Below are 288358 nucleotides of genomic sequence, written 5' to 3' on the forward strand. Positions count from 1 at the left end.
GAGGAATGGCTGAGGATCCTGGGATTGTATTCATTGGAGTTTAGAAGATTAAGGGGAGACTTAATAGAGACGTACAAGATAATACATGGCTTGGAAAGGGTGGACGCTAGGAAATTGTTTCCATTAGGCGAGGAGACTAGGACCCGTGGACACAGCCTTAGAATTAGAGGGGATCAATTCAGAACAGAAATGCGGAGACATTTCTTCAGCCAGAGGGTGGTGGGCCTGTGGAATTCATTGCCACGGAGTGCAGTGGAGGCCGGGATGCGAAATGTCTTCAAGGCAGAGATTGATAGATTCTTGTGGTCTCGAGGAATTAAGGGCTACGGGGAGAACGCTGGTAAGTGGAGTTGAAATGCCCATCAGCCGTGATTGAATGGCGGAGTGGACTCAATGGGCCGGATGGCCTTACTTCCACTCCTATGTCTTATGGTCTTATGGTCAACAATATGGCTACAAGATATGGATAGGAAAGGATTAGAAGAATATGGGCCAAGTGCAGGGAAAAGGAGTTAGCGTGGATGGATATTTTGGTCGGCATGGACTGGTTTGGGCCAAAGGGCCTGTCTCCATTCTATAGGACTCTATGACTCTCAGAGCAGAACAGAAAGTTGGGTATTCTGTATTGAGTAACTCACTACCTAATTCCCCAAAGCCTTTCTCTCATCAAAAAGGCACAAAACAAATTGTGATAGAATTCCTCCCACTTTCTTGAACTTGGAAATATACTGTTGTTCCTTCATTATCACTGTGTAAAATGTATTGAACTCCCTACCTAGTAACACTATGGGATAAGTTACGTGACGTGGATTGCAGTAAGTTTGAAAAACAGCTCACCACAACCTTTTCAAGCATAGTTGGAGATGAAGAACAAATACTGGCTTTGACGGTAACACCCATATTCTATGAATCCATTTTTAGAAGCTGCCTTGTTAATTGATAAACCCCTCACTTCCTTTACATTAAGTTCCTGATCCCAGGCACTTGGCAGGAATTTTCTTGCCTAAACTCTCCCTGTCTTGTCATGAACTCTGGAATATAATATTAAGGAATAATATACACACAGACACACAGGATTTTAATGAGAAAGACACTTAGGCTTTAAGCAAACTCAAAATTAGAAAGCAGAATCATAGGCAAATAAGTTACTTAGATCTAGCAACATATCAAACTGGGGAAAATCAGATTTAGTTTTTTGGCAGAATAGTGCAGACATACAGGGCAGTATTTTTCACTGGAATTAAGAAATGAACATCAGGTCTGTTTCCACATCCCAGTCCTATCTCTGGAAGGAGCTGCCAGAGTTCCAGATTTTCTCTCGAGCAGATTGTCAGTTGTTTGGAGGGTGGGCTTTGAAAGCAGGAACAGAAGCAAACAGAAGGAGAGAGACCTGACCTGAACCCACCTCAGCAGTTATTGTGGCTACCACTTCATTAAACTGCAGTACTGTCATAGATGGAGCAGGTGAGGCAGAGCACTGGCTACAAGGACAGAGTGACTCTGTGCTTTTTCGATGATGACGTGAAGGTCAGTCTTGAAGTAGTAAGGGAGAGAAGGACAATATTCTTCGAGTATGGCAACTTCACTGTCTAACTGGCCTTGATTAAGGTTGTAGAAATATTATATTGATGCAATATCGTCTGGGTCCAGTGCCAGAAGAAATTCAAATGACCTTATTCACTTTAATAAAGTGAGTGCAACACCTAAACCCCATTCCTCAAAACAATCTTTGTGTTTTCAACCCCAGCTAAAGAAACCTGAAAGTGCATACTGCTCCTGAACATGGGAACAATGTGCACATAAGGGATCTACTGATACTTTAGCAAGGAATCCTCGCTACGTTGCTGTTGAGGACCTGCCAGCACTGATATGCAAAAGGGTTTCATGTGAAAATGGGGTTGCTGCCATTGGCCACTGAGGCTAGCAGTGTCTTAACTTTTGTCTGCTCAGAAGAAACTGACTCATAATGCATACTAAACCCCTCACTTCCTTTACATTAAGTTCCTGATCCCAGGCACTTGGCAGGAATTTTCTTGCCTAAACTCTCCCTGTCTTGTCATGAACTCTGGAATATAATATTAAGGAATAATATACACACAGACACACAGGATTTTAACTGACTCATAATGCATACTAAAGTATCCAGATAGGAAGGGTGCTTTCTTTCTCACACCCCATCAACAGATTGGAAGAGAAGTCGGGGGTTCAGCAATGTCATTGGACATGAGCAGCTGGGACAGCCAAGATTACCATCACTGTTCAAGTGACAATTTGGAATGTGCAGATTTGGGTGGACGGAAGGTATTTAGAAGGTGTGGGGGGGTTGGGTGTGTGTTTGGGGGTGGGGGGGGCTTGGTATGTGGGGTGTGGGGTGTGGATAGTGAGTGGAATTTGTACATTGCACCACCAGCCCATCCAGCACTATGCCAAACACTGCTGTATTGAGAAGCTTTACAACTGAACAGCACAAATCTGGGTTCAATTCCACCTTTGGGCAACTGTCTGTGTGGGTTTCCTCCAGGTGCTCCGGTTTTCTACCTCAGTGGAAAGATGTGCAGATTAGTTGGATTGGCCTTGCTCGATTATCCAGTGTCCAGGGATATAAGGGCTGGATGAATTAGCCATGGGAAATGCAGGGTTACAGAGATGGGGTGGGCCTGGGTTGGTTGCTCCTTGGACCTGTTTGATGTGTTTCCACACTATAGGGACCTATGACTTAATTCATCTTAGAATGCAACTAACATTGATAAGGCCAAACAATTTTTAATTGCCTTTTGCAAGTTTGGGAAAATGCGTGGTGAAGGAACAGCAATTGTGTCTCAAGTTAGGATGTTGTGTTACTTGGAGAACTTACAGGTGATGGCGTTCTCTTGTCCTTCTGAGTGACAGATGTTGTGATTTTAGAAACTACTTCTGAACAGGCTTCAGCAAACTGCTGCAGTACATCTTGTTGGTTGTACACATTGCTGCAACTGTATGTAGATGATGGAGAAATTTAATGTTTAAGGTTTACATGGGGTATCAATCAAGTACTTTGCTTTCAAGAACAAAAACAGAAATTGCTGGAGAAGTTCAACAGGTCTGGCAGCATCTGTGAAGAGAAATCAAAATTAACATTTCGGGTCCAGTGACTCTTCTTCAGAAATACATTGTTTTGACTTAGATGGTGTTGAGCTGCTTGAATGTTGTAGCTCCTCTCATTCAGGCAAGTATACAGTATGCTATCACACATCTGATTTGTGCCTTATAGATGGTACATATGTTTGATATTTCAACAGAAGGGTTATTCACCACAATTTCAAGTCTCTGATATGCTCTTATAGCAGTAGAATTTATTTGGCTAACTTAGTTTCTGGTCAATAATTACCTTCAGAATGTTGATTGTGTGAGATACAATGATAATGGTATTAATGTCAAGGAAAGTGATCATTGTCTCGAACTTTTATGTGTATGTTACATTCCACTCATCAGCCCAAGCCTGAATGTTGTCCAATCTTATTGCATGTGGACATGGACAACTTCTGTTGTGGTTCTGTTCGCCAAGCTGGGAATTTGTGTTGCAGACGTTTCACCTCAATGCTTGGAAGTCTCCTGCGAAGTGCTTCTGTGATGCTTCCTCTGGCATTTATAGTGGTTTGTCTCTGTCGCTTCCAGTTGTCAGTTCCAGCTGTCCATTGCAGTGGTCGGTATATTGGGTCCAGGTCGATGTGCTTATTGATTGAATCTGTGGATGAGTGCCATGCCTCTAGGAATTCCCTGGCTGTTCTCTGTTTGGCTTGTCCTATAATAGTAGCGTTGACCCAGTCGAACTGCCAAAGGAAACATCACGAAGCGCTTCACAGGAAGCTCCCAAGCACTGAGGATGTCACCTAGACAGGGGACGAAACATCTGCAACACAAATTCCCAGCTCGGCGAACAGAACCACAACAATGAGCACCCGAGCTACAAATCTTCTCCCAAACGATGGACAACTTCAGTACCTGTGGAGTCATGAATGGTGCTGAACATTGTACATCATGAGCAAACATTCCTACTTCTGACCTAATATTGGAGGGAAGGCCTTGACAAAGCAATTGAATATGTTTGTCCTGAGATGCCCCTGACAAATTCCTGAGATTGAGATGGCTGATCTCCATTAAGGACAACCTTTGTGATCAGTATATCACCAATCAGTTGGAATGTTTCCCCTAGATTCCCATTGATTTCAATTTCACTGGAGCTCATTAAAGCTATTTGATGTCAAGAGAAGTCTCTGTTGCCTCACCTCTGCATTTCAGCATGTTCTCTTTGATCGGGCCAAAGCTGTCATAAGATCAGGAACTGAATGCCACTGGTAGAATCCAAACTAAGCATCAGTGAGCAAGTCACGACTGAATAAATGCCACTTGTTTAGGAAAGATTCCATCACCATCTTGATTAAGAGTGGATTCCTGGGACATTATTTAGCCGATTGAATTTCTATTTTCTTTTTGAAAAGGTGATGCTCCTGGGCATGTTTTCCTACATGTTAAAGATCCTTGAGGCGATGCTGCCATGGGTTGAGAATAGAGTCCATTCAACTCTTGGACATTATGATGGCTAAGGGTTTAATTGCATGAACTTCTCCACTGAGAGGACGCCGAGCTGGGCTGGTAAATAGAGTTCAACCTGGAAAAGCGTGAAGTTATTCGCTTTGGAAGGTCGAATTTGAATGCAGAATACAGGTTAAGGGCAGTATTCTTGGCAGTGTGGAGGAACAGAGGGATCTTGGAGTCCATGTACACAGATCCCTCAAAGTTGCTACTCAATTTGAGAGGTTTGTTAAGAAGGCAAATGGTGTGTTGGCTTTCATTAGCAGGGGGATTGAGAGATGTGAGGTTATGCTGCAGCTCTGTAGAGCCTTGATTAGACCACACTTGGAATATTGTGTCCATTTCTGGTCGCCTCATTAAAGGAAGGAGGTGGAAGCTTTATAGAGGGTTCAGAGGAGATGTACCGGCATGCTGCCTGGACTGGAGGGCATGTCTTATGAAGAAAGGTTGAGGGAGCTCGGGCTTTTCTCATTGGAGCATAGATGGATGAGAGGTGACTTGATAGAGGTGTACAAAATGTTGAGAGGCATAGATGAATGGATAGCTAGAGACGTTTTCCCATGAGGGAAATGTCTATCATGGAGAGGGCATAATTTCAAAGTAATTGGAGGAAGGTTAAGGAAGATGTCAGAGGTAGGTTCTTCGCACAGAGAGTGGTGAGTGTGTGGAATTCACTGCCGGCATTGGTAGTAGGGTCATATACATTAGGGACATTTAAGCGACTCTTGCATAGGCACATGAAGATAGTACAATGAGGGGTTTATAGGTTAGTCTGATCTTAGAATAGGATAAAAGGTCAGCATAACATCAGGGTCGAAGGGCCTGTACTGTGGGGTACTGTTCTATGTTCTATGGGAGTTGCCAATCTCATGGAGATTCAAATTTGACAGTACTTGGAGTGCATCCAGAAGTTGGGGGGTAGTAAGGTGGGGGGTGGGGGGGAGTGGAGGGGGGTGTGGTGGTGGAACCCAGGCAGATAGTGAGGAGAGAGATAAAAACAAAAAGTGGGTGGCACAGTGGTTAGCACTGCTGCCTCACAGCGCCAGAGACCCAGGTTCAATTCCCGCCTCAGGCGACTGACTGTGTGGAGCTTGCACATTCTTCCTGTGTCTGCGTGGGTTTCCTCCGGGTGCTCCGGTTTCCTCCCACAGTCCAAAGATGTGCAGGTTAGGTGAATTGGCCATGCTAAATTGCCCGGAGCCTTAGGCAAGGGGCAAATGTAGAAGTATGGGTGGGTTTCGCTTCGGCGAGTCGGTGTGGACTTGTTGGGCCGAAGGACCTGTTTCCACACTGTAAGTAATCTAATCAAGTTGTGCAGTGTGTGCTAAGGGATGTGCATATGTGATTTGTACATTAACTTTTTTTTGGAAGAGTTTTGTTTCACACTAGTGGCAAATATGCATCAGTCTGTTTTATGAAGGAGTTGAATAATTATCAAATCAGTCTTTATGGAGCCATAAATTCATTACAGTACGTGTTAGACAGAAGGTGACTGCAGGGCTAATATTTTGTTTATAACATGAGTGAGAAAACACTCAAACATTAGTTTGCTTTTCGGTTTAGAATAACTCAAGGATAGAGTATAGCTTAGAAAAATCCAGAGAGAGGAAAGCTATTGAGCAATTTGAAGGAGACCTAACTGAAGTCAGATGCAAGTGTAGTTTCTTATAGATAAAAGAGATTATTCAGAGCAATTAAGGAAATAAGTTACTTCAGTGAAAGGGTATAGTACATGAAACCTTCATTCCACCAGTGTAAGGTTAGAAATCTGTATTGGATACTCAAAGCTGAGAAATTCTAAGATTTCAGTTGTGTGAGGATTCAAGAAAAAGGTTCTCAGGTCACAGGCAGGCTTTTATATTTGGTACTTCTTTTAAAAATTCATTCGTGTGATGCCCCTGTTGCAGTTTCGGCCATCCCTAGTTGAACTCAAGAAGGTGTGAATTCTTAAATTGAAGCAGTCTATGTGCTGTAGATAGATTCATTAGGATCTGTCATTAGGGAGGGAATTTCAGGATTTTGACCCAACAACAATGAAGGAATGGGCTGATATATTTCCAAGTCAGGAAGGTTCATGACTCTAAAGTTGTCCATGTCCACATGCAACAAGGCTTGGAGGGGAGCATGAGGGTAGGGGTGTTCCATGTATCTGTTGCCCTTGTCATTCTAGATGGTAGTGGTCATCGGTTTGGAATCTAAAGAGCCTTGATGAACTTCTATGGTGCATCTTGTAGATGGCACACAATGTGGCTACTGAGCATCGAATGTGGAGGGAGTGGATGTTTGTGGATGTAGTGCCAACGAAACGAGCTACTTTCTCCTGGATGGTGTCAAATTTGTTGAGTGTTGTTAGAACTGCACCCATCCAGGCAAATGGGGATTATTCCATCACACTTCTGACTTGTGCCTTGTTGATGGTGGTCAAGCTTTGGGGAATAAGGATATTACTCTCCATCCTTGCTGCAGAATTCCTAGCCTCTTGTCCTGCTCTTGTAGCCACTGTAATTATATGGCTAGACTGATTCAGTTTCTGGTAGACCAAGAGGAATTTCTCTGGTTTTTGACTAAAGGGAAAGTGGCCATTTTCCTGCCAGACCATAGAGCTGCTCTCTTATTAGAGAGAGATATCTGGCGGTACTTTAATCTGAGGATCACCACAAACCAGGTGAGACAGGAGGTTGAGAAGGACAGTCCTTCATGGTAACCTCAGCCAGTGTGGGAATTAAACCTACACTATTGGCATTTCACTGCATCACAAACAAGCCATCCACCCAAATGAACTAATCTTTTAGAACATAGAACAGTACAGCACAGAACAGGCCCTTCGACCCACAATGTTGTACCAAGCATCTATCTTAATCTAAGATCAACCCGACGTACACACTCCTCAATTTACTGCAATCCATGTGCTTGTCCAGCAGTCACTTAAATGTCCCTAATGTCTCTGACTCTACTACCATTGCTGGTAAAGCATTCCACACACCCACCATTCTCTGTGTAAAGAACCTACCTCTGACATCTCCCCGTGCCTTCCTCCAATCACCTTAAAATTATAACCCCTCATGACAGCCATTTCTGCCCTGGGGAAAAGTCTCTGGCTATCTATGCTATGTACACCTCTATCAAGTCACCTCTCATCCTTCTTCTCTCCAGTGTGAAAAGCCTGAGCTCACTCAATCTCTCTTTATATGACAAGCCCTCTAATCCAGGCAACATCCTGGTAAATCTCCTCTGCGCCCTCTCTAAAGCATCTACATCCTTCCTACAATGAGGCGACCAGGGTTTTATAGAGCTGCAGCAAAACCTCGTTGCTCTTAAACTCAATCCCCCGTTAATGAAAGCCAAAATTCCATACACCTTCTAAATAACCCTATAACCTGGGTGACAACTTTGAGGGATCTATGCACTTGGACCCCAAGATCCCACTGTTCCTCCACACTGCCAAGAATCCTATCTTTAACCCTGCATTCAGCCTTCAAATTTGACCTTCTAAAATTAATCACTTTGCATTTATCCAGGTTGAACTTCATCTGCTACTTCTCAGCCCAGCTTTGCATCCTGTCAATTTCTTATTGTAGCCTGCTACAGCCTTTGACACTAGGTACAGCACCACTGACCTTTGTGTCATCAGCAGACTTACTAACCCACTCTTCCACTTCTTCATCCAAGTAATTTATAAAAACTACAAAGAGCAGAGGTCCAAGACCAGATCCCTGCAGGGCACCACTGGTCACCAGCCCCCAGGCGGAATACTTGCCATCCACTATCACTTGCTATCTTCTTTCAGCCAGCCAATTCTGTATCCAGACAGCCAAATCTCCCTGTATCCCATAACTTCTAGCTTTCTGAATGAGCTTACTGTGGGGAACCTTATCAAATGCCTTACTGAAATCCATTAAAACACACCCACTGCATGATCTTCATCAACTTGTCTTGTCACATCCTCAAGAACTCAATAAGGCTTGTGAGGCACTGGAAATGAATCATGATAAGCCTGCTAATTGTCCTTGTGAGCTTAGACTTTGGCAATTCTGTACCTCTATCTTATATTATCATGGAAGTGAATAGCTATTTTGGAAGTTGGAATGAGGAGCTGCACAGTGTGAACTGAATGAGGAGGAAAGTAAGAACACAGATGCATAAGGTTTGTATTCTGGCCACAGTCCAGCTAAACATTGAGAGAATGGAGGATCTTTTTGGAGATGATTCTTCCTGGGTGTGTACTTAGTGCCTTGATGGCTAGATGGGTGCAATCAATGATGCCCAGTGTTTAGGGATATCCAGCAATAGAGGTGATTATGCTACACTTTGTCATTGCGCTGCACTCTATCTGTAAATTTTAAGCATGGCACAGGTCTTGCAACAAGGACATCAGTGATTGGTGGGATGCGATGATATACAGATACCTGTGTGATGCTGGAGCAGTACACTGTTTCTCTTTAAAAAGTAATAGAGATGAAGAAGTTCAAGGCCACAGTAACTTTGATGGCTTCTGGCAAAGGATGGTGAATCGTGGTGTGAGATCTTCCAAGGTGAAGACACAAATCTCTGTGACCATCTGCCTGAAGAGTTGCAGTTTCTCCCAGCATTGGTTGTCTGTCATTAGGTCATATTGGTGATAAATGCAAATTGAAGGTATGGCTTCTGTGGATTTTCTGTCCTTGTACTTTTTTTCTGCCCCATAATACCTGGGCTATTTTCTTTCTGTGAAAGATGTTGCCCCTTATTGTCATTGGATGCAAAGATTGAGAGTTGTTCTCCCACTACAAGTTGCTGCCCCTGTATTCAGATTCGAAGCCTTGACCCCTCCTCTCAGACCTAGCAGTGCCAGCAAAGTGACACTACTTTTGTTACCTGAGAACTTATCGACCATTCTTCCTACGGCATGTGCTTACCTGATGGCAACTGAGCCACTCGCTGAAATATTCTCCTTTTTATACATTCACTAACTTCTGAGGGTTACAAGAGCTGGCTCCCTAGTGTGTATCTGCCTCCATGCACCAGGGTGGCTCCAAACCCGAGTACAACTCTAAAACCACCACAATCTGAACATGGCCCTCAAAGAGTAAATTGACTCCATCTGCTTTGGTGAATCTTGCCATTGCTAGTAACTACAGCTAAAAACTAGCAGGGCAGCCAGCACAGTTTTTGTCATCCACCCACCTCCATTGTGGAGCCTAGAAATCCATCTATTGTGTGAAGTGAATGAAGTATGTTCTTTGCAACTATTTCTCAGACTGCTTGCTTGCTGCAATGAAACCAAACAACTTAACCTCATCACATCCACCTTTAAACTGGCGAGACAGCCTTATGAAAGAATACACACAAAGGACCAGATTTACAGTTCACAATAAATTCTATTAAAACTTTGATTTATGCTATTGTGCAGTTATTTTGGTGTAGCAGAAGCATTATATGAAATATAAACATCCAATCGTTTATTCAAGCTTTGACCCAAACTTGTAATGGCTGGGTTGTGGATCATTTAGAAAGCCTTTTATAATAAACATCAAATTGATGAAGATAAATTTTCCATCATCTTCTCCCATGGTGGGATGTCATTTGCTGTTTTTTTTTATTTGCTCCATGCGTATCTGCAGGAATTGTATGCCTTGCTTTAACACGAAATAAAATAATTCAAATCTAAGTTGGATAACTTAAATTGGTACAATTAATGTTCTCTCATATTTTGAAGTGCCACAATTTATTTATGAAGAACAACATTTTTTAAAAGAAGAAAGACGGTCAGTTCTTACTGTTACCAAAATATGAGTAAACAATCACTAATACCTCTCATGTTGAGCATGTTTTCAGAAAGTGGACTTTGTTCCTTTCAACAGGCAATCCAAATGATATCTTTGCAACCCAGCAGCAGTATAATTATAATAATTATATTACATTAGTGCTATTTCGTAAAACAGTATATTCTATGACACAATGAAGAATTGTCTCTAGGAGAATCATACGTTTAAAACTTTGATATTTGTACTTCAAAATATATAATTTCAGGTTAAGTAACACTCCTCAACCTTACCAGGATTGTGTTTTGCAGGTTGAGCAGGCTGCAACCTAGCCTTTGTTTCATGACATTGTCACATGCAGCAGTAATGCCTTGCTCCAATTTACCTTGAAACAACACCGCTACTTCACTACTAAAATATAAATGCAAACTACGTTGTATTGGGTATCTCAAGCATTTGAGGTGGGAGAGATATTTCCATTATTGTCTACTGTTCAGTAACTCCTATTGGTTGCACAATTGGATAAAACAGAAATTATTTTGTCTCTGATAGCTCACCACCAAATAGCATAGTGATTGTGAAAATTATTAACTGACTGTACTTGATGGCAGTGATACTGGTGCCCAGCTTATTGTTTGAGGAAGGTTTTTTTCATTTCTCAGCATCCTTTTTCAAAACACAAATGTTTAAAATTAACTTTTCTGCTGATTGCTTTTGTTTAAAACATTTGGGGAATATTTTGCCTGAAATGTTATCATATTCAAGAGTATCACTTTATTAGGTAAAGCTGGCTGGCAGTGATAACTGAATCCAACATTGTGATTTAACGGAAGATTTATGTATTAAGATTTTGTGAGCCCAAAAATCTAAAATTAATTTCCACTGCTGTGGAATTTCCCAAGATTGTAAAGTAATGCTCCAGACAACAAATCCATGTGCATTCTGGCTTGTGTTCAACACCTTCTCAGGGCCATGTGTTTGAAATTAACTGAAGAAGGTTTTGTAAATTTTCCATCCCTATGGAAACTGTTATTTGTTTCAACATGATTGTTCATTTAAATGTGAGCTTGATTTTAAAACATTTTTGTATTATGCTGTCCTGCAAAGTTAGCAGTCTCCATTCTGTACTCATGTGAGTCATGTGAGTTGTCATGTGACTAATATTATAAACTAACTTTCTCAGTGTGCTGTCAGACCACACTGCAATCTAAGACATGTTTAGCTTTTATGAGACTTATGAGGGTTAGTGTGATGCCTTTAGAAGTACACCTCCTATGAGCTGATCACAGTAGTTCAGTAATTGCAAATTGCAGAAGAAATCTGTCGACCATAGACTGCTGCCTCCCTGGACCAATACGTAGGTTATGGTGGATGGAGGAGAAATACATGCAGGAGACCCAAAAGTAGAAAAAGCATGATATGATAGCATTAAAAAAAAGTGGTACCCTTTTAGAGGGAGCAAATCCAATGGTATATATGCCCAAATTGGGAATAAACTTAGACCTTGTCTCTATTTTAATAATTTACAGCTTGCTTGGCTATACTGTGTTACCCAGAATTTGATTACCCGAATATTTGATTATCTGAACAAAATACTCCCCGCCTGTGTCAGGCGGATAATCGAGGTTCCTCTGTATTCCATTGTTGAGCCTCTTTTCTCCTCAGCATCCCTCAGATGAATCTTAGGATGCTGGAAGGTGGAAAATAATGGGATGGAGATGGATTGAGGCTGACACTTGCTGTCAGGAGCATTGTGGAGTCAGACTTTGAATATAACATATTGCCGTAGTTGATATTGATGCTAAGGGAAGGCACTGTAGAATTTTCCTAGGCAATAAGAGGCAGGTTTGAATATGATATCAGGAATTATATCCACCAAATGTGATGATTTGTGATTTAACGGATGGGAAGAATCCTGACATCATCCTTCCTGCTCCAAGATTTATTGCTGTCAGATTGAAGGTAGTCCGGGAATGTCAGTGTGGGGCTTACCATTTGAAACTTCTTTGCCAATCACCTATCTTGCCTCCTGAGATCCTAGATTCTCCATCTCTAGCACTGTCTATAGGTTTGCAGATTACATTTCTACTGCTGTTTTATTTGGCCACTTCCATCCACACTTGTTTGGTTGGAGAGGCCTCCCATCCTTGTCTCCCATGATAATACCCATGCGGATGGCCTCAACTGGGACCTGGGGTTCATGTCACACTACAAGTGACCCCACTACACAATACATTCTCTCACATACACACCCTTACATACTCATGCACTCATGCACATTCTCAGACATGCACACATACACCCCCCACACTCACACCCACGTGCACACCCTTATACTCTGTCACACTCACACACATACATGCTCGCACACACTCTCCTTCACCTCACACACTTTCTTTTTCTCTCCCTCACATGCACACACACACACACATATATAAATTTATGGGGTGGATTTGTATTTGCAGAATTGTATTTGCAGATACATTCTATTTTGCTCAAAAAACACACAATCTTCAGGCAGTCACTGCTGGCAGTCCATCTATGTGATATTTTATAAATTCTGACTTTGGAAATAAAACCAGTCTGATTCAAGGTTGGAATACATACAGACTCTAACCTCACACCTTTAATGCATTATCTGAGCTGAGATGTCACTTTTTATTTTTATAAAATCTTGAGTTATCTTGGGAATGTGACTTGAAAGAAGTTCTGCGATTTACACATTAATGAATTGAAACCTGCAACCCATTCTAAAAGATGAAAGACTTAACAGCAATCCAGGTTTGTTCAATATATCGTATCAGTTGCATGACAATATGATCTTGTGCTATAAATTCTGTGTCTTATGATCCTGCCCCACTAGCTACCTGACACCAGAGCAGCGCTCCAAAAGCTAGTATTTCAAATAAACCTGTTGGACTATAACCTGGTAATGTGTGGTTTTTAACTCTGTCTATCCCAGTACAACACGAGTACCTCCTGCAGTCCTCAGATGTCACAGTTGGGTTTTTAACTAGTCTCTACTACATCCTCTGCTTGCTGCAGCCTGAAAAAATCCAAGTGCTGGAGAACCACTGTAACCCTTTTATTTTTAGATTAGATTCCCCACAGTATGGAAACAGGCCCTTTGGCCCAACAAGTCCACACCAACCCTCTAGACAGTAACTCATCCAGACCCATTCCCCTAACCTATATTTACCCCTGACTAACGCACCTAATACTATGAGCAATTTAGCATGGCCAATTCAACTGACCAGCACACATTCTTTGGATTGTGGGAGGAAAGCGGAGCACCCAGAGGAAACCCACACAGACACGGGGAGAATGTGCAAACTCCACAGAGACAGTCGCCCGAGGTGGGAATCGAAATCAGGTCCCTGGTACTGTGAGGCAGCAATGCTAACCACTGAGCCACCGTGCCACCCCAGAGAATATCATATTCAATATTCTCTGACAGTAACATGTGTTTTACAAAATTAACTCAAATTTGGCAGTCATAAAGGGAGGTTGTACATGTTCAGTTAAATTTAGCAGCAGTACAAATAAAGTTAGTTCAGCAAATGCAGTACATGAATGTGATCTGTTGAATTATTTTCTCAATCAAAAAAGTTGTTAATCAGAGCTTGAAAACTCATTTGTGCCTACATTTTAGCATCTCTGCTGGAGATCTCTGTACATCTTTACATTCCTTCTCTTCCATATATTGTTGCTTCTTCTGAAGTTTGGTAAGTTAGGTCCTTTTGAAGCATACAGCATACTGCACAGCAATGTATTTTGGGAACTGCAAGATCTTACGACACCAAGCAACCTAAGCATCAGAAATATTACTTCAAGATCCTAAAAATTCACTTCCTGCTTTTGTCATCATGTATTTGTACAAACTGAGATTGAGAAATGTTAAAGTCACAAAATTCTAAATTTTAACAGATAAACATAATCTATTCAAAACCCACCTTGAAACTTGTCTTCAAGATAGAACGTGCTACAATGTTTTGCCTCAAGAATTAGGTGCAATTAGTTCTATCAGGAAAGGATGTATGAGTGAACAATTTTTGAAATGGTGAAAAGGGGGGCAAAACACATTCTACTGAAAAATGATGTGGGTGCCAGTGTTAGATTGGGGTGGACAAAGTCAGAAGTCACACAACACTAGGTTGTAGTACAACAGGTTTATTTGAAATCACATAAGCTTTCAAAGCACAGCCCCTTCGCCAGGTGTAATCTCCACCAGACAAAGGGGCTGCCCTCCAAAAGCTTGTGTGATTTCAAATAAACCTGTTGGATTATAACATGGTGTCATGTGACTTCTGACTATTGAAATATGACATTGCTAGTGCTTGTGTATGCAATCTATTATGTCTCACACTCTGGCAAAACCACCACAGACACAAAGTTTAGACTGTTTCCTTTGTTACTACTAGCAATCCCTGCTGAGTTGAATAAAGGTGTTGTGCTATTGGAGGAGGGCATCTGTGAACTCTTTAATGCTCTAACTGACGGCATATTCATTCACACCAGTTATATTTCTTGCAGCTGCCTGGAATGAACCAGCAAAGTGAAATTTCAGAAATAAAAATGGAAAATACTAGAAACAGTCAAAAGTTTGGAAGTATTACATAGAACGTAGAACAGCACAGCACAGTACAGGCCCTTTGGCTCACGATGCTGTGCCAATCATTTATCTTAATCTAAGATCAACCTAACCTTCACACCCCTCAATTTACTACTGTCCATATGCTTGTCCTGCAGTCACTTAAATATCCCTAATGCCTCTGACTCTACTACTGCTGGCAGTGCATTCCACGCACCTACCACTCTCTGCGTAAAGAATCAACCTCTGACATCTCCCCTAAACCTTCCTCCAAACACCTTAAAATGATGGCCCCTCATGGCAGCTATTTCTGCCGTGGGGAAATGTCTTTGGCAGAAACAGAGTTAATGTCCTGGGTTGATGATCATTCATCATTTAAATCTGTTTCTTCGCAGATGTAGCCGAACCTGCTGACAATTCTGTTTGGATTTCAGATTTTCAACATTTACATATTTTTTGCTTTATGGCTATATCAAAATTTAGTGTGATTTTCACTTCCATTGCTATAATTAAAGCATCTCTAAGTCTAGTTGAAGAAGGTGGTATACATCAATGATTGGCACCTTTAGGTTGCTTGATTCAGTTGGTAGAATTCTGAGCCAGTGCTATCATTCTCACAACAGGAGTTAAGCACGGAATCTGAGTGGCTACTCCATGTATTGTAGGGGAGTAGATGTTGTCAGGAGTACCTTCCTTCAGATATGATGTTAAACCAATGTCCAATCTGATGCATGTGAATATTGAAGATCATGGAGTACTCTATCACTCTTCTTACCTCTTGAATTTTCTGTTCACCACATGAATTCTTATCATCACAGGAAGTGAGTTTTTAAACTCCTCCAGCAAAATAATCTCTCAGAGCTTCGTAGGTTTTACCTACTTTTAAGGCCTGCACTTATCTATCAAAATTACTATGTTTAATTCTTTCGAATTCAACATAAGTCTGACCTGGTTCCTTCTTTATGTTTCTGAACCACCATCTATATACTTCTGGTACCAATTCATAAGCACTCAAAATAGTCTGTTCGACATCTGCATAATCTCTTGACCTCTCATCTGACAGTGCTGCAAATATCTCATTAGCACTGCCTACCAGTTTAGTCTGAACTAGCATCACTCAAGTTCTCTGACCATTCCTTTTTCAAATGAAATAAAGAAGGTTTTGACATCTTTCTCATCAAACTGTGGCAATATTTTAACATATTTGAATACATCACTACCTTCACTCTTCAGCTCATCCTGTTAACTAGACTTTCCCGACTCTTAACAACTTCTGAAGTTCAAATTCTCTCCCCCTTTCTCCTCTCTCTTTGCTCAACTATGAACCCTCTCTCCCTTTTTCCTCTTTCTTTCTTCTCTCATGGCTCTTGTTTGACTTTCTTTATCTTCTAACTCCATTTGCCTTAATTGTACTTTAAGTTTTTCTAACTCTACTGCACTTGTCTGTTTCTCTGAAACATCTAAGTGCTTGACCAACTCCTTTACAATTTCAGCTTTCCTTTTGTCCCTGGTTAAATCCAATTCAAACCTACTTGCAGATTCTAAAAGTATGCCCTTTCTCAGTCTTTATAAACTTTTTGGCAAATTTGGGAAGCATTTTCAAACTCCAGAACCTTTTTAGCAATATCAAGAGGCAGTTCCCTCACTTTTAATTTAACCAACCACAAGTAACCAAAATTACATAAATTGTCTCACCTACATTTATTTAAAGATCTAGGACACTAATCAGCAAGTTTTAAATCTGCTGGGATCTTTTGTACCCCAAATCTGTCCAAATCTCAGACTGGATCTGTCTAAACCTGTCCAATTTCCAGACAAGCCCCCAAACTGTTAATTGAACCAAATACCCAGATAAGCTCACCTCCCTCATAATCTGTTAAAATGAGTGACAGAGAACTCCTAAATTCCAAATTTCCTCAAATTGAAAGTAACATTAATTTATTTTTTAACTCTAAAAGTGAACATTAAACAACTATTCACAACTCTAAGCTCCCCTTCCTTTTGACTGCTTATTACCTGCCTCCAATTCTATAACAATATAGTGTTCCAATAAGACACTTATTAAAATTATATCAACTTAATTTCAAAACCACACAGAGGCTGTTGTCTCCGGTGTCTGTCTTCTGGCTGAAGATCTCCCTGGTCTTTTTTTTTACTGCAAATATGTTTCATGTGAAAAGATACCTTTGATGGAGCGTTTCCCAATTTTTCCCAATGTCTGCATTTTTATATCCCTAACATTGGATTGTCTCATTGGTTCAATGTTGGCAAACAATAAATTCAAACTCAATTGGGTTTTAGTACTCTGGGGCATAATTTAAATTGAATGGTTAAATTTGAATCGTTGTCAAAACAGCATCCAAACCTCAGGTATCCATTTGTAACATTTGAAATATGTAATATCCAGCAAAATGTTACATATTTCCAATTTTCTAGTACACTCTGAGACTGTCATCCAATCATATCACTGATCCTTGTAAGTTGTCAGTTCCGAACAGCATTCACTGTCTCTTACAGGTACAGTACATGTCTTCAACTTCATAACATGCATAAAGAACAATATTTCTTTTCCTTATGCCCTAACATTTATTCCTCAATCAATACTGCAGATAATTGGTTTTCTCATTAGGGCAGCACGGCGGTTAGCACTGCTGCCTCAAGCGCCAGGGACCTCACGTTTGATCCCTGCCTCAGGTGACTGTCTGTGTGGAGTTTGCACATTCTCCCAGTGTCTGCATGGGTTTGCTTCGGTTTCCTCCCACAATCCAAAGATGTGCAGATCAGGTGAATTGGCCATGCTAAATTGCCCATAGTGATAGGCGCATTAGGTAGGGGAATGAGTCTGGGTGGATTACTCTTCAAAAGGCTAGTCAGGATTTGTTGGGCCGAAGGGCTTGTTTCCATACTGTAGGGAATCTAATCTAATCATTGTTGTAGATAGATTTTACTCTGTGCAAAACAGCTGTAACATTTTCTTTCTTAATAATAATCATTAAGCTAAAAAATGAAGTGCTGGTTATATACATTTTAATGTTTCTGAAAGATGTGCTAAGGCTTTATCTAAATGCCATAAGGCCTAGGAGTAGGAGTAGGCTATTCAGCCCATTGAAAAGCAGAGCAGACTCAATGAGCTATGGCTGATCTAAAAATCCTCAAATTCACTTTCCTGCCTTTTGCCTGTAACCTTTGATTCCCTTATAACCGACTAAAGATCTGTCTATCTCAGCCTTGAATATTCTTAAGGACCCAACCCTGACAGTGTGCAGTAAAGAATTCTAGATTTATGACATTCAGAGGAGAAATTGCTCCACATCTGTCTTAACTGAGCTTATGCTGTCTGGTCCCACAGAGGGAAACAACCTCTCTGCATTGGCCCTTCAAGCTCCTTAATCATCCTATACGTTTCAGAAAGTTTGTTTGTAAATATGTTTCTGCTCATTCTAATAGACTCCAGTTAGTAAAGGTCTAATCTACTCAACTTTTCTTCATAGGAAATCTCTTCATACCTAGAAACAACTCTGAACTTTCTCTGAACTACATCCAATGCCAATATATCTTTGCTTAGATAAGGGGACCAAAATTGTTCACTGTATTATAGGTGTAATCTGACGAGCACCTTATACAGTTTCAGCACAAATTCTCTATTCTTATATTGCATTCCTTTGAAATAAAGGCCAGCAGTCCATTTGCTTTCACTTTACCTTTTGAATTTGGGTGCTAACTTTTCATGATTTATGCATAAGAACTTTCAACTTCCCCATGCTGCTGCTTTTTGCAACATCAATCCATTTAAATAATATTCATCTCTTCTATCTTCTAAAGTACATGGCCTCTTTAAAATCCTAGCATTCAACCCATCAGGTCAAGGGGACTTATCAGCCTTTAGCCACATTTGTTTCCCTAGTACTGTTTCTCCAGTGCTAGATAATGAATTTATTTCCTCACTCACAATCCACTTTTGCCCTTGGATTCCTTGGTATTATTGAAATGCTGTTTGTGCCCTCGACCATGAAAACTGATGCAAAGTATTTACACAATTCTTCTGTCATTTCCTGATTCCTCATTTTTATTGCCCCTGCCTCATTGTCTAAGGGTGTCTCTTTCTGAGCCTCAAGTCATCTTTAATATGCAGCACGGTGACTCAGTGGTTAGCACTGCTGCCTCAGATCGCCAGGGACCCGGGTTCAATTCCCACCTCAGGCAACTGTGTGTGTGTGGAGTTAGGACATTCTCCCCGTGTCTGCGTGGGTTTCCTCCGGGTGCACTGGTTTCCTCCCACAGTCCAAAGACGTGCAGGTTACGTGAATTGGCCATGCTAAATTGCCCATAGTGTTAGGTGGATTAGTCATTGGTAAATGTAGGGGAATAGGTGGGTTGCTCTTCAGAGGGTCGGTGAGGACTTGTTGGGCCGAAGGGCCTGTTTTCACACTGTAGGGAATCTAATCTAATCTAATCATGCTTCCTCATGAAGGCCCGTTTAGGTGTGGTAAGACACAATGTGGAATTGATCATGTACTACTTCTAATGCAGTTCCTTATTCAGAATCCATATTATTTGAGGCTTAGTACACTGCTACTGCGCAGTACACAAGGGCATATTTCTTGCCACACCAGCTTCTTGGTTACAATACAAAATATTACAGTTCAAACAGTTTTTATTTGGCACAAAACAAGAAAATGAGTCACACTAAAAGTTATAGACAGTGAACTTTAATAGACTTTTTAAAGCTACTTTTCTATGGAAATAGCATTTCAACATGGAACATTCATGAAATTATAAACAATAATGCGGAATTTTCAAAGAAGAACTGGCAAGGAGGAATTACAACAAATTTTGTTTATTAATAATTCATTGTTTTACAAAAATATGGTTTCTGTACAAACAAAAGTAATACAAACAAATATATTTAGTTTAAGAAAGTTAGGTATATTAGTGCTCATCATGTTGTTTCAGCTATATCCAAAGTCAAAATATTACTTACTGTACACCAATTGTGAATAGTGGTGGTCAAATGAATGTTTGGGAGTCACATTTCATTAAGTTCCAAACACCGTTCTGTTTCTGGAAGGGAAATGAGGCAAAGTAGAAGTACATATCTCTCCTGGAGAGAGGAAAATGGTAAGAGCTGTACAGTTTCTTGCAACTCCTAGTAACTGACCAAATATGAGCAAGGAGGAGGTGATGGGCCAGTTAGTGTTCTGGGGACCCTGGTTTGAATCCCTCCATAGAAGGTAGGCAAATTTGAATTCAATAAAATCCTGGAATTAAGAGTCCATGAAACCATTGTCAATTGTTGGAAAAACCCATCTGATTCAATTATGTCCTTTAGGGAAGGAAACTTTATTGACAAAGCCATTCTTATTTAATCAGGCCTGCATATGACTCCACACTACAGTCATATGGTTATTTTTTAACTGCCCTCTGAAGTGGCCTAGCCGACCATTAAGTTATAAGAATTGATTTAAAGTTGCTAAAAAGGAAATGAAGCTGAACTTACCATGTGGCATCTACCTAGGCACTAGAAACAACAAACTTGATTAGTCCTGCAAAGTCCTCCTTACTGGGGGCTAGTGCCAAGATTGGAGATGTGTCTCACAGACAAGCAACAGTCTGATACGGTCATATTCATGACATCATACCTTACAGTCAATGCCCATAAATAACGTCCCTAGGTGTGTCCTGTTCCACCAGCATAGCAAGGCTCAGTAAAGGTGGTGGCACAGCAGTGTGCAATGGAAGTTTCCCTGGAGTCCTCAAAATTGACACTGGACAGGATGAAGTCTCTTGGCACCAGGTCCAATGTAGGCAAGGAAAACTCCTGCTGATAGAATGTGTTATCAACAGCATCTGCTCAGCAATAATCAGCTCACTGATGTGGAAAGTTTCTAAAGCAGATTTTATTTCAAATAATGAGACCGAAGGTGCACACATTACTCTGGATGCGGTGTCAGCAACACTCTGCACAGCAGCAGTAAAACATCTATATTTCTCTTATATCTTACCTTAGAGGCTTATTTACACATTAATTAAACCCAATCTCTACACAAATGAGATTGGATGAATGATGGGTAACAAAGAGTAGTGATAAATTGTTGTTTTTCTAAACAGAGGAGTTTTGTTGTCAGAATCCCTAGGGGCTTGTTCAGATCTTTGCTTTTCTTAATACATAATGACTTAAGTGTATAAGGCACAATTTCAAAATTTGCAGGTGGTCCAAAGCTTGGAAGTAGTGAAGAGTATAAAATTCAGAAGGATAAAGACAAGCTTATGGAATGACTGGACAAGTTGCAGATGAAGTTTAACCACGAGACGTGTGAAGTGATTTCTTTTGCTAGAAAGAGGAGGAGAAGCAATATAAATTTGGGCAGCACGGTGACTCAGTGGTTAGCACTGCAGCCTCACAGCACCAGGGACCCAGGTTCGATTCCAGCCTCAGGTGACTGTCTGTGTGGAGTTTGCACATTCTTCCTGTGTCTGCATGGGTTTGCTCCAGTTTCCTCCCACAGTCAAAAGATGTGCAGGTTAGGTGGATTGGCCATGCTAAATTGCCTGTAGCATTAGGCGCATTAGTCAGAAGGAAATGGGTCTGGGGTGTTACTCTTGGGAGGGTTGGTTGGACTTGTTGGGCCAAAGGGCCTGTTTCCACACTGTAGGAAATCTGATCTAAATTAAAATAAAGAAGGCACATAAGCAGAGGAACATGCCAATTATATGAACACAAATCATTGAAAGTGTCAAAGAAAATTGAAAGATTGCTTGATAAATCATACGGGATTTGGAACTTTACAAATAGGACAGAATACAAAACAGGAATTTTACGACAAACCAGAGATCCACCACAGGGACGATGGTCATTCCTATCCTTTTAGAAAGAGACAACTTGAGGGGCACCATTCTGCATCAATGTGGGTCAGGGCAAGGCAGGCCTCAATGAACTAAATACTGGTACATGTACTTCACATGTGCACTGGCACTATTCTGTACCATCCTCTAGTCATCTGACCAAATGAGTTTAATGCCATGCTGTACTATAACTACTAAATATTTTAGGTAATATGTGTACCTTTATCAGCAAGTATTTTGAAGAAACTTACAAAGAAAGAAAACAAAAATTAAATCAGCTGATCTATATCTCTATCTCATTAATTTCACCGGTTATGAGAAAGTTCTTTGTGTGCTGAATGATTAAATTGTGCATACTGATATGGATAAATAACTAGTTAACGATTTACATAGTTCTTTGAAGTTTACCCAGTCAAAATCCTCAATAAGATTGTGATGATTATGATCATTTCTGTAATGCATTCCTTTTAGACTGAAGTAGATTATTAATTATGATATTGTTATAATATTATGAAAACTATAACTAAGCATAGTCTCTGGGAAAATTTATGGTAAACAGAGGAACTGGAAATAGAAACAGATAAATAAAGATATAAAAATGTTCAGTGTGCTGCAGTCCAAATATTTCCATAAATCAACCCCAGAGATTTCCTGTCACCTAAGGCCCCTGTAGAAGCAGAGTAGATTTCAGGCATGATTGAAGGCTGAATTACCCATTATTAACTATACTGAATTAACTTTGTCATTCACCAGTTTCAGCAATAATAAAATTCAATACAGACGTGAAACTCAGCTTAGGAGACAACCAATGTCTCATGCAGTATCTCAACTTTAATTCCATCAGAACTGTTATCAAAATAGTCCAAACACTGAATTGTCTGGCTGTGCAATTATGGTCTACCTGGACAAAGGACCTAGGACAAAATCTATTTTTCCCCCAAATGCATATTTGAAATCACGATAGATTAACAAAATGTGGATGAGTATTGCCCATTTTTTGTGTGCTATGATTGTTCATGATGGCCCAAAATAAAGTCCAGCGTATTCACACAGCTAATTCTGGTGCAACTCATGGTGGATGAAATTTTGGTGAGGATAAGTTAGCATCTTCCAGAAGGATGTGGAGTAGTCAGATCATGAAATCAGCGTTCAAAGCTGATTGAATGCCAGTGCTGTTGTTTCAGAGCAGTATTCCAGTTAGCAGCCTGGCTTAAACGTTTGTTCAGCCTTAGATGATGATTAGCAGAAAAGTCCTTTCCCCAAAACTATTGAAAATGATCAGAACCATTTTCAGGTTTGTTATTGATTGTCACAAGTGCCAGAAGAAATCAATCAAAGAAGTCTTTGATCAAAGAAGGACTTCTTTAATATTTCTAAGGTATGCAATGAGTGATATGGTAAGTGCTAAAGGAGTTCATCCTGATTCAAGACTGTGGTGCCAAATTATGGGTGCATTTGTAAGTATTTCCCTTGCAAAATGGCATGCTTGGAGAATGAGCAGCTGTAATACAAAGCAGAACCAGTTACTACATCAAGAAACAGAGAAGAAAGAGCTTTCAGTTGAAGGACATATCTGTTCAGCATGCTCAGCAAGAAGTCTTATGACCAAAAGCTTAGCAAGGAATCTTGTGCCATACATTTATGCTTCATTGTAATATGTTATTATTATATCTTGCAATATTGTATGTAACTTAAATATGCTTTGTGCATTTTCTTGGTGGCAGTCCTCCATATGCCTTTGGCTGTTCTGATGCTCCAGTTTGGAGCAGTTCTACTCCAAAGGCTGAAGCATGGTTATAGAAGGCAATTGACTTCTAGTGGAGAAAACTACCTATGGCCTTGTAGGATGATATTTAGCAGCTCTGGGAGGAGGTAGTTCAACTTTGCACCATCTCAGCGGACCTCTGGATTGGCTAGCTGATGAATAACAACAAAGGCGCTGCTGAAATGTGAAGGAGGTTGGTGGCAAGGTGCTGTCAACCTGGAAGAGCTCCATAGCCCAATTGCTACTCCCCCAGGGCAGGCCTAACAACCAAAAAATCTGTTGGAGGACAGATTGCTTATTTTGCAAAAGAGGTTGAGACATCAGTTGTCAATAGCTATGTGTTGGGTGGGTCCATAAGTGTGCTAATGGAATTGGTGCGAACTTATATTTTGCAAAGCAGATTCTTCAAGAAAAACCCTATGCCATGTTGGTATGGACTCTGCCAAGCACTTTGATTTTCAAGCAACCTTCTCAATGCATCAATCATTGTCTTTGCCTTCAAACCTTCTTCTCTGAGAACATTGATGGTGTATTCTGAGTCTTCTACAGCAGATGTTGAGTGAGCTAGCATTAGCTAGATTCTTGCTCCATACACTGACTGCCAAAAACTCGTGCTTGCTGTTTCAGCATATGTCGACCCCCACCTCTAATCCTTGAAAATACCTGCATTGTCAGTTCTGAGCTGGTGGTTGAAAGTGTGAAATCAAGTAACAATGTATTCCCATCATCACTCCGTTCATAATGTTACTCTATTGACTGGCCAGATTGGACCTCTTGGGTGTCTGAAAGGAATAAGATACAAGGGTAAGGCTACACTGACAGGAGAGGGGTATTGTAAGAGATATGTGCTTAGACTATCTGCAGAACGTAATGCAGAAATTTTTGTGAGATGAGGAAGCAGGAATGAGAAGGTGGATTAGGTAAACACTGCAGGATACCATTACCTTCAGTGGTTTCGGCCACATTTTCATCAATGGCCAGCACCATCTTCTCCAATGGGGTTAGATCATGTACATCCACCTCTCCTGATCTGATTCATTAAGAACTTTGAGTGTACAACACCTTCTTCTGCAAGAGAGAGAGGCGTGTCAATGAATGTGTAGCACAGTGGCTCAGTGGTTAGCACTGCTGCCTCACGGCACCAGGGATCTGGGTTCAATTTCAGCCATGGGCGACTGTCTGTATGGAGTTTGCGCATTCTCCCTGTGTCTGTGTAGGTTTCCTCCACGTGCTCTGGTTTCCTCCCACAGTCCAAAGATGTGCAGGTTAGGTGAATTGGTCATGCTAAATTGCCATAGTATTCAGGGATGTGTAGGTTTGGTACATTAGTCATGGGAAATGTAAAAGTAATGGGATAGGGGTATGGATCAGGGTGAGATTATCTTCAGAGGGTTGGTGTGGACTTGTTGGGCAAACTGGTCTGTTTCCACACTGTATGGATTTTATGAATCTAATTCTCTGACAACAGCCCTTGTCTGCGTGGGTTTCCTCCGGGTGCTCTGATTTCGTCCTACAATCCAAAGATGTGCAGGTCAGGTGAATTGGCCATGCTAAATTGCCCATAGTGTTAGGTGCATTAGTCAGAGGGGGAATGGGTGTGGGTGGGTTACTCTTTGGAGGGTCGGTGTGGACTTGTTGGGCCGAATGGCCTGTTTATACACTGTAGGGAGGCTTGAAAAAAGATTTGAGAGATAAAATCCTGCCAAGATTGTTCAAGCTGTTCGATGTTGATGCGAGGGTTTCAGCAGGACTAATGTGAGTGTGAGACTAAGCATTATGCTTATTAGGAGTGAGTACTAATTGGTAGGACTGGAGGAAGTTAAAAGATGGAGAATGTGGTGAATTGAGCAGTAGTTAAAGTTAATCATGCAGTTGATGGAATTTGTCATTTAGAGATACATACAGTGTAGGCTTCCGAGAAACTGGAGACGTGCTGTAAAACTAACCATATCTCCACCAAGCTATTCCAGTACAACTACAAACACTGACATTGAGGTTAAATCCAATCTAATCATCACCAAGGCCTCATCAGCCTCCTCTCAATCATCAAGTGATGGAAAGGTGTCATCATCAAGGTTATCAAATAGCATGTACACTGTAATAACTTGCTAAGTTTGAGTTCTACCAGGCTCGCATGGCTCCTGATTTCACAGATCCAAAAATTGATAAAAGAGCTGAACTCAAGAGGGGAGCAGTATTGATAAATTTAGCATCAAGGAGCCCTGGTAAATTTGAGATCAATAGCAACCAAGGGGAAAATTCTCCACTTAAGCACAAAGGAGGATGGTTGACCTTGTTGGCAGACAAACACTTGAGTAGCAAGGCGTTGCAGCATGAGTTCCTCAGAATAATATCCTAGTCCCAATGATCTTCAGCTGTTTCATCAATGGCTTTTCCTCCATCGTATGTCTGGAACTCAAGATGTTTGCTGATTGCACAATGTTTAATACCATTGCAGGAGAAAGTGAGGTCTGCAGATGCTGGAGATCAGAGCTGAAAATGTGCTGCTGGAAAGGCGCTGCAGGTCAGGCAGCATCCAAGGAACAGGAGATTCGACGTTATGCCCGAAACGTCGAATCTCCTGTTCCTTGGATGCTGCCTGACCTGCTGCGCCTTTCCAGCAACACATTTTCAGCTTAATACCATTGCATACAATTTAATGCATCCATATCTATATGCAGCAGGACCAAGGGAATATTAGGGTGGGATGGTAAATGGAAAATAATATTTATGTCACACAAGTATCAGACAATGACTACTTCCAACAAGAAAGAATCTAACCATCTCCCTTTGAAATTAAACTGCAGGACCACCACTGAATCCACCAAGATCAATATCTTGGAGGTTACAATTGACCATTCACAGAAATGCTATGACAGGTGGAAGACTGAGGATTCAGAAACCATATAACCCCTGACTTATCACCTCCTTACTCTACAAAGCCTCTATAAGATACAGGTCAGTAATGCAGTTGAGTACTCTTCACATGCCTGGATGAATGTGCCTCCAATAACACTTAAGCTTGACACCAGTTGATGCCAGTTTGCTTAATCAGTGCCTGATCCACATTCACTCCCTCCATCACTTAACCACAGTGGCATTGGTGTATACTATATACAAGAACTGCTGCAGCAACTCACCAGATTTCTTCGACAGCACTTTCCAGACCAATGACCTCCAGCACCAAAAGCTACATGGGACCAGAGTGGTAATTTCCTCTCCAAGCCACATACCATTCTAACTCAGAATTATATTGTCATTCGCTCACTATCACTGGATCAACATCCTGGAACTCTCTTCCTAACAGCATATTGGGAGCACATTCATTAGATGGACTACAGATGGGTCACCCCCACTTTCTCATGCATACATATGCCAAATCCAGGTTCTCGAGTCATGTGTAGCTACTGAAGGTCATGTGTCCAATGTTGCATAACAAGTGAATGATTAGTAAAGCTGGTTACTATCTGTAGCTGGGCATCCAGCCATTCGTTGGCTTGTGGCAGAGGAAAGGTGACTGGGCTGGTTGGAAGATTCAGCCCTTGCCACCCATGAAGGGTTATGTTAATCTGGCCTTGTGAGGGACTGTGAGCCGAGTGTCCTGACTGAACGGAGATCATATACGTTAAAGATCTTGCTTAAACTGCACTGTTTTCACCACCAATGTGTCACAACCAAATTATTTCTTTTGAAACTTTTTTTAATTCACTCATGGCTGGGACTTTTTCAGAATCGCTGGCTGGGCCAGCATTTATTGCCTATCCCTAGTTGCCCTTGAGAAGATGCATGATGAGCTGCCTTCTTGAACCGCTGCATTCCATGTGCTGTATGTTGACCCACAATACCCTTAGGGAGGGAATGCCAGGATTTTGACCCAGCAACAGTGAAGGAATAGCAATGTATTCCCAAATCAGGATGGTGAGTGGCTTGGAGGGGAACTTGCAGGCAGTGATGGTGTTCCTATGTGTCTGCTGCCCTTGGGAAGGTGCTGTCAAAGGAAATGTGATGAATTGTTATGACTGTGCTGATAATCCAGTTCCACTCCCCCTCTTTATCAATGTTTGATTCAATCAAGTGGCCAACTGGTTCCCTTGGGTGTTGCCATCCAGAAAAAAAAGGCTTTCATCAAGCTTCAAAAGACTCAATCAATCTATTAGTAACACAAATGGTGGTGAGGTCACATTTGGAGTACTGTGCAAAGTTCTGGTCACCCTACTATAGGAAGGATATTACTAAACTGGAGAAGGTGCAGGAAAGATTTACAGTGATGTTACCAGGACTAGAGGATTTGAGCTGTAAGGAGAGGGTGGGACCATTTTCACTGGAGCATAGAAGGTTGAGGGGTGACCTTATAGAGATTTATAAAATCAAGAGAGACATAGATAAGGTGAATAGCAAAGGCCTTTTCCTGAGGGGGGTATTTCAAAACTAGAAGGCATATTTTTAAGGTGAGAGGAGAAAGATTTAAAAGGGACCTGAGCAGTAACTTTTTCATAGACGGTGTTTGTATATGGAACAAACTGCCAGAAGAAGTGGTAGATGCATGTACAGTTACAATATTTAGAAGATATTTGGATAACTATTGAATTATTGAAGCCTCAAAACTAATCCCTATAGCACATCACTAGGTATTCCCAGCTAGACTGAAAAATCCATTTATGCCTATTCTCAGTTCCCTGTTAGCTAAACAATCCTGTATCCATGCTAATACTTATCCCCCTACCCCATGGGCTCTTATTTTGTGTAGTAACCTGTGATGTGACATATTATCAAGGGAAATTAACCCATGCTGGTATTGCCAGTGATGCCAACATCACACAAAAGAAAGATGCAAGATCATTGAATTTGAGGACTTTGTTCGGTTTCTTGGGCTCGACTGCTGCCACAGCTATCTGTCCCCACTGCTTTTTCACTATGTGTCTTGAAGACTTACTGTAGAGTACATCTCTCTTTTTTTACCATCCCCTGTTTAAGACCTCAAGTACAGCATTAGAAAATATGTAACTGTGCTCTCCAATAACATGGTAAATTTTCTGTGCTTTCCACTTCAGAGACCACTCAAACAGGTCTCCCAAAACTTGTTCCAACAACAATACATCTTCCCTAAAAGATATGCAAAATAAGTAATATCAACAAGTATTGATTTTGGTGTCATGCTGATGAATGTAGCCAATAATTAGCAGGTTTATCACGAACCAATGGTATGAAGACGTTTTGTTGCTTGCATTACATCCATACATCATGATTCCTGCATCTGTTTTCAGGGACTTTCTAACTTGTTCCTCCCAAACCCCTGTAATGTTTGGTACTGGCTGTGATTGAAGTACTTTATAAAGTGCATTTTGGAAATTATGATGAAAACATCAATTTCACTATCTTCCTATTTTGGTCATGTTCTTATAGAACTCCATGACACAAACAAGGCAGACTTCATTTTCTGAAGAGATGCTAAATATCTTCAATAAGTATATAATTTATCAAGTTACACATCCTGCATGAAGTTTCCAACACAAAATAAATCACATTCATCCATAGTTTTGAAGGCCTAATCTTTGCTTTCTTAAATAGGGTCAACAAATGACCACTCGCGGGTTACAGAGAACCAAATTAGACCTTATTTAATTACTAAGGACATAAGCAATGGCTCAAACTGGATTCCAGTGACTTGGAGCATTTTGAAGTAAATGACATTATGCCTATTCACTATCAATCTTAATTCATTAATTATAACTAAAATCAATTCTACTACTAAATGGAAGCAACTTTGTTGCACATTTATTAATTAACACTGGGATTGTAGAATTGTCTTCAGAAATTAACACTGAAGAAAAATAACATGCCATGCAACCTTTCCCCTGTTCTTTAGCTCTTTCTATCATGATTACAAAAAGCATTGTCATCATTGATTGCAATTATTTGTTTCCCTTTTGTTTTCTAATGCTATCTCAGGAATTACTGAATTTTAGCCTTGGTTAATATTTTGGCGTCAACTATGGTTCAGAGGTAGCTCTCTTGGATGTAAGTCCGCAGTTCAAACCCCATGTGAGAAACTTGAATATTGAATCCTGGATGATTTGGATGAGAATATAGAGGGCATGTTTAGTACATTTACAGATGACACCAAAATTTGTGGCATAGTAGACAGTGAAGAAGGGTTTCTAAGATTACAAAAGGACCTTGGTTAAATGTGTCATGGGCTGAAAAATGGCAGATGGAATTTAATCCAGATAAATGAAAGGTATTGCATTTTGGTACAACAAGCAAAGATAGGTCCTTAGGTAGTGTTGTAGAACAAAAGGACCAAGGTGTTCAGCTACATAATTCTTTGAAGTTTGCATCACTTATAGACAGGGTGGTTAAAAAGGCATTTAGCACACTTAACTTCATTGCTCAGTCCTTTGAGTATAGGAATTGGGAAGTCATGTTGAGTTTGTATTGGACATTGGTGAGGCCTCTTCTGGAATACTATGTCCAGTTCTAGTCATCAGTTATAGGAGGGATATTATTAAGCTGAAGAGGGTACAGAAGAGATTTACCAGGATGTTGCCAAGTATGGAAGGTTTGAATTATAAAGAAGGCTGGATAACTGTGACTTTTTTCACTGGAGCATGGGAGATTGAGGCACCACCTGATAGAAATTTGTAAAATAATGAGAAGTATATAGAGTTAATGGTAGATGTATTTTCCCTAGGATTGGAATTTCAAGACTAGGAGGCACATTGTTAAGGAGAGAGGAGAAAGATTTAAAAAAGACGTGGGGACAATTTTTTTCACACAAAGAATGGTTTGTGTGTGGATTGAACTTCCTAAGGAAGTGGAGAATGTGGGTACAATTATAATGAGTAAAAGACACTTGGATAAGTACATGAATAGGAATTTGGAGGGATATGGGCCAGGAGCAGGTGGGTGGAACTAATTTAATTTGGGATTATGTTCAGCATGGATTGGTTAGACTGAGAGGTCTGTTTCCTTGCTGCATGACTCATGATTTTGGTGGAAAGTTGCTGTGGTAAACTGCAACACTGACTTACACTTCAGGACTTAATTGGCTGTAAAAGGTTTTGGGACTTCTTGCATTCATAATTTTTTGAAGGTAACAAATCATCCTGAACCCTATTTTTTCTTCAAGTATCTATATCAATAATGATTTAAAATTATTTTTCAACATTAATTTAGTAGCTTTATTTATCGAGTAAAAAGTGAGGTCAGCAGATGCTGGAGATCAGAGCTGAAAATGTGTTGCTGGTTAAAGCACAGCAGGTTAGGCAGCATCCAAGGAACAGGAAATTCAACGTTTCGGGCCAGAGCTCTGGCCCGAAACGTCGAATTTCCTGTTCCTTGGATGCTGCCTAACCTGCTGTGCTTTAACCAGCAACACAATTTTAGCTTTATTTATCTACAAGACCTTACTATTCATTTTAAATGATATTGTATAGGAGACTGCTCAGTTCCATAGATCTTTTTCAAACTTAAAACTGAATTTAATTTTTTTCATCGCATTCAAATCTTAACTATGCAAAGTAACTCAAGGAAGATAATTGGATAAACTGATGTGACGTTATCAACATTGCAACAAAGAAACTAAGTTGTGTAATTGGTTATCAATCTAAGAGACCCAAACCTGCACAAGCCTTAAGTAAATGTACAGAGGGAGTAATACAAATGTTGGTGATGGCAGATCAGAGTTTGAGGGGAGAAAATAGTACAGTCGTCGAAATTTTGTCACAATACTAGTTTACAAGATTTTAAAATAGGCAAGAAAAGAAATATATTATTGTTCTAATTCCAAACAAAAACAGAAATTGCTTGAGAAATTCAGTTGGTCTAGCAACATCTTTGGAGAGAAGCAGAGTTAATGTTTCAAGTCCACTGACCCTTCTTCGGAACTGACATCAGTTTAGAAAAGAATGGAATATATACTGAAGATAGGGGACGGGGAACGGAGTGAGATGACTGGCGCAAATGGAGGCCGGAGAGAGATAATGACTCGCTCTGGGCTCCATCTCTGCGTATCTGTTAACTTCCCCCACCTCCGGCTCCGCCCCATGTTCAGCATACACACCTTTTCCTAACTTCTGTCAATTCCAAGGGTCACTGGAATGGAAACAATTTAGCTTTATTTGCACAGATGCTGATAGACCTGCTGACTTTCTCCAACAATTTCTGTTTTTGTTTCAGATTTTCAGCATCTGCAGTTCTTCATTTTATTGTTATAATCTATACAGTCCCAATGAGAAAAAAAATCACTGAGTAGAACGTAATAACTCAGAGTTTACGCTTGGCAATTAATTAAATCAATAAGAGAAGAAATTAATTAATGCGAAAACTGACTGGTTATCATCCAACTTGGTGATTACTATCAGGGGAAGGTAGCAGAGAGGAAAATCTGTACGCCAATTGACCTGTTCTGCCACAGACATTTAACAAGTTTCTCTGCTGCGACATTAGCACAGATGCAAAAGCAAGCTTCCTGCTAGATATCCCAAAACGAGTAATAACATAAGAGCATGACGAGGAAATGGGAAGCTCAAGAAAAAAAGGAATGAATAAACATAAAAAGTGACGTCTTCACATTTAACACGCAAGCTTGGAGTGAAACACTTGGAGTTGTTAGCTTGCTTCCAGCGCCTGTGCAAAGCGCAGTTTGCTGGGTGAGATCACGTGAGGAGAGCAGCCCTGGAATTCAGTTCAAATGGCAAGGGGCTGAAAGTTTACGATTCGCTGAACGCAGCCAAGAAACGCTGTCAGTGTTAACAAACATACACGTATAAACACTCAGGTGAGTGCAAAGCAACCTTTTGCCAATCTGCAGGCTTCCACTTCGCTGCAAGAAGAATAAATTGGACGAGTCTCGCAGATATCAAGGGGGAAAAAAAAACTTGGGAGCATGTTGTTAGAAAGAAAGGTTGTTGCCAGTGCAGATTTAATCAGAAAGTAGCGGAAGATGGCGACTCGGTCACCTTTTTTTAGTTGCCCTGGACTGAAGCGAATTGTGTGGATGTCCTCTGTTAAGTAGTATGTTTGGAGAAGCGAGCTTTTACCATGCAGCACCCCCGCCCCCCCCCTCTTAATTTGGCGTGAAATGAATGAGAATCTAAAATGGTTGGGGGGGGTGAAGGTGGTTAAACTTCACTGTGAAAATCGCTGCTCAGGGAAAATAAACAAGAGGCAGGTACCACAGCATTTCTATCACACTTACTGTATTTTTTTTCCATGTTTCCTCTCCCTATGTAATAAACAATAATTCTCATGTGGGGAATTGGGTGTACAGTCAGGTTTAATAGAGAGATGGAGAAAATAAGTTTGCATTGAACGTTTATGTACCAAATGACGGCACGGATACGAGGCAGAGTTTCCAGTTCGAGCAAGGAGGCGGGGAGGAAGATTCAGTAAACACTCCATCCAAATGAAGACCTCGTTAACTTTTAGGGTGAAATAAGCTCTCACTCCGCCAACTTTGAGAATGAATTGATGATTGGGGAGGTGGTGGGGATACAGCGGCAAGTAATTTGAGGCGAGGAGTGGAGGGCAATACTTTTCGCTCTGTGGAGAGCCAAATTTTAATCATCTGAGAGACAGCGACGGAGGAAAAACGTTCGGGGGCCGCAGGGCTGAGGTCAGAAACTAGAAGGTGGACCGAATCGCCTCAGAGTCGCTGCTGTAGATTCTGAGCTAAACCCACTTCGATAAAAAAAAACGTACCTGTAGAATGATCGGGTAAACGCGAGGATTTAAAAAAAAACTGCCAGGCAAATATTAAAAACTCCAAACCGCATCGAAACGTCGCTTTTCTTTCCTCCAGCACTTTCTGCCACTCAATACAGCTCGGATTACTTCATCCATTTTCCGCTAACTACCCACCATTAGATGTCCGATAGACATTTACGATGGGGTGTAGCTTTTTTTGGGGTGGAGGGGCGGAATTACCATTTTCTGATTTAAAAAAAACTTTTTTCTCTCTTTCGGCGTAATGCTTGCACCGAAGGAATTTCCTTTGCTACAAGTTTCCCACATTCGGGACTGACCTCCCGACAAAGGGAGGAGTGTGTTGGGACGGTAGGTAACGGTTCCCTAAACCAGTGGCCTCCTCGCGCAGGGAGCGGGAGTTTTATTTCCCTCTCCGTGGTCGCCTCGCGGAAAGGGAGCGGGGCGCCGCTGCCATGGTGACGGGGCCTGGCGCCCTCTCAGGCTTGGCCTCAGCCGCTGACAGCTCAGCTTTTATTACGGAGGCTGTTTCATCGTTGGCAGTGGACATGAGCGAAATGTTAATGGAGCAGACCGTAGAAATGCAACGGCGCCTTAGCAAGCATTGGGCAACCCTATAGTGCGGGAGCAGACTATTCGGCCCATCGAGTCCAGACCGACTCTCTGAAGAGTATTCCACTCAGACCCACGCCATCCCCATAACCTTGCATTTTTCCCTAGCCAATCCATCTAGTGTGTACATCACAATCACCTGATGAAGAAGCAGCACTTCGAAAGTTAGTACCTCCAAATAAACCTTTTAGACTCTAACCTGGTGCTGTGTGATTTTTAACTTCATCTTTGGACTGGTGAAGGAAACCCATGCAGACACAAAGAGAATGTCTGTGTGAAGTTTGCCCACCTCCTGATGCTGCCTAACTTAGTGTTCTTTCAGCCTCCTGCCTGTCTACCCTGGCGTTTTGAGGAAGTAGTGCTAATCACTATGCCATTACCTTCATATAGATATATGACTTCTGCAAAAATGTGTTCAGGGTGGTAGGGTATTGGGCTGGAAGAGTTTTATAATGAAACAGGCCCCTCTAATTTGCTATCTCCGTAGCTGCCTTTGGAAATTCTGATATTTTACGGTTTAAATGTGTTTTTTGTTAGTGAGATGTTGATTGGTTTATCCAAATTAAAGAGAAGGGCGAGAAGCTGAAAATTTGGTAGACATCTTGGGGAGCCTTAACTGGTCTGGAAACATATGAATATACAGAACAATTATACATATCTTTTGATACCTTTGCAAAAAAGTGAAGATTTAGTGTTCAAGGCAAAAATTTGAAATGCTCACCAAAAAGGTGTGAACTTTTCAATATTTGTCAATTAGAAAATAAATTATGGAGCTTGTACATAATTGTTTTTTTTAATCCTGTCTTAACCATATGTTCCCACGTTCATTTAGGTAACTGTCGCGATTACAAGACCATCAAAGTTATGATCAGGTTAAGAATCAGTAACTTTCAAACAAAGTTTTGTACTTAACAGAGCCATAGGATTCTGCCATTTTGAACAAATAGTAAACTTTAAAATAAACCTTTTACAATACAAAGTTAGTAAAATAATATGCTACATATGCGATTTAGACTCAACATTGAGGATTAACTTGAAATAAATATGAATTAACAGGCAAACTGGTCAAGCACCCCACAGAGCATTATCAAATAATAGATACAGTTAAGATACAGCCCACATATTTTACTGTTGCCCACACAGGCATTGCTATGTGGCTCATCAAATCTCATTAAAGCTGCTTCAGAAGGGACTCCTGTTCTTCTGTTTCAAAAAATTCAGCCTTGAAATTTGCTCAAAACTGCACTGTCATGGACTGCCTCAATGAATAAATAACCAGAACTTTGTTCCAAGACCACATTCCTACCAATTCCTGACATTGCTAGAATTTGCCTGTATATGTCAGCATAATTTCAGCTTTTTAACTAGAATGGCTAGTTTCACTGATCTGATACTATGAATTTCCCTGAACTTGCAAACCCTACCTTGTTGATTGTCTTTTTCATTTTATTTGTCCTACTTCTGAGACTATATCACTCAATTTCACATAGCTGTACTCTAGTATCTAATCATTGACAGTTCTAGCTCTCTAATTGCTCTGAATAAAACTTTTGTCCGTTTTGTCCCAACTCCCTGAATCCAACTAACAGAATTATTTTAACAAGATGGAGTTAGCTTCCCTGATTTTTTCCCACTGACTCATGAACCACTGTTTACTGGTTGTGAATTTATTAATAGATAATTCAATACAACAAGCCCAAGTCTTGTTCCTCGGCAGGATTAAGTGTAAACATCAGTGGAACACCCTGTGCCTTGATTGTTATAAATGTTCAGGTTATGCTATATGATTGGATACAAAAAAGGATTTGTTACATAAGGAAATACAGATCTTCAGCCCATTACTACTTTGCCATTTCTGTTGAGAACACTGACTGCAACTAAACATGAGGCAAATATGTTGCCCTCTCAGTGGACATTTCAGAAGCAAAATGTAAAAAGGCTGTCAGTTGAGAAGGCTGTATATTTATGTAATAAATGGAGCACTCTGAATATTAATGCAGGAATGAGTTAATGTTGCATGACACAGGACTGGCATTCAGTAACCATGTTGAGTAAATTAACCGGTATAGGTACATACTAAGAAAAAAAATGGAGTTCTGATTCGTCACAGTATTTCTTCTCTTCATCCTGTTTCTGGCTTAAACAATGACAGGAAAGCCAGGTTTCATTGCTTAGGTAAAGAGATGTGGTTATGAAAGAGAGTGGTAAGTATGTACAGCTTTAGTCTTTTCAGTTCACCAACACAAATGACAAGTATCTGGCAGGATAGCTCTGTTGCTTTTTATCACACATTTCTCTCCTAATTGATAGATAAATAGCAGAATTACAATAGTTTCTTTCTCAGACTTATTCAATGGTACTTCACATTACATGCTTTAAATAAGCACCCAATAGAAATAATATGAATGTCTTCAATCTGTAAAGCATTGAAGATAGCAACAGATGTGGGAGTAGAGTTCTTTTTAAAATAACTCTTTATAATAAAATTTTTGTTCACAGTTTTACATGATTATATCGATAGCAACGATTGCATCTTTCTTGAATATCACCAATGGCATCTCTAAAGCAAAAAAAAAGCTTATTCTGTCCTAAGTTCTAATAATCATGCTTTTATCCAACTTCGATCTTTCAATGCTCTTTATTTTTGAGAGAGAAATTTCGCTTATTCTTGGGTTTCCTGATGAAGGGCTTATGCTCGAAACGTCGAATTCTCTATTCCTGAGATGCTGCCTAACCTGCTGTGCTTTGACCAGCAACACATTTGCAGCTGTGATCTCCAGCATCTGCAGACCTCATTTTTTACTCTCTACATTTCTCCTTTGGCTTCTTTTTCACATTAATGCTTTGGAATCTCAGTCCTGCTTATTTGGACATCTCCACATTAAACATTGGCGTTTCATCCCTGAGAGGTATGGCTATCTCCTAACATCTCCAATCCAGTAGGTCTCTCTTAACTACAGTTAAATAGTTTTGTTGATGAAAGAAACATTGGTGTTCCTGGCAGCATTCTGCAACTATCCCCGAAATAAAGGATGACATAAATAATGACAACTTTGTTTGTGCTATAAGATCACAAGAAATAGGAATAGACCTCGAGCCTGCCACACTATTCAATAGGATCATGGCTGATCTGACATTCCTCATGTCCATTTTCCTGTGTTTTCCCTGATTTTTCTACTGATCAAGAATCTAAACTCGCCACCTCAACCATAAGGAAGGAAGAGGGCAATTGACACATAAGAATCTATCTTAAATGCACACAGGGAGCTGTAAGCACAAATTCCTTGTGGCAAGGTGTTCCAAAGACACTCAACCCTCTGAGAGAAGAAATTCTTCCTCATCGCAGTCTTAAATTGACACCCCTTCATTCTCTGACTGTGTTCTTTGGTCCGAGAATCTCCCAAGAGGGGAAACATCATCTCAGCATTTACCCTGTCAAGCCCCTTAAGAATACTATATGTTTCAATGAGATCTCCTTTCATTCTTTTAACTTCCAATGAGTAACCTCCCAATATATTTAACCTTTGCTCATAAAACAATCCCTCCGGACTGTGGGATCTCCAAATGAGCATTCTCTGAACTGCCTCCAATGAAATAATATCCCCTTAAAATACCGGACCAAAACTGCTCATATTTCTTCCAAATTTGGTCTAATTTGCAACTTGCAGCAAGACTTCCTTACTCTTATGCACTAGTGTCAATGTCCTGATTACCTTTGTACTAGCATTCTCTGTTTTGTGCACAGGTTCCCTCAAGTCCCTTTGTGTTGTAACATTCTGCATATTTTCTCAATTTGGATAATACTCTGTTCTTTTATTCTATCTTGCAAATTAATAACTTCACATTTTTCCACATGATTGAAGATTGTTAAAGTCCTCATGAAATCCTAACATTTAAATTCGATAAACTAGAAAAGCTTTGGGTAAGTAACTGAGCTAGAAACATAAAGAAGGACTGAATGGCCTGATTTTTGTAAATCAAATGTACATTTTTTTAAAAATCCTTAATGTGATTGGGGGGAATTGAGCAATAAGTTGTCTCATCTTTTGGTTGAAGGCAATGAATGTGTATGTGTGATTACTCCATACACAGAAATCAGTGAGTGGGATCCAGACATCCCAAAAGCTTCAATGCAAATATGATGGCACATGTAGAAATAAATCAGAACACTATTTTCTACAATCTGCATCACTGGATTCCTATACCACTCCAGTATATTTAATCAAACCTGCCACACTAAAGGTGAGTGTGGTGACTGATTGACTGACTGGATCCTAGAGTGTGGGAAATTTGATACATCTTTGAAGTTAGTACTGTGGAAAAATAGCATCAGCTTTGCTAGAAATGTGAAGTTATGTTAGGTAACCTTTGTAAAACTAATATTCTATTTGTAAGTAATGCTAAAATTCTAATAATTGAAAGATGTGATATATTCACTACTCCATAATTAACTAATGTCACACTAGTTAAAGGCACAGAGGCGTAATGGGGATTATTTTGCTGAGAGCTAATATTTCCCTGTATTTGTTAAACTATATACATATTCGAGTTGCCCTAATTAGATTCACAATTTTGCCATAGTTGCCTTCAATATGAATTGAATTAGGGACACCTGAAAACGATTAATCCTGCTTCAGTTAATATGTGATTAATATATATGTATGGGTGGTCCATGCAAGAAAAATTTATTCTGAAGGAAAGACTGGATGATTGGTGAGCAGAACTGTTACAAAATATTAGAAGAAGTTATAGTCAAGAATTGGGTTATAGTTGAGAATTTAGTTGATTCTTTTCCTGTTTTACAGCTCTGTGCACATTATGCACTGGGTGTATGCCATTCACCACACCAGTTAAGGCTGAAGTGTAAAAGCCCAAAGCTTGCTTCAGAATGCCTTCCCAAAGTGGTAGTGTCTTCAGTGGACTGGAGATCGGGTCTCTTGTGCCTATGATAACTAACTCCACATGCAGCCTGACCAATGGTCCTTGAAAGTTGCATTTCCATGCATTTGGTTGTTTATTTTAAAAAGTTTTGTGCCTCAAGAACTCTTTAATTCCATCACTTGAAAACTGTTTTGTTTTGGGCTTTGCTGGGAAACCAGGCTGTTAGTCGCTAAACTCATTGCAGATTTTGGAAGAGGACTAAATGTGGATTTTGACATGGTTAATGTGTGCATAAACATTTAGGGAGTGATTGAGTCAAGGGTATTTTCTGACACATTCACTGTTTATTTTTATGATAAAATATGGCACCAAGACTGTGTTTGGATTACTTGACAGGAAATCGCCTTGTAAATTATTTTGGGATGTGGACTGCAGAGCTGCAAAAGTCCCTTTCTGTGATTTATTAAAACATTTAACAAGTCACTACATTCCTTTCCAGGCAAGATTATTCAATCAATATTCAGTCACTGGGTGCACTGCATAGGCTTCCAGCACGTACCAAAGGTATGTACTCTTCTAATATTGGAAGGATTTGATGCATGAAAGCTTCAAGCCCCATTTATGACAAACTGATGTGTGTGCAGAGTTTGCATGCCATCACATGTTATGTGAAGTAGAGTCAATAGCTTGCAAAGTTTCTTGAGTAGATTTTAAAAGTTTGTAAATAACTATACCTACTGTTTTGAATTGCATATTTCATAATTGTTTACATGTGTTTTAACAAAAGGAAGTAACTAACTCTGTCTAAACTGTTTTTAATCACTGCTATCGGTGCAGAATATCACAATAGTTACCATCAGATGAGAATATTGATCACTTCAAATCTTATTTAGACAGTAATGTTTTGAATTGTTTCTTCATGTCAAGTGCTTTTTTTTGACCATTTTAGATTAAAATGATTTGCCGTGAAGTACTTTAATTGAGAAGAAGGAACCTAAATGTGAGTTTAAAATTCATTTTCAGAAGGAATTTTGATTATATGAAATTCTTAGCCTAACTCTAAAAGTGTAACTGCAAAATATATGTTTTGATTTCTGCTTCACTACTTTTAGATAGAAATTTAAGCATATGCTTAAATGAAAGGCCACACCACATAGTATTGTTTGGGTGTGGCAAATTCTGAAATGCAATCTGCAGTTGAAATCATAATTTTTTTTTCAAATTTAAGATGTTGTTCACAGCCCTTTGTGTAGTGAAGTGTTATAATTATGCTCTGAATAACATGAATCAGCGGAGCAATTCTTTTCAGAATATCAAACAAGTTAACTGAATCACAATCTTATAGTGAAGGAACAGGGACAAATGAGACTGCGTGACCCAGCAGAATGGATAAAATAAAACTGAAATTGCAAATTAGATTATTAGTACTCAGAACACAAGAAACACAGTTAATAGATTCATCCCCTTCTTCATGCGGATTCCAGGCTGTGATGGACTGCAGGTAACATTAGAACTCTAGTAGTTCAACTGAAAGTTTATTCGACATGCTTGAACTTAGCCTGTGATTGTCAGCATCTTGTTTGACAGTCTGAGCCAAGTCCAACCCTACTGTCATCCGTCATTGACATACATGCATTCAACTGGGAGAGTCAGAAAGCAGTCAAGACCATGATTCCTGGCCAATTTTTCTACTCTGTCATCCAGGGACAATTGTAGTGCTGCATTGTCATCCAGTTTCAGACCAGTTGGCATTACATTGAGTGCACAAAGCAATCAATCCAAGACCTTCCTGCTTTATATTGTAAAGAGCCAAATTACGTGTTGATTGTATTGTTACTTGCCCATTGACGCAACAGGAAAAGCATATCTGTACAGCTTATTTCTTTCTATTAGTAATGTTAAGAGAAGGTACTGCAGAAAGATTCAGTTTAAACATTGTCTAATACATTGACTATAATTCAGTGGAAGTATGGTCTCCATTTTTTTAAATGCAAGTTTATGAAAAAACCCAATAACCATTCTTCATTCAGTTGGTTCGTAGTGACTCATTTGATCCAAACATTTCAACTGATGATGCATCTTCATCATTTATTGTAGATTTTTAACTGGTTTTTCTGACAAACACTCTCAGTTGATCGCCCAGCAAAAGAAAAAAGCGAGGAGAATGCAGCTTCTCTTTTTGAGAAATTGAAATTGTAGCTTTCCAGCAAAAAAAACTCTTAGGGACAGTTAGTTTTGGGGGACGTGGGGGAAAATGTGGTTGGAATAATAAGTTACTGTGATGTCTCTCTATCTCTGCTCTGTGTTTCCTTTTGAAAGTAGTTCCTGCTGATTATCCAGATCTTGTAAAGGGTAATTGTTTGTTATTCAGGTACTTAGTGAGTTTTCTTCAAGTAAAGAGAAACTCCACAGTACCTCCAGGTTGAAACAAAGAAAATCGTGAAGCAAAACAAGCAATCATGATTAGGTGATGTTCAGTTTGTCAGTGGAGGGAAGAACCCAAGGCCTTTCGATACATTTCGAGAAACTATGTTCTCCATTCATGGAGTGTGGGTATTGCTGGCTGGTCCAGCATTTGTTGTCCATCCTAACTCCTCTTCCTTTGGAAAAGAGTTGTTCAGTTGTTGCGTTGAACTGCAGCAGTTCAATGTGGAGTAGGTACACCACAATGCTGTTAGGAAGGGAGTTCCAGGATTTTGATCCAATGACAGTGATTAAATGGCAGTATAGTCCCAAGTCAGGAAGAGGTGTGGCTTGATGCATAACTTCCAGGTGTTGGTGCTCTTATGTGTCAATTGCCCTCTTCCTTCCTTATGGTTGAGGTGGTGAGTTTAGAAGGTGCTGCCACAGATGCTTGATGAGTTATTGCTGTAAAATTTTTAGATAGTACATATTGCTACCACTGTGCCTCAGTGTGGGTGGGCTGGGTGTTGAATGTTGGGGTTCCAGTCAAACAGACTGTCCTGGATGGTGTTAAATTAGAATGATGAATTGTGTGATTTTAGGTATGTGAAATATATCATAGAATCCCTACAGTATGAAAACAGGCCCTTCAGCCTGACAAGTCCACAGTGATCCTCCGAAGAGTATGCCACCCAAAACCATTCCCCTACCCTTTTTACTTTATATTTACCCCTGACTAATGTACCTAACCTACACATCCTTGAACACTATGGGCAATTTTGCATGGCCAATACACCTAACCTGCACATCTTTGGATTGTGGGAGGAAACCAGAGCAGCCAATGGAAACCCACGCAGACACTGGAGAATGTGTAAACTCCACACAGACAGTCGCCTGAGGCTGTGAGGCAGCAGTGATAACCACTGAGTTACTGTGCCGCTCAATAACATTTATTTTGGATTTTTGAGTTTTGAGCTTGTGGCATATGAGTTTTCTGTGTATCTGAGGGGATTTAATTAATAACTTGCAGGTATTTCGGCGGCCATGGAGATGTTTAAAAAATCCATTAAAGTGCGTTAGGGCATGCTAATGGAAATTTCTTTCTGGAAAGTTTTTGTAAGCAGACAAATTAAATTGTTGTGCATTAGATTTTCAGTTTAGAAAGGTCTCACTATAAGAAAAGTGAACAGGACTAGGCCATTCAGCCCTTTGACCCTGCTGTGCCATTCAGTAGGGTCATGGTTGATTAGACATTCCTCACGTTCTCTTTCCTGCCTTATCCCTATAATTCTTGATTCCTCTACTGATTAAGAATTTATCTCAGCCTTAAATATACACAATGACTCTGCTCCACGGCTTCTTGTACCATAGAGTTCCAAAGACACTCAAACCCTGAGAAAAGAATGTCCTCCTCATCTGAGTCTTAAATTGCCACCCCTTTATTTTTCTGGTCCTGGTCTCTCTCTTGAAGTCAGAGGTTTTTACTTCTTTTGATTTTGACAGTCACCAATAGGTTGTGAAAGAAAGCATTTTGGTTTCATTTGGGCAGTTTGCCCAAGTCTTTTCTGATGCTGGATGTGTAAAATGGTTGCTCCTGAGAAAGGGAGGAAGGTTCCAACTGTTAAGAAAGATGTTACCCCAGTGTGAACAGTTTAATTTGAAACTCACTGATCAGACATGTTTGGTTAATTCCCTGAAGGGGCATATGAATCTGAGAAAGTGTAAGCACAATTTGTATGACAAATTAAAGAAGAGGTTATCAGATTCTCATGACCAGGAATTGAAATAACAGCTAACTTGCACTTTGTGGGATAGAGAAAGGATTTCTTCCTGGTGTGAGTACCGCAGATGAATATTTTTGAGATTAATTATACATTATGGTGTGTTTCTGAATCTTTAACCATGTTTTATGTAAATAGTTTGGTTTGTTCAATTTTATCTTTTCTTTTGGCTAATACACTTCCATTTTATTGTTGAAATCAAATCTGTAGCATTCTATGCTTGTGTTTCAGTGAAGGTTAAAACTGTTTTAAAAAAAATATATCAAGCCAGATTTCAGTCGAGGATCTTGCTTGTCCAGTAATAACATCAACTGGAATCATAACGAGTGTTCAATTCAAACAACGGGATGCACTATAATAAGGAAGAACCATGTGAATTGAAATATTTGCAGGTTAACATCAATGAGAAAATTTCAGGGTAGACCAACGGTTTGAGAGAGCTGAAGTAATCACATGACTACACTTTGGAAGCAGCAGGAAGTTTCAAATAGATAAAGTGGTTGCAGGTTAGAATTGAGAACTAATCAGTTATCAGATCTGCTTTTGATTTGTATTATGTCTAGGCTAATTCTTCTCCCCATTCGCCATGTATTTGGAACTTAGGCCTTTATGGAGAATTATTGACGGAAGAAAATCGATTGGCATAAGAGATACAAAAGCTTGTTGGAGACAGCTTTAGCAATGAAACAGATCTGGAAATGTGAGATGAAAGGTCTTAAGCAAGATTAATGATATTAACAGATGAAGTACAACATGGGATGGTTCATCAGACATGAGAACTAGGAACTGTTTGTATTATATAAAAAAGTGTAAATTGAGCACTTAAAGGTTCTTGAAGTTCAAGACTGGCTAGCTTTTAACTTTCTCATCTTAGCAATCAATTTTTTTGGAAAAATGACTTTCTTTTAACACAAGAATTGGATATTATAAACAAGTGTACCTATATCATGCAAGTACATTATGGTAAGCATCAAGTGAGACAGAATAAGGTGAATTTAATAGATGGTATGACTTTGATATTCACTCCTTTATTAGTGATGATACATGCAAAGGAATGAATAATGGAAGCATATACCCCACCTGAAGCCAAGATTACGATGCTAACAAATGAGCAAAGACCTATTGTAACTCTAAATTGACTAGTCTTGCTTGAGTATCCAGTTTATGTATATTAAATATCCCTATAAGGTATGAATTTCAAGGTTGTTATATACTTGAATATTTGAATTAAACAAGATTCCACCATGGAAGATGTGAAGGTGGGCCATGATGCTAATTCGCAAAGCCACTTAGGTTTTATTCTGGGATACATTTTGAGTTTTGGGAGCTACGTTTTCATTCTTAGAAACTTTCTATTAGGTAATAGTCTCTTAGTAACTTCTGTAATTGAGTTTATATAGGAAATGTTTGGACTTACAAAGGAGCACAATTATGAGTTCAACAATGTTGTCAAAAATCACCACTGTTCCATTTGTTATAAAGCCACAGTGCACCAGAAAAGCATTATTCAAGACACTGCAGTATTTAAATTGGTATGCAATAATAGGCATTGGTTAGCAACAAATAATTTTTTAAAAATAAGACCCACATATACAGACCATAAACAAGCTGTCCATAGACTGGAGCCATCAGAATTAAATAATTGCATAGTTGTCACTAACACATTCAATGCATTTCAAGTAACTCATAGTATGTGAGGCTGTTTGAGATGTGATAATACCAAAATGTAAATGTTTATGAAACATAATTGTTCATTATTAGCTTACTGTTGTAGTGAATATTGTGATTTGAATAATATTCATGTTATAAACTCGTGCTTTTAAAAGGTTAAAAATAGTTTTGTCCCTTTGCAGCCATTCTGCATCCCCAATGCCTCTTTATAACCACATACAGCCACCTTTCCATAACAGCAGCCCATGGTCTTGCCAGCCTTGCTTCCCAGTGCCAAAGCTCATAGTCTTGGTCCTTGAAGATATAGTTTTGCTCATTGGCAAATCTGTAAATCGCCACTTTCTCACTATATTTCTGTTCAAAGATTGATTCTCTGCTATGTTTTCTGCTGATAGACTCACAGCTTTTAAGGAACAAGCATTTATCTGATAGTTTGATCCCATGCTTGAACTTTCCAGAATAATTTTGGGGCTTTTCAGGTTAGATTTGCTCCTCTTCCGTCTGTATTTTGAGCTATGCCATTCAGATTGTGGGGCATTGGCCAATAAGGAATTACTAACAAAATAGTGTATAAACACTATTAATGAGTAGAGTACATAATTGAAATGAATAAAGAATAGGAAGGATTTTGGGATACTGTCCTGGGAATTGTTGAGTTAAAAAAGTTGAAGGAGAAATTCTATGGTCAGCACTTCTGCGGTAATCAGTGTGAGTTCAAAGATAAATTAAATAACCTTAAGTAAATGGTTTGGAGAAAAGCCTTTCTTGTTTCTTGCATAGAAGGTGAGTTGAGGACAGGCTACAAGGTTTTCAAAATTATTGAAGTATTTTGAAAAGTGAATGTTTAAAGCTCCTGTTAATTCTCTGTTGGAGATTTGAAGACTTTGAAATCCAGACCTTCTAGTACACTTGACTGAAGCATCACTAATAGGTTAAAATTAACGTTCTCAAGAGATGAAACAAAACAAACACTTGTTTGTACTTTTTAAAAAAATTTTGTTTGCAAATGAATTATTAACTGAAATATTTATTTTAAGGATGCAGTGTATCAAAATAATATTTTCAAGCTGTAGAAATTGCTACTTATGTCAAAATAAATATCTGAAATTCAAAGCACAGTTGGGAAAAGTAGTGCATCTATGTAAACCTGAGTATATGAGATTTCTTGTGGATATATCAGAATTTTCTTCACTGGCACTCAGCTCTTTCTTTTACTGCTCTTGTGTAGTCCACAAACTAGATGATTAAAGTTGGGGAGGAAATATCATTTGTGTTTGTTAACTGCTTGAGTATAATTAAAGGATTAGCACTGTAGGAATGTCAAAATTACCTGCACTTTGTTTGTTGCAGCTAAAATGGTTAAAAATAACAGGAAACTCAGTGCAAAATTGTATATCCCAATGTTAGTGGTTTGACTAGTTTTTGGGAAAATAATTTTATGTAGACTGCTCTTAGAGTCATAGAGATGTACAGCATGGAAACAGACCCCCCAGCCCAACCCATCCATGCCCACCAGACACCCCAACTCAATCCAGTCCCATCTACCAGCACCTGGTCCACATCCTTCCCACTCGTATACCATCCAAACACCTCCCAAATGCCACAACTGCACCAGCCTCCACCACCCCCCACCCCCAGCAGCCCACTCCACATACGTACCATCCTCTGTGCGAAAAAGCTGCCCCCCCCCCAGGTCTCCCCCACATCTTTACCCTCCCATGCCCTCCAGCCCTGGACCCCCTGACCCTAGGGAAAAGACCCGGCCCACCCACCCTATCCATGCCCCCCACAATTCTGCAAACGTCCACAAGGTCACCCCTCAGCCTCTGATGCTCCAGGAAAAACAGCCCCAGCCTGCTCAGCCTCCCCCCACAGCCCAGATCCTCCAACCCTGGCAACACTCCTGCAAATCCCCTCTGAACTCCCTCAAGAGCCACAACATTTCCCCCCCCCCAACAGGAACGAGACCATAAATGCATGCAACGCTCCAACAGTGGCCCAACCAACTTCCTGCACAGCTGCAACATGACATCCCAACTCCTGCACCCAACACCCTGACCAATAAAAGAAAGCATTCCAAATGCCCTCCCCACCATCCCATCTACCCACGACTCCACCCCCAAGGTCTCTCTGTTCAGCAACACTCCCTAGGACCCCACCATCAAGTTTATATGCCCTGCAACCAGTATTCATTCAGAGGTAAAAACGCACCAAAATATATTCAAAATAACAGCAATGGATGAAAAATTCATGTGAAAGTATGGTAGTTCCCCAGGACCAAATACTTTCTATTGTAGTTTTACAAGAAGTAAGTGAGAACCCCATGTCCCAATGTTTGCTATATTTGGGAACCATTTCTTTCAATTGGAAAATTTTGCATGTTGCTCCACTACTTAGAAAGGTGAGGTGGGGAGGAACGAACAAGGGAATTATAGACCAGCTAGCCTAACATCTGTTGTTGGGAAATTGCTCGAGTCAATAATAAAGGATTACTGAGCACCTTGAAAATGTTCAGCTGCTGAGTGTGCTCTGGAATGGACCTATAATGGGTGGGTCACGCCTGAAGGATTGGTTTGAAATTTTTGAAAAGGTGGTTTAACATATTGGACAGAACAACGTCGATTCAAGTTCCTTATATGAACTTCTAAAAGGCATTTGATGCTGAAAGTCCCTCATGAAACACTGTTAGCTACAAATAAATTTCATGATACTAAAGGCAAATTATTGATCTAGTGATGATATTGGCTGAGCAGTAAGAAACAGACCAAGAATAATAGGCAGGTACTCCAATTAAAAGGATGTTACTGCTGGTGTGCCACAAAGATGGGGTCTCAAATATTCAAATTTGTGAACAATTTAGAAATTGAAATATAAAACTACACATCCAGTTTTGCTGATGGTAGTATCATAAGCAGTATGAATCAACAATGCAAGCATTTGTGAAGTCATCCACTATGAACTTAAATACAGAACAGTAGTTTTCAAATGGCAAAAAGCTAGAAAAAATGGACGTCCAAAGAAATTTGATGGTCCAGGTATATTGATCTTGAAAATACCATGAACTGCTACAGAAATTAATTTGAACGGTAATGCTTCAATCATAAAATGGCCTGCTTAGACATTAACTGCAGTACTGACAGCACTTCTAAGCAACATACTTTAGGCAGGGAGGGAACACAGATTAGTTGAGAAATAGCCATCAAGAGTATACCATGGAACTAATGCCCTTCTGTGCTTTTAGTTAATTAAAAAAACACGCAATGCCTGGACCAGTTTCCTTCTCCTGCCAAGGTCAAGTCCCTATCTATGAATATATATAAGCTTTCAGCAAGTGGAAGTAAACTACATTGCAAGGACAAATAATAATCTTAAACTAGTTGTTAATGTAACTTTTAGCACACTTTGGATGGTTCAGCAATTGATGTCTCATCATGGAATCAGTGACGTTGTTCAGTAAGCATGGACTGGTTGAATATTTTTAGTACTCTATTAAAATTGTCAAAGGGACTTGATGTTTTATATAGTCTGTCAGCTGTTGAGAGGTATGAACAACACACCTGGCATTGCACTGACAGTGAAATTCAGACTTCAAAATGATGCTTGCACTTGGTCAAAGAAGCAGACATATAGATAAAAATTTAATATAGAAGCGTAAGTGGTAACAGTTGGTAGAGTGAAGACGGGCCAATTAAGAGACTTAATGTCTGTATAAACTAAATTCATTTAATTTTTGAAAAAATGTATGAGCTGAAGATTTCACATTAGTGAATATAAAGTAACCAAGTTAGGGCTGTAAACTGAAACATTGGTTTAGGCTCCATTTCGTACAAGACACTATCATGATAAAGAATTTGAAACTTTCTGTAGGAATACTTATATATTAGGTTGAAGTCAGTTACATATTTTCCTGGTGCTCATTATTGAGGCTGCATGATACTTTGGTAGATAGTGCTTCTTCAAACATTGACCACTTGATGGGAAGTAAATAAGTTATTGCAGAGAATGTACTACTTAAAAGGTACATCATGCTTTCCTGTTAATTTTCTGTTGGAGATTTGAAGACTTTGAAATCCAGACTTTCTAGTACACTTGACTGAAGCATCACTAATAGTCCACCAACATTTATTCTGGAAATTTTTTGAGGACTTAACTTTAAAAAGTGCAAGTGCCTTGCTACTCTACCTTATTAGCAGTCACTAGAAGAAAGATAATTAATTAATTCTACTAGAGGTCACAAGTGGTCTACAGGAGGAATGAGAAAATGTCATGAGAACATGGCTTTGTTGTACACAAATACACCCCATCACCACTCCAACCACAAATTCAGGTACAGGACATCCCTGTTTCTCTAGATCTTCTCCATGAAGATCACTAGTGTCATGATTGAGAAACTGCAATCTGCCAATTGATTGCTTTGTCAGCCAGCACATTGTACAATTTAAATGGAATTGCATGAGTGGAATCCATATATACTCAGAATGGAAAAGAATTTGGTTCAAAATACCCACAAAACATTGGTTGTGGCCTGAATCCAGTAAACCAAAGAACATTAAGTCATAAATGTTAAGAGTAAGTCCATTAAGCAGTCATTTTCAATTACATACCTAATAAACTGGTCCTTTAATTGTATGGCATACCTGATTTTTAAACCATAAAAATTAATGGGTTAAAATTAATGTAGGTTCTATAATGAGGGGGGCCATCCACTATATCAGGCCCACGTGTATTATTGCTGAATACGCACGGTATAGGTGAGAGTCATATTTGCTATCAGATCTGCTCATTTTGTACCATGCCCAAGAGATGATTTGGAGATGCTGGTGTTGAACTGGGGTGTACAAAGTTAAAAATCACATAACACCAGGTTAAAGTCCAACAGGGTTATTTGGAAGCACTAGCTTTTGGAGCACTTCATCAGGTCCAACCACCTGATGAAGGAGCAGCGCTCTGAAAGCTAGTGCTTCCAAATAAACCTGTTGGACAATAATCTGGTGTTATGTGATTTTTAACTTTATATGCCCAAGAGAGTGAGAGAGGTTCTGCAAAAAGCCAATTGACCTGGTGATCCAGGGTAATTGAACTGAAATGAGTGAGGAAGGTTTTTCTGTGATCTTAATGGAGTGGTTTAAAGTATCTTTCCTTTTATCCTGGCTTGTCCTTGTAAATGAGTCTCCCAAGTTTTAAAATGAAAAGTGTACAGTTTGAAGAAATGTTGTGGTTCTGTTCGCCGAGCTGGGAATTTGTGTTGCAAACGTTTCGTCCCCTGTCGAGGTGACATCCTCAGTGCTTGGGAGCCTCCTGTGAAGCGCTTCTGTGATCTTTCCTCCGGCATTTGTAGTGGTTTGAATCTGCCGCTTCCGGTTGTCAGTTTCAACTGTCCGCTGCAGTGGTCGGTATATTGGGTCCAGGTCGATGTGCTTATTGATTGAATCTGTGGATGAGTGCCATGCCTCTAGGAATTCCCTGGCTGTCCTCTGTTTGGCTTATCCTATAATAGTCGTGTTGTCCCAGTCAAATTCATGTTGCTTGTCATCTGCGTGTGTGGCTACTAAGGATAGCTGGTTGTGTCGTTTCGTGGCTAGTTGGTGTTCGTGGATGCGGATCGTTAGCTGTCTTCCTGTTTGTCCTATGTAGTGTTTTGTGCAGTCCTTGCATGGGATTTTGTACACTACATTGGTTTTGTTCATGCAACGTAATGTAGTGTACAAAATCCCATGCAAGGACTGCACAAAACACTACATAGGACAAACAGGAAGACAGCTAACGATCCGCATCCACGAACACCAACTAGCCACGAAACGACACAACCAGCTATCCTTAGTAGCCACACACGCAGATGACAAGCAACATGAATTTGACTGGGACAACACGACTATTATAGGATAAGCCAAACAGAGAACAGCCAGGGAATTCCTAGAGGCATGGCACTCATCCACAGATTCAATCAATAAGCACATCGACCTGGATCCAATATACCGACCACTGCAGCGGACAGCTGAAACTGACAACCGGAAGCGGCAGATTCAAACCACTATAAATGCTGGAGGAAAGATCACAGAAGCGCTTCACAGGAGGCTCCCAAGCACTGAGGATGTCTGCAACACAAATTCCCAGCTCAGCGAACAGAACCACAACAACGAGCACCCGAGCTACAAATCTTCTCCCAAACTTTGAGTTTGAAGAAATGCTTACAGCAGTAATACTGAATATGTATGTATTTAATTTATACTTATGAAAATTAAATTGAATATGACTGCTTGAGCAATAATCATATTCAATAACAGTCTGACAAGTTTGTATATTTTGAGTGCTGCTTGTTTGGATATTTAAGGTTGTACAGTGTTGAGGCTGTTCAAGTGTTTGCTGTGACCTGGTGGTTGTACCTCTGCCAGTAAAAATAGGGAACTGAAAGGCTAATCTAGAGACCTTGACAGCCAGCTGCCTGCTTGGTTTCGGTGCCATAAAAGCACCTGGTAAAGGGTGGAAATTTTCTAAGCAATAACAGTGGTTGCAATCTTTTTTCAATTGCAATTCAGACTCTATTGAGGCAGCCAAGAACTTGCAAAGAAAACTTAATCAAGTTTGTACTAGGGTGATCAATAAAGATTAGCATGGACAAATGCAACTTTTAAACATAAGGAGCATATATACTCAGTGGGTGGGATTGAACCAACCAAATACTCAATGGGTGGGATTGAACCAACTAAAATAGATGGTGGGAAAGACCATGGGATATTAGTAATTTTGGCACTCATAATATTCCATCAAGCTAATTGACAACAAGGAAAGCTAGCCTTTTATTGGAAAATCAGATGCATTCAAATCTCCAGATGCCATGTTAAACATTGTATAATGTGGTTTGGCCAGATTTAAGCAGTATGTAATTCCAATACCATGATGTAAGGGAGCATGACATAGAGGCAGTGCAGGGAGGACCAATGAGGATGATCTCAATTTCATGGGAAAAATTGTAAGCAAAACATTCTGATCAACTAGAGATCACGAGTGAAACTGGAAATTGTTCAACCTTTTCTGCTGCCCAACATATGTCATCCTTGTAGCGTGAATTACTCAACAAATTGCATGGGCATGCGAGCCACTAGTTCTCACCACTTATAAGACCACCTGGGATCGAAGGGTCTTATGCTGTATTTAAAGACCCCACTGCCCATCATATCAGAGGCTGCAAGCCATCTCCCCAGCCTGTCTTCCCAGCTACAACACAACAGATGCTAGCAAAAAGAACGTTCGTTAGCTCCCTGCTTCTCTCAGTTGTTGTGGACAGAGTCATAGAAACATTCTTTTCCTGGTGAATAGAATCAAAAGGACATTGCATCATACCTACTCAGTGTGGTGGCAGATAGCAGCACAATTCAGTGCTTTTGAACTCCACAAAAGAGATGATAAACAGTGACTGAGGAAAGGGGAAGCACAGTCTTCTCTCTGCTATCTCACACTCTTGGAGCCCACTCAGTCTAAACTCTGTCAATTCAGTGACGCCTCACAAAGCCTCAGTCTGCAAGCATCAGCATCATGTGTATGCTGTCCACTCATGATCTCAAGCTACTAAGTCTTCCTGCCATCTGCGCTTTCTGAACAAAGGGCATCTGTGACCTTTTGGGCTACTGCAATAGAATTGCATCCAGTCCTTGAATGCAAGTCCTTGTTCAGATGTTGGCTAATTGGAAAGATGAGGTTATGCTCAAAAGTGCCTTGTTCCTATGTCTTTCTGAGGTCAGAAATCACAAGATGGTAATCCGTTGGACAGTGTGCTCCCCATCATTTCTTCATGAGTGCGTTTCAGAAATGGATGCTCTGACAAATATTGACATTCAGATTGACAGTGAATTGAAGGCAGATGAATATCATTGTTTAATTGTTGGAGTCATGATGACTGCAGTAGCCCCATGAGGGCTTTGCATGCCAGCATTGCACACTGGTCTGCTGAGCAAACAGTAAGAGAGATGACTGCCTTTTTAAAGGGACACTTGAACCCTGACATCTCTCGAAGCTGCATGTTATACCTGCTCGGAAGATACTTCATCCGCTTTGAATACAGTTTGTTTCAAACTGATACCTTTATTATGCAGTTGATTTCCAAATCAATATGGTGAGGTTCCAACTTTGATTTGTGAGAGTGACTTGCAGGCTGCATGTGCGAAATGTGATGCATGAATTAGTCCCTATTCTTCATGGCTTTTATTGTGTTATGATCCCTGTGCCCTCAATAGCCTTCATTCCTTAACCTCCCTCTGTTTTGATTGAGCCCTTTTCACATTACCATAAATGTACCTGCCTTATGCCTGGATTCCATATCTTTTGATTCGTGGAGCCTTTGTTGGGCCTCACAAGTGACCGTCACTTGCCTCATTCCCCTGCTTCAAAGGGGCGCAGTCCTTTCTGACTGAAGCTACCAAATCAAGTCTTCCTCTGCTATCTCCAATTGCCCTCATGACTATTGGAGACAAAGACTGAGACTGATTGACAGTCTTGAGCATGCCCATAGTTCCTCATCTCAGCCACAGGCTGCCTCTGCTTGCAAAAGCTACCTACGCATACCTGGTAACAAATAACCAACCTTCTGAGGCTGACGCATTGCAGTTTCCCAGTTTTGTGAACAAAGTGTCCACAGATACAGTTCCCATTGATTTGGAGACACCTGCTGCAATACACCACTTCCATCTAAAGAGAAGGAAGATGACTTTTTTAAAATTTCAACAATATAGTTTATTCATAAAAGTATCTTTATATGCATACACAGGCACTACAGCAGTTCACTAGAGCATATCGCGAACAAACAAACTTTGGAGTTTGACTCTCTCGACTGTTCCAACAACCCAAAGGCATTTCTTAGTTACGCAACATATTATTTACACATATTTGAAGAATTGGAAGAGTGTGATAGCTGAATGGACCCTCATTGTAGTTTGGCCAAAAGACTTTAGACAGTGGTCTTTTCCAACTGCATCTTGGTGGCAGCTGCCCCAAGCTCTAGTGTGTCGCTCACTGTCCCGGAACTTGGAATGTGCCAGTATGCAACACTCGGTTAGGTCAACTCCTTGCTCCAGAAGACCAACAAACTTTGGGCAGAAAAGAGCATTTTTCACCGAGTTAATGGTCTTCCAGGTGCAGTTGTGTTTGTCTTGGTGTGCATCCCAGGGAACAGACTGTAGAGCATAGAGTCCTGCATCACGGAGCTGCTTGGGACAAACCTTGGCAAAAACCACTGCATCTCTCTCCAGACTTCCTTTGCAAAGGCACATTCCAGCAGAAAGGAAGATGGCTTGCACGGCTGTGAACTACCAGGACTTGTGTTGAATGCCAGAGTGGGCTTCATGCTCCAAATGGCTTACACCTGTTCTTATATACTATGTTTCTATGTTAAGACTCAACACTTAACACCCAACTCAAAAGGTACCCTTTTGAATTTCATAGGTGAGCTTTTGAAGCATCAGAATTCTCATATGGGCAGGAGTTATTTGAGAAGGAGAAGTTAATACTGATTTTTTTTAATTAGTGAGATGCAAATCTGATGAAATAGGCTACAATTGGAATTTGATCTCACCATCTGAGGAGGGAGAAGTTAATATTGTGACAGTTTAACTTGATAGGGAAGCAGAGGCGAAGTAATCCAGAACCCCAGGCTAACGTTCTGAGGACATGATTTGAATTTCATTGTAAAAGATGATGCTTGAATTCTATGAAAAAAACTGCATTAAAATGTTTGTCTAATAGCGACTACAAAAGTACTGTTGATTTGTTATAAAAGCTCACCTGGTTCATTAATGCCTTTTAGGAGACGTCATTTGGCATCTCTACCTGGTCTGATCTACAGGGGGCTCCAGGCCTAAAGTAATGAGGTTGACTCTTAACTGTCCAATTGGCACTTAATTCAATAAATACTGGTCCAGTCAGCAAAACCATCCCATGACAACATTTATTTTTAAAACTCTCACGCCCAGAATATTGGCCCAATTAAATCTTATTCTCACCAAGACAGGAGCGGAAAATCATGCCCATTGTCAGTGTTGATAAATGGCCATAAGCTAACATCCTACAATATGATCTGCAATTTCCTGATGCTGATGGTCAAACAAAATTCTTTGCAGGTGCAGGTAGTTCTCCTATAACGCATGTTCATGAAATGTGATTTGTCCGTAATGCAATTTGTGAATTGTCAATCCCGTTCACTGTTAAACGATTTTCACCCCCGCACTAGGTGTCATGGTGTGCAGAAGATTGGAATTTGCATCAGCATTACGTGATCAGTTAGCTTGTGCGCTTTCTTGTGAAGTGCTTTGTGAAAGGTATTGTGAAATGTTTGCGCTTGTTGACTGCAAAAATCATCGTGAAAATGACTCAATAGCCTGAGGACAAGAAGCTGGGAGAAATCTGTTAATAAAAAAAACTTAGACTTGAGATAAGAGTGAAATTTCACTGGAATTGACTAACGGTAAAAGAACAGTGTTGAGGAGCAGCTTGAATCTTGGCTTTGCTGTTTGAATTAAGAACTTTTTTTCTCTGTGTTTGAAAAATATGTTCAAGACTATCTGCAGACTCATGTGAATCTGTTTCAGTGACTAATTACGATGGTAACCAACTGCAAAAAATACCAGTACAGAGGCTTGAACATGGTGGTCAAAGTCAGGAAACTCTGCACATTGTGGGTGAGAGAGAGAAAGGTGGGAGGCACACTTAACTTCGGTGCATGTGTGGAGATGTCCTCGGGGGTGAGTAGGCTACGCAGAAGAGATTCAGGATTAGTCGGTCAGATGTTAGCTCGGATGAGTAGGGATGATGTTGCAAGAAATGGTAGATACAGTAGCAGAGATAGTGTGAGGTATTGACAAGAAGATGGTGGCACTTTCACTGGCAGAGTGGAGAAGGTCATTGATGATCTTCCTAGATTCTGTGCATTCCTTCAGATAATCAAGACTGCATTGGCCTGGATGGTAACTGTAGTCCAAGTTAGTGTGCTTCCAGTAGAGTGGCGTCCTCTGTCAGCCTGGGAGAAAAGGACATCCTGCCTCTGCATCATCTCATCCCCATCAGCAGTATCACCACGTCCTTACCCACAAAGAAAGGCACCAATTTTCCAATGTCTGCCACATCCAGTGTCAATATCAGGAGCAATGCAGGGCAGCTCTAGACTGACAGCCCTTGCCTCGGTGCACAATATCTTTTTAAAGATGGTGCTACACCACAGATGTTGATCAGTTCTGGGATATCCAGGAAGGGTGAGTTCTTTTGGAAATGGCACAAAGTATAACAGTGCTAGAATGTGTGAGAGGGGGCACCAAACAGTGGGGTAGGTAATAAATGAGGCGGATTTTGTAAAAATAAGGTGATGGACGTCTCCAAGCATCACAATGTGAAATCCTCCAAAAAACTTGACAAGACTGACATTTAGCACAATAAGTTAAAACTCAGCCCTTAATCTATCAGGGCAGGTTTCATTCTGGGATCTGATTTGTGCAGTGATACCATTGGATAGGATCAGAAGACTAGCTAGAATGTAGTGCAGCCAGCAGATATAAATGTCAGTCAAGAGTAATCAGTTAAAGATTCTGATGAATTATACTATGAAGCACCACACAACAAGTCAGTTACAACAGGTCAAAATTTACTTAGACTGTGCTATCGCTTGTACTAAGCTAACTACTATTTTTGTTTTGATTTTGACTGGTATTTTTGGTGGCTCGCCCCAACCCTATTCTTTTCATAGGCCCAGTTTATTTCTATTGTACAATTTTCTATAACAAGGTGTCGCACGAGAAGACAACTACGGTGTTAGATTCTTATCATTTGTCATTATTCCTCAGTATGTACGGTTTTATTTTATTCACTTGAGGGATGTAGGCATTGCTGCCTGACCATGATTTATTGTCCATCCCTGGTTGTCCTTAAGAAAATGATAAATAGTAATCTGCCTTCTTGAACCACAGCAATAATATGCTGCAAATAGACCCACAATGCCATGAGGGAGGGAATTCCAGGATTTTGACCCAACAACATTGAAGGAATGGTTGTGTGTTTCCAAGTCAGGACTGTGTGTAGCTTGAAGGGGAACATGCAGGTGATGGTGTTTCCGGGTAACTGCTGCCCTTGTCCTTCTGGATGGAAGTTTGTATGTAGAAGGTACTGTCTAAGGATATTTGGTGAATTTCTGCATTGCATCTTGTAGATAGTTCACACTATTGCTACTGAGCGTCTGCAAAAGGAAGTGGATGGTTGTGGTTGAACTGCCAATCAAGTGGGCTGCTTTGTTCTGGGAGGAGTTAAATTTCTTGAGCATTATTGGAACAGCAGTCATGTAAGCACATGGGGAGTGTTCCATCATACACCTGACAAGTACATTGTAGATAATAGACAGGCTTTGGGAGTTGGGAGATCAGTTATACACAGCAAAATTCCTAGCCTCTGATCTGCAGTTGAAGGCACAGTATTTAGAGAGCAAGTCCATTCACTTTCTGGTCAATGGTTAATCCCAGGGTGTCGATAGTGGGGCATTCAGTGATTGCAACACCATTGAATGGTGGATGACAGTGAGATTCTGTCTTGTTGGAAATGATTATTGCTTGGCATTAAGAGTCATCGAGATGTACAGCATGGAAACAGACACCACGGTCCAACTCGTCCATGCCGACCAGATATCCTAACCTAATCTAGTCCCATTAATCAGCACTTGGCCCATATCCCTGTAAACCCTTCCTATTCATAAACCTATCCAGATGCCTTTTTAAATGCTGCAATTGTACCAGTCTCCACCACTTCCTCTGGTAGCTTACTCCATACGTGCACCACTCTCTGCATGAAAACATTACCCCTTAGGTCCCTTTCATATCTTTCCTCTCTCATCCTAAACTTATGCCATCTAGTTCTAGGCTACCCCACCCCAGGGAAAAGACCTTGTCCAATCCTTGCCCCTCATGATTTTATAAACCTCTATAATGCCACCCCTCTCAATGTTATTTGTGACATTGTCAGTTCTAAATGCAAGTAGATGCTCTCTGTAGATAACCCAAAGTCATTTAACAGCAGCAAAGTATGCTGAAACATGTCATTGCCAGTCACAGCCCTGTTTAGCCACATAATGGATCTCCAAGGGTTCTGACCAGCTCAGGTCTAGCTGATCTTACCTATCATAGAGTCATAGAGATGTACAGCATGGAAACAGACTCTTTGGTCCAACTCGTCCATGCCGACCAGATATCCCAACCCAATTTAGTCCCACCTGCCAAAACCCGGCCCATATCCCTCCAAACCCTTCCTATTCATATACCCATCCAAATGCCTTTTAAATGTTGCAATTGTACCAGCCTCCATCACTTCCTCTGGCACCTCATTCCATACAAGTACCACCCTCTGTGTGGAATACGTTTCCCCTTATGTCTCTTTTATATCTTTCCCCTCTCACCCTAAACCTATGCCCTCCAGTGCTGAACTCCCCGACCCCAGGGAAAAGACTTTGTCTATTTATCCTATCCATGCCCCTCATGATTTTGTAAACCTCTATAAGGTCGCCCCTCAACCTCCGACACTCCAGGGAAAACAGCCCCAGCCTGTTCAGCCTCTCCCTATAGCTCAAATCCTCCAACCCTGGCAACATCCTTGTAAATCTTTTCTGAATCTTTTCAAGTTTCACAATATCTTACCGATAGAAAGACCAGAATTGCACACAATATTCCAACAATGGCTGAACCAATGTCCTGTACAGCCGCAACTTGACCTCCCAACTCCTGTACTCAATACTCTGACCAATAAAAGAAAGCATACCAAATGCCGCCTTCACTATCCTATCTACCTGTGACTCCACTTTCAAGGAACTATGAACCTGCACTCCAAGGTCTCTTTGTTCAGCAACATTCCCTAGGACCTTACTATTAAAAGTATAAGTCCTGCTAAGATTTGCTTTCCCAAAATGCAGCACCTCACATTTATCTGAATTAAACTCCATCAGCCACTTCTCAACCTATTGGCCCATCTGGTCAAGATCCTGTTGTAATCTGAGGTAACCTTCTTCGCTGTCCACTACACCTCCAATTTTGGTGTCATCTGCAAACTTATTAACTGTATCTCTTATACTCGCATCCAAATCATTTATGTAAATGACAAAAAGTAGTAGACCCAGCACCGATCCTTGTTGCACTCCACTGGTCACAGGCCTCCAGTCTGAAAAACAACCCTCCACCACCACCACCCTCTGTCTTCTACCTTTGAGCCAGTGTTGTATCCAAATGGTGAGTACTCCTTTTACTCAGTGTGATCTAACCTTGCTAACCAGTTTCCCATGGGGAATCTTGTCGAACGCCTTACTGAGGTCGAAATAGATCTCGTCCACTGCTCTGCCCTCATCAATCCTCTTTGTTACTTCTTCAAAAAGCTCAATGAAGTTTGTGAGACATGATTTCCCATGCACAAAGCCATGTTGACTATCCCTAATCAGTCATTGTCTTTCCAAATACATGTACATCCTGTCCCTCAGGATCCCCTTCAACAACTTGCCCACCACCAACATCAGGCTCACTGGACTATAGTTCCCTGGCTTGTCCTTACCACCCTTCTTAAACAGTGGCACTACATTAGCTAACCTCCAGTCTTCCAGCACCTCACCTGTGAATAAGGTGGTACAAATATCTCAGCAAGAGGCCCAGCAATCATTTCCCTAGCTTCCCACACCGTTCTAGGGTGCACCTGATCAGGACCTAGGGATTTATCCATTTTTATGCGTTTCAAGACATCCCAGCACTTGCTCCTCTGTAATATGGACATTTTTGAAGATATCACCATCTATTTCCCTACATTCTATATCTTCCATGTTCTTTTCCACAGTAAACACTCATGCAAAATACTCATTTAGTATCTCCCCCATGTCCTGCAGTTCCACACAAAGGCCGCCTTGCTGATCTTTGAGGGCCCCTATTCTCTCCCTAGTTACCCTTTTATCTTTTAATGTATTTGTAAAACTGCTTGGATTCTCTTTGGCAAATAGAGTTAATGCATTGAAACAGTTCAGAAAAATGTTTACTAGACTGATACCTGGAATGAGTGGCTCACCTTATGAGGAGTTTCCAGTCAGTTGACTTAACTGAAACAGACAAGATCCTGAGGAGACTTAACTAGTGAATGTGGAAAAGACAAATCTAGAAGTAGAGGTCATAGTTTAAAATTAAGGGGTTGTCCACTTTAAGACGATGAGATGAGGTAGTTAGTTAGATCTTGATAACTAAGGAGATGAAAGATTATTGGATAAGCAGAAATGTAGATTAGATTCCCTACGGTGTGGAAACAGACCCTTTTGGCCCAACCAGTCCACACTGACCCTCCGAAGAGTAACCCACCCAGACCCGTTTTCCTCCACCTAACACTATGGGCAATTTAGCATGGCCAATTCACCTGACCCGCATATCTTTGGACTGTGGGAGGAAACCAGAGCACCCGGAAGAAACCCATGCAGACAGGGGATACCATGAAAACCCCACACAGACTGTTACCCGAGGCTGTAATCGAACCTGGGACCTTGGTGCTGTAAGGCAGCAGTGCTAACCACTGAACCACCGTGCCACCGAAGGTTAAAATCGGATGAGCCATAGTCTTACTGAATGAAGGAGCAGTCTCCAATGGATGAGTGGCTTACTCTTCTACATTGTTCTTGTGTTCACATGGACCCATCCAGTCACTCATGTTCCAAACTCCTAGCTATGAGAAAATAGCTCCACTGCCTAATGGTACCTAGAAACAGTTGGAGGCTGGAAGTAAAGTCTGAAGCCGAGCCCAAATATTGGCCAATTTCAAAACCGGACACTGCTTCAACAATTTCTACAACCAAACCACTGTCAAAGGTAGTGAGTGACATTCCTTTCAGACTCAATCTGTAAGGCTGAGATGGGGACCATGACATTTGTGCAGCCCAGAGCCCCTATAAAGTTTGTCCAGGCTTTCATCCTGGAAAAGACACTTTCGCTACACTGCATGGCATTAACATGATACAGCAGTAATGAGTTATAAGACTAACTCCACTGATGTAGAGAATAAGTGTTACAGGCTATCTCTCTGTCTGGATGGAAGACACCATACTGATCAGCCACGGCCAATCTCAAGTAGGGCAGCCCTGGACTAGTAAGGTGACGACTCTCCACAATCCATCTGCTTCAATGATTAGTCAGTAAGGTAAAGGAATCTATATCACCAGGCAAAATAAATTAAGATATTAGCTCTTCGATTGGCAGGCTGAAAAGTCAGGACCATGTACACAGGTGTGACATAAAACTTGAAGCTAAGCATAACCGTTGTGATGGCATGGAACTGGATAGGTTGAATGTCGATATAATATCCCTACAAAGATATCAGGCTCACCATATTTTTCTGATAGGAGAAAGGTTCAGTAGAATTGTGAATACAGTGAAGCCTGCACTGTAAGGAAATTATGTCATGTGCTAGAACCCCATAAAACGTTTCAGAATGTGTTCTTTCCATCAATCTCTCAATATAAACAGTTAATCTCCAGAGCATCCATGTTTCAACTCTGATTGCAACAGGATCTTGATCATATGGGCCAATGGGCTGAGAAGTGGCAGATGAAGTTTAACTTAAAGGTGCTGCATTTTGGAAAAGCAAATCTTAGCAGGACTTGTACACTTAATGGTAAGGCCCTGAACAGAGACCTTGGAGTGCAGGTTCATAGCTCTTCGAAAGTGGAATCGCAGGTAGATAGGATAGTGAAGAAGGCATTTGGTATGCTTTTCTTTATTGGTCAGAGTTTTGAGTGCACGGATTGTGGCTCTACAAGATATTGGTGAGCCCACCTTTGGAATATTGCCTGCAAATCTGGTCTCCTTCCTATTGGAAGGATATTTTGAAACTTGAAAGGGTTTAGAAAAGATTTACAAAGATGTTGCCAGGGTTGGAAGATTTGAGCTATAGGGAGAGATTGAATATGCTGGAGCTGTTTTCCCTGGAGCGTCAGAGGCTGAGGGGTGACCTCATCGAGGTTTATAAAATCATGATGGCCATGGATAGGGTAAATAGACAAGGTTTTTTCCCTGGGGTGGGGGAATCTAGAACTAGAAAGCATGGATTTAGGGTGAGAGAGGAAAGATATAAAAGGGACCTAAGAGGCAATTTTTCAACACAGACAGTGGTACATGAATGGAATGAGCTGCCAGAGGAAGTGGTGGAGGCTAGTACGATTGCAACATTTAAAAGACATCTGAATAGGTATATGAATAGAAAGGATTTAAAGGGATATGGGCCGGGTGCTGACAGGTGAGAGTAGATTGGGTTGGGATATCTGGTTGGCTTGGACGAGTTGGACTGAAGGGTCTGTTTCCATGCTGTACGTCTCTCTGACTCTCTGACTGTATTAGCATCCTTTTGAAAGTACGATGACCAGAGCAGTACACAGTACACCACATGAGGTTTCACCAATGTCCTGTATAACTAAAGCATACCCTACTCTTGCATTCAATTCACTTTGCAATAAAGCATAACATTGTATTAGCTTTCCTGATTACCTTCTGTGCCTGCATACTCACTTTCTTCGATTCCTGCACTAGGACAGCCAGATCTCTTACCATCTCAGAACTCTGCAATCTCTCGCCATGCTGACAATATTTTTTATTGTGTCTGTCAAAATGGACGATTTCATGCTTTCCCACATAACACTCCATTTGCCAGACTTTTCACTTGTAGGCTTCTTCTGTCCACCTGCATACTGTAAATCTGACGACCAATCCTCCTCTGAAGTTTTAGTGTGCAGCCTCAAGAGATCTAGATTGCATATGTTACCATGAGGAAGCACAACTGAGATGGACTGATGGAGTAGCTGTTTATGATGCACATTTGGCTCTCTTTCTTTTCCGTTGCTGCTAGCCAGCAAGTATGGGTTGAACATGAGAAGCGAACTAGCACACTAAACAAGTGAGCTGAATACTTTTACCTACACACTAGTCAAATCCAGTCAAGCTATCGTACACAACATTTAGTAAACAGAGCCTCTAATTGGACAGTACTCAGATTGATATTTAGGTTGAAGAACCTTTGATAAAGGTTCAGTCTTGATAAATGTTGAGGTTAGTCAGAATTTGTTGATTGGAATATCTAGTTATTTATGCAGTTTTGTCACTGAAGAAGGCTCTGATTATTATCCAGAATCATCACCTGCTTGTAGAACAAACTTGACTTGTATTCATGAATTATTTGATAATTCAAAATTTGACTGCTAATTTGGGTACAGATTGATGCAGCCCACCTTGATGTATACAAACCGGTAACAGTCCATTGCTAAGCATTGTTGTTCTTTCATTTATAGTCATGGAAATATCTGTTCTTATGATATGACCCATTCTGCTAGTGAGCCTGAATTAAGCATGATATCTAATACAAATCACTATTGATGCCCTCTTACTGGTAACTACAGTCATGAAGTTTGATTGCAAATTATATACTGGTTAGGAATGCATAAAATGTGCCTAAGTTAGTAAGAGCAAATTTTGAATAGAACTATAAATGCATTGGAAGTAGCATAGAGAAGGTTTTTTTAATGATTCTTCAGATGAAGGTGATTTCTCATGATTGAACAGGTTGGGCTTGAATCCATTGGCGTTTAGCAGAATGGGAGTCAATCTTACTGAAATATACAAGATTCTGAGAAAAGTTGAGTGTTTGCTGAAAGGATGTTTCCCCTTGTGACAGGGACAGTTTAAAAATAAGAGGTGTCCAACTGATGATGGGAATTTTTTGTTTGAATATCATAAGTCTATAGAACTCTTTTCCCAAGGAGGCAAGATATTGAAAGCAGAGGTCAATACTGTACAAAACCAAATTAGAGCATAAAAGTAAGGAAAATATTGCTACACTTCTGCAAATCATTGGCTAGACGACATTTGGAGTATTGTGTTCAGTTTTGGATCCCTTATTTAAGGAAGGATGTTAACGCCCTGGAGAGATTGCAAAAGAGACTTTATTAGAAAGATACCAGGAATGAGAGATTTTAGAAACAAGGAAAGATTGGAGGAGTTAGGCTTGTCCTCCTTGAAGCAAAGAAGGTTAAGAGGTGACCTTTTTTAGGTGTTCAAAATTATAAATAACTTTAACAAGGCAAAGAAGGCTATTCTGTTTCCACTTGTTGATATGTTAGTAGCTAGGGATCACAATTTTAAGACTGTCAGCAAGAGAGCTAGGAGTGAGATGATGAGAAACTTCTTTACTTAAGGAATTGTTAGGATTTGGAATGCACTGCCGAGGAGAGTGGTGGAGGCTGATTCTGTCGAGGAGTTTTCATAAAACAGCTGGATATATGTTTGAAAGGGATGAATTTAGAGGACTACAAAGTTAGGACTGGAGAATGGGGCTCGCTAGTTAGTTCTTTTGGGAGCCGGTACAGAAGTGTTGGGCCAAGTGGCCTCTAACTGCAATATAAAGTTCTATGATACAACGATTCTCATAGATTCTTAACTAACAAGGAAGTCAAAGGGGAGATAGGATAGGCAGGAAAGTGGAGTGAGATCGCAATTAGATCATCCACACTCCTATCAAATGGCGGAACAGGCTCAAAGGGCCAAATAGCCTATTCCTGCTCCAATTTGATCTGATTGTGTATATATATAGCTGCATTTGTGTATAATCTAAGACCAGTAAATTGGCTAGATAAACCCATTAAAGTATACTTTGACTGTCAGTTTTAGCTCAGCTCATGTCTGAAAATCATGGTTTCTACAAACTGTGGATTGCACAGTCAAAAACAATCCCATTAAATCAATTAATATTTTCACTAATACATAGTGCATATACAAAAGGTCAAATTATTTCAAGCAACAGACTTGGTCTAACAAAATATCAAATTGAAACCCTGTGTGGCATAACACAAAAGGAGTTGGAAGAGATTAATGTAATAAATCTCAGGACTTAGAGTAGTTTTGACTCTGCTTCATGGAGCTGAATTTTTTTATCTGCTGTTCGTTTTGAGTGAATTAATTGCAGCTACAAAAAAAGATCAATTTTGCCTGAGAAGTAGCTGTTTATACTGTACTACAATTCACTGTTTGTTTTCATGTTAAGTCATTCATGGTTGAAATTTTGACATTATTATGGAGATGTACAAGAGGTTGAGGGGTTAGTGAAACAGATGCAATGGCCTGGGTGGTTGACGGTTGGTGCCATGCAGGCTTTTGTTATAGCAACTGACAAAAAACACAGGCAAGGTAATGGAGGGAAAAAAGGGCTCTCTGTGGGAATGAGTAGGCAGCAGTTGCTGTGATTCGTGCTGTGATTTTTGTTGCTATGGACTGCAATTCAGGCTTAAATGTTCATCACGAGTTGATACCTTGACTTTAGTACATTTGCAAATTCCACAAATGAGCTCTTGTTCAAAGTAAGCAGTTACTCTCTGAATACCAATTGAGTGGTAAAGGTACAAATGTAAAAGTTGTACAGGATATTGGTCATTATGGTGTTATGGACCAAATTTGAATCAGAAATGTTTAATCATTTAGTTGATTTTAAGATATCCTAATTTGTCAGGCACCCTAATGAAACTAAGGTGGTTAGGAGTGTGGTTGGAAGGTGTTCGGAGGATAGCATATCACTGTCTTAACTCTAGGGATGTGTTGCATAGTTACTGAATGCACTTACAACAGCTAAGATATAAAGTGTTGAATCTAACTGAACAACATTGTGAAAGAAAATAGAGTTCATATATTCTAAACAGATTTCCCCCATTTTTAAATTTTATAAGTATGATGCTTTAAAATGCTAAGTAGTGGGTGCTAATTAAAATCGTCGGAAAACTGTTAGAATAATTTGGTAAAATGTCCATTATTTGCATTATGAATAATCCGAATAGACTGTAACATCCTTCAGTTTCAGTCCTGTATAATAAACTACATAACCCTATTTAAAAAAGAAATATTTTACATTTTTATTTGTTCCAAATCATTTTACGAAACTACTTTTTTCTAATTTTTGTAATATGTAAGATTGATTTAATGTAATTGTCAATTTTTCAGTTCGTGACCCAATTAAGAAAGCTAATAACCTCTGAATTTATCATTAAATTTGTGGCATTTGTAAACATACTAAATTGTTTTCACGTATGGTTAAAAGGTCAGGCAAGCTTCATTAATAGATGTATGATCTTCCCCAGCCAGTTTTCATATCAACATTGTAAGATGTATGAAATATATTATGAAAATGCTTGTTTCATTTGTGTGTTTTTCATGGTTTTTTTTAATTAATTACGATTATATCTCAGAATTCAAAATTTTCTATTGTTTTTCAGCCTTTGTCTCAATAATAGTATGAAATTAAATATTTCAGTGTTTTAAGTGTAGATATGTGACTAGAATTTGGCCTTGGTCAGATGCCAAGAATTTTAAGATATTCTTGCTATCTTCCTGTTAAGTGTGGGCTTCTGCTGCAAAGATGTGCAGTATTGTACCATTGCAATATCTCAGCATTTGAAGAATAAATGCTTTGCAGACAGACTTTGGCTTATATAACTTTGGGAACTGCGGTCAATTCAATGATAGTGTGGTGATTTAACTTGGAATGCTGTGCTGTAGACCACAAAGCTTGTGGTTGTCTTGATGGTTGGAAACAAGAAAGAAAAGTATTACCAGCAGGCTGTGTAAATAGTTTTTTTTTGGGAAGACTTAGACTGCAGAGTTTTACTTAATTTATAGTTTTGATGCCTTAGCTGGTTAGAAGAAGGTGAAATCGCTGACTGCAAAATTTGATAGCTGCAGTTTTAACTGAAAACGCATATATGACAGACTTTGCTGTTTCATATGTTTGATATCTGTAGGATGGGCAGCTGAAAAACATTTGCTTCAAAGATAATTGTGTGACTTAATTAAAAGTCTTGACAGTGGGGTGATTCTGTCCTTTTGGAAACTTTTGAAGAGACAGTGCTTTGAAGTTTGAGAATTTAAAAATAAATTTAGTTTTTCCCTCAACTAACTTTTTGTTTTTATTGTTTTTTTTAACCTGCTGGATATACTTACATTTGCTAAAGGAATCATTTTGATCAAATGTAAACAATGAAACATGAAAATGCTTGAAATGTTTGTCATACTGATCAGAAGTAGAAAGCAAAGGAAAAAATGAGCCTTTTAGACATGATTCTTTCTATGAATGTGTGTCACACTGGAATGGTTGTATTCCTATACTGGTACTAAATTTCCAGTAATATCTAGCTTCATTTCAGATATTTGTCAGTCATAACTTTTATTTTATCTCAGGCAAATCATGCTGGTCTAAATTAAGCACTGCATATTCCAACCTGCTAGATTGTAATGTTGATTAGTGACATGAATGCAATTGTGGTCTGGGAATGTTTAAGAAAATTTGTTAAAGGCTTTTTAAAAAAAAGTCATCTGATTGGACATGAAGCTGACAACTACTTGTCACCTTACTACATATCTCTAAATTCCACATGAATTACTTAGAGACTATGCCTCCATATGTAACAACACTCATTTTGAAGATGAGAATTGTTTGGCAACTCATTGTGAATGTAAATTAGGTATTGACCATTAGGTCATAGAGATGTACAATAGGTAAAAAAAGCCACAGGCCAAAGACTAGCCTCTGAAACATGAGTTGAGTGCACAGCTCACCCAGTAACAACATGCCAGCAGATAAAGAGCAAATCATTTTGAATCTTTTGGGGGGAAAAAAAAACCCTGTCAATGCAGAAATTGAATAAGGATGTAAGAGGAGAGACCTCTCAAAATGGCTAGGTCCATTACAAAATATTTGGGCAGTTAAAAGTTCCATGTGAGATCCAGAAGGGGTGTGCGGGGGTGGCTGTTAAGTGAAGGAAGAGTGGACCAGGGTGTCCCAGAGGGATCGGTCCCTGCGGAAGGTGGACAAGGGAGGGGAGGGGAATGTATGTCTGGGGCATCTCACTGGAGGTGGCAGAAAAAGCGGCTGATGATCTTCTGGATGTGAATGCTGGTGGGATAGGTAGCGACAAGGTGAACCCTATTGCTGTTGTGGGAGGGGAGGGAGTAAGGGCAGAAGTGCAGGAAATAGGTCATACTTGTTTGAGAGTCCTATCGACATGGTGCTGGGGAATCCTTGGCTGAGGAAGAATCCTTGATCTTGATTGTTGTGATAGTTAGGTTATGTAATTTTGAATTGTTTGGATTTTTTAATGAAGTAAACATCACACCTGATTTTAACCTTTAATCATACATTTATGATGTTCAGCATTACAGGTTGAGTTCTATGTTACGCTCATAAAATTGGATAACTCTACAAATAATGTGTAGACTTTGGAACAGTTCCAATGGATTTGGAGGGTAGCTAACTTTTCTTTTAAAAAGGCGGTAGACAGAAAACAGTGAATCATAGACCAGTTAGCCCGACATCAGTAGTGAGGAAAACGCTAGCCATTATAAAAGGTTTAACAGCAGAACACTTAGAAAGGTGTCAGGATTGGACAAAACCAGCATAGAGTTATGAAAGGGAAATCCATGCTTGGCAAGTCTACTGAAATTTTTCAAGAATGTGACTCGTAGAATTGATAAGGGTGAGCCAGTTGATCTGATTTATCTGGGCTTTCAGAAGGCTTTTGATAAGGTTCCATATAGAAATTTTGGTTGTAAAATTAAAAGGCATGAGATTGGGGAAATACTACTGAGTGGTCAGTAGTGACAGCAGTGGTATCATAGGAATCAGTGCTAGGACCCCAGCTATTCACAATGTATGTTAATGATTTGGATGACAGAACTAAATGTAGTCTCTTCAAGTTTGCGGAAAACACAAAGCTGGAAGGTCTGCTGAACTATGAGGTGGATGCAAAGAAGCTTCATGACCATCTCCTCAATGCCAGTTTCCCACATAATCTATATATTCCTTAATGTTATCAATTTGTGGGCGGCACGGTGGCACAGTGGGCGGCATGGTGGCACAGTGGTTAGCACTGCTGCCTCACAGCGCCTGTAGACCCGGGTTCAATTCCCGACTCAGGCGACTGACTGTGTGGAGTTTGCACGTTCTCCCCGTGTCTGCGTGGGTTTCCTCCGGGTGCTCCGGTTTCCTCCCACAGTCCAAAGATGTGTGGGTCAGGTGAATTGGCCAAGCTAAATTGCCCGTAGTGTTAGGTAAGGGGTAAATGTAGGGGTATGGGTGGGTTGCGCTTCGGCGGGTCGGTGTGGACGTGTTGGGCCGAAGCGCCTGTTTCCACACTAAGTCTAATCTAATCTAATCTCCAGAAACCTATTTCTGTTTTAAACTTAATTGATAATTAATCTTCCACAGCTGTTTGTGGTAGAGAATTCCAGGGATTCAGCATCTTCTGAAAGAAATTCTGCTCATCTCAGTCGTAGGTGGCCTGCCTTTATGCTGAGATTATGTCACCAGCCAAGGGAAACATCTTGTCTATATTCACACTGTCATGCCTAATGAGAATTTGTAAGTTTATTCAATGATATTATCCCTCATTCATCAAAACTCTAGGGAATACAGATCCAAATTCCTCCATCTGTCATTATAAAGCAATCCTGCCATCCCAGATGACTCCAGAAGATAGTCTATGTTTCTGTTCTTCCTATGAAAATGCGTAACCTCACACTTTCCATGCTGAGTCCCATCTGCCACTTCTTTACCCACTCTGCTAGCATGTCCAGGTTCCTCTCTGGTCTTTCCACTACCTGTTCCTCCACCTATCTTTGCCTCATATGCAAACTCAGCAACAATGCCCCCAGTTCCTTTGTCTAGATTGTGAATATATAACATGAACACTTGCAGTCCCAACACGGAACCCTAGGGAACTCCACAAGTCACACTAGCTGCCATCCTGAAAAAGACCTTTTAACCTTACTCTCTGCCTTCTGTCAGTCAGACAGTTTATTATCCATGCCAGTGCCTTGTCTTTAACACCATGGGTTCTTATCTTATTTTGCAGCCTCCTATGCAGCATCTTTTCAAAGGTCTTCTGGAAATCCAAAGATCATGTCCACTGGCTCTCCTTTGTCGAACCTCCTATTACCTCTTCAAAGAATTATAACAGATTTGTCAGGCATGACCTCCCCTTGACAAAGCTATGTTGAATCAGCCCAGTTTTACCATGCACTTCCTAGTACTTTGCAAACCCATTCTTAATAATAGACTCTAAAATCTTAGCAAAGGTCAGGTTAATCAGCCTATAGTTTCCTGTCTTCTACCTTCCTCCCTTCTTTAATAGGGATGTTACATTATCCATTTTCTATCCTCCGGGACCCTTCTTGATTCCAGTGATTCTTGAAAGATCAGCATCCATGTCTGTACAATCTCTTCAGCCATCTCCTTCGAAACTCTAGGGTGTAGTCCATTTGGTCCAGGTGGCTTCTTCATCTTCAGACCATTTTAGCTTCTCCAGAACTTTTTCTTCTTCGTGATGGCCATTGTAATTACCTCTGCCGGCCTCAATGCCTTGAAGTTCTGGTATGCTGCTAGTGTCCTCCACTGTGAAAACTGTTGCAAAGTACTGAATCAATTCCTTTGTCACTTCTTCTTTCCTCATTACTGCTTTTCTAGCCTCATTTTCCAACAATCCAATGTCCACTTTTGCCTCTCTCTCTCTAACCTTTTTAGGTATGTAAAGAAACTTTTTCTATCTTTCATATTACCAGCTAGCTTCATTTGATATTCCCTCATCTTTTCCCTTTGTTGCTTTTTCAATTTTCCTATTGCTGGCATTTAAAGGTTTCCCAATCCTCTGGTTTCCCACTAACCTTCACCACATTGTATGTTTTTTCTTTTACTTTTATTCTGTCCCTGACTACCCTTGTCAGCTGTTGTTGCCTCTTCCTCTCCTTAATTGTTTTTTTCTTCCTTAAGACGGATTTTTCCTGTGCTCTCCAGTGCCTTAACTTTATTTATTAATGTCATGAGTGATACCTTATCAAACATCTTCTGAAAATCCACATTCACAGATTCTCCTTTGTTTATGCTACACGTAACATCCTGAAAAGCTCCAAATTTGTCAAACATGATTTTTATTTTATGGCCACATTTTGCCATTCTTTTCTAAATGTTCAATTATCACATTCTTAAATAGGAACATTTCTAGAATCTATAGAATTACAAAATACTATAGATAAATGCACCTGCTATTTCTCTGTTGCTACTTAGTTTAACTTTTAGAATGAGGCTCATCTGATCCAGGATATTTATCAGACCTCAATCCTGCAATTTATTTCAAGTGCTACCTATTTTTACTAATTTAGTTTAATTCTTCCATTACACACATCCCCTATTCCCTTAGTATTATTGGGATGTTTTCTGTTTCTTCTTCCATGAAAACAGATATAAAGTTAACCATCTAGTTTCTCTGCTTTTTATCTGTTCTCCACTATAACTTCTTCTGTTCCCAGCTGTAATGGCTCCACATTTCTCCTTGTTAATCTTTCTCCTTCCATATTTTAAAGAAGTTTTTACAGTCCACCTGTACCTCACCAGCTTGCATTCATATTCTTTTCATTAGCGATTTTTGAGAAGATTCGTAGCTCAGGTTGAGGTTTTTGATGTAGATTTGCTCGCTGAGCTGGAAGGTTCATTTCCAGATGTTTTGTTCAACCGGAACTCTATCAACAAACACATCGAGTTAGACCCCATCTACTATCCCCTGAGAAACAGGAAGTGACTTCACCACAGGAAATAACATCACCAATGCAAAGAAACCCAAATATATAAATAGAAAGAAGGAATTTTCAGCATTGCTTTACCTGAGGCCCACTGAAGATGTTACCTAGTAGGGTAACGAAACGTCTGGAAATGAAGCTTCCAGCTCAGTGAGCAAACCTACATCCAAAATTCTTTTCAATCATTTTTCCTTTTTCTACCAGTTTCTTGGTTCAACTATACTAGTCTAGGAATTGTTCCCAATCCTCAGATTTGTCACTATTTCTGGAATTCTTCTAAACCTCTTCCTTTGATCTGATGCAGTCTTTAATTTTCCTTCATGATGGTTAATTCATCTTACCCTATAGGCATTTTTGTTTTGGAGAAATGTACAGCTGTCATGTTTGTTTAAATATCATTCATTATCTCTTTACCATAAAATATTTGGGCTACTCTTTACAAACTACCTTACCCTACTTGTTCTTCAATTCTAAACAGTTTTGTTTACTCAAATTTAAGACCCAAGTTTCAAATTTAACATGCTGGTTTCAGGATGAACTAGGTCTAATTTGAATTTTATGAAAAATTGTACATGTTTATGGTCAGTATTTCCTTCTATGCATAAGGATATTAATCAGTCCTTTCTCATTAGACAATACCAAATTCTAAGTATTCTGCTTCCTGGTTTTCTCCTCAACATGCCATTCCAGAAATCAATCTTGTGCAATGTACTATACCTTCCATCTTGAACAATACCTTCCATAGTATTACTGCTATCTTGATTGATTTAATCTAAATGCCAAATGAGGTCATCCATTATTACTGTATTATCCATGTTACTTGCATCACTAATTTACTGATATATAGTACTTCTAATGTTAGTACTATAGTTTGGTGTTCCATAAACAATTCCCACTAATGTTTGCTTCTACTTTGAGTATACGAATAAAGAGGGTTTGGAGGGATATGAGCCGGGTGCTGGCAGGTGGGAGTAGATTAGTTTGGGACTTCTGGTCGGCATGGACGGGTTGGACCGAAGGGTCTGTTTCCATGCTGTACATCTCTATGACTCTACTTCCTGTTTCTTAGCTCCACCCACCCTGATTGAAGACAATATTTTTATTCAAATTTGTTAATCTGTTTATCTGCAAATAATATATCAAAAGCTAATGGACAAAATCAGATGCATAAATAGGGTATGGTTCAAGAAAGAACGGATTAGTTTTTGGTGAAGATGCAGATCTAAATCCTGGAGCTTCTTATCGGATCACTGCCATTAGGAGATTGGGCCTATTGACGCTTTTGAAAGAATATTGTTGATTGTCTTAAAATTTAGTGGATTTTCTAATCAGTTGTCATAGCTGTCAACAAGTGAGCAGAGTGTTTGGAGCAGGTTCTTGGAAGTGGGTTGGCCTGAAATCATCTCCATGTGATGAAATTATTTTTTTCTACAGCTGTACACTGAGAACCAGGCATAGAAAAGCCTCACAGAAGAACTAAACAATTGTAATAATATTGACCTGTAATAGCATTATGGGGGCATACGATCTGCCAAGTGGCCTGTTCATTTATTCTTCCTGTTCTCAATATTAAACTTTTAGACATTCACCAATTTTTATTTTCAGTTATGTCCAATATTTACCTGTTGAATGTGCAGTAAAACGTAATGACCAAATGTTTTCGACTGGTCAGCAGCTTTCAGGAACTAAATTGAGTGCATTTGCTTTTCAAGCCTTAATTAAGTTTTGGATCCATACATACATGATTAATGTATAAACATAAATTCTGTGTATTGTTGAAAACAAATATGTAGTTCAGCAATACTCAAGAAGACTTACAGTTGCTAGTTTCACAAGTTGTTCAGCACCTCATAATCTGTTCTAGAGATTTCTCCATCTGTCTCTTCAGCCCTGGCACCCCTGCAGCTTCCCAGACACATTTTGTCTATTGAGATTGGGCCTTTTACATGGACTCACTGTTTTGGGAATTTTAAATGACTTCTGAGTAACAATAAGAAAGCTTCCCTTTCAGTATGATATCTGGTAAATGTTAAAATGGGACTGTATTTAAGTTCTTTTTACAACTTTTAAAATTTAAGAAACAGTCCCAAAATAAATGATGAAATTAAGCAAAAAAACAGATTTTTTTTTTGCCTGGCAATAAAAATAGAAATAATGATTTGCCAATCCACTTTACACCTCACCTTTTCTTTTCTGATTGAGCGATGCTTAAAAACTATCAAATTTCTATTTTTTGACTTTGGAGAGAATGTAGAGCAAAACCAAAAGAATCATTAGAAATTATGACTGCATTTACTCCCCTTGTCATAGTGGCTACTGAGTGACCATCAAGCTTTATGTTGAGGGATTGTTCCTCAGACCTATGAAGGAGATATAAGTCTTGTTACATAGCCTGGAGATAATGTTTTGGAGAAATTATGTGAGAAGTAATTTCACAGTTGTGCTTTTCTAACACATGAATACATTTAAATATTTCCTGATCTACCCAGCTCGTATTATTTGACTCTAAAAGTAAACACAAACATTCTTTATCTCGATGAAAAAATTTTAAATACTTAACATGTTGACTGTTTTTCAGGAAATGCCTTTGTTTTTCACAAGCAGGGACTGATTATTACAATGTTGTAAATTCAAATTGCTGTGATGTTATTCAGTTTTGCAATAGTTTCTGAATTCACTTTGCAGTAAAAGTTGTAAACAAACAAGACATTAGTAATCAAAATATTGTCCTATTTTAGTGCTATAATAAAATATTATGGACAGTTCAGCTTTTTATTGATGAGGCAACTTTACATGTGAAGGAAATAATTGATACATGTTGAAAATAATTCTGGTGTTATGATCAATATTATTTTGATTTATTGTATTTTTCTAAAACTGCGTATTCTCTGATGTAAGCAGAATATTATCATGTCTCTTCAACTACCAAGTCTTCTGCCATTTCTTTCCTGTTCAAGATCCTCCACCTTGACCAACGCTTGGTCACCTCTCTTGGCTGTAGCATAATACTTATTGTGCTTGTCTGAAAGCCCTTGTGATTTTTTCTAATGCTAAGGATATTATTTAAATGCAATTTATTATTGTACATTGTTTGAATCAATTTTTCAAAAATATATTACATTTGGTAACCGTCTCTGGCAGGATACTATAGCCATGTATTGTACCACAATTTGGTTAGAGAAGTGACATTGCTTATTATTTTTCACACATTAACTTTTCAATCCCATTTAGCATCTCACTAAGATGAAAGATACTATGTACAATCCCTCAGTTTTTCCAACTCAGTCCCACTTCCCCATGCAAATCAGTCTGGTTGTTGTGCAGTCTTCACTGGCAGCTGTTTCACATCTGAAGTTCTTAGAGATAGTTAAAAATCACACAACACCAGGTTACAGTCCAACAGGTTAATTTGCGGGCACTAGCTTTTGGAACGCTGCTCCTTCATCAGGTAGCTGATGGAGGAGCAGCACTCTGAAAGCTAGTACTTCCAAAGGAGCCTGTTGGGACTATAACCTGGCATTGTGATTTTTAACTTTGATCACCCCAGTTCAAAACCGGCATCTCCAATCATGGTTTTTAGATATAGGTAACATTTGGTAAAGCACAAATCTATGAATCTTTCCTCACATGCATTATGTCAATCCTGGTCAGGGTGCAACAATCCAGACATTCTTCAACTGAACAGTATAATGCCCAGATCACGATCTGATCCGCTGGTACAAACTGTCAGGTGCATGGTCTTCCTGTGTTTTCAAGATTCAGTTTTACCTCTGTTTTACATTGCTTCCAGAAAGAACCTCTGGAAGTTTATTTTTATTCTTACTGTCAAACAAAAAATTGACTTGTATTTGTTGGGCATGTGACAGACTCCTAAAATACCAGGCACTTGATAGTTGTGTCCCGTTTCAGCAGCCCTTTGTGTTTGCATCTGTACACCGATTTCCTTCTGTATTCAGCTGTCCCATGCCTTCCTGTTGGTATTGCTTCTAGGATATATGAACTTGTAATCTGCATTATCAGGAAAATGATAATTGATCATCTTACAATTGGTGCCAAATCTTAAAAATCTTTTGCAAACATTCTTAGAAAGCATTAAAGATTCTAGACATTGTAAATAAATTACATTACATTTTATCTTGACTATACTGGCTCCTGCTCAAAGATACACACATACTTAACAAATGTATTGCAACTTGTAATATGTCAGGTATAGACAGGAGAGATTGAGTAAATCCTTAGCAGAGCATAAAGGCAGGAGGAGTATACTTAAGAGGGAAATCAGGTGGACAAAACGGGGACATGAGATAGTTTTGGCAAATAGGATTAACAAGAATCCAAAGGGTTTATTCAAATACATTAAGGACAAAAGGGCAACTCGGGAGAGAATAGGGCCCCTCAAAGATCAGGCAGCATTTGAGGAGCAGAAAAATCGATGTTTCAGGCAGGAGCTCTTCCCAAATGAAAGGTTCACACAATTCCTGATGAAGGGCCCCTCCCCAAAATGTCAATTTTCCTGCTCCACGTATGCTGCCTGACCTGTTAGGCATTTCCACCATCACTCTAATCTCCAGCATCTGCAGTCCTCACTTTCACCCCTCAAAGATCAGCAAAGCAGCCTTTGTATACAGCCGCAGGAGATGGGTGAGATACTAAACGAGCATTTTGCATCAGTGTTTACTATGGAAAAGGACATGGAAGGTATGGAATGTAGGAAAATAGATGGTGACATCTTGAAAAATATCCATATTACAGAGGAGAAACTGCTGGATGTCTTAAAAAGCATGAAGGTGAATAAATCCCCAGGAACTGATCAGGTGTACCTTAGAAATCTGTGGGAAGCTAGGGAAGTGATTGCTGGGCCCCTTACTGAGATACTTGTATCGTTGGTAGTCACAGGTGAGGTGCTTGAAGACTGGAGGTTGGCTAACGTGATGCCAATGTTTAAGAAGGGTGGTAAGGACAAGCCAGGGAACAATAGACCAGTGAGCCTGACGTCGGTGGTGGGCAAGTTGTTGGAGGGAATCCTAAGGGACAGGATGTACATGTATTTGGAAATACAAGGACTGATTAGGGATAGTCAACATGGCTTTGTGCGAGGGAAATTATGATTCACGAACTTGATTGAGTTTTTTGAGAAAGTTACAAGAAGGATTGATGAGGCCATTCCGGTGGACATGATCTATTTCGACCTCAGTAAGGCGTTCGCCAAGGTTTCCCATGGGAGACCGGTTAGCAAGCTTAGATCTCATGGAATGCAGGGAGAACTAGCCATTTGGATTCAGAAATGGCTCAAAGGTAGAAGAAAGAGGGTGGTGGTGGTGGATGGTTCTTTTTCAGACTGGAGGCCTTTTGACCAGTGGAGTGCCACAAGGATCAGTGCAGGGTCCACTACTTTTCATCATTTATATAAATGATTTGGATATGAATATAAGAAGGTATAGTTAGTGTAGTTTGCAGATGCCACCAAAATTGGAGGTGCAGTGGAAAGTGAAGATGGTTACCTCAGATTACAACGAGATCTTGATCAGATGGGCTAGTGGGCTGAGGAGTGGTAGATGAAGTTTAATTTAGATAAATGTGAGGTGCTGCACTTTGGGAAAGCAAATTTTAGCAGGACGTATACACTTAATGGTAAGCTCCTAGGGAGTGTTGCTGAACAAAGAGACCTTGGAGTGCATGTTCATAGTTCCTTGAAAGTAGAGTCACAAGTAGATAAGATAGTGAAGAAAGAGTTTGGTATGATGCCCTTTATTGGTCAGAGCATTAAGTTTAGGAGTTGGGAGGTCATGTTGTGGCTGTACAGGACATTGGTTAGGCCAGTTTTGGAATATTGCATGCAATTCTGGTCTCCTTCCTATTTGTGAAACTTGAAAGAGTTCAGAAAAGATATAAGGATGTTGCCAGGGTTGGAGGGTTTGAGCTATAGGAAGAGGCCGAATAGACTGTGGCTGTTTTCTCTGCAGCATCGAAGGCTGAGGGGTGACCTTATAGAGGTTTATAAAATTGTGAGGGGCATGGATAGGACAAATAGACAAAGTCTTTTCCATGGGTTAGGGGAGTCCAGAACTAGAGGGCATAGGTTTACAGTGAAAGGGGAAAGATATAAAAGGGACCTAAAGGGGCAAGTTTTTCTCACGTGGGTGGTGCGTGTATGGAATGAGCTGCCAGAGGAAGTGGTGGAGGCTGGTACAATTGTAACATTTAAAAGGAATCTGAATGGGTATATGAATGGGAAGGGTTTAGAGAGATATGGGCCAAGTGCTGGCAAATGGGACTAGATTAGGTTTGGATATCTGGTCAGCATGGACAAGTTGGACCAAAGGGTATGTTTCCATGCTGTGCATGTATATGACTCTAAATAGATTCTGTCAATGTTATAAAATACATAAAATCAAAGTTGCAAAAAGAAGTACTTTTAAATGCTTTATACGAAAAACTGCAGAGAAGCGTATGTTTACCAATTGAGCATGCTCGATGGATTTTCATAGAATGCCTGCAGTGCAGGAAGAGGCCATTTGCCCATTGAGTCAGCATTGATTCTCTGAGGAGCATCCAACCCAGACCTAGCCTTAAATCCCCACTCTATCCCCATAACCTCATATTTATCATGGCTAATCCATCTAACCTGCAGACACTGGGAGAACTGCAAACTCCACACAGACAAGCACCTAAGACTGGAATGGCACCCGGGTCCCAGGCACTTTGAGGCAGCAGTGGTAACCACTGAGTCATTGTGCTTGCCATGCATCCTGCTTTCTTCTGAGTCTCCATTTTCTTTCTGTTGTAACTTTCCTTTGGTTCCTTTTGTACATTGTTTTTTGGTTGACTTCAACCAGCAAGTATTGTGGCAACCCACTATGACCCTATCATCAGGAACTGCACTGTCATCACTGCAAATCCACTGTTGTCTCAAACTGCTGGTTGGCCGAATCGTTGCACGAGTGTAGGAGGAGATCCAGTCATTAAGAAGCCTGGGGCAGGCCTGCCACTGACAGCATAGGTGAGGTATGTCCAGAGCAAGCAGGTTAAAAAGTCTGCCTCTGTTACTGAAGAGCCTCAGTCCAGTAATTCTGAGGCAATTAATGACTCATTTAAGTTCAGTACACTTTTCTGACCATTTTAAAGGTCCCTTACCCATCTCAGCATTCACCCCCTCAGGCGTTATCCATTTTATGAACAGAACTGTTTTATGTACGTTGGAAGCCATTCTATAGCTCTTAAAGCTCTGCATAAACAAGCAAACATTTCACGTCAAATTAGTGAAAAATGTGACACACATAAAATGATTAAGTCAAACGATTCCATCTAAAAGTTGGTAAAATGTACTGAATAAACATGTAGACTTAAGAACTTCAGTCTCAACAGAGACTAAAAATGTAAAAGCAATGGGAAAACATTTAAACATTTACTCTCAATTGTCATACTAGGCTGTCCTTTCAATGATGTGAAATGTACTTTATTGTTTTATCCATTTAGATGAGCTTTATAAATTAATCTGAAGATTTTTTAACATTGCAATGTTATTCGTTTATTTGACAGCTTGTCAGTTGGCAGGAATAGCAATCTGGCAAACATATTGTTGAAGGGCTACTTACATCTTTCAAACTCAGCACTCTCATAACTCACTTCATTGAGCACAAATACATCTCATGCTACTATGCCTCAAGCTGAATGTAAAGAAGACAAAATCAATCCATTTACCTTTCCAAATTCTCTTCTGCCTTTGATCCTTGGTGAATTTCTCTATGTAGCTAGTTAGTGTAAAACCCAAGAGTTGCTGAAGTCTGGCCATCTCCGTGAGAGTTTGCCCCAGTTAAGTTTAATTTCCAATGACCCTACAGTAAGCTTGCCTGTCTGCCATCTTTAATGTAATATAATTAACAATTTAGTTATTTTATTCAGTTCTATATCTAATTACAGTTTTTCTATATTAACCTTTTACACCAGTTGCTATACTTACACTTTTCACATTTGCAGCACTTTTTTTTAATTGCAGCTGTTTCTTCAGAATTTCATCCTTACTTTAAAAGGTGTCCATCACCATTGTGATGCATGGGTTTTTTAAGAAGCCCTTGTAGAGCATAAGTCTACTTCTACAAGCCAGTCAATACAACCAGGGCTGGGCTGTGATCATGTACCCCTAAAGTAAGCTGTTCTCACACCCTTTGTCTGAACTAAAATAGAGAAGGCAGATATGGAAACCATCTCAAAGTCATAGTTGCCATTGAACTTTGGACTTCTGCACATGAGAAATCTGAGATTTTTACAAAATATAAACAACCTTCTGATAGAGAACTGTTATTTTCACTTTCCTTTGGCAACATGTCACTTTTGTCCCTAATTCTGCTCTCAAATTTCAGCCCCCTTGAGGACTTCAAGCCCAAGTGCCTAATTATGTGAAAAAGGAGTAAAAGAAATAATAGACTGTGCTGAAAAAAATGAAGAAAAGAGGAGTGTATTACAACATTGGCTCACCATTCTTCACCTTTTGTGTTCTGGCATTTATTCATTTCTGAGCATCTGTATGTTGAAGGATGTTCAGGTATTGCACTTCTTTGATCACTTGTTAATTTTTCACAAAGCCACTGATGATATCCTGGCTGGAATAAATGAAATCTATTTAACCTTAATTTCACTGCTCATATGGATGTTTAGCAGTTACAAGTCATTCTATACTGAATATAAATGTAATATTTTAACAATTTAGTACATTCTTAAAGCAAAAATATTAGGATGCAGTAAAATACTTGTTGACCACTCTGTGGTTCAGTTTTGAAAACTGTGAGTGTGTATCTTTGTAGTCACAAACGAATATTCAGAATTCTGAAGCAGTATGAAAATGAGAATGACTTGGGTCACTGTAAGGATTATGCTTTAGTATAGACCTGGGACAATTTTTCTGATCAGTTTGAACATAATACAAACATTATATGCAATGTTTACTAAATGTCAGAAACCCCCATCTTCTGATTTTGCCTTTTACAGCCCATTTGACATCCCTTTTTAAATATTTATACTATTCAGTTACTGGATACCAAGTAACCCTGATCTAACTTGGTGTGAGATGGTGGTTGATAAGAAATCTTAAATCTTTGGGAATGGAATTAATCATTGTTTATGTGTGATGTACCCCAAATCTGGTGTGTGTCATGTGATCATTTAGTTTTTGAGGACTCTTTCATTTTGCATTAATATATTTTAGTCTATAAGCTGGGACATCACACTTGCATTGGCATTTGTTAACTTGGAATGGTCAGTCAGGTTTAAAGTAAGTAGAAATTGGGATGGGGATGTGAGCATGAGAGGGAAAACAAACCACAAGGAGGACCAGGAGAAGTACTTATACTCTTTTTGACCTTAAAAATACTTACTTCTGCAGTAACAGTCAGAATCAGTTTTAGGAGAAAGTGAGGACTGCAGATGCTGGAGATCAGAGCTGAAAATGTGTTGCTGGAAAAGCGCAGCAGGTCAGACAGCATCCAAGGAGCCAGAAAATCGACGTTTCGGGCATGAGCCCTTCTTCAGGAATGAGGAGAGTGTGCCAAGCAGGCTAAGATAAAAGGTAGGGAGGAGGGACTTGAGAGAGGGGCTTTGGAAATGCGATAGGTGGAAGGAGGTTAAGGTGAGGGCAATAGGCCGGAGTGGGGGTGGGGCGGAGAGGTCAGAAAGAAGATTGCAGGTTAGGAAGGTGGTGCTGTGTTCGAGGGTTGGGACTGAGACTAGGTGGGGGGAGGGGAAATGAGGAAACTGGAGAAATCTGAGTTCATCCCTTGTGGTTGGAAGGTTCCTAGGCAGAAGATGAGGCGCTCTTCCTCCAGCCGTCGTGTTGCGATGGTCTGGCGATGTCCTTTGGAGTGTGAGGGGGAGTTGAAGTGTTGAGCCACAGGGTGGTTGGGTTGGTTGGTATGGGTGTCCCAGAGGTGTTCTCTGAAACGTTCCGCAAGTAGGCGGCCTGTCTCCCCAATATAGAGGAGGCCACATCAGGTGCAGCGGATGCAGTAAATGATGTGTGTGGAGGTGCAGGTGAATTTGTGGCGGATATAGAAGGATTTCTTGGGGCCTTGGAGGGAAGTAAGGGGTAAGGTGTGGGCGCAAGATTTGCATTTCTTGTGGTTGCAGGGGAAGGTGCCGGGAGTGGAGGTTGGGTTGGTGGGGGGTGTGGACCTGACAAGGGAGTCATGACCTCAAATTTACCTGGACCATCTCAGACTCCTCCCTCCCGTTCCTAGACCTCTCCATTTCTATCTCGGGCGACCGAATCAACATGGACATTTATTATAAACCGACTGACTCCCACAGCTACCTAGACTACACCTCCTCCCCCCCTGTCCCCTGTAAAAAAGCCATCCCATATTCCCAATTCCTTCGTCTTCGCCGCATCTGCTCCCAGGAGGACCAGTTCCAATACCGAACAACCCAGATGGCCTCCTTCTTCAAAGACCACAATTTCCCCCCAGATGTGGTCGATGATGCTCTCCACCACATCTCCTCCACTTCCCACTCCTCTGCCCTTGAGCCCCGCCCCTCCAATCGCCACCAGGACAGAACCCCACTGGTCCTCACCTGCCACCCCACCAACCTCCATATACATCACATCATCCATCGTCATTTCCGCCACCTCCAAACGGACTCCACCAGGGATATATTTCCCTCCCCTCCCCTATCAGCGTTTCGAAAAGACCACTCCCTCCGTGACACCCTTGTCAGGTCCACGCCCCCAACCTCCACTCCCGCCACCTTCCCCTACAACTGCAAGAAATGCAAAACTTGTGCCCACACCTCCCCCCTGGAGGAAGAGCACCTCATCTTCCGCCTAGGAACCCTCCAGTTTCCTCATTTCCCCTCCCCCCCCACCTTGTCTCAGTCCCAACCCTCGAACTCAGCAACACCTTCCTAACCTGCAATCTTCTTCCTAACCACTCCGCCCCCACCCCCACTCCAGCCTATCACCCTCACCTTAACCTCCTTTCACCTGTCGCATTTCCAACGCCCCTCCCCCAAGTCCCTCCTCCCTACCTTTTTATCTTAGCCTGCTTGGCACACACTCCTCATTCCTGAAGAAAGGCTCGTGCCCGAAACATCGATTCTCCTGTTCCTTGGATGCTGCCTGACCTGTGCTTTTCCAGCAACACATTTTCAGAATCAGTTTTAGCCAAAGTCTGAGAGATGGTGACTCATGGTTGCTAAATAGCTACTGCTTGCTGACTTCATGCAGTTGGGGAAACGATGGATGTTGAACAGTAGGGCTTTGCTCACACAGCTAGGAATCCAACATTATGCCAGGCCTTTACTGCTGGAGTGCAGTTCTATGAAGTCCAGCAGAATGCCATCTTAGGAGAATAGTTTGTGTAGCTGTAGGAGAAACAGTTGTTGACTAAGGCATTCAACAAGATTCCACATGATAGACTGGTTAGCAAGGTTAGTATCCAGAGGGAGCTAGCCGATTGGATTCAAAATTGGCTTGAAGATAGGAGACAGAGGATGGTGGTAGAGGGTAGTTTTTCAGACCAGAGGCCTGTGACCAGTGTATGCTGCAAGGATCAGGACTGGCTCCATTGCTTTTTGTCATTTATATAAATGATTTGGTTGTGAATATAGGAGTGGTTAGTAAATTTGCAGATAACATCAAAATGGGTGGTGTAGTGGATCGTTAAGAAGATTATCTTAGAGGATAACAGACCTTGATCTGATGGGCCAATGGGCTGCAGAATGGCAGATGGAGTTTAATTTAGATAAATGTGAGGTGTTACATCTTGGGAAGACAAACCAGGGCAGGACCAATGTTTAATGGTGGTACCTTGGGGGTGTTGCCAAATGAAGAGATCTCGGGCTGCATGTGCATAGTTCCTTGTAAACGGAGTTGCGGGTAGATAGGATAGTGAAGGAGGAGTTTGGCACACTTGCCTTCAATAGTCAGTTTGCTAGATATCTTATCTCATGACCACAGATCAATTCAAATGGATTAATTCAGTAAATTCATTTGGAGGATCACTGGTAGCAAATAGTAAGAAATCTAATTCTTCATCCTGGTCCTGTTGATATTCATGCCCATTTACTTAACCTATCAATATCAACATGTAAACTGTTTGATTCCCTTTCACAACCTGCCTTTCCGCTTACTTTTGTGTCATCTACAAATTTGGCTCCAGTCCATTCACACTGAGTGTAGGAGTTGGGATATCATGTTGCAGCTGTTCAGAACTGTGAAGGGATCGTCTTATGAGCAAAAATTGAACAAGTTGAGGCTCCACTCTTTGGAATTTAGAAGAATGAGAATCTCATTGTGATATATTGAATTCTTAATGGTCTTGACAGGCTAAGTGCTGAGAGGATGTTTCTCCTCGTGGGAGAGTCAAGGACCAGAGGGCGTTGTCTCAGACGTAAGGGGTGCCAAGTGAAAATTGAGATGAGGAAGAATTTCTTCTCTCAAAGGATTGAGAGTCTTTGGAACTCCACAGAGATTTGTGGGGGCAGAGTCCTTGTGTATATTTAAGGCTGAGGTAGATGGATTCTCGACCAAGGGTTATAGGGAATGGTCAGGAATATGGCAGTGAAGTGTGCTGGATCAGCCGTGATCCCATTGAATGGCAGAATGGGCTTGAGGGCCCAAACAGCCTACTCCTCCTATTTTTCATATGGTGTTATGAATATGGGGAAAATGTAAACAGGCTGTTGAGTTGGATGATCAGCCATGAGCAGCATGAATGATTTGAAGGGCCAAATGGCCTATTCCTCCGATTTTCTGCATCTATGTCTATTCAAGTGTGAGTCTACAAATGCAAATGTGTTGCTGGTCAAAGCACAGCAGGTTAGGCAGCATCTCAGGAATAGAGAATTCGACGTTTCGAGCATAAGCCCTTCATCAGGAGTCTACAAATTTCCTACCCAACCTGACTGAACCTTCTCATTGTCTTTACTTTAAGCATGAAAATATGCTGTCTAACTGCCCCAGTAATTCTTTATTAGTTAGTTGGACTGCAGGAGGTTTGCTATGTAAATTATCTATCCCTCCTTCTGCCTCATTCTTAATGTCTATGTCATCCTCCACAATTTCTACCACCTGACATTTGCTGTTATTAATTTTCGTAATTATGATGATATCACCTCCAATGTGTTTATGTGACAAAACCAATTATTATTCCTGTTATCGGGAATATCTACCAGATAAGTCACTTTACCAACCCTCCTAACTGCATTGAATGGACCACTGAACCTCACTTGCAGAGGCTGTAAAACCAATAACACTATCTCCTGTTTGACGCATTCTAGTTATAACATGATTGCTTGCACAGTCTTTTCATCTTTGCCTGAAGTTTTCAAATGTTCTGTGCTATTTACATGCTCCTGTGAGCCTCTCAGGAAACAGGGACACATAATTCATCAGAGGATTTATCTCTATTGTCTCTTAATGTTTCCTTCGTCAGTTTTACTAGATCTCTTATCTCATGACCATAGATCAATTCAAATGGATTAAATCCAGTAGAATTGTTTGGAAGATCACTGGTAGCAAATAATAAGAAATCTCCCCCTTCATCCTGGTCTTATTGGTATTCGTGACCAAATGCCTTAACATTGTTTTAAGAATCTGATGGTAAACCTTTTAATCTCCTGTGTTTTCAGGTGATAGGTGGTGGACTTGATCTTTTTTTAAACTTGAACTGCCTAAATACCTCCCTTTAAAAGTTATTAGACGTAACGATAGTTTGTATTTCAATTGGTAGTCCATAAGGGGTAAAAAAAAATTGAGTTAAGTTTTCTACCACTACCTTTGCTGCAGTTGTCCTCGAAGGAAATTGGGTTGTCAAGTGTGAGGATACAAACAGGTATCACATTTTTGTTCTTGCTAATGTTCCTACACAGTCTGCTAACACTGGACTGAATGGTTCTTCAAAAACTACTATGAGAATTAAAGATGCCAGTTTGTTGTATAAATGTTGAGGTTTTCTCACGAGCTGACATGCATGGCCTGTTTTATAGATCTGTTATATGCCCTTATGAAGTCTATAAAAGTTTCTCAATACTTGACCTTTTTGTATTCCTAGATGTCCTGCCACTGGAATTACATGTGCTATCCACAATATCACCTTACAGTATTTGGGCAGTATCACTCTATGATGAACAACCATCCCTCTCTTGTCTACTAGAATGTTTCCACATTCTCATCAGAACTATGTTTCTAAGATAATAACACTGGATCTCCTTCAGCCTCCACTTCAGTGTGAGCTGACCGTATTAACTTTATTAATTGAAGATCTTCTTGCTCGGCTTCAGTTAACAAAGACGTACTGAACACTTGCTCGTGTATGAAGAAGGTTTGATGACTCGAACATCTACTTGCAATATTGCTTCCACCTCTGATTATTGACTTTGTTTAGCCATTATTCTGGTCACCTCAAATGGTGTAAAAATATCTGGAAATTGTTCCTGTAACAGTTCCATCTCTTCAACTCATTTGGACTTTTTATAAATATAGTGTGGTGCATGCTGGAAAAAGCACAGCAGGTCAGACAGCATCCGGGGAGCAGGAGAGTCAATGTTTCAGGCATAAGCCCTAGTGCCCAAAACATTGACTGTGATGTTGCCTCTCCTGCTCCTTTAATACTGCCTGACCTGCTGTGCTTTTTCCAACACACTTTTTGACTCTTGACTCTCCAGCATTTGCAGTCTTCACTTTCTCCTTTTTTATAAATATAGGCGAAGCAATAACCTTCACTCCAGCCAAAGAGCAACTAGTAGTGTGATATGTTTGGATTTCCAAAAGATGTTCAGTAAGGTGCTACACATAAGGCTACTTAAGATTAAAAATCTATGGCATTATGAGTAGCATATTAGCATGAATAGAAGATTGGCTAAGTGAATACAGAGTTGGGAAAAGGGAGGAATTTTCAGGATTGCAACCTGTAACTAGTGGAATGCCACAGTGTTGGGGCAACAGTTAGTTTCAATATATTTTCATGATTTGGATGACAGAAGTTGAATGCATTATTCCTTGTTTGTTAGTGACACAAAAAGAGATGGAAGGAAAAGCGCTGAGCCTGACAGATTCTGGATCAGTGGTGCCGGAAGAACACAGCAGTTCAGACAGCATCCAACGAGCAGCGAAATCGACGTTTCGGGCAAAAGCCCTTCAGGAATAAAGGCAGTGAGCTGGAAGTATGGAGAGATAAGCTAGGGGAGGGTGGGGTGGGGAGAGAGTAGCATAGAGTACAATGGGTAAGTGGGGGAGGAGATGAAGGTGATAGGTCAGGGAGGAGAGGGTGGAGTGGATAGGTGGAAAAGGAGTTAGGCAGGTCGGACAAGTCTGTTCAAGTCATGGGGACAGTGCTGAACTGGAAGTTTGAAACTAGGATGAGGTGGGGGAAGGGAAAATGAGGAAGCTGTTGAAGTCCACATTGATGCCCTGGGGTTGAAGTGTTCCGAGGCGGAAGATGAGGCATTCTTCCTCCAGGCGTCTGGTGGTGAGGGAGCGGCGGTGAAGGAGGCCCAGGACCTCCATGTCCTCGGTAGAGTGGGAGGGGGAGTTGAAATGTTGGGCCACGGGACGGTGTGGTTGATTGGTGCGGGTATCTCAGAGATGTTCCCTAAAGTGCTCTGCTAGGAGGCGCCCGGTCTCCCCAATGTAGAGGTGACCGCATCGGGAGCAACGGATACAATAAATGATATTAGTGGATGTGCAGGTAAAACTTTGATGGATGTGGAAGGCTCCTTTAGGGCCTTGGATAGAGGTGAGGGAGGAGGTATGGGCACAGGTTTTACAGTTCCTGCGGTGGCAGGGGAAAGTGCCAGGATGGGAGGGTGGGTCGTAGGGGGGCGTGGACCTGACCAGGTAGTCACGGAGGGAACGGTCTTTGCGGAAGGCGGAAAGGGGTGGGGAGGGAAATATATCCCTGGTGGTGGGGATTTTTTGGAGGTGGCGGAAATGTCGGCGGATGATTTGGTTTATGCGAAGGTTGGTAGGGTGGAAGGTGAGCACCAGGGGTGTTCTGTCCTTGTTACAGTTGGAGGGGTGTTGTCTGAGGGCGGAGATGCGGGATGTGGACAAAATGCGTTGGAGGGCATCTTTAACCACGTGGGAAGGGAAATTGCGGTCTCTAAAGAAGGAGGCCATCTTGTGTGTTCTATGGTGGAACTGGTCCTCCTGGGAGCAGATACGGTGGAGGCAGAGGAGTTGGAAATACGGGATGGCATTTTTGCAAGAGATAGGGTGGGAAGAGGTGTAATCCAGGTAGCTGTGGGAGTCAATGGGTTTGTAAAAAATGTCAATGTCAAGTTGGTCATCATCAATGGAGATGGAGAGGTCCAGGAAGGGGAGGGAGGTGTCAGAGATGGCCCAGGTAAATTTAAGGTCAGGGTGGAATGAGCCTGACAGAGTCTACAGAGGAATATAGATGAGTTGTGAGTGAATGAAATATGGCAAATGAAATATAATGAGGGGAAAGTATGAATGTATGCGAAGACAGTGGATTGAGGCTGAGTGTGAATGGTCATCTGTTCAGACAGGGACATGAGTAAGTGCCTGGAGGGGAAACATTAAGTACAGCAGTAACATGGGTCTGTCTGAGGAATGCTATGTGGGAAAATGCTGGAAAAGGCAGAGTGTAGGTTTTGGCACCTGACCTTATTGAGCCATTCACCTTTGTTGCTCTCCTGAGGCCCTACATCTGCTTGCTGCATTGTCTACAGTTTGAAAGGACCATATTTCTCCTGCAATTTCTTTGCCACTTGTCAGTCACTTTTTACTGATGTGTGTTTGGCTGGCGAGTTACTTATCATCCTCCGCCTGACTGTTGTTCCTCTGATCCATCAGCAAGACCTTGAAGTAAAATTAAATCTGAGGACCAGCCTTCCCAGGTCTATTTTCCGTTCATATGATAGCTGCAGCATTAAAATTTGAAGTCTAGTTGAGTCCTTCTAACCAGTGCTAGGGTTTGTTTAATCAGAACTTTCTTTTGGCAGATCCAGCACATGATCCCATTGTCCTCCATCTACTGTACTTTGGTAAGAAAAAATAATCCATTTAATTACTTTTCAAAGCTAGTAGCTATGCTATATTTCTTGCATATACCAAATTGCTCAGGTTCCAAATTTGTTATCACAAAGTCTGAGGAAGGATCACTGGATAATGATAATTCAAATGTACACTGCATCTTAACAGCAGTGATTTAGGACTTTGCATGGTGGAAATTTTGGGTATAAGTTTTCTGTCCACTTAAGTCATGTTATTTGCACCCAGATTCTGGTTATGTGTTCCTTTCACGAGAAAGCTAGCATCGGGAATGGTAATCTGGTCAAGTTGCAACTTCAGGGAATTCCAATTGACATTGATTTTTCTTGTTTGTTCCTTCTCATGTGTCTGGAATTTGGATTAAGTTACCACCCTGATCCGGGCAAATAAATCTCAAGATCCTGATCTGACAAGTTTCATACGTGAAGGAAATAAATGCCTTGACAAGCCTTTACAAGGTGTTTAGTTGTAAAGATGCTTTTGACTGATCTGTTGCATTCTTTTGTTTGGGGAGTTTTTTGCAGGTAGTCACTCATCACACATATAAATGAGAGGCCTGTTAGAATTCTGATGATGTCAATGACGCCAACTGCAGCCAATGTTTTCACTTCACCATGCTAAAACCATCACCCCTCTGTTCAGAGTCATTACAATGAGGCTCACACTGTGCGCAGCTGCAAATGAAGAGTACACTGGTTTATTTACATTATAATAAACGACAGGGCATCAGAATCTCATCACAAGGAAAGGACAGCCTGATAGCTGTTGCAATTCAGAGATGAGTCTCTTCAGCATTTGAGCATTTTTTTTGAATAAGAGTAGCAAAAATACCATCTCCCTGCTGAAAGGTGCCAGTATGAATCGAAGTGTTTATGGTACAGGTTGTAAAGTGATTCTGAATGACATTACGTTCACTCCCAAGACATAAAGTCTGATGAAAATATGGTTCGAATGTAATAATATAAATGTTTCAGTAATGCTTGCCAGACACATTCTTGAAATATATTAAAATTGGCAGGAAGCTCAAGGAAATCAAGCAAATCCAGGGAATTATCTGTAGGATACTGCCACATTCTCTTGAAGGGTTATATGCAAAACGTCAACTTCTCCACCTCCTGATGTTGCCTGGCCTGCTGTGTTCTTCCAGCCACCTAACTGTCTATTTTGGATTCCAGCATTTACGGTTTCTTTGTCTCTAACATTGTCTTGACCAGCAATACATCCTCTGCAAAAATGAAGATTCCTTGTTATATTTTTGGGAACACTTTAGGTCAGAATCTCTACTCATGTCTTAACAGACCATTGACTTCAGGGAATGTAATTAGGAATAGGAGGAGTCAGAAGTTTTGCTATTGGTGTTATCACCAAAAGCTGGTATTCCAAAAGAAAAGAGACATTCTGACCTTGTGATGGGCTCGATAGGCTACACCAGAGAGGTCTTTTAGGAGAAAGTGAGGACTGTAGATGCTGGAGATCAGAGCTGAAAATGTGTTGCTGTAAAAACGCAGCAGGTCAGGCAGCATCCAAAGAGTAGGAGAATCGACGTTTCGAGCATGAGCCCTTCCTGAAGAAGGGCTCATGCCCAAAATGTCGATTTTCCTGCTCTTTGGATGCTGCCTGACCTGCTGTGCTTTTCCAGCAACACATTTTCAGCTACAACAGAGCGGTTCCAGGGAAGAACACTGAATTAGACACTCATGACTCACTGGGTCATACACAGCAAATTGAGTCCTGCTATTCATGAAGACGTTGCAAATTTGAAAAGATTTAGTCAAACTCTAAAGTCCCCAATTTACCTTACTGATGAATTGGGTTAAAAGAAAACACTTACCACATTTCAGTATTTAAGAAAATACCTTTAATGCAAACAATTTTTTTAAACCAGTGTCATTTAGAAAATATGAATTGCTAATTTATAACACTGTAGCTTAACTCCACTCTTTCATTAATTAACTCCATGGTACCTGCTTTTGCTCTCCCTGTTCCAAGAGAAAGCAAGATTACATACAACTCAGAGTGCTCCAATAGACATGATACGTGATTTTTAAACTGGAGCCATCATTTTACATAGACTCCCTGCTTTAAAGTCATATCCTTTCTTAATCCACAATCCAAAACCAAAGGAAATAAAAACATGTATTTACAACATCTGAGGAAACTTATAGATCCCATGTAACTGCCGATGCACAATTATGGTGGTTTAGCACTGGAGGGTATGTGATTCTGCAGATCAAGATCTTGGCATGTGGATTTTCTGGGCTGGTATTTAGTCCATGGTAATCTAATTGTGATGCTGAACGTAAGAGTAAAGATCACCTCATTGGCCTAAAGAAATGATGTTTTTGCAGCTGGTGATTTTTTTAAAAAAGCAAGTTATTTTTATTGTTTGAAAATAATATATGATGCAAGGTAGCAATTTATTTGATTAATGTGGAGCCTGAAAGCATATTGGATTTATAGTGGAGAAGCTTCATTCTTAGAATGCTTTCTTTGTACTGCGTTACAGGTGTAATTCGTCTGCATGACTTTGCCCTTTTAAAAAGATTCTAATGTTTTCATGGGGAAGTTTAAAATATGGACATATTTTATGAAGATCCACATTTTACTCCATCTCTCAGCACCACTTTCACTTCTAATTTGAGAAGTTAGCAACCATTTGCAAGCCCCAAAACTGATGGACCATTCTCCCAAAAACTCTAACCTTAGAAATTGCTTCAGACTACTAAATGCCAGAACAAATTCCAAAACCCACGATCTATAACACACAGAAGACAGGAACAACAGGTACATGGGAACACTACCACCTGAAGGTTCCCTTCCAAACTACACAACATCCTGAATTGGAACTATTTTGCTGTTTCTTCAATATGCTGGGTCAAAGTCATGGCAGCTGCCTCCTGAACAGTACTGTGGTGACCCTATACTTCAAGGACAGTAATTGTTCAGTGTTGACCTAAAGAGATGTGCTCAGAACTTAGAGCTCTATACTAAATGAGGAGTAACTGATTCCACTAGTTGCTAAGCCAGTAATTAGAAAGGAAAGATTACATTAAAATGAATGAACTGGGAGTTTGGAGGACAGTTTTCTGCATGTAAAAGGTTGTTGCAAAAATGGTAGTAGAAACAGAATTCATAGTAGCTTTTAAGATAAACGGATAAGTATTTGAAAAAGAAAATAAAGGAGAACAGCTGGTTCTTGAAATTGGGGTGTTTCCTGTGAAATTATTGGGATAATTATTGAGGGTTGTGGGGATGCGGTTGACTGCTAATCCACTGTTGCATAATGACTGCAGTTAGTATGCAGTATGCCAATAAGAATGGACAAAGGGTGGAACTGGAAAAAGCACAGCAGATCAAGCAGCATCAGAGGAGAAGGGGAATAGATGTTTCATCGGGACTATGCTTGACCTGTTGTGCATTTTCCAGCTCCACTCTTTATCCACTCTGACTGTCCAGCATCTGTCCAGTTCTCACTATCCTGAAAAATACCATTAAGAAATATGTTCATGTTTTTTTCAGCATTTGGTAAGATGTGACCCAACAGTGTAAAGGGCTTTGTTTTCCATCTTAATAGGACCACTTACAGTATGCTGAGAGAAGCATGTTAAGTTTGTAACCAAATTACTCAGGACTGGCTCAGACATGGGCAGTGCCAATGATTATAAACTATGTAGATATCTGTTTATATTATGAAAGTCTATTGAATCTTTAAGTACTGTTATCCACAGTTCTAGTTCTTACGTTAAGGGAGCTAACATAAGTATTGCCTGATTGGGTACAACTACGCTGCAGGTGAAAATCCCATCTCTCTATCTAAGGCAGGTCATATAATGGTGTAGTAGTAGTAGTAAGCAGCAGTGAACTGTTTATCAAAGACTCCAAGATCTCATTTGCTGATACTTGGAATCTTCATTGAAGATTAGACAGCCTTGGACTTCAAAGTATTTGGAAGACTAACAGCATACCTTTGAAGGTTTGGATCTGCAAATTAAAAGCCAAGAAGAAGATTGGCCTCCTTTCTATCTAAAATTTAAGTCCCTCAAGCCAGAAGCCATGTAACTATGCATTTCCATAAGTAAAATATCAGCCTGCTTATTACAGGTTTAAAAATAAGAACAGCAGTCTAATGCTGCATAGTTTTAACATGTAACCCTCCTGTTCAAAATAAATAGCTTTCTAAGCTTTAAATCCTGATCTCGTGAACTAAGGAGGTCTACTTTTGTGCAGAGGCCAGTTGGCTTTTCCATTTTGTCCCTGATTCTAGCAGTGTTCTGTGATGTCATCACTCCTTATTTGGTATGAATACCATCTGGTGGCTGCACCCAGCTACTGTAGGCCTTTAGTTCTTAAAGGCATAATCCCAAAGGCATCAGTGCTCATGTAAAGGGACTGTGACATTGTACAGCAATAACACAGAAACAAAAAAGAAAAAAAAAGGGATAGATTAGCAAACAAAGTAAAAGAAAGGAACAAACAAATCCTGCATTTAACTCAAAGAAAAAAAAACGATAGTCAAGAAATTGAAGATGAGTATTTCATTATGGATTTTAGCAGCAAGTCACAATTTCACTGAATTACAGCTATTTAAGCAATTTATGTAGCTTTTCTTCACAGGTTAAGCAATACATAATCCTGAGAAGAGGTCTCTGAACAACTTGATACTGGAAAGGCATAGTGGGCTATGGATCAAATTCAGTTAAACGAGATTAACGCAGTTAGGTGTTTGATGGTTAGCATAGTCATGGTAAGCTGGAGAACCTTTTTTCTATGCATTATGACTTTATGATTCTATAACACCATAAAACAGCTGACATGGCCACTGGCGGAATAAAGGCATCTGCACTTTCAGAGGATGATAGAATAGATCCAGATCATGGACTCTTTTTGATAGTAGTTACTGCTGTTTGTCACCATGATATAACCTGTTTTAGATACAATGAAGGGATTTCCACCTTCAGCAATGAAGGGATTTTCCCCTTCACCCATCAGACAATACTTATGGTGGCTCACAAAGTAAGAACTAGATGTGGACAGAGTACTGAAAGATTCAATAGACTCTTTTAATAGCTCAAATCGTGCAGGTATAAATTTGGGAAGAAAGCTCTGTGCCATAATGCTGAATAACGGCAACCAACAGCAAACAAGATGAATTGTACCTCGCCAGGGGAAAATATATGATCACCAGATCAGGACAAGTTTGTCAAGCTCAAATGTTAAATTTGAAATTTAATAAGGTTAGCAATTCAACTTTGTTTTACTTGTTTATATAATTATTGAATTGACAACACTTGTTTGTGTACAACTATGCAAAACTGTTTGGGATTTATGTTTTGGTTGGGCAGGATTTAGTATTAGAGGGTAAAGTATTGGTTGGTAGGAAGGAAGAAGAGTACTATCTTTTCAAAGGGGACTCTAATGAGCAAAGAACAGTGTTCAAACACCAGAAGATACAGGAGCAGAATTCAACCACTTGGCCCAATAAGTCTGCCCACCATTTGATCACGGCTGATTTACTTCTCAGTCCCATTATTCTGCCTTCCCCATAACCAATCAAGAACCTATCTATCTCTGTCTTAAATACATTCAATGTTATGGCCTTCACAGCCTTGTGTGGCAATGAGTACCATAGATTCACCTCTCTCTGCTGAAGAAATTCCTCCTCATTGAACTCCTAAAAGGTTGTCCCTTTCCTCTTGGCCTGTATCCTCGAGGCCAAGTCTTTCCTACTGGTGGAAACATCTCTCCCTGTCTATTATATCCAAGCCTCTCAGTACTATATAAGTTTCGATCAGATCTCCCCCTCATCCTTCTAAACTCCATTGAGTACAGACCTAGCATCCTCAAACATTTCTCAAACATGATTCTTTCCAGGATCATTCTTATAAACCCCCTCTGGACCTTCTCCAAGGTCAGCACATCCTTCCTTAGATATGGAGCCCAAAACTGCTCACAGTATTTCAAATCCAGCCTGACCAGTGCCTTAGCTGAAAATGTGTTGCTGGAAAAGCGCAGCAGGTCAGGCAGCATCCAAGGAACAGGAGAGTCGATGTTTCGGGCATAAGCCCTTCTTCAGGACTTTCCTGAAGAAGGGCTTATGCCCGAAACATCGAATCTCCTGTTCCTTGGATGCTGCCTGACCTGCTGCGCTTTTCCAGCAACACATTTTCAGCTCTGATCTCCAGCATCTGCAGACCTCACTTTCTCCTGACCAGTGCCTTATACAGCCTCAGCAGCAAATTTCTGCTTTTGTATTCTAGCCCTCTCAAAATTAATGCTAACATTTCATATACCTTCCTTATGCCAACTGAATCTACATGTTAACCTTATGAGAATCCTGAATAGGGACTAAAGACTCCTTAGTCCCTTTGCACTTCATATGTCTGAAGCCTTTCTCCATTTAGAAAATATTATATGCCTCTGTTCTTCCTACCGAAGTGTATAACCTCACACTTTCCCACATTGTATTCCATTTGTCATTTCTTTGCCCAGTTGGCATACCCACCTCCTCCCTGCTGTTTTAAAAATGCTGCACACTTGAGCCTGGCTGCCCATGTCAGCTGGTTTATGGTGTTATAGAATCATAAAGTCATACTGCATAGAAAAAAGGCTCTCCAGCTTACCATGTCCATGCTGACCATCAAACACCTAACTGCGTTAATCTCGTTTACCTGAATTTGATCCATAGCCCACTATGTCCATCATTTTAAGTGCTCAACCAGATGCTTCTTAAATATTGCAAGATTACCTGCCTCTACCACCACGTCAGGCAGCTCCTCTCATTTATCTCTCCACCCTTCAGGCTCTCTGCCTGTAGTCCTGATGAAGGGCTTTTGCCCAAAACATCGATTTTCCTGCTCCTCGGATGCTGCCTGAACTGCTGTGCTTTTCCAGCACCACTAATCCAGAAGCTTGTTTAATATTTCTACTGCCCCTGGCTGAAATTGTTTTCCTAAGATCTCTTCTAAACCACTTACTCCACCTTAACCTTTACACCTTGTGGTCTTAGAGCTTAGATCTGATTCATTGGTTGTGGAATCACTTGGCTCTGTCTTTCACTTGCTGTTTGACTCGCAAAAATTCTTGTTTTGTAACTTCACCATGTTGATACCTCATTTTCATGTGTGCCAAATGCTGCTCCTGGCACGCCCTTCTGCAATTTGCATTGCACCAGATTGATACATTAGCTTAATGGTAATAGTAAAGTGGAGAATATGTTGGTACTTGACATTGCAGATTGTGTTGGAGTACAATTGGCTGCTACTAATAGACCACATTGCCTAATGAATGCCTTGTCTTGAGTTGCTAGATCTGTTTGAAGTCTGTCGTTCTCTCAATGGTGTCACTCTTACAAATACTATTAACAGGTATTGTTGGGATCAATGAGCTTTTAATGAACTCAATTGACCCTCAATTGTTTATTTACATATGGTGGGTGAGTTGCTCAATCTCAAATATGGGGTTCAGCACTTGCTTATTTATATGCCCCACGCTGAAAACAAACACAAGTCGCAGTGGCATGTGACATTCAGTCCTATAATTCTTTCTTTAAACCAGTCCATGATGGATGGTCCAAATGGTTCACTCTGCAAAACTTCGTCAAATGTGTTACCGCAGTAAGTGGTGTCACACCCAACTATCAAACATTCAAAATAAAATGCAACTTTCCCCAGCACACGAAGAAATATGCATAATACTCCATTGAGGTATTAAGCTATACAAATTATACTTTATGTAAAATACAGAACACCTATATTATATTTCATAGTAATTTATTCGAGCTCACATTCCCTCTACTTCTAAAGCTCTACAATTATATAAAAAGTCTTCCAGTATACAATTCAATCCCATTTTCAGTAATTTCAGGTTCTCATTTTTCGCTACCATTCAATATATCTGCACACTAATGATATATTCTAAATTACACCATATAATCCTCTCTTTATCAAGCACATGTCCTCTGAAATTGTCACAAATGATTGACTGAATGTTGCTTGTTACAATGTGCTAGATTATTTACAGAATAACTAACCATTGTAACTGAATATAGTAAAGAAAGTTATCTGTACCTTCCATTTCGTATAGTGCAGGTTTTAAGGAATTGGGTATCTTGGCATATAATGAATGCTTTATGACTTTATTTATCTATTAATAAGTCTTGAATGTAAAACCCTTTGTAAAATGTTCATTTCAACATCATTATCATTGTCATAGAATCAGAGAGTCATACAGCATGGAACTTCGTTCCAATTAGTCCGCGCTGACCATGTTCCCAAACTTTTCTCACTTGCCTGCATTTGACCCATATCCCTTCAAACCTTTCCTTTTCATATACTTATCCAAATGTCTATTAAATGTTGTAATTGTAGGAGCAAATTGCTGCAGGTACTGCAATCTGGACTGAAAACAACAAATGCTGGAGATCACAGTGGGTCAGAGCGCATCCCTGGAGAAAGATCAAACTAAAGTTTTTAGTCTAGATAACTTTAGTCAGAGCTAGACTCAAAACCTTAGTCAGCTGTCTCCCCATGGATGCTGTCTGACCCAAATATTGTAACTGTGCCTGTATCCATGACTTCCTCTGGCAGTTCTTTCCACACGTCAACCAGTGTCTGTGTAAAAATGTTACCCCTCATGTCCTTTTAAAACTTCTCACCTTAAAAATATGCCTCCTAGTTTTGAACTCACCCACCCTAGGGAAAAGACCCTTGCTATTCACCTTATCTATACAGGTAAAAACAATAACTGCAGATGCTGGAAACCAGAGTCTAGATTAGAATGGTGCTGGAAAAGGCACAGCAGTGAAGGCAGCATCCGAGGAGCAGTAAAATCGACGTTTCGGGCAAAAGCCCTTCATCAGAAATACCTTACCTATTCACCCCAGTATTTTATAAACCTCTATAAGGTCACCATTCAACCTACTATGCTCCAGTGAAGAAAGTTCCAGAACTAACTGGCCTATTTTTCTAACTCAAACCCTCCAATTTTGGCAAAATCCTGGTAAATTTGTTTTGAACCCTCTCCAATTTAAATAATATCCATTCCATTGAGGTGACCAGAACTGCACACAGTACTCCAGAAGAGGCCTCAGCAATGTCCTATACAACCTCAACATCCCAACTCCTATGTTCAAAGGTCTAAGGAACGAAGGCAAGCATGCTAAACGTCTTCTTAACTACTCTGTCTACCTATGATGCAAATTTCAAAAGAATTATGTGCTTAAACACCTGCATTGTCTTTATTAATACATTAATCTCTCACAAATGTTTAATGTAAGACAAAGCAAACTATTTGACGCTATTTTGTAATCCTGTTGATAGTGTATGTTTGCATTTAGAATAAATAGGCTGATGAAATTGAAGGTAGTATAACTTGTTTGTACTTTTTTTTCAAATAGAAGCTGCTGCTCACAGTCAAAAGATCATCTTCAGATTGTAGTCCAAAACCAAAATTGATAAAATAATATAAAAATCTTCAAAAACCAATGAGCGTTCTGACATAATCATGCAATGTTTCAGCAATCAACTTCCTCTGTGACCACTTTAATATTACCTGAGCTGGAATTTGGGAGAATATAGCCTTCATTTTTGGCCATTTGCTCCTAAATATTGTAACAATGTTGGTTTGAAGGTTTTACTGAAATGGAAATAATTCAAGAAATTTGATTTTATGGCAAACCAACAACTGCGCTGAAACAGCAAATTTCAAAATGCATATGCCTGCTGTAGTGATTATAACAAGGTGGACCTCACAAAATATGAGTTCTCTGATTGGATCAGATTAACATGCCCAATCAGGGAGCCCTGGCTGACAAAAAAAAGAGCAGGAGTGTAAGGGGTTTTGTTCACTCTGAGAGCTGGCTATGAGAGAACTGGATCAGTGTCAAGGACTGTCCATGTATAGGTAAAGGATGACTTGGTCATGGGATAACTCTATGGAGTTATTTCATCTGTAGTATGTTAAATTGAGTTGACTAAAATTTAGATACTTCCTTTGGATGTGTTCAAACATATTTCTTAATATTTTTTAAAACCAAAAGCTAAATGTCCACAAAAAAATGATTCTGTTCAATGCACAGTGAAGAATATTGTTTGTTATATGCATGAAGGATGTATGACAGGGTTGCAGTGATGAAGCTGCTGTATGTCGTCATAGAGTCTGTAGTCAAATTATTCTATTGCTGTGTGGTGCTTTTGGCAAACAACTGTGGGAGGATGATTTGAGAACGGTAATACAGTAGTTTATTTTTGCTTTGTTTTTAGTGAGGCCCATAGGGATTCCCTGTGTTACTAAATGGCTTCTGTCTCGTTGAGACTTGGAAATATAACAACTCTTAATTCATTACTGTTTCTAATATTAGCCAATCTGAAAAATTGAGCCAACATCACCTATTGTCGTGATTGTTTAAATTATGAAACCAGCATTAGCAGTTTGCTTGTTGCATGTAGGCGTATGTATCTCTTTCTCACTCCATGCCCGCAACTGAAATTCTTTCTCTTTTAGAAAGCAATATTAGTCAAGTACTTTAATTAAATTTGCCAGTTTGATGTGAGAAAGAAAGGAAAAGTGCACATGAGCGTATTCCCCTTCCCTTCTCCCAAAGGGAAATAAAGCCCTTTCAGAAGGTTTGAGATTTTTATAAATTGCTGTGTTGTTTGTAACCAGTCATGAATGAATTGTATTGATGTAAGATAGGGATCTCCAAATTGTTGATTTGAACCTAGGTTTCTAAATTCCAAATGTGCAACGCTGTGAAAGAGCGATACCTTTTATAATGTGATAAAATAGGTAGTTTCTCAATAAATTGTATTTCTCTATTAAGCCTGAGGGTAATTGTTCAAGTGTGCCGAGTTATATGGATAAATTGTTGAAGATTACAATTAAGGGAGGTAAAAACCAGGAAGAGCGAACCATTTATCAAAGTATTTACTTTTAACATGTGAGTGAGCTTTAGGATTCTCGCAGTATTAATTCTAATCTCCCTAACATGTAGTGGAAGCAAAGGTTGTTTCTTATAATGTCTACTTAAATATATGTTTCCATTCTTTTTATTTCTTTCCCACCTTTTGAAGCGAATATAGTTTTTCCTTTCTTTTTAGGCTGTAGCATTTTATAACATTCGTCTATTTGGTAATAATATAGGCTTTGACGTTCACAACTTGACCCATTTAGGTTTGGTATAGAAACTTCAATGGTTCATGCACTATATTGACAATTTCTAATACTGCATGATTGTTTATGCCCATCAGAGATGAAATTTTAACTTGGGGTGAGGCTCAGTACTGGAAGAAAGCAGAAGGATAATATTTTTGCTGAGTGAAAATATATGTCATGCTTATAACTAACATGTCTAAGAGAAAACAACTATGTTGATTGGAAAATTATCTTTGCCAACTAAATTATAAGTTTCTAGAAAACATAGGATCCTCACTGGATATGTTCCAACAAAAAAAAGCCTGTCCTTTTTTTGTGCAGTTAGTGTTTAGTACTAATCACGTTTTTATAAAGATTTTGGAAAGTTGAATGCACCTCATGGTGCAGTGATAATGTCCCTTTCTCTGAGTCAGGAGACCTGGGTTCAAGTCCCATCTACTTCAGAGATGTCTAATAACATCTCTAAATAGCTTGATTAATAAAATATCTTCAGGGAAGTTGATATTTCCATTCTTTCAGAGGATGTGTTTCACTGTGCAATTTGTTCATGAACCATGTTTTTCTGTGTCAAGCCAACTTTGAGGTTTGTAAAGTAGTCACTGAAGCATCTCTAATAATCCTGCTTGAATATTCCATGCTAACATGTTATTAACACTAATATTTTGTGGAGCAGAGTTGACAATTTACATACATTAACTGTGAGCAAAGCACTACAGGCAACCTTTTGAAAACCCTAAACAGATGGAAATGTAAAATTGCAACAGTTTTTGCAATACCACATATTGGACTTTTCTAAAAGCAATGTACTGTCAATGGTGGAAATAAAAACAAAAAGTGAAGGTGAAACTCAGCAGATCTGGCAATATATGAGGAGGGAGCAAAAGCAATGTTAATGTTTGTGTTCAGTATGACTTTACAACTGGAGAATGCACTCAGACCTGCTGAGTTTGTATAGCACTTCTTGTCTTTATTTATAATCTTTTCTGTTTCATATTAAATTTTATTGGTATATGTCTGCATTTCAGTATGCAGCATGCTTCAGTGCATAGCTAAGTTGTCCAAGCCATTATCAATACTTACATGACATGGAAATTTGAATAATCCATCAAAAGTGTAGGACATACATTTTTCTAACAGTTTAGTTGCATATATTCAAGTTAGGTGCTTCTGTTGTTTGAATTGCAGGAAAATTGCATATTTACACTGGCTTGTTGTGTTTCCTTTGTTGATACAGGCTCATTTTGACCTATGGGAGAATGACAGTTTCATGTTCTTGTGGTAATTGAATCAATTTTACTGATGCAAATATAGGAACCAGTGTTTTGCATGATCCTCGAATGACAGTGTAAAATGATTAAGTATAGATTTGACTGCCACTTGAGTTCAAAATGCTTTACATCCATGACACTCATTATCTTCTTCTGTGAATTTTTGTTTAACAACTATGCTGCACTGTTTTCAACCTGGCTATGTATTCACTGGAAGTGTCTGTACAAGAGTGGGAACAAGCTATTGAGTTGGATGAGCAGCCATAGTCATAATGAATGATGGAGTAAGCTTGAAGGGCCAAATAGCCTGCCCCTGTTCTTATTTTCTATGTCTGTCAGTCATGTTGAGATGATTTCAGAATTTTTTGAACCGCTCAGATTTCAGTCTTTTTGGTAAGGTTCTTATCAGATTTGTTATAGATTTGTTGGGTGTTGGTTTGGTTCAGTTGGCTGAACAGTTGATTTGTGAAGCAATGGGATGCCAACAGCGTGGATTCAATTCCCAACACTGCCTGAGGTTACCATGAAAGACCATCCTTCTCAACCATCCCCCTTGCCTGTGGTGTGGTGGCCCTCAGGTTAAATCACTACCATTCATCTCTCTCTAATGAGACAGCAGCACCATGATCTGATAAGACTATGAGGATACAAGTCCAATATGGATTTGTAGGAAACATCATTACAGTACTGTTCAATTGATTTTTTTATGACTAAGCACAACCCAGAAATTCCTCTTTACGTAACTCTTAAGGGTGCAATTAAATTTCATCTGCTGTTTCATCTTCATCACCTCATACTTTTCTTTTATAATACTTTAAAAAAATTTATAATTATTTTATTAAAGTCCAATTAATTTCTGAACATGCTAAGATCCTCTTGTATTGCTAATATTCGGAATGGTATTTCAATTAATTATAATTGGCGTGCAAGAACTACAAACGCTAATAATTGTACAGGAAAAAGAATGAATCAGGTAAAGAAAATAGATAAATTGTTGCTAGAATTTTCCTGTTTGTGTGAAGAAATTTCCTGTTTATCTTGCATGAACTTCAGCTTTCTTAAAATCCTTCCTTGTTTCATATAAAAGACTGGAATTCCAAATTTCTCTGCAACCGCAGGATAGTTTATTGTGCTACTTATTTTAATCAACTGTACTTTTCATAATAGCAGCAGTTTTTTTTTGTTTATGTACTCAAGGCGTTGGAAAATTGTTAGTAATTATTTGACCTCCAGTGAGAGTACAATGCTGCAAGGGAATAATTGAGCTACAAACCCTGCATGTGGGAACCAGAGAGTGAACAGCAAATGACAACCTCTGTTGGCCATGTGTTTGGAATGAAAATTCAAGACTATTCTTTCTCCACTTCACCGACTCAAAAATACCACAGGTACAGTGTTAGTTAAAGTACGTGTATATATAGTACCACATAAATCAAGACACATACCTGAATTGTACCAAAAATTAGATAACTGTCAATATTGAGGGGTTCTGTCTGTGAGCTTCAGTGACGTCTTCCCTGCAATTCTCTGTAGCTCAGTTCATTATGTGTGTATCATGACTCCATAGCACCCTGCTAATGATGTCACACGTTTAGCAATGGTGGAAGTATTTGCTGTTTTCGGGACTTCCCAGGATTCCTAGCACCAAATTTAAATCACAGATATATACCAGGTCACAGCTGTATACCAGAGCTATCCTTTACAATGTATGTAATCAATGTGGAACAAAAGGGGAAGACCTCTAAGGGCACATAGGTGGTTTGATATGAGGCATGTATTTATATATATATTTTAATATTATTTATTTGAGAGCTTCAGATTTGAACTAGTGGTATTTGGGTTTTTGTGTGGCTGAACGTGTCTAATGATTAACTTGTAAGTACATTTTCAGTCGGTAATTTTTTTTAAAACGGTGTGAGAGAAAGACTTCCCAGAGGATGATGAATTTTTGTTTATGTTAGGAAGACTTTGCAATTGATTAAAGTTAACGGTTGTGCACTAGATTCCAGTTTGGAAGATCCAGGACAGATGTATGCCTTTTGATGAGGAAAAACACCCATAGCCTGTGAAAGACTTTTATTTTAGTTTGATTGGCATCCTTCAGAGTTTGTTTTATGCTGTACCTGGATATGCTGAATAGTTGCTCCCGAGAAAAGGAGAAGATAGTTTTGACTTGATTAAAAAGAAGTTAATTGATGGAGTTTAGTAAAAGTTTCAACTCAGAAATGCTTGTTTAAAGCCGGGACAGAATTATTTGAAACTGTGAAAATTTAAAATCAGTCATATGAAAAATCAAGAAAGTTGCTATCAGATTCTCATGATCTGGAATTGAGGCCACAACTCAGTCGAACTCTGAAAGCCGTGAAGTGAAAGTGCCGGTGTTGGACTGGGGAGGACAAGGTCAAAAGTCACACAACACCACCAGGTTATAATCCAACAGGTTTATTTGAAATCACAAGTTTTCGGAGTGCTGCTCCTTCGTCAGGTGAACTTCACCTGACGAAGGGGCAGCGCTTTGAAAGCTTGTGATTTCATTTAAATCCCTTGGACTATTAACCTGATGTTGTGTGACTTTTGAGCAAATTCTGTGTGGATTTCTCATTCTCCTGTTTGAGTACTGTAATGTAATGTTCATGCTGCTGAGCTTGATGGGATTGTATTTTTTCCTGTGCACAGTATTTGAAAACCTTCTATCATGTGGTATATAAATATTTTGGTAGGTTCTATCTCCATTTCTCTCTGTAATAAAATTATTTTTCACTGTTATACTTGAATCTACACATTGCTTTTGTTGACTATAAGAGACTAGCTTATTGAGACTAATTTAAATAAAAAATCAATCAAGCCAGATTTTAATTCGAGATTTCACTTGCCCAGAAATATCGCCGCTGAGGTCATAACAATGACATGAGATATACTTTATTACAAATAAAACTTTTATATTCTTAGAAGTGTTGCTATTCTTAGAATCAATGAATCCCAACAGTGTAGAGGCCATTTGGCCCACTGAAACTGCACCGACCCTACGAAGAGCATCCCACCCAGACCCATCATATCCCCATAATCCCACATTTACTATGGCTAATCCACCTAGCCTGCACATCTCTTGACATTGCAGAGTAAATTAGCATGGCCAATCCTCTAACCTGCACATCTTTGGACCGTGGGACAAAACTGGAGCACCTAGCGCAAACCCATGCAGACATGAGGAGAATGTGCAAACTCTACACAGAGTTGCCTATGTAAGGACATTGGAAAGCTTATCTCAACCCCACAAACCAGGCCTTGTTATTAGATAGTTCACTATTACATACCACCCCTTATTAGCCATTAACAGTCCCCATTAATAAATATTCACCCTCCTAGCCCATTCATTATCCACTCCTTTGTGTGTCCAACTGTTCTTCTCTCTGTTTGGGCTCTATCCCCACTTAATATTTGCTCCTTACCCCCTCCCCCCCCCCCCCCCCATCTTCTGCACATACGCTGACATTTTCTTCGCTGCCATCAGTTCTGAGGAAGGGTCACTTGACCCGAAACATTAACTCTGATTTCTCTCCACAGATGTTCAGACTTGCTGAGCTTTTCCAGCAGTTTCCATAATTGTCTAGAGCTTTTGCAGTCTGTTTCCTCTTCCTAGGGCCTTCGTGCAACTGAACTTAAATTTTCTCTGCTTCAAATAATCTTACAGGAATTTTACTGTACTTCTTACACTGAGGTAACCTAGTTTTAAAATTCTAAATTTATTTCTTCCTTTCTCAGGAGCAACTGCTTTACGTATCCAGGTTCAGCCAAGAACCCTCCAAAACTGCCAAACTGAAACCACACAAAAAAAATTGTTCCAAGCTGTGGATGTTTTCCCATCATTAAAAGAGAAAAAAGAACTTCCTGATCTTCTGTGCTGGGACATTATGCACAATTTTTTTTTTTTTGGAAATATTTTACAAGTGAACAGTTTAAATATAAGCCCATTACTCTGCAGGAAGGTTTTCCTCTCAATATTTTAAAAGAATAATGAAATGTCTGCGAACAAATTTACCAGCTAAGCGAGCAAGTCAACAACCTCATCCACAACATGAGTTACAAATTTTCTGGAATATCCTGTGTTTCTTGTTAGATGACATCAAAAGTCTTTCTCAACATCAATTTTCCAACTTACACACCTAGTAAAAAATATTTTGCTCTTCAATGCTTATGGCTAATTTGACTAAATTTATACTTTCACAAAAGCAGATAAGAACAAAAATATTGGGGAAATGCAACAGGTCTGACAGCCATCTCTGAAGAGAGAAACAGAATTAACATCATGGAATACAGGGAGAACTAGCCATTTGGATACAGAACTGGCTCAAAGGTAGAAGACAGAGGGTGGTGGTGGAGGGTTGTTTTTCAGACTTGAGGCTTGTGACCAGTGGAGTGCCACAAGGATCGATGCTGGGTCCACTACTTTTCATCGTTTATGCTCACATCCAAATCATTTATATAAGAGGTAGTTAGTAAGTTTGCAGATGACACCAAAATTGGAGGTGTAGTGGACAGTGAAGAAGGTTACCTCAAATTACAACAGGATCTGGACCAGATGGGCCAATGGGCTAAGAAGTGGCAGATGGAGTTTAATTCAGATAAATGTGAGGTGCTGCATTTTGGGAAAGCAAATCTTAGCAGGACTTATACACTTAATGGTAAGGTCCTAGGGAGTGTTGCTGAACAAAGAGACCTTGGAGTACAGGTTCATAGCTCCTTGAAAATGGAGTCTCAGGTAGATAGGATAGTGAAGAAGGTGTTTGGTATGCTATCCTTTATTGGTCAGAGTATTGAGTACAGGAGTTGGGAGGTCATGTTGCGACTGTACAGCACATTGGTTAGACCACTGTCGGAATATTGTGTGCAATTCTGTTCTTCCTATTGGAAAGATGTTGTGAAACCTGAAAAAGTTCAGAAAAAATTTACAAGGATGTTGCCAGAGTTAGAGGATTTGAGCTTTAGGGAGAGGTTGAATAGGCTGGGGCTGTTTTCCCTGGAGCGTTGGAGGCCGAGAGGTGACCTTATAGAGGTTTATAAAATCATGAGGGGCATGGATAGGATAAATAGAAAAGTCTTTTTTCTGGGTTGGGGGAGTCCAGAAATAGAAGGTGTAGGTTTAGGGTGAGAGGGGAAAGATATAAAAGAGATCTAAGGTGCAACTATTTTACGTAGAGGGTGGTAGGTGTTTGGAATGAGCTGCCAGAGGAAGTGGTGGAGGCTGGTACAATTGCAACATTTAAAATGCATCTGGATGGCTATATGAATTGTGGAAGGGTTTGGAGGGATATGGGCCAGGTGCTGGCAGATGGGACTGGATTGGGTTGAGATATCTGGTCGGCATGGATGAGTTGGACCAAAGAGTCTGTTTCCATCCTGTACACCTCTCTGACTCTATGCCTCTAAACCACCATGGCTACAGAAATACTTACAATGTTGATCATTAAACTCTCTCAAACACTCACACTATCTGTATGCCACCAAATTCAGAATCCAATCTCAAAATAAATGCAATGAAAATATGTAAAAATCATGCACCTTGCATCAAAATATAATCCAGTACAGACTCAGCCAAGTAGATGAATGGTACAACATGGACATTGATGTATAATAGCGTATGATGTATGGCTGAAGTGTAAGAATTCATAACATATACCAAAGCACATGGCTGTATTTATTACAATATAGTGCAGAAATATTCATTGCATAGACAGTAACTTGTATTTTTGCACCTATCATGTAAGAACATCTCTGAATTATTCTCAAGATGAAAAGTGGACCAGACTAAGATAGACCTTGACTAGGCACATAGATGCATAACTCAACATAACATAGAACAATGTTTATGTATCTCTTGCCATCTTGCAGCCTGATGACAAAATGTAGCCATGGTAACATGTTTTTTAAATGAAATGAATGTTTTCCTAATTTTAAGAAACTCAAAATATTCTTTAGCAGCACAAGAAGACCAAGAATAATGTATCTATATCTTTATGCCTTTTCATAACATAGGAGTGTGTGTATATAGTGGCTGTCATGTAGATATGTGATGTAATCCAAGTTGGGTATATAAATCCCACAACTTTTCTGTCTCATCCTTTCAACTAACTTTGCAGTGAAAAGGTAGAATTTGCTAGATTCGCAATGGTTTGTAAAGCTATAAGCCACATTATAGCTGATTTATTTCACTCCTGTATAGAGCTTTAGATAAGTGACCCGTAATCATTGCAAAGATCAAACTGAATGAGAAATGATAACTACAGGATGTTGGCTAGTGTTCTGTTAGAGATTTAGTAAATCATACAAAAAACCTTTTCCGTTTTCATCATAGAAGCTGTGTGCACTGTAAACATCATGAAATAATTAGATTCTGTTTGGCTAAGACATCTCATTGGTTATTGTATGAAGCAGAGCTGAAAATGTGTTGCTGGAAAAGCGCAGCAGGTCAGGCAGCATCCAAGGAACAGGAGAATCAATGTTTCGGGCATAAGCCCTTCTTCAGGAATCCTGGAACGATTCAGCTCTGATTTCCAGCAAATGCAGTCCTCACTTTCTCCTGTTGTATGAAGCAGTTTGGTATAGAGTAATGACTAATTATTACAAATACAATTTTGTTTGAGGTTGAAACCATGTAACCTGTTGCAATGTAGAGGAGTTAAGTCTAATTATGATATGCTAATTAGTATATACCATTACAGGAAGTGATGTGATCTTGCTATCTCACAGCCTCGTGGCAAAATGTAGCCACAGTAATATGTCTCTTAAATAAAATGAATGTTTTCCTAATCTCAAGAAACTCAAAATATTATTTAGCAGCACAAGAAGACCAAGAATAATGTGTATATATTTTAATGCCTTTTAATAACTTAGCTGCATCTGCAACTTTGAATCACTGCTGGAATTCTGTGATCTACCTTCAAACTTACGAAGCGATCGTCACTGCAGGTACTACTTGGACATTCCAGAGCATAAATATGCATTCTCAAAGCCCTCCTCTTTCCCAGAATGTTAATATATAAATGCAGGTTCTTTGTTTTGCACTCGTGTCTAGCAAAATAATGTATGCTGTCATCATACACAAAACAGTGGTGGCGCAAGATGTGAGCAGCTGTTAATGAAATCTTGCTACAGTCTGTTTTTTGACAGGAGTTACTGCTGCTTTTAATTTGACTCAATTTTGCAAGTCTTTATCCTACTTTATAAGATGTTGTGTACTAAGGGAACTCTGCTTAAATGATACTGCAATTTATTTTTTAAATTAAATTTTAAGTTTTTCAGGTGTATGTGATGAATACTATAATTTCAAAGCTAATCATAGCACTAGGTCAATTGTATGCTATAGTTGGACTGGTAATAAAAGATGCGGAATAATAATAAAAAAGTGGGGCACAATTGGAAAAGCGCATGGAATGTCGGTCATTTAATAGTCTGCCCATGTACCTACAGCTATCATTTTACCAGGTGTGTCAGTACAGAGTTGTCATTTTGGTTGCTGAGTTGTGGTGTGTCATTCATTTAAATAATACAACGGCATTAACTGTAATGGATAAAATGTGTGAGATTGTATTCAATGCCTTTTCACAGATATTTTGGTATTAAGTATTTAATATTAAACATTCAAGTTGCACATTTCAAAACCTAGTGCACTGATTTGTTAGCAGTTGTAGGTACTTGAAGGTCCATTCATGGCTTCTCAGGCTCAGTGATAGCATTCTCCACTGAAGCAGAAGATTGTAGGTTCAGGTCCCACATTAGCCACTTTAGCACAAGAACAAGACTGACATTTCAGAGCAGTTTTGAAGGATCACTGGATTGTTGGGAATGTCATTTTGAGCCTGAGGTTAAATTAGCATTCTATCTACACTCTGTGATGGATGTAAAAGATCTGAGGGAACACCAAAGACAGAGTTTCAGAAAAGAAGAGAAATCATGAACCAATGGTAGAATGAAAATGCTGAGGATTCCCTCAGGGCCCAACACCCTTGGTCTCAAACCAGTTGGAGTAAGACGGAACCCTTTTGAGAGACAGGGAAAATAACTGCCTCCAATGGAGCAAACACTTCAAAGAACTCTTAAATCGTGATACACTCACTGACGATGGCGTAGTTCAGGAAACCCTCAATTCCCCATCAGAGATAATCTTGGACTCCCATCTAGTTGGCAGAAGTTGAAGTCGCCATGAAACACATGAAGAATGGAAAGGCAGCAGGAGTAGATGGGATTTCAGTGGAGATTTTCAAATTTGAGAAGAGCTTACCCATCATCTCCAACAGTTCAACCTCAAATAGTTGAAATCTAAGAAGAAAATGACACTGACCTCCCTTGTGGAGCTTCAGTATGTGGATGACAGTATCATCTCTGCTTTCAGAAGAGAACCTTCATTTCTCATTTAAGGCCTTTGTTGGAGTTGCCCATTGCTAAAGAGAATTGTTAGTTGAGGCAGCATTGTAGCCTTCATGCTCACGTCAACCAGATAAGATAATGCCTTGCCTCAAAGGAATGTTAGTGGGAAAGCAAAAACTTGTTATTTAGTGAAGTGTAGAAGGGAAAGTCTGATCCCATCATATTCATAGACTTTTAAAATAATTGACATTGTATATACATTATAGGTAGACTGAAATTATAAGTGCAACTAAAAAAACTTAAAGAATTTAGCTGAATTCTTTTAGACAAATGGTTGTAGATAGTTCATAGAAGCCCCCATCCTGTTAGCAGGGGAATTGAAGGACAAATTGTGTAAACACCAAGGAACAAATGACTTATAATGAAAAATATAAACACATAACCTTGTGATAGAACACTAGAAAACAGATAGCATTGTAAAGGGGCATTTCCACAACATTACTTAGTCATTATGACCTTTGGAAAATAAACAAATCACAGATTCACAAAGTAACAAACAGCACCCACCCAGTATGATGCAGTCACAAAATGTCTGGGAAGGGGCATAACAGTCAGAGGGAATATGGCAAGCAACCATTGTAACGTGGAATAGCCTGTACTTAAATGGGAAAGGTAGAGTGTCACTGACTTCATATCTGAGCTGTGTTCAAGAGGGCAACTGGGCCCCACGTGAAAGCCAGATTCAGAGTGATCTCTGGCCTATCTCTCATGTGCACAAGAGAGCTCTAAATAAAGATTGTACTGATGAACACAACTGGTGTCCCCTCTTTGACATCTCTCCCTAACAGCCTTCATTGAAGCTTACTGAAGTATCCGTCTCAGGCTTGACCTCCAGGCAACTCAACTCATTTATGAACCCATCCCAGATCAATTTCCAATCCATCCCTCCATTAAGATTACTGAAAGACTTTGAAGATCATGACATCCTAACTGAAGATCCTTGTATATAAGGTGTTACGACACGAGGTAAAATCTCCTGCTTACTGGAAACCAGTAACACAGAAAAGATTTATGCCATGCAGTAATGTGTGAAACTTTGATAGGCCAAGAGTTATTTAAAGTAAAAATTAACAACTTTATTTCTTAAATTATAACTGAGAATAATTGACTAATGACTATTTACAAATCCCATCTTCTAACCTATCTTTTACTTTCCCCTTCTCCAATACTAGTCTAATAAAACTCCCAAGTAAGATGTATAAAACAAAACTTCTTATCTCAAAAGCAGGCGGCTTTCAGTTTTCTCTGTATTCCTGTGTTCTGTTCTTCTTTTTTGGGGTTCTGCTTCACAGGTTACTGATTGATTAAAGGTACCTTTAAGAGAGCTATTTTTCAGAGAGTCTTTATATGCCGGAAGCTCAGCAGTTCTCCTCTTAACTGTTCAATTTTCCCTAGTCTTCTAGCCCCCAAAGCTTCACATTGTGTCATTGACTTTGAAGATTGTCAATATACTAAACTCAAACTAGAGTGGAGTTTCTTATTTTTTGGGATATAATTTAAACCGCTTGGCCTAATTCAAATCTGTTTTGTCTTTTCCAGGCAACGAGCTATCCTAGCTTTTGACCCAGTGTTACATTGTTACCTTATTGAGAATGCTTGGTGCTGTCACGTATTTCTTCTAGCTTCTAACTCTCTTAAAGATACAGTACACCCACATCTTTATTACACCTCCCCCTCAGTACACCCTCGAAGAAAAAAATGAACCAAGATTGCTTCATTTTTTTTCTCTATTCCTTGAACGCATTACTCTAACATACAGGTAACTTTAATATTAGTTCACTTTAACTTATAGAGTCATAGAGCTATAGAGATGTACAGCATGGAAACAGACCCTTCGGTCTGACCTGTCCATGCCGACCACATATCCCAACCCAATCTAGTCCCACCTGCCAGCACCCAGCCCATAACCCTCCAAACCCTTCCTATTCATATACCCATCCAAATGCCTCTTAAATGTTACAATTGTACCAGCCTCTGCCACTTCCTTTGGCAGCTCATTCCATACACATACCACCTCTGTGTGAAAAAGTTGCCCTGAGATCTCTCTTATATCTTTCCCCTCTCACCCTAAACCTATGCCCTCTAGTTCGGACTCCCCAACCCCAGGGAAAAGACTTTGCTTATTTATCCTGTCCATGCCCCTCATAATTTTGTAAACCTCTATAAAGTCACCTCTCAGCCTCCGATGCTCCAGGGAAAACAGCCCCAGCCTATTCAGCCTCTCCCTGTAGCTCAAATCCTCTAACCCTGGCAACATCCTTGTAAATGCTTTCTGAAAACCCTTTCAAGTTTCATAACATCTTTCCGATAGGAAGGAGACCAGAATTGCACGCAATATTCCAATAGTGGCCTAACCAATATCCTGTACAGCCGCAACATGACCTCCCAACTCCTGTACTCAGGACTCTGACCAATAAAGGAAAGCATACCAAATGCCTTCTTCACTATCCTATCTACCTGCGACTCCACTTTCAAAGAGCTATGAACCTGCACTCCAAAGTCTCTTTGTTCAGCAACACTCCCTAGGACCTTACCATTAAGTGTATAAGTCCTGCTAAGATTTGCTTTCCCAAAAATCCATGATGGTTAACAAGTCATGGTCCTCAGTTTTAGTTCTCAGGAGGGGACCTACATAATCAATTATAACTTGTGTGAAAGGTTCTTCAAATGTGGGAATTGGCAGCAAAGGTGCTGGTTTTATTATTGCCTGTGGCTTACCTACCATTTGGCATGTATGACATGATCGGCAGAAGTTAACCACATCCTTGTGCATTCCAAGCCAATAAAAATGTTTTTGTACCTTAGCCTGAGTCTTTCATACCCCTAGCTGACCACCTACAGGAAGATCATGTGCTACCCGAAACGCCAACTGTCTGTATGCTGCCGGCAACACAACCCGGTGCACTTTGGCCCATTTGTCCTCTGCACTAACCCGCCGTCGTCTCCATTTCTGTCTTAGGATTCTGACTCTCAGATAACCCTCCAGAATGTTCTCTGCCTCGTTTTCAGAGTATGCATCCACAAAGACCTTTTATCGTCTTGTCTTGCTGTTGCAAGCCCCTTAGTCTTTCAGGAGTAAACACCTGTGTCTGACCCTCTGCCTGTTCAGGTTTATCCTGAACCATTACGTCAAAGAGGATATCCACTAACTGAACCTCAACTCCTTCATCTTTTCCTTTAGTTTTCACTTTGTGCTGTGACTTATGATGGTGGGATCTGATTACCGTGCAGTCTGGGAAAATACCCAGATATTTCTGCTTTAACTCCACAGTTTATTGGTCTTTCTTTGGCTTCTCCACAACAAAGGGTGTCACTCCCATCTTGCATCGTGCTAAGTCATTCCCCAAAACAAACTGAATTGCTGGAACTGAAATTCTGTCAATCACTCCCACTGTAACTTCCCCAGTCTTGAGTTGGCACTCCAACCTGATCTTACATAGGGGAATGCGATGTCCATTTCTGTCCATCTATTCCACAAATTGCCACACTCTCGGTAACAGATCAGGAAGAGTGCATATTCGCTCATCTCTTACTATCAGTGACTGGTTCCTGTATCTGTCAAAATTATAAGATTAGGTTAGATTACTTAGTGTGGAAACTGGCCCTTCGGCCCAACAAGTCCACACCTACCCTCTGAAGAGCAACCTACCCAGACCCATTCCCCTACACCTAACACTACGGGCAAGTTAGCATGGCCAATTCACCTAATCTGCACATCTTTGGACTGTGGGAGGAAACCGACACAGACATGGTGAGAATGTGCAAACTCCACACACACAGTTGCCCGAGACGGGAATTGAACCTGGGTGCATGGCGCTGTGAGGCAGCAGTGCTAACCACTGTGTCACCGTGCTGCTCCAAACTTCTTGTCCTTCTCCCCCTGTTCTTGCTGAGTAAACGTTACCCACAGAGGTGAATTCTTTGTAGATATCAGGTACTAACTCTATATCGAGCCCTTGCCTAGGCTGTGCACTCTCCTGCAGCTCCTCAGCTCTTCTTGGGGTCTCCTTTACTAACTTCACTAATACGACTGATTTTAGCTTCTTTTACCACATCTTTTCCAACAGTGCCTTTTTTTAACAGCCAGCACTGTGTCTTTACATGTCCCACCTTCTGGCAGCAAAAACACCTTTTCCCAGTGCCCTTCTGAAACCACTGGCACTGTAATTTTCTGTGTCCCATTCCATTACAGTGAAAATACCCGAGGCCTTTTACCCAAGCATGGGAGACCCTCATTCAAAAGAAACTGACTTGGAAAAAACTTAAATGGAGGAATATGTTTCTTTGAGAGCACCTGTCGGCAAAAGGAACCAGAGGAAGGAATGCCAATGATCTTAAGGCCAAGGACAAATTCCACCTCCAGGAAACACCTGCCAACTGTGGATCAGAGTTGCAGCTCTAGGATCGGGCTCATCAGTCACATAAGGAGGCCCCAAAGAACCCATAAGCAGTGACAGAATTTTCTAGACGGGTAATCACTTACCAGCGAGTGATTGCTCAAGAAAAAAAAGATCTGAGAGCAGACTTAGAAGAAGCAGTCTGGAGTTCTCCCCATGGTGCTGGCCAACATTCATCTTTTGAATTAGATCGCCTAGTTGTTTATCACATGGCTGTTTACACACAAGATTCCCATTAATCGCTATGATTGTATTTGTTTGACTACACTTAAGCGACTACAGTTAAAGCATTTCACTGCCGAGAGAGTTCACTTAGATATCCTGACCTCATGAAAACTGCCTTTATGAAGTTTTTTCCTTCTACCTTGTTTGGTTACTAAGAATGTGTTAAGTATAGGTTGGATATATCCCCAGTCTTGACGCCCTTCAATTGGTTGTTTGCAGATGTGTTCCCTTAGTCAGGTTTAAGATATATATGATGGGAGGGAAAATTGTAGCATGATAGCACATATTGCTGTCCAAAGTTTAGGACATAAAGACAAAAGCTAATTTCGAATTTTTTTAAAAAAACATTTCTGGCCGTGTCTATAAAAATGCATATGTATATTCCTGGATAAGAGAGGATGTTCTAAATCCACATGTGAAGGACATGTTATTTTAGAAGTCACAATAATGGTTATAATTCACTACGTCTCTGAAATAGCCATTGCTCTGCATTTTTCATAAGTATGAGATTGATCTGGGAAACTGTGCACTTAATGGTGAGTAAATTTTAATTAATAGCCTTATCATTAAATTTAAACTAATTGCCTTCTCAGTATGCCAGAGATATTCAATTTAATTCAAATGAATTGGATCCAGAAAGCATCATTTCTCTCTTCAAATGTCTAACACCAGATTGAGGAAATGTCTGCAGTATGCATTCCAGGATTTTTTGGAGATAAGAGGGTGAGTTGGACTGGTTTAGATTTGTGCATCCAGATGGTAGCCAGGCCCTGCCTTAGCTGTCAGGAGATAGTGGCCAGAGTTAACAGTAGAAGGACAACATTATGATATGACATTTTTAGTTGGTTGCATTTCTTTTTTTTTTAAAAAGTCATCATTTATGAACATATTAATAGAAACAGTATCGACTGTTCTCTAAATCATGTTTAAGTACATTTAATAGAGGAATGGATAGAATGTGAAGAGAATTTGATGCAGTGACAGTGTTTCTAATGACTGTGGTTTCTGTAAGCGTAAGACATTAAGTACTTACAGTTAGGAACAAACAATTTGTTGAAGTAATAGTTTAAAATAGGTAAATTGTTAGCTGGGTTTTACAGTGGGATGGACTCCCCCTGAACTGTCTCGTCGGCTACCACCATTCTGTCCAGAAACCCAGCTGCATTCCCAGTGGTAATATATTGGGGGCAACCTTAACTGGGTCAAAGTGTGACTTCCCTGATCTGGGAGGAAGTCTCATCCTAACAGAGGCTGAATACTCTGATAGATGACAGCTCTGTAATCCTAGTAGCACCAGGATTGAATCGTGGCCATTGCTTAGACTAAAGGAAATCCACAAAGTTGAAGAGGAGATGGACCCTAGTCTTATATTGGATATATCAGTGAAGTTGATCAGTTCTGCTTGATAGATCCCTGCAAGTGAAAGGTGGAAGGCAAGGAGTGTGCCAAATTTTATTGCACAGATGGGGTGAGATAAGGGGGTACAAATTTGGGAGGGGAAGGGTGGGATGGTCGTGGAGTTGCTACTGAAGAGCACAGAAGATTTCTCCAAAGAAATAAAGATCCCAGGCTACCCTCTTTTGCCTCCGCTTTCCCCAACAGTGTATAAAATGTGACGGAAGGGGAATTAGGTCCTTAAATTTATAACATTTGAATGGAGAAGTCAAAGCCATGCAGCAGAATGTTGCTTTGGGTAAAGTCAAGCAGAACATCAGGAAGTGACTGAAAGTTTAATAGCAAAAGCAGGCCATATGTGACTAAGGGCTCATTAGGGCAAAATAATAAAAAATAAAAGATGCTATGTTAAATGGAAGATACTATATATAAGTCGATTAAATGAAAGACACAGAGTTAAATAGGTTTGGTCCAGTTGTCATTACTGACACATAGTTGCAGGGTCACTGAGGTTGTGACTAAACACAAGATAAACAAAATGGCAACCAGGTGTTGGGTAACCCTGATTAAGAATGAATGTGATAAAGGCAGCAGGGAGAAAATACCTTAATTCAAAAAAAAGTCACAGTATAGAATCTATGTGGGTGGAGTGAGGAAGTAACAAGTGGTTGGAATGGCTTATAAGCAACAATCATAGTGTTGGACTGTCCTTAAATAAAGGAGCATTCAACACATGTAATGCAATATAATCTTGATGAACTATAATCTTTCAAGTAGTCTTGACCAATATTTTAAGGAACAAGTAATAGAGCAGGCTATTTTACATTTAGTGCTGTGTAGTGACGTAAAAATAATTGGTAATCTTATTGCAAAGAATAATCTGGGGATCATGTACAATTTATTTCAAGATTGAGTCTGTTATGGTCTCGATAAAGATTGATAACTTTCAAAAGGTGATTACGATTCCTGTTGACCGACTCAAAGAAATTATAAGACAACAATTCAAGTTGTTACACATTTACTCTAGCAAGTAAACTAAAAACAACATCAATTAGACATTTCTTAGAGAAAAGTGATACTCAAAACTACATTTACAAAAAGCCCTTGTTAATGCTTGAATGATAGACTCAGAAGAAACTCTCTATCATAACGTTTTTACTCTCGAGATTTGATGTTCTTGAAAATCAGACATTACATTGTATTGAAAGGTCAGTATCCTAATGACAATCATGATCAGATTTTGACTATGGTTGACAATTGTCTTTCATGGTTTCAGGTTTTTCTAATGTTCACATCTGTGAAGCAAGTCTTAGGCAGTCATACAAACAAATTGTTGTCCTCTTTAAATGCAGGATTATTTTAAAGTTTGTTCCCACAATTTAAATTTTATGTTCGTATCCAGGTTTAACTGCACCTCCTACTTTCAGTTCATTCTTCTGTAAATAAAATCTTCAGCTGCCTGAAGAACTTCATTAAAGTTACCTCAGTGATCAGATCAAAGATCATGATGCTCTTTCTTCAGTTAGTTTGCATTCTTTTAATTACTTTTGTTCTTGTTTTCCTACTCAGTATGAACTTCTTCTAACTCTTTTCTTGAATGACTGCTTTGTCATTTTGAGGTTTTAATTTGCATTTAATAACACAGAATTCTTTCTTGTAGTTCCATGATATCAGTATTCGTTACAACTGAGTCATTTGGTTTGAAAGAGCTGCTTCCCTTTGTTCCATCAGTTTTTGATTGATACTACTGTCTGTGTTGATATCTCTTGCTTAAGATCTGCCTGCAGGTTTAATTCAGCTAGCTGCAATTCCTCTCCAACTGCCATTTCTGTCAATTTGATTTTCCACTGGTGCTTTAACATTGGTAGTCTGAGCTTTTGACTCACCTTTGGTTGAAATGTTAATTTTCACATCAAGAATACAGATAAAGATGTTTGCATGTTATTTGATTTCCCCTGTACATTTTCAAGTTCAACATCTTTACTGGATTTCTCTGACACATAACTGGAGAAAGCAGCATTTTGTTTCCAGTGAGGACATTTTCCAGTATAAAATTAACACCACCAAGAAATAATTTTAATGTAATTAAACTACTGGAAATTAAATTTTTGATTAACTTCATTCATAGAACAAATTTACATTCACCTCATTGCCTTCGTTTAAACATTTTTAAAAAGGGATTTTTAGATACCACATTCCGTAACTGTACTGAGGCTGTATCTCTTAAGAATATTAATATGTTTGCCTGCTTTACCAGACAAAAAAATGTGACAACTACACTCTTGAATTACAGTTTTCATAATTCTTCATGCTCTGTCTTTCCATTGGTAAATAAAATTGAAGCTAGTAGTTAGTCACAAACTCCCCCGTTGACACAGTATTTCCTGATGCCATGCTATGCTCTCCTATAAATGTCTAGGTTGTACATTTTAATTTCGAAAAATCTGCCTTGACAAGACCCCCTTAAGACAAAAAGAATATATCGGTCCCCTTCAATCATACTTTTTCCCCCATACTGAATTTTTGCTACTGTGACGATATCTGTCTTTTTCTTTTCTTCATCATAGTGAACAGAACACTGGTTACAATCAGCTCTCTCGCCTCTCCCATGTTCTGTGTGGGTTTGAAAACAATGTTCTGCTGCTCCTCACATGTTTGTGGGACAATTTGTAGTCATCAACCATTGTTGTAGCTACCCCAGTCATTCAAAATCTTCTAGGTTGGACCATATTCCCAAAGGGACACTTTTTAAGTTCTTTCATTAATCTTCTCTCAAACGCTTTCAAAATCTTACTTAATCTTCATAGCTCTCTACCACCTATTGAATATCGTTTCCTTTTCCCTTGTAAATTCCACTAGGTGTTTGAGCCTGCCTTTGCTTAAATTTCTAAACTCTTGTCTGGATGGTTTGGACACTAAGTTACTTCCTTACATTGCTGTTTTTTAAAAAACTCTTTTATTCACTGTGGAATATGGGTGTCGCTGGCAGGGCCAGGATTTATTTCCCTTGAGAAGGTGGTGGTGAGCTGCCTTCTTTGACCAGCTTCAGCCAAATGCTGTCTAATTTTGTAGCAATTTTATTAAAATAATGCAAAATACATTTCAACTCCATCAACTAATGTTGGCACTCTATGAATATTTCTTCCTAAATCTGAGCTGAGACTTCAATCCAAGCCATCATATGATCGAGACGTTTCTTTTGTTGATATCAATTTGCCTCAATTTCTATCCATCACTGGAATTTGAGGTTAGTGTTTTCTAATTTTTCTTCTCTCCTTCCCTTGAATTTGAAATTCAAATTCAAGTTTTGCTTTTTTTTTTGCTTTCTCTTTTTCCCCTTTCTTTCCATTTTAAAGTTCAGGTTACTGAATTTGTGACTGAATTCTAGCTAATTCATGTCTGAAAATTGGTGTTTTCTTAGATTATGTTTTGGCATTGTGTCTTTGATTTCAGATGAGGTGAAGAGTAATGTATGACCTGTACTAAGGTTTGTCAACCATCAGGCCTATATGGTGTTGCTGATAAAGATTAAAGATGCCTGAGTTGCTTTGCTGGAAAGAAGGAAGTAAAGCAAAAGAGGGAAAACTATAGACCAATTAGCCTAATCTTGGTTAAAAAGCAAATTACTGTGGATGCTGAAATCTGAAACCAAAAGAGAAAATGCTGGAAAATCTCAGCAGGTCTGGTAGCATCTGTAAGGAGAGAAAAGAGCTGACATTTTGAGTCTAACTGACCCTTTGTCAAAGCTTCAGTTTGACAAAGGGTCAGTTAAACTCAAAACGTCAGCCCTTTTCTTCTCCTTACAGATGCTGCCAGACCTGCTGAGATTTTCTAGCATTTTCTCTTTTGTTTTCAGCCTAATCTTGGTCATGGGTAAGATCCTGGAATCCAAGCCAAAATTTGGGATTTTTGATTACTTTGAGTGTACGGTAAAATAGGGAAAAGTTAGCATGATTTCCTCAAAAGGAGATCATGCCTGACAAATCTGCTAGAATTCTTTTTTGAGGAAGTAACAAGCAGGTTAGACCAAGGAGAGCCAATGGATATTATCTACCTGGACTTCAAAAAAGGCCTTTACAAAGTCCCGCACAGGAGGCTGCTGAGTAAGATAGGGGCCCATGGTGTCAGAGGCAGCAGAGAATAGTGATAAAAGGGTCCTCCTCAAGATGGCAACTGTTGACAAGTGTTATTCCACAAGGGTCAGTGCTGGGTCCACAATTTTTCACTTTATACATTAATGATCTAGATGAAGGAACTGAGGGCATTCTGGCTAACTTTGCAGACAATACAAAGATAGGTAGAGGAACAGGTAGTATTGAGGAGTGGCGGAGGCTACAGAAGGATTTGGAGAGGTTAGGAGAACGGGCAAAGAAGTGGCAGGTGGAGTACAATGTGGGAAAGTGTGAGGTCATGCACTTTGGTATGAAGAATAGAGGCATGGCCTATTTTCCAAATAGAGAGAAAATTCAGAAGACTGAAGTGCAAAGAGACTTGGAGTTCTAGTCCAGGATTCTCTCAAGGTAAACTTGCAGATTGACTCAGTGGTTAGGAAGGCAAATGCAATGATCGCATTTATTTTGAGAGGATTTGAATATAAAAGCAGGGATGTACTACTGAGGCTCTATAATGCTCTAGTCAGACCACATTTGGAGTATTATGGACAGTTTGGGCCCTATAATCTCGGGAAGGATGTACTGACCCTGGAGCATGTTCAGAGGAGGTTCAAGAGAATGCTCCCAAGAATGAAATGCTTAACATATGAGGAACGTTTGAGGAGTCTGGGTCTACGCTCGATGGAGTTTAGAAGGATGAGGGGGGATTTATTTGAAACATACAGAATACCGAATGGCCGAGACAGAGTGGATGTGAGGAAGGTATTTCCATTGGTAGGAGAGACTAGGACCCAACGGCACAGCCTTAGAGTAAAGGCAAGACCCTTTAGAATGGAGATAAGGAGAAACCTCTTCAGCCAGAGAATGGTGAATCTATAGAATACATTGCCACAGAAGGCTTTGAAGCCAGGTCATTAATTATATTGAAGACTGAATGAGAGAGGTTTTTGGAGATCAACGGTTATGGTGAGAAAGGGGGAGAATGGTGGTGAGAAACTAATCAGCCATAATTGGATGGTGGAGTGGACTTGCTGGGCTGACTGGCCTAATTTCTTCTCTTATACAGGTATAGACAGGAGAGATCAAGTGAATCCTGAGATTATTATAAAGGTAGTAGAAGTATACTTCACTTGGAAATCCGGAGGGCTGAAAGGTGACATAAGGTAACTTTGGTGAATAGCGTTAAGGAAAATCCAAAGAGTTTTTACAAATACATTAAGGACAAAAGGGTAACTAGGGAGAGAAAAGGGCCCCTCAAAGATCAACAAGGCAGCCTAGGTGTAGAGCCGCAGGAGATGGGCGAGATACTAAACAGGTTTTTTGCATCAGTGTTTACTGTGGAGAAGGACATGGAAGATATAGAATGTAGGGAAATTTGCGGTGACATCTTGAAAATATCACAGAGAGGAAGTGCTGGATGTCTTAAAATGGATAAAAGTGAATAAATCCCCAGGACCTGATGAAGAGTACCCTAGAACTCTGTGGGAAGCTAGGGAAGTAATTGCTGGGCCTCTTACTTAGATATTTGTATAGTTGATAGTCACAAGTGGAAGACTGGAGGTTGGCTAACGTGGTGCCGCTTTTTAAGAAGGTGGAAAGGACAAGCCAGGAACTATAGACCAGTGAGCCTGATGTCGGTGGTGGGCAAGTTGTTGGAGGGAATCCTGAGGGACAGGATTTACATGTATTTGTAAAGGCGAGGACTGATTATGGACAGCCAACATGGTTTTGTGTGGGAGAAATCATGTCCCACAAACGTGATTGAGTTTTTCGAAGAAGTAACAAAGAGGATTGATGAGGGCAGAGCAGTGGACATGATCTAAATGGACTTCAGTAAAGTGTTCGACAAGGTTCCCCATGGGAGACTGGTTAGCAAGGTTAGACCTAATAGAACACAGCAAGAACTAACCATTTGGATACAGAACTGGCTCGAAGATAGAGGACAGAAGGTGGTGGTAGAGGGTTGCTTTTCAGACTGGAGGCCTGTGACCAGTGGAGTGTCACAAGGATCGGTGCTGGGTCCACTACTTTTTGTCATTTGTATAAATGATTTGGATGTGAACATAGCAGGTATAATTAGTAAGATTGCAGATGACACCAAAATTGGAGATGTAGTGGAGAGCAAAGAAGATTACTTCAGAGTACAAAAGGTTCTTGATCAGATGGGCAAATAGGCTGAGAAGTAGCAGATGGGCTTTAATTCAGATAAATGCAAGTAGCTGCATTTTGGAGATACAGTTCTTAACAGGACTTATATACTTAATTGTAAGGTCCTTGGGAGTGTTGCTGAACAAAGAGACCTTGGATTGCAGGTTCATAGTTCCTTGAAAGTGGAGTCACAGATACTTAGGATAGTGAAGATGGCATTTGGTATGCTTTCTTTTATTTGTCAGAGCATTGAGTGTAGGAGTTGGGAGGTCGTGTTGCAGCTGTACAGGACATTCAAAGTTTGTGCGAAGATTTGTAGCTCGGGTGCTCGTTGTTGTGGTTCTGTTCGCCGAGCTGGAAGTTTTTGTTGCAAACGTTTCGTCCCCTGGCTAGGCGACATCATCAGTGCTTTGGAGCTTCCTGCGAAGCGCTTCTTTGATGTTTCTTCCGGTATTTATAGTGGTCTGTCCTTGCCGCTTCCGGGTGTCAGTTTCAGCTGTCTGCTGTAGTGATTGGTATATTGGGTCCAAGTCGATGTGTTTGTTGATGGAGTTTGTGGATGAATGCCATGCCTCTAGGAATTCCCTAGCTGTTTTCTGTTTGGCTTGCCCTATGATAGTAGTGTTGTCCCAGTCGAATTCATGTTGCTTGTTGTCTGCGTGTGTGGCTACTAGGGATAGCTGGTCGTGTCGTTTCGTGGCTAGTTGATGTTCATGTATGCGGATTGTTAGCTGTCTTCCTGTTTGTCCTATATAGTGTTTTGTGCAGTCCTTGCATGGTATTTTGTATACTACATTAGTTTTGCTCATGTTGGGTATCGAAGGACTAACACGCAGACAACAAGCAACATGAATTTGACTGGGACAACACTACTATCATAGGGCAAGCCAGACAGAAAACAGCTAGGGAATTCCTAGAGGCATGGCATTCATCCACAAACTCCATCAACAAACACATCGACCTGGACCCAATATACCAACCACTACAGCGGACAGCTGAAACTGACACCTGGAAGCGGCAAGGACAGACCACTATAAATACCGGAAGAAACATCAAAGAAGCGCTTCGCAGGAGGCTCCAAAGCACTGATGATGTCGCCTAGCCAGGGGACGAAACGTTTGCAACAAAAACTTCCAGCTCGGGCTACTTTTGGAGTATTGCATGCAATTCTGGTCTCCTTCCTATTGGAATGATGTTGTGAAACGTGAAAGGGTTCAGAAGAGATATATAAGGATGTTGCCAGGGTTAGAGGATTTGAGCTATAGGGAGAGGCTGAATAGGCTGGGGCCTTCTTTCCCTGGAGCGTCAGAAGCTGAGGGGTGACCTTATAGTGGTTTATAAAATCATGAGGGGCATGGATAGGATAAATAGACAAGGTCTTTTCCCTGAGATGGGGGAGTCCGGAACCAGAGGGCATAGGTTTAGGGTGAGCGGGGAAAGATATAAAGGGGACCTAAGGAGCAACTTTGTCATGCAAAATGTGGTGCGTGTATGGAATGAGCTGCCAGAGGATGTGGTGGAGGCTAGTACAATTACAGCATTTAAAAGGCATGTGGATGGGTATATGAATAGGAAGGGTTTAGAAGGATATGAGCCAAGTGCTGGCAAATGGGACTAGATTAGATTAGGATATCTGCTCAGTGTGGATGAATTGGACTGAAGGGTCTGTTTCTGTGTGTACATGTCTATAACTATGTCTTATGGTGTTATGGATGTGGCGTTCACATGTGGAGATATTGGCAATATACTTGAGCTTGCCCTGGTTAGACTGGTAGCTTCAAATCCAGAAAGTTGCTGAGAATGTCATTGTATTTGGAGATTAGTTAAAGAGTCTTCTGAGTTCATGAAATTCAGTAGTTTTTGGGGAGTAGTAGAGTTGTACAGCACGGACTTTGGCCCAACTTTCTCATTCCTGAAGAAGGGCTTATGCCCAAACATTGATTCTCCTGCTCCTTTGATGTTGCCTGACCTGCTGTGCTTTTCCAGCAACACATTTTTCAGCTCTGGTCTCCAGCATCTGCAGTCCTCACTTTCTCCAACACATCCGACTAGATATACTAAATAAGTGATATTCATTCTGAGTTCTGAGGAAGGGTCACTGGACCCACAACGGTAACTCTGATTTCTCTTTACAGAATTTGCTAGACATGCTGAGCTTTACCAGTAACTTCTGTTTTTGATCCTAAATAAACCTAGTCCCATTTGCCAGTATTTGGCCATATCCCTCTAAACTCTTCGCATTCATATACCCATCTAGATGCATTTTAAATAATGCAATTATACTAGCCTACACCACGTCCTCTGGCAGTTCATTCCATGCACGCACCACCTTCTGTGTGAAGATGTTGCCTCTTGGTTCCCTTTGACATCTTTCCCCTCTCACTTTAAACCTATGCCCTCTAGTTTTGGATGCCCCTCTCCTAGGGAAAAGACCTTGATTATCCTTTTCCATGCCCCTCATTATTTTATAAATGTCTATCAGATCACCCTCAGTTTCCAATGCTCCATGGAGAATAGCGCCAGCCTATTCAGCCCCTCCCTACAACTCAAACCCTCCAAACTTGGCATCATCCTTGTAAATCTATTCTGCACTATATCAAGTTTAACAACATCTTTCCCATAGCAGGGGACCAGAATTGAACATACTATTCCAAAACTGGCCTAATGAATGTCCTGAAAATGTGTTGCTGGAAAAGCGCAGCAGGTCAGGCAGCATCCACGGAACAGGAGAATCGATGTTTCGGGCATAATCTCTTCTTCAGGCTTATGCCCGAAACGTTGATTCTCCTGTTCCTTGGATGCTGCCTGACCTGCTGCGCTTTTCCAGCAACACATTTTCAGCTCTGATCTCCAGTATCTGCAGTCCTCACTTTCTCCTAATGAATGTCCTGTACAGCTGCAACATGACCTGCCAATACCTATACGCCACGCACTGACCAACGAAGGAAAGTGTACCAAACACCACCTTCACTTTTCACTCCTTTCTTCTTTGGATTAGCATTACCGGCAACTTGGCTGATGTACAAGATACATTATTAATGGGGAGCATGGAAAAACTTTTCTTGGTTTAGTTTTGTACCCAAATGGGGGACATTCTTGTGGACAGAAACCTTTACCCAAATCCAGTATAGTAAGTGTATTGAGAAACGCGTATCAGCTGAGCTTTTGTTTTTGAATATTTTACAGTACATTATTTTTGATTTCAAAATGGCTGCCAATGTCTATTTAGAAATAAGACTCGAGAGTTCCCTTCACAAGGTGAATTGTTTGTTAGTTTTTGATTTTCAAAAACATATGAATCTAGTTATCTTCAAATCTTTTCTGATGCAGATTTGCTCAAAGTTCTAAATAATATAAATCTGCTCAATTTAAGCAAATATGATTTGACAGGTAATAATCTAAAGGAAAAAGGAGAGAAGAGGTATGGTTACCAGAAACAGTCAATAAACTGCATCCTTAAACAAAATAGCAGCTTGGGATTGGTAGTGTGATTGATCCCATTTCAGAAACGTTCCCCTCTGTACATAAGTTGATTCAAAAACGCAATTGGACTTGAGTTACCTGTCTTTTAAAGTCTCATTTAGTCCATTAGAAACTTTATTTTCCTAAACCAAGTTTTTCACTCCTGTCAGCATGAATGATCCTTAATCTCTTTCAAAGTAATTCAGATCTTTAGAAGAATAACAAATACTGGCGCCTGTTTGTAAAATCAAACAGACCTTTACAGCTGATTTTGTCACTTAACTCAGTTGTGTGAATTGAAGCTTTGTAATGAACTCACAGGGCAACTTCTACATATTTACAGTGTAATGTGGTTGGGCCGAATTGCCTGTTTGTGAAATATATTGTCTCTTTGGTGGTACAGTAAAAAAACAATCATGTGCATTGTTTCCAATTCTGCTAAGTACAGAAGAATTTATGGAATTGGATAATAATGTAAGCATGCAGCTGTCTCTTTATCATGTGTAAATTAGGCGCCTTTTGAGGTGTGGTGACTTTAAAATAAGGTTTACTTGTGGATAATGAGATAAGATAACTCCGCCTTCATATATCTACCACAGAGGGAGCTATCTGTGCTTAATATGTAAGGGTAGAGTCAAACATTTTTGTGGTTTCAGTCATATTTCTGTAGGTGTTTATGGAATTGTTTCAAAGCTGTACAGGAGGGGGAGAAAATGATTCCATTGCACTTGGGATGTCAGTCAAACAGATGGGCAAGTTTTGAGAGCGAGAGTTAAATCAAGTGGAGCAATCACTGGACAGCCAGTTACGAACCAGCAATACATTGCGGACAGCTCCAGTGCAGTAATTTCTGGTTTGTGACTTTTTAAAATATTATATGTGATGTTTGTTTTCTTTGTAAATGAGTGGAATTGCAAAATGCTGCAACTTTTTTCATTATTTTGTTTTACCCTGTAAAATGCTTTATACTGAATTTTCACAGTCTAGAGAATTATTCAATATTCTACTGTTACGGAACAATGGTTACTGGAAATTATCATTAGAAATTCAGGCAAACAATCGCATTCTACTATAGCAGAACAAGGAACTCGGTGCAGCCTTTGCCTGAATTTGCACTAAACCATTGCCTTGAGCAAAGAGTGCCCAAGTGCGGGGAATGTAACATCAGAAAATTATACTTAGCATTTTTCAGGCAACAGGCAAGACCATGATTGGGCACAACTGTAGGGCTTAACATTTTTGTACTTCCAGGTGCCAAGAGCAATCTGGCAGATCAGTCTAATTTTGCAATGCTGCAAACTATGGATTTCTGAATTCTAATCAAACAAAGTAGAAGCAACCTCTAATGGCAGAATTGAGTACAGCAACAGAACAATTTACATTTTCCATTGGTTTCTAATCATGTAACTGCCAATCATCAAGTCAGTACATTGAATTTGTTAAGCCCGAGTGCATGTATCTGTATTCGCTGATCACGATTCCCATACAAGCTCATAAACTTATTGTTACTCTGCAAAAAAAGTAGTGAGAAGAAACCACCTACTTTCTAGCAGAGATGGAAGGAAGAAAAACAGTTCAACCTAATCTATTCGTCTTTATCACTCCATATGAGTTTGAACAAAGCTCATCCCTGAATCTAACCATTTGAGGTAGGATAATGTATAACATACTTGCTGCACTTTATTAAAAATAACTAATGTTTACTGTTTGAGATTGGAATGTGCTGTCCTGATAAACCTGTGGCTTACATCCCGTAATTTACTTCTTTATTTATAAACACTATCACTATTAACTTGTGTAGTCAGTTTATTATGACAGTAATGGAGAATTTCAGTAACTCTTAGAACTGTTACAAATATATATAGTTTCTGATTGCTTTTGGACTGTGGTATCTCCAAAGGACTTTTGAGACTAAAGGCTCCCTTTGAACCAGTTCCAAATCTGCATCATGCTCAATACAAGCGAACAATGTTTAGAAATAGTTTACATTTTAAAAGCTCCTCCCTTTTTTGTTTTGCCTCGCTCCCATACTGTCAAAGTGTACTTTGAAGTAATTAATAGCAGTTTGAAAGACACAGTATTTATTCTGTGTGAGAACAGGCTCTGTTCAGACGTTCTGGCACCATTGTCTGAATGAGTATTCTAAAGTAGCTTGTCTATTTGGATAATGTAGTGGCAGATTCTGCTGTTCTAAGCTTGCAGCTGAGACAAAAATGAGCATTCTCCTCTCAGAAGACTTCAGCATAAGGTACTATGTAATACCATTATGCTTCTTAAGGAACTTCGTAACCTGAATTTTTGATTCATGTTACCATAAATCTGTTTATGATTGTATTAGAAATGCATTGGAAATTAATTTGAAAATTTAATATTTTTTGTTTTTCTTACTTTTAACATTTTAATGTTAATTTCTTTGTAAAATGATGCAGGACAGTCCCAAACCAGTACTTAATGTACATTGAGAAAAATGACAGTGATTTGATGTTGGAGACTGTCTGATTGATCTCCATATCTCTGGATCATGGAAGGCCAAATAAACAGCTATTATTTGTGTTCATGATCAGTACTGAGTTAGTTTTACCATTATTTGGTAATGTTCATCTGTTGAAGCTTGGTAAAGATAGAATTTGGCTGAAAATGTGTTGCTGGTTAAAGCACAACAGGTTAGGCAGCATCCAAGGAATAGGAAATTCGACGTTTCGGGCATAAGCCCTTCATCAGGAAAGATAGAAACAATCTACAAAGATAGAATTTGGTTCAACTGTGATGCATCTGATGGTTCAATAGTCTGCCTGCACTCAACGTAGACTCTCATGGTAAAACAATGACACTTTGGACAAAGTAATAGATCAAGAGGTAGACGTTCACTTTGAAGCATGATCCAAGATGATCCAAATTTTTCATTGGCGGAAGTGACAAAATCGGAGGGTAAAATTTTCTGGTTGTTTCTTGGTAAATGTGACAGTGGCCGTGTATCCAACTTGATAAAGGGCATTTGTAAATGTAATTCTAACAGGAAATGAAAGATTAATTGAGTTCTGTTGCCTAGAATGAATAACTAATATAACGTGGTTCTTGTGTTGAGACAAAACTTAATTTTTCCTTGCAGTTGGCAGTGCATTCCAATTAAGTGTTAAAGTGCTAGCCTGCCCTATCAGAGTTTTCTGCACTTTATTATCGGAGAGCTTTGTTCAACTTATTCCCTATTCTGAATTTCTCGGCTGCTTATTGATGTTTCAGTATAAAATTTAGAGTGGCAGTTTTTTTAAAAAAAGGAAGTCCCTGAGGTCTTTCAAGAGTTTGATATATTGTTGGAAGTAGACAAAATAAAATAGACCCCTTTTTTTTAAAGGGGGTGCAGATACTTTGAATGGGGTCCTTGTCAATCCCAGCTCTTGTTTAAGACTTGAGGCTATTGTTGTCTTTGCTGGCTGAAGGCTGATGGCTTTACTGTCCTTGGTTCCAAGTCTGTTGAGCAGTGTCTATTTGTCCATTCACACTCCACTGGGGGGCTCAATAATAGGCTTATTAGGTTTACCATTCGCATTCAATGGGACCTTGAAGGAGGTCGAAAGCAGCCAATCACTTTACAAACTCTGTGAATAGATTATGGTTCTATTCAAAAACATAACTGGCGTGAAGGATCCCTCAAGCTTGCTGTGATAAGCTTTTCCCTCAAAATATCCCATAATGGAATTGTTTACTATGATCATTGTTTTTATATTCTTTGTTGCAAACACTCCTTTTTATTTTTCCACGTTGTGTAATTGCTATCCTTTTAAGAAAAGCAAAGCATTACTTTATTGGTAAGTCATTTAGCCAAATGAGCTGCTGTTGATTGATTGCTGTTCTTTCAGCCTAAAGGAGTATACTCCCTGAATTGCTGTTAAAGGAGAGAAAAAAAATGCCGTCTGTCTTGTCATGGTGTAATCAAAATGCTGCTTTCTAAAGTACGAATAGGTAGATGTTAGTGAATGTGCCAAAGTCCCATTTTTTGTGTCTGCATTCAGTTTGAATGCAGCAGCAACTAATCTTGGAAATGTTTGCTCATGTTGTAGGGAGTAAACTTGAGTTGGGGGGTATGCCAACAAACTGTACGCCAAATTCTACATGCTGTAAACCAGAGGAGTTACAGCCTGGCCCGCAGAGTTAAACATTACTGAAAGCTGATTTGATTGGCAGAGTCCGTTCGCTATGTTTGTTTGATGGAGCTCCGTTCAGGAACAGGTTCAGATTACAAAAAAGGGGAGTGACCAAAGAGGGGAGAGAGGGGGGAAGAAAAGATTTACAGGCATCACAAGGCTTTTTGAGTTTGCAACGAACTTGTGAATGAAGTGTATCCAGCAGAACCAGGGCTGCAGTGTCTGCTTTTATCCTGTAACGTTGGCGTCTTTGTTTTCTCACAGACACACCAGCAAGACGATTGTAATCGCTTGTGATTTAAATTCCTCCTTAATAAGGAAAGAAGTTGCTTAGAGAAATGGACACTTTTTGAAAATGCGAGAGCCGCATGTTGGATGTGTGTTTTTGGGTCATGTTTTCACTGATCCCAAATAATCGAGTTTTCCTCAGAAACTTGTGGCAGTTGGATCTAAGTAGTCCAGGCACAGCTTTGTTTCTAGAGGACTACCCAAGGGACCCCGCATTCCTTACTTTAATTCATCTTGTGCGCTCGCCTGCTGCGGGGAGCGTGGGTCATATTCTTGCTGTGGTAGTGAAGGTAATTCTACCAAGTAGTGTTGGATTCCAGACAAATATTGTATGCCAAAAAGTTGCACTTGAATGTAATCTGTTGAAATCAAAAAAATTCTTATTTCATGTTTTATTTGAATGCTACATTTTAGTGGCCGTAAGGGACAGAAAAAGGAAAACGAGCTCAGGCTGAAAAATAATGAAATGTCTGTGGTGTGTGTGATAGCTTATTTGAAGTTAAATTACATTAGTCACTGTAGAACAAGTGCTCACTTGCTTACTATGCGTGGAGAGACCTTTTTTTATTTGGCTTGCAGGAATGCAGTACTTGTCTCAATTTAAGCCGCCTTTCCCATGTTTAGAATGAATTGGGCAGGTATGTGATGAGGTGAAAATGGCTTGAAAAACGGGTGGCATTGAGGCCATCAATCAGATTAGTTTGACAGCTCCTCCCCAGTGTAGTCTGTGGAGGGAGACAAAGTTCCCTTTCAAAAAAAACTGTAGCTTTCACTTTGTGAGGAACTCCGTGAAGGATTGCTGTGTATTTCTGTACTACTGCAAGGAGCCAATATGTGAATACTCAGGAGAAAAATGCTGTGATCAACTCGAGGTATTTCTTAAGACCAGTGTATCACTTTTCTAAACATAATTTTCTTTTTACTTCTCATAATGTGATATATCTTTGAGATTGTTTCGTATATTTCTGTTTTCAAGTAAGGAAAACCTTCAATTTTTATACCACTGAGCTGGTCCAGTATTGTTTAACAGCATGCTTTGATGTCATTTTCAATGGAAGGACTATAAATTGTTACTTATAAGAGGAGGAAAAAATCTGCAGTTTGCTACAATCCAAAGTCTGCTGGCAATGCAATGGGGTGAAAAGGTAGACCAGTGTGGAATGAATTCGAGGTTGTAGAAAGAGATCAACTGACAGCCTGTCAACCTGTATATTTTGCAGAAAATACCGTTGGGCTAAAAATGGAATAAAATGTTTACCACTATTATCGATTGAATTATGTCTATTACAGCGAGTTACAATTTTAATGGTGTGAAGATGTTCTGTAACTGTAAATCATCTTAATTTTGCACTGAGTGCATTAAAAGTTAGATGAATATTTAAGAAAGCATTTTCAAAAAATGTTAACAAAATTTGTTATGGAAAGAAATTGTTTCTTTTTTCATGTTAAGGTTGTGATCCATTCGAAATCTATGTTCTGTCAAGATTGTGAAGTATCAAGTGTTATGGTCAGATGTTATTTTAGTTAGTATATTGATCTGAAATTTTGGATTGTCTGCTCAATATGGTAGGTAAAAACAATGACTGCAGATGCTGGAAACCAGATTTTGGATCAGTGGTGCTGGAAGAGCACAGCAGTTCAGGCAGCATCATGAGGATCAGTAAAATCGACGTTTCAGGCAAAAGCCCTTCATCAGGATAGTTGTCAATATGCAAGTTAAATGTGTTCGAGGATTTAAAATCCGCTGAACTGAAAGATCATTTTGAACTAGGAGTAACTTAATCAGTGATCACCACTGGAGCGTCATAGAGTTGTGCAGTATGAACAAATTTAATTTTCATTAATTTCAGCTGTTACTGGTAGGTCACTTTAGAGAAAAGCCAGAACTGGAATTAGATTTCACTCAAACTCTTCAATCAAACAAAGGTAGTATAGTTTGTCATTGAAAGGGTTAAATGAAGTTTAAGTGAACCTTTTTTATGATCAAGATTGGAGCCAGATATCACTGTCAGAGACGTTTATTCTCAAACATTGATTTTATTTTCATCAGTTGTTTTTCCAACTATGTAAGGCTGCTGTGTTGATGTATTTTGACCCATGTGTTGACTCAGGTCAGAATGTGTATTCCTCAGGTTGTGCAGCTTTGTTTGCTGTCACAATCTCACTTGCCTTGTGCTTGTGCTGGAGGACAGTTCTTTGCATTGAGTGAAACTGGGTCTCTTTGCATTGGCATCTTTGATGCCATCTGAAAAAAACTTGAGTATGTATGCATTCATTTTTCAAGTATAATCGCCAGGAAGGTTTTTTATTGCATTTTTTAGGACAGCAGTTCGAACCTTACTTTCTAATAAAATATTAAAAATCCTAATTGCGAAAAGAGTGCAAGAAGGAAATTGTATGAAGACAACTTCAGTACTAATTATGAATTCTTTTCACTCTTTAATCTTCTTGATACATTTCATCGTAATATATGACATGAATGCTCAGCTTTCTAAGTTTGATGCAATAGGAAAATGAAAAACTAAAGGTCACCCAAGTTATACAGGGCTAGTGAAGTAACCTTTTTGAAAGTAGATCCTTTAGTAAGTTCCTTGTCTGAAAATTTTAACCAATGGTTTTTCAATCATGAGCAGTTGCTGTCACTGTTTAAAACTAACATGATTTTCAGTTTTGGAACTGCAGATATTCCCCTTTGAATTGAAATAAGCTTCCACAATCATTCCCCTGACAGGCTAATTCTTCTTTCTGCAGCTTTTCAAGTGAGGAGCCACACAGTAAAGAAGAGGACATTGGTCTTTCATGCCTATACACAAGAATTCAGATGGGATTAGAGTCCAAATGGAGTTCCAGCAGCGGTCTAAGGATCTTCACTAAAAGGATGCCTAGTTATTGTTACTTAGTCTGCTGGGCCATGTTAACCATGGCAGCACTAGCTGTAGCAAGGCCACAGTTTAAGTCTGCTGATAATGGTGCATCAGAAACTGAAGGTAAGTTAAATTGCATTGATTATACCTCCAATAGAAGTTATTGCACCAAAGAAAACTAAAGGCAGCTGTAATGTAATTTACCATTTTACTTTTCTAATCTTGCATATTTTGTGTTTAACTGGCCTCCAATAATTAAATTCTGTATCTTGTTTCCTTTATGTTGGGATAACTAGAAAATTATTTTACGAGAATAGGCTTTTGAGCTTGATGTTTTGCATTTAATTAATGTACACTTGTTGACATATTGGTTTATTTTTGTAAAGTCCATGTCTTCAAAGTTTCTCCTATTTTGAAGTTACGTTTTGTTTCTTGTAAGACTTTCTAATTTCTCCACAAAAGAAGTCACAAGCAAGTATTTAAATACTTAAAATGAAAATAGAATGGGATTTAAGTGAAGTGCATTTAATTGTAATTTCGAAGTAGCTTTTTCTGAGTGACTTCCAGTGATTGAGAAATCACCCTGATATAGCATCTACTAGGTTTACTTGAATTGCTGATTATTTTGGCAGTGACCTAGAGATTCCATGTGGCCATTCTAGGAAGTCAGTGGTAGATGTTGTTGCATTATAAATGTCAAAGGTGGATTTTAGTGTGATAACTTTTTTTTTAAAAAATGAAGGTATGTCAGGGCTTCTGTCAGTACTCTTATTTTTATTTCACTGGTGATCTTGGTAGGTTTGTAACTCATTACCATTGCCAATTTCAGATTGTAACCAAGGATGCATGTATGAATGGAGCTTAACATTACTCCATTGTTTACTTAAATTAGGTTTTCTTAACTGATGGTTAGATAAATGAATGAAGGCTAATATCTCTGGTTCTGTCGACAGTCAAGGGAAATTGCAGTCAGTATTTTCACTTGGAGGTAATCTGAGAATATAGACAGAGCAGTTAGGTTTTCATCACCATTTAATGAGACTTATTACTTTCCTCTTGTTGGGATTTTTGGGAAATTGTTTAGTGACAATCTTATGCTGATCTCAGCTGGTCAACTGCACCAGTCATTTGGATTTACATAAGCAAGAATACAAGAGTAGAACTTAGTTTATTGCAGAGTAGGATTTCCAGTTTGAGTTTTTTCAGTTAACTATGGTTCTTGGGGGGGGGGGTGGGGGGTAACAGCAGTTCTATAAATTTCTTTTTTGAGAAATGTGGCATTGCTAAAGTGCCTGCTTTTATTTTGCATATGTTTCAGCAGTACATTGTTAATTGTGAAATATTGAAAGCCGAGCGCTTGAAAGCTTATGTAAATGCAGTGCTAGTTCTGCTGTTTGGTGAGATAAAGGAAAGGAATGCTATTGAGAAGTATTCATACAGCAAATTAAAAGACCAGGTGAAAACAATGAAAGCTAAAGCTTTAATGGAACTATCAGTCCTGCAGTTTTATTTTTTTCCATTCCCTTCCTTTGGGGAAATGCCTGGCCTCCACTTGGCAACTGCCCAAGTTGAAGTATTTGAAATCACAAATTCACTGTGGGGAACTCTGGGTGCAGACCCTCATCTTATGACTGAACGGTGTAGCCTGCTGGCACATTCCTGAAAGTGGCCCCACAGTAAGACGCTATTTGGGATTGCAGCCCTAAAGTGAAGCATGGACCTTTTATAGCCATCCTGTTTAGCCCATATACCATTCTACCTTGCATTTTCAAGATATTCCATGTAAAAAACTGGAGTGTACATGCAAAATCTGCTTACTTGTTGGTGGCGTTTTTTCTTTATCATATTTAAAGTTGAAGTAAAAATGTTTATTGTGAAGTTCCAACTTTTAGTTTTATCAGAAGAAGAATGCAAATGTACTCTGCCCTAGTCTTCCTAAGCTTTGCATATTCTGATTTAGAAGGCAGTTGACCAGCCTACCTTTGCCTGTGCTTATTTCTGAATAAGTTGCTAGGAAGTTTGAGAAAGTGATCAGAGAATGATTTTTCTCTTTTCTCCCGCAACAACATTTGCATAATGCTTCACTCTGAAAAGCTGTCCATGCTGGAGATCAGAAAGGCACTGACATAACCAATGAATGCTGTGTCCTCCTACTGTCATGGTCTCTTAATTTTTTAATATTTAGCTGTGCAATTCTCAATTGAAATATCAAGGACACAACTTTTGCAATTCGTCACTGCAGTTAAAGGCTTGTAGCAATGTAGATTCAGCACTCTAAAATGATAATGATTCTTTCAGAGTCAAACCCTAAAACACATCAGTCTATCCAAACATGTTTAGAATACAAATATTGGCTTATACACCACCTTCTAAAAGCTTTTTTAAAAATTGAGCTTGTATCGCTCCCCATCTTTAGAAGTGTCAAAATGTATACTGAGATATTGCACTTCAGAGGTTTGGATTTGCTCTGCAATCCCCACAGTCTGATTTGCATCAGTTTTGTACATCTGAATTAGACAAGTATTGAATCCAACACAGTTTGAATCAGACTCCTTTGGAGACTTTGCGCCACTCTGCCATTAAAATAGGTGTTGAGCTGAAGTATAACTGTCCTACATTAACCTCCCTTTCCATTTCCATTAAACTGAGCCTGGAGCACAGAAGCAGCTCTTTGGAGAAATGAAATGAAAAACTAGAGTTGGCTGGTCTTTCAGGAGTTTTTTTTAAACTCTTATGCCCATTTGGCTTGTGCTTCAGTGCAGGGGGATTGAAATAGGCACCTGGCTGACAAGCATTCAGCCCCTGCAGGTTTTTCCAAGCTAAGGGCAAAGCTTTAGCAAAATACTTGTTTGGACTGTGAAACAGGAAAAAATCAATACAATTTGAAAATTTTTTTGGGTGTTGTATAGCTTTTTGTAATCATGAATTAAAAGAAAGACTGATTGCTTCTTTAATACTGCTCAGAAACTCTGAAAGTTAATAAAATTAAGACCTGTAAAATATTAATTTCACAATTCAGGAGAGTTCAGACAAAACAAATGTGGTCCTATGTATCTTAGTTTGTCAAACTTAGCTTTTCTTCCATTTGAAGGCAAACTTAAACCTTTTTCTGTAACTCTGCGTACAGTGAGAATACACTCTAATGGTTTTTGAGAAGATTTGTAGCTCAGGTTCATAAGTTTGTAAGTTTGATGGAAGATTTGTTTTCAGACGTTTCTTCACCATACTAGGCTACATTATCAGTGAGAGTCTCTGGTGAAGCAGAGGTGGTATGTCCTGCCTATTTATAGGTGTTGGTTTCTTAAGGTGGGTGATGTCATTTCTGGTTTGTTTTCTTCAAGGGAAGGTTGATAAGATGTAAGTTGATGTGTTTATTGATGGAATTCTGGTTAGAATGCCATGCCTGTCAGAATTCTCATGCATGTCTTTGTTTCCCCTGACCAAGAATGTGTGTGTTGTCCCAGTCAAAGTGATGCTCTTTTTTGTCTGTATGTATGGAAACTAGTGATAGTGGGTCATGTCTTTGGTGACTAGTTGGCGTTAGTGTATCCTGGTGGCATGTTTCCTGCTTGTTTATCCGGGTTCCTTTCGTTTCATTAGCTGTTGTTTATGTTGGTAGATTTGTGGGCTACCATGATGCCAAGGGATCTGAGGAGTCTGGAAGTCATTTCTGATATGTCTTTGACGTAAGGTAACGTGACTATAGTTTTTGGTTGCGTTGTGACTGCTTGTTTGGGTTTGTTTCTGAGGAATTGGCAGATTGTGTTTAGCTTATTGCGCTATATTACAAATATTCAGCATTTTCTAAACAAAATGGATATTATTGAACGGGGCAGTGTCTGCTTGGCAAAGAGTTAGTTGATTCAACCTGCATCTAATTAACAAGGTCACCAGATATGTAAATGCTGCTGGCAGTTTCAAATTGTTTTTAGCATTAAGCAAGTTAAAACCAAGTCCGTTTTTTTTTCCCCAGCACTATTGTGTTCAACATTGCTCCCAAATAGGGGATTATTGTACATTATTTATAATGTAAGTCGATACTGACGTGGCTACTAAAAATGCCAAGTAGCCTGTTTAAAACTTGAAACCAAGTGGGTAAACGCTTCTCTGGACTTGTTTTTGGCAGCTGTGAATTTGATGGTGTCAGATCAGTGATGTATAAAAGAAGAGCAGCCAAGTGGATTTTGCCATTTGCCAGTTTGAGCATGGAAGCAAAGCCTCACAGTGTAAATACAGAGTTTGTTCTGTGGTCTGACAACAGATTCCAGCCTGATAAAGGGATTTGGGCATAAAGCAAATGTAAATTAATATTTACATTAAACAGGTAAGGGATTGGGCTCCTGGTGTAGAGATGTGGAAGATTACATACCTCACAATCAGATTATTGTAGTTCCCAAATTCCAGGGCTGCCCATCAAGCACTCCAGTGTTTCCATTAAGCAGTTGTCTTGGCTGAGTGATTGGATGTCGTCTCCTATGGGGAAGGAGATTTCTTCATTTAAAGAGAGGAGGGACTTTATATTTGTCACACAAACTTTCAGCAGTGTAAATCCAGCAGCCCTATCAAAGCATTATTGGCAGGTATTGTAGAGCTAATTTGGGGGTAAATGATTCATGTCGAATTTATGAAGATTTGAAATGTGTGGTGAAGTGAAAAGAAAGCTTTTCACATTATATACTGTGTCACAACCTAATGTAAAACTCTAATCACTTTGTAAAGATGAAAACAATACCATCAAAACAGTTAATTTATCAATTAGTCCTATATTCAAATAAACTAACAATTTTTCTTTTTCTTAAGAAAGTAAGGATACAAGCCATTATTAATCATGTCAAGATTTTACAGAAAATGCACTAGCAATAAATTCTCAAAAGCTACAGAATGAATTAATCAAACTTAAAGAGGAAACAAGAGTGCCTGGGTTACTGTAGTGTGTTTAAACAATAAATGCATTGTATAAAATATATCTTTTAAATAGTTCTGTTCTGGTATAGAGATGATATGTGATCATGCTAGTTGTTGCTTACTCAAATAGCGGTTGCTTACTCTGCTATATGTTAAATTGTTAAAAATCAGCCTTTTCAGGTTCTGTCGTTTTGAGAATGGCATGTTAAGTAATTATTTGTTTGAATAGCTTTCTGTGCTGCAGATACTATATGTTACATATCAAAGCAAAATTTTACATTTGCTAGGAATTAAAAATATAAACAAAAAGCAGGAATTGCTCAGCAGGTGTGATGGGAGGAATGGAGTTAACATTTCTAGTTGACTTTTCATCTGGAGAAGATGGCAATGGGTTTTTATCCTACAGAGGCATGGGAAGTGGATCTTGCCAGCAATGTTGGAACATTTGGAAGCACAAATGGATGGGTAAGGGGTTGGTCTCTGATGGCCATTTCCTTGTCCTTGCCTCTGACCCCCCGAACCCCCTTTCCTCAGGTGTCCTCCCCTACAAACACCCCATGACAGGAAGATAAAAATTGGAACTGAGGAATAAGCCTCAACTAATACACATCAGGACCCAGAAACTGCTGGTCTTAGATCATCAGCTTCTGGTGACTTCACTCATGTTGAAGCTGTGACAGGATGAGATACTCCACTTTGCTCACATATCAGCTGTTCATGAGTTGATTAGCAGATGATCAGGAGAGTTATCTTACCTTAGGGTGACATGATAATATACTTGCCCCACACTTAGTGTCAAGCATTGAAAATTCATAGCCAGATCCTTGCATCTGATGAAGGGCTTATGCCCAAAATGTCGATTCTCCTGCTTCTCAGATGCTGCCTGATCTGCTGTGCTTTTGTAGCACCACACTCTCAAATCTGTTAGGAAAAGGCAGGTTATGATTTTTTAGGATGGACTCACTGATATGTATAGAGTTCTTAAGAGTGCCTGAAAGAGGCTGTTCTCCTTTAGTGACGGAGAACTTCGAATTTTGGTTCATAGTCTAAGAATAAGGGGTCAGCCATTTAGAAATGATGAAGAAATACTTTAGTTCAGAAAGGTGTGAAACCTTGGAATGCTAAACCCCAGAATACTCTGTAAATGCTCAGTTGTTGATTATACAAAGATCGATGGGTATGAAATGAATCAAGATAGAGTGGGAATATGGACTTAGTGAAGATCAGCCAAGATCTTATTGAATGGATAGGTTTATGCCATTGAACCTAATTCCCCATTCCTTTCTTTGTTAAACTGGGGAGATACTGGGTAGCAATTTGGAACACAAGTAATGCCTGAACATTCTCTTTGTCTATATTACTCCAGATAAAAAGAGACAATTAAAGTGAGATACTTGACTGCATGCATGTTTAGATCTATATGGCTATACATCTAGTGGCAGAAAGAAACAAAAAAGTGAGTATTATTCTTTCTTACACACAGGATATTCCAAAGCAATTGACAATATGTGAATTATTTTTGGAGCATGTTTTGTAGGTACATGCAGCATTCAGTGTATCCCGGACAAGCATCAATGAGATGAGTAAAGTTTGCCAGTTCTTGTTGGTATTGATTAATGGTTAAATAGTTAATTTGGCTGTTTTTAAGTAATGCTATAGTTTCTATCCAGTCATGAACTCCATTTCAGGGATATGTGCTTTGTATACCCACCCAGTTGTAGGATGTATTTCATCTGTTAGCAAAACTGCTTCACAAACCTCTGCTGTGAAGATTTGATTATCTCTGTTAGAAACTGTCAAAGAAGACGCTTTAATAGTTTGTTTTCTTTACCTCTATGCAACCAATGTGGGGCATGCAGCTTTAAACGTATAGCATGACTTAAACTACTGCAGATTCTGGAGATCTGAAATGAAAACAGAAAGTAGTGGAGAAACTCAATAGGTCAGGCAGTATCTGTGGAGAGAGAAACAATAGCCTGGTAGTGCAAAATGTAAACATTACGAAAGGGTGACCTCTAAATCAAAGCTTTTCTTCTTGCATTCATCAGGACCAGAACTAGCCTGTTTTATTGCATCCTAGTCCTGAGGTCTGTGCACAACGGCAGTTTCTGTAAGTGTTGGCACACTGTTTAGCATGTGTAGAATCTCCCAGTGGCAGTGCAGGTCAGTATTGGCCAGGTCTGCTGAATTTCCCGAGCACTTCCCATTTTTGTAGCATTTTTATCGCTTTTAACTGTTATTGATCTGGGTCATTATTAGCAGAACCATCCCTGTGTGCCTTCAGAGCAAACAATGCCCTCAGCTGTGCAGAGTGAAGTATTCTTTCACTCCTGCAAAGGGTTGTTTTTTCATGGGGCCAGCACAACCTCTAAAAGATGACTCCTTTTGCATTCTTTGATTCCCTGAATGATCCTCATTTACTGGGATATTGAAGAATTAATTTTTGTAAAGCCATAGCATCTCCTATCTGTGAATGTTGAGGCACACGACTGATCAATCACTAGACCTCACTGACCTGGCAGTATCATATTAGAAACACTGGCCACAGTTGTTAGGAGTACAAATGTGATTTACAGTTCTTTATTTATTTGTGGTTTGGTCATTTTTCAGTTCCCTTTGGGCAGTTTAAAGATAAATTAGTGGAATGTCATCTTTCATTGTGCAGTGGTGTAGACAGCTGGGACAAAGAATTAATTAATGTCTGCTCTGCTTTCCAAATGGTCTACCAAAGCTTGTCAACATTAGCATCCCTTTCTTTAAAAAAAAACAATTGCAATGACTTGCATATCTCTTTTGTTCTACTTTCCTGTTTTTGTTTAAACAATTGCTGGTTCCACAAAAGAATTGAGCTGGTGGAGTTGTTGAGCCTGGCAGTACTAGGGACTGTATAAAAATGCATTCAACTGTCTGTGTGTGTGTGTGTGTGTGTGTGTGTGTGTGTGTGTCCCTGTTCCTCACGCCATCAGTCACAGTAACTACCTGAGATCAGTTCCATTCAATATTGCTAACATTCATAACTTTAAAAATATTCCAAGAAGAGAAGCAAAATCAGACAAACAATTTTGAGATGAATGATAATGTTTTCATTTTACAAATTTAAACAAATGCTTGTAGCAAGGCCTTGAAACCTTTTGGTATTCAAAGTTTAGATTTTAATGAATTAAGCTTTAGTCCTGTTGGAACACACTTTGAGCCAAGCTCATGTTTTGAATCATCTAAGAAATTGACCTGGTTGAGTGTCTAATGTAGAAGACAGGTGTTCCAAGCTTCCTCAAGTGTATGGTAAAGTCATTGTATAACATGTTAATGTAGGGCTTGTTTTCTCATTTCCTTATTCATATATTTTCCCTGGCAATTTTTGCAAATGGTCTTTACAGATGAAATGTGTAGTGTTTTGAACAGCCAGGTTACCAACCATAATTCTAAAATCAAAATCAATAAGATGAGCTATCTTAACATTTTTTTAATAGACATCTGAGATCCAATGGCACACCTTCTCCCAAAAGTAATTAAAGACAATGCTGTATGCAACTCACTAAAAGTGGATACATTGCAACAGGAAATAAAACAGAATCAAGTTGAATTGGTCAAGGAAAATAGATTACGGAAAGTTGTCTATTTTTTAAAAATGCAAATGAAGTCTTATAATTTCCTCAAAGAGCTTCGTAAATGGAGGAATGCACAGGGCATCCCAACTTCTTTTAAGAGTTTTTTGTTTTCCTTCTAGACAAATGGAAAATATAATACCAGAACATTCAGTACGATATAGTATGTTTAAGGTTTACCATTTAAAAAATTCTAAATTCAAAACGTACTGTAGAAATTCATATATTCTGTTTAAACCCTGGCAGTTGTAATCTTTGTGCTCGCACTCTTGTAAAGTTTTTAACAATGGAATTATAGAACTAGTAAGGAAAAACAAGTTTTCAAAACACTACTTAACATTATAAAATTACTTTTTCTGTATACAAATGAAGCTGACAGACTAGGAAACCAAATTAGTGATCTCTAGCAGTCAGTTGTGCCTATCTGATGATTCTCTTTTGTTTTTCATTATTCATTCATGGGATGAAGGCATTGCTGGCGAGGCAGCATTTATTGCCCAGTGGGCATTTAAGAGTCAAAAACATTGCTGTGGGTCTGGAGTCACATGTAGGCCAGGTAAGGGATTTTTCCTGACAATCAAATTCCAGGTTTTTCTTGAGTTCAAATTCCACCATTTGCCATGGCAAGATATGGACCCAGGTGCCCAGAACGCTATCTGGATCAACAGTCCAGCGATAATACCACTCTACCATTGCCTCCCTCTAGGAAAGTCTAACTCAAGTGCCCCATGAGATCCTTCAGCCATTTACTGGAGAGGAGGAGCTGAAGTGGTTTGCTGACAACACTGTCATTCTTTAATCTTCAAATTTGACTTTTCCCGAGAGGAACAAAAGTAGACCATTCAGCTCCTTGAGCTCACTCAGCTATTCAGTAAGATGATCTATTTATTTCCAATTCGAGATTTCCATCTCCATAACATTTGATCCCCTGCCCTATAAGAATCTGTCCACTTCTGTCTTTAAAACTATTAAATAATCCCACTTCACTGCTTTCTGAGGCAGAGTGTTCCAAACTCTCTCAAGCTCCTGATACAAAATCTCTCTTCATTCTATCCTGAAAGAGTGACCACTACTAGTAAAATAATGGTTCCCTATTTCTGAATTCTTAGTGAAGAGGAAACATGCTTTTCTTGCCAATCTTACCAAACCCATTTAGGATCTTAAGCATTTCAACCAAGACAACCCTCAGTCCAGTGAAAGTTTGTTAAACGTGTCCATCTTATCTTCGTAAGACAACCCATTCATTCCAGGCATTTATCTAGAAAACTTCTCTGAACCACCTCCAGTGCATTTGAAGGCTTCCTTAAATAAGGAGACCAGATTAACCCTGTTGTTTCACTAATGTCCTGTATTACTGAAGCATAAAATTCTCACTTTTAGATTCAATTTCTCTTATAACGAAAGATAGCATTCCATTAGCTGTCTTGATTGTGTGCTCTACCTGTGTACTAACTTTGTGTCTCATGCTGGATCACCTAAATCCGTCTGCACCTTAGATTTCCGCAGTTGTCCTCTGTTAAAGTAATACTCTGCTTTTTCATTCTTCTTGCCAAAATAAACAACTTCACGTTTTCCCACATTGTTTCGTCTGCCAAATTAGTTTGGGAACATGGTCAGTGTGGATTGATTGGTCTGAAGGATCTGTTTCCATGCTGTATGACTATGTTCATCAAACTTTTCATATCTTTTACTTCCCAGTCTATCTTTGTCATCTGCAAATTTTCCTATCATGCTTTTGCTCCGCTCATCTAAGTAATTGGTGTAATTTTTAAAATGTTGGAGACCATAGCACTAAATTCTACTTGTTAATCTTCAAGGTTAACATGCTACACCTACCCTTTACAATGGTGATGGGCATCTTGCACCCAAAAAGTTTTTATACCTGCCCTAAATATCAGTTAATATGGGGAGTCATTACACTGGTTTGTATTCACTGGGCTGTCTGAGGAAGGGTCTAAATTACACCTTTCTGACTTGGAATATTGAGCCATTGATTACTCTGTCTGGCTGTGCATAACTCACTAACTTCAACCAAGTATTTAAATATCATGTTCTAGTCTTCACTTTGGAGAATTTTATTCAGAAGCTGTCATTGACATTATATAATATGCTTCTCCTTAGGTGATGTTTAGTCTCTATATATAAATTTCTGTGGTGTTTTTCAAAGTATTGCCTATTTGGCATTTACTTTTGTGATGCATGGATTCATAGAAACTCCTACTCTAGTACTGAAATATCCAGAATTAAATCATAAATGAGTATAGATTGCAGTGATACTTTTGAGCTGATATTTTGGCACTGCCCTCCAACTCAGCGACAAGAGCAGTTTCGTTAAATGATTCAAAGCTGTCACCGAGGAAATGTTATTGAGAATTTGGGGTATGCATCATTTCCACAGTGATCAACTCTGAAAATCGGTAGTGGCTCTATTAGTTTGCTAAAGTTAAGATAACTTTAGTGGCATATTCATAGTGAGGACCTGGTGGTATCAAGTGGCCAGTGCTTTGTACAGAGCAGATCTCTGCTCGTTCTTTGCAAGGCATGCGTCATTGGGAGTCAGAATTTTAAGAAGAGGAACCTGCTTGGAGCCCCTGTTCTTTCTTTAGGGTTGGTTCCATCAGTACCAGACACATCTCTGAGCCTTTATTTCTTAATTAGTTCTGTATAACCCAGACTGAAGTGACCAAGTTTAGATTAGAGACCATGTAAGGTCCTGAGCAAATTCCAGTCCGCACTCCCAATTGTGTCTCTGCACTTAGAAAGTTGAAAAGCAAGTAAGTTGCAACATGCTACAACTCATTATAAAGATTATTTCAGATATATCAAGGCATTTTTAAAAAAAAATTTAGATTTTTGGCCTGTTATAACAAGAGCTTTGTTTACAGTCTACTTTTTCAGAATGTTGTAGCATTGTTATTTCATCAAGTGCCTCGCAGCAGTGGGAAAGTTTATTTGCGTTTAAAAAAAATTAAAATTGTTTTAATTACAATTTTTATCCAAGACAAAATAGGTGTGCACAATAAAAGTATGCTGTAAATCATTGGCAGAGTGCTCTTCGTTCTGGAACGTCAAAGCACAATGCTGTGAGGTAGAAGAATATTGCTTCCTTTGTACCACCCATCACTGCCCCAGTCTCGCCATCTCCATTCAATTGATAATGTCAGTGTAACAGGAAATAGGCCAATCTAGGATGCAAGAAAGACAACTCCTTGCTTTGACAGTTAGCGACCTGTAGGGATTATTGTGACCCAAAACTTCACTGATTATGTAGGAGGACTAATGATGAATAAATATGTGCAGTCACCATTTTCACATGAAGTGTAATGCCACGATACAGATGAGCTTGTTGCAGATGTACCTGAACAAGAATTGATTAATGTCTTTATTTGTACCTATCATCACTTCAGTTGTTCATTATGCATGTTGCATTCTAATCGTATGCCACTGTATTCTATTCTAGGGCACTTCTTTTTTATTTTAAGGTTTTTTCTTTAAATGCAAAGATGATTTAACCCCCCCCCGCCACCCCCCCATTACCTTCAATAGTAAACTCTTGCATATTGTGTTAGGCATGACAAAACATGCAAGTCTAGTCAGGCATCTTGCAATGTAGGTAAAAACAATGACTGCAGATGCTGGAAACCAGATTCTGGAAGAGCACAGCAGTATCCGAGGAGCCGTAAAATCGACATTTCGGGCAAAAGCCTTTCATCAGGAATACAGGGCAGAGAGCCTGAAGCATGGAGAGATAAGTGAGAGGAGGGTGGAGGTAGGGAGAAAGTAGCATAGAGTACAATAGGTGAGTGGGGGAGGGGATGAAGATGATAGGTCGAGGGTGGGGAGGGTGGAGTGGATAGGTGGAAAAGAAGATAGGCAGGTAGGACAAGTCATGGGGACAGTGAGCTGGAAGTTGGGAACTGCAGTGAGGTGGGGGAAAGGGGAAATGAGGAAACTGTTCAAGTCCACATTGATGCACTGGGGTTAAAATCAATCACACCGCCCTGTGGCCCAACATTTCAACTCTCCCTCCCACTCTGCCGAGGACATTGGAGGTCCTGGGTCTCTTTCACCGCCGCTCCCTCACCACCAGATTCCTGGAGGAAGAACGCCTCATCCTGAGCTTCGGAACACTTCAACCCCAGGGCATCAATGTGAACTTCAACAGTTTCCTCATTTCCCCTTCCCCTACCTCACCGCAGTTCCCAACTTCCAGCTCAGCACTGTCCCCATGACTTGTCCTACCTGCCTGTCTTCTTTTCCACCTATCCACTCCACCCCTCTTCCCCCCCCCCCCCCCCGACCTATCACCTTCATCACCTTCATCCCCTCCCCAATTCACCTATTGTATTCTATGCTACTTTCTCCCCACCCCCACCCTCCTCTCACTTATCTCTCCACACTTCAGGCTCTCTGCCTGTATTCCTGATGAAGGTCTTTTGTCTGAAAAGTCGGTTTTACTGCTCCTCAAATGCTGCCTGAACTGCTGTGCTCTTCCAGCACCACTAATCCAGAATCTTGCAATGTATCCTAGCCTCCATGTTAGTATAGAATGTCCTACAGCAAGAGCACAGGGTTTAGTTTCATAAATCACTACTGTATATCATCTTGACATTACAAAATAATTCTATCCATTAATTGAGTGCACTGACTAATATGCATATTCTAAGGTCCATGATAAGATTAAGTAATTTAAATTTGCCCTAACTACTGTGTGTACTTGGCTAAAACGCTCACTTGTTTCTTTTCCTTGTGAAATGTTTAATTCATGGTTACGAACTTTCCACTGATCTGTTAGATTCAAAAGTCACCTTATTTTTCTAAGCCATGTTTTATGTGCTTGTTTCTTAGCTAACCATTTTTAACTTCATTTGGAACAGTTCAAAGAGCAGCTTCAAAAGGTGTACTACTTGTCATCAAGAAGAACAGCCTTTAATTGATAATTTTGTTTGAAACTGTAAAGCGGAGGTATGAATAAAATGCGAATTAAGAAAGCCTAAAGTAGGAAAATAAGGTAGTCTATCATCTGTTGTTCTTCAGGGAAGGAATGCAATCTTTTGTTAATGCCTTTACCCCAATTTGGAAGTCAGAGAAGATTACCACATTGAAGGAAATAGGGTGTATGAGAGTCAAAGAGCATCTTGGGCTTTTATGCATCCTACAGAAAGTTACTTATCTTAAAAAGTTAGGCAATCAATTGATTCATTTCAACATGAAAGAATGAGAACATTTTCAAAATTGTGGAAATCCTTTTTTTTTAAAAACCTTGTTATAACTGCTAGTTGTATTCAATGGGCCTGTGATGTAGTGTTTGGCACTTAACTCTTGTCTCTGTGGTTCTAGGTTGTTTGAATAAAGTTGGAGCTTCTGCTTCCTGTCTGTTCTGACCATTTGCGCCAGTTGCTTGATGGTAAAACTACTGCCAAGGAGGAAATCTTTTAAGAAGCTGTCATTTTTTTTTCCCTATAGTGACATGTAGGACATTAACAGACAGAATTTATAGCCCTTTCAAAACTTAACAGTAAAATGGATTATATTTGCTGTTCTTTTGAATGGCTACATTTATTACTGTGATTGCATTTTATATTAATTGACAGACCCAGCTTTCCATGTTTTGTATTTTTGGACAGCCTGGCAAAGGTTGCAAATTCTCAAGAGAAAATTGGATTGAAGCTGTCTTTTGTTAGTCTATGACATCATGTCCTACTTTAATGTAGCCTCTTTAAATTCAGTTCTAGAATGAGAACCTCAGGTAATCATAGATAACTCTGCCCGAAACAATGATGCAATGGAGATTTTGTTTTATTATTGCACAATATCAATATTTTTCTTTAAAGGTCACATCAGCTTATTTGGTTATGGACCAATGGTGAGGAGCAGAAAAGGCCAAAAATTCCTAGATTGAGTTCAGGCAAATTTTCTACACCAGCATGTTTCCAGTCCATTAAGAAAGAAGACATTGCTGGGGCCTTTTTTTTCGAGAAAGGGCAAATAGATCAAATGTCAGTAGGAAAATGTTTTTAAAAATGTGATTGTTGTATCATAAAGTGCAGTTTGGTTCTGGAAAAGGACAAGGGCCAATGCAGACTGAGAACCATTAACTGGAGGAAAGCCATTTTCAATGGAGTAAGAATGAATTTGGTCCTGATAAATTATTTTAAAATGTAAGTGGGCAAAATTGGAATTGGATGGTGTGCTTCCTTTAAAGCTGAATGAGTTCATAACTGAGTGTAAAAGATTCAGAGAAGAATTGGGGGAAAAAAAGACCAAAGACGAAATGAGAAGAGACTGGCAGCAAACAAAAGATAGTTCAGAAGTTTTTTGCAGATATATAAACCATAAGATGGTGAAAAGTGGAGGAGTGGGGCTCATTTAGGGGCCAAAACGTTGATTTTGCATAGCGGCAATTGCATGATTAAAGTAATAAATGAATACTTTTGTATCTACTTTGCCAAAAAGAAGATGCTGCCCAGGTTATTTTGCAAGTGTAGGTAGTTAAGATATTCAAATGGTTCAAAATTGAGGGAGAGGGTTTGAATGGACTATTTTGTCCTTCAGGAGCACTGAAACTGGATGAGACGCATCCAAAGATACAGAGGGGGTAAGATTAGAAATTATGAAATGATTGGCCATAACCTTTAAATGTTCCTTTAGGTATGGGTGGTCACAGAGAACTGTATTATTGTGAATATTTGGTGCGGCATGGTGACTCAGTGATTAGCATTGCTGCCTGACAGCACCAGGCACCTGGGTTCGATTCCAGTCTCAGGCGACTGTCTGTGTGGAATTTGCATGTTCTCCCCGTGTCTGCAAAGGTTTCCTGCAGGTGCTCCAGTTTCCTCCCACAATCCAAAGATGTGCAGGTCAGGTGAATTGGTCATGCTAAATTGCCCATTGTGTTAGGTGCATTAGTCAGAGGTAAATGTAGAGTTGGGGAATGGGTCTGGGTGGATTATTGTTCAGAGGGTCAGTGTGGACTTGTTATGCTGAAGAGCCTGTTTCCATACTGTAGGAAATCTAATCTTTTACACTGTTATTTAAAAAAAGGGAGTGGAGGTGAGACCAACAAATAAGGTTAGATTAACCTTTTTATGGTGAGAAAGCTTTTGGAAATGAATTCAGAACAAAATTAGAAATAACTTGGGCATATGCGCGTTAGTTGACGGAAGCTAGGACAGACCTGTTAGTGGAAAATAGTGTTTAACTAACTTGCTTGAGATTTATGATAAGATAACAGAGCAGGTTGGTAAGGGTAATGGTATTGATGTGTTACTCACAGAATTGTGAAATGTATTTGATAAACTACCACATAACATACATGTAAGCAAGCTCTGAATTAATGGAACAAAAGGGATGGTAACAATGTGAATATAAAATTGCCTGAGTAAACAGTAATGATAGCAGTTGTTTTTCAGACTGGATGAAGTTTCATAGCGGAGTTGCCCAACAGCCTGAATTTTCTTGATACCTTGAGGTACAGGAGATGATTTCAAACTCTGCAGATGATACAAAACTCTAAAGTACCGTGAACCACGAAGGCAAACTGTTGAAAGCAAACAGGAGCAGAGGGACCTGTGTGTAAATCTGCTCATTCTTCCATAAGATGTAGGGAGCAGCCCATCGAGTATGCTCCGTCATTCACAGATCATGGCTGATCTGATAATCCTCAACTTCACTTTCCTGTCTTTTCCTCATGATCGTGGAATATTCTAATGATTAAAAATCTGTCTATTTCAGCGTTGGATATGAATAATAACCTAGCCTCTAGATCCCTGTGCAATAAGGAATTCCACTGATTTTGCTGCCTTCTGAGAGAAAAAAATTCTTCTCATCTCTATCATAACTGAACAACCCTTTTATTATGAGATTTTGTCCTCTGGTCCATGGTCCAAAAGGAAGGAACCTTTCCACGTTTATCCTTTCTAGCTCCCTAACAATTTTCTGTTTCAATGAGATGACCTCTCATTCATCTAAACTCTAATGACTGCAAGCCCAGCATACACATACTCTCCACGTCAGAAAATCTCTCCATACCCAGAATCAACATAGTGAAACATCTGTGGACTGCCTCCAATGTGAGTATATTTTCCCTTGGTTAAAAGAACAAAAAGAGTTCACTGTACTCTAAGTGTGGCTTAAAAAGTGTCTGGCATAGTTTCAGGCAATGCATAATTTCCTTTGAAATAATGGCTGACATTCCATTTGCCTTTTCTTGCGGAACTTGTACATTAGTTTCTTGTAAGTTATGCACTCAGACAACTAAAACCCTCTGTGTTGCTGTTTTCTACAATCTTTTGCCATTTAAATAATGTGCACCTCCTCTAATCTTCCTGCCAGAGTGCAAACCTTATGTTTTCTCATGTTATGTTTTAGCTGCCAAGTTTTTTGTCCATTCATTTAACCTGGCTGTATCGCTGTCTAGTTAGTGTCATCCTCTCTATTTGCCTACCCCCTAACTTTGTGCCTTCTGCAAACTTTACAGTAGTACATTCACTTCCCTCATCCAGATCATTAATATACATTATAAATGCATATGACTAAACACAGATCCGTGTAGCAGCCCAATTATTATTATTTGAAATCCTGAAAATGTCCCCTTTTTCTAATTATTTAATGGGACGTGGGCATTGGTAGCTAGGCCAGCATTTATTGCCTGTCCCTAATTGCCCAGAAGGCATTTAAGAATCAACTAAATTGCTGTGGGCCTGGGGTCTCATGTAGGCCAGAACAGATAAGGATAGCAGTTTCCTTCCTTAAGAAATATTAGTGAGCCAGATGGGTTTTCCCTGACAATCGACAATCGATCATCATTTGAGTCTTAATTCTAGATTTTAAAAAAATTGAATTCAAATTCCGCCAATCCTGCCATGGTGGGATTCAAACATGGGTCCTCAGAACATTATCTTGGTGTCTGAATTAACAGTCCAGTGATAATACCACTAGACTATCACCTCCCTATATTACTGAGCCAGTTTTCTATCCATTCTATTGTATTATCCCGACATCATGGGGTTTAAAGTACCACAAAGAAGTCTACTTACTTATCAGGTGCATTTTGAAAATTCAAATACCTTGTGTTTATTGGTTCCTATTTATCAAAAATGTTTGTTACCCCTTCAAAGAATTCTGATAAATGTGTCATCATGATTTTTTTCTTTCCTGAAGCAAGTGGACTAAGTACTTTGGTATTATGTCCTCTTTGTTATACTGCTAACATTTTCCCAGTGACCTGAGTTAAGCTAACTAGCTTACAGTTACTTGTTGTTATGTCTCCTTCCTGTATTGAATAATCATTTCTCGCTCTCAAACGAAATGTTAATTTGGCAATTTTCCAAACTTGTGGCATTTTTCCAGAATCTAAGATTTTTGGAAGATTATTACCAGCACATCCACTATTCCTGCAGGTATTGCAATTAATCTCCTAGAATGGGACGCATCAGATCCAGAGGATTTCTCAGCATTTTGCCCCATTATTTTCCCTAGTACTTTATCTCTAATGGTAGTTATTGTATTTATTCCCTCTCCTTCTTTTGCCTCTTCCTTACTTCATTTTTGGAATATTATTAATGTTCTCTACCACGAAGACTGATGCAAAGTATTTATTTAATTTCTCTGCAATTTGCAGTTCATATGTTTTTTTCCCCCCAAAGGGCATGGCCTTGCTCTTCCTTTTTATATATGTAAAGAAGCTCTTGCTGTTCATTTTAGTATTCCTTGCTAGTTTACCCTCAAAATGTATTTTCTCCTTTATTTTGGTTACCTTTTTGGTTTTCAAACTTTCCCCATCCTCTGGCTGACTGCTAATCATTGTCACATTGTATAATTTTTCAGCTTCCAGCATGATGCTATCGTTAGCTTCCTTGGTTAACTACAGTTGGTTTATTCCCTTCCTTGAATCAGTATTCATAACTGGGATTTTTTTTATTTGTGAGACATGAACTATTTCATTAAAGGCCTCTCTCATTGCTCCTCAACAGTCTCTCTTTCTCAGTAACCTTTCCAAGTCCACTTCAGCTGACTCTGTCCTGATTTCTTTGCCTTTACCCTCATTTAAATTTAGCAATGTTGTTTCCAACCCACATTTCTCACTCTCACACTAAATGTTGCATTCGATCATATGGTCAATGTTTCATAGAATTATACAACCCCCACAGTGTGGAAGCAAGCCATTTGGTCTGTCAAGTCAACACTGACCCAACGAAGAGCATCCCACCTAGACCCATCCCCTTAGGCTATTCCTGTAACCCTGCATTTTCCATGGCTAATCTGGATTAGCCTGCACATCCCTGGACACTGTGGGCAATTTAGCATGGCGAATCCACCTACTTGCGCAGATCAGAGAACCATACATTTTGTCTTTACACCCCCAACCACCCCCCTCCCCTTTCGACTATGTTTGCTCTTTTTTTCTATGTTTGTACACTCTCTCCCTTCCCATTCCACTTTGGGTGTCATTACCCAAATAACGGCACTGCAGTACTGCCATACCCTTTTGATTTGACCCTCCTCACTCCTCCGAACCCCCCACTCCCAATAGTTTATAGTTCATTCTATAGCCATAGTTACTTGATTAGCCAGGACACTGGTACGAAGATGGTTCAAATGAAGTCTGTCTCATCAGAACAGATCTGTTCTCCTTCAGAAGTGGTGTCGTTACTCCATGAACTGAAACCCATTCCACCCGTACCAATTTTTGTGCCACACAATTAACTCCTTGAATTTATTTACTCTATGCAGGATTTAAAAGACACATGAGGGGCAACTTTTTTTTTTACAGTGTGTGGAATGTAATGCTAGAGAAAGTGATGGATACAGGTACAGTTACAACGTTTAAAAGACATTTGGATAAGCTCATGAATAGGAATGTTTGAAGGGCTCTGAGTCAAATGCAGGCAGGTGGGACTAGTTTAGTTTGCAAACATGGTTGGCATTGACTGGTTGGACCAAAGGGTCTGTTTTATGCTGTATGACTCGATGACCTATAGTTCAGGCATTAATCTCAAGACTACTACTTTGGAGGTTCTGCTTTTTAACTTAACAGTTCGTTGAAAAGCAATGAATAGGTTCTCTGGTAGAATAAAGGCTGAAGCAAGTAATAGAGTTCAACCACAAAACATCGGAGCTAAAAGCAACCAGGCAGAAGAATGTATAGGCTGACAAATGACAAATGACACCAGGTCACGTTATCCAGGACTCATGTATGAAAATATGAACACGTTTGGGTCAAATAAAAATAGGTCAATGTTTTTGTGATGTGTATAGTTTCAGAAAGAAATTAAGCATTTGTGTGTTTTCTGCAGTCTAAAATGATATCATTTCAAAGTAGGTTTTCAAAAAAAAAGAAATCTTTAGTCATAAGCTGAAGTTCTAATTCACATGCAATTTAACAATTGGTGTGTTTTTTCAGGTTTTTTTCTGAATGTATATACAAAATAGCTATATGCATTTATGTATGGAATTAATATGGAAGAGGTGTTACATATAGAAAAAGAGGTATAAGGGGAAGATGGTCACAACTTCTCAAGAAGTAGCTGTTTTGAAGGGTGATCCAAAGCTTGATCAGAGAGAGAAATTTTAAAAGTGGAATGGGCGGTGGACCAGTGAATGGGTAAAATAATGCATGGGTACATAGGCCTCTGCCAAAATGGGGCTTCTAGCAGAATGGGGTCTGGCAGAAGGTATTGACACGTAATATAGTGTGATATGACAGGTAATCAGTATGGTATGAGTTAGATCATAATTGACTACCTCACTACTCATTTACATTTGTGGCCTGAATTGTCTGTGGCTCAGCACTGCTTATGCTTGCTGAGGATTTCGGACCATTTAAGGGAGTAATCAGGCTTGCGTATAATTTAATAAACAAATCAGGAAAACAGAAAATCTCAGTTTTATGATTTCTTTAAGAAATATTGATGATGATGTCACTAATTGGAAATATTGCTTAGAAAAAAGAATTGAGTGTAGTTTGTTCACCAGTGTGGTATAGCCCAACTAATGCTGCGCTGACCATCAGTCTGTAGGCACAGCTGGGCTTTGCAATAAGATTCAATTTTTTTTGTGTAAACGATAGGCAACATGTTTATGGTTCTTGTGCAGAAAATATTGCCTTTTCACTCTGTAGAACACTAGAAACATGTTTGAAATGAAAGGTGTAAAAATTTTCCTTAGAATTGGATCAGTTCGTCTCTTTGTGATTTCATTGGTATGGGTTGCATGTAATTCATATACTTGTAAATGAAGTGATTTATATTTCCTTTGTAAAATGTTAAACATGGATTTTGATATACATTTGTTCTTAATATCGAAGTTTTGTTACCTTTCATGTTTCCGATAATGCTTTTAATCCTGAATAAAAAGAGATAAGATGAGTTGAAAATGCACCATTGTCAGTGTTTCGTTGTATGAATGGGGTGTTGGAGGGAAACAATTCTCCATTGAAGTTTATTTTTACATAAAATGTCTGCACAGATTATTAATTTGCAAGAATTGATGGTAGGAAGATTAGAGCTCATTGCTTAGAGAATCTGTTAATGAAAAATTATTATTTGTATGTCTCCAAAGAAGCTTGCATTATGAAATGTCGTTCCTTCAAGGCTTTTTCAACCAGAGCACAATTAAAAGTAATTTTGCAGTCACTTTGTCATCTGGGAATGTAAATGCCAGTCATATCAAATTGCCTCACACAGTCTTGGTGGAGTGTAGTGCAAGAAATGCTTGGTGATTCATTACAGCAGTTCCTTGTTGAAACAAGAAAGCCCAGGAGTAATTTTCTTAACGTAATTACAGCTTAATTAAAGAGACATGTCTAGGACAGGTTTCTCTTAACAGATGTCATTCTGTTGGAAAATGACTTCTGGCTCTTAAGCAATTTCATAATTTAATATGTTATATACACTGAAATAAAACATAACTTCAAGACAGTGCAATATATTTATGTAAGCTGCATAGCTGGAAAGAATATGAATTCGATGTTAATTTCTTTGTGTCTATTTCCACAATATGGATTCACCATGCACCTCCTATGTCAAAGCACAGTAGTTATTTGCTCGGATGGTATACTTGAGCCAGGTATTATAAAGAATCAGCTGTTAGTTCAGTTACAACTGTCTAACTGATTTTTCCCTCCTGCACTTGACCTCCCCTCTCTTTTGACAAGTGTATCTTCAGCCTCTCCTCCCCAGTCTTTCCTAATGCATTATGGCTCAGTTGTGGAATTAATAGAGGCAGGCCTGTGCTTGAACTCCTTTATGTGACCAGGGATCTTTATTTAGGTCCTTTGCATACTTGAGACTTGCCTCTGGCACCTGTGAGGATTCGCTCAATAGTGTCTCCTACACAGTAGTCGAGCCTAAAAATGCCAAAAAATTTTAATTTCAGCTGCCTTATTGATGCCCTGTAGTCACTTCAGTGAATCAAGGTGATTGATCCATTCTGTATAAGATCGCAAAAAGACCTTGGATGACCACAATTCCAATGTGTTCCCCCAAACGTTTCAAGAGCATTAAATGAAATAATTAGTTGTGAAACCTAGGAGCCTTCTTTTCCCCCACAGTTCTTTGATGGGAACATAATTCTGATTTTCACACTAAAATTGCTCGTTACAGTAGTGGAATCCCATGGGAGTCAGGATCCAGATGATGTTTTATCTCTTCCCCCAGGTATAGCTCTTAATTCCACTGTCATCTGCCCAAGAATTTCAATTTTTGTTTAATCCTAGCAATTGTTTTTATCCTAGTTTCATAGAAACTTAATATTTGACCTTTGTTTTCTCAGAAGCATTTTGATAAGGTGTGCAACTGATGACCTTTTTAAAGCAGTGTTATTCGTGCTATTTCCTTGAGATTATCTTCAAGTTCTTTAAGCTTTTGCAATGTCATGTCAGTTTTGTTTAAGTGATACTTTTTACAGACATATGAAAATCTTTATCTATTCAATATTTAAGGCAACATTCATAAATTACATAGTGTCTGATAATTACACATAACAATTTGCTGGGAGCAAGCAACAAATAATTCTTTACTGGGAACCGTAATTGGTCTTAGTTTAAATTTTGTTGTGGTTTGAGATTTTTTTTAAATTGTTGTATCATCCCTCTGCTGTGTGCTGCTTTTAGTGTGTGTAAGCAAAGTCAATGGGGCAATTTTATCTTTTGTTGCTGGCATAAAGTGGGTGATATCAGATTGGCCACACGCTTTTCCCAAATTTCCCTCTGCTTGACCTCTGGTATTGAACATTTTTGTTCTGTTGCAAGAAGTTTTTAAATTATCCTTGTAAGTCTACTAGCATATGTGGTTTCATTTCTAATGTTAAGCTTTGGCTTGCTATTGCTTATTTTTAAGGCATCACGGGGCATCAACTGAAGTCAGATTTTCTGACATATATTGCAACTTTCCTTTTCCTTCCCATCCCTTCCTTCCTTTTCTTGCTTTGCAGAGCCTCCATCAAACTACCAAATCTCTCAACCTGAAGTGCACACGCATCCTGGAGGTTTGCTTCAGTTGCAATGTCCATTGAAAGAGGATGTACAGAGCATCAGTTGGACTAAAGATGGGGAACAGTTGGGGCACAGCAATAAGACTTACTTAATCAGAGAGTACTTGCAGATTAGTGATGCCACACATGAGGATTCGGGCCTCTATGCTTGTACTGCAATTAGACCAATAGGCAGTGATACCGTGTACTTCGTTGTAAACATTACAGGTGAGTAACATTTGAACTGGATCCTAGAAATTCAGTGAAGCTTGACATTTATACTGACCCTGTTGCACTCCAAGTGACCTCCAGTTAAGGCTTTTAGGAAGGGTGGGAGTGGAAATAATTTACTTGGCACCATGGACAAATACAAACTGAAACCTGAACTGACAGACTATGTGGCAGGACTAACTGTCTGGAATATGACAGTTTTCAAAAAGGTTGATGCAGGTGTTTTTTGGACTTATAAGTTGTTCAGTTTCAATAGCTGTAAACTTTTTCTTTTAGCATATATTACATTATTAACAAAAAACAAGCTTGCCACCTATCAAATTATTCCATGTGGATGTATTTTAATTAAATTTGTCTCGTTTATCCGTTTTTAAAGAAAAATATTTTGTTTCGTTTCTTGACATTTTAGTGTGCAGCTGGAGGGGCTGTTCAAATTACCTTCTGTTTTGTCAATATCTTTTCAACGTAGTAATTATTGATCTTAGTGCATTTTCAACTTAAAATGTAAGACCGTATTGTAGCCAGGATTGCCCCACAAAGCTAGTTCCATATTTTGGCTGAGTCATCAAAGGGAGGAGTTAAACTGTAGACAAGTCATGCCAAGCATTTTATGTGACTCTCAGTAGGCAGTGGGTGGAGGTGATTAGGTTTTGAAGTGGTGTTTGGCCTGGATAGGAATAATTAAAAATCTGAAACCAAATAAGACGGTTATGTACGATATCTTGTAATAGTGCCTGATGTGGATATTGTGATATTTTAATTACTTTGCACGATTATTGTTAAAAACCAGTTGTAAAAAGGATTAATGATCATTGGCTATCTAGGAAGAAAATGCTTTAGAAATACATAGCAAATATCCATTTATCGAATTTTCATTATCTTGGGGAGATTATAGGTTATGGTTTTCTTCCAGATGCCATTTCCTCAGGGGACGATGAAGAGGACAATGATGGGTCAGAAGAGACAGCCAGTGATAGTAACAAGATAAGTAAGTACAGGGTGAGGAGACTATGCCTGATTGATGTAATAAAGTCAACAAGAACTTCAGGTCCTTTAAGAGGATCTCTTTTTTTCATAACATACAAAGTTGTTATCAGTTTATAAATTAAAGATGGAGAAACTTTTATAAAATGACCTTGAAAATTAATTTATTTGTCGTCTTTAATCTGTACATATTTTCTTTTGTGCAATTATTATTGCACCTGGTCTGGGTATATTTAATTTCAAGTATGGTTATGATTTATTGTATTCTCTGAGGAGTTAAATTTTATTGAGCTGATTTTAGGAATTGCCCTCTGGAGATTACATTGCAAATCTCATTTATGAAGATAATTTCAAAATGAATTACTCGGGAATGTACTGTTCTGTCCAATAATTGTGTATTCCATAGAGTCCTTTCACCATATCTGATTTTTGAACTTAACTCATGAGTCTAGGCTCTCTCTCACATTATATGGCTCTGTGAGCCCGTTTAATGTAGACTCATCAAAAATAGCTTGGAAACAAAATGAAAGCAGGTGGAGCACTGTAGACTTTACTTACTTATGATCCTTCTCGGAGTTATTTAATTGAAGCTAAAACCAGATATTGAATATATAGTTTGAGATGATATTTTAATACAGTATTGAAAGAACACTTTGAATGAGATTTTAAACTATGGCCGCATCTATCTATCGAGGTGTTTCAGGTGGTTAAAAATCCATCAAAGTAGAAATAAAGTGATCTGGAGAAACATTCCTCCTTCAACCAATTCTTCTGTTAATCAGTGGCATTTAAGAACCTGGGTTGCTTATTGTATAGCAAAAGTGCATGCTGCATTTTCTCCACTTAGCCACTGTAACTCAAACATTTTTTTCTTATAAGATCCTTTATTGTAATAATAACTTTGTAGAACAAAGAATGGGACAGAGCATAAAGAATATTAAAATGCATTATACCTTGAGGAATGACATGCAGGTTCACTTTTCCTCATGGCTGCATTGCATGCCAGAGTCATGTTGCCATAGGTAAATGTTAAATGCAGGGTCTAGATTAGAGTGGTGCTGGAAAAGCACAGCAGGGCAGGCAGCATCCGAGGAGCAGGAAAATCCATGTTTCGGGCAAAAGCCCTTCATCAAGAATAGAGGCAGGGTGCCTGCAGAGTGGAACGATGCAGGCACCCTGTCTCTATTCCTGATGAAGGGCTTTAATCCGAAATGTCGATTTTTCCGCTCCTCGGATGCTGCCTAACCTGCTGTGCTTTTCCAGCACCAATCTAATCTAGACTCTGGTTTCCAACATCTGCAGTTCTTGTTTTTACCTAAATGTTAAATGCATACCAGGCAGCTTAATATGGCGACAAAGGTCAACCATGTCATGCCTGGACCTCCTTTATAATTGACTCAGCATTGATAGAAGTCTGGGAAGAGATTGCCTACCACATTGAACACATGGTTTATAGGAATTGAGGACTGCAGCACAGCTGTAGAAATTTATAGCATCAAAGTTTGTTGTGTGGGTGTAAAAGCATATATTGAATAGGAAACACTTTTTTAATAAACTCATATATAAAATGTTAATAACTGTTGAAGTAGTATTGATAGTACTGTGGAAACGAGTATCATTTGACTTTTACATTCAGATGGTTAAGGCTAACTGAAATATTTTTACATTTTACTCAACCATTTTGACATGATAGAACAAATATATTGGAAGGAAAGGAAATGCCTTGTATTTTTTGGATGAGATATAGGTTGTAGTGAATATAAGTATATGAAATTTGTTAGCTATATGTTTGATAAATAAGATGTTAAAGTAAAGCCATTATAAAGGCCTACTTTTGTTTTGTAGTTGATCATATCTGGAATTAACATGTGGAACTATATATCTAGTGTGCATGAATGGTGCCATTGTTTAAGTAAAGAATAATTTAAATCTGTCTTTGGGTTTCCATTTGAAGTATTATAACAAGCAATGACAGGAAGCAATAACTAAGCTCAGCACACACGTAATACATAAGGACATAGTCTAACTTGGCACTTAACTAGTTTTGTAGAAGGGTAGTGCATGAACAAAAGTCCTATATATATCTAAAAATTGCATTTATTAAAACTATTTGTGGTTTATTGGTATTGTACGTTTTGCATCTTCTGTTTTCCAACAATTTATTTTACCCTTAACATTGGAGTATTTTAAATTAAAAGCTGCTGAACATAGTATGCAATTTACACTCTATGCAGTGCCAGTACCAAAAAGGTATGAAAATTCACAAAACTGCCTAGAAACCACGAATCAATTGATTTTTATGTCCAATAAAAGGTCTGCGTTTTTTTTTAATGGACCTGCAGTACATGGAAAAATGTAGTTCATAGCAGCTGTAATAATTCATTTTCTTTTGATTTCTGCATCAAAAAAATGTTAATAGTGTAAAATGCTAAATTACTTTCTCTGTCTGAATCATCCTCCCTATTTTAATTCAACATTTTTGAATTTAAATTTTTTTTTGGTCTTATTATATGGAAACCATTTTTCTTCTATCTTGTATCCATAATTGTTAGATTGTTTAGTAACTACAAATGCCTTGGGATTTATTATTTACCATTTATGCACTTAATCATTTTGAACTAGCTTCAATGAAATCTGACTCTGAAGCTATTGAAATCATAAGCATACTGTAAATTAAGGGGAAAATGCACTTGCCTTCAGCTTCGCACTAACTTCCCAACAAGAAGAATTCATCTAATTGCACTTAAAAATTGTTAAATTTTGCAAACAGATCAAATGGTAACTTGCATAGCTATTTGGAGCAATTATACTATTGATTCTGTCTGACAGGGAGCTTAAAATACAGGGGTGATAAATGTAAAGGGAGATTGTACAAATATTGACATTATTTAGTGTTAGTATCAACCAGAAATTCTTGTTTGTTTTACTTTTCCTACATTGAAACAAGAACTATTGTGCAAATAGTGTAACATGGTACTGTACAGCCATATTTATTGCATTAAGCGTAGGCTTTTGGTACTTAAAGAGAGTCATTGTTTCTGATTTAAAGTAGTTCTTGAGACAAAAGTCTAGTGTATGCCCTGCCTCGTGTTTTAATAAATATGCTGTATAAAAGACTTGCCTATAAGGAAAACTTTAAAGTTTTAAGAATCTGATGTTTTCCATTGTAGGCTTTATGTTTAATTAAACTTTCGAGGTGAAAGCTGAAGAGCTAATTGTGAATAAAGCTTAGATCACTTGGAATATGGTTTTCATAGTATGGAGTTAAAATACCATGGAGTGGATTTTATGGCTGTGGAGTGGTGGGACTGGAGGGCCTCATGTTCGTTCTCTCCCCCTCCCTCTCTCTCTCTTTTTCTGTCTATCTGTGTGTCTCTCTGTCTTTTCTTCTTTCCCCCCCCCCTTGTATCTCTGTCTATGTGTGTGGCTTGAGACCTCTGCAATCATGGGATTTTTTTTTCCCCCTGCAGCAGCCACAGCTTCCTCAGTGGCACTGCTTAGTGCAAGAGCTGCTAGTCTCTCTAATGGGCTGGCGGCAGGCTGGAGTTGCACACATCCTTTCATGATTCCAGGGAACGACTGGTCTTTCTGGAACTCAATTAGGTATGCCTCTCCAATCTGAGAATAACCCATCTATCCAAACCTCAATGCTAATACATTACCCTGATACCATGAGCTCCTATGTTATGCAATATATCTTTTTGTGGCACCATATCAAATTCTTTCTGAAAGTCTAAATATACTGCCTCTACTGATTCCCTTTTTATTAGTTCTGCTTGTTATATCCTCAAAGAACTGGAGCAAATTTGTCAAACATGATGTCCATTTCACAAAACCATGTTGACTCTGTTTAATTGAGTGAAACTTTTTCGAACACTGTGCTTTTTCTTCCTTTTAATAATAGCCTTTAGCATTTTCCCAACAAACAATGCTGAGTTAATTGGCCTGTCGTTTCCTGTTTTCCACCTCTCTCCCTCCTTGAACAAGAGTGTCACATTTGCAGCTTCCAGTTCACTAGAACCATCCAGGAATCCAGTGAGGTCTGGATTATTTTAACCAATGCTTCTAATATCTCAGCAGCCACTTCCTTTCAAACTTTTGGATGCAGGCCCTGATGACTTGTTTGCCTTTCCACAAGCACATCTTCGTGTACTTTGGCTTTTCCTTCTCTTCCATGTGACGAGCTGCTGAACACCTAGTCAGTGGTGGAATGCCTTGGTGTGGAATGAAATTACCTGTCTTCTATTTTTCATTTTGAAAAGAGACATGTCTGGAATAAATATTTGAAACAATAAGCAGTATTCACCATGTCATTTGGAAGATAAGTCTTTCTGTTGGAATTCATAAACATCTGGAACTAAAAAGTTAGCTGAATGGGAGCGTGAAGCCATTGCTGATTGTCTTAAAATCCATCTGATTCACTAGTGATCTGGAGGGAAGGGAACTTGCAGCCTTTCCTCTTGTCTGGCCTGTATGTGACTCCAGCCTGATAGTAATCTAATTGATTCCTAACTTGCCTCTGCAATGGCCTAGCAAACCACTCAATTGTATGAAAAACTACACAAAGTCTAAAGGAAGAGATGAAACCAGATAGAGCACCCAGCATCTGCGAAGCTATCAGAAACAGCATTGGATATTCAGCACTGTCAAACCTGCAAAGTGCTCCTTATTAAAATCTAGGGCCTTGTGTCAAAACTGGAAAAGCTGTCCCACAAGCTGATCAAACAATTGCCAGATATAGTCAGAAAATGCCTCAGACACTACCATCGCCATCCCAGGGTGTATCCTGCACAATGGCAGGGCAGAGGTGGCAGTACAGTGCTAAGGAGTTGGGAGAAAGTTACTGTAGGAGCCTTCAGCATTGTCTCCAAGCTCCCAAGTCTCATGGGAATTAGTGAAACGTGGGCAAGGAAACCTACTGGAGTTTACCACATATCACTTCTTAATTCCAGGTGGCATGACTCAAGCTGCTTAGGGGTCTGCATCAAGTGGTGAATGAATTAGCAAGAAAGAAAACTTACTTGATCCTGTCTTTACCAGTCTACCTGGAACAGATTAACAGTATTCATAGAATTCTTTACTGCATAGTCATTATGGAGACGAAGTCCTGCCTGCATATTGGCAAGACATGGGACAAGCTTTGAACAGATGTAATTACACAAAATCAGACATCCTTGAGGAAATGATGTCTGATCAGCAGCAGGGTTATATTCAGCAACTATCTATCTCCTCGTGACCTGGCATATACCCCACTCTGCCATTACAATCAACTGGGAATGTTAACCCTAGTTCAATGAACAGTTCAGGAGGGCATGCCAGGAGCAGCACCAGGCATGCCTAAAAATTAGGGGCCAAAGTGGTGAAGTTACAATGCAAGAAGTGCAAATAGTGGAAGCAGTTTACAGTAGACAGGGCTAAGAAATCCCCAAAACAATGGATCTAAAGACAAGAGCTTCTCAAGTTACTGCCCAGCCAGTGACACATATCTCATGAATAAATAACAATAGAATGTAAAGATAAGACCAGCAGAACTATGTCAGTACATAGACTTAATTTGGTAGATTTTCTGTTTCATGCCAATCATCCCCAGACTTGTCAGTTGACATTGTCCAAACAGATTCCACCACCAACAGAAAGGCAGGTAAGTAGTTATATAGTTTTCCTCAAAGGCTCTAATTTGCATATAGAGAACAAATTTATTTTAAAACTTTTTTTGTGTAATACATTCTAATTAATTTTTTAGTAGTTTTATGCTTCAGTTTCCAATGTTGTGTAAGGCTCTGAAAGAGTTAATACTGAGGAATGCCATAAGCAGCACCCACCATGAAGTCATATGGACTTGTGGGCAGAACAGAATGAGATCTGGAAGGAATGAGACCTAACATCTGGTCTTCATCAAATCTCTACAATATCTATCATACCAACATAAAGTGACTCTTCGAGATAGAGCAAGAAGTGGTTTTCCTCAAACACACTAGTCCAATCAGGTTCTTTAGTTTCCAACACGTTAGGCGAACTATGGCAGCAACCTTTGTCACGAGCAACAGCTTATGCAGTGTTGTGATTTTGTATACCCACGCAACACTCCAAACATGTTTCTCTCCACTGTTGCACGACGATGTACAATTAAATGTATAAAGAAAAATTGCAGTTCCAGTTTCTGAGATACAATTCTTAACAATTTGAACATTTTAAGTACGAGTGGTAATTTATACTGCAAGGATATACAGGTATTTGGGTACAGTTATGTGCCCACTAAGATATAATTTGAAACACATTCACAGTATACCTTTTTCAAAAAATATATATTCATATTTCATTTGAAGGAATTACAGTTCCACACTTTGTTGAATATACATGCTTCCATTGTTAATCCTTGAGTTAAACAGGTAGTCAATGATTTAAGTTCTGATAAAGCCTTTTCTGTTTCAGCATTTCAGTGATCAAATTATGATGTTGAAAAAATATATAACATTAAAAGAATCCTACTTTCAGCTGGTAGTTTAACTGATGTAGTTTAAAATCACAAGCAGCTAAAAGCCAATTGGCAATCAGCCGTTGATGTGCGCAAAGAATGGAAAGCAATGCCTACATTATTTTAAATGGAGTCATGGGCAGTGGCATGTTTAATCAAGAAAGTTGCATTGCAGAAATTTTCAAGTTCAGTTGAGAATATGTCAGGTAACGACAGAACTGCTTGTCAGCATTCACCTTGGTGTCTATTACCAACATTGTGTTGGGGAGGATAATTAGTGCTCAGTGTTGCAATGTAATTGTGTTCTGTGCTGAAGTTATAGTGGCCTAACAGATCATACTTAGAAACAATTATTTGATTTGGTGTTCAGCTTTCATATTGATGGATTGTAACTTTGAAGTATGAAATGGGTGTTGCAATATGGTCTGGAAAGATCAGCAATCTTTAATTTAGTGAGAGAAAATTGGAGCCTTGGTGGATTCTTAATGGCTTCAACTATATGTTGTATACATTTACCAGTTAACTCCCATTTCTATATATGTAAGAGTTCCAATAACTTCGATTTATATGTATGCTTTAGTTTAATCTTGAATTAAATCTTCTTTTCTGAATTATTGATATACCTGTTTAGCCCTCAGCAATTGTTGAGATTCTAAAATATAAATGATTTTTTGGTTATTAAAAAGAACTCTGGTTCTTTGATTTTTTTTTAGATGTAAGTGATACTTAGTATTGGTCTGCTTATGAATAGATGCACCACTTTACAGGATAGCATGGGTTCTTTTCTACCCGGAAATTCTAGTTAGAACTAGAGGGGCACGAGATAGAGGCAAGGTCCACTTTGCTGTCTTCTCAACCCCACTATTCCCGCAAGAATGGAGTGTAAATTTGAGAAACAAATTCTACATTTTGTGGTTTTACAAGTTATGTTGTTCTGGTCATTGTGTTAACAATATTAACAATAATATGTTTCTGGCCTACTACTTAGCATGGGAGGCTAGGTGGGGAAAATACCAAAAAGCAAGAGGGGACAGAAGTAAAAGGTTAGATGAAAGGAAAAAAGAACTGGATGTTTTCATCTTTCTTCCTTAAACAAATTTATTCCTGATTTCATAATTTAATTTCAACACCATTACTTAGTAAAATCATCAGTAATTATCAAATCGATATTGCAAACTATCACAAGGAGGAAGCTTTAAAAGAACGATACACTAAGATGGAACGTGAAGCATTTTAGATCCAGGGTCATGGGGAGAAGGCAGGGGAATGGGCTTGAGAAACATATCAGCCATGATTAAATGGTGGAGCAGATTCAGTGAGCTAAATAGCTTCATTTTGCTCCTATATCTTATGATCTTTTGGTCTACAATGGTCAAACAATTTGATATGAAATTAAACATTATGATTTGTACATAATTTTCGGAAGTGCAGTCATTCGTGCCATTTTCAACAGTTTCATCATCTAGCCTCCTAACATTTTAAAAGATCATTCAGAAGTTACTATTTTCCCCATTAGCTATCATTGAAACGAGATGGCTGAACTCGCATTGTTTAAATTGCCTGTCAACTTTTCTGTTCCACAAACAAATACAGGAATATTAAGGAGTGATTAGCATTTGAGTTGTCTTTGAAGGGAGTAACTGACAGTACTTTGTGTTACTGATGTCCTTTTGAGGCTTTTTTCTGAGTTCCTTTATAATAAGGGAGTCTTTAAAGCAGAAACATTTGAAGTTTTTCACAATTTATGATGGCGCTGTAGTGTGGATTCAGCGTTAATGGTGCGAAGACTGTAGAATGGAAACCATCATTGTGAGTGAGCGTGGAAGAGGCCCAAAAAGGAAATGGATCAGGGTCAAGTTTAAGCCAATTATATATTTTTTTAAATTCCACATTAGTTTGATTTATTTCAGGAAGTTCAGTTTGAAGTTAAAAATGAGATTTCGCATAAAACAAGTGTACAAACAAATTATATTTTCTATTTATAAAGCTGAAGACATATTTGAGCTTTTTCTGAATTTTCTTAGTTTTGCAAATCCTGAACAAACACAAGGGAGTTGTTTTTGTCTGGGTTCAGAGATGGAGAGTTTCAGTGAAATTCTTGAGTTAAAAAATTAGTAGGCTGTGCAACATGAATTATAGTTAAGAGATTCTTAAAAGCCAAGGAAATGTGCAACGAGTTCAAAAGGTAAAATGAGTAAAAGTAAAATGTAATTTGCATTACTTTTTCACAAGACATCTAGATGTTTAAGATTTCTAGAGTTAGGAGTTCATTCATTTCTGTGTTGGAGGTATTGAGTTTGCAATCTGTTTCCAGGTCTGTATTTTGAATGCATTCTTCATTACTCTGGAGCATGTGTAGTCTTGGCACATCTGTAGAATCTCATTTCAAACTGCTTGAAATGTGCACATCAATGGAAAATAATTTGTTTCCAAAGGAACATTTTAGTGCAGTTTTGTACCTTGAGGTTTGCTTTTCCTAGTAAAACCCACGTTTTATTTTCAACATCCTTTCGTTCTACAAATGAAAAGGATAAGCGCACTTGAAATGACTAATGTGCCACTACTTCCTTTCCTGGAAGAAGGAAAAATACTTTGCTAACTTTGCTTCAGTCTAATCAGTAATTTTTAAAAAATTAATTCATTGGACTTATTGCAAACTTGCTAGTTCTAGAAGCACTGTGATGTTTTTACTTGGTAAACTTAAAAGGAAATTCAGCTATTTAAGTTTTTTGAGTGTATTATCAACATACTTGGATAACCCAAAGTTTATTAAAGTCACATGCTGTTGAATTCTGATCATCTTTGGGGTGTATATTGGGGTGCTTGATATTTTTAACTCCTCCCTCAGTGGAAAGGTGGACAACATGGCAGAGAGCTTGGATGCACACCTGACTCTGTTTTCAAGAGACTTTTAAATAGTCAATACAATTTAATGGCCTGCCTATAAATGGGCAAAATAATTCAGTGTGCACACTAGTTGGTGTTTCTCAGCATTAAGCAGCCTAACCTGCAAAGTTTTGCTTTCTAAATCAGAATATCTTGCGGAGACATATTAATTGTGGTGCTCCTGGCCCACACACTACTTCGGTTCATTCGCCCTCTGGTTGGCCAGCTCTGTGTAGTGGCCGAGTAATAGAGGTGCAGCAAAATGCTGGTTTGGTAACTGCTGCTTGTTAATAAAATTTACATGAAACTTGATTCTGGAACCTAGCTTCCTTATTCAAACTTTGAGCATATGGCCTCTGCCGAAGTAGTTTGTTTTAGCCCTGCTCAAGTATCTCTCATTACATTCCTGCCAAGCACCTAACCCCCTCCCCATTCAATCTGATAGGCTTTATTGGTGTGCTTTTAGTTGCAAAAATTATATATAGTTTAAAGCAGTATTTAATATCCATTTGATGTTTGTTTTAAAACAGGTCCCCCATACTGGACACAACCTAATAAGATGGAAAAGCAGTTGCATGCAGTACCGGCAGCCAACACTGTAAAATTCCGCTGTCCAGCAGCAGGAAACCCAAAGCCAACTATGCGATGGTTAAAAAATGGCCGAGAGTTCAAACCAGAATATCGAATGGGTTCATATAAGGTAACGATATATTTCTCCAATACATGAGTATACAGCAAATTGAAAAATGAGTAAGCAGCCCTACATTTTGCTGAAGGATCTCTGTAATCTAGCATCTAGTACAATTCTGTGGGTAAAACAAAATCTTGGAAGTTACTGCAGCAGACTATTACCTATCATTGCAGACTATCTGGTAATTTGATATTCTAGTAGAGATTTGTGGTGTATATGATTTGTCTGGATTCAATGCACTGATTGTTTCTGCCAAATGTAACAATGGGAAAATGCAAATTTACTCTTATACTTGTAGCTATTTGCTATTTACTTAAAGTAGATAACAATCTGCAGTTATAATGCATCTTTTACTGTGGGTAAAATATCCCAAGTTGCTTTACTATGCATAATGGAAATGGACATTTAGGACAAATCAGAATGGAAGCCAAAACTCTGGGCGGCACGGTGGCACAGTGGTTAGCACTGCTGCCTCACAGCGCCAGAGACCTGGGTTCAATTCCCGCCTCAGGCGACTGACTGTGTGGAGTTCGCACGTTCTCCTCGTGCGTGGGTTTCCTCCGGATGCTCCGGTTTCCTCCCACAGTCCAAAGATGTGCGGGTCAGGTGAATTGGCCATGCTAAATTGCCCGTAGTGTTAGGTAAGGGGTAAATGTAGGGATAGGGGTATGGGTGGGTTGCGCTTCGGCGGGTCGGTGTGGACTTGTTGGGCCGAAGGGCCTGTTTCCACACTGTAAGTAATCTAAGTAATCTAATCTAATCTAATCTGGCTAAATTGCTGGGTTTCAGAGCAAAGAACTAAAGAACATTAGGGAGGAGGAGAGACTGAGTGTTCTGGAAGGAATGTTTCAGAATATGTGGGACCTTGGTGGCTGGAGGCATGATGACCAGCGATGTGAAAGGAAAGAGAGGACACAACTCCTCTGAGACACGAACATTTGATGGGAAAAAGCCACAGAAGGATCAGAATAAAAGATGAAAATGTTAATGTTGAGGATTAGAGCTGGTGTGTTTAAAAACAGGAGCCGAATCAACACGGACATTTACTATAAACCGATTGACTCCCACAACAACCTAGACTACACCTCCTCCCACCCTGCCCCCTGTAAAAACGCCATCCCATTTCCCAATTCCTTCATCTCCGTTGCATCTGCTCCCAGGAGGACCAGTTCCAATACCGAACAACCCAGATGGCCTCCTTCTTCAAAGACCGCAATTTCCCCCAGATGTGATCGACGATGTTCTCCACCGCATCTCCTCCACTTCCCGCTCCACCGCCCTTGAGCCCCGTCCCTCCAATCGCCACCAGGACAGAACCCCACTGGTCCTCACCTATCACCCACCAACCTCCATATATATTGTATCATCCGTCGTCATTTCTGCCACCTCCAAACGGACCCCACCACCAGGGATATACTTTCCTCCCCTCCCCTATTAGCGTTCCGAAAAGACCACTCCCTCCGTGACTCCCTCGTCAGGTCTACACCCCCCTACCAACCCAACCTCCACTCCCGGCACCTTCCCCTGCAAACGCAAGAAATGCAAAACTTGCACCCTTACTTCCCTCCAAGGCCCCAAGGGATCCTTCCATATTTGCCACAAATTCACCTGCACCTCCACACACATCATTTACTGCATCCACTGCACCCGATGTGGCCTCCTCTATATTGGGGAGACAGGCAGCCTACTTGCGGAACATTTCAGAGAACACCTCTGGGACACCCAGACCAACCAACCCAACCTTCCTGTGGCTCAACACTTCAACTCCCCCTCCCACTCCACCAAGGACATGCAGGTCCTTGGACTCTTCCATCGCCAGACCATAGCAACACGACGGCTGGAGGAAGAGCGCCTCATCTTCCGCCTAGGAACCCTCCAACCACAAGGGATGAACTCAGATTTCTCCAGTTTCCTCGTTTCCCCTCCCCCCACCTTGTCTCAATCCCAACCCTCGAACTCAGCACCATCTTCCTAACCTGCAATCTTCTTCCTGATCTCTCCCCCCCCACCCCCACTCCGGCCTATCACCCTCACCTTAACCTCTTTCCACCTATCGCATTTCCAATGCCCCTCCCCAACTCCCTTCTCCCTACCTTTTATCTTAGCCTGCTAGGCACACTTTTCCTCATTCCTGAAGAAGGGCTCATTACCGAAACGTTGATTCTCCTGCTCCTTGGATGCTGCCTGACCTGCTGCGCTTTTCCAGCAACACATTTTAAGCTCTGATCTCCAGTATCTACAGTCCTCACTTTCTCCCAGATGCAGACTAGCAAGCATGATGGAGTGTGGTGAGATGCAGGCAGCAGGGATGACTGAAGGTTTATGTACGAGTGCATTGGAGTAATTGTCTATAGCTGGACATACATTTATCACATGAAAACTAGTCAAAGTAAATGAAAATGTGTGTTCTGACTGTTACCATAAGTTAAAGCCAGATTCCTATCAGGCTTTTTGTCGCATTTAAATGAAGTCATGAAGAACACACCAATTCTCAAGCTGTTTTTCAGATTTTGTGCTCATTATAGGGTGCACTTGAACATCATTCCCAATTTATTTGGGAGCAATAGGGTGGCACAGAAGTTTGCACTGCTGCCTCACAGTGCCTGGAACCAGGATTCGATTCCAGCCTTAGATGACTGTCTGTCTGTGTGGAGTCACATGTTTCCCCTGTGTCTGCATGGGATCCCTCTGGATGCTCCACTTCCCCCCCCTCAAAAACCCTCAGGTTAGTTGCATTGGCCATGCTTAATTGCCCTGTAGTATCCAGGCATATACAGGCTAGGTGGATTAGCTGTGGTAAATCCGGAATTATGGAGAAAGGGTGAATCTGGTGGGATCCTCTTTGGAGGGTCGGTGCAGCCTCTATGAGCAGAATGCCCTCTATCTGCAAAGTTGGGATTCTATAATCCTAGTTTGATTTTTATTTTTGACCCCCTCAAATGTCAAGGTACTGAAACCAAATGTAAGACTCCCATACACGATAAATGAACTGGGCTAAAATATGGTACAGATATGATCATTGCATGCCACGCCTTGTATGGCCTGTCCTGTAATACAGAGTTAATCTTACCAGACCTCTAAAGTTTTGTCTGCAAGGTAGTTGGATCATTTTCAGGAGAGACAAAAAGCTCTTAATAACAGATCTATATACACTGTCCAATTTTTCCTCGGCTTAAGTGGAAGAAAAACTCAGGCAGAGCATTGTAAGGGACAGCTAGCTTTTCCTGCCCTATTTTTGGCTCTGCCGAAGTTGAGAATTCTCCCACAATTTAAAAGTGTACAGATCCTCAATTATGAGTCATAAGCAATACTTTACAAAGGACTTCAGTTACTAGGAGTGCAGTGTACAAAATGAAGAGTTACTGTTAGCTGATGTAGTGTTTACTGCAGTTATGATACGACTGGTGCTTTTCAGTGAAGTGTACTGTTTGAATGATGTGGACATGTTAGCATTAGAAATTGTGATTTCTGCCACATTTGTATGTGTGCCAGAACTATTTGGATCATGATCGATTCCTGGAAACCATCCTACAATTGAGGTTTATACACCTCACCAATGTAAACACTATAAGAAACTTTATTTATGAAAAAAAATGAAGGTTATTTGCATTTCAATAGATTCTGTTTTAATGTTGGAGTACAGAGCATTGTGTGTACCAAGTGTTCTGTGTGCAAGATGGAGCCAGTCACTCAACAGCAATTGTCAAGTCAGTCATAAATCAGAAAAGGAGGGCACTAGGTGTTAAACTACTATACATGAGACAATCACAGAAAATGTTTAGTCTGGCCTGTACGGGCTAAACTTGGTCTGTTTTGTTAGAAGGGAATGGTGGTGTGAAGTATTTCTTGTGCAAACTCTGTGAGAAGAGTGTTTGGTTCTCAAAGTCCCAATGGACTTGAATCTAAATTGAAATTTGGTATCTAAAACTCGCAAGTAGTGAATCATTCAAGATGAAAAGGCACCTTTCATTTCTGGGGATATCACAGTGTAGCTGTGGCAGCTTGGTCCCTATCTTTCAACACTTTGAAAATTGTTTTCACATAATGAGAAGCTGACAGAGTGGACCTCACACTATGAATGAGACATTGTGTGAAAAACACAAGTTCAGCCTTCTCTCCTCCTTCTGATGCTTTTACCATAAAGTTCATGAATAAAATGTGAACAGGCAGATTAAAAAAAAAGTGTAGTTGATTTTGTTATCATGTGGTCTTTTAGTTTGTGTGATATAGAGTTCAGAATAATTATTTGATTTCAATTTCTTCCACTGAGGCTGACACAACAACTGAAATGTGCAAAATGGCATATTTTGTGCTAACTTTATTTGCGCCCCACTTGCCGTCCTCCCACTCCCCTTTATCATTACACTCCATAAAAACTGAATTTTAGTTCCTGTGTCCCAGTGTGGATACTGGACTGAATAGTGGATTGGAATACTGGAACAAGCCACATAAGAAACTGCCTTTATGCATCCTGTTCAATTAAAGAAAGTGGAATTCACCAGGATCATTGGGGGCATCCAAGGCTTGAAGGATGAGGTGGGTTCTGTGACTATAGGTGGGAGACCATGTGTGTACTTTTAAGGCAGAGGCACATCTGAAGACTTGTAAATTATTCAAATTATATTTTAGTCCTGCTGACAGGCCATCATTGTGGAGAGGGAGCCCTTTCGTAGGATGCTGTCCAGCCATAACTAGCTTTCCAGTGGGCTGCTTGGCAGAAAATATATCTGCTCTCTCCCTACTCAAACTACCACTCATCTTCCTAACCTCGATGGCCTAGGGATATTATTGCTGGACTGATAATCCAGAGACCTGGTTAATGTTCTGGGGACTAGGTTTGAATCCCACCATGGCAGATGGTGGAAATTAATTTTTTTTTAAAAATCTGAACTTAATAGCATAATGATGACCATGAATCCATTGGCAATTATCAGAACAACCCATCTGGTTCACTAATGTCTAATCGGGAAGGAAACTGCCATCCTTAAGCCTGGTCAGATGACTCCAGATCCACAGCAATGTGGTTGATTCTTAACTACCCTTTGGTTATTTAGGGGTGAGCAATAAATGCTGCCTAGCCAGTGACATCCACATCTCCTGAGTGAATTATTATAAAAGCTTGATGCTCTGTTGTACAATAAAACTTTCTATTGATAAATAGATGCACTACTCTCTTAGCTGCTAGTGAAACACAATATGCTGTGCCACTATCCCACTCAATTCCAGCTCTTGAACGTGTGCACATGAAAGTATTTGAAGCATGTGTCATAATAGTTGGCAACACCCCCCAGAATACAAGTTTTACATAACACTTTCCATATTGATCATTGGGCACATTTAGACACACTGATGTGAGAACAGTTTAAATGATGATTGTTTATACTTGATTCACACATCAAATGATATGTATTTTTTCATATAGAGGTATTGAATTCAAGCTGTTCTGAGGACCACTTCATAAGATTCTGTTGACTTGTCTGTCAACTTATATGTGTATTTCCATCAAAAAAGGAGTAAGATGAATGTGATTATTTTAACCAGCCAGAAATATTAGGTATTGTTCAGGTTATTTTCTGCAGAAACTAAAGATAAGGATTAATGAGTTATTGAAGCACAGTACATGATGGCTACACTGATTGAAAGTATTATCTTCTGTTAGAGTCGATTGGGCTGAAAATGATTTATTCGTGGGGAAAATATGTTTGAATGGTGTCTATGCATCCAGTACTTCCAACAGTATTACTTGAGGCCAAGATGAGGCAAAAGTTGAGGTAAATACATTTATTGCCTTCCACTGGTTGCCCTTCAGAAGATGGTGGTGAATGGCCTTCTTGAACGACTGCAGTCCGCTTGGTCTACATGCATCCACAGTGCCATTAGGGAAGGAGTTCCAGAATATTGACCCAGTGACACTGAAGGAATGGTGTGATGCACTTCCAAATTTGGGTGTTGAGTGGCTTGGAAGGGAACCTGCAGGTGGTGGATTTCCCATGTATCTGCTGCTCTTGTCCTTGTAGATTGTTGTGGCTGTGAGTTTGGAAGGTTGGTAATTCCAGAGGAAGGAAGGAGCTTTGGTGAATTTCTGCAATGTGTCTTGTAGATGGTAACACTGCTACTGAGTGGTATTGGTGGAAGGACTGAATGGCACCACATCCACAAACTATCAAGTGGACTGCCTGATAGTGTCAAGTGTCTTGAGAGTGCTGCAGCTGCACTCATCCAGGCAAGTGGGCAGTATTCGATCACAAAGGTTACTTACCACTTGTCGACTGTAGCCTTATATTGTCCAGGTTTTGCTGCAATTCAGCATGGATTGCTTCAGTATCTAGGGAATTGTGAATATTCTGCAACCATCAGGGAACATCCCACTTCTGACTTTATGATAGAGATAAGGTCATTCATGAAGGAACTAAAGATGGTTTGGCCGAGGACACTATCCTGAGGGAACTCCTGCAGAGATATCTTTAAATTTTGAACAGTTCTGGCTGGGATAAAGTCTGAATAAAACTGAGATATTTTGTTGGATTAAAATTTTGCATAATTATGTCTTTCTGAAACAAAACTCATTCTGTTTCTGGCAGATTCGGCCTCAGCATTGGAGCCTCATTATGGAAAGTGCTGTTCCATCCGATAAAGGAAACTATACATGCGTGATAGAAAATATCTATGGGTCCATAAATCATACCTATCACCTAGATGTAGTCGGTAAGTTGATATTTAAACACAAGACATGGAAGAAAATGATTTTGTGCATAAGAATCTGTGGCACCTTGTGAAATTTTGTTAATATAAACAATGTGATCCATATAACATAACGTCAGCATGTAATAATATATGAATGAATTATTCGGCACAGGGTTCCAGGATGGAATGTTACTGTGCTCTGCTGCTTTGGTTACACAAGAACCTAATACAATATGAAGCATCTTTTGATTGTACAGTCTGCACAGTGACTTTATTCTGAAGGAAGGTCACAAGACTCGAAATGTTAACTGTTTTCTTTTCACAGATGCTACCCGTCCTGCTGAGTTCCTCCAGTGATTTCTGTTTGTTTGCTGCACAACAACTAAATTTTATGTTCTAATTTATAGAAAATTTGAGGTTTATTTTACGTGCAAGCTTTCTTTACAAGAAACTCTGAAGGCCTGACTGACCAACAAGTGCCATTGGATGTACATTATAGCTATATTTTCTTTCATTAACAAGGGAAAAAAAAACGTTGAGCTGAGCATTTTCAAGTCATTAAATCATATGACCCCTCCAGTGCAGAAAAAGACCATTCAACCCATCGAGTGTACCGACTCTCCGAAGAGCATCCCACCTCGACGCATCGTCCCAACCTATTCTGTAACTCCACATTTTCCAAGGCCAACCTGCCTGGCCTGCAGATCCTTAGACACTGTGGGGTAGTTTACCATGGTCAATCTTTCTAACCTGCAGCACGGTGGCGCAGTGGTTAGCACTGCTGCCTCACAGCGCCAGGGACCTGGGTTCAATTCCCGCCTCAGGCGACTGACTGTGTGGAGTTTGCACATTCTCCCCGTGTCTGCGTGGGTTTCCTCCGGGTGCTCCGGTTTCCTCCCACAGTCCAAAGATGTGCGGGTCAGGTGAATTGGCCATGTTAAATTGTCCGTAGTGTTAGGTAAGGGGTACATGTAGGAGTATGGGTGGGTTGCGCTTCAACGGGTCGGTGTGGACTTGTTGGGCCGAAGGGCCTGTTTCCACACTGTAAGTAATCTAATCTTTCAACTGTGAGATGAAACCAGAGTACCCAGTGAAAACTCTTGCAGGCATGGGGAGAACGTGTAAACTCCAGTAGTCAGCCACCCAAGGTTGGAATCAAGCTCAGGTCCTTACCGCTGTGAGGCAGTCATACAATAGAATGTTACACAGACATGTTGAGGCTATGTTAAGGATAGTACAAACTATTTTTAAAAGATATTGCTATAAATTTAAGATGATTCTTGAACTGTGATAGATCAAACCATCAAATTTCTAAGTGATGATATATACCAGAGATTAATGAGGCATATCACTGTTACCATTCCTAATTGATACAGTTACCTATTTTAAAAAAAACACTTGTTTATTTTTAGACCATAGATATAGAAGCAGAAATTCAGCAATTCAGCCCATTGAGTCTGCTCCGCCATTCAATCATGGCTGATAGGTTTCTCAACCCCATTCTCCTCTTTCTCCTTGTAAACCTTGATCCCCATGACAATCAAAAACTTATCTATCTCCATCTTAAGTATACTCAGTGCCCTGGCCTCCACTGCCTTCTGTGGCAGTGAGTTCCATTGATTAATAATTCTCTGGCTGAAGATGTTTCTCCTTATTTCTGTTCTAAAAGGTCTTCCCTTTACTCTAAGGGTGTGCCCTCGGGTCCTAGTCTCTTCTACCAATGGAAATATCTTCCCAACATCCACTATGTGCAAGCCATTCTGTATTCTGTAAGTTTCAATTAGATACCCTCTGATCCTTCTAAACTCCATCAAGTATGGATCCAGAGTCCTCAAATATTCCTTATATGTTGAGCTTTTCCTTCCTGGGACCATTCTCTTGAATGTCCACTAAACCTTCTCCAGGGCTAGTACATCCTTCCTGAGATATAGGGCTCAAAACTGTGCACAATACTCCAAATGTGGTCTGACCAGAACCTTATAAAACCTCAGAAGTACATCCCTGCTTTTACATTCAAGTCCTCTTAAAATAAATGCCATCATTGCCTTTGCCTTCCTAACTACTGACTCAACCTGCAAGTTTACCTTAAGAGAGTCCAGGACTAGAACTCCCAAGTCTCTTTGCACTTCAGACTTCTGAATTTTCTCCCATTTCGGAAATAATCTATGCTTCTATTCTTACCAGTGTGCATGACCTCATTACTTTGAACATTGTACTCCACCTGCCACTTCTTTGCATCATGGTAGTGATTTTCCAATCCTCTGGGACCCTCACTGACTGTAATGATTCCTGAAAGTTGACCACTGACCCCTCCACTATCTCTTCAGCTATTTCCCTTAGAACTCTGGGGTGTTGTCCATCCGGTCCAGGTGATTTATCCACCTTAAGGCCATTCACTTTTTCTAGTACCTTCTCCTTGATGATGGCCACCATACTCAGCTCTACCCTCTGGCTATCTTGAATTTTTGGTATATTACTCGTATCTTCCACCATGAAAACTGACATGAGGTAATTGTTCAGTTCCTCAGCTATTTCATGTTTCCCACTACTACCTCTCCAGCATCATTTTCTTACAAGACAATGTCCACTTTTGCCTCTCTTTTGCCCTTTATATCACCTTCACCAACAAACAAACCAACAGAACACCCATGGGATCTCCGATATCAGGGTTCTTAGCAGAGGCGGTAACGCAGATACTTGAACAAACAGCTTTGGGTCCACTATGTGGATTACACCTTTGTCATCACCAAACAAAACAGATTAGAGGAAACTTTTAAGACCATCAATAATACCCTTACTGGCGTAAAATTCACTAAAGAGGAGGAAAACAATAACAAACTGTCATTCGCAGTAGAGTGAGCAGCCAATGAGGAATTTCAAACCAACGTCTACAGGAAAACAACATATACGGACCAAATGCTGAACTACAGAAGAATCATCCCAACACCCACAAACGAAGCAGCATTAGAACATTATTCCACCAAGCCACCACACACTGCAGCACAGAGGAGCTACGAAGAGCAGAGGAAAATCACCTGTACATAAAGAACGGATACCCAATGAATACAGTCCACTGATTTCTCAGCAACAAACCCAAACAAGCAGACAAGATGCATCCAGAAATCCTAGCCACTCTCCCCTACATCAAAGATATCTCAGAAAATACTGCCAGATTTCTTGGACCTCTTGCCATCATGGTAGCCCACAAACCCACCAACACACTAAAACAACCGTTAATGAACTTGAAAGACCCTATACAGGCAACAAGCAAAACTAATGTCATTTACAGAAAAACCTTGCAAGAACTGTAACAAACACTATATTGGACAAACAGACAGAAAACTAGTCACCAGGATACGTGAACATCAACTAGCCACAAAACGACATGACCCACTCTCACTAGTATTTTTACATACAGATGAGAAAGGACACCACTTTGACTGGGACAACATATCCATCCTAAGATAAGCCAAACAGAACCACATGCGAGAATTCCTAGAAGTATGGCACTCCTCCAACCAGGCGTCAGTGGTCAACTTTCAATCAACAAACACATTGACTTGGACCCCATTTATCACTCCTGAGGGAAAAAAAGGAAATATCATCACCACAGGAAATGACATTACCAACCCAAGGAAACCTAAACACATAAATATTAAACTGGCTATTCTGCCAGTGCTTTGCCAGAAGCTTACTGATGATGTTACCTAATATGGTGACAAAATGTGTGAAAACAAACCTTCTAGCTTAGCGAGTTTATATATCTATAGAAACTCTTACAGTCTTTCTTTACTGGCTAGCTTCCCTTCATATCTAACCTTCTTCCTCCTTTTTTTTTTTGTTGCCCTCTTTGTAGGCTTCCCAATCCTCTGGTTTCTCACTGCCCTTTGCACCACAGACATCTTTTAAAAAATCCAAATAAAGCCTGGATACAGAAAATTCCTTCTGAGAATTTTACACTTCCAAAAAGTTGAGAGAAGCACAATAGACTTCAATTTAAAGAATAATCTCGACTAATTAACATTTTCTGCATAAGAAAAGGATGTTCAGTAGTTGCCATGTTTTTGCCATGTTGTCTATGGTCCATTTAGAAGCGAGAACGGGAGGCATCATTCAACAGAAAAGCTAGTGAAGTACATAATCAGTTACTTAATGCTGAAAATTCTCACAGGCAGAGATTTATTGTTTTGTACAAATCACTCAAACAATAACCCTTTTCTTGACTCCCAAAGCATAATTTATAGATTAAACAATTGCTGTTATGAGTTACCTTTGTGAGATATGTAAACAGTTGTTGGTCTGCCAAATAATGACTTCACAATGTGTATTCATCGATGGTAGAGCAACCATAAATAGAGCGATTCTTGGCTAAATAAGTCATTTTCAATGGCAGGGTTTGATACAGCTTGACTTAGATTATTCAAGACTGCAGCAACATGAAAGCTACACAATTAAATGCTTTACCATGATGTGGATTTCATTGCAAAGAACCTTTATTTTGGATTTTATATACATGTATGTATACTGAAAAGTTATGAGTTTTCTCTCTTTTGGAAATCTGCACAGAGAGGAGTTATAGCGAGATTGCAAAAGTCAATAAAGTTTTATTTGTGAACCATTATTCCGGATTTGTCAGTCCAAAAGTATTGTAGATTGTATTTTATACAGCCTCAGTTAGCTATCTTATCTAGCATTATCTGATTCATCTGCTAGCTCCTTTTATACTTTTTTTTCTCTGTTCTTTTCAAATAATGGAAATGACTTCGTGAAATGTTACATGCAGTTTTTTTTTGTAGGAAACGTGTTGAGAAGATTGTAACTGTTTAAACCTTTCTGTCAAATATGAATCACTTAGATTTGCAAAATCGCTGATTAGATTAGATTAGATTAGATTACTTACAGTGTGGAAACAAGCCCTTCAACCCAACAAGTCCACACCGACCTTCCAAAGAGCAACCCACCCAGACCTAGTTTGTAGAAATTTTCAGATTTAACACTGTAGGCTGCTAACAGAATAGTCTGGAAATGTTAGTTTTAATCTATCCAGTTTTGTTTCTGCCTGATTGACTATTGAACATTTACCAGTTGAGTATTACTGTAAAATATGGTAGTTGAATTCTGAACTAGTGCACACCCATCATTCAACTATCATGCAAAACAAACTCTGTGCAAAAGCATTATTGGCAGTCAAGTGAACTTTTAATTTATGTTGTTCTCTTTGTGTGCATTTGATTCTTGGATCCTTGTGACTGTCAGGAGCTGTAGTTCGACATATTTGTGTTAAATTCATTTGAAATACATCTAGAAGTTTAATGTGACATATCACCAAATGTGCAACGTAAATGTTTAACTAAGAGTCCCACATTTATATGACAGTTCAGATAAGTGGAACAATTAACCAGGATTGACGACTAAGTCAATGGTTCAGCCAACTTTCCCATACAGTGAAGACTGTTGGGTGACTAAGTTGGTAGTGTCATGCTGTTGATTCAAGCCAAGTTGTAAATTGTTTAAAATTGATGAACACGTCTATCCAATAGCTTAATTGGAAAATGATTTCAACTCCCAGCCAGGTTACAAGTTCATCGTCATTCCCAACAGTTAGTTGGCTTGGGTGAACTGGCAGTTCTTCCAGGCTTCTGAAGCAATGTCTATCTGAAGGGAGAAGATTTTTAATATGAGAAAGGTATGCATGATTGGTGGGATGTCGGTGCAGTGATGAATGTTGAGATGAGGGGCTTTGCAGATTTGGTGCAGGTTAACCATCAGAGTTTTATTGTGAATTTGATAATGGCCAGGGAGCGGTGTACACATTAGAAACAGACATAGAACAGACTGAGAAGTTGCAGGGCAAATCCAAAAAAAATTTAAACAGAGAGCATAGCAGAGAAAAGTATTGCAGTTCTCATAGTTCTGATATCTAGTCAAAGATGTTTGATCTTCTTTCACTCCCTCTCCTCAAGCTGTTTTGGCTGCAGTGCCATTTTTGATTAATGTATACTGTTGGTATAATGATTAAAGTTCCAAATTTGAAGTTGCCTTTGGCAGAAAATCAAGTACTGACCAAACCTTGATTCAATGATGTAATATTCAATGAACAAGGATTCTTCATACATCGGTCACTTTTGAACTGCTAGCTATAAGTTAATTTTTTTTTTCTTTTTACTAATCACCAGTAAATGTTTCAATTCTTCATTTCATTTTTGTGGAGATTTATGTTTTGACTGTTTTATATGGAAAATAAGAAAAATTCCAGGCACAGTATGAAGAGCATTAAATGGTTTTCTGATAATGTACAGATCAAATACTTACTCGAAATTGGAGATGTTAGCTGATGGTTACAAGTAGATTCCAAAGCAAACCTCGAAGGCTCAACTGTTGAAATGAAGAAGTAATGTGATCCTAATTAAGTTTATTAATATTTTATTGAGTTTGGATATGTGTTTTGTAACTTTTGTTTAGAAGTGATGTAGTTGCAGGAATAAATAGACCCTAGTAACAGATTATGTTAAAGGGAGTTCTAAATTAGCTGTTTGCATCTCTTTTTAAGAAACCACAATGTTCAACTATATTTCAGTGCTAATGCACCATTGAGAAATTTCCATTGCACCCTCTTAATCAGTTTCTATATCTACCCTGTAACTCCATTTTAGAGGCAGGTTATGAGACCTAGAGTGAGCGACCAATCTTTGATCATTGCTCCATTTTAAGTAGCATTTTCTTGAGGCTTGACAGGAATAGCTGTGGGACAAGGAGGTATGGGGAAGTTTCCTAGATACCCGATTTGTGCAGGAAATGTCTGGAGGTGCCTGACTCACTGATTCCTTTCCCGATCTGATTGACCCAACTCTTCCATGTCCTGACCTATAATCTACCCGTGGATGCTCATCTTCTTCCAAGCCTAGCTACCACAGTTCCCATTCTGTTTTTCCCCTCCTCTTCTATCCCTGTTGTGAGGCTCTGTATCAGCTGTTGCTCGGGGCTCAGGCACTGTCTGTAGTTCCCCAAGTGTTCTAGGTGGCCTCTGTCTTAGGTGGCAATGCTGGGGCCACAGTTGCCAGCCAGTTGGTTTGGCCAGCAGCTCTGAGGTAGTATTTCTGTGTAGGTGAGGGTGGAGCTCCTCTGTCTGGCCACAGTGGAAGTGGAGCTACTAGCAGGAAAGGAAACCATCATCTTTAAAGATTCAGCCCCAGTTAATTTTATAGATGCAATGGACCAACTGGTTTCTTTTGCGCCATCACAAATCAGTGATTTGATCCAGTTCTGCACAGCAAAAGCTGTTGAGTCACTTTTTTAAAATGGAGGTAAATGTAAATAGAAGAAAAGTTTAAATGTATTGATAGGCCAGCCCGTGACACCCAAATTTTCTATTACTATATTTGGTCATATATTCAACATTATGGTTTTGAAGATTATTCCAAACTTCTATCACACTTCAAGCAAAAATGTTCTGAGTATGTATTTGAGTATTTCATTTTCATTCTTTGGTTTTAATCTCTACTGTTTAAAATTTAATATGTCTTGCATCCCTCTTTTAATCATACTCTGCTTTAGCTGATAAATTTGATCTCTAATATTTCCACATTGCTCTAGCCCTCTATGCTTTAGATCTATGGATGTCATTCCCTGTTTTTGTCTCTCTAACATGTACATTCTCTGGATGCAGCGTTGTGCTCTAAATTTTAACTCTGTAACACACTGCTTGATTTAATTAATCCTTGACTGCATTTTAAGGATATTGATAGCTATGCATTTCTCAATCCATTTGGAGTTTCTAACCATCACTATTGCATACTTACAATGCACAGTGTAAAGTAACAATGGCTGAATGAACAGGCTGGCGCAGAAATTTGGCTATTCTATTTTGAAAGGCCTGATTGCAATTATCATTTGAGATGTCAGATGTAGTTTTAAATTATCTTTACAACCTACTGAATAAGATTCTAGAGCACTGGTGTTTGATGAAAAAAAATGCATAATTAAAATAATTGTCCCAATTCCTGAACTTGTGATATAGTTTTCAGTAAACCCTGACATTAAAGTACCATAGAAACAACAAGTGATTATATTTCTGCCCTTGTTCTCTATATTGCTTGTTAGTCATTAAAGTGGACAGTTGAAGGATTACTGTAAGTTGTCTCATTTGCAGGTTTTCAGTCTGCTTCACCTCTAGATAAGTCAACGATTTAGCTATTGATCAGTAGGAAATTTAGTCACGTGCAATATATAGGATGGTAAATTGAAAAACTTTGGTAAGAAAAAAAATAATTTGTCATCCTACCCACCGGTCTATGAAACCTGACCATATATTTTGCAAAGCAGTATAAAACCTGGTGGTGTTACACTTCAAAACTCTATTTTTGATTTAATGCTGAAACCTGCAGAACTTTAATCCATTATTTAAATAGACGTGATATATTCTTCAAACTTTAAGAGATAAAACAAACGTTAAATTACCACTTTTTTTGGGTACTTCTAAAATATAATGTGCAACTACTGTAACATAAAGTGAGTTCATCATGACGAAGGCCTTTCTAATTAAAGGCTGATGTACATGAGTAGTCAAAGTAGTGTGTGTTGCATAGACTTTTCTGTGATACCACATTTGGGTCAGTTATGTTTTACTTCATCCTGTTATGTAGTTAATACCATAAGTTTTGCCTTTAAATCGAGTCTGCTGTTATAGATTGCTGTATGTCCTTTCACTGAAAATGTGCTAGCCTGATTTATGCTTCGTATTGATGGGAATTGTTTTTATATTATCATTACTGCAATAAGAATAATTAATAAAACGTGGGAACTGGGAGGGGGGAAAGAGGCGCATTCCCTATACAAATTTACATGTATACCTGTTTTTATGCATTGCTACTGTCTGGTGATTTCTAAATGGTGCATTGCTGAGTGGTCCTAACATGTAAGTTTGACAGGCCAATATGTGGCTGTTGACTATGTCCTGATAGTGATGAGCCCAAGTTTGATGTTTTTACCTGAGAGCATTAGTCCTAAAACAATAAGAGACTGGGTCCAAAGCACAAAGGAACCTATGCCACAACTGGTTCCCAGCAAGTTTGTTGGGAATTGAATAAAGAGTCTTTACTAAATCCATTGACAATTGGTGGTATGGATTTACACCTGGCTGTAGCTGTTGTTGCATTGCTATAAGCAATAATCACGCAATTTTTAAAAATCCTATCTGACAAGGTCTTGTTCTAGTATCCGGATAGTAATTTGAAGATGCAGACAGGAGAGTTGACATATTTTGCTGAAAATTCAGCTCATTATTACTAGCCTCCCTGCTTTTTGATGTAGATTTCAGATGCAACCTCATCTTCCTCTTTGTAAAGCCCAAGGCCTCAAAACATCATAGGTATTTGGCAGCAAACTTTGCAGTCCACCTTAGTTGAATTTACCCTGAAGTCACATTGATTATTTGCATTCAGCTTGTCTTAATTCTCTGGAATGTTTGTTCCTGTGCGATGTACTTCTCTGTTGCAAGAAATATGCATAGCCCATCTAATATGCACTTTGAACAGATGCAGAGGAAATCTGTTCTACCTTTCTATTTTAAAATATTCAGTTAAATTGCCATTCTGCTGACATTGAATTTTCTTGCAGTGAAATCATCGTAGTGATTTTACTGCAAAATGAAAACAATAAAGGTTTTGTTCTTGAACATATAAAAGAAAATACAGTTACACTCTTTTAATATTGAGGCTGTATCTTTTTTGAACAATATATGGCATAAGAACAAGCCTAGTAACGACTCCGTTTTAATTCATCACTTAACTGGTCTCAGATGCTGGAAAGATAGACTGAACTGTCTTAACTTGTGGGTCTTCTGCCCTAAAATTATCTGACTAAATTTAAAAGCAAAAAAACTCCAGAAAAATTTAATATGTCATAAGTTTAAGAAGTTAAGTTGAAGAAGTAAATTAATTTAGAGAATATTGTTCAGTCAGTTACATTTCAATGGCTGGAACCACAAGAGTGGTGGTTAAGATGCAGAATGGTATTTTTATTTATGGTTTAAATGACCGTGAATATTAGTCATGTACAGGTTAGTGTGACCACAGACGTTCCAGACTCTCTAATGATGTCTGAATGTAATATTAGTCAGGTTAGCTTGACCTTTATAGTGTCTCAAAATGATCTGCTAGCTAACCTGAACCTAATCTGGTATCCATCAATCTTTAAAACATTGAAATCCTTTTTTTCATTTTCTCCTCTGCAACATGGATTGAGCCACTAACTTCCTTGTGTTCCACCTGCTCAGAAACAAACCATTGAAATATGCTCAGTTAATTGTACATGATTAATAAGAAAATTGATTGTACCAGACAATTATTGTGCACTGCAGTAATGATGACTTATTTACGAAGCACCTTTTTAATTACGGCAGTGTGGTCCAAAGTGCTTCACAGGGACATTACAAAGCAAAATGAAACACTGAGCCACAGTAGAAGATATTTTGTAGAAGACCAAAAGCTCGCTCAAAGGGAGGTTTTAAGCAGCATCTTGAGAAAAGTGATGAAGCCTCAAGAGGGAATTCCAAAACTCATGATCTTGGCAGCTCAAGGCACAGCCAACATTGGTGGAACGATCTAAAATCAAGGTGTTCAAGAGGCTAAATTAGAGAGGCACTGATTCTTGTGCAGCTGGAAGAAATGGTAGGGGTAGGTGAGCTAGCCAAAATAAGTAAAATCTAACTTTTTACAGCATGTGTACTTTGATCGTTTCTGCCTGTTACGTCATGTTTAATCCAAGACCTGGGAAATCTATAGGGATCAACTCCCATTTATACCAGTGTTTCGTTATGAACAGTGAAACATTAACTGCAATATTATGTTGACGTCTTGACCATCAATATATAATAATGTTACACATACCACTTTTCTGTCAGATCAGAGTTAAAAATAATGGTTGAATCGACTTATTAAAGTTAATTTAACATTTTAAAGGTTTTCTGAAAACATCTAATGAAATACTACAACTTGAAAATCTACATATAGATTAAATATTTGATACTGTGAATATTTTTCACAGGTTAAAATGAAATTATTATTTTTAGTATAAAATACTTAATAATTCCAAAATGTAGCATAAATTTATAAAATTGTGGAATAGTGCTTGTTTCAAAGAACTGATCTTCAGGAAAGCCCACATGAACCCTTGCCTTTTTCCAACAGTTTTTTTCCTGCTTTAATGTTTTATACCTCAGATACATCTCTAATTTCCTCTTAAGCTCTGCTGTTAAATCTGTACACTTTTTATTTGTATGGCCATGGAAGTAGTTCTAGTTCGATGCCGGGGTTAAGCTAACAGCTTCAGCTAGTGCAGTGTGAATGATTGTGATGTCAACCGAAATAGATAACTCAATGCAGAAATCCATTCTGTGGATATGATCTGACCCAGATGATCCAGATACAATTGAACTGTTTTTCATGTTACAGTTGTAGAGTTAGTGGCAACATTTCTCCTGGCCCTTCCTCTCTCAATGAAGCATTACCCACATTTTCTGTGCAAGGTTGAAAACTGGGACTTCATCCCTTGGGTAACAGCCGGCTGCGTTGGCTGTGTTTTCAGTGACTAGGAGGTGAGCCATCAAGAGGTGAGTTTGTCAACCAGATTACAAGAAAAGCGCAGCAGGTCAGGCAGCATCAAAGGAGCAGGAGAATCAATGTTTCGGACATAAGCCCTTCAGGATTTCTGAAGAAGGGCTTATGCCCGAAATGTCGATTCCCCTGCTCCTTGGATGCTGCCTGACCTCTTGCGCTTTTCCAGCAACACATTTTTCAGCTCTGATCTCCAGCATCTGCAGTCCTCATTTTCACATGCTTATGTTGGTCTTAGAGGTGCTGTAAAAGGCACCTCCTTGGAAGACCATAGCAGAAACCCCACTGAAGATCTTTAGAAAGGTAAGTTTTTGACACATTTAGATGCATTTTGGAGGAAATGTGTTTTTGATCCAGGAGCTCATCAAAGGGATCCGTTCAGACAAGGTAAGATGATCCTTTATATTTGCTCCCATTATCATGTATTACACTACATTATTCATTGGAGAAAGTGACATAATACATTAAATTGTGAACAAAATGTCCTATTAACTTCAATTGTCATATGTTCAGATGTGATTTAAATCGTCTTGACAATTGCTTTCAAAATAAATCCATGTGTGAAAGTTGGAAAACAAATATATACCTGACTCCCAGCTTTTATTGATGTGTACTTTGGTTTGGAATGGAAATAAGCTTTGAAAGACTTTGACAGCAGCAACCATTATGACTACTTGGCTGGGTTTTCAAAAGTGTTAATGACTTCAGCTCAACTATTTATTGAAATTTTTAAGAGGCTATAATGGACAAAGTCATCATTTCTAATTTACAACCCTAATGATTAATAAATAATACAATAATAGTAATACAGTAATTATTTAATAATAGATCATAGAGTACAAAAGCAACGAAGTAATAATAAACACTGGCTTGGCTTCACTTTTGAAAAGTTGCAGAAAGGATTCACAAAAATGGTTTAATGGAAGATGCTCATCAGTTACAGTCAGTAAAAAGGTTGAAAAAATTGGGACTGTATTCCTTGGTGAAGACAGTAAGACAGTTGAGAAGAGACTTGATAGATGATGGATAGGGAAGAGGGAAAACTGTTATTGTTCTTGGAAAGATCAAGAATGAAAAGGAAACTGATCTGACATGAAGAAAATTCTGAGCAAATTTACACATCTGTCAAATTTGTCTTTTGGGAAGTGTAGAAGTATGCAGGCAGGGTTTCCCAAGCCCATAGGAAACTACATTTCTTGGCCACTGTTTCTAAAACTCAGAATTACATGTGCTTTGTCAAATGCTTTGTTAACCAATCACGTCATCTTCAAAAATTTAGACCAAAATATTCTAGTCATTTCTCCCCTTTAAAATTGCAGTTGAATTTTGTGTGGTATAGACTCATTCTTGTTATGTTTTTATAATATCCTGAGAAGTTCAGCAGCTTTCTGATAAATGTTAATGAATTGTTACCATCAACCTAAAATATTATTTTAACTAGATTCTTTGGATTGTTTTGTGTATGTGACTTGCAGTTTGTTGTTGAAAAAGTGTTCTCTGAATTACCCAGAATTTGTAAAATCTTATTATTGTATCTGCCACAGTTGTGGATTATCTTAGGGTTATCAACTTGCATTTTGCAAACAGTAATATTATAAGTCACAGATTTCTGGCTCACATTGTTTTGATGGGGAGTATGTTATGTCAAACTTGGAGTTTGAAAACACAGGACAAGCAAAAATGATGTGAGCCTGGCAAGAACCTTTGTTAATATTTGGCTGCAGCTCCATGACCTTAATTAGTGGCAATCTAGTGCCAACCAGCTGCCTCATTTATCCTTTACCCCTCCCCCTACACCAGTCACTCTCAACTTCACCTCATCACATCATTGAACAAACACAAAGGAATTAGCTTGTTCCCTGAGGTTTTTCTTCAGGGACTGATGGCCTCGGTTAGCAGCAGGCATATTTAATTGTCGAAAGTGGAATGAAGAATGCTTTATCTCTATATCTCATAACCTTAGGAAAACAATTATAGCCTTTGTTTCATAGGTCTTCCAGGAAAGAATTCCACTTATCTCCTCCACTGGAAAACTCTGAAGTTATGGTACAAAGAATTGCAATAAAAGTGTTCTTTCTTTAACTACCTCAATATCATTTTTTTGTAAATTGGATTAATGTTCATTAAGCTGTTTGAACATCAAGTTAAATTTTCAAATGAATAACCAATATACTACTACATATTACAAGTTTTTGTAAATCAAGTGTAATTTATGAATTCTGCGCTCTGTATGAATATTTTTTCAAAGTCAAAGCTTTATTTTTGTGATACCTTTTTGTTGCTCCTGACAGTTACCTGCTACTAAAGCTGAACTGAGACTGAGGACAGACCTTTCAGGTGCCAATAGATGTGGGAACAGAGATGGATGAGCATGTAATTTTGTGATTTGAAGAGCATGTCACTCAAGCCATTTATGGGAAAGTCTGGGCAAAATTTGGATTCTTAGAAGGACCCCAACTTGTGCAACCTGAAATTTTCCAGGCTGTAGGAGGACCCCATACTTTCAGCCAAAATATAGACTTCAAGGCATTCTGGCAGAGGGGAAGAATATGCTACATTTAATCCCAACTGAGGATCTGTCCCGTTGCATCAATGATGGCCTTCAGGCCATAAATATTGGACAGGTTGTCCTTCCACAATCATGGCTAGGCAATTGTAGCCTTTTTCAAGTTAAATTTTTTTAAATTCTCTTGCTGCAGGCATCAGCAGCTTCTGCCTGAATGTCATCTCTGGCAAGTCTCCTGTCAATCCTTCAGCCTTGGGCAACTGCCCAATACCTTTTATTGGGCAGCAAATAGGCTTTTTGTCCACTAAATGTCTAATTCTGCAAAAATAATTGGTTGGTTTACTGCTTCTGGGACCGTGTAAAGTCAGTACCCCTATTTAACCTTCATTTAGGATCCCAAGCAAAAAGAAAAACCCTGCTCTGAACAGTGCTTAGTAAGCAACAAAGCTTTTATTAGGTCTGTTTTATATAAATTCTAAACCCCAAGCTTCAACTTAAATGTTTGTACAGAATTGCTCAAATTTCAAATGAAACAGGGCCGCATTAACAAATTGAAACTATTCTAGCACAAATCATGACAGTTGCTAAAACAGACATCAGTGTATGTTCAGATGTGAGAATAATGCTTACCTCTTGTGAGTGATGATGTTTCATTAGCCACAGTGAGTGAATATTTGAAAAATAAAAGTCAGTCAAAAATCAGTGACTTGTCAAATGTTCCATGTGTGCAGAATCATCTTTATCTTTGGACCAATCACTAGTAGTTAGATGTCCGTTATAATGATGTAATTGATTGTTGACCAACCATAATATTCACCTTCATCAATTGAGTTTGTTTTTGTTTGATTTTGAGATGGGAAGCAATGACTAAGTCACTTTCATTTCCCAGTTGATCTTCAGGCAACACTTGTGCAAGAATCATTCATCTCTTTGCCATTAAAAAAAAACTAATTCAGTGACAATTTCAGGCCCATTATCAGAAATCAAAGCTTTTTTGTCTTTCATACTACTCAAATGATCATCTTTTACTTTGTTAATATTTATTAAAAAACAAAAACCTTTTGTTCAAGTAAAAGTCTCATATTCAGAAGATTGGATGCAATACATTTAAAGGAGCTTTAATAGATTTCAGAGTAAAGGATCATGTGCAGAAACTGGAGATGTGATAACAAATAACTTAAGAAATCCTTCTCTTCTATTCAGAAGATTGAGAAAAGTGAGAATGCTTTTTGCTATGAATCTGATGGCAACTAAAACAGCTTCTGTTTAGATCTTTAGTAAAGTAGGAGTAGCCCTTCATTTGTGAACCTCTAACATGTATGACTGTAGAAGTAAGAATGTTTCATGGACTGTACTACACATTAAATGAGCTAACTGTGGCCTTAGAACAGGGCAAGGTTGCCCTACACATTAATTCCCAGTAGATGCCTGCATTCAGCCAAATATGCTTGATTATATACAAAGGTCTTATTGTCAACCAGAGGCACCATTTCTTTGCAATGTAATCAAAATGTTTGCTTGTGAAAGAATCTGTTGGCAAATTCAAAACACCCATTTAGAAATGCTGGCAAGCTAATAAAAGTAACATAGACGATCATGTTGGTTCTCATTTATGTTTCTAAGCGTGTTCTTCATACATCCTGAAAAGTTCTCTTTTCATACCTCTAATGTTTTCTTTGGGGGGGTCCATAGCTGCTTTGTGGTCTCCTTCAAATGTTTAAAGGAGTTTCAGTGCTTTTTAAACTGAATTATTTTTACAAGCCTCATAGCTATTAAAGTGGGATGTTGCTTCATATGTAATGGAAAAACAAAAAGGAATAGCTTCATTTACCAGCCAGAGACTGAAATGCTACCTATAGATATATTTAAGATTATATTTGCATGAAGCAGAACATAATTTGAGACTAAATATCTCACAATGACTGAAGCAGCTATTTATTCTCAACATGGATATACTACAAAGAAATTTGCTGTTCTTTTTAAAAAAAAAGGAGATATTTTAATGGAACTGATGTTCTCAAGTGATTAAGAATCCATGAAACTAAATGTCCTCATCAATCATTCTCAGTCAATTTAGAAATCATGCTGTGCAACTAAAATTAAATTCCAATGAAAACAGCAAAGATTAAATCTGATTTTAAAAAGTGCACAACTTCTTTGCAAAAACAGACTTGGCCTCATCAAAGGGGAGAGGGTCAAAGCAGAAACTCACACAAGCTCCATTTTGTCAAATGTGCAGTTATTTCCCTTTAAACCCCTATTAACGGAATTTGAAGAGGTGGGAAATATCAAAGCATACTGCAATTAATTACAGTTATGCATCAATATAAATTAATTTTTCATTTTTGTAATTTATTTCAGAGCGGTCACCACACAGACCTATCCTGCAAGCGGGGTTACCGGCTAATAAAACTGTATTGGTGGGGAGCGACGTGGAGTTTGTGTGCAAAGTGTTCAGTGATGCCCAACCCCACATACAGTGGCTGAAGCATGTTGAAAAGAATGGCAGCAGATATGGTCCAGATGGATCCCCTTACGTCAATGTCTTAAAGGTTCGAGAATTGAGAAAAAACCTTCTGTACATTTGTGCATAATGGAAATTGTGAAAGAGTGGTGTTCATTATCAATAAGGCCAAGAAACATCCATACTTAAATTACATTTTTAACTTCAGATGTTTTCAAATATCCAGTTTCTTTCACTCCACCTTAATTTTGATTTATCTCAATCATAGGTATAGATTTTTTATTTGAATTTATTTTTTTCGAAGTTATATTTTGTATTTCCTGAGCAGCCGCAACACATTTTATTTAAAATATGCTGAAGAAAACTGGCACAAACTCTTATGTGACAGTCCTTTTAATTGTATTTTGATGTTATTTACTCCATTTATTCCTTCATACCACAAAATTGTCAGATGTTTTGGTAGACAAAATAGCTTTATTTATTTCATGAAGTTATTTCCTTTAGAGGACTGATGATGCTGGTGGTGGGATATTAGCTCTGTTCATACCAGAACAGCGGTTATATTGTTATCTTCTGTTATTGGTTTATTCTAGCATTCGGGGATAAATAGTTCCAATGCAGAAGTGCTGAATCTATACAATGTGACTGAGGCGGACAGTGGAGAATATATATGTAAGGTCTCCAATTATATTGGAGCTGTCAATCAGTCTGCTTGGCTCACTGTCGCTCAATTCTCCCCAAAAGGTAACACTTTACAGGACACACGTTAAAAGCTCTGCCCATGGTAAATGAATTTAGGAAACGGCTGACTCATGCTGGGAGATGCTTGGAAGATTGCAGGCAACTTAGGGGATCTTTGGGCTTTGGGTTATTCATGGTCCCTTAACCTCTTTCCATGATGAAACTTGGTGCACGCTAGACATGGAAAAATACCCACAATATGTAGTGAAACTATCCCAAATTACATTCTAGCTGGAACTTGCACTTGCCAAGTCTGTTCTCTCTGTCTTCATCTGATTGCAGCCTTTTCTTCCTCCTGCCAATATTTCAATATTTTTATTTACCCCTTGCTTCTAAATTAGCCGGTAGTACATTTCCATTTCCAACTTTCCATTTTACACACTTTATCTCCTCCTTCATTTCATGCTTCCTTTATTCTTAAAAAAAATAGGATAATGAAAACAAATTATTATGGGCCTATTTTTCCATGAGTTAAATTGCATGCCTAGAAGGGTGAGTTAAAGTTGGTGATGGTTATCTGATTATTCCATAAAACAAGCTTGAAATTGGGAGCAAGCTTTGGATGAAGGGTTGTGGATAGGGAGTACATAACTCCATCAGATTACTGCATCTCTACTATTAAGCAGTGATGGTGGTTTGTTGTCCCTGTCCACAAGTATCTCATGTTGTCTTGCTTGTATTTTTTTTGTTTCTGCTTCCCTTTTTCTTCTAGACTGCCGGTGTTAACACTACGGACAAAGAAATTGAGGTGCTCTATTTACGGAATGTAACTTTTGAGGATGCTGGGGAGTATACATGCTTGGCTGGTAATTCTATTGGGATTTCACATCACACTGCATGGTTGACAGTTGAGTCAGGTACATATGGCTTTCCTTCAAATGGTTCACCTTTCCCCTTTTTGCAAGATTAACACTGCCTCTGTAGTGGAACTGGCAGCAAAATTATAAAGCAAAAAAAAATCCCAGTTGTGTCTCATGTCTTCTTCATCTTTCTTGATTGTATGTAACTATATTTGCATATATATTTGGGGGAAAAAAGCCAAAGGGTTAGTTACACTGACGATGACTGCTATTGCCATTGAAATGCCAGTTCCCCTTCTGTAATGAAGCAGTGTTATATTATGGGAATTCACTCAATGAATCAAATTGGTTTCTTCAGTGATTGCATGCACTCAAAATGAGATTCTGATTCATTTGCAACAGAGGACATGCAAAGTCTTACCGAGCATGTTGAATCTGATGCTATTTCTCTCCCTTAAGAAATGGTCATCAGTGGTGTTTTAACTGATTGATTGATAATTGACAGAGAAAGGAAGTTGGTGGCTCATAATCCAACCCAGATAAATCTTTCAATTATCTGTCCTCAATGCACCTGTTTGGTAATTCCCTTGTGAAACTTCAATTCTATTGAACAGTGGTGGTTATCAGATTTGCGGGTTGCAATGACGGCTTATCCTTTCTCCCCAGAGAATGTGACCTGCAACCACACTGTTTGATTTGAATGAAGTGTTGAGGTTTTTCACCACATAACATGATTGTCTCTTAAAAAAACTGCTACAAACCTTTCCTGTGGTCTCTAATTTCACAGACAATCAGGCGAAAACCTTCGGTGCAGCTTTGCTTTCACTAGGAATCTGGGGATATTTCTGATTTTGTTTGCTTCTTGTCTCACCTTAAAGCCTTCAGTGGGCATTTTATGCTTGGTAGCTTTTGGCAGTGCTACTTGTTATGGATGGCAAAGCTTGAACAGCATTCATTATGCTAAATATGCTGTAGATGTAAAGTAATGATAAAAGTTGCAGCACGTATAACATATTGAAGTGGACTCTGCTTGTGTGAAATACTTGAAATTTTTAACAGTCTATTTATTTTAGCAAAACAAGCTGGTTCAGCTTTAACCTTTGGCTATAAATGTCTTGAACTTTGCACCAGAGCATGTAAAGTTTTAAATATATTACCTGTGTTTATAACTGAATGCAACTGGAATAGAGGACTGAAATATTTGCAGTATTGTCAGGCTGAAGAAGTCATTAATATTTGTTTTATTTATATATTTTGTTGACATTTTCAATTCTGTCATTTACTCACTACCAGTTTCACCTGTGTGACAGCCAAGACTGTTGGAAAGTCTTCATCCTGAAGAACTCTCCACTTTCTCTGTACAAGACTTTTAACAGCTACAAGAATATGAGTGTGTCTTTGCAACACCCACCATACCCCAATTCTTTGCAGTTTCTATCACTCCAGCATTTGATATTATGGTACACCACCACTGATATATACCATTGGTATAGTCATGGTTCTTCCTCTATCCTTTGTTTCATCCTTCTTCTCATTGAGTTATATGATTGCATAGATATCAGCAGTTTGCTCACTAAATGGCTGTGATGATTGACTATCCTGTCATGGGATCATGAGGCCAATCCCAGTAGTGACTCCTACTAGAGTTCCTCACCATGTATCCAGAGTCTCCTACATTTTGGTAGGAACAAGAATTTTTTCCTCATGGCCTGCAAATGCAGAGAGCAATTATAACATCACAGATACCAACTAACTATAGCCACCAAGCTCAGCAAGCGATAGTGTGTTCCTTCTGTGTGAGATTCCATGTGGCACCGATGTTACCTATTATCCCTGAAACTATCAATAGAATATTCACTCTTTTTCTTTCTTATTGAAGTTGTAATGAGGAATAGTTTGGAAGTATTTACCAATTGTTCACTTTTTTTTGCAGTTTCAAACATTATAATGCAACTGAATGTTAATATCTGATGCATTGTTTCTTCACGTGTAATCCAGTTCCTGAAGACAAACCAAAAGGGTTGACCTCTCCTGACTATCTGGAAATAGCTATCTATTGCATTGGTGTTTTTGTTATCGCTTGTATGGTGGTGACGGTTATTATTTGCCGGATGAAGAGCACAACAAAGAAGCCAGATTTCAATGCCCAGCCGACAGTGCACAAACTGACCAAACGCATCCCTCTGCGCAGACAGGTAACAGAAAGTAGATAAAGAGTTCAAAAACCTTTTTACAGTATGATTCAGTGACAGCTTTATCACCAGCTACACCCAGATTTCCAAATCTTATTTCAGAAGTCATTATAACAAGGTGTTAAATTTCCTTTACGAATGCCAACCAAAACATTGTCCAAATTTTAAAGAGACTGATGTGATTTTGCCCACATTTCTAATGCGAGGCTGCCTCCCCAGTAAAACAAAATAAATAATTGGGCAGCTTAATAGTACTTGGTAAATAATGTTCACCAACAGAAATGGCTGCTGCTACCATATTCCATTTAATTGTGAGCAAATGCAAAGGAACTTTAAAAAAAAATTGTCATGGCATTCTTCATGGTTAGTTGGATTTTATTAACTTTTAATTTTAACTCGTATATTCTTGCCTGAGAATAATGAATCAAAAACGTAGCAAAAAAATTGAAGAAGCTTCTCTTTTATGTCACTGCAACTGAGATTTTAATGTATCATTCGGTATAAAATACTCCATCCAGGATCCTGCCTCCAGGCTAGAAAACAGACTCCAGCCTGGTGTATGGTTTGGGCTAGGGCTGTGCCAGAACGATGGCTATCTAGGCAGGCTGGGAGGCAGGACTTGTAAAATTCCAAAAGAGGACACAGAGAGAGAGAGAGAGAGAGAGAAGTCCAGTCTCTTCCCATTGTCACGGAATGCTATCAGAAATGGGGAACAACAACAACGTCATGACCTGCTTACAGAGCTGGGCAGTTAAATGTGGTAAGTTAATAGCCACATCTCTGGCATTTGACTGCTTCAGAATAGCTGTATGGGGAGACTCTCTGACTCATTGAGGCAGTCTCTCTGTGGGGGTGGGGAAAGGAAGTCAGGGCACCCCTCCTTTTCTGGCTGATCCATGTCTGCTAACGTTCTGATGGCCCTCTCCACATCTCTGAGACTGATGTTGGAGAGCATTTTTTTCCCACTATCTTGTAGGCTGCCTCACCGTGGAGCCTCTGTAGTGGTTGCCTCAGTTGGTGGCTCCCTTGACCAGCCAGTCTTCTGGTTACACAGAGATGCCTTGGCAGCAGGCTCTTAATTGAACACTGCTGGGAAAATGCCTCCTGTACCTGCCATCCATTCATCTCAGCTTGGGACCCAGTTTCACGGCAGTGAAAGGCCTGTCTATTGGGAAAATTCAGTTCAGGATTTGTGTCCTTTACCACTCCATCTTCCTCTGGCGATAAAGAGGGGCCTTGGGTTTAGGAAGTTATAACTCTACTATTTCTATTCACATAGTCCTAGTTGCTGCATTGACGGATCTCCTGCCTTCAGCTATTCCCCCCACACACAGCTCTGCTGCTGTGCGAAAGTGGGGCGCTATATTTGTATTTACAATGTAAGGCATTTGAGCTTCTCAATGATTTATTGTTTGTGAAGGTTAACTACTGTGTTTAAAAAAAAACACATGGAAGCAGTTTATCCCTGAATGCATGATGGATACTGAGGGTGGGGAAGCAGAAGCCAAGGAATAGTAATTATTTTTTAGATTTAAGGGTCAGAATGTACTGCTCCAGGCTTCATCACTTCATTGTGGATCCTCCTGACTCTCCACAAGTCCCCTTCTGCGACGTAGGAAGCCCCTGAAACTTGATACGTTCACCTATTGATGGACAGGCTCCACACTATGCAGTTCTTCACTAGTGAGTTTTAATGAGGGCTGGATAGCAAAGTGACTTTAGTTTCTGCAACAGTGGATGACTTTCCTGCTTCCCACCTGTCCGAAGCCTGTCGCTTTAAGAAACAAAAACAGACGTTGCTGTAGGAACTCAGCAGGCATGGCAGCATTTCTGGAAAGAAAAAGCAGAATGAACATTTGAGGTCCAGTGACCCTTTTTCAGAACTCCACTTGGAATTCAAATTATTTCAGAAAGTGAAAGTGAGGTGATTATAGTGTCTGCACACAGTGTAATTCGCTGCAATTTATGAGTTGTCAGTTTTCTAACCTAAAGATAGACTAATTAACAGCTAACTAAAAGTGGGTTGCAGAAATTTGCAGAGCATTGAAAGGCTAAATGATAAGATTATTACAATTAATGCATTAACATTTTGTTTTTTCAAGTGTTCCTAGCTTCTACATCCTGCAAATAGAACCGATTGAATTTATTCTAGACATCTCCATGGTCTTCACTAATGTTTTAGAAGAATGTTACTGTAAGGTTTTCTGGAATGTAGCCAAAAATAGAACCTATGTTCAGGTTCCCTCCTATCTTGTCAGTTGGGCATCTTTCTTCTAAACTGGTGCTTTTCCTCAGAACCTGGACAAAAGCAACAGCTCTAAAGGCAAGAGAAAGGAGATGATTGAGCACAGTTGTAGACATTCATTAAGGTTAGATTTCAAATCCAGCTCTGTCCCTTTGCCCTAAAACTAACACTAATGCCCTGTGGATTGCTGCAGTCTGTCTCTGTTGTGAGTGCTAAAACCATAATGATCTGATGGGACTATCTTTTATCGTATTATTTTATAACTAAAGATTTAATATAAACTCCATGTTCATTTACCAGGAAGTGCTAAATATCTTTGGTGTATTTCATATGGCACATTGGAAAAAAACATATAATTTTTTTTCCTCCCGTTAAATGTTTTAATAATAGGGAATTACACATTTTGTTCTGAGAATATATTTTTCATTGTTGTTACCAATGTGGTCTTGTCCCTAAATAGTTAAAGACTTAAACCCTACTTGCTGCTCATGGTGCAACTCTCGTGACAGGATGTGATAATACCAAAGGAATTCTACGTATGTACACATGACCCCATTCTGTCACCTCCAACTGCCAGATGTCACCCCAAATTATATATCCTTCGCCTTTCATCCAGTCTTAATAGTGTGAATTAATTGCTGTTTTTACTATCGACACCAACATGAGTGCATATTAGAATCACTTTTCTCAAAAAAATCTATCTTATTAAAATGGTCTAAGAAAATGCTTCAGTCTTTTCAGTATTTTAGGGTATATGGTTTTAATAGAAGCAACTTTCACTTGAGTAACGTTTACTACTTGTTCATTTCTCATTGCAATCTGTAACAGGCAAGGAATGTGCTGACTTTGTTTACAGAATTTGTTTGCAATCACAGCAATTAAAAAGTTGTCTTCTTAAACTTGGAACGATGTGTTTGAAAATTGAATTCTAATTTATCCTAGGCATTAACAAATTTTCATGAGTGTGAGACTAATAACTTTAATTTCCAGTGACGAGCTGGAAGGTTAACACAATGAGTTTTCGAGTTTCAGGACTTCCACTGCAACAAACAAAAGCACAATTGACTAACGCCTATTTACCAGGTAACTTATACTTCAAAATACAGGAAGGTTTCCCTAATTTACTTCCAAAACGCCCCCTCCAAATAAAAATTTATGCGTCTTCAAGTGGACGCTTTGATCTCCAGGATTCCATTCCAAGTTATTATTGGTCCCTGAAGGTTGCTTCACTCTCCTTTACCCAGTCAGGTAACCTCTAATCTGAGGAACCAGCTTTCAGTGCAATAGGTATTCTTCCTCTCTTGTGAAAGTTAGGTGAATATTCCTGCTTCCTGTCATTTCTTATGAACTTGATCACTTCAGTATGGAACTAGCTCCCATCTGCAATCTACATGATGAACAACAGGGTCAGTATTTTCTCTAGTTCAGATGCAAGGCTAGCTGTCTGTCTGTGTCTCTCTTATTTTCTCTCTCTACAATGACTCGCTACAAACTCTTCCCTTGCCAAAGCCTATTTCAATATCAACCCTAAAACCATGGCATGTATCTAGCTGTAAAAATGCCCATTAGCTATCCTGTAGACTACCAGCTCCATTCTAGTTTGATATTAAATAGACAGTTTAATGTATAATCATTTGTAAAACATGATATTACTGCCATTCCCCTGTGAGTGCTGGAGACTAACATAGGTTGAACATCTTACACCTCTGAACAAGTCTCTTGTTCCCACATAACCTCACTACTCCATTTCACCTGAAATTACATAACAGTCCTAAAAAAGAACTTGAAAATCTTATTTTTAAAATTTGTCCGTGGGATGTGGGACTGCTGAATAGGCTAACATTTATTGCCCAACCCTTAAAGCCCGGAGAGTAGTTAAGAGTTGACCGTGTTGCTGTGGCTCATGAAAGTTACATGTAGGCTGAACAAGGTAACAATGGCAGATTTCCTTCCCAGATGGATTTTTACAACAGCGGTTAAATTGTTGCCATTAGGCTGACTGTTTGTTCCAGATTTTTGTTGAATTCAAATTGCACCATCTGCTATGCTGGGATTTGAACTTAGGTCCCAGAACATTATGCAAGGGGTTGTGTATTACTAGTCCAGTGACATTACCACAACCTCACTGCTTCCCGTAGTACATATGACATTCAGTTTTGGAAAGATTTGCCTCACTTTATAAGAATTACATTATTTGTTTAGCTACAGTGCATGAAAGGGAAATTTTGGATTGCCAGGAATTTGTAGATATTTAACCAAGCTTCTAGATTTTGATACTTTTTTTTGAATAATCTTATGATTTCATCATAACTGGTAGTTATTCTGATGCTTTTTGTTGTTTCACTAATGTAAGTAGTTGATTCAGTGTTAACCAAGAAAACAATTCAGTATAATCATGAATTTGTAGTCATGAGTTACTTGACATAATTGTGCAGTTGGGATTTTCAATTTTTTGAAAAGTCAGACTGATGGATTTATGGAGAGCTGCTGATGAAAACATCTTGTTAGCATTTAACGTTAATTTTTTTTCATGTCTTGTCAGTCCCTTGAAAATAATTACCAACTTAAATGCCTTGCATTCATTGGGAATACTGCACATGGTGCATGATTAGTAATCATATATATGAATATAGTGTGGTTCACAATCAGAAAGGAAAAGAAAACCATCATGGGAGGTGAAGCTGTGGAAAAAGCTATGCCTGGATGACCTCCAGGAGTTTCAAATACCCTATAACAAACATTGACAGCATGTGTACTCCATGAGCCACAGTTGATGGTTTAGGTTAAAACCCATAATAAAAATTAGAACCAAATGTGCCAGAGTTGATTGTGCGACTGCCAAAGGATTGGTGGTATAGTCTGTAACAAAAGAAACAAAAATTAGAAAAGTATGGATTTTCACCTAGAAATTGATTTGTTTCTGTAGTCATTTATAATACTGTATTTAACATATTGAGGAATACATATTTTAAAATATATTGATTAAATGGTTAAATAAATTTATGTTCAAAGACTTATCTCAGTGCCGCCAGCAGGCCTGTAATGCATTCAAACAGATTTGGTTACATATAAATTTCAATATAGAATCATAGCCCAGTACAGCTATACCTCTGTAATGATACTGCTTCACCTCACTTGCGGCTTTTATTTGGGATAACTGCTATAATGTAAGCTTCTTACTGCTCTGTGTCTTTTATTATCTATAAGCTAGTTAATTTTATCAAATGACTCTATAATTTGCTTTTTCAATGTTGTCGTTCAGTTGACTATTGTATTTGCTTCAAATATTTATTTTCAAAATAAGCATAATCCAAAATATTCCTTTCTGCTTTATGTACTAATCCTAATTTAAAGAGATAAATTTGTCCAACCAATACTTTGAAATGACACCCATTCATTCCTGATGATTTCATGCTACTGATAATCACTGTAGGAAAGTTGGTGTGTATTGGGATCATGTTTGGTTTAATGGATGCATTTTTGTTTGGACTACATCAGTGCAGATGTGCAATGAGCTGGCAGGACAAATCCTGACAGCATTTGCTCTCCTGGGAAGTAGAATGCTTCACATTCAGCCAGTATTTTTCATTTAGCAAACTAACCAAGGACAGGTAGATTTGAAAGTTGGCTGAGGATGGGATTTACATTTTTGTTCTTTTGGAATTTGGGGTTGGGGCAGTAATTCAACTGGTAAAACAGTAGATTTTCACTTGCTTTCTTTTACCACAATGTCAGATCTTTTCTTGCAGTACATTTAGTGCAAGGTTCAAAGTACTCTTGGCTAAATGTTCAGTTGTATCTTTGAGCTCATAGGTTCAAGGCTGCTGGTTTCTATACTTCCTAAATTCTCTAAAAGCTTGAAATTTGAAATGTGTATTTCTTTACTGAACTTGCAAGATGTTTCATAATCCTGTGTCATTGTTAGCTGGTTGATTTTATAATTCATAGAGTTCGGTTTTAACTCTTGGGCAGGAACATGACCCAGTGAGAGGTCAGCGTGTCCAGGAACAAACATGGTGAGGCCCAACTGATTTTTAAAGGCTGTGCATTGCTATCATGTTGCCTGCTCTGTACTAACCAAAACCGGCAAGGTAATTGATGGCAAGTAGCTGCCTAGCCAATAAAAGTTTGCAACAGGAGGCAGCTACCTAGGACTGCAACGAATGGTCCCCACCACAAAGGTAGGCAGTAATTAGTGGGGATTCCAGAGGTGATGTTGGTCAGGTGAGGGGAAGCTGGATTATGGGAGGTCACCAGGTGTCTTGTGTGGCCAAGAGGACCATGTCAGCTTCTGACCCTTAGAAAAACAGCCTGTTCTGACTCTAGCTTCCATTTCCTGTTAGGTTTGGCCTTGCAAGAATGCCATCTAGGATCTCTCAAGCCTGTGGATAATACTGACTTCATGTCCTTGACACCTGGCCATTTTAAATTGCAGTTGGCATGTCAGAGTTGTAGGCAAATGGAAAAGTCACCTGTTCCAATTTAACTGCATTTAACTCCCAAGTACATTTATCACTAGACAGCAACATGTAAAATACCCCTTAATAAATGTATTTAATAAATACAGATACCATGCAACAGCGTAGTCTACAGATGTAGTCAGTTATACTGTATGGTGACACTGCGGATCATAGCCATGCCTTTTCTTCTCTGAAAAATACAGGTTTCTGCGGACTCTAGCTCCTCCATGAGTTCCAATACTCCTTTGGTGCGGATCACTACAAGACTCTCATCTACAGATGCACCAGTGCTAGCTGGAGTTTCAGAATATGAACTTCCAGAAGATCCAAAATGGGAGTTTTCACGGGACAAGTAAGTACCCACTGCAATATTTTCCCAATTGTTTCCTGACTGTCAAATACATTTAATTTAAACTTAAAAGTGTCAGATGTTTGCTTTACTCAGTTGCTGTGTAATTAGGAGAAAACTTATAATGGGTAAGTTATTGAAGGGGATTCTGAGAGCCAGGATCAACATGCATTTGGAAAGGCAAGGACTGATTAGGGATACTCAGCATATCTTTGTGCATGGAAAATTGTGTCTGGCATATTAGATTCTGTTTTTGAAGAGGTCACCAAGAAGATAGAGTGGTAGATATTGTCTACATGGCCTTTGACGAGGTTCCACATGGCAGACTGGTTCTTAAGTTTAGATCATATAGGACCCAAGGAGAGCTAGCCAATTAAATGCAAAATTGACTCCTAGTCAGGAGACAGGGGGTGGTGACAGAGGGTTACTTTTCAGACTGGAGGCCTGTGACCAGCGGTGTGCCACAACGATCAGTGCTGGGTCCACTGCTTTTCGTCAGTTATTTAAAACAATTTGGAGAAGAATATAGGAGGCATGGTTTTAAGTTTGCGGATGACACCAAAATTGGTGGTATAGTGGACAGTGAATAAGGCTATCCAAGAGTACAGTGGGACTTTAATCAACTGGGCGAGTGGGCCGAGGAATGGCAAATGGAGTTTAAGTCAGATAAATGCGAGGTGTTACAATTTGGTAAAAAACCAGGGCAGGACTTCTACAATTAAAGGTAGGCCCTGGGGAGTAGTGTTAAACAAAGGTTGCTAGGGGGTTAGGTACATAGTTCCTTGCAAGTAGACAGGCTGGTGAACGTGTTTGGCACATGTGCCATCATTGATCAGAGCATTGATTACAGGAGCTGGGACATCATGTTACAGCTGTATAATGGTGTGGAGGTGCTGATGTTAGACTAAAGTGGACAAAGTTAAAAATCGCACGACACCAGTCTATAGTCCAGCAGATTTATTTGAAAGTATAAGCATTTGGAGTCCTGCTCCTTCACAGTGTACAACAGTTGTGTAAGACATTGGTAAGGCCACCTTTGGAGGACTGTGATACAGAATGGATGTTATTAAACTGGAAAGGGTGCAAAAAAGATTTACAAGGATGTTACTGAGACTGGAAGGTTTGATTTGTAAATAGAGGCTGGACAGGCTGAGTTTCTCACTGTAGCATAGGAGTCTGAGGGATGACCTAATAGAAGTTGATAAAATCACGAGGGCATTGATAAGGTGCATAGCCGAAGTCTTTTCACCAGGGTAGGGGGAGTCCAAAACTAGATGGCATAGATTGAAGGTGAGGGGAGAAAGATTTAAAAGGGACCTGACTGGCAACTATTTCACACACGCGGTGATGTGTATATGGAACGAGCTGCCAAAGGAAGTGGTAGAGGCAGGAAAATTACATTTGAAAAAACATTTGGACAGGTACATGAATTGGAAAGGTTTAGAGGGATATGGGCCAAATGCAGGCAAATGGGATTAGTTCATTTTAGAAAACCTGTTCAGCATGGATGAGTTGGTCTGAAGGGTCTGTTACTGTGTTGTATGACTCAATGATTTGTATTCAGAAGACTGCTAGTAACATTGGGAGTTTTCCAAGGATGGTTTATGTCTCTTTACCTTTTCATAGCCATTTTTATGAAGAAAAATGAAAAGACTTAGATAAATGTCACACCTGTCATGTCCTCAGGACAATCCAAAGCTTTTCACAGCTAATTGTTATGTTTGAGATAGTGTGCTTACTGTTAACAAACATGACAGCCAATCTGTATGCAGCAAAGTGAGACATGATTGTTTTTGTTGTATTTGTTCAGGGATTTTTATTGATCACACCACACCCCTGCTCCCTTCCTCAATGAATAGTCCTATTTTGAATCTTGTACATGTGCTAGGGAAAGTGGTCAGCCCTCCGTTTCACATCTCTTGAAAACAATGGCATCTCTGAGGATGCAGCACTCCCACATTATATTTTGAAGAGGCAGCTGAGGTTATTATTCCAGTCCTGGATTGGGGTTTGAACCTGTAATCTGCTGACTCAAGTTATAGATAACCTGTTTTTATTTTAAAGTATTTCAGTTTTTATGCTCATCACAATGAGAGTAGGTTGCTGAAAATTTCACATTCAAAAACCAGTCTAATTCCTCAAATACCAAATGTAATGACAGTTATTCACAGCTCCTCCCTTTGTTGGAGACCTCGTCACCATTGAGGCAATTTGACATTTAGCTTTCAACACCAGTGTATCCTAGTGTCTACCTGAGGGAGATTGCCTAATTGGTGTAGAATGACACTTTGTTTTTGCTGTGAGGTAAAGGCTTCTGGGAACAGTGCTGGTCTTTTAAAATAATTTTTGCTTAAAATAGCCAAGTAGTAAGTAAAGTCAGAAAGCCTTAAACTAGTCTGCCTGGACTAAATTAGAATCATTCTGTTAGTAGAGGCTTAGCAGAAGTAGAAGGAAATTGGTTAGTGTAATATGCAAATATCAAAGGTAGTAAGTTCTGAACGTTTGCTTAGAGCTCAATTCTAAATGTTGAGTGATTTGCCAAGGCTGGGGAAAATAAAGGAAAATAATTCCACAATCTTATATTGGCTGTTACAGAAGATGCTAAACTGTTACTTAGACCAATGACCAGCTCACCTTTTCTTCCTTACCTAAAATGTCATAAAACTGTTATGACCCTTGGCCAGGCCACCAATTTTATGTTATGATCCCTATCAATCAACAAATTATCTTACAAACTGGTTAGGGACTAATAACCTTTACTGTTAAAGTGTCAAAAAGTGATGTCCAGTGGACTTAGGAAGAGAACAAAACCACACAATTCCATGGTTTTGAACAAACAGTAAACTGGCCAACACAATCTACAGTGTACATATACAGCCTAGGTTTAGCACTCAACTAACATGCAGTGAACAGAGACATGCTATGATCAAACAGTCCACTGCATACATCAAATATCAAATGTAACCAGGGCAGACCTGACTGACTTGTGCGTGATACCAGACTTCAAGATGTTAATGTTACAATGGATATTCAAATCTCACTAACTTCATGAGTGATGACAATTCTTCGATTTTGCTGATCTGGCCTTGAAACTCCCTCCCAAGGGCCATCCTGATCTGGACTGCCTGATTGCTCTGATTTGGTCAATCACCCCTCTGTCCAGGGTTCATGCATTTTCCTGAACTTCAAAAATGCCCTCCAGTACTCATTCGCAAGCATTACTGTAGCTCTGCAATAGCTCACTTTAGTGAGCCACTCCTGCCCCTCGGCTTTGACCTCGAACACTCTGTTACAACAAAAAGATACTTGAGATTTTCAACCGGCACACCTCACCTGTGCTGAAGTGTTCTTGCTCGTCGGCTTCTTCCATGCTTTTCATGGGTTTTCCCAATTGGGAACCAGTGAACTTCCCACTTTCTCAGTTCCCGAGGATGACTTTTGAGTCCTGACTCCAACTCTTAGCTTCCTATTAAATGCTAGAACTAATTTCTTGTATTTGTTCTAACAGCACAAAGTTATCCAACTGCTCCTAGGACATGCAACTGTACAGCACAGGAATGGGCCCTTCAACCCACAAAGTTATGCCAAATATGATGTCAAATTAAACTAATTCCTTCTGCCTGTCCTGATCCCTCCATTCCTTACTATTGACTTCCTGAGATCTCATACACAGAACCTGAGTTGTTCAGCTGCCTTCTCAGCAGTATACCTATCTGTTGCATTCCTGAAACTGGAGTCTGTGTCTCCTTCCTCTAATAAAATGTGTCCCATTAATTTGTTCAATGGCCTCTGAACTATTTGAGTGACCTATAGGCCCCTGTCCTATTCCTGGACAAAATTGAATATTGCAACTTAACAACTGTTGAAACAGAGTGTGCGCTGAATGTTGTGTTTCACAGCAAATGCTGGCTTGCTGAGTACAATTGGAGATAACTGGAGTGTTTCATTGCATAAATCTGTAAGGAAGCGCAGTTACATGGCAGCTTTTTTTTTGAAGATGTGTTAATCTATTTTAAAAAAATGTTAATGTGAATTATATTTGTGACCGTCTAATCATTTTTGTTTTGATACATTGAATCAGAAACATTAATGGCACTGGAGGATTCAGCCTATTGTTGGGCCTACTCTCTCTCTGTCTCTCCTGTTTTCCACTGACCAGCATGTTATAGTAGCAGAGGAGGATTGAGGGCATGAAGTGGGCAATAGTTGTCCACTGAAAGGCCTGAGTGAGCCGATGGATGTGCAGCCTAGTGGATGTATCCCTCTATAATATGGATTGGTATAGAAAGGCAGCAAGGTTGTGGACTTGCCAACCAACATCATTAACAGATGCCCCCACTCCACTAGATTCAGGGGGAGAGTGTAAAATACAGCTCCTAGACTGAGCACTGTGCCATGTAGATAATCAAACCTGGGTCTTCCAGTCAGTAGTGTCAAGGATCAAGGCACTGAAATCACTGAGTGTTTTGAATATTGATAGTTTGAGCAAGTTCCATTCCTGAGCAGATATTTCTGGGTAGCATTCAAGACAATGACTGATCCAATCAATGTCATTTGTATGGCTCTTGAGATGAAATGGAGGGAGGTAGAGTTGTGTAGTTTAAAGAACTGACCTCCTAAATGTGCTTTGAGAACTGTATGAAAATAATTTTAATTTTAACAATTGCCTTGTCTTATTTTTAAAGTTGTACAGTTGGAGTGAGAAAATTCTCCATGGGGGAAACAAAGTATGCAGTCTTCTTGGTCTTTTTGTTCCCAGCAAGTATTTCAATTAAATTAGATGGCTCTAAAAAGCAGAGTGCTCTAATTAATGCCTGCATTATTCTGGTCACTGCTGCAGTCTGTGAACCTACTTGTTGCCTAGAAGCCTCAGGGGATGTACTAAACGTGGAAAATTTTAGTGCATCAACATTTAAGAAAACAGTGGTTAACACTAATGTAGGTGGAGCAGGCTTGCAATGAAAGAGAGCTTTGAGTTAGTTATTAGATCTCGGGCACATTTCTAGCACAATGAAAGGATTGTCGAATTCTGGTAAATACACTATCTAGTGGAACTTAAATTGACCACCTGCAAATGTCAATGTTTGTATAGCATCAATGTTTAAAAATTGCAATACAAACTATCAGACCTTAAGTGATGTTGGCTCAGTAAAATTTAGATGTTCATTGGGATTAAAAGATGCATGCTTTATGGCAACATAGTGAACTGATACAATTATATTTTTAAACTAAGTTAAACTGAGCCTCCAAATGCCTATTCTAAATTGTACACCTGTAAAGCACTAAAATGGTGGATGTTACTCTAAATGGATGACTTAGATCGTCAGTGCTTTCCTAGGAAATTCTGGCAACAAGTTAAGGTGCTGTGCAAATTTCCTAATTGACAGAGGGAGCACTGTTCTTTTGGCTATGCAAGACATTGAAGTTTCCCTTTCTGTAAAACTTTATAAGCCAAACAATATCTTAAATCCAATTGTGCCAACCTTCTGTTGTCATGTGCAGGCTGACACTTGGAAAACCTCTTGGGGAAGGCTGCTTTGGGCAAGTTGTGATGGCAGAAGCTGTAGGAGTTGACAAAGATAAACCTAAAGAACCAATCACTGTGGCTGTGAAGATGCTGAAAGGTAACGAGCAAATTTTAGATCACATTTTCTTAGTTCTGCAGGTGGAGGGGAGGTCAGAGTTTCAGAATGCTGCATTTATTTGGCATGTATAAAATGTTTTGACTAATTAGACGAACAGTTGTAAGAAATTCAAAGGAATCAAACTTAACAAACTTCAGAATTCCTACACTAACTAGATAGTGGTGTGATTTTTTTTTAGAACTTATAGAAGGATTCTGGCCTGTTTTGTATTTTGTATATTATTGAATCAGTGAACAAGATGCACATCAATAAAATGTGTCTTCAATCAAATGCTAATTTCAGAGTGAAAGTAGCATTTGTATTAATTTCTGAATTAATTGAGTTACTTGTTCTTTTAAGTTTTAACCAAGTTAAAATATTGAATTCAATCTTCTCAGATGATGCCACAGAAAAAGATCTCTCGGATCTTGTTTCTGAGATGGAAATGATGAAAATGATTGGAAAGCACAAGAATATAATCAACTTGCTAGGAGCCTGCACGCAAGATGGTAAGGAGAGAACCAGCCAAGCTGAACACAACCCGTATGAAAAGTAGAAATATCATGGTTTCTGCAGACAGTATCAAAGCGGAATAGAACGGGAGTTCATTGCTATGACTCCTGGTTTTTGCCAGCTTTCTTAACATAAACAAATGGAGGTTAAATTAGGGAGGAGCACAGCAATGTTACGCAAAGTACCTAACAATTGCACTTTCTAGACTAGATACTGAAATCAGACCTGAGAACAGTTCACTGACTTTCCCTCTTGAAGAATTATGTCATAAAATATGGAGGGAACACAAACAGCAAGATTCACATGTTCAGCAGGAAGTTCTGTAAAATTCAGCCCTTGGTTTCTTTAAAGTGTGGAATTGATTGTGTTTTTAAGTGCTCGGTAGAGACCGGTAATTTTTAAGAAGGCATTTAAATTCATGGTTGATGACATGACAAGAGTTGCTGCAAAAAAAAACTCGCAAGGACTCCTTATTAAATACTGTTTTTGTACACAACTTATCCTTCAAACTACAAAACCAGAACTTCTAACAAAGAAAACGCTCTCAGGTATATGATCCCTAAAACATCATTTGATTCTCCTAGAATTAAAGCAGAATGACTTTTGGATCCTGAGGGTTTACTTTTAGTTTTTTTTAAATTGTTCGTGGGATGTGGGTGCCACAGGCTGGGCCAGCATTTATTGCCTGTCCCTAGTTGCCCTTAAGGAGGTGATGGTGAGCTGCTTTCTTGAGCCTCTGCAGTCCATAATGCCATTGTGCTGATGTGGAGGGAGTTCTAAGATTCTGTCCCAGTAACACCAAAGCTATTTCCACCTGGATAGCAACAGAGAGTGAGAGAGACTGAGAGCACACATGAATTGAACAGTCTTTCACAGTGAGTTTTTCTGGATAATTCTTTTTCTAGCTAATGCAAGGCAAATCTTCCAGGCTCATTCAATCTATCACATGCTCTCTATCTTTCCCTGTTGCTGTCCCCTTTGTAACTTTCACTTTCCTGGGACTTCAAAGAATTAGTCTATCCACTGCTAACACATTTACCACACAGGTACCTACTATTATCATTAAGTTTAAGCATCTCGAATCTTCCCAGTAAAATAATTTGGTCCTCTTTTAATTTCAAGCAATCAAACTAGGCAGACTTTAGAACAAATCACGTGACCTCCTTCATTTTACCCTAAGTTAATGACTCAGTCTCATAACTTCATTCTTAGATCTCATAATTGTAATATTATTGATATTGATTTATATGCATTCCCATTGAAGTGCAAAAGATAGGATTCAGTACAAGTAAAGAAAAAAGTTACAATTGGAAATAACTAGATTCTGGACGAATAGAAATGCTAATTAGCTTCCCGTAGCCTTCCACTGCTTTCCATTTCTGTTTGGCTTTATCTGTTGAAAGTGGCTTCTATTGAATTGAGATGAATTTTGTACAATGGTAATACAATGGAAAGAAATCCTAATTACTACACAGCTTTCCCAAATATTGTTAGTATCTTTCTGTTCTCTTGTTTAAGCTCTCAGGGCTCACTACAGAATCCTCATGAGCTCAGTCACAAGTTGTAGAAAGTTCTGGGGAAAAAAAAGTAACTTCAATGTACAGGATAAGCTAGTGCTCATCTCCTGACCGTCCATAATAAATTCAGTTTGGTTAGGCAAAAAATAGTTCAATTATTCAGGGGAGGGGGTTAAATATGACTCCTGTCCCAGTTTGCCTTTTAATCTCAGTCAATTTGCATTAGGATACTAAAAATACAACAGAGTAGTGTGTTTGGATATTTTTCCAGTGAGAACGTTAGAGTATGATTGTGCATATATGTTCTCTGTGTGCATATTTATCATGATGCCTGTTCTGTGCAGGTCCATTGTATGTCATTGTAGAATTCACAGCCAAAGGCAACCTGCGTGAGTACCTCCGTGCAAGGCGGCCCCCTGGTATGGAATATAATTTTGATGTAAACCGTGTATCTGATGAACAGTTAACATTCAAGGACCTTGTATCCTGCACTTATCAAGTGGCAAGGGGCATGGAATACTTGGCTTCACAAAAGGTATGTAGCCTTGAAGAGGACAAAGTCCGTTGAATTGCAAATGTATGTAAATATTAGATAAATGAATACAAATTTACAAAGTTTGTTTTTTTTTGCGTAATCTAGATCTTCACTTGATTTGACAGCAACCAGCATATCAAACTCTTCTAAATATTGTGAAGAAGCTAAATGTTTATATGAAAAGTGTTAACCCTGAAAGCTGGAATGGCGTTGTGCTGTTCAAATTGTTCCTTGCTAAAACTTGGAGAATGGGGAAAAGATGGAAGACTATGTTTGTTGCACTGATATTTTGTTTTACATGGCCACAGAATTGAATCATTACTGATCATCTGTGACACTTCGTTTTGCCAGATTGGATTCAAATTTGAAATGGCTGTCTTACTAGCATTAGCTACACATTAGTTTTGGCCTAATTCCCATTGACAGTCCATGCTCTGAAAACTGATCCTAATAGAATTCATAGCTTAGTAGAACCTTCTGAAAAGGTACAAGGTTGTAAAACTGTGGTACTGAATCATCGGGCGAAGAAAAGGAGTTGAGGTTCTTACGTTTTGAAGAACCACATAACTTCCTCTCACCACTAAAATAATAAATTCCTTTATTGTAAGAGGTGTCTCCACTAACTCTTGTCCTACACCATCCTAAATACTGCATCACATATCATTCCTTACCTTTTCCCTTGTACTCAATGTTACTTGTAGCCCTCACTTTCCCACTCCCCACTTCTTTGGCCGAAACAACCAGTGTAGCAGCAGCAGCAAGTTTCTAGGCCTTGCTTTCCAGCATAAAGTATTTCTTTTTGTTTCAGTGCATTCACCGAGACTTGGCAGCTCGAAATGTTCTTGTTACAGAAAATAATGTAATGAAAATAGCAGATTTTGGACTAGCTCGAGATGTCCACAATATTGACTACTACAAAAAGACAACGAATGTGAGTTTAATTTTGGTTATACAGTAACTGCGGCATTTTGCCATCTTTGCCTTATTACAGTTTTCATTTTAGTATCAAGCACATTAGGGGGTAGATTTATTCCCGGCAGATTTCTGCATGTTAAGTTCCTCATTTGAGTCATCCCACTAGTCACTCTGGGAGGTATTATTGCAGAGGTTAGTGGTGAAATTCTCCTGATGAGTATGGATAGGAAGAATTTCACCCCTTAGGTGTTTCTGCACTAGGAGAGAGTGCATTGGCCTCTGTCAAAAGACATTACCTACTAGCAGCTGCCTCCTGAGAACACTTGCTTTGGCTTTCTTGAAGAGGGATATATTGGGAGAGACGACCATGAAAGGCAACTAAACCACTAAGGTCTCAGTTTCTTTCCAGTGGATTATTAAGGATATGTTAATTCCTTCCTGTTTTGGACTTTTTCTCCACATTTTTCAAGCTTGGATGCACTCTTGCAAAATTGCGAAGAAACAATTGCAATATTTAATTCAAAAGAAGCCAGAATGCCTATAAAATTGCAATCAAGGTCACTGAAATAGTGACTGCCATATTTATAGTGATTTTATTACCTTGGCGTTCCACTTGACTAGTTATCTGACGAAATCTATAAATTATTGAAGTAAAACCTTCTTTACTACACAGCCTTACGCAACTGTTTTGGCTAAAATACAGTAACAGAAAAAACCTGTACTGAGCTGTTTTACTCTTTATGGACATTTGATTTGTAATACTTTATTCTATTCATTGGTATTTTGCTTAACTGACTAAACAGCGAGACTGCCATCAGTTAAGTCAAGGCTCAGCTTAATGTTTTTCTCTTCCTTCAACGCAGCCTTTACCTCCATTTGCTTTCTACAGGATTATGTAATACAGTTCTCCCTTATGGTGCACCCTCCCATGACAAGTTTCTGCCTTGCTTATACCTGTTGTTGCAGCAACTTGGACATTGCAAATGAAATCGGTCCAGTGGGGTTTGCGTAAGAGGGTGCCTCAGGTATAATCTGTGTCTTGAGTAATTTTCGAATTGGTGTAAGTATGGCAGAAACTTTTCTCTATAATGAGAGAGAGCACTCCGTTTAATCGCATCATCCTGCAAAAGATTAGTTGAAGGGAGGAAAAAAAAACACTAAGATGAATGTCAGGTGTTGGCATTGGCTCACTGATAGCAATCTCTCCCTTTCATCAGAAATTGTGGTTAAAATCCACTCTCAGATACTTGACTATAAAATCCAGCTGGTACTTCAGTGTACTTGGGGAATACTGCAGTATTAGATAGGCCATCTTTCAAATAAGACATCTGCCCATTCAAATCAATACAAAGATCTATGATTATATTTAAAGATAAACTTGAGCATTCTATCAGCATCCTGCACAATATTATCCATTGACTGTTGCCACTAAAACAGGTCATGTGGTGTATAAATTGGCGCCTGTGATCCCCAAATTCTTGGATGTGCCACTGCAATAATATCTTAGAGTAAGTGTTAAGTCATCTCTCATCTACAAAATTGATTGACGTAAGAGAAATGGAAGTGAATATCCATTTTAAAATATTAAAATAGGTATACATTCTGGATACCTTTAAAAGCTGAAATTAGTTTACAATCGCTGATATTTGCAGTTAAGTAGATTTCTGCAAGCTGCATTGCCCTTGTCATGACCTGGCCACAAACTGCAGGGACAGCATCATTGGAATAATTGGGGCAGGTGACCCATGCCTATTGAGGCACAGCAGAGGCACCAATCCTGCTGTGCTGTCGGAATCTCTGAGACGAAAGCATTAGTGAGTAGAGAAGATCAAAGCAGGAAAATAAAACTTTCTCCACAGGGAACTGTGACTGGCATTTTGGGATTGATTAACTCTGTGCACGGCCCTATATGTGCTCCCATCGGAGCATCCTCTTCCACTCTGCCTAAATTCTGTTGATAAAAGGGCTGTTAACTGTTGCTCCTGACCTGTTGAATGAACTAGCTTTAAGATAAGATACCAGAGTAGAACTTCACTCTGAGTGTTGAGAATTGAGTTAGCTGATTTGCACCTCAAATCTATTTCCCTGCCATCGGTGCAAGTTCTTTAATACACATTTCTTCACAAAAGTATTTCAATCTGAGACTTGAATATTTATTTTAACATTCTTGGTTGGCATATATTTAAGATTTACAATAGCCTTACTGCAGGTTAAGTGCCTCCTGATTTTACTCCCTGACTGGCTTAAGTCTATTTTTGCAATAATCCCCTTTTTGTATTGCTGAAATATTTTTGATTGTATGACCTAGGGTCGACTGCCAGTGAAATGGATGGCTCCAGAAGCTCTTTTTGACAGAGTCTACACTCATCAAAGTGATGTGTAAGTACTGATGACTCCAACAAATAAAAATATGCTTTCTTCCTTTTAATGATCTATTTAAAATAGTCATTTGTCAGTGCTGCCAGGACATGTGTAATTGACACAAATTCTGCTGATTTCTTTCTTTGTGGTTTTGTAAACAATGAAAAATGAGAATATCATATATTGATAAATGTTCAGATTACCTCATCAGACACTGATATGCACAGTTAAATAATTGAAAATGATTTTAGCTTAACAATTCCGGCACTACGGCATGTGGCTCAGTGGGTAGCACTGTTGCCTCACCGTGCCACTGACCTGGATTCAGTTCCACCCACAGGCGGCTGTGTGGAATTTGCACATTCTCGCCATGTCTGCGTGGGTTTCCTCCGGGTGCTCCAGTTTCCTCCCACAGTCCAAAGATGTGCAGCTTAGGTGGATTGGCCATGTTGAGTTTCCCCATAGGATCCAGGAAGCCAGGCTAAGTGGATTAACCGTGGGAAATGCAGGTTTACGAGGATAAGGTGAGTCTGGGTGGGATACTCTTTCGAGAGTCAGTGTGGACTCAATGGGCCAAATGGCCTACTTCCACACTGTGGGGATTCTATAAATTCTGTTTTCTTGTCCACAAATGTAAAAACAGAAGGCAATTTTTATTGTGTTTATAAACTTGGATTTGATAGTTTATGCAAATCTAAGAGCGGGCATAAAAGTTTGCTCAGAGAAACATTCCTGCACTGATGCTCTCTTAGTTAGATTTCTTGAGGATCAGCATCTACCTACTGTCTCTTTCATGATATCTTAAATCTTTTACCCTGGAAGCAGAATCATATATCATATGCCCTGTTTTCTGTGGAACTTAGTGCCACCCTGTCTCTGGCCCAATTGAGTCCACAGCAAGAAGGGCACCAATTTAAGCCCTTGCGTGATCAATATCCACTTAATGCACAAATGCCCACTCAAAGAACTCATTCTGCCACCACTGCTATTTACCGAGCAGTGGGCAGGGGCATTGCCAGGTGGCAAGCATGACCTATGTGGGACTGTTTGGCAAACTCATTCAGCTCCAGCATCAGAACGTTTAGGGGAGTGTGGGGGACAACCTTCTGGAAACAAGGCAACACAGATACCTCCCCGTCTCTGTAGCCAGAAACTGAAGCCCCATTGCTGCCTCCATGCAATTCTGCCCATGGTTTTACCATTCTGAAAACGGGGGTGGGGGGGTGTCAACTCAATAATGTTTGTTCAGGCACTCACTTAAATAGTGCTGCATTGGGGCCTCAGCAGAGCAAGTTGAAGAATATGTAGATCAGAAGCGTGAAAGGAGATATAACCGAAGTATCGAACACTGAAAAATTGTCACTGGATCTTCTTTTTGTACATTCATTCACGCATGAGGTTGTCACTGTCTTGGCCACATTTATTGCCCAGAGAGCAATTACGTGTCAATCACATTGCTGTGGTTCTGGAGTTACATGTAGGCCAGACCAGGTAAGGATGGCACTTTCCTTCCCTAAAGGACATTAGTGAACTAGATGGATTTTTATTGCATTCAAGTTCCACCATCTGCCATGGCAGCATTTGAACCCGGGTATCCAGGACATTACCTTGGTCTGTGGAGTAACAGTCAACAACACTGTTACTAATCTACCTAAAGCACATTGAGAAATTAAATTGTAAACTAACCTGGTTACTGTAGAAGGTTTTACTGGAGTTCACAGACATCAGGCCGAAGAATGAATTTACTGTTGTCTGTCCAGCACATACTTCATCCTGTCAGTAACCTACACTTGTTAATCTTTGGATTTCACATTGAAAAGCTCAATAGCTTCTTGTCTGATCTGGACTGTCAGCAAGTCCTGTAGCTTTTAAATACATGAGACCTGCGTAACTCACTGAGGAAGTGGAATATCAAGTTGATTTTTTTTTTTAAACAAACACCTGATTGTTTTAAGAAAAAGGAATCATACCTGGTTGTAGCTTAAAACTCCAGTGGGACTCATTTGCTGTTTAATAAAAATGCAAGTGCTGAATTCTGTTGTGTTAATTTAAGGAAGGAAGGCAGTGTAACCGGAGGCCAAATAAAATTGTGATTTTGATTTCTTAGTGAAAATATGGGTAAATAGAATCATCACTAACCCAGTCAAACTGTCAAATCATGAAGCACTCAACTGAGATGCAGTAACTGGTCTACTTTGGTGGTCACAGTGCATAAAGCATTGTGGTACGATACTGCATAATAGAGAGTATGAATTTCCAGGTTTCAATCACTAATTTATGGTGCTATCAGAATGGACACGAGAAATGGTCTCAACATCTCTAAGCTTGATAACCGATACGTTATTGATCTCTTGGGATAGGGTTTAACGTGCCCTCACTACTGATGTGTTTGAAGATGGAGTTAAACCTAGCAGGCAACTGGCCCACTCCCCACCTTCCTTCCCCTTCCCCACTGTAAATTTACCAGCAGCTGGAGTGGATCAGGTGACCTGCTCTCCAATAGCTCAGTTAATGCCAATACAAGCAGTTCATACTGCTACCTCAAGGAATTAACTGGCAGGAGAGAGGGTCATGTCAAATAGCCAGCTTAACCCGAACGAATCTCCCAAACACTTTTCAAATCCTGGTCCAATGCAGGACACTTCCATCCCCTCCTGATAGCACTACTGCTCCCCATGGAATTGCTGCTGGCCTATGATGACTTGCAGAGCTCCAAGTCAGGACTTCCTGGATAGATCCCACCTCCTGGCTATTATTGTCATTCAGTCATTAGACATTTACTCTTGTTATAAAATAAACATTTTATAACAGCAAATTAGATTCCACTGTGATACTTCACTAAGAGGTGACTGAGAAAATAACTTCCAAGATGAGGTGATCAGATATTTTGAGTAACTACGTCCATCGAATTGTACTGTTCAATAAGTCATTGCTTCAGAACAGTCAAAGTGGGGGGGAAGGACATCGTGGAGAAGGTGAAAAGAAAGGCTAGTTGGAAACAAATGAAACTCTTGCTAATGCTTGTTAATGTTGCAGATGGTCATTCGGTGTGCTGATGTGGGAAATATTTACCCTGGGAGGATCACCATACCCAGGCATTCCAGTTGAAGAACTTTTCAAACTTCTCAAGGAAGGCCACAGGATGGACAAACCAGCCAACTGTACCACTGACCTGTGAGTTTGTAATACTGTTTGTCGGACACAACTATCAAATAGAACAGAGATGAATGGCTCAAAGTTTGCAAGCCCAAGTATATGTATACTTCCCACCCATGAATGTACCATCAGCACATAGTGGCCACTGGGGACTAGAGATAAACTGAAAGAGATTTCTTCTGTGTCTGACTGTTACACCTGATTTTGGAATAGTTAAGAGTAATGCATAGTGCCAAAGTTAGAAAGGTTACAACACTTTGTGAACTCAACATCCAACAACAATGTAAATTGGAAAGCTTAAAAAAGTTACAGGTATGTTTGGAAGTTTAAAATTCTATTACACAAATGATAGTTCCAAGAGTGACAATTTTGGAGTATTGTTTGTAATATACTATCCTTTGCCTATAAGGCAAAGACCTATGGGTGCCACTTTAAGGCTGTGTCTTGATCTGCAACTATTTGGGTGTTTAGATGGTATTTAGGAAAATGCGGACCGCACCTAATGGTGACCTATTTAAATAAGATTACTCATGCTGCAAGTGCCTAAACTTACACCCATGAATCAAACCTTCAACCTCTTGAAACATTCAGCAGGGAGTAACAGCTCTTTTTTAATTGTTCATGGTAATTATCCTGCCAAAAATCTGAGCACCTCACCCAGGTCTTGGTTCATGTACTAGATAACAAAGTTATTATATATCGTAAACAATGACTTTGCATCACTAACTCTTAGCAATCCTTAATTATATTCTTATAGTCAATATAAAATTTGACTTTCACAAGATGCAAAACAAAATGCACATGATGGGATTTCTTAATTTTAAATTTCAAAGCTGTCAAAACGTATTTCTCCAATCTCCAGGCTACTTGCCAATAGTACACTCATCTGAAAATTTCCCTGGAACCTAAAATTTAGGTTAAAAGTCTTGGAAGTACAGATATTTTTGATCACTGAAAGTTGATGACAGATTAGAAATGTAAAAAATATATAACTTAACCATTATTCTTTACACAATGAGTTGGCTTGTGATTGCATTATAAAAATCTGTGGGGCATTGTAGAAAGTTGCTAAGCAACAGAGTTTTAAAAAAATTACTATTTGTATTAATTGCTTTACCAATTTAACTGCAAAGTAGTATGATATGAGAAAAATCCAGTTATTATTGATGTTGTAGGTACATGATGATGCGTGATTGCTGGCATGCTATTCCTTCACAAAGACCAACTTTTAAACAGCTAGTTGAAGATTTGGACCGAATTCTCACATTAACATCCAGTGCGGTAAGCTTACAATAATAGTTGATTGTAATATTCAGCTAAAATAATTTAAATGAGTTAGGCAAAGCATGCGCAAAGGGCACTATGTATTATAAAAGCAGCAAAAGCAGTTTTTTTTTATGTAATGAATTATGCATGACAGACCATGCAGCCCTGACTGCGAGACAATAATCTTGATCAAATGAAGACTAATTGTTTGAAGAAAAGCATTTTTATTGGTGCCAACTAATTGGCACCAACAATCAGCAATCTTTCTCAAGTGACATTAAATATTGATAAAAAGAGATTCCCAGCTGATGCTTGCAATCCACAATAGTATTCATGATCACTGAAATGCTTTGTAGTGACCTTTGACACAGACTGTGCTGAAAATCTGTCCACTTGATTTTGGAGACTATCTCTTACCACTATTTGTTGGTGAAGAAAGCAAATGTACTAAATCTGTGCTCTTGTTATCAAACTGTTTTAAAATCTCAAGTCCAAAGCTAATCATAAAATTTAACTGTAGCTTTTATGCCACAATTAGCAATCATAACCTATATTCTCAAAATTAAAATTATGATTGTACCCATGAGCTAGACACTATTTGCATATTGATAGCAGTTCAGACTTGTAGTCTGCACTTGTAGTCTGCCACACTTATGTTAACGGGGTTTATGTTTACAGCATGAACTGTCGAAACTTGTGGCAAATATTTCAGGTAGGAGATTTTGGATTGAATTGAGCATTTACTGGATGTTTAAATTTACAGTCCTGTTCTTTGATATGTTATTACATTTTGGAATATTGTGTAGTGTGAGCAGATAACAAACATGTGAAATCTCTGATTATAGCCTAATGCACTTTCAGTACTTTGAGTAAATCAATTTCTGGACAATAACATTTCAAAATCAAAATGAAACAAGTACCTAGGACTGTAATAGGATTTTTTTTCTACATTATCTTAACACTTTTATTGCCTTACTAGGTGGATTTATAGGTTAAATGTAACCTACATTAACTTTTCAGTAGCTATGCTAATGTCTTATGGCATCTAGATAAATTTGTTTTGGTTTTAATCTAATTAATCTACTAAAATTTGATTCTTCAATAGTGCATTGTCAAGAAAATAAATTACATTGCATAATTTTAACAAATCTGCACCACTCTATTGGCAGGACTATTTGGACCTCTCTGCACCTCTAGAACAATATTCACCCAGTTATCCTGATACAAGAAGTTCTTGCTCATCGGGAGACGACTCTGTATTCTCTGATCCTATGCCCAGTGAGCCATGTCTTTCAAAATATCAACCGCACATGAATGGCACCGTTAAAACATGAATGAAAAAGCCACCATTTGCCAAATTGACTTTAAATATGGCCTTTCCTGTTTCAAACATATCTACGTGGAACTTGGGGGCTCCAGAATGGAATGTTTGTTCGGTATGGTTATAGCAGAAACAATGCAACATAAGGACTGGAACAGAATGTTCATGGAGAAAATGTGCAGCCAAATATATTTTGTTGCTAAGGAAGACAGAATAAGTCTTAAGACCGACATTTTGCTTTGGTGACGAGGCCAATTTTCATTCCATTGCTGTTTGGACTTTAGGCAAGACCTGAAGTAAGAAGTTTGCCTAGATTGTTAATTTTGTAATATTGGAAAATTTATCCAGCATAGAACTTCAGAGTCAAAACATGTGCTGGCTGTAATGTAAATATACCCAAATATGTATAAATATATATATATTATATATATTTACAGTGAATTATTTTTTGTATGGATATAAAGGTGAGTCTATTGCAATCAGAGATGAAAGCAAATTTTGTTAGTTAATCGCTTTTGAAAAATGCTTCTGCAGCGATTCCTAGCACTTCAGTTATGAAACATTTTCAAGACACTTAAAATATTCTTTGTTTTCAGGGAATAATAATTTATTTAACTGATTTGGTATTTAACAACAACAATTAAAACAATTAATCTTTGATGTTTCTTGTATTTTGTGTAGCTTTTGCTAGACAGCATATAGACTGACCTGTAGAGCTCAATGGAATGGATGTTTTCATTGCGTTGTTTAAGTAGTTGACTGTCCAAAAACTTATGGTAGGAAGCTGCAGATAGAGTTTCAGTTGAGGGTCTTATTAATATTTTCAAATTGTGCCATGTACTGGATTTAAACACAAGCTAACATACAAACTTAGCAGTCCATTAGAAAATTACTTGTGATGTTGTTTTGGGTATGATGCATGCTAATGGTGAACCCCCTTGCTGTCAAGGGGGTGACAAGAGTAACTTCATTCTTTCCTCAACCACAACATTGTGCTTTCTATTGGCCCTTTCTTCGCCGAAATGTGTACATAAATGTTGATGATGGTGGTGTATTGAGAGGGGTGAAGATTCATGTCCATTTATTTCCTTAATGCCACTGTTGCTAGCATCCCCAGATACAGCTTTGTAATGGTGGCAGTGACAGTAAGCTGCCAACGTTCTTTAGTGGAGGAGAGCCAAGTAAATGTTGCCCTTCACTCCCTATATGCTCCAAAGGCTTCTCCGAAGTCCTTCTTTCCTGTTCATGTTACTTTAATTGACTGGCTATCTTCTCACATGCTGTGATGGGTACCCTGTTGCAGCAATTCCATGATTCTCCTTTTTATCAATAGCATGACCTGCAGTGGTGTTGGAGCAGGAAATTGCCTTAATTGACCTGAATGTACTTGATTTGACCCTAACAATACTGGGTTAAGGGAATTGACAGGTGCATTGCTGTAGACTTAGATTCCTTTTGGTCCTGTTTGGCGTATTAGATCCTGTTAGCAACAACAAATCTGAAAGTTTTATTTGAGTAGTTGTACAATGAGCCATTTTTTTAAAATGGTAAATTACAATTAGAATTTTTTTAACATTAACACAAGCTGAATGTGTACTTTCTGAGACATGCAAAGTTACTTTATCTATGTATTTTTGATGTAGATGATCTAATGTCTGCTTATGCAACCTAGATTCTGGTGGAGAAAAACTGCTTTATTCACTAAAATAAGGTCCAAAACTAGTCCCTTTTGAAACTCTTAACCACATTATTATGAACAGCTGCCAGAAACGGACACACACGTTGCGAACATTTCAAGTCCATTGTGAAGTAAGATCAAAATCCATTTGACTTGATAAAATTTTGAAAACAAAATAATTTTGTGTAATATGACTGTGCTACTTTCTACATCAGTATTGCTTGTCATTCTATTCAAATAGGTTTAAGATGGAGACATGTAATGTCATGTTTTATTAAGTATCATTGATATGAATGTTTGCAGCCATTCAAATGCCCTGAATAATTACTGCCATAATTTTCAGTATTGTAATATCCCAAGAAAGATACTTCTTATTAATTAGAAATGTGTGCCCACTGTATTACCTCCAATAGTAAGCTTTCAAGTAGCACCACCATGGCCAGTGAAGTAAGAATACCTTTGTAGGTCATCAGACATTCAAGAACACAACACGTGACCTCAATTGTCAGAATTCACCTTCTTCTGTGTACTCAGGACCAAGCATAAATGTGCCCTTTTCAAATGTCTTTACCATCTAAAACAAAATGTTTTTGATCTTGCATTCATTTATTAAAATAATATACACTTGACTAAAGGATATTCTGCTAATTATTGGTGGGTAAGTGGGTCAGATTTCTAGAATGGTGTGATTTATCATGCAAAATAGACCTTATTAATTAGCTGTTTACTGCCCTGAAAAATATGCTTCTTGCTTTCTAACATTAACCTATGTTTGTCAAGATTGGAAAAATCTTTTGCATTTTTTGATTTTCTAAATAATATGCATTCAGCTTGAATAATCCTCATTTGTGATTGTTGTAAGTGTGACCTATTTCTAGATCAAGATTTTAAAGTGCACTTTAGAAAAAAAAAGCCAACAGCTTTCCAAATTCGATCACCTTTGTCAGAAGAGTTAACTATGTTACTGCAAATTATAGGTGTTGTCATTTAGATTAAATGTGAGCCAGTTGATAAAATCTCATACATGACACAGCATGTTACTTGTTCAGTTCGGCTACGAAACCTTGCCAGTTCAGTGAAAGCAAAACATTACCAACTCAAGATAATGATGGATATAATCCAGCATTTTCTTTCAAATTATTGTGTCAAAGTGGGATTGAGGAGAAGAAACAACAATGCGAGATTTGTTTGCCTGAATCAAGAACTAATTAGATGATGTAATATGTTGTGAGGGGCAGGAAATCAGCAAGACTAAACTGTAGAATAGCTGCTTTGCTTCCATGAGAAAGAGCTTTGTTCCCTCTTTTTTTTACATTCCAGTACTTTTGTATATTTTTATAAAGCATTTACGATCCTTTGTGTTATAATGTTCAGATTTGTGCATGAAATTCATAATACAATGTATATCTAATTTATTGAATTTTTTTTTACAAAAAATTTCTATTTTGTTGTTACAATTTTTCAAATAATTAAAAGCCTAGTTAAGGCTGTAAATGATTTGTTTATATTAAAGATTTGCTTCTATATGATACTTTCTTTTTCTCAAATAATGTTGGGCACACTTCTATTAAGCAAAAAGAAAATGTAACCAAAAACTTTTACCTAGTTTAATTTGTCTTTAAAAGCCAAGAATCACGCCCACTTAATTTAAATGTTTATAGCTTTTCTTCCCAGGAGTGTTCTTGTAAAATTGTTGACCAGCACAGAGGTATTTAAATGTTTTGTATTTTGTTGATGCTGATAATTTGAGAGATCTTAAAGGAGACAATAAAATATTCTATGCCCACAGTGAAAAATAGCAGCCTTTTGTATTAAGTGTTTGGCCACTAATAAAAAGCAATAAATCAAAACTTAGCTATGTGTCATCAAGCTGTTATGTTTGAAACAGGTAATTGCTTAGGAATATAAATATTGACTTTGTTTGAATATGGGTGTTAACCTCATCATTTGTACTCCACAATAAGAAAATGATGGTGTTGAACACAATAACTTTGTCCATTCAAGTCCAAAAAGCATTAAGTATTTTCTAGGGTATATTTACAAAATGTTACAAGTGGTAGATTGACTTGTATTACAAGTCAAAAGACTGTGGGGATGATTATAAACTAGAGGTCACTGTAGTAATTTGAAAGCATATGTTAGCACAACTAAAAGAAGATTGTAATTACCATTTTGTTACATCTTTACACCATCGCAGCTCACCTAATGTTGGAGTGTTTCATGCAGTCACATGATAATTTAGGTCATCAAGTTCTGTTTGTTCACCAGGTCAGTTTCATAATGTAAAATGATTCTGGCTTCCCACACAATCTGAAGTACAGGATGTTAAGTGCAGTTTACATACTGATAGTATGTTGTTGACAAGAATTTTTTTAACCATCGACCAATAAAAATTCTATTATCAGGATATCACCAGATTTTAGAGTGGGTCTATACCTAACTTGGGCCAATTATCCAACAAATGCTTTCTATTTTTGCCTGTTACTTTGATGGCTGGTATTCTGTCGCTGTAAACAAATGGACAATAAAGTAGAAAATGTTCTACACTATGATTCAGCAAATGTTCATTAGTTATTATTGTCACCACCAGTCAAATCTGCCCATTACCTCCATCCACTGCTAATCCTGCTGTTAAAGTTTTATATAACTTCACAAACTGTTGACAGTAAGAGCAGAAATGTTTTTTCATACATCTAATGGAAAAAGCCATTGTAAGGATTTTTTCTCCAGTGTTTTAAATCTTGCAACAAATGTTCAGTGATTTCAAAGCTTTTACTTATCTATGGCACTGAGATGTGTTCAGTTCATAATTGGTCTGTGTTCTGGGAATTCGGATTGCAGCCTAAAGTGTAATGATTCAAACACTCCACAAGAAAGGCTAGCCACTCGCAAATGGCAGATTAATGCCTCATCCTTTTACCGTAGATTTTACCAATATGTCTTAGAGATACAAATGCACTGCAGAGGAAAAGGAAAACATTCCTTGTATCTCATGTTTCAGTAGATTGATATGCAACTTAATAATCATATACTGCGACTGAAGTAAAGATTGGAGAAGCTGAAAATGTAAGAAAAATTTGAGATTCTCTAGACCCTTTGCCAAAGCATCTGGAGATATGACACTAGGACAGGACGTACATGGACAGTGCCAAAGAAGACATTAGCCTCAAGGCTCTATTCAAGATACATCTTAAGGTAGAGGTTGAAGGTGGCAATATCTTTAGTAGAACATTTATTTTAGGGTTGATTAAGTTAGTAACACTGTACAAACTACATATTTTCTAATGTTGACAATAACCATTCCTTACATTTATATAGTGTCTTCAGTTTAAAGCAAACCAAGGTACTTTACAGGAGAATTATCAAATAAAATTTGACATTGAGCTACAGAAGGTATTAAGGGGCAGTGTGGAAAATGACTAAAGAGGTAGGTTTTAAACAGTGCCTTTGAGGAAAGAAGAAAACTTGAGAGTTTTAGGGAAAAAGAATTCCAGATTTTAGGGCCTAGGCAGCCAAAGGCATTGTTGCCGATATGGGAAACATTTCAGTAAGCTGGACCTGAAGGAATACAGCTGTCTTGAAAGAGTGTGGAGCTGGGGGAGGTGACAGGGATAGGGAGTGCCAAAGGAACACAGGAATCTGAAAATCAGGCAGAATATTTGAAACTAGAGGTACTGCCTAACTGGGAAACAAATTGAGTCAAGAAAAACAGGGTACTGGGTGAATAGGATGGTGCAGCAGAGTTTTGGATGAGTTTAAGTTTATGCACCAGATGATAAGAGGCCAAATGAAATTCTGTAGTCGGAGCTCGATGTAACAACAGCATAGACGTTTAGGTCATCAACAAAGGAGCTGATTGTGAAGTCAGATGAGGTGAAGCCACACGGTCTTGGTGATGAGAAGGCTAGGTGGTCTTATCACTAATAGCATCAAGTTTACAACCAAACTAGTTCAGCTTCAGACAGTTGCTAGGGAGAGGGATGGAGTCAATAGCTGCGGAACAGAGCTCATAGTGAGGACGTGAAAACAATGACTTTGGTTTTCCCGAGGATTTAGTCGTTGGAAATTTCTGCTCATTCAACATTAGACAGTAGACAAGCAGTCAGGCAATTTACAGACAGTGCAGGAGTTATGAAAGGTGAAGTGGGATAGAACTGGGGATGTTATTATACGTGTGGGCAAACTTTGGACGATGGTGTCGAAGGGTAGTGAACAGCTGTGAAATAGGAGGGATTTGAGAATAGATCCTTGGAGACAAAGGAGCTAATGGTGCAAGAGCAGGAAGAGAAGTTATGCTCTGGCTGTGACTGAATAGATAAGAATGGAACTAAATGAGAGGAGATAATTACAATTGGAGAACAGTGAAGGATAGACGTAGTCACACATTTCAAGATCAAGAAGGGTGACGAGAGATTTTACAATGGTTTATAGTCACATTGGATATAATTTGTGACTTTGATAGCCATTTTGGCATCATGGCAGTGGTGGAAGTCTGATTGGAACCATTCAGTTTGGAATTGTAGGAAAAATAGACATTGATTTAGGAAATGACAGCATGTTTCTGGGGCACGAGAGAGAAAATAGAGATTGGATATGAAATAAAATTTAAGATGTGTTTTAGAGTCAAACATTGCTTGAGAAAATTTATGTGAGAAACTCAAGATAAGTTCATGTTGGGGCTAAATTAGAAGTTTGGCCGGAAGGAAAGGGGTCGAAGCAGCAGAGGAAACTGATTAGATAATCTTGACCTTAGTAACAAAAAAATGTCAGCACCCTCAGACTTGTAGGTGTAGGTGAGGGCAGAGGAAATCAGGTCAGGAAGTCATCAGTTAGAAGACAGTTTGCAGTGGAGAAATGGAGTCAAAAAGCACAGTTGGGGGGATAAAAAATAAAAAAATCTGAGGGAAAATGGCTATCGCTGAATGGAATTTTTTATTAAAACAAATCACTTTTATTTCATATCTTCATGAGCTTGATAAGTGAAAGTCTTGCCTAAAAATGCACAAATATATGCAAATATTGTGACTAGGCAGATTGTTATTGCTTTACATGGTCTTCCATTCCAATTTCACCCAGTACAGTATTTGTCCAGTTAAAGGTTCTTTGCTTCTCACAAGATCTAAGTTGCAACCTTTGTGCAGAAACAGTGAGATATTGAAATATATCCCATCCTGCTAACATCCTTCCTACCATTTTGTAGTAGTCCAGATTATGGAGTCACTGAAATCCCCTCTACCCTCTTGGATGAACATAAATAATCTAATGACTAATAATTTTTCTTCAACCAATGTCATTAAGACAGTTTAAATGGCAATTTATTACATCTCTATTCCTGGGACAAAATCATGCAACATTGGCTGCTGCATTTTCTGTCACATACAGTTCATTGTTAATTTGGCTCTTAAAGTGCTTTCGGTCATCCTGAGGTTTGAAGGTTGCTATTTTACTTAAGAGATGGAGATGTAGGTGAAGGAACCACCATGGCATGCATGATATGACAATTTAGGTTCTGTGCTTCTTCTCAAAGCCAACAAGCTATCTCCAAGCCTTTCTATAATACTGCATTATAGTGTCAAGTGATGTCAGTGAGGAGGTTTTGTGTCACATCAAGTCCCTGCCTCTGAGCCTGAAGGTCTAGACTCAATTCCCACACCACAGCTTATTACGATATAACCAAGTGGGTTGATATCAAGCTGCAAATCCTTCCAACCTGCCTTTGACAGAAGGAGAAAGTGAGGACTGCAGATCAGAGCTGAAAAATGTGTTGCTGGAAAAGCGCAGCAAGTCAGGCAGCATCCAAGGAGCAGGAGAATCAACGTTTCGGGCATAAGCCCTTCTTCAGGAATGAGGAGGGTGTGCCAAACAGGCTAAGATAAAAGGTGGGGAGGGGTGTTGGGAATGCGAAAGGTGGAAGGAGGTTAAGGTGAGGGTGATAGGCCAGAGAGGGGTTGGGGGTGGAGAGGTAGGGGAGAAGATTGCAGGTCAAGAAGGTGGTGCTGAGTCCTAGGGTTGGGACTAAGATAAGGTCGGGGGGAAGTGAAATAAGCTGGAGAAATCCGCGTTCATCCCTTGTGGATGGAGGGTTCCTAGGCGGAAGATGAGGCGCTCTTCCTCCAGGCGTCATGTTGCTATGATCTGGCGATGGAGGAGGCCAAGGACCTGCATGTCCTTGGCGGAGTGGGAGGGGGAGTTAAAGTGTTCAGCCACGGGGCGGTTGGGTTGGTTGGTGCGGATGTCCCAGAGGTGTTCTCTGAAATGTTCCGCAAGTAGGCGGCCTGTCTCCCCAATGTAGTGGAGGCCACATCGGGTGCAGCGGATGCAGTAAATGATGTGTGTGGAGGTGCAGGTGAATTTGTGACGGATATGGAAGGATCCCTTGGGGCCTTGGTGGGAAGTGAAGGGGGAGGTGTGAGCGCACGTTTTGCATTTCTTGCGGTTGCAGGGGAAGGTGCCGCAAGTGGAGGTTGGGTTGGCAGGTGGTGTGGACCTGACGAGGGAGTCACGGAGGGAGTGGTCTTTTCAAAATGCTGATAGGGAGGGAAATATATCCTTGGTGGGGTCTGTTTGGAGATGGCAGAAATGACGACGGATGATACGATGTATCTGGAGGTTGGTGGGGTGGTTGGTGAGGACCAGTGGGGTTCTTTCCTGGTGGCGATTGGAGGGGCAGGGCTCAAGGGCGGAGGAGTGGGAAGTGGAGGAGATGCGGTGGAGAGCATAGTCAACCATGTCTGAGGGGAAATTGCAGTCTTTGAAGAAGGAGGCCATCTGGGTTGTTCGGTATTGAAATTGGGAGCAGAGGCGAAGGAATTGGGAATATGGGATGGCGTTTTTACAGGGGGCAGGGTCGGAGGAGGTGTAATCTAGGTAGCTGTGGGAGTCAGTCGGTTAATTGACAGAAGGTAACAGCAGGAAAGACTCCTGTTCAGCCATGCTTGACATGGAATGGTGTTCCTGAAGTTATAGCCTCTAGTTTCAGACTAGCAACCTGTGCCAGGTAAAATATAGCTCTGAAATACAGATGTAAGCATGTGCTTTATCTACCTCCTGTCTCTGAATGTGGGCTGTCCATACCCTGTGACACTTGCCAGGCCCTAAATGGCAGATATTTTATGCTTGGCACTTGTGCTTAGCAGATATTTTACACTTATCTGGATCAAGAAATTATCTGGGCAAGTCAAATACTGAGTTCATGAGTCCTAGATACTCAGAAATGGATAAACTTTGCTACATGGAAAGTGTACCGTTCCATGTCCTCATGTTGCCACGTCCATTTGTTCTTCTAATTTCCACAGTGTGTCTTACTCTGAAACCATTTGACACTCTTTTTCAGAATCCCTAAAATGGTGTTTGCAGTGTGAGGTGTCTGATCCGTGCACATTTTTCTTCAGAATGTACTATTGAGGCTCCAGTACAAAAGGAAAAGGGACCATATATGTACCCAGGGTATCTCTTGATTCACCAAATTCTGTACAACGTCTGAAAGGCACAAGTCAGGAATGTGTTGGAATACTTCCCACTTGCCTGGATGGATGCAACTCCAGCAACACTCAAGAAGTTTGACACCATCCAGGATAAAGCAACCAGCTTGATCGGCACCACATCAACAACCATCCACTCCCTCCACTGCCAATGCTTAGTAGCATCAGTGTGTGCTCTCTACAAGATGCACTGAAATATTCACCTAACATCCTTAGCTAGCACCTTCCAAGCCCTTGACTGATTCCATCTCGAGAATCTGGCACTAGCCAGCTCCTACACCAAGTATGTATGAATGCTGACCTATATTGCAATTCCAGGCCACTTTCACCAGTGAATAACCTTTATAGATTTGGACTTTTTTAAAAAAAACGGATGAATTATTTTAACTTCTGGATGTAAGCTATTAAAATTCCTCTATATTCTCATATAGTTTGTTCCATTAAATTAGTAGAGTGTTTAAACATATAAGTGGGTGTAAAGTTATGCTGTTCACTCATGAGAATATCAAAGGATATTGGAACTGTTGGCAGTCATAAACCATAACCTTTATTCACATCGATAAGGTATATTGTAACATGTTCGAACATTCATTTTCCAAAGCAAGGGTTCTTCTGGATTTTGATACATGCCATCAAGACCTGAAATGATGGCTAAATAATTTTTCTCCTGAAAAGAGGTTTTGTCCGAGAATTGAATCCTGGTGTTTTATGTCTTCTAACTACAGAGTATGTATTCATTGAGTTGCTTAGGATAACCCAGCTCTCCAGGCTCTACCCCCTCCACACACACACAGACACAGACACAGACATTGAGCAGCCAGAAGACAAATTAGTGTTTTCTTTGTCATAAAATACTTTGACAGGCTTTGACATAAAATACTTTTTTTTTGTTGAGTAAATGCACGTAACTAAACTAAATGCAAGAAGAGGCTCATAGAAATGAGTATGCCATGAACCACTTGCTGAAGTAGGAACATTGTGAAGTATAATTTCACCTGGAGTTAGCCTGAATGATTGTTAGTCCTTGGAAACATTACATATACAGACATTCATCTGAAAGCACTGTTCAGAATTTCACAATCATTGTAAAAAGCTGTTTGAGACAACACTACAGATTTGCATCTGTTGGACGGAAGTTTGGTTATTTTACCTTCATGTGGTATACTTACAGATTGGAAAATGTATCATGAGTTTACAAGAATAGAGATGAAAGACAGACTTGTATTCTGGTACTTTTATGATTACCAATGCCTCAAAATACCTTATAGCCAATGAAGTACATTTAAAGTATAATGGAGTTGCAACAGTGTAGGTGCACACACAATCACTCGTGAACAGCAACGTGACCATGAACAAATCATTTGTTTTAGGAATGTTTTCAGGATGTTGATTCAGGGCATTGGGGGCACCTCCATGCTCTTCTTCGCAATACGACCAGGGATCCTTTCACGTCCACATAAACAGGCAAATGGACCTTAGCTAAACATTTCCCAGAAGCATCACTCTCTCAGTATTGCACTGGAGAGACCGCTTTGATATTTATGCTTCAGGTCTGGAGTGCAACTTGAATCTGGAACCTTGTGGCTCAGATCCAGACTGCAGCCAAACCACAGCTGACACACAGATGCCTAACAGATTTTTATGAATTTCCTTTCCGTGGTATTCTGATAGTGAAATTAACATTTCTTCAGAATTTTGTTTCCTGCTAAAATAGCAGACAGAAGAACGACCACAATGAGTGAATGCTCGTATACAAAGCATAATTTTGAAGCCGACATTTCAGCAACCACCTGGGTTAGACAATGTTTTGATTCATGTCAACTTTTAATCTGACAGGAACTGTTTTAAGTTCTGTCAGTGTCTCACAAGAAAATATAACATTTTCATTAAAATTGTAGATCATTGGTCTCGACAAAACAATTTATGACTGGGACAGAGGGTGTCCGTTCCTATCTGATATGTTGGGATAAATGCCAATTAAAAATAAAATACACTTGCAATTGATGTCTGTTTTATGAGGTTTAGACCCCCATTCTGTTCAAAGTAGTGCAAGTCTTTGAAGGTCAGTATGGTGTCAGAAGGACTGCAGCCATTTTTGGGCCGTGGGTCATTATTGATGTAAATTCACCCCTGACCCCAGGTATCTGAGAAAGCTAGGGTCAGAGGGGCAAAGGATACAGGGTGGGAATAAATGGGTGAAGTTCAATAAAAGGAGATAGAAGATCATGTAAGACTATGAAGATGAGCACAAGGATTGTATTTTACATGGACAGCAAGCCAACAAAACGAAACCTTTTTTATTAAGCTTGGGGATTTATTGAGAACATCACTTTAAATATTTCTCCTACAGAATGGCCAATAAGAAGCTGAATGAGGTTCTATTATAATCATTCTTGTTAGTTATTATTGCATTGGAAATATCTGCAATCAGCAATCTTGCTACTTTAGTAGCAGAGGAAGATATAAAGGTGATTTGAGCTATAATATCTCTGACTTATTTTTATCACCTCTAATTGCAAGCAAAGCATAACTCATTTATTTTTGATAAATTGTAATTGATATCACTGTTCTTTTTCCCATCAATTTCCTCCTCTTGTCTCCACATCCTGAAGGTATTAATGACTGGATTGGCTGCATTTCTGTGGAGAGCTGCTGCTTCATTCAGTTTCCTATTATTTGTGTGTGAGCCATGACAGTGACACTTGAAGTACCGGAAGACATCACAGTTAAGCTTGATGTTGATCTTCCCCATCACCCAAGGTCATGAAATGGCAAGGGTCAATGGAAAATTATTTGGGTTGACAAATCTTCCTTGCTAGGAGAAAGTGAGGACTGCAGATAGAGTCATAGAGATGTACAGCATGGAAACAGACCCTTCAGTCCAACCTGTCCATGCCGAACAGATATCCCAACCCAATCTAGTCCCACCTGCCAGCACCCGGCCCATATCCCTCCAAACCCTTCCTATTCATATACCCATCCAAATACCTCTTAAATGTTGCAATTGTACCAGCCTCCACCATATCCTCTGGCAGCTCATTCCATACACATACCACCCTGTGCATGAAAATGTTGCCCCTTAGGTCACTTTCATATCTTTCCCCTCTCACCCTAAACCTATGCCCTCTAGTTCTGGACTCCCCGACCCCAGGGAAAAGACTTTGTCTATTTATCCTATCCATGCCCCCCATAATTTTGTAAACCTCTATAAGGTCACCCCTCAGACTCCGATGCTCCAGGAAAAACAGCCCCAACCTGTTCAGCCTCTCCCTGTAGCTCAAATCCTCCAACCCTGACAGCATCCTTGTAAATCTTTTCTGATACCTTTCAAGTTTCACAACATCTTTCCAATAGGAAGGAGACCAGAATTGCACGCAATATTCCAACAGTGGCCTAACCAATGTCCTGTACAGCCGCAACATGACCTCCCAACTCCTGTACTCAATACTCTGACCAATAAAGGAAAGCATACCAAATGCCCTCTTCACTATCCTATCTACCTGTGACTCCACTTTCAAGGAGCTATGAACCTGCACTCCAAGGTCTCTTTGTTCAGCAACACGCCCAAGGACCTTACCATTAAGTGTATAAGTCCTGCTAAGATTTGCTTTCCCAAAATGCGGCACCTCACATTTATCTGAATTAAACTCCATCTGCCACTTCTCAGCTCATTGGCCTATCTGGTCCAGATCCTGTTGTAATCTGAGGTAACCCTCTTCGCTGTCCACTGGACCTCCAATTTTGGTGTCATCTGCAAACTTACTAACTGTACCTCTGCAAACGTATTAACTCGCATCCAAATCATTATGCAAATGACAAAAAGTAGAGGGCCCAGCACCGATCCTTGTGGCACTCCACTGGTCACAGGCCTCCAGTCTGAAAAACAACCCTCTACCACCACCTTCTGTCCTCTATCTTCGAGCCAGTTCAGTATCCAAATGGCCAGTTTTCCCTGTATTTCATGAGATCTAACCTTGCTAATCAGACTCCCATGGGGAACCTTGTCAAACGCCTGACTGAAGTCCGTATGGATCACATCTACTGCTCTGCCCTCATCAATCTTCTTTGTTACTTCTTCAAAAATCTCAATCAAGTTTGTGAGACATGATTTCCCACACACAAAGCCATGTTGACTATCCCGAGTCAGTCTTTACCTTTCCAAATACATGTACATCCTGTCCCTCAGGATTCCCTCCAACAACTTGCCCACCACCTAGGTCAGGCTCACCGGTCTATAGTTCCCTGGCTTGTCTTTACCGACCTTCTTAAACAGTGGCACCACGTTTGCCAACCTCCAATCTTCCAGCATCTCACCTGTGACGATCGATGATGTAAATATCTCAGCAAGAGGCCCAGCAATCACTTCTCTAGCTTTGCACAGAGTTCTCGGCTACACCTGATCAGGTCCTGGGGATTTATCCACTTTTAATCATTTCACGATATCCAGCACTTCCTCCTCTGTAATCTGGACATTTTGCAAGATGTCACCATCTATTTCCCTACAGTCTATGTCTTCCATATCCTTTTCCACAGTAAATACAGATGCAAAATATTCATTTAGTATCTCCCCCATTTTCTGCGGCTCCATACAAAGGCCACCTTGCTGATCATTGAGGGGCCCTATTCTCTCCCTAGTTTTCTTTTGTTCCCCCCCCCCGAATATTTTTGTAAAAATCCTTATGATTCTCCTTAATTCTATTTGCCAAAGCTATCTCATGTCCCCGTTTTGCCCTCCTGATTTTCCTGTTAAGTATACTCCTATTTTCTTAATATTCTTCTAAGGAATCACTGGATCTATCCTGTCCATACCTGACATATGCTTCCTTCTTTTTCTTAATCAAACCCTCAATTTCTTTAGTCATCCAGCCTTCCCTTTCACCCTGACAGGAATATACTTTCTCTGAATTCTCATTATCTCATTTCTGAAGGCTTCCCATTTTCCAGCCGTTCCTTTACCTGCGAACATCTGCCTCAATCAGCTTTCAAAAGTTCTTGCCTAATACTGTCAAAATTGACTTCAACTTTTAGATCTGGTCTATCCTTTTCTATCACAATTTTAAAATGAATAGAATAATGGTCTCTGGCCCCAAAGTGCTCCCCCACTGACACCTCAGTCACCTGCCCTGCCTTATTTCCCAAGTGTAGGTCAAGTTTTGCACCTTCTCTTCAGTACATCCACATACTGAATCAGAAAATTGTCCTGTACACACTTAAGAAATTCTCCTCCATCTAAACCTTTAACACTATGACAGTCCCAGTCGATGTTTGGAAAGTTAAAATCCCCTACCATAACTACCCTATTATTCTTACAGATAGCTGAGGACCCCTTACAAGTTTGTTTCTCAATTTCACTCTGACTATTGGAGGGTCTATAATGCAATCCTAATAAGGTAACCATCCCTTTGTTATTTCTTAGTTCCTCCCAAATAATTTCCCTGGATGTATTTCCGGGAATATCCTCCCTCAGCACAGGTGTAATGTTATCCTTTATCAAAAATGCCACTCCCCCTCCTCTCTTGCCTCCCTTTCTATCCTTCCTATAGCATTTGTATCCTGGAACATTAAGCTGCCAGTCCTGCCCATCCCTGAGCCATGTTTCTGTAATTGCTATGATATCCCAGTCCCATGTTCCTAACCATGCCCTGAGTTCATCTGCCTTCCCTGTTGGTCCCCTTGCATTGAAATAAATGCAGTTTAATTTATTAGTCCTACCTTGTCCCTGCCTGCCCTGACTGTTTGACTCATTTCTGTTCTCAGCTGTACCTGTCTCAGCTAGATCTCTTTCCTCACTAAATCCCTGGGTCCCACCCCCACCTTACTAGTTTAAATCTTCCCAAACAGTTCTAGAAAATTTCCCTGCCAATATATTAGTCCCCTTCCAATTTAGGTGCAATCCGTCCTTCTTGTACAGGTCACTTCTACCCCAAAAGAGATTCTAATGATCCAAAAATGTGAATCCTTCTCCCATACACCAGCTCCTCAGCCATGCATTCATCTGCTCTATCCTCCTATTCCTGCCCTCACTAGCTTGTAGCACTGGGAGTAATCCAGATATTACTACCCTTGAGGACCTCCTTTTTAAATTTCTGCTTAACTCTCTGTAATCTCCCTTCAGAGTCTCAACTTTTTCCCTTCCAATGTCGTTGGTTCCAATGTGAATAATGACCTCCTGCTGGCCCCTCTCCCCCGTGAGAACATTCTGCACCCTCTCGGAGACATCCTTGATCCCGGCACCAGGGAAACAACACACCATTCTGCTTTTTCTTTGCTGGCCACAGAAATGTCTGTCTGTACCTCTGACTACAGAATCCCCTAACACAATTGATCTCTTGGAAGCCGACATACCCCTCATTGCATTAGAGCCAGTCTCAATACCAGTAACTGGCTGTTCGTGCTACGTTCCCCTGAGAATCCATCACCCCCTACATTTTCCAAAACAACATACCTGTTTGAAATGGTTATATCCACAAAAGACTCCTGCCCTAGGTGCCGACCTCTCTCACCCTTCCTGGAGTTAACCCATCTACGTGACTGTATCTGAGACATTCCCCCCTTCCTATAACTGCCATCCATCACATACTGTTGCTGTTGCAAATTCCTCATCGCTTCTATCTGTTTCTCCAACCGATCCACTCAATCTGATAAGATTCACATCCAACAGCATTTATGACAGATACAATCTGCAGTAACCCTTAAACTCTCTTTAAACTCCGACATCTGACAAGAAGTACATATCACTGCAAAGGCCATTTTTGCTCCTTCACAATCTACAGACCCAGAAAATAGCACCGTCTTATTCCTCTACAAAAACTGCCCAAGGTTAAATTAATAGCTATGGCTTATATTTTAAGTTTAATCAAGAGACTTATCTCCAAAAACATACAATCAAGAAAGAATCTGCTATACTCACTACTGCAGCCTTTCTCTTGGACAGACTTAAACCAACAATTAATTTATCTGATTCTGTGCTGTGAACCTCGCCCAACAGTTCCTCCAAGATTAGTTGTGAAATTCACTGTTTGTTAATTTTCCAAGCTGCACTCCAATAGCCAGCAATACACGAATTCAAACAGCAAAGGCAGTAACTGTGCAGGTTCTCTCTCTCTCTGTCCTGCACTGTCCTCATCATGTTATAAAACAGTAATTGCTGCTCCTGGAATTCGAGGAAATCACCTCCAACACCTAAAATACCTCAAAAAAAGGAGCAGCTCTTACAGCCAGAAATTTTTCCTGTCCTCCATCTTGGATTACCCACAATCCTCTGCTGGAGATCAAGTCGAGAGTGTGGTGCTGGAAAAGCACAGCAGGTCAGACAGCATAAGCCCTTCCTGACGATCTTCAATCTTCCTGGTTATAAACTGAAGGTCATGAGGCCAATTTTCACCCCCTTTCCACTGTCCTGGCTGTGTGGATTGATTTCCACCCCCCCTTGGGAATCAGCTGGGCTGTGTTGAGGCAATGGAACACACTCATTGGCTTAAGTTTCTGGCCTGGAGTATTTCCCACTAAGGTAAAAAGTAGACTGGTAGCATTTAAGTGAGTACCCAGAATTTTAATACCCCAGATCTGAAATAGTGTGAAGATAGTGCCAAGTGGCTGCTGGAAGGAGAAGATTGAGAAGATTTTGGACAGTCACCAACTGGGAGGTAAGTGCAGGACAAAGGAAAGGGGTTATAGGTAGCTCTGCTGGGAGGTAAAATGCTGGTGTCCTAACCAGAAGAAGGCCAGTACAGCAACAATTCGTACCAGATCCCCACAGTGAAATGATTTGAATTACTTTGGGAGCCTCTACATCCTTCTCTCCTCTCCTGATTTTAATGAAGTTGACAGGGAAATCAAAGTGATTCCACTGCTCGTGACCAACCTTCCCCTTAGCTGTGGCCATGCAGCAACCAAAAGGCTCTACTGCAGATCATGTGCAATTAACCCCTTCAGTCACTGTGCATATGAAGTCAAAAAACTTTAAAGGGTCTGTGCACTTAAGCAGATGGGCCAACTATAACAAAGAAGGATTAGAGGCTATATTCCATAGTTAAAATGTCATTGAAATCCTTCAATCAGACTCAATTCACAGAAATTCACAAGTCTCCTGCCTATGTCTACCTGCCCATGTAAGCCTGCAATAAATTGGTGGGTCAGTGGTTAGCACTTCTGCTTCAGAGTGCCTGGATTTGATTCCAACCTCGGGCAACTGTCTGTGTGGAGTTTGCACATTCTCCCTGTGTCGGTGTGGGTTTCCTCCGGGTGCTCTGGTTTCCTCCCACAATCCAAAGACATGCAGGTTAGGTGAATTGGCTACGCTAACCTACCCATAGTGTTCCGGGATGTGTAGGTTAGGTGCATTAGTCAGGGGTAAATATAGGATAATAAAGTTGGGGAATGGGTCTGGGTGGGTTACGCTTCGTAGGGTCAGTGTAGACTTTTTGGGCCAAAGGGCCTGTTTCCATACTGTAGGGATTCTATGACAAATTCAAGCTTCAATTGCGCAAGGAGCTAGTTTGCTTTTTAATTGTTAGCTCTTGGCTTTAATCAGGTTTGTGGGTTGAAGCTTTTCCATGGAATCAAATCTAACACTTTCCTGGTCAGAGTGATTCAACTACTGGGTAAACTAACTGAGCCGTAGCAATTCCTTTAGGATCGAAATCAACTGGACACAATCTAAATGACTTGAGCCTTTCTTAAAAGTTCCTAAGACTTGTCTGCTACTTTTCTGGCAGTGAAATGAAGTCATATTTGCCAGTAATCCCACTAGAACTAGAGAAGGAAATGTACAATATTTTATAATTCAATAGAATACAGCAAATGTTGAGTCAAAGAAAAGGTAATTAAGATGCTTATGATTTCTAATTAACACATTAAAATGGGGTACAAAACTGGCATCTCGTCTAGTCAGGTTAAATGCCTGATTGGGGTATATTAAAATGGACTCGACTGTTTTATGAATGGTGGTGATTTGGGAAGACGTAACAGTTGAATCAAATGAAATACTAAGTGCTCAAAGTCTGATGGTTGGTCATGTGTTGAGTAAGTTGATCTATGTGAGATTTCTTTATTCGTTTATGAGCTGTGGATGCTATTGGCTAGGCCCATCCCTATTTCCCCAGAGGACAGTTAAGAGTCAACCATGTAGCTGTGAGTCTGAAGACACATTTAGGCTTGACCTATGTCAAGATAGCAGATTGGCCTCCCTAAAGGACTTTAGTGAATCAGATGAGTTATCACAACAATCTACCTTAGTTACTTGGTCACCATTTTATCACCTGATAAACGAATAAAGAAATCTCACATAGATCAACTTACTCAACACATGACCAACCATCAGACTTTGAGCGCTTAGTATTTCATTTGATTCAACTGTTACGTCTTCCCAAATCACCACCACTCATAAAACAGTCGAGTCCATTTTAATATACCCCAATCAGGCATTTAACCTGACTAGACGATCTCTTTTTATTCCAAACTTTTATGGAATTCAGATTTAGATTTTTGAGTTCATATCTCCAGGGCATTAGGCAGGGGCCCTGGATTGGAATCCAGTGTCATTACCACTACACCTCCACCAATCAGAAAGTTTATGTGGAAAGGTGATGTTATCTAAAATGAATCATGACATGTTCATGATGACCCTGCAGAATTGTCATTTACTGCATGTTCTCACCCAGATTGAACACCCAGCTAACCAAACCAGAGCTCTTTTGTTCACTAATGTTTAAGAATCCATTTTTGAAGGAATACCTGAAACACTCCCCTAGATTCGTGGAGATTCTGTTCTTTATCCAAGTAGCGCCTGGAATCTGAATTTAGAGTATGCCACCTTTCTGACAGATCCCATTCTCATTGGTAAAGATACCTGGGGTGGGGAAGTCCAAACCCAACAGGTTATGGGAACTCAGTATTGGGGCCAAGCAAACTCCATTCTTGCTTGAGTGAGGTCCACTTCCTGCAGGATACGATTTACGATTTTTGAAAATAGATATGAATGTTTAAAAAGGGGGATAAAATCTTTGGAACTGTCAATCTGCTGAATTATTTAAATCCCCTGCTCTTTGCTGAGACCAGGTGAGTAGAGGGGAACCACATTCTTTTTTTCACCCTATTTGCTTGGTCACAAGAGAGTATTAAGTTCCTTTTAGTACAATGTTATAGTCCTCTCCAATTAAAATGTAGTTAACTATATTTTACCTGGAGCCAGCCATAGGTGTTCTTGAATTAGAAAAGTTTTCTTGCCAACCCCAAGAAAAATAATAAAGAGGCGCCATCAGGCATACGGCCTTAGACCAATCACTTGACCTTCACACACAAGTACCATGTTAAAAGGGATAATGTCGAACACAAAAGGAATGCAGTAGGGTCCTGGCTTGCCATCAGCCTGCCTAACAAAGTTGCTTTTATGCCCTCTATGCCCATCACTTCCAGGGCCAAAAGATCCACCCCAAAGTCCCAGAGTGCTAAGGAGGGCATGTTAGCCAGCCAGGCTCAACACAAGGAGCCTCCATGGCTCCCTCTGAACTCTTTCCAGGGGGTGGGAGAAATGGGCCCAATGCCAATCTGCACCCACATCCTCGCACTCCAAATCAACGGGCCTGTCATTTCAGGAGTTTTCCCATGAGGGTGTGGTGAAATTTCTGTGCATCCGCCTTGGGAGCAGAAATCCAAGTCACTCATCATGCAAGAAAAAAGAACCACTTAGTCACCACGTGCGGACCTCAAAGGATTCTGACTGAAGTACAATGAACACTATTATCCTCTGGTACCTCACCCAAATACTCACACATTGGGAGTGAATCTAGACAATAAATGAGGTTATTCAGTCATTAAGACATTCTGATTGAGCTCCAGGTTTCAAAAGGCATCCACACATCTCAACTATGCAGATACTGATCAGCAATCGAAAGCAGGAATCCTGGCTAAATTCCTCCTTTTCTAGCCCGGGGTGTTGAGATCAACAGTTGCAGACTAATTGTTTACCTGCTTGAGATCAGCAAGCTCATTGCAGAGCAAGGGTCAAACCTGGAGCCTTCTGATCTCTGTGACTTATTAAACCAGCAAGGTTAAGGCCTAATGGAGACAATTTTCTTGTCATTACGGAAGAACTGTCAGCACAGGTGGGTGCAATGAACTGCAAAATAGAGCAGAAATGATGTCTGCTTGATTTCTATCCAGTTAGCACTTAGTCTAATTTTCCAACAGGTTCTGGGAAAGGGCTGTAACAAGCAGGACCAGTATTTATTTCTTAAAACAAATAAGGCTAGCTGCTCCTCCTCCTCTCCCCCAAATCCTACTCCAGACCATCTTACAGATGGCAGGTATTTTGGATACCAAGCTCATTGTGTCAATTGTCTATTGAAATTTGACAAGTTTGGCACTGCTCCATTAGCATAAGAGAGATTATCAGACAATTAAAGTGAATAGAAGTGTTTATGGTTGTAAATGAAATTGGGGGGAGGATGTATAGAAATTTTGTTGATTGATCTCGTACATAGGAATAAGATAAGATTAAATACATAAGCTTAAATATAAAAGGTTTAGGACAGAGCGGGAGGATACTTTTTAACACTTTGCTGTTCAGTAACTACTGTTGTGTACTTTAGGGATGTCTCTGAGGCTGTTGACTGTAGAACCCAGAGGTCGTTTCCTTAACAGCGACAACAAGCAGAATGTTTGATCACTAGTGAGGTGGGACTGCTTGTTGGTACACTGGTTTATGGCTTTTTGTTCCACCTTCGGGTCATTTTGGAACATGCTGGTTCACTTGGAAACCTCTTGAATGACAAGTAGCCTATTAAGACTCTTTCCTGCTGTAGGTCAACTCGAATTTTCCAATCAATAAGCAGCCAGCCACCCTCCCAGTCCCCACCCCATCCCCCCAAACACCAATGCGGTGGCTGGAACCTAGTTGGAAGGGCCTGGGTTGTGTGAGAGGAGGAGGAAGTTTTCCAGCAGCAGACTGAAGGGACAGTGCTCCAATTCGCTTTTTAATGTCTCCCTCCTCCCATGTAACTAAAGGCATTTTCTAATCAATCTGTCCAAGGAAGTAATTACATGCTCTGGAGTAGGTGGGACTTGAACCCAGGCTTCCTCCTCAAAGGGAGGAATACAAGCACTCCACAATAAGAACCCTCCCACATAACTAAAAGCCATATCTATTAACCTGAGAGAGCTGCAGCTCCCCTTCACGACCACAATCTGGTAGCTGTGGCCAGTTTATATTGACAAAGGGTCAGTTAGACTCGAAACGTCAGCTCTTTTCTCTCCTTAAGATGCTGCCAGACCTGCTGAGATTTTCCAGCATTTCTCTTTTGGTTTCAGATTCCAGCATCCACTCTCATCCATTGTTTAACCCACAGCCACCTCTCTTCCAGGAATGCCTACCCTGAAGAAGTACTGCTCTTCTCTCCAACAGTTGGTTCGTTTGTCTCTCTCCCCCTCTCCACTTCCACTGCTTTCCTTTTCTCTCTCAGTGGTAGACAAGGTATTTACTAAGACTTGCTTCCACAGCCATACTTCCTTCCTCAGTGACTGAATTCGCCTCCAACTCACTCCACGTGGATTTCAACTCAAATTCCACCCTGCATGCAGCCTCCAGGATTACAGGTACTTGCTTGATATACAACATTTTTCCAACTGCTGTTCTCGCCGCATCCTAACAGCCACACTCAGGACCATCCGCCGCCATATGAAAACACTTGACACTTCTCTGCAGCAGCACTGACTTCCTCTCTCTCAAAGCTGTCCTGGTCCACAGTTTCATTTCATCCTTCGTATTATTTGACGCCTTAACTCCAAACTTTTCCTGTTTCTTGCAGATGTTAAAGAACGCAAGCTTCAACTTCTCATCCACATCCCTCCCCACCCTCCACCTTCCAACAGTCCCAATCCCTCAAACCCCATCTCTTCTAGCCCCAGCCCTTGCCGTGTGTTCACCATACCCTTCTGACCTTCCCCTCTCTGAGGCTGAGCATGTTCTTCTCAGCAAAGGACTCAGCTTTGTACCCTTACGTCCCCACCTCAATGAATTCTGGGCTCGACATGATGCTGAGCTCTTCTTCCGTCGCCTTCGCGCTCACTTCTTTGGGCAAGAGTCCTCCCCCTGCTCCACAGATCCTTTCACATCCCTTCAACATTCCACCTCTAATTGGACACCCCCGCCAGGACAATTTCCTGCCCTCGATCTTTTCATTGACAATTGTCGACGGGAGATTGGCTGCCTTAATTTCTCTGCCCCCCTTACCCATTCCAACCTCTCTCCATCTGAACTTTCTGCCCTTCGCTCCGTGAGGTCCAACCCCAACCTTGTCATCAAACCTGCTGACAAAGGGGGTGCTGTTGTCGTCTGGTGTACTGATCTCTACCTCGCAGAGGCTGAGCACCAACTCTCAGATTCCTCCTCCTACCTCCCCCTGGAGCATGACCACACCACTGAGCATCAAGCCATTGTCTCCAACACCGTGACTGACCTCATTTCCTCTGGATGCCTCCTCCCCACAGCTTCCAACCTCATAGTCTCCCAACCCCAGACAGCCCACTTCTACCTACTCCCCAAAATCCACAAGGAGGATTGTCCCGGCAGGCCCACTGTGTCAGCATGCTCGTGCCCCACTGAACTTATTTCCTCCTACCTTGACTCCATCCTCACTCCTCCGGTTCACTCCCTCCCCACCTACATCCGGGATTCCTCTGATGCCCTGCAACACATTGACAGCTTTCAATTCGCAAGCCCTAATCATCTTCCATTCACCATGGATGTGCAATCTCTTTACACCTCCATCCCACATCAAGACGGCTTGAAAGCTCTTTGTTTCTTTCTTGAAAAGTGGCCTGAACAATCTCTATCCACCACCACTCTCCCCCACCTGGCTGAACTTGTTCTCTCTCTCAACAACTTCTCCTTCAACTCATCCCATTTTCTCCAAATCAAAGGTGTAACAATGGGTACCCACATGGGTCCTAGCTATGCCTGCCTTTTCATGGGGTACGTGGAACATTTCTTGTTCCAGGCCTACTCGGCTCCCCTCCCACAACTGCTTATCAGGACATCAATGACTATTTCGGTGCGGCTTCATGTTCTTATCCTGACCTGGAAAAATTCATAAACTTTGCTTCCAGTTTCCATCCCTCCATCACCTTCATCTGGTTCATCTCTGACACTTGCCTTCCTTTCCTTGACCTTTCTGTCTCAATTTCAAGCAATAGTCTATCCACTAACATCCATTACAAGCCCACTGACTCCCACAGCTATCTGGACTACAGCTCTTCTCACCCTACGTCCTGTAAGGACTCTATCCCTTTTTCTCAGCTCCTTCATCTCCGCAGCTTTGACAAAGGGTCAGTTAGACTCGAAATGTCAGCTCTTTTCTCTCCTTACAGATGCTGCCAGACCTGCTGAGATTTTCCAACATTTTCTCTTTTGGTTGAAGGATGCTAGTATTACATTAGTATAAACTCTGACGAAGGGTCTCCGACTCTCTCTCTCTTTCTCTCTCACCTGTGTCGCCAGTGCCCACCTATGCCATTTCTCAGTTCTGAGAGTTCTGGTAATGACCTTCCACCTACTGTCCCTAATTGGAGTTCATATCTCAGCCAGAATCTTTGATCTGGTATTAGGATTCAGAATGGTTGAGGTTCTGCCCCAGAAATGGACATTTTACCCATGTTAAGCTTTAAGGATAAATTTGAGAGGTAATCAAAGGAGAGAGGAGTTAACATCTGGAGGATTTGCACCAATTTGAGTTAGGTATAAACAATGACTGCTGATGCTGGAAACCAGATTCTGGATCAGTGGTGCTGGAAGAGCACAGCAGTTCAGGCAGCATCCAAAGTGCAGCGAAATCGATGTTTCAAGCAAAAGCCCTCCATCAGGAAGGGCTTCCTGATGAAGGGCTTTTGCCCGAAACGTCGATTTCGCTGCACTTTGGATGCTGCCTGAACTGCTGTGCTCTTCCAGCACCACTGATCCAGAACCAATTTGAGTTAGTTCGGGTTAAATGGCTTATGTTTAAATTTATTGAAAAGAGAAGAAATTCTGAACAGCTGCCAGGTAGATCAGGCCAATGGAGGGAGTGCTCCAAATCCTCCTATACTCCACTAATACTGGAGAAAACAGTGATTTACTTCACTTTGGCCAGCATTGGTCTGAAGGAGGTTATTTTCTTTCTCATAGATGGCTGTGATCACAACTCTTCAAAGGCTTCACAATGATTATCTGACTAAGTGCTGTATTGGATTGCTCTCAAAAAAGGCCTTAAATGCAACTGCACATAAGACGGGAGATCATGGTGTAGTGGTAACATTACTGGGCTGGTAATCTAGAGGTACAGGCAAATATATCTGGCTGCTGGTGGAATTTAAATTCAATTGATTAAGTCTGGAATTGATAGCTTATCTCAGTAATACTGAACATGAAACAGAGGAGCTTTCATATGTGAAATGAACTTCCTGAGGAAGTGGTGGATGTGGGTCCAATTACAATTTAAAAGACATTTGGATAGCTATATGAATAGGAAAGATTTGGAGGGATATGGGCCAGGAGCAGGCAGATGGGACTAGTTTAATTTGGGATTATGTTCAGCATGGACTGGTTAGACCAAAATGTCTGTTTCTGTGCTGTATGACTATGAAATTTCCATTAATTGATATTAAAAAGCATCTGAATTATTTATGTCCTGTAGGGAAGGAAATTTACTGTCCTTACCTGGTCTAACCTGACATGGGACTGCAGATCCACAAAATGTGATTGAGTCTTAACTGACTTCTGAACTGGCCTTGCAAATCATTGAATTTAAGACCTTCCCAGCGGTACCAACACCCCTCGAAAGAATGAAAAGAAAGAACAAGGGCACGATAGGACGATGAAGAACCAAATCTAGGAAAATTATTACAGTCAGCAAATTCTGCAGCCACTGGACAGCATACCTGCCAATGATCTGTGACCTTGTTTCCATGATTTGTGTCAGCATTAGTAATGGAGATAGTGCCATCTCGTGATGCTGCAGGAATGTTTGCAGTTACTACGTGTCTGGGGGCGTTTGCAAGAAATGTTATGGCAGATATGGCCACTTGGCCAGATGCTGAAATGGATGGTACTAAGGAATAGCACAGAAGCTAACTCCTAATAGATAACAGGGGAGTAAATGCTGGGTTGCATCTGTTAGTTGCCTGTAGACTGAGGGCTGTACCTGGATTCCTTTTCCTTTTTTTTGCCCAACACTCCTTATTATGTGCCCCTTCAGCATTGACTAAGGCTGCTGATGAGTTGAGAATATTTTAAGAGCCTTTGAAAGCTTTTCAAATGTGTGTTCCACATAGTAAAAGACATTGTGATATCTTTTTACATATTCCCACTCCTTTTAAATTTGACTTTAAAACTATTTTATTTCCCTGTATCATTCCAGTGGAAGGACCCATCTGAACCTGCAGCTGAGCTATGAATAATGGGATAGATTTCACCCCTACTGCTCCAAAGTAACAGTGAAGAATATGGATGCTTATTCAGTATTCCTGAGGAGCTCCTGCTCCCACTTAATTTAACTGAAAACAGGCCCAGGAGGAACACTACACCCAGCAAGTTGGGGCCTACTTTATATTAGAAATTGGTAGCCTGATGATCCAATCAGTTCACAGCCACATTTCAGCTTCCAGATTTAAAGGGCCACATGAGGCCAATCCTGACAGACAAAAGACTTTCACAGGAAATATGGAATGTCCCAGGGAAATTTAAAAATCTAACTCCTCTGCAGAATGCTCGAGGGCCAAGAGCAGCAGACAATATTGAGATTTTTCTGCTTTTTTTGATAAATCTGGAAATAAAAACATGAATTTATTTTGTAAATCTGGAGAAGTAAGTTTAAATTGAAGATGAAAATCACATTCAGTAAGTGAAAATCCTAATAAAAGTTTGTTGGTGATTTCTATCTGATACTTTAAAGTATATTTTTAAAAAATTAATTCAAGATTAAGTTAACATTTATTACTTATCCCTAATTACCTCTGAAAATGGAGTGACGAAGGTGAACTACGTTCTTGGAATGCTTCCCATGGGGTTAGACTAGATTAGATTACTTACAGTGTGGAAACAGGCCCTTCGGCCCAACAAGTCCACACCGACCCGCCACCCACCCATACCCCTACATTTTTACCTCTGTCCGTAACACTACGGGCAATTTAGCATAGCCAATTCACCTGGCCCACACATCTTTGGACTGTGGGAGGAAACCGGAGCACCCGGAAGAAACCCACGCAGACACGGGGAGAACGTGCAAACTCCACACAGTCAGTCGCCTGAGGCGGGAATTGAACCCGGATCTCTGGCGCTGTGAGGCAGCAGTGCTAACCACTGTGCCACCATTAGGTATACCCACAGTGGTGTTAGAAAGGGAGCTGCAGGATTGGGTGGCATGGTGGCCCAGTGTTTAGCACTGCTGCCTCACAGCACCAGGAAGCCAGGTTTGATTTCAGCCTTGGGCGACTGTCTGTGTGGATTTTACACATTCTCCATATGTGTCTGCGTGGGTTTCCTCCGGGTGCTCTGGTTTTCTTTTACAGTCCAAGGATGTGCAGGTCAGGTGAATTGGCCACGCTAAATTGCCCATAGTGTTAGGTGCATTGGTCAGAGGGAAGTGGGTCTGGGTGGGTTACCCTTCGGAGGGTCGGTGTGGACTGGTTGGGCCCACACTGTAGGGAATCTAATCTAACCTAAAAAATCTAATGACAATCCAGTAACAGTGAAGGAACGGTGATATTGTTCCTAGACAGGATGGTGCCTGGCTTGGAGGGGACCTTGTAGATGATGGTGTTCCAATGTATCTGCTGCCCTAGTCCTTCAAGGTGGTCACGTAATTGAAGGTGCTGCCTAAGGAGCCATGGAGATTTCTCAGCGCATACAGATGATAGACATTGTTGCCAAAATGCATCAGTAATTGAGGGGGAGTGAATGTTGAAGGTATTGATCAGCAGTCACGCAAGTTGTTTTGTCCTGGATGGGGTTGACCTTCTTCAGTGTTGTGGAAATGCATTCATCCACATGCCCTAGATGGTGGACAGGCCTTGAGGAGCCAAGAGTCAGGAGGTGAGCCGAAATCAGTATTCATACAGTAGAGAAAACTTGATCAGAATCTCATTTGTTTCATCCATACTAACAGAAATAAGTGCGTCAATGAAAGAAATAATTCATCTTTTAATTCAGTCAACTCTTTGTCATGTCGCTATTTTTGTGCGTCTTTCTTGAGTAAATGTTGTAAGGTGAACCTGTAGAAAACTCCAGCTTTTTCTTAAATAATAATATATACAAAGTCAACTTTGATCCTAAAAAACTTCAGGATGCAAGACAAGCTGAAGTCCTCAAAAATCAACCTTTCCTCTCTTCGGCAGCAGTGCTGTGCTATTTCTGTATCGTTGCACTAATATTTTAATGTCCTCTGGCTTTTTTTCCTCAGATTTAGTGTGCTCATTTTTCTGTTTTCACACATCAGGCAGTACTTTGAGCAGACTAGTAATGGCTCAATTTTGAAAGGAGCTTTGTGCTGGAATAGCAGTGCTATCCATCAGATGTGTCATTTCAGGAATGTGGCCAGATGTATTGACTTTCTGGCAATTGCATTGGTGCCATCTGGCCTGCTGGAGGCTGCATTTGAAAGAAATAAAAGCTGGAGACAAAGTTATGGGATTGTATCATGTACTGGCTCTTAAGTTTAATATTGTCTGTGTTATATTTATTTTAATAGTGCCTTTAAGTTTTCAGTGAATTTAGGAAGGACAGCCAAGTTTACTTCATAAGATAATTGCGATAGGGTATCCTTTTATGTTTACATTATATTCATTTTTGCCCATGTAGGATTATTCCTGTAATTATACAGTGTGCTCAGGTTTAAAAATACAGACCACACAGGAAAACTATTTAGCAAAAGTGTGGCCCATAATTAAGAATTGATAAGCGACAAGTAAACTGTGTATGATAAAACGCATAAGGATTCAACGGTCCAGGAACTTGAGTGAATGAACTAGACTTGTTACTAGCAGGTCAGGAGTTCAAGTCCAAAAGTGACATCTTCTTTTGAACGATTGCCAGAACAGCCAGAGATGGATAGTTCTGTAAGGTCTGAGAGAAATGACGAGCAAAATGTGCAATTTACCCCACCTTAATTACATTTGATGCTCCTCAGCAATACAGAGGGTCTCTGATGGTGCTATGAGAACAATATGCCTCCCTTTCTGGCTCTCAGAGCATACATGGTACTGTCCTTTCCCTAGAGAAGGAGTATGGGAAATCGAATATGTTAAAAAAAACTTCAAAAGCACATTATTAACAATGCTTATGTTTTAAGTAATGTCTGAACTTAAGACAGAAACTAACAGTTTGTGAAACTCAGTAAATCCAAAAGACGGACTGGATCTCATCAACCTCACAGAATTCAAGTCCCTAGAGTGAGAGCTGTTTATTTCTTGCCTGAAAAATCAGATAAATGGCACAGAAAGGTTGCACGGTAACTCGCACTCCTCTTTGCTCACCTGATTCAATTTTCAGGCTACCCTTTGAACAGGAACATAAAAAGGCAGGCTAAGTGTTAAATATTATATCTTTTCTTAGCTTGAAAAATAAATTACGCTGTTTTCATCATTGAAAGACCCTACAGCAAATTTTGCTTCTCCAACTAAATACAAACAAATGTTAAAAGGAGAATTGAAATGAGATTAACTGCAATTTTGTAAGGTTACTTGAGTTCCTGAACTGTCTATCTTGTTGGTACATTGAATGTGACAACTGTTGCAGATCATATTGACATTACAAAGGGGTTTGATAGTGACTTTATTCAAATTGACTTCAATTTTTAAAAATCGAGCCTTCATGAACTCAAAGGCTATATTGTGAAAGAAACCTAAATAATCTAGTGGCAACTTATATTGTAGGCCAATGAGTATAAAAATGGTAATCATTCTGATACACATTCTATTTAGGTGGTTGAAGTTTACAAATTTCTATGAGAAATATAATGCAACGATTTTGTATTTTATTTGTAATTTTAATTCAGCAGAGCGCTTAATGCAATCAGCTTTCTTCATAGGTAGTAGTAACATACACTGAAATATGCCAGCCGATAGACTAAACCTTCCCTCTTCATCAGTAGTTTCCTTGCAATACATGCTTTACCTAGAAATCTATTCCAGCTTTGTAATTCATTAGCGACATTTCTTCACCAGTTATGTATTTTCACCAAACTGCAATTAATAGCTAGCCACTGCAACACTTGCTCCTCGATGGCAATTGTTTATCAGATTCAGACTACAATTCACATTGTTTGTTAGGTAGGAGCTATTATCATGTAATGGTGGGTTTCCAACAGCTGCTTTTATTTTATTTTGCATTCATAAAGCCTTTATGTCAAATCCCATGACCTAACCTATCGTGTTCATTTTCCTTGGCATGTTGATTGATTGCAATGTTGATAAAATCATATTAAAAAGTTGATTAAAGCAACATTTCATTTGGTGTGGCAGAATATTCAGAACTTTTCTTCCCTGTTTTACAAAACTCATTGCCCTTATTGAAAACATCAGCCAGTTGACTTAAAAGGAAAAACTTAATTAATTAAATTATATTACCTAGAAACATTTAATAACTCATTAATATTGAACCATTATTAAACCATCAAGGTGAGTGAATTCAACAATTGTTAATAACAGTGACAGAAAGTGATAAAGGGAAGAATCGAAGAAAAAAATAAATGAACATTTTAAAATACTGGAAAGCTACAACAGTTCAATGGCAACTGACTGAAAAGAAATAGAATAATTACTGATCCACATTTTTGTAACACAAAAGAGATGAACTCTTTCAGATGTTAATGGCGATGACAAAGTTAGGAAATGATTAGTGGAATTGTCGAATCACAGCTTGAGATACAAAGAACTGGAGGTCAAAATGCACTTAGAGGAAAATCAAAATGGATTGTACAAAACATTTTTCATCCTGAAAAAAAAATTATATAATTGTACATGATATCAGGTAACACTACAAAATTAGTTAATTAATTGCTTAATGTGGAAATTTTTAATCATTCCTTGATTATTTGTGCTATTGTTATTATTTCAAAATTTGGGTTCTACAGTAGAGAAATAATGTACAGCTTTAATTTTCATTTATATTTCTCTATTGTGCATGCCAGGAAAGGATGGACATAATTTTAATTTCATTTGTGAGTGCTAAGAGTCATTTTGAGTTGTCTGAACATTTGTTGATAACCTTCGTTTTAGTGAGGATTTACAGTAACAGACAGGTGTTTAAGGTGAACAGTTTAAAGCATTAGACATTACGGTAGAAAAAATACTATTGACCCAGTATCAGAGCAATCTAGTAAATTAGGCCGTGTGTGCAGGTTCAGTCAGAGTGAAAAGATACTGTAGGAATAGCAGTCTCCAAAACATTCAGAATTGAGAAAAAATGAACGAGTGGTGTAGAAAACCTTGAAGCAGAAAACTGCTGAAATCTGAGGAAATGAAAAAACCCATCTCTTTCTTTTGAAAGTGTTTGGAAGTTGGTAAGAAGGAACTGACTAAAGAATTTTAAAGCGGAGACACAAGGTGACCCTTCACTTGGATTTGAATATCTATAAGAATCAAAATATGTGGCTCTGGAACAATGGCACACTTTTCGACTCTGACCCTCCAGCATCTGCAGTCCTCACTTTCTCCTAGTCTTTGAGTATTTGTAAGGTTGTTGTTGATGGTAAAAGTATAGAATCATTGTTTCTGATATTTGTAATAAAAAAACTTTTTAAATAGCTCTTACAAAAGTATAATTAAGTTAAAAATCACACAACACCAGGTTATAGTCCAACAGGTTTAATTGGAAGCACACTAGCTTTCGGAGCGACACTCCTTCATTAGGTGATAGTGGAGGGCTCAACTGAGAATGCAATCTTTTTAAAAAAGGTTTTGTGATTTACACATGAAAGAAGTGAAACTATCACTGTATTCTAACAGATGAAAGGCTTAACAGACAATCAATTTTTGAATGTATAATTTCAGTTACATCACACTGTAAATTTTTGCTATAAATTCTGTTACGATTGAGCTCTCCACTATCACCTGATGAAGGAATTCCTGAAGAAGGGCTTATGCCCGAAATGTCGATTCTCCTGCTCCTTGTATGCTGCCTGACCTGCTGTGCTTTTCCAGCAACATATTTTCAGCTCTGATCTCCAACATCTGCAGTCCTCACTTTCTTCTTAACAGGCAGGTATGTCTATTCTGGCCTGAAGCATGACTCCATGCTATCCACTAGTTATTCTGTTGATGTCAGTGTTTCCAAAGTAGTTCAGGAAGATGTCTGACCACCACCTTTTGAAGGGCAATTTAGATGGCCATCAAATACTGTGTATGACTGTGGTGGCCTTGCGCCATAAACAAATAAAAGAAGTTTTGATTGTCCTTATAGAGCTATCTTTAGCTCTAGATGCCCAAAATGAAGATGAGATGTAAGGCAAATGGCTGAATAATGATACCTATGCTGATATGACAGAGAGGGAAAGAAAATCAGAAGCAAACACCTAGCAGTCTTTTTAAAACAAGATTGCCTTTGGAAAAGGAACTTCAAACCTGGGAACAACTTACCTCCTTGCTTTCTCAGCTGCAGGCAGTGTGTGGTTTACGGAAACGAGAGAGGAGAAAAATCGGTCAAAAGGCATCCTAGAAAACATTTTAAGGAAGTATTGTGTGGTTTCTGAGGTGAAAGTGCAGACATACTGATCTGATGTATAATTCTATGATTTTGCTTTTGTATTACCCAATGTAGAATGTAATGGCTATAATCTACAATAAAACACATTGAAACAGTTTCAACTCAAAATTTTTGTGCTTTTTCATTCCAACTTTCTATGCTGCTATCAACTTTAGGAAAGAAATCTTAACTATGAGAAGTAGTCACTCTAAGCTCCTTTCACTTTGTTTATTGCAACAAGAAAACCCACCATATTCTTCAACTACTCTCAAGAGTCTTTAAGAATATTTTGACAAACTTACTTATTTTCCAAAATCAGCATTTTTCTATGTTTCTTGAAGTACAAAGCCGAGGAATAGATCAAAATGATAAAGAAAATTTGGTATTTAGTACTACGGTTGGAAGTCCACAAGAACAACAATAAAGACAGTAGCAACTTGAGGCTGGTAAAACCAAAACAGTATCAGAAACAAACCAACTGCATTAAGGAGTTACAAGCAAAAGGAGGACCTTTGAAGCCTCAAACCTGTTCTGTTATTTCATTAGATCATGGATGATCTGTACCTCCATCTGATTATACATCTTTTTATCTTCTTACCTTTCAAAGAATTTTGATGTAGCTCTTGAAAACACTAGTTTTAATTAATTTAGATAGACTTGACTTGACAGACTTTTGGCAAGAAATTTCCAGAGTCATGATTGTGTAAAAACATGCTTCCTAAATTCACTTCTAAATGCTTTACCTCAAATTTTGAGATAATGTTCCCTCATTCTAGTTTCAACCACCCACAGAAATAATCCCACTGTATCTAACCATTCAAATAACATTAATTATTTTAAATACTATAATTAGATAACCTTTAAACAATCTAAATTCAAGGGAATAGAAGATTGATTAATGGAACTTGTCCTCAAGATTTAACCCTTCAAACTCTAGTATCATTTCAATAGGAGTACAGTAGCAGACTGGTTATATTACTAAAAAAAATTCAAAGGTCTGGACAAATGATCTGGAGTTCAAATGCCATCAAAATTACAGGGAAATTTCAATTTTGTGAATTAAATAATTCTGGAATAAAATATCATTGAGGGAATGACATCCTTTCCTGCTCAGGAATCAGTTGCTGGAAAAACACAGCAGGCCAGGCAGCATCCAAGGAGCAGGAGAATCAATGTTTCAGGCATAAGCCCTTCTTCAGGAATGAAATGTCGATTCTCCTGCTCCTCAGATGCTGCCTGGCCTGCTGTGTTTTTCCAGCACCCATTTTTCAACTCTGGTCTCCAGCATCTGCAGTCCTCACTTTCTCCCTGCTCAGGAATCTGATTGAATGAAGCCAGCAATCTCTGAGAGCAACATAAACTCAGCTGACAGCCCTTTGCACCTGAGAGAATCTGAAGAAATAGCTGCACAGCCCATGACTTGTTTAACTTGCCTGTCCATAAATTGTCCACAGTACAATATCTCTGGTGAACTGGACATACAACTATTTTCCTGTGAGTTACCTCCAAAATGCGCTCTGCAGCACTATCACTGTGCTAATGGAATAGACTTTATAGATCTAGCAACTCAAGACTGGGCACTCATGAGGCACTATGGGGCATCAGCAGCTGAATTGTACTACAGTACAACCTGCAATCTCACAGCTGAACATATTCCCCACTCAATTATTTCCATCAAGCCAGAGGATCAAGCTTGAAGACAATATCCAGGTTTGCATTGACAATGGCAAATGACATTCATATCAAGCAAGTGCCAAGCAATGAACATCTCCAAAAGGAGAGAAGCTTACCTTCACCGTTGACATTCAATGGTATTATCATGGCTGATTTCCCCACTGTCAACAACCTGGAGATTACCATTGGCCAGAAACTGAACTGTACTAGCCACTTAAATACTGTGGCTACAAGAGCCGGTCAGAAGCTAGGAACTTTGCAGCAAGTAACTCATCTCCAGGTATACTCGCAACTTGTCCAGATGAATCAGAACAACAACTCCAAGCACATTCAAGAAACTTGACACCATTAAGGACAAAGCAGTTCACATGATTTGTACCACATCCCTAGAGATTAATTCTGTCTACCAGCAACACTGAGTAGTAGCAGTAGCGTGTACCATCTACAAGATGCACTGCAGAAATTTATCAAGTCCACTTGAGACAGCAGTTTCCAAACCCATGACCATTAACATATAAAAGGATGAGGGCAACTGAAAGCTGGGAATACCATCACCTGCAAGTTAGCTTCCTATAGCCATTGCAACTTATTTTAAAACATAGCTATTTTGTTCTTGGTCTCCAAGAACTAATGGGATTTTGTTTACACTGGGAAGGCTTTTGAGTGAACAAAGTGCACAATGTGGTGCTTTAGGCTTTCTGGTCGATGTTTCTGGACATTTTTAAAGCTAACGCAGAAAGACCATAGCTTGGAGAGAACACTTGCGGTTTTCATTTCAGTTTGGGGCAAATCTGCAAACATCTTAACTGAAGATGGATGTGGAAAGCAATTGCTCCTCAAAATTGGAGGAAGTATTTTAGAAACATTAAAAATAGATTAACTCAGAGTAAGGGGCCTATTGAAAGTCCCAGACTAACAGTGTTTGAGTAAATCTTGAATGGATTATTTGAAACTGAGAAAGTTTCAACTCAAATGTAAGAAGGCTCCAGGAAGGACCTATCAGATTCTCTAGGCTGGGAGTTTGATTGATTTATTGTCACGTGTACTGAAGTACACTGAAAAGCTTTGTTTATGAACAGTACACGGCAGAACATAGTAAGCGAGGATGTACAGATCAAAAAGACATACTGAGGCATACAAGTTACATTGCACAGGGCGTGACACAGTTAGGTGAAACTTTTCCTGGTGATAGATTCTCTCTGCAGTGAGTACAGAAAAGATGTTTTGGTTTTTGTAAAGAGGTGTTTTGAGGTTGGTAAAAGAATGTTTTCAGATGAATGAGATTATATTTTTGTGTTTCACAATTTTAAATGTATGCGTGTAAATGGTTTGGTTTCTTATATGTTATCTTATTTATTTTCTGTTTTCTTATTAAAACCAAATCTGTAATATTATGTCTATGAGAAACTATCTTGTGAAAAACTAAAGAAACAACAAAATATGATTATGGAGTCAGATTTGAACCTGGACTCTGACTTGTCCAATAATAATGTCAGCTGGGATCATACCATAATTTCATTACCATGTTGTTAACTTTCATGTGTAGGAACATGTGAATTAACCCCCTCCCCAATCACTAGTGTTAGTACAGGGTATTAGTAACTCTTCGAGTAAAAAATGAAGTCTGCAGATGCTGGAGATCACAGCTGCAAATGTGTTGCTGGTCAAAGCACAGCAGGTTAGGCAGCATCTCAGGAATAGAGAATTCGACGTTTCGAGCATAAGCCCTTCATCAGGAAGAGGTTAGTGATTGGCTGAACATAATGGAACCACAACTATTGTAGCCTTTACAGTTTATTCACCCTTAATGTGCACTGATCTTTTTTCAGTGCAATATCGTTAATGCACTAGGCAAGCAGGGAATGTTTCCATTTTGTATTTCAATTATTTATTTAGGATGTGTGTTCGCTTTGCCACATGCAAAAATAAAGGTCTAGGGCTCCTCCCTTTGGCAGTGTGCATTCCCATTTGTGCCTCACTGCGGTAGCATTTACAATAGCTGAAAATGTGTTGCTGGAAAAACGCAGCAGGTCAGGCAGCATCCAAGGAGCAGGAGAATTGATGTTTCGGGCATGAGCCCTTCTTCAGGCTCAGGCCCGAAACATCAATTCTCCTGCTCCTTGGATGCTGCCTGACCTGCTGCGTTTTTCCAGCAATACATGTTCAGCTCTGATCTCCAGCATCTGCAGTCCTCACTTTCTCCTATAACATTTACAACAGTCATTGACAGTTTCTCATTGCTGAGTCTAACTTTCAATTCCAGAATTATCCAGAAGGATGTGGAGATATACCAGGATGCTGCCTTGGCTGGAGATACTGAGCTATGATGAAAGCTTGGATGGGCTTGGCTGCTTACATTGGGGTAGTGAAGACATAGAGTGTCAATGACAGATCTAAGGGAAGAGGTAGATCGTCCTACTCTTACAATGCAGATCCATGAGACACACTGACACAACATAATCCCAACAACCATCTTCATGTTTCCTGAAAAGGATGCACAAACTAGAATTGGCAAACAGTGAAGGCATGATAGTTGCTGTATAAGGCAGTTGACATCTGAAAGGGTTAACTGACATCATGAGATAAGTTCCGCCCATCAAATTATGAAGATTGTTCTGGAGAGGAGCTAATCAGTTGTGTTCTAAGTTCCAAGCTAACAATACTGTGTACCTACTCTTAAGCCTACCCCATGGTCTTAATTCAAATATACAGTAGCGCCTTGACTTACGAACTTAATCTGTTCCGGGACCTGGTTCGTGAACCGAAAAGTTCGCGAACTGAATCAATTTTTCCCATTGTTCAGCAAAGCAGAACAATGAAACTATGTGGTCGCCACGGGCTTTTTGTGCTCGTACTTTCGCTCATACCTTGAATTTTGTACGTATGTTGAAGCAAAATTTTATGTACAATCCTGTTCACAAACCGATTTGTTCGTGAATGGGGTTGTTCGTATTTCGAGGTGCTACTGTAACATAAAACATAACATAAAACTGCGCTGGGAGCAGTGATACAGAAGAGGACCTGGGAATGTGGGGGTGGGTAACAACCAAGGAAGGAGCTTTCAATTTCTGAAATTGTTCAACTCAATGTTGCGTCCTGTAGGGTGCATGGGTGAAAAGAAGGTGTTATTCCTCCAGTTTATGATGAGCTTCACCAGAGCAGTGCAGGAGGCAGAAATGTTGCCATGGGACCAAGACCATTTGTTGAAGTGGCAGGCAATTGGAAGCTCAGGGTGATTTTTTACAGACGGAGAGGTGGGGTTTGGCAAAGAGGTCACCCAGTGTGTGTTTTCTCTCCACAATGTAGAGATGATCAGTGAATACATTAGACTAGATTAAATGAAGTGGAGGGATATTGCTGCTTTACCTGAAAGGTGCGTTGGGGAGCCTTGAGTAGTGAGAAGGAAAACAGATATCACATCTAGTTATTAGTATTACCTCATAAACCTATTCTGTTTAATTTCATTTCAATAGACTCATAGATGTTTGCAACACAGAAGGAGGTCATTCAGCCCATTGTTTCAGTGCCAGTCAAAAATATGACTACATTAAACCCATCTTCCAGATTTTGGTCTAGATCCCTGGAGCTGATGGGAATGTATATATGGCATGAGAAGTTTTGGCTCAATCACTCTTTCAGACAGTTAGTTCCAGATTCCCACCAGCCAATGAGTGAGAAATATTCTCCTTAACTGTCCTCTTAAACATTTTCAGGTAACTACCTGGAGAAGGAGCAGTGCTCCAAAAGTTTGTGATTTCAAATAAACCTGTTGGACTATAACTCAGTGTCATGTGATTTTTGACTTTGTCCTCCCTAGTCCAACACCGGCACCTCCACATCATTGTAAGAGTAGAAACAATGTAGCAAACAGGAGAATGGAGTTGTTATATAGATGACTTTTGAGGTCTTGCAGTGTTGTTTACATAGCCTGGATCAGTCATGGTGCTTTAAAATGCAGAAAACCTTGAATTTGTCTGAAAAGTTATGACAACCTGCTTTGTGCTGTGCAACATGGTGAAGGGGAGGGACAGCACTCTGTGAGGCACCACAGCTGGAGCTGGATCCAGATGAGAAAGATTCTGGATGATGACATGCAGGCAGCTGGTTTGGCGCAAAGTGGAAATATTTCCCAACTCTAGATCAATTAATTTTTTTCTCATTGAATTAAATGCCCTGAACTGTACAACTCAACTGAAAAACAATAAGATGTTTATCTTATACTGTTTATAACAGCACAATCTAGGACAGCAGACCCTTTCATCTGTCTCCAATGTTTTCCCTTCACCTGGTAGGATCCCCTGGCTTCTTACCTGTGCGTAACTTTTCACTGTCGATTTACTTTGACAATTGTCATTCTCAGTTTCTTTTCTATAACTCTAACTTGTCTCCCATCTGTCCTTGTTGTATTCCGTTCTCTCAGGTTGAATTTTAACACTTATCAACCTGCTGCCAAGGGTGCTGTTGTTGTCTGAAGTACTGACCTTTACCTTCCAGAGACTGAGTGCCAATTCTCTGACACTTCCTCCTACCTTCCCTGGTTCATGACTGATCCAGCGAACATCAAGCCATTATTTCCACTGGCCTATTCTTTGCTGGAGAACTTCCCTCTACAGCTTCCAGCTTGTAGTCTTCCCACACCGAAAATCCTGGTTCTACTTCCTTTTTAAAAAACTACAAAAAAGAATTGCATTGCTGGACCCATTGCTTTAGCCTGTTCTTGTCCCATTAAGCTTATTTCTTCCTAAATTAAAATACTGTGATGACCCCGGAATCCAAACGCACTATTGTTCGAACAGCTTGGAATCCGAACAATTATTTCGAGAAAGTTTTGCCCTAAAATCCAAACACATTTTCAGAATCTGAATACCACGTCGCACATTGTTTGTTCAGTTCATCCCGGGAAGTAGTCATGAAAACATCTCTCATGTGTCCATCACTAGTTTACCTCGTGTTTCCACCTTGATTTGTGCTGTTTATTTTAATTATCGCCCTTGTGTATTCACCATGGCACCCAAAAAGAGCAGTGAAGCAAATAAGTGCATTCACCATTAGCACTCCTCACGAAGGTAAATGAAGTTATTTTCATGTTAGCACATTTATTTCTTGCTTTTATTATTATTACTTCTTATTTAGGTTATTTACTCATCTTATTTTACCTTAACGATATGTATTTGCGGTTGGAAGTGTCTTGAAAATATTTTGGGTCCAGAAACGGATTAATTCACTTTCCATTAGTTTTTAGTTTCGGAACCCGAACTTTTCGCAATCTGAACAGCCTTCTGGAACGAATTAAATTCGGATTCCGAGGCACCACTGTATTCTGAAGAAGGATCACTGGACCAGAAATGTTGACTCTGCTTCTGTCTTCACAGATGCTGCCGGATCTGCTGAGTTTCTCCAGCAATTTCTGTTTTCATTTCTTCCTATTTGACATTGTCTATTCTGCTCTTTGTCCTGTAGTCCCTCACCTACTTCTGTGACTCTTCTGGAGCCCCACGTTGTTTCAATAGTTTCCAATTTCCTGCTCCGAAGTCCCTCCCCATCATTATAGATGTGCTGCTTCCTTACACCATCCTTCCCCACCAGAACCGTCTAAAGATATTCTGCTTCATCCTTGCATAGAGACCCAAACAATCCCTACTCACTACCCCACCGCCCTTCACCAGACTGAACCTGCCTTCTCATTGAACAACTTTTCCTTTAACACACATCATATACATTCATGATGGGATACTGATGAAGTTAAATTCTGTCTCTAAGTAAAATTCTTTCACATTAGAAAATTGGAAGGTTGATAGTGGAGAGCAAATTAGGCAATATGAGTCATGGAGTATATAGCATAAAAGCATGTCTTTTGGCCCACTATATCTGTGCTGACCAACAAATACCAAACTACGCCAATCCTATTTATCCACACTTGGTCCATAACTTACTACGTCCTGGCACTTTAAGTGCTCAATCAGCTGCTTCTTCAATGTTGCGAGAGTATCTGCCTCCACTACCCTCTCAGGCAGCACGTTCCATATGTCTACCATCCTCTGGTTGAAAACACATTCTCTCAGATTTCCTCTAAACTGCTTACCCCTCACCTGAAATGTATGCCCTTTGGTTTTAGACATCTCTGCCATGGGGCAGAGATTCTCACAATCTACTCTGTCTATTCAAAGTTTGTGCGAAGATTTGTAGCTCGGGTGCTTGTTGTAGTGGTTCTGTTCGCCGAGCTGGAAGTTTTTGTTGCAAACGTTTCGTCCCCTGGCTAGGAGACATCATCAGTGCTCTGGAGCCTCCTGCGAAGCGCTTCTTTGATGTTTCTTCCGGCATTTATAGTGGTCTGTCCTTGCCGCTTCCGGGTGTCAGTTTCAGCTGTCCGCTGTAGTGATTGGTATATTGGGTCCAGGTCGATGTGTCTGTTGATGGAGTTTGTGGATGAATGCCATGCCTCTAGGAATTCCCTGGCTGTTCTCTGTCTGGCTTGCCCTATGATAGTAGTGTTTTCCCAGTCGAATTCATGTTGCTTGTTGTCTGAGTGTGTGGGTACTAGGGATAGCTGGTCATGTCGTTTCGTGGCTAGTTGGTGTTCATGTATGCGGATTGTTAGCTGTCTTCCTGTTTGTCCTATATAGTGTTTTGTGCAGTCCTTGCATGGTATTTTATAAACTACATTAGTTTTGCTCATGTTGGGTATTGGCTCCTTTGTTCTAGTAAGTTGTTGTCTGAGCGTGGCTGTTGGTTTGTGTGCCGTTATGAGTCCTAGGGGTCGCAGTAGTCTGTACTCCTTCATCAGGAAGTTGTGAAGCAGGATCATAAGACATAGAATTTATAGCAAAACATTTGTGTCCCCATGTAACTGATACAATATATTGAACAAAGCTAGATTGCTGTTAAGTCTTTCATATTTTAGAAAGGGTTGTAGGTTTCAGTTCATTAATATGTAAATCACAAAACTTATTTTAAGTCAATTCTCAAAATAATTTGAGGTTTTATTAAAAAAAAGGTGACATCGCAGCTCAGACAATCCAGTAAAGTTATGAGGTTAGAGTCTGTCTATATCCTAATCTTGAGTCAGACTGGTTCTATTTCCAAAGTAGGAATTTATAACATTGGGTCAAACAGCATACTTCTGCACCCTAACATTTATGTGATTCTGTGATCTTTAATCAATTTATTAAAGTTCTTTGAGTAAATAATATGTGCTGTGGATAAAGGGGAACAAGTCAATGTATGTACTTATATTTCAGAAGGCATTTGATAAGTTCATGAATCAAAGTTTACTATGGAAATCAAAAACTCATGGTTTAGGGTGTTGCATGCTGCTATAGATAGAAGATTGGCAGCGAACAGGAAACTGAGAATAAGTATAATTGGGTCATTTTCTGGTTGCAAAATGTGATGAGTGATGCACCACAGGGATGAATGTTAGTGTGTCACTTTGTATAATCTATAAAAATGACTTGCATGAAGGAACTGAAGGTATGGTTGCTAAATTTGCAAACATATATTGGAAAGAAAGTAGTGAAGAAGACATAAGGAAGGTCCAGTGGAGTTTAAAAATAAGGAACAATTTAATTGAAACATGTAAGAACCTGAGGATAGTGTGCTTGTGGAAAGGATGATTTTTCTCTTGGGAGAAACTAAAACTAGGTGTCACTGTTTAAAATAATAGCATGCTCATTTGAAATAGAGAAAATGTTTTTTTTTCTCTCATGGGCAGTGAGATTTTGGAACTCTCTTCCTGAGAAGTCTGTAGGAAGACAGCCTTTGGGCCGAATCTTACAAGGGCCGTTTGGGGCAGGTTTCATAGAGGGTTTCCCTCCGTGACCTATGGTGGGCCTTTGTGTGCTATCTCCTCTAACTTAGATCATTAACTATACACTATGTCCCTATGATGCTCAGCTCATTATATTCTCCCACTTGCTGCAGCTGGAAGTTATGGCCACTGCTGGGACCTCCCAGGATTCTTGGTGTGGCTTCAGCTATACTGTCTAACCATGCACCACTGGTCAAGCACTGGCAGTGCCCACCTACCCTCCATGGTTTGTTTGTTTGCTCAAGACATGTCGGACAGAGGGCAATAAGTACGTGGACCTGGAAGCCTCGCTGTTAGGTGGTTGGGGGAAGAAGAGGGCCTGTGATCACACCTCATAGAGTACATCCCTAGATGTTGGTAACTGATGGGGGTCTGGAGGGGTAAGTAATGAGCCGGAGTTGAAAAGTTACTGACATTCATGTTGGGATTTGCTGCCGTCTACTTTCCACCCGGAAGGTGGGAGAGTAGTAAACTGCATATCAAAACGTGAGATGTCATAATAATGGGATTATTATTGATTGCTAATCGGCTGCTTCCATTCTCACCAATACCCATTACATAATTTCACCCTTTTAATATTTTTAAGGTTGAGATAGTTTGATTCATGATGAACAAGGTGATGAAAGGTTATCAGGGGTAGGCAGGAATGCAGCGTAATTAGATCATTCAGGATCTTATTGAATGATAGAGTAGGTTCGAAGGACTGAGTGGCCTATTGCTGCTTCTCATTTACATGTTTATATGTCTACAAATGGGTCAGCTGGAGCGTATTGGCTGATTATTTGTATCTTGAGCTACTGAGTGAGTTTCTTGTTTGATACAAAAGGCTATTTGATGACCACTTGTATGAGTCTTGGAATAATTGTTAATTTAAGAATGATCATGAGGGTTTTAGCTGTGGGTATCTATGTAGAAGCATGATCTTTTAGACTGGAGGCGCCCATTTTCCAAGGAATAAGTGTATACATATTGTCTGCCATATTGAATCCCTACCTCCTGTTTAACAGCTGTAAACTCACCAAAATGTGGTTGGATTTCTAAGCGTCAGAATCTCAAACCACAGCATCCCTGGGAATTCAAATCCTGTCTGAAAAAAGGCATTGCTTGTTATCTTTTGTTTTGAGCTACTCTAAACAAAGGGAAACCTACACCTAACTCATTTAGTAAAGAGATGCTGTCTATTCAATATCTGATTTAAACTGTTTAAAGCCAGAGGAGTCTGAGGTTTATTTGAACTGCGTCTGGTTTCAGTTTACACACTCATTGTTGTAACTGCAGAATGTATTTGTGTCACCTCTACTAACAATCTTTTTTCTTGTCCTGCCAAGCTACTTTTAAACTTTATCACCACAGTGTTCTGGACAGTGTTAATATTTTACACTCTTCCTGTTTAAGAAAGATTTTAACATTTTCCAGGACCTACCAAGCTCTCGTGGAAGTCAGTCTGCATTACCTGAAATGGCAAAAAAATGAAACTGTTTATAGAACACAATTAATAAAGAGACAGTAGTTATTTTCTTTGCTTGGCAAAGGCTGTCTTACAAAGGTCTCGAAAGTTATCCAAACGATCAAAGCTTATTTCTTGAAATGATTCATTATTTGTGAAGTATCAAATGTTTGTTCTTTTAAAAACTGTATTTTAGTGTAGCAATATCATTTTATTGGTCTCTGAACAAAGCTGACTGCTGATGTATGTCATACTACTGTCATTGTTCATTTAATTTACACAAACTTTGTTGAATTTTATGACAAGTCTGGGATATGTTAAACAACCAGTTTGTAGGTCTGAAATCTGAGAGATTTAATCCCTGCCATTCCAAATCTAAAATATTTTAGTTTGATGTTAGGCTTTCCTTAACAAATTCCAGTATTCACAGAAACTCAGTGTTATATACAACCATAATTTAAAACTTTTGTGTATAATTGTAGGTGATATTTTTAAAAGTTTGACGTAAGCGTTTTTACCAAACACACAATTTCCATGTTCCAAGAGTGACACAATGAATTTATATGTGGATACTGACTGGAGTCCTGATGATAAGGCCCCAAAGGGGATGTGAGTGGAAAGGCCCAGCCTCTGAATGTAATGCCATCAGCTTCAGTGCCAGTTTCCCAGCTCCATCCTGTTCTTGTGCCTTTTTTAGGGAATTAGGATGGTGGTGGGAAGGTGGTAGAGAGCTGGATGGTGGGGCTACCCACACAGACAATCTGGCTCACTAAGGGCCAGTAGAGTTGACTTTTGGAGGCAGACATTTCCCAAACGTCCTCCAGATTCCTCCAGGTGGCAGGGTCGTGTTTAACTGGCTGGAGGCAACTTCCTGCTGGCGAAACAATGGGGGGGGGGGGGTGCTGTAATGAACCAGGTTGGCTATGAGATCCTTGATTGGGCCTGTTAACCTGGGCCGATCAGGAATCCCTGGCTGACAGATATAGACAGGTGATTTAGAATCTCCCCCATTAAGGGGACTGACTCCGAGCAGGCTGGCCACAGCCAGTGTACTGTGCACAAGTGAATAAAGGGTGATGTGGTGATGGGATACCGGCCTCTGTGCAGTTATTTCAGAGCCACTCCTCCAGACAGAGTGAGAGGCCCTTCATTGTGTTGTCTGGGCTCTGCAGCAGCAGCTGCAGGCTGTCCTGTAGAGGAATCCTTCATCTCCCATCTCTCCTGTCAGCGCACATCACAAACTGCAGTAGCCTGACTGAAAAAGCCATTTGTAACTTAGAGTTCAAAAACTTTGGAGAGAAGCTGCCTGTGTTTTGAAACATCCCAGCCCCCTCCTTAATTTCTGTCACAGCTTGCAACTGTTTTGTGGCTGGAAAGTAGTTGATTTAACCCTCCAGCTCTGAGAATCCTCCATCAACCTTCATCGGACAACACATCCACTCTCTGTCCATTAATAGGCCGCTCCCAAAGCCAAACATAATCAGTGACTGTATCCCACATGATACGAGGGTCTGGCTCCCATTTCATGCTGACAGTGTGATTCAGAAATCTATTTGGCAAATCCTGGCCTGGTTGTCAAAGCATTAATTTTCTCAGGTGACCATGACCCATTGTCCAAGACAGCCCTGGCCAGGGGAAACATCACCCCTACATCCATTCTGTCCAACGCTGTTAAACCTTTATACATTTCAATTAAATCCCCTCTCATTCTTCTAAATCCCAGTGAATACAGGTACAGTTAATGTTATATCTTCTCACATAACAAGTCTACCATTCCAGCAATCAGACTGGTGAGCCTTAATTTGGGGTGGCATGGTGGCTCAGTGGTTAGCACTGCTGCCTCACAGCATCAGGGTCCCAGTTTCGATGCCAGCCTTGGGCGACTGTCTGTGTGGAGTTTGCACATTCTCCCTGTGTCTGCATGGGTTTCCTCCGGGTGCTCTGGTTTCCTCCCACAGTCCAAAGATGTGCAGGTCAGGTGAATTGGCCATGCTAAATTGCCCATAGTGTTAGCTGCATTAGTCCGAGGGAAATGGGACTGGGTGCGTTACTCTTTGGAGGGTCAGTGTGGACTTGTTGGGCCGAAGGGCCTGATTCAAACGTAGGGAATCTAATCTAATTGAAGTCCCTCTATGGCAAGTATATCTTTTCTGTCCAAAACGTACTCCAGTTATGGCACCAGTAAGCTCAGTAAGCAAGATATCCTGGCTCCTGTACTCAAGTGAAGACCAGAACATAATTTGTCCTCTTAACTGCTTGCTGCACATGCATGCTTACTTCCAGTGACTGGTTTCACTTAGCATCAACATTTCCCAATCTATCACCATAATAGCATCACACTTATCCACATTATATTGCACTTAACATATATTTGCAAGCTCATTCAGCTTTGTCTAAATTGTCTTGAAGCCTCTTTTTGCTTATCACTTGCAATTCCTCTGAGTTTTGAGTCATTGGCAAACCTGAAAACATTACTCCGAAATACTCAAACTCTGTTAAGTAGTTGTGAGATCCAAAGGTTTCAACTTCTTGGACTCTGGTCTGCTCCAGATTACCAGATCTGAGACTTTTGATGCAATACTTGCTGCACAGTTCACTAAACAATTCTCATTGGCCAAGTCCATAGGAATCACATGTTCTTGCCCACTGATTAGATTCCCTACAGTGTGGAAACAAACCCTTCGGCCCAACAAGTCCTCCCAGTAACCCATTTCCCTCTGACTAATGCACCTAACACAATGGACAGTTTAGCACGGCCAATTCACCTGACCTGCACATCTTTTGGATTGTGGGACATGGGGACAACGTGCAAACTCCACAAAGGCAATCATCCAAAGCTGGAATCGAACCTGGGTCCCTGGTGCTGTGTGGAAGCAGAGCTAACCACTGAGCCACCATGTGACTGCTTGAACTCTGTCTCTTTCATTGCTCCACTCGTCTGAAATTAATGGAATAATTTTGCATGTTTCTTTTTATTGATAGTTAACCACTTTGAAAAACCAGAAGAAGCTTTCAGAAAAAAAAAGTTCTACCAGGCTGATTAGTCCTTCAATAGCAGAAATAGTTTCCTGCAACAAAGCCAATATGATTCCAACTTGCCAAGTTACTTTAGATCCCATGAGCTTTTATTTTCTTTGTCAGTCTCCCATGTAAGACTTTGTCAAAGGCCTTGTTTAAAATCATATAAACCACATCAACTTGTTCTTCAACCCAGGATCACTTCCAACTAGAAGGGCAAGGGCAGCAGATACATAGAAACATCGCCAGCAGCAAGTTCCCTTCCAAGCCACTCACCATCCTAACATGGAAATGGGTTGCCGTTCCTTCACTGTCGCTAGGTCAGAACAAACATGTGCAGTACTGTCTGGATGTTATAAGATAGAGGCATAAGATTCTCAGTGATGACAGGCCTTACCTTAAGCTCAACAAATAAAGTCATTCTACTGCTAAAGTTATCATTATTGCACACATTTTACATTTGTGCTATCATCAGTTCTGAGGAAGGATCATCTGACCGAAACACTGATTCCGATTTCTCTCCACTGATGCTGCCAAATCTGCTGAGCTTTTCCAGCAATTTCTGTTTTGAAAGTGAAATGTTACTTGGGATGTTTTAAGTTCAAGGCGCTACACAAATATGTGGTGTTGTCCTGCAGTGAACTCAGAAAGCTGTTTTTTGGGTAAATTAGCGTAGCAATACACATTACCTTACTTTTCATCAAACATTAGTTCTCATTAACACTGTATTTAAAAAAATTTGAATAGGAATAGTAGATTTTAATTTTTTTTCAAATTGAATAGCTGAAAATAATTTTGTGTGGCTATAGATCCTAATTGCATCTCCTTTACTAGTTCCATTATTTGGCCAATTATCTGAACACAATGTTATACTTTTGCTGGGACGCGGGTCTGTTAGTGCTGGCAACCCTCCAATACCTTGAACAAATGAAAATGCTTCATATGGTGAAACTAAGCTTTGAGTGCTAGCAGGTTATTTGCCTCTGGGAAGGCACCACTCCTGAGTTCAACTACCCCATCCACAGAAGCAAAAACATGTAGAAATGTTATTACACATGAAAACCAGCACGTTACAGTTCTCTGTGTTAACCAGAGTTGTTTGTATAGATGAGTCTGGAACTCTTACCAGTGCCCACCGGGAAATGCATGGGTTTTGATTTTTTTACTGCTTCACTGTGTTAAAGAGGGGAAATAGGAGAAGATATCAGTCTTGTTTGTTTTTTCTTAATTATGGACCTCCGTTTAAATAGGATTTTGTTAGGTACATAGCACAGAAATAGGCCATTTGACTCAAGTCTTTGTGCAGTATTTATGCTCCCTCAATCTTCCTTTTATCTTTGCTCATCTAAATGCACCATCCTATCCCTACATTCCTTTATCCCTTATGCATTTATAAAACAAAGAACAATGAATGCTGAAGACCTGAAACAGACAACAAAACAGAAATTGCTGGAGAAACTCAACAGGTCAAGCAGCAGCTGAGGAGAGAAATCAGTCACAGAACTCAAAAAGATAACTCCGCTTTTCCTTCATAGACACTATCAGAACTGCTGATTTTCTATTAAGTTTTGTTTTGTTTGTCCTTTATGTGTTGGTTTGGATTCCTCTTGCATTCATCAATACTATTCACTTCAACCATTCTTTAGGTGGGGATGAGCCTACACTCTCAACACTCTTTGGGTAAAGAAATTTCTTCTAAATGCCTTCTTGTATGTCTTGGTTACTATTGAGTGCTTGTGGCCTCTAGCTACATTCTTCCCCACAAGTGGGAACATGCTCTCTGTTTCTGCTCTATGAATACCCTTCATAATTTTAAAATATCTACATTTGGTTTCATCTTATTCATAATACCATAATGAATACAAAGTAAAGAGAATGATGTAGTCCACAATTATAGCAAATTTTGGAGTTCAAAGCAAGTTAATTGCAAATGACATCACTTTACCTCTGATGTTACTTGTGGAATCAGCAATCAATAGACACCTAGGGAACTTACATTTGCTTAATTCTTGCTTCAAGCTTTTGGAAATCTGATGTCACCAAACTACTTCTCAGAAGCCATTTATGGTCACGAAACTGCACTGGAAAATCATAGCAGCAGGTTATTTCTATCTCATTTAGAACTACGCATATATCTAGACATATCTACAACTAGCAAGACATAAAATTCTATTTTGTCACAACTTGTCTCCTGTTACATTCCATTAAAACACGTCCCTTTGAGGGAGTCATTTTTCTTACGTCTTACAGTCCTGCATAGCTGACACTACATTTTATAAATGATCTAATATTGGCAACTAAATTTTTTCTATAGGCAGACTTTTTTTATTCATTCACAGGGTGTGAGCATCATTAGCTGGACTAGCATTATTCACCCGTCCTTAGTTGCCAGAGGGAGTTAAGAGTCATAGTCAGAAAGATGTACAGCACAGAATTTGGGTGGCACAGTGGTTAGCACTGCTGCCTCACAGCGCCAGAGACCCTGATTCAATTCCCGCCTCAGGCAACTCTCTGTGTGGAGTTTGCACATTCTCCCCGTGTCTGTGCGGGTTTGCTCCAGTTTCCTCCCACAATCCAAAAATGTGCAAGTTAGGTGAATTGGCCATGCTAAATTGCCCGTAGTGTTAGGTGAAGGGGTAAATGTAGGAGTATGGGTCTGGACGGTATACGCTTTGGCGGGTCGGTGTGGACTTGTTGGGCCGAAGGGCCTGTTTCCACACTGTAAGTAATCTAATCTAAATAGACCCTTTGGTCCACCTTGTCCATGCTGACCAGATGTCCTAAACTAATCTAGTCCCATTTGCCAGCACTTGGCCCATATCCCTCTAAACCTTTCCTATTCATTTACTCATCCAGATGCCTTTTAAATGTAATCGTACCAGCCTCCACCTTCTCCTCTGGCAGTTCATTCCACACACGCACCCCCCCTCTGTGTGAAGAAGTTGTCTATTGGATCCTTTTTAAATCTTGCCCCTCTCGCATTAAACCCGTGCCCTCTAGTTTTAGACTCCCCTATCCTGGGAAAACTATCTTGATTATTCATCCTATCCATGATCCTTAAGATTTTATAAACCTCTGTAAGGTCACACCTCAGCCTCTGACACTCCAGGGAAAATAGCCCTAGCTTATTCAGCCTCTCCACATAGCTCAAAGCCTCCAACCCTCACAACATCCTTGTAATTTTTTTATGAACCCTTTAAAGTTTCACAACATCCTTCCCATAGCAGGAAGACCAGTATTGAGTGCTGTATGCCAAAAGTAGCCTAACCAATGTTTTGTACTGCCACAATTTGACTTCCCAATTCCTATACTCAATGCACTGACCAATAAAGGCAAGCATACCAAACACCTTCTTCACTATCCTGTCTACCTATGACTCGGCTTTCAAGGAACTATGAACCTGCACTCTGAGATCTCTTTGCTAGGCAACACTCCCTAGGACCTTACCACCAAGTGTATAACTCCTACCCTGATTTGCCTTTCCAAAATGCAGCACCTCACATTTATCTAAATTAAACTTCATCTGCCACTCTTCGGCCAATTGACCCATCTGATCAACAATCTGTTGTACTCTGAGGTAGCCTTCTTTGCTGTCCATTACACCACTAATTTTGGTCTCATCTGCAAACTTACTCACCATACATCTTATATTCACATCCAATCATTTATATAAATGAGAAAAGGAGTGGAACAAGCACCTATCTTTGTGGCACACTGCTGGTCATAGGTCTCCAGTCAGAAAAAACAGCCTTCCACCACCCTCTGTGTCCTACGTTTGAGCCAATTTTGCATCCAATGGCTAGTTCTCCCTGTATTCCATGAGATCTAATCTTGTTAACTGGTCTCCCATGAGTCAACCACATTGCTTTGGGTCTGGAATCACATTTAGGTCAGACCAGGTAAGAATCACAGTTTCCTTCCCTCAAGGACATTAGTGAATATGATGGATTTTTTGGATAATCAGCATCAGTGTCATAATCATCATTAGACTCTTAATTCCAGATTTTTAACTGAATCCAAATTCCACTTTGGCAAACTTCAAAGTCAGATCCCCAATCATTACAGGGGTTTCTGGAATAACGCCAGGTGATAATACCATTAGGCAATTGCTTCAATATGTTTGCAACTTCACTTTAACCTGAATTCATTCTATTCCAGTGGAGATAAAAGTTCACCTTCATTGCATAGATGATAATCAGAAATGAAGAGAATGAAAATTGGGCATTCCCTTAATGAGCGACTGATCTACCCTGTGAAATCAAGGATATTGGAGCTCAGGTGAAAATTTATTATGTAGTTTGAATCTCAAGGTTTTTGTTTTGCCATGTTCCTGTTCACATATACGAACATTGGTTTTGTAGTACTACCTGAGAACATAGGAAAAAATAGTACAGTTGTAGACTATTCAATCCATCCAGCATTCTCTGCTATTCAATATGATTGTTCCATTTTCTGGTTTTAATGCCATCTGTCTCAAGCCTCTAAATGGAAGGCAACTAAGTAGAGGTCACAAGACTGAGACAAGTCACAACCGACATATGCATTTCTCCAGTGGCTGATCTTCTAATATATTTATTTTCCAAAAATCAGTAATATACTTTGTGTTCACATATTTCTTGTGATGTTCATCCTCATGCTTGTATCCTTTCTTTCAACTTGAGCTGCTGCTCGTTTCAACCTGGAAAGCAAATGATTGAACTGCTTTTGTTGTCTCTCAAAATCACTTACCCTGGCTGATAACAATCAATCATTAAATGTGTATAGCACAAGTCGGCCAATACCCAAGTCCAAACAAATCTTCCTATAAGTCTTTTCAATGTAATCATCATAGTTATCCAAAGTTATTGAGGGTCGAGGTAATAGCAACAATCATTTGGCTTATAGCATCTGGAATTCAGTTCCTAAACATGTCTCTTGCATCACCAATGAGGGTGCTTTCAGACAGATTCTGTTACACCACACATAGTTCTCCCTGTGAATGTTTACTCTATATGTTCTTCGTTACTTTGTTGTAACAGTTTAAGATTACATTGAACTTTTAAAATGAGTTCCAAATAGCGTTTAGAACAACATAATAATGATGAACTATGAAATATATTGGCTTTAGTCATTTTTTAAGATTTTTATATGAAAAACATTTGCCCGAAGTTCTCCATAAAACCACATGGTATTGTGGTTCAACATTAAAAATTGTGTCAGATTAATATTTTCTTGTGTTCATGAACCCATATATCATTGAAATTTGACTACTATAATTGCAGTGGAGACTTCTGTGTTCTTGTATTTCATCTTTTGAAGGAGCTGCTAACAATTTTCTATAATTTCAAAAATAACAGGATTATGGTTTTGAAAGAGACGTTATTGAGAAAGAAATGTGCATTGCTGGATGATTTAATGGCATGATATTTATTTCTCTAATGTTTTGTGCAGTCGAACAATAGAATACTGATTTCTGCCCACTATTTCTTTCATTGAGATTTACAGCGTTTTTAGCACACTGGCTGATGTATATCAAATGTTTTCACTGTGTTATTTTGTAAATATTGTTTATCATTCCAAACCTAATAGACAATTTCTCTTTTAAGACAGAGCATGCAGGGATTTGTTGTAAATTGACTAAACAGCACACTTCAAAATGGCAGCAGTAAGGACATCATCCCATTGTGAGTTTTTGCTCGAGTTGTGATTTAGAGAAATTATGTTCAAATTGAAGCTGTTTGCTACATTGAATGAAAGGAACATTAGAAATCAAGTTAACTTATGTTTGCTAGCCTTCCTAGCACACCTCTACTCTTCAAACTAGGTAATGGTCCATAACATTAATAAACGTGATGGTAAATATTGGTCCGGAATGAGCTGTGGTAATGATGGTGTAACATTCAATGCTTACAATCATTACTAAATAAAACTGACAGCAACATCTGATGTGCGCACATGTGATACAGAAACCTGGGAGCTGTCTGTGCGAGCAATCTGCTTCTCCATAGGGTACCCTGTTATGTTCTCTGCAGATGCAATCAGCACAGCGTCACTGTTTTGATGGAAGTTTTGATTTTTTTAAAGCATTATTCCTGCTGTAAAAATAATTGAATATGCTATGATGTATTGAACAACTTATTTTCATGATATACTAAGGCATAATTACTGTGGAGAATGGAGCAACATCTCTAGTCCTGAAATACTAATGTTGCGAGTTGGATCTTCAATTCCTGGGAAAATTTCAGTTTCCATACAACAGCTTTGGAAAAAAATTGGCTCTACTGGACTTATTTTTATTGCAGGGGTGGGTGCAGGTTGCCATTGGACTAGCTAACCTCAGAAAGAGTTCAGAACCAGCCACCGCAGCTGTTGAGTAATGAGGTAGGCTGTTTACAAAATCTGCCATGGTGTAGTGGAGAAATATCCCTGTTACAATTAAAGCTGGAAGGCCTTCAAGCCATCACCCATCACATGCCCTCACTTCCCAGTGCACTCCATGTGTCCCATTCGTGCTGTCTCATGCTCCTCCACCAACCTCACCATGGCCCTTCTTACCCTTCATGCCAAGCAATGCCACTTCACATATCTCTATTGGGTCTGCATACCTCCATGCCAAATTTCATGTCCATTTATGTACTGTTTAGAACCAATGTTCTCTGCCAGCTAAAGAAAATGTGCCAAAAGTACTTCATTTTGAAAGTTCCATGCTGATGACTATAAGTAGTGATTTTAAGGTGAGATCCTTTGTGTAGCTGAACACATCCTCAGCTGGGAGTGTTACTGACATAGTTTGTTAAGGGTGTTTGCAATGTTTAAAATGACAGGTTACTTTCAAAATCAGCCTTTTTGTTGTGTGATATCACAATCTGCCCATTTGGCACGTTTTCTGCACTGCACTTGTGTCCTAACCAACATGGTGGATAGAACATGATGAATAAAACTGAATTTTACAGTCATTGTGTTTGTGTAATAACAGATATTTAGCTGCATCTTTTTCTAACCTGGTCCATGTGTTCTGTCTCATGGTCAGTATGAGACATGCTCATGATACTAATGTGTGTGGCCTGGGGGTACAAAGGTCTCAGATGCCAACTTGTTTGGAATTACTTGAAGAATGACAGGCTACTAGGAGCATGCTGTAATTGAATAGTCTAATACAAGCCCAGACATTTATGCGTCTGTGAATATGATGATTTTATATAATAGCCAGTTGTGGGAATGTATGTTGGATCTTAGACCTAGTTTCATCCATTACTTTGGAATAAATAAGCGTTTTCATATCAAGTAAAATAACCTGCTGAAGGCAAAACTCACAACATAGTTAGCAGCAGTTGCCATAATGACCTACAAAAATAAGTCATTAACAAAAGTCCATATTTCCAAAGACAACAAAATTATGTCATACATATTTGCACATAGGCACATGTTGTCAATCCGATAATTATACAGATAAAACAGAGTTTACAAAATAAGCATTAAAAATTTCAGTATGATGCTCCAGAGTTTTGACAACCCAACCTGATCTGGTGATCGTACATCTGTATATTGCTCTCTGTTGCACTTGTTCTGCAGTTTGGTTGTCTTGCTGCTAGATGGTGTCACTCAACATCACTCCACGATAATCATCATTAGGATTTTCTTCCTCACTCTCCTTCAGTGTGCTTGGCATGTACATTGGTCTGAGCTGCCGTCCTGTTCTTTTGTATTATTGTAGTGTGATCAGTAATGACTTTGTATGATCTGGGCTGGATGCATATTTGAGAAATCTTTGCTGGTATCCAAATATTTGTATTTGTATCTGTGTTTCTGACTCATACTCTGCCCATTGTGTTCTTTTAACTATTCTTTACCTGTTCACTCAGCATATATCTCTTTCATATTCTCGTCTGTATTTGAGGAAGACTATCCTTCATCTGGGACTGGTTAGACAATTACATTTACTTTTGGAGCAAAAGTTCTGATAGTTTCTTCTCTATTGGCACTGCATGAAAATACAGCAGTGCAAAGCAAAATTCTTGGTTTGTTTGTCAAAACTTAATCTTCACTGATTATTTGTTGTATTTGCTTTGCTTGACTGCATGAGTGCAGAGCTGAAAATGTGTTGCTGGTTAAAGCACAGCAGGTTAGGCAGCATCCAAGGATCAGGAAATTCGACGTTTCGGGCCAGAGCCCTTCATCAGGAATCCTGATTCCTGATGAAGAGCTCTGGCCCGAAACGTCGAATTTCCTATTCCTTGGATGCTGCCTAACCTGCTGTGCTTTAACCAGCAACACATTTTCAGCTCTGATCTCCAGCATCTGCAGACCTCACTTTTTACTACTGCATGAGTGCAGACAGAGAGATAACGATGTAATTTTGGGTTACTCTTCACTCGCTGAACATGTCTTGAAATAACTTTCCGTTGGACAGTACTCCATTATCAAATATTACCAATTTGGGATACCGAAAATAATGAAAATAATACTCACTATGTCAACAACTCACAGAATCACAGAATTATTACAATGCAGAAGGAGATCACTCAGCCCACTGTACCTATAGTAGGTCTGGAAACATTTTGGTTTAGTACTAAACTCCTGCTTTTGCCTCATAGCTCTGCAAATTAATGCTATTTAAATAAACATCCAATGTTCTCTTGCAGGTCTTACAGAAACTGCCTCCAAATGCTTCTAGGCAGTGTTTTCCAGATCTGGACCACTTGCTGAAAAAGCTTTTCTCACTTTGCATTGGCTTCTTCTGCAAAACACTTAAAATTGTGCCCTCTGATTCTCAATTCTTTTGTGTGATTAGGAGGTTTCTGCCTATTCACCCCCAATTCCTCTTAACTCTGAAAACATCTATCAAGTCTCTCCTCTGCCTTTACCTCTCCAAGGAAGGCAGTTCTCAACTTCTCCAATTTAACCTTATAGCTGAAGTTCCTCATCCATCGAACCATTCCTGTAAAACATCTCCTGCATTTTCTCCAATCTATTCACAACTATCCAAAATGTGGCAGCCAAAACTATACATTATACTACAGCGTGAAGGCCCTGCTCTTGTGTTTTATGTTCTTACCTTCAGTTATGCATGATTCAATTATGAGATTTTGATTTATATTTTTAATAATAAAACTGTGGTTCTCTTTATGAAGACATTAAGATTTAATGTTCACATTGACAAAATATTAGCAAGTGGTGGTAGGTGGCCTGATTAAATGTTCAATCCTGACATGATTGATAATGGTTAAAAGATAATAGTTAATGAAAAAGTGTTTTTTCTCAATTTTCTATTTAATGTGTGTCTGTACAAACAAATGAGGGACATTAGTCTTTAGAAAAAACAACAGCTTTAAAATCTTACAGGGGATAAAATTGTGTGAATAGTTAATGCATTTGTAAGTGCAGAAACATTTGCAATGTTTTGCTCCGGACATATTAGCCAGGATTTTGTATGGCTGACAGGAACTTGGTTATTGGCCACAGAGTCAGTGAAGACCCACTGTCAGTTTCATGGGTGCGGCCTGACAGGATCAATTGTCCTTCAGGCACGTAATTAGCTGCCATCTGACCTTCATTTATTGAGGTTGCCGGTGGTAGAAATCTCGCTCGCTGAGAGCCGATAGCAGAAAGCCAGCACACTCCCGGTAACTGTGGGAGCGGTAGCACAACCCAAAGCCTAGGATCCAATGCCAAACGTACCGGAAGAAGGAATGGGAGTTATGAATTTGGTATCACAGAGGAGGTTAGAGGCAAGGGCAGGGTGTTGGCTTTTAGTGGTCACCTTACCACCCCTTCTCAAAGGCAGGTGTGTTGATCAGGAATAGAATGCCAGGGATTGAGTGAGATAGCCAGCCTGAGAGGCCTCTGACAAAACTGATAGGTTATGAGGGACAACTTTCTGAGGATGGGGAGATCTATGTGACCTTCATTTAACTACTGAGATATTACTGAATTGTGGTATTCCCACAGGAATGTCATTCCCAACAACACAACAGGAACTGGGCACCATTTACACATTTTTTTAAGATTAGATTCCCTACAGTGTGGAAACAGGCTCTTCGACCCACCAAGTCCACACCGACCCTCCGACGAGCAACCCACCCAGACCCATTCCCCTACGTTCACCCCTTCACCTAAAACTGTGGGCAATTTAGCATGGCCAATTCACCTCACCTGCACATCTTTGGACTGTGGGAGGAAACCAAAGCACCCGGAGGAAACCTATGCAGATACGGGAGAATGTGCAAACTCCACACAGACAATTGCCCGATGCAGGAATTGAATCCGGGTCCCTGGTGCTGTGAGGCAGCAGTGTTAACCACTGAGCCATCACTCAATCACTGTCTTTGATTATGCAATTATAATTAAGTTTCTAAGTGCTAATGGTGTGTAGATAAAGCACGTTTGATTTTATGGATGAGGAAGCTCAATTGGTGAAACTTGCCATGATTGACTCACTAAAGTTTCCTGGTCAAAGAGGGAGCCTCTACAAAATGGCCACGACTTTCTTTTCAAAATGTATTGCGATAAACAAATGTCTTGACAGAACAAAGGTGACTGAGTGTTTCTAAAAATTAAATTTTCCCTGTAAGTATTTCACATCACATTATTTTTACTTTATCCTGATGACATCATTGTCATTTGTTGAAACTAGTTTAGTCAGACAACTCAATGTATTGGCATGCCTCATGGGTGGCATACATTGACATTACAAGGATGTTGAGATTTATTTTTTGTGGGATTCTTTAATGTTGTGTTTTTGAGTTCACAGTTTATTAAGTGTTCATGTTAGTGTCCAGTGTTGTACTCATCATCCTAAGGACCATGGTTGAACTTGCAGGATGAGTTGGCCCTCCCTTCTATATATTATAAACATTATTGTCTCAGAGCAATCTCAGAGGCAGTAATTGAAAGGTTGTACTTGAACTCAAAGTCTCAGAAGGACTCTGCTAGCCAACATCCTTATGGTTCCTATTTTTCTTATCCTGACTCACCCTTTCCACCACCACACTCAAGACTCCAGGCCTTTTCTACTTTACTCCTCCATGTCTCCATTTCTTTGTCCTCCCTATGTCTCTTTTCCACTCCTCCACTCTGGATCCCAAGTGCTACTACCCCATTGTTACTGATCTCCTGTTCCCCTTCACTTTGAGTTAAAATCAGAAGACCACTGACGTCAGACATACTTGCATCTAGCTAACTGGTGCACACCATTTTCCAATAATCCTGAAATGGGTGCTGCAAGATTCTCATGCACCACTGAACTTATTCTGAGTTTAGGGTGTGAATTCGATGAAAATTGTTTCTTGAAAGCTAATATATTGCAAGTACAAACACACCTCAAGCCAATATGATGTTGGAGACAAGACTGCAGCTGCCTTTATGCATCTCAATGTGTACTTGGGAAATCAGCATTTTCCATTCTGCCGAATTAAGGCAACATACATTAATGAGCCTGATTGGCATTCCATTGCTGATGGCCGAGAGTTTCATGTCATCCCCATTCCCCATTTCACAGGGAGGTGAATCGGATGCTTCTTTTGTGAGACAACAGTACCATGGAACGGGCTACAATGGACTGTGTAAAATCCAGCTCACTATTATGAATTTTAGCTGAACACATTCGGTCTCCATGGTCCTTTCCAACCTATTGTTTTAAGTGGATTTAATTTAAAAGTTGACATAATAAGACCACACACTGGTCTAAAGTTTCATTGTTTAATAATGTTAATAAAGTTTCATTGTTAGACTGTAATTAAAAAAAATTAGAATGTATTCATTCATGGGATACACATGGCTACGTCAGAATTTATTGCCCATCCCTAATTGCCTGTCAGAATGAGGTAGTGAACTGTCCTCTTGAACCACTGCAGTGATGTGGTAGGTCTATCCACAGTGCTGCCTGGAAGGGAGTTCCAGGATTTTGACCCAGCAACAGTGAAGGAATGGAGACATAGCTTCAAGTCAAGATGGGGTGTGGTTTGGAGGGAAGTTACAGGTGGTGGTTTTCCCATGAATGATAGTAGAGGTTATAGAATTGGAAGACAATGTTGGTATAAATACATTACAATTATATTAAACGCTTATTTAAGCTCTAATTCTCGTTGTGCAGAATTATCCATAAATTTAACTGTAATTAGACTTTCTCTACAAGTACAGACGGCAATGCAAAGTGTCCTAATTAATGAGTCATTGCCAGCAATTTATCTTAGGGGAAAAGGAACTGAGTTAAAATTCTGTGGGTGCATGCTTGTGTCTGGTGGCTGATGTTGCATTAATATATAGAAATTTATACACACGTAAAAAAATTAGCAACATGTTCAATCAGGTATGCTTTACTGAAAGGTAAATTCTTTAACTGGCTTCAGCCCAGCTTTGAATCATGGGGGTTAGCAGCACAGGTTTCAGTGTGTATAGACAGCACTACTCCATGAAACAAGGAGGTTGTAAATCAAATAATATGCAATTAGATTGAAGGCATAATGAATTAACCAGCTCGATCTTCATGTAGTTGTTTTACTATGCCTGACAAGTACAATGGTGGAGTATGAAACATGGTTCTCCATGCTTACCTTCTACTGTAAGCCACAACAAACATGTTGTTCATCAGTAGCAAAAGAAAATTGCCGGAAAAGCTCAGCAGGTCTATCAGCATGTATGGAGAGAAATCAGGGTTGGGTCAAGTGACCCTTCCTCTGAGGAACCAAAACGTTAACTCTGTTTTCTCTCCACAGATATTGCCAGACTTGTTGAGCTTTAGCAGCAATTTCTGTTTTTGTTTCTGATTGACAGCATCTGCAGTTCTTTTGGTTTTTGTTCATCAATAACTCCCTCACTGCCAAGGAAGAGCAAAGCTGTTCTTAATCCTGTCAATGGTTACTTTCGAATAACTTTAAAAGTAATAAATAAAACATTTGTAAATTGGTCAGAAGTTCCAAACTAAAAGCTTCCTCAAACTTACCTAATTTTTCAACGAGGTTTTACTTCATGTGGTGCAATGTTCAAATGTTGCGAGGCACTCCCTGGAGAATTTGATTCCAGAATTGGGAGTTGATTTTGGAATAACTGAATTACTTTCGCAGTGATTAACACTGAAAGCTGCTTTACGTTGAAGGGAAGTGGCAGCCTGAAGCATTTGATCATATTAAAGCTTCTGCTATCAATGTTTCAGTTGTTCCAGATCGCCCAGTATCTCCACCTGACTCCCTCAGGGCATGTCAGTCACCATGTATATGAACAAGTTTGAATAGAGTGTGGATCTTTTGTTGAATGGGACAAAAGCATTTTATTAGAACAACAACAAATTTTAAAATAAAACACAATGGCTCCCTCCTGCAGTTAGCCACAACATAATGCTTGAATCAACGGGATTCAAACACTCAGTTCGTCTATGGTAATGTTTTCAACATAAATCAACTAAATAGCAGTGTTTGCACTGACCAGGTGGTTTCTCAATGACTATGAAAATTCCATTCAGGGGAGGACTGTAGATTGGAGAACGATGATTAGCATCTACAGTCAAGATTTTTGGTGACTTGAGGCTCCAAGCTCAATGTTATTTCAGAATTTTAAACAGAATATTTGAATTCCAAGAGAGGAGATACAATTTTGCTAAACCCTACGACCTCTTCTCCTTTCTTTAAATGCCATTCCTAAGATTGAAAATGACCTACCTCTCCGAATGCTTTCTTCCTGCTTGGCCCTGTAATCCTTTATCTGGAGTGTGAAAAGCTCTATTAAAAAATAGATACAACTCTTGGGGTGTGATTTGGTATTTAAGTAGCAAGTGAATTCAATGGATAAAAGACGGATACTTTCCTTTCCTTCCGCCAATGCTCTGGCTCCATTTCGACTCTATTCCAGCCATTTCAAATCTCGTCGCGTATCTCTCCTGCTCCAACTCTGCTATAGGGATGATCTTATAAAATTGCAATCCCATTTTGGAGCATTACCTACCATGAGTTCACATTAGAAATTTTCCTGTAGAAGGAACATTGTGTGGGATCTTGTGATTCCAGGTGTGACACAGCAGAAGATGGGAAGGGCATTGAGTGGGGCTTGAAAGTGGTCATTAATGGGGTACATCAGGCATTCTCCTGGCCTCTGCTTTTTTCTAAAATTTATTTATGTGATTTTGGTGTCACTAGCTAGGCCAGCATTGATTGCACATCCCAAATAGACCAGTCAGTTAAGAATCAACTGTGGGCCTTTTTTTGTTATAGAATCGTGTGGGCGGCACGGTGGCACAGTGGTTAGCACTGCTGCCTCACAACGCCTGAGACCCGGGTTCAATTCCCGACTCAGGCGACTGACTGTGTGGAGTTTGCACGTTCTGCCCGTGTCTGCGTGGGTTTCCTCCGGGTGCTCCGGTTTCCTCCCACAGTCCAAAGATGTGCGGGTCAGGTGAATTGGCTATGCTAAATTGTCCGTAGTGTTAGGTAAGGGGTAAATGTAGGGGTATGGGTGGGTTGCGCTTTGGCGGGTTGGTGTGGACTTGTCGTTGTGGCCAGTTCACCTAACCTACACATCTTTGGACTGGGGGAGGAAACCCACACAGACACAGGGAGACTGCACAAACTCCACACAGTCACCTGAGGCTGGAATCAAACACGGGTCCCTGGCGCTGTGAGGCAGCAATGCTAACTACTGAGCCACACGTGGGCCAGACCAGGCTAGTATGACAGATTTCCTTTGCTACAGGATACTGGTAGATCTGATACGATTTTTTAAATAGCAATCGACAATGATTGCAGGATCACCATTAAGCTAGCTTTATAATTCCAGATTTTTGTTGAAATTAAATGACACCATCTGCCCTGATGGGATTCAAACACGTGTCTCCTGGGATAAGTTGAGCTGCAAGTGGGCGAGGCAACCTGCCTTATTCCCAAAAGAGTAAAGATTGCAGGCTATTTGTCAGCTGGAGATTTGGAGGAAGGTTCACTGATGTCTTTAGAGGAGCCGAATTGATGGAGAGTATGGTGGGCTGTTCCATTGAAAAGGCAACATGGATCTCTCACTTTCTCTCTATCTTTCACCACCCCCTCCCCTCACAGGCAGGCACATCACACACCCCCAATGGAAGATTCACAAGGGACGCTCAAACGAGACCATGCCCCAGTGAATGAGGCTACATCTTCTGAATAGATTTCCTCTGGTTCTGCAGCTGATATTTGCCTGGCAAGGCCAGGACTGCAATAAGATTTTAACAAGGCACCCTACTAGTGATTAGACATATTGGAGTAATTTAGGTTAACCTCATACCAATTCTTTCTGAGCTAATGAAGTTTACAGGGTCATACTTTTTTTTGATGTATTGAAAGGATATTTGACGCATTTGAACTCATCCACCCAGGAAAGTCTGCATTGCCCTCAGCAAAGCACCAAGTATTTATTTAATGATTGCAAAACTGTGTTTTTTTTGTAGTTTATAATCTGGTGAAATCAGGACCAACAATGAAGCCATTGGTGGATTTAATAACTCTCAACCCATCATCCCTCAGTGGTGAGTTTGAAGATAGGACCATTTAATCAGGTGAAGGGAAACAGCACGTGTCTCCCTTTCTCCTGCCCCTCTGCATAAAGAAGTCCAGTCCAGGACAGGATAGTCCATAGATGGCTTGCATGTCTGAATTCTAATTGGGGCTTTTCAATGGGTAATTAATCTCTTTTGAAGAACCTTCTTTTGTTCGTAGTGTCGTTCAACCATCACCAAGTGATGAACTTCCACATGGAAAGCTGAAAAGGGACATTTCCTGTAAATTCTGGTGGGTTAATGTTAAAGTCGCCATAGTTTTACCAGGCCATTTGGCTGCTCTTTCATTAAAGAGATGACTGGTGGAGATTTAACCTGACAGTCACCATGCCTCAGGTCAGGGGAGGGGTTGAAATGGAGAGCCCTTCATGGTAACCTCAGCCAGTGCAGGAATTGAATCCACACTGTTGGCATCGCTTTACAACTCAAGCCAGCCAACCAGTTGACTGAGCTAGGTGTCCCTCATTCAAATACCTGATCAAGGAATTGGCCATCAGAAAGAGGGGACCTGCTGAGAGATTTGCCCTGAGTCTCTCAATTCCCTCTCCAGCCACAGTGCCTGCCCCTTGATCAGCGTCCTGTCCTCACTCTCATGTGGCCTGGGTTCTTCGATGATCCCTGGCCTTTGCGGAGTGCATCATTCCAAGTATCACTGACAGGGAATTTAGTGCTGCTGGCTGGCCTTCACCAATGGAGGTGATATGGAATTCCTACCATATCTCCAAGCTGCTGGCAATAGCCTCACTGCCAACACTGGATTGTGTCCACAGAGCCAGTTAGGTGGTTTGTGAATGAACTAGTGCCACAGGTACAGTGTAAGGCTTCATAGGATTTCAGTTTTGTTTCTCGTGTTTTCTTTGGATCAGAAGGTGAACAAAGTGGATTGTTGAAATGATAGATTCTAAAACAGCCACAATCCTATAATGTAATTCACTTTATCTCAACACTCAATATAAGGAAAACTCAGTAAGTAGGTATATATTCCAGAGACTGATATTGTTTTAATCATTATTTGGTTATTTTCCTATATCTTTACCCTTTTTTCTTGGACTTCCTTTGTTTTACCCTTATTTTAGAGTCATAGAGTCACAGAGATGTCCATTTTCTCAGGAAGAACAAAAACAATTATCTAAGTGATGAGAGATGCAGAGCTTGTTAATGCAGAGGGGTCTAAGTGTTCTAGTGCATTAGTTACTGAGCACCAGGGCACCGGTCCAGGATGTTGAGATGAAACTTCTGGATAGCTTGGTTGGCACTCCTCCTCCCTGTGGGTGCCTGCCTCCTTGAGGTGAAGAGGCACCTGGCATGAGGTGGAGGTACCTCACTCCCCTCACACGATGCCATTGATCCAGTGCAGATCTGAGCACAAATCCAGCAGCCTGTAATAGTTCAGAACCTGGGTATCCAAGGTGGCTGCAGCCTTTTCATGGAACCAGCCATGTACTCACATTGAGTCTTAGAGTCAGAGAGATGTACAGCATGGAAACAGACCCTTTGGTCCAACCCATCCATGCCGACCAAATATCCCAACCCAATATAGTCCCACCTGCCAGCACCCGGCCCATATCCCTCCATACCCTTCCTATTCATATACCCATCCAAATGCCTCTTAAATGTTGCAATTGTACCAGCCTCCACCACTTCCTCTGGCAGCTCATTCCATACACATACCACTCTCTGTGTGGCCCCTTAGGTCCCTTAGGTCTCTTTTATATCTTTCCCCTCTCACTCTAAACCTATGCCCTCTCGTTCTGGGCTCCCTGACCCCAGGGAAAAGACTTTGCCTGCTTACCCTATCCATGCACCTCATAATTTTGCAAACCTCTATATAAAGTCACCCCTCAGCCTCCGACATTCCAGGGAAAACAGCCACAGCCTGTTCAGTCTCTCCCTATAGCTCAAATCCTCCAACCCTGGCAACATCCTTGTAAATCTTTTCTGAACCCTTTCAAGTTTCACAACATCTTTCCGATAGGAAGGAGACCAGAATTGCACGCAATATTCCAACAGTGGCCTATACTACTGCAACATGACCTCCGGATTCCTACACTCAATAAAGGAAAGGAAAGCATACCAAACGCCTTTTCAATATCCTATCTACCTGCGACTCCACTTTCAAGGAGCTATGAAACTGCACTCCAAGGTCTTTTTGTTCAGCAACACTTCCAAGGACCTTATCATTAAGTGTATAAGTCCTGCTAAGATTTGCTTTCCCAAAATGCAGCACCTCGCATTTATCTGAATTAAACTCCATCTGCCACTTCTCAGCCCATTGGCCCATCTGGTCAAGATCTTGTTGTAATCTGAGGTAACCCTCTTCGCTGTCCACTACACCTCCAATTTTGGTGTCATCTGCAAACTTACTAACTGTATATCTCTCCTAATTTGTTGTTCTGTTCAATTTCTTATTGGTTCTTTTCTTTTATCTACATTTTCCTGTTCATCTTTTTTCTTTACTGTTTTACATTTACTTTGTGTTTTTTTGATATTCAATTATTTGTCACTGTTTTGCTGTTTCTATGCTTACTTCATAGCACTAAATTCCCATTTTCTCCTTGCAGTTTCTACTGGTCTGGGGCTCCTTTACAATACCCCCTGATTTCTGGTATCCTGCCGATTTTGTGAATACTAAGAGGCTTAGCATGTTTTATTCCTGACCAGCAATGTCCAATAATAAGTACAGTTATTAAAGATTTGCTTCATTGCCAACTGGCAATCATTTTAGCACAAACTTGATCAGGGCATATTTATCTCATATGCTGAATGATGATAAAACTTCATAAAACTTCAGTCCAAGAAACCAAGCCTGCTTCTAATTCAAAACAATGAGAAGCACGTATCATTCAGCAATTTCATCAGGGTGGCTGCATAATCATATTCATAAGGCACTGACATGCTTCCAAGTTGTGCAATGTCATGGTGAAAAGGCCACTCTCCAGTCCACAGTTCCAAGTAAGCAAAGATTTAATTTGAACCTATGCAAGGTAACAGGTCTCAGTCACCTGAGGACTTCACTCAACTGGGCAAAGTTTACAGCACATATTTATAAAACTCAGGTTCCTGTTCTCCTGTAACATAGTTGCTCAATTTTACAACTCATTGGTCATCTGGCATCATGTTTAGTTTTAATATCCTGAGATTAAAGGACTGGATGATGCATAACCAGAAAATGTGGTTGCTGTCACATTCCAGTCCTCCCTAAGGGAACCTTATCCTGACTATCAGAAAGTAATATAATGATGGAAGATCATTACTGATGGATTCTGGGTATGATAGTGGCAGATGGTACAATTCTGTGGTTCAGTGTAACACATTTTTGCAGACTCTTCAAGAGAATACTTCTCAAACCTAAGGGAAGGCTTCCCCACTCCAGACCCAAAACCCTCTCCATTTCCCATACTCAAACTAATTTCTATTGGGTCCCAAGCCAATGGTTGGAAATTAGAGGGATTATTACTTATTAAGAGCCTTGTTGATGGCACAATTATCCTCATTAATATTCAGCTTTCTGCTTTACCAAACTTGTCACGCAAGCTAGATGTCAAGAAAATTCAACATAGAACCCAGAGTGGGTGGCAGGCAAATTCAGCTCACCTGCTTCCTCCAAACAACTTCCATGTTGTTTACAGCTAAACTACAGCCCGGGACACAACCTATGGGCATCACTGCGCACACCCTTATTCCACAGATTTTGGCAACCAGCATCTGCCAATTTCTCACCACCCTCCTGACACCTCTCTGAGAGATTAGCAGTGCATTTTGGAAGAAGACACTTGTATTGTGGGAGGTGCCGGCAGCTAAATTTGAAAGTCTGCAGAAGGAGCACATTGCACACAGGGATAGGCAGTCAGCTCATACATTGGACTAAGCTGCATCTCAAGGCCTCTTGCCTGCTGTCTTAGTGTACACTTACTTAATACCTATTTGCACCCCAATAGTAGCCAGTTAGAATGGTCGCATAACCAGGTGGCCTGCCTTGCTGGTCAGCAGTCCTCAGTCAAGGTTATCTTGTTATATGGCAATGCTACAGTCAATATCATACCTGCTCCCTGTACCAGCAGCTTTCAGGGCAAACACACTGTGTGCACAGCAAATGAGCAATCATGTCTCAAAGTCTTCGGGAATAATCCTCACTAGGGTCTATTGTAGCACCCATTAGTCAGGGATCTTGGCACAGCATGTCAAGGGCAGCTTCTGATTGGCCACAGTGAGGCATCCACTGTGTTACACTGATCAGGGAGTATGTGCCTCTGCAATCTGGACAATGGGCCATTTCAATCCTGTGACTCCATCGGGATGAGTCCGGGGGTACATGCTGCAGTTGGCGAAATGTACAACCACCCAGTCAAGTCTCTGGGAACTTTCCATCAAGGGCTCTCTGTTCCTTTCCTTGTTTTCATCAAAAAACATAATCAATTTAGTTCAATAGATATTGTATATAATATAAATGATTACCTCCTAAAGGGACACAGCAATGAAACAAGTAAAAGGTACATTTGATTGTCTACCAAAAACAGAACAATCTCACAGCACAGCCACCACAAGCTGGTTTGTAAAATTATATTCAGATGTTATCTGGTTCCCAGCAATAAATTTGGCAGGACATGATTAAAAGTAATTTTATTTTGATTAGATTACCTACAGTGTGGAAACTCGTTTGGCCCAACAAGTCCACACTAACCCTCTGAAGAGCAATGCACCCAGACCTATTCCCCTATGTTCACCCCTGACTAATGCACTTAACACTACTGGAAATTTAACATGACCAATTCAGGTGACCTGCACATCATTTGGACTGTGGGAGGAAACTGGAGAACCTGGAGGAAACCCACGCAGACACAGGGAGAATATGCAAGCTCCATATAGACAGTTGCCTGAGGTGGGAATTGAACCCAGGTCCCTGGCGCTGTGAGACAGCAGTGCTACCTACTGAGCCACTGTGCTACCCTAGAGCCGGTCATTACAAAGGGAGGTAATTAACATGGTTTTCAGAGACGATTTGGAGTTTAATTTATTGTTGTCACATATTTGTGGGTGGCATGGTGGCTTAGTGGTTAGCACTGATGCCTCACAGCACCAGGATCCCAGGTTTGATTCCAACCTTGGGTGACTGTCTGTGTGGAGTTTGCACATTCTCCCCGCATCTGCGTGGGTTTCCTCTGGGTGCTCCGGTTTCCTCCCACAGTCCAAAGATGTGCAGGTCAGGTGAATCGGCCATTCTAAATTGCCCATAATGTTAGGTGCTTTAGTCAGAGGGAAACGGGTCAGGGTGGGTTTCTCTTCGGAGGGCCGGTGTGAACTTGGTGGGCCGAAGGGCCTGTTTCCACACTGTCGGTAATCTAATCTATTCTGCCATACAGTGAAAGGTATAGTTCTGTCTGCTATACCGGCAGATCATACCATACAAAGTGCATCAGGGTAGCAGAACAGAGTGCAGAATACAGTGTTATAGCCACAGAGAAGATGCAGAGAGAGAGATCGGAATTAATATTTGAGAGTTCTGTTCAAAAGTCTAATAGCAGCAGGGAATAAGCTGCTCTTGAATCTGTTTGTACGTGTATTCAAATATTTTCTGCCTGACCGAAGAGAGTATAACTGGCTTCTGATTATATTGATTGCTTTCCAAAGGCAGCAGAAAGTAAAGATGTAGTCAATGGATGGACGGTTAGTTTGTGACTCGCTGTAGTTTCTTGTGGTCTTGAGAAGAGTAGTTGCCATACTATACTGTGATGCATCCAAATAGGATACTTTCTACAGTGCATCTCTAAAAATTGTCATTCTGAACATGCTGAATTTCTGTAACTACCTGGGAAAGTAGAGAAGTTGTGCTTTCTTGATCGTCACATCGACATGGGTGGAGCAGGACAGATTGTTGATGATCATCACTTCCAGGAACTTAACAAGTCTTGACCATCTCCATTTCAGTACTGTTGATGCAGAGAGAGGTGTGCCCTCGACTCTGCTTAAGTCAATGACCAGCCCCTTCATTTCCCTGATGTTAATGGAGATGTTGTTGTTTTTACACCATGCCACTAAGCACTCAATTCTTTCCTGTGTTCTATCTTGTCATTGTTTGACACCTGGGGGGAAGTGAGGACTGCAGATGCTGGAGATAAGAGCTGAAAATGTGTTGCTGGAAAAGCGCAGCAGGTCAGGCAGCATCCAAGGAGCAGGAGAGTCAATGTTTCAAGCATGAGCCCTTCTTCAGGAAGAAACATCGACTCTCCTGCTCCTTGGATGCTGCCTGACCTGCTGTGCTTTTCCAGCAACACATTTTCAGCATTGTTTGACGTCTGACCTACAATGGTAGTGTCATCAGCAAACTTGTAAATGGAGTTGTGGTGTAAATTAGCCAACAATTGTGGGTGCATAAGGTGTAAAATAGGGGGCTGAGTACGCAGCCTTGCATGCACGAGTGTTAAGGGTTATGTTAAGAATTAAGGAGGAGGTGTTGTCGACTATTCTTACTCATTGCAGTCTGTGGATTATGAAGTTGAGGATCCATTTACAGACAGGGGGAGCCAAGATCTAGGTCTCAGAGTTTGGAGATGAGAGTGTTTGGAATTATAGTGCTGAAGACAGAGCTGTAGTCAATACGTAGTAGCCTGACATAGGTATCCTTGTTATCTAAATGTTTCAGGGATTAACGTAGGGCCAGGGAGATGGCATCTGCTGTAGACCTGTTGCAGCAGTAGGCAATTTGTTAGGCTGGAGTTGGTGTGATCTATTATGAGCCTCTCAAAGTGCTCATAACGATAAAGGTTAGAGTCACTGAGTGGTAGTCATTCAAGCACACTATATGGTTTTTCTTTGGTGCTGGGGTGGTGATGGTCTTTTTAAAGCAGGTAAGGCCTTCAGATTGTAGCAATCAATGGAAACCTGAAATCTCCAACAGTCCTGACAAATTGTGTATCGATGAATTGAAAGAAGTTTGACTGGTTAGATGCCTGACCTGTTTGACAAAGATGGAAGTGAACGGTATTAGGTTTCTGTTCAGGTGGATTGAGCATTACTGTTCAATTTGCCCAACATCCACCAAACCAGTGTAAACGATTTTAAGCACAGATGGTATCTAATGCAAATCAAATTTTTGTTTGAAAAACATCTTGTCACAATCAGATCGCACGCACCAAATTCAGTCTCAGGATGACTGAGTCACCATTGGAGTGTTTCAGCCAATTGTGCCCTTTTGTGGCTCTTCAAAGATCCTCTAAAAATAATGCGTTTTTGCATTGATGTTACTGTTGAGGCGTGTTTTAAAAAGTTCTGATTTATAAGATAATGGCTACTGTATTTTAAAATAACCAACAAGTTGTGCTGTAGATATTTTGAATCAACCTGTTCAAGTATGCTATGATACATGAGTGGAGCAAGTGGAATTTGAGCCAGAACCTTTTGTATCAGTGCTAGGCATGTTTTGAAAGTTATTTTCAGTCACTTAAAATTGAGTTACTCAGATTAGCATTGATTAAAATGTTCATTTCTTTATTATATAAACCCTCTGACTTTATCTAGCCATCATTTTTCAAGAAATCAAGGAATATTTTAAAGCCAGGTTTTTTGAAAGAATGGCATTTTTATTTGAAAATGTTGTCCAATTGCACTTCCATTGAACAAGAAGTGTTTGGTAAATGCAAACTAACTTGAGCAGTTTGAATGCATTTTCCAAAATATTGCTAGTTATGAGAAGATTAATTTTCCATGTTTCTGCTCAAGCTCATTTGCATATGCTCCAACTTGTGTTTCTTGGCCAGGCTCCCATTCTGTGGTCCAGGGGACATTCAATGAAACAGTCTAGGAAGAGTCCAGATATACTATATTTTTGCAATTTGAATTGCCCATTTTCTTCCAAAATCTGTTCATGAAGTTAAACCTTGAGGAAGCAGATTTTGGTCCCTCTTGTTTTGTGAATTAAAACATTTTGTTTTCTGAAGTAGCAAGGAAGGGGAGATGTTATCTTTACCATTACTTTGGGATGGTGTTGGCCTGAGGAATAAATGTTGACCACGTTGTTATGGATTCCTCTGCCCTTGCCTTCTGCCCCAATGCTGCTCTTCTACGGTCATCAAAATGAACTCGGGCATTGATACGTTAGTTGTCTATATGGGGAAAACTGTATATCATTTGAGGCAAACTTATTACAGAAGAATTTAGCATGAAATTGAAAGCTGTGTGTCCAAAAAATAATATTGTTTCAATGTACCAAACGATAATGTTTAATATTCAGGACAATGTATGTGTTTACATTCCCTGTAATGATATTTAACCTATGTATATGTATGCTAAGATATATAAATGTATAAATAAACAATTCACAACCTGTGAAAGAAGATAGTCTACTGCACATTATCTGTACACAAGCAATCCCCGGGTTCCATACTGCACATTATCTGTACACAAACAATCCCTGGGTTCCAAACATCCTCAGTCCTTCATTGTTCAGCCCTTTTGAAAGTTTATTGTTTGCAAGTCAGAATATAATGAAGCAAAATACAAAATAGCCAGTCATAGGTGCAAGAAAACATTTACATGTCAGATCTTTAAAATTAATGTTAATCTGTATTGGATTACGTTCATAAGTATGAGCATTCATAAATCAGACATTCATAAATCAGGGCCCCCTGTACATTATATAATGAAGTCCACAAGTGGACTAATAACAACAGGTATCAATAGATCAGCTTGGCAGTTTGAACTTATCCGTGTCAAGAAGAAGAAAAATGGGTGGAGCAGGTGATAGAATTAATAGTTGGTCAGGTTCAGCATAAGAGAAATCAGGGAAAGGCAATTTAATCCATCAGAGAGCTTACCCTGCTAATGCACTTTCCTACCCATGGTGTGAATTATGTTTTGACTTACTCCTATACTTGAGTGTATTTAAATCCTGAGGCAACAGAAATGTGGAGGAGGTATAGTGTCGTCGGGTTTATCCTCTAGTTGCCTGTCCTTATAATCTGGAAGACACAGCATTCCCCATGTGCTAATTACAGAAAAACAGGCTCACAATGTTCAGCCTGCAGTTAGTAATTACATTCTCACCCAAGCAAATATACCTTAAATCATTAATGATTCTCAGCAATCCTTCCTGTTTTTAACGTTATTTTTCAGTAATTATTTCCTGGATTATTGATGGTTGTTTCTCAGTTCACACTCATTTTCTGACTCTCTCAGAGATGGTTTCTTCAATGGTATTTTGGCAACATTTTCTTCAATTTGTCACCTGGATGGTTGATCAAAGCCTAACATCTATTGCTAGTCATTAACTTGATTCATTCTTAGGATTTCAATTTGGTTGGATGCTTTGATTTACAGATGCAGCTGACTTGACATTACAGTACAAATGCCAGTGAGAAAGCTGTGTGCTTGATGGTTGGTAAAGCTCTTGGATTATGGCCTGAATAGTTTTAACACTTGACATTGCATAATCTTGTACTTGAAGTAACCATTACATTGATAAGGAGAATGT

At 39.6% G+C, this 288358-nt stretch overlaps 1 protein-coding gene across 13 annotated transcripts; it reads left to right on the forward strand.

Moving 5' to 3' along the window:
* Positions 1-32166: 32166 nt before the first annotated feature.
* Positions 32167-221813, forward strand: LOC132826283 (fibroblast growth factor receptor 2-like). 13 transcript variants are annotated; one of them, XM_060842065.1, is made up of 20 exons: positions 32167-32291; positions 39210-39274; positions 39660-39710; positions 131961-132196; positions 155017-155283; positions 156200-156274; positions 166162-166331; positions 172904-173027; positions 189486-189676; positions 190182-190332; positions 193128-193330; positions 200230-200378; positions 205878-205999; positions 206398-206508; positions 208374-208564; positions 209373-209495; positions 211788-211858; positions 214877-215014; positions 216172-216277; positions 217432-221813. In XM_060842065.1, the coding sequence occupies exons 4-20, from the start codon at positions 132031-132033 to the stop codon at positions 217594-217596; spliced, it is 2523 nt and encodes an 840-aa protein (XP_060698048.1). In that variant the 5' UTR covers positions 32167-32291; positions 39210-39274; positions 39660-39710; positions 131961-132030; the 3' UTR covers positions 217597-221813. The 13 variants fall into 13 exon arrangements, with proteins under 13 accessions (XP_060698048.1, XP_060698050.1, XP_060698052.1 ...); XM_060842067.1 differs by lacking the exon at positions 32167-32291 and adding an exon at positions 32663-32684; XM_060842064.1 differs by lacking the exons at positions 32167-32291; positions 39210-39274; positions 39660-39710 and adding exons at positions 126901-127027; positions 216941-216974 and having other exon boundaries at positions 217432-217574.
* The last annotated feature ends 66545 nt before the right edge of the window (positions 221814-288358 follow it).

This window comes from Hemiscyllium ocellatum, chromosome 22, assembly GCF_020745735.1.
Source record: "Hemiscyllium ocellatum isolate sHemOce1 chromosome 22, sHemOce1.pat.X.cur, whole genome shotgun sequence".
NCBI classification, from domain to species: Eukaryota; Metazoa; Chordata; class Chondrichthyes; order Orectolobiformes; family Hemiscylliidae; genus Hemiscyllium; species Hemiscyllium ocellatum.

Bases quoted from the DNA above. Each gene is read 5' to 3' on its own strand.
- LOC132826283 (XM_060842059.1), top strand. From the start codon at position 126,993: ATGAGCATTCTCCTCTCAGAAGACTTCAGCATAAG. The intron at 173,028-189,485 runs GTAAGTTGATAT...AATTTATTTCAG, and splicing joins CTATCACCTAGATGTAGTCG to AGCGGTCACCACACAGACCT. The intron at 190,333-193,127 runs GTAACACTTTAC...CGTGTAATCCAG, and splicing joins CGCTCAATTCTCCCCAAAAG to TTCCTGAAGACAAACCAAAA.